Here is a 223,756-nt window from a genome sequence, read left to right on the forward strand (position 1 = left end):
ACTAGAAGCGGCTATAGCGCGAAGGGAGTATATAAATTATCTTAAAGAATCTAGCTCCTCCGTCGATCCTTAGATACTAGCGCGCGATACGGGCTAACTATAGCGCGATCTAATCGTCTAGCTTAATAACGTCGCGAGAGAACTAGACTTCAAACTAGAAGGCGTAGAGCCGAGTCTACTAACCGGCTAACTATCCGGTAGGTATATCCGGAAGGCGTATCTTAGTATAAACGGGGAGCCGCGGGAAGTTATTAGATACGGCCGAAGTATAAGTAACGGTAAGGGCGTCTATCTAAGCTATTAACTCCTCGCCTTAAGGAGAGCGCGGGACAGGAGCTATAGTAAGCTATAAGGAAGAAAGGAGTCTAAAACACGTTAGTATTACTACGTTAACGCCGACACCGCGGCGCGGCTTATATACCTTAATCTGATTAAGAATAAGTTAGCTAAGGCTAAAGAAGGTTAAGGAAGAAGCTGCCGAAGGGCGAAGAGGTTGTTAAGGACTTAGTAAGCTTAAAGGTCAATGTTCGTAGTTAGATTAATTTAGAATAAGAGCGTACTTTTATACTTACGTTCTATACGAGCTACCTAATACTACGAGCTTCTAACGATATAGGAAGGCGCGTATATACGTAAGAAGCTCGCGGCGAGGTCATCTAACGGGGTTAGTAAGCTCGTAGTGAGCTTAGGTAGTAGAGTTAAGCCGCGTAAGGCAGTTATATATACGGAGTAAAGTAAGCTAAAGGGTCGTAGGCTAGGAAGCTACGACAAAGGAAGCTAAAGCTTTAGGATCTCTTTTGTTATCGATTTAAGTATATAGGCGATTAGGCTAGCCGCCTTAGGCTAATATAGGTGTGTTAGGGTCTAGTAGGGGAGGATATAACGTTCTTATCCGAACATACCGCCGGCTTAGCGCTTAGCTTTATATTTAGAGTTTTCTTAGGTAGCTTTCCTATATCTCAGATTTATACTCGCTAAGGTTCTTATATATAGACGGAATAGCGCTCCTACCCTACGTTATCCTTATAGGTAAATAGTATATTAGTACCTAGTACTAAGACGGTAACTTAGGTCTAGACTAGACAATCGGGCTAATAGAGAACGGCTAGACTAATAATAAGTTCGGTATACAGTAGCTAGAGCATTTCTAGAAGTATACTATAGCTTGTACGACTAGGGTATAGAGACTACTTATTATCGATAGCTACGAGAGCTATAACTCGAAGGTATTCTAGAATCTATATAAGGAATATAAGATCTTGGCCCTATATATACTACCGTACGCCTCGTACTTACTCTAGCTATTAGATATAGGTTGCTATTCGCCTTTAAAGAAGGTATACGGTGCTTAGCTCTCGGGCTTAGTACGCTAGCGTATTACTTATATCGATAAAGTAGAGTTCCTACGCGCCTTCCGGGTAGCCTATAACGCTATATTTAGACAGGAGAACATCCTATCGAGCTTTAGAGGCGCTGGTTTGGTTCTATTCAATCTATAGGTAGTAATAGACAAGCTTAATGTCAAGCTACGTACGCTAACCCCTCTAGCTCCGGACTCTACCCCTTAGGAGTCGAAGACACTACGAACTATAAGAGAATTCGACTCTTAATCGATACTAGTAACGAACAAAATGTGTGCCCGGGCAGGTTCATCGCTAAACTCGTTATAGTAAGGGGTATATTAGCTTATAAAAGGGAGTAGAGAGATAGCGTATTAGATAGCTCTTATATAAAGCGAGATTAGTAAGCTACGTAAGTCTAACGAGGCCCTTATATAGCGAAAAGCACGAAAGCGCAAGTATATTCAGTCTAGAGGGTCTCTAACCTTCGATAAGACGTCGCAATTAATACCTCTAGAGGATACTAGGAGGTAGGAAGTGAGTAGAGAGTCGCTATATAGTGTTCGGCTAGTACTAAGGCTACGACGCTATAAGCGATATAGCGAGTCGGGGCATAACGTACGTACCTATTAAGTAGACTTACTAGATAGCGAAGAATCTAAAGAGGAATTGTCCTCCTAGTAACGATTCTATAGAATGTCGTCGTGTTAAGATACCGTCGTAATTAAAGTAGAAGTAGTATAGTTCTTAGTAAAAGTGGCCCGCTCGGTAGTATAGCCCGCTCGGTAGTAAAGCACGTTATAGCTAGTATAGTAGTATCCCCTAGGCCTAGTAAACCCGCGTAGAACTTTTACTAGCCTACTTTTAACCTATTCGTAGTTATAGCTACTACCGAGACCGGGGTAACTACTAGTACTCTACCTTAGAGTACCGTAGTTCTAAAGAGCTATAACTAATAGGACAAGTTTAACCGTTAGCTAGAACTCTACGCCGAGTCTCTAAATGTCTAGAAGTACCTAGATCCTTATTAATAGATAGATAGATAGATGATTTATTTACCCGTTATAGTACCCTCCGGCCTATATAGGTTTATATCTATATACGTTACTATATAAGGTAGGAAACCTGTTCCTAGGTAAAAACCTCCTCTCCTTCTCTAATAGCTTCCTTACTATAAGTTCTCAGTTTTCCTTCTATTAGGGTATACTAGTGTCATAGTAGTTAGCCTCTAACTACCTTGTCTATAACCCTAGAGTTGTCCCCCTCTTCCTACTCTCCTCCTCCTTCTTTCTCTCCTTAATCTATCTCTCTATTTCCCTAGTAAGAGAGAACTACTCCAAAAATCCTTAGTAGATAATCTACCTTATAATTCTCTAGAGGTCTCCCTTATTGCTAATTATAGCTTAGAAGTTTCTATTCCTTACCCTTACCCTCTATTCACCTCTCCCTATACTCTATTCTTTATAAACTAGAAGTCTATATTCGACATTCTAGGACAGGTAGCCGTATAGGCAACTCTTGTCTTCGATACCTAGGACTTTTCTCTAATATAGGTATGCCCTAACTCCGATGTATTTAGAGCGGATTTGTATTGCTATACTTACTTCTGACCTGGTTAGGTCTAAGTATAGTAGGTAGTTGTAGCTACTAAACTATTAGAGTGCCTTTAGGGTTCCTAGCCTCTATAGGGTTCTTATCTATTCAGTCTTCTAGAGGAGTCCTACTATCCTTTTAGCTAGAGACTATTGCTTCTTCCCTTAGCTAGCTACTGATCCTCTCCCTTAAGCCCTTCTGTCCTGTTCCTACTAGGCTAGGTACAGCTGTTCTGTTAGTTCTTTAAACTTCTATAGGTCCTACTACTTCTATAGGGCTAGATTTGGTCTTGCTTGTCTATGCCTTCTTATATACTAGCTCCTGATTTTGTTAACTGCCTTCTAGATTACTAGCTAGGCTAGGTATATAGATGTCTTTCCTATATACTAGTATCTCAACCCTTGAAGGTAGAGCTTAGCTAGTAGGGAGCTAGACTCCATTTCGACCATCCTTATTAGAGTTGACTTGTATACTCTAAGCACCTTTTTTAGACAGGAGGCTTAGGCTCTACTAATAGGATCTACAATTCTCTTTAGGATCTTGTCTTAGGCTAACCAGATCTAGGCTCTATATAGCATAGCTAGCTTCATAATGGCCTTATACATAACCTTTGCTTTCGCAAATATAGCTCCCTATATAGAGGCTATAAGCCTGTCAATTGATTGCCTGTTATTATCTGCTCTTGCCTATACTTTCTTGACCTATAGTCCCTAGCTAAGCTTTAGATCCAGCCATATTCCTAGCACCCTTAATTCACTTAAGGGTTCTGTTATGTGTCCCTAAGTAGTGATTAGGGCTTATATATTGTGTCTGTTTCTGGCTCTACTAAAGTGGATGAGTTAATACTTCTCTAGGGCAAATCTGGCTCTATGTTTCCTAGCCTATTCCTTACATTCCTTGTGTTTCTTCTATAAGATTCTGTAGTTCTCTTCTATACTGTCTGACTAGGCTAGGATGTTTGTGTTATCTACAAACCCTAAGGCTAATGTGTTTCTAGAGTTTAGCTTTGCTAGCAGGTCTGCTATAAAGAGGAGAAACAGGATTTGAGACATTGTTAATCCCTATAGGATTCCTGTCTCTATAGACATGCTGTCAGATTTGTATCTGCCTAGTCTTAGTCTTATAGTTCTACCTCTAAGGAAGGACTAGATGAACTAGACTATCTAGTTAGGGATAGCCTTCTGTTTTAGGATGTGGATCAGCCTCTAGTATAAGACATTGTTAAAGGCTCCTAATATGTCTAGTAAGAGGAGTATAGCTGCTTTATTGTTCCTAAAGTACTACAGGGTCTTGATCTGCTCTATAATAAGTTCTATAGCTATTAGTATTGAGCCTTGTTTCCTACCTCCTTTCTGTTCTTTAGGAAGGATTCCATGTTCTTTAGCTAGGTTTATTAGCCTTTCTACTATAATCTTTTCTAGGAGTTTGCCTAGTGTGTTGAGCAAGGCAATAGGTCTATATGCCTTTAGCTTTGTATAGTCCTCCTTCTATAGTTTTCTTAAGACTATAGTCAGTGACTCCTTAAAGTGTTTAGGGCAGTGTCCTTAGGCTATACACTATAAAAAGATGTTTAATAGTGTAGGGGAGATCTAGTCCTTATATGTCTTAATAAACAAGTTTGGAATCCTATCTAGTCCTAGGGCCTTGTTTCCTAAGAGTCTCTTAATGATGCTCTTGATCTCTCCCTCTCCTACTATATAGGATTGCTCTAGTAGTGTTAGATACACACTGCCCTCTAGATCCTATAGGTCAGCTTCTACCTATATACTAAAGAAATTTTTCCCTAATGCCTATGCCTTTCCTAGGAGAGTGTGTTAGGTTACTCCTTCCTAGTCTTCAATGTTTAGAAACTAGGGCAGCATGTTTCTGTCCTATATAGGTTGTCTTGCCCACTTTACTAGTTTCTATATCTTCTTAGGATTCTAGGTAATAGATCTAACTGTTGACCTCCACTCTAGTATCTTGTCCCTCTTGATCTAGGCCTTCTTATCTCTAGTTGCCTAGTTGTATCTGTCCTATACTTCCTAGGAGTAACTCTAGGTAAGGACTCTCCTAGCCTACCTAGCTACCTTGACCTTCTCTAAGCATTCCTTTGTCCAAAATAGCTTCTAGTATAGTAACTGTTTCTTTTCTCTAGTATAGGCTACTATAGTTTCCTATATTGTTCTAACTAGTTCTACTACTACTTGGTCTATGTCTAAGGCTGTTTCTAGTCTCCTAGTCTCTAGTCTAGCTAGCTTCTGTTCTAGGTCTTGTCTGATCTGTTTTCCTTCTATATAGGTAGGCCCTTAACCCGATATATTCGGACCTAATCTATATCGCGATACTTACTTCGGCTCTTATTAGGTTACGGTAGAGTAGGTAGTTATGTCTCTAGAAGGGGCGTAAGGCTAGGGGTCCTCGATTTAGTAGGGGATTCTCTTTCTATTCCTATTCCTAAAGGTAGCCCGCTACCTACTCTACGAGGCTTTACGTCTTTACCTTATCGCCCTTTTTCCTCCGTACCTTTTACTCCTCCTCCTTCCTCTCTAGCTACTCCTAGGTTCGCTTAACGGCTTTAAACGTATATAGGTCGTCTTGCTTTTAGCTTTAACGTACCCTAAGGCTAGGTAGTCGGTCGTAACTCCTAGCGATCTTCTCTATAGAGTCCCGAATAGCTTATTATACTAGTATTAACGAGCTAAGGGCCCCTTTAGACCCTAAAATTTACGCGTCGAATCTTATTAACATTTAACGATTAATTACGTAGCGGGGGTATATAGGGGTACTACTTGTTACGATCCGAGCGTATATATAGGTAACATCCTATTATTAAAACTTAAGGCTACGTACGCTAAGAATTAGGTGACTAATTAGTTACCTATAGCCTCTCTAAGAGTAATACTTGTCTATTCTAGATAGATATATATAATATATAACCTGCTTTTAAAACACTCTATATAAGCCCGTATAATAACTTCCTACACTTCTAACGTAATAGTTATAAGCCCGGTTAGCGCTTACTAACATTCGCTACGATAAGAAAGCCCTAAAGCAGAGTTTATATCGTTATAGCACTACTACTACAACTAGTACAGTAGTATCCCCTAGGCCTAGTAAACCCGCGTAGAACTTTTACTAGCCTATAACCCATTTTGTAGTTATAGCTACTACCGAGACGCCGGTAACTACCGGTGCCCTACCTTAGGGTACCGTAGTTCTAAAGAGCTATAACTAATAGGACAAGTTTGACCGTTAGCTAGAGCTCTACGTAGAGTCTTTAAATGTCTAGAAGTATATAGATCCTTACTAACTAAGTAACGAGCTAATAGAGCCTACTTACTTAACGTTTAAGGAAATCTAATAAGCGTACACGGTAGGAGACGCTATATTAAGAGACCTTATTAAGCTACGACAAATAGACGTAGACCGAAGGTAACGGATATACGATATCTTTACTACTACGCGATCAAAGCTCATTACCTACCTTATCCGAATGACAATAGAGCTAGGGTAAGAGCTAATATACGGCTAGAACACCCTTAGAGCGAAATACTAGGCTCTTAAAAATCAGTATAGTCTAGACGATATACTACGTAAGCGGTAGCTTACGCTTAAGCTATCTAGGCTTTAGAAGGCTAGCGTACGTAGAATTGATAACTAGTACTTAGACTAGTTAGTTTTATAGACTAAGATACTTAAGTATAACTACGCCGAGTACGACGACCTTAGTAGACACTTCCTACTTACTATTTAGTAGAAGTAGGCTCTAGCCTACGGTACTTCTCTATATAACGAGTAGAAGCGTAATAAAATGTTACTATAAAAGCTTACTAAGCGTTACCTCGAATAGATACGCGATACCGTACTAGTAATAACTAACGGTCGATTAGTCTTCGTAACCTTCTCCGGAGAAACCTTAGTAGAAGTAGAGGATAAAACAGTACCTATAGGTACTAGTTAAAAGGAGGGTGACCGTAGTAGTAGCCGTAGTAGTAATAACCGTAGTAATAGCCGCGGTAATAAGGGTCGTAGTAGTAGCCGCGGTAATAAGAATAAAGATAAGGATAATAATAGGCTAAGCGGCTACTAGAACATTACCGGCGAGCCTAAGGACACCTATTATAAGGGCCTGTTCTTATACGATATAATTAACCCCGATCAGCGCCTAGTAAAGGATTAGCGCTTAGAGTAGTAGAAGAAGTACTAGAAAAACTTCATTAACTACTACTTAAGCGACGACGGCGAGCGTCTACTTAGCGTATTGAATCGTAACAATCGTAAGGACTAGGAACGTAACAAGGCTATTACTAATACAAAGAAGGTATTACTAAGCAATAAGGGCTTTATTGGCCTTACTGTTCTTTCTAGCTCAATTAGTAAGTTAAGCGTCAACTTTAGGGATTACTAGGTATATAATAACTGTTTAGACACTTATATAATCAATTATTATAACTAGGAGGGTATAGAGTTTATTATAGAGCGCCTTACTACCTTAGAAATCTAGGCTAGAATAACTACCTTTCTAATTGTAGCGTTAGGGCGTGTTTATATATTAATTAGGTGCTATTTATTCACCTTATTAGATGTGGCTTACTGCCTAGGCTTTTATATAAACGTTATCTCTTATATACGTATAGAAAGAGCCGGACTCTAGTAGTACGGACGTAGTAATTTAATGTAGTATAACGACACTAAATTGATAGACCTATACCGCCCTACTAGTACAATCCCTTTCTTTAAGGTGGTTATACTATCTAAGTTACCTATTATTTACTAATAGCCTATAAAAGAGCGCCTAGTACTACCGAAGGTTACTAAAAAGATACGTAACGCGCACTTTATTAGTACTATTAGCAGGGGTATAAACGTCGGCGATGAACCTACTAATAGCGTAGCATCTCTAACTACTTAAGAGGATAGTAACCGTACCGTTCTCGTAGTTATAAACAGTACTAGGGGTACTAAAGGTATAGCTACGTCTAGTAGGACCCCTATTAAACACCGAAAGCTCTCTAGCCGCTAGTAGTATCAAATCTTTAGTCATATTAGCGCTAAATGTATTAAGTAGTTACCGCTTAGAGTTAAGGGGGTGATTATTAACGATAGTCTAAGCGCACCCCTTACTATATATTATAGAGTATATAGGCTTAGTAAAGCTTATAAGGTGAATAATCGGTCTTAGCCTATTAGGGTAATAACCCTATACGGCTATATAGCTATAGACTTAGTAGAATTTACTATCGCCTATAACGGTAATAGGTACCTCGTCTACTTCTACGATCTAGATACCTATAGACACTTCTAGTTCACTATTAAGAATAGGGATTAGTAATCGGTATTAGCTTACTTTAATAGCCTACTAAGCTTTATTAACTTTATTAGTCGTAGGTTCGTATACTTCTATAGCGATAACGAGCCCGCTATTAGGAAGGTGTTTTGCTTAGTTATTAATAATAATAAGATTGAATAGTACGTAACCGCGGAATACGCGCCTACGTAGGACCTAGTAGAAAGAGCTAGAGCTCTGATCATTACTATAAGTAGAACTATTCGTATCTACGTACGATTACCGGAAAAGCTTTAGCTAGAATATACTATAGTAGCGGTATATATCCTCTAGCGATCCCTATACTAGTCGAAGGGCTAGAAGACCCTATTCGAATTAGTAATAGGACGAATTCCGAACGTAGGTCATATAGTAGTATATAGCTCCCTTATATACGTGTTTATCTATAGACTAGATTAGCCTAGTAAGAGCGAGAAACTCTAAGAGAGAGCGCTTATAGGCTACCTAGTAGGATACGACTCTACTAACATCTATCGCGTATAGGACCTATTAAAAGATAGGGTTATACGAGTCAAGGACGTCCTCTTCGATAAGACTACATTCTATAACCTATTACGGCTAATAGTAGGGTATACGACCCCTATCGAGAACATCGTAATAGCGGAACCGGCTAAAGAGCCTAAACAATACTACGACCTATATGTCGCTTATTACGAGTAAGACATAGTATAGGCCAAGGGGGTAGAAGAATAGGCTTAGTAGCCGTATACCTAATAACCTCGAGACGCCTACTAAAAGCTCCTTAGGCAAGAACTATACTAGCCGTAACACCGCGAGTTAGTAATATATAACTAAAAAGACCGGCAAATCGAGCACGTAACAGATCACGTAACTTAAGACAATATATAGTAGTTAGTATATAACACTACTAACTACTACGACACTCTATAGTAGTAGATAATAGATGCCCTTACCGTAGAAGACCGTAAGGAGATTATAGGTAATATAGACCCTAATCGCAAGCTATATCTATTCACATTTATACTACTAGAAGACGCGTTAATATATAACGCGTCTAATATACTACTCTTCCCCCTAGAGCTAGAGCTCTATATACTAGAGGAGTCTAACTATATAGTTATAGAGAATAGAAAGCGCCTACGAACGGCCTACTTCTACTATATACTATACGAGATTATAGTCGCTAATGTAATTATCGGCTAGATATCCGGTATACGACCTAGAATACGCGCCTATCGCGATAAGAGCGATCGAAGCCCTATACGAAGAGGCAATAGCCCTCTAAGGCGTATTAATACTACTACCTCTATATACCGCGATCACCTTCCGCCCGAATCTTCTGACTACCGAGCTGCTATAAAACACCGCTTCTCCTAATAGTAGATCGAAGCTATAGCTAAGGAGTTTACTAAAGCCCTAGTAATAGGCATATTTAGATAGGTAACAAAGGAAGAGAAGGATTAGGATACTTAGTAAGAGGAGGGACTTTAGCTACTACTACCGCTTAAGTAGGTATATAAATACAAACTAGACGAGTACGGTATACTAAAGAGCTTTAAGGCTAGGCTATACGTAAGAGGCGATTTGTAAGGAACATACTTAGACATATACGCCGCTATACTACTAGTAAGTATATTCCGCCTCTACTATACTATAGCCGCGAGCTTCGACCTAGAAGCCGAACAATTCGATATTATTAACGCCTTCCTAAACTCGGACCTACTATATACTATATATCTATAACCACCTCCTAGAATCGACAGACTATCCTATAGACACGCCCTTAAGCTAGTTAAGGCCCTCTACGGTCTAAAGGAGTCCCCTTTATTATAGTACAACTCCCTAACCGAGACGCTAGCCTCCCTTAGACTAGTACCCCTATCGGACTCTAAATATATCTACTATAACAATAAGGTTAAGTTCTTCTTTTACGTTAACGACCTAGTTATACTCTACTACCGTAAGTATAAGGCCTATACTACTAATATTAAGTAGCGGCTACTTACTAAGTATAAGATATATAAGCTTGGTAATCTCTCCTAGTTCCTAGGAATTAAGGTTACGCGCGATAGAAACAAGCGCTTACTATAGCTCTCTTAAGAAGACTATATTAAGAAGCTAGCCGCTAAATTTAGTATATCTACGAATGTACGTAAAACGATAGTACTAGTAGATCAATACCTTAATTAGACCGTTCTAGAGGGTTATTAACCCACCTCTATCGCTATCCTTACGTACTAATAACGTATAGGATCCCTTAACTTCGCCGCTATATATACGCGGCCTAATATCGCCTTTTCCTTATCTATACTATCGTAGTATCTAACTAAGCTAACTCAGACACACCTTAAGCTTATAGATTAGTACTTACGCTATCTCCTAGAGACTAAGAACCTCTGCCTTATATATAGCGCTAGCAAACACATTACTAGCCTTTATAGCTAACTAGAGTACCTCGGTAGTAACTACGAGTTCTTTAGAGTATCGGACGCGTCCTACGGTATAAATAATAATAGGACTAGCTTAAATAGCTAGGTCTTTATACTATTTAGTAGACTAGTAGATTATAAGGCATCTAAACAAATCACTATTACTAAGTCCTTAATAGAGGCTAAGCTACTCGGGCTTTCGTAAGCCGCCTTAGAGCTTATATAGTAGGAACGAGTCTTCGCTAAGATACACCTTCAGTTTAATTAGCGTACCTACTTATACTACGATAACACGTAGACTATCTACCTTATTAACTAATAAGGGCAAAAGCTTGATATAAAGCTACGCTACGTTAATATCTACTACTACTAGTTCCGATAGCGAGACTAGCGCGGAGACATTAAGATTAAGTATCTTAGTACTAACGACATGCCTATAGACGGGCTAACTAAGCTGCTTCTACTATAGAAGTATAAGCACTTCGTTAAGCTACTTAATATAGCTAAGGAAGGTATAGACCTACGTACCTTAGTACCCTCTATAGCCGTATTAGGAGGTAAAGGGCTAATAGACGCCTAAGAAGCCTATAGTAGCGGCCTTACCTTATCTCGAAACGAACACTAAACGGCTTCATCTTTACGGACACCTCTCTAGAAGCGCTAGTAGGCGTAAAACACGGCTACTAGTAGCTACTAATACTATAGACGACAACAAAGCTAGGGCAAAGTATCTACTATTTACCGGTACGGCCCTAGTACTATTATTAATAGGTGTTTCTTAGACTCCTATTAGCTAATAGCGTAAGGGCGAGAAACACCCCTATTACTAGTAGTAGCGTACGCGCGCGCGTCAAAAGTAGCGCGTCTAATTAGAACGCGAGAAACGCCTCTAACTTGCTACTAGTAACAACACTACCACCTTGTTACTATATCATCCGCTGATTAACACTAATAGCTATAGAACTTATTATAGAGTAGATCAAGACCCTATAGCTGTTAGGGCGAGAGCCTGGCCTATGAGATGTAAGGGTGAAAGCGAGAATGCAGGTGCGAAGTGCAGATGCAAAAGGGTATGGTATGATTGCTACACAAAACAAAAGACGAAGAAAGCAAGAGAGGCCTAGGGAAGGCCAGATATTTATACGCGACCCTCGCGAGTGCGTGTCCCCGCATCAACAGGGCTAACCCGTGCGAAGCCGCGCTCAGTAGCTTTGCTCAAAACCTTATTCCAACCTGCCCTACGTTCCGAGTCTTCCACGTGCTTCAAGGTTTAGTAGAGGGGTGAATTTGGAGGGCTGGGTCCCGTAGTGAATGTTGCGGGGCATATGATTCTTAGCGCTCACACACTAAGCTAGACTGTCACTTCTTGACGACTTCTAAGCGCTCTGAGGCTCTTCTGTCCCCACCTTCTGTATACTCTGTGGGGAGACCATGACAGTAGCCCCCCCGAACAAAGCTGAGTTCCTACGAAGCCGTAGTAGTTCTATATATCGAGGATGTTCAGCTTCAGTACTAGGCCTAGGCCTGATGTTATAGTCGATACACTATTAGTAAGCCCCGTCGAAGAGCTTAGATTCGAAGAGCCTACCGATGTTGACTTCTAGGCCGTCTACGCGGGCGTGGTATTCTTCGATTGCTTGACGATTGAAGATGATATGTTAGATAGGTTCCTATAAGGTATCCTACTTAGGGCAACCTTGCTATTCGACTTTATACTTGATCGGCGGTAGTCCTTCAACGTCGTTAGGCTCTACGCGGATTCCCCGGATCTTGCGGACGGCATAGTCGTCAGAAGGTAGGTTAATAGGCTCGTCGACTTCTACTTCATCGGGAGGACCTAGTATGTCTTGGTTTTGGTTCGGGAATGGGTCCTTAGCCGACGGCCGAAGGCGTACGGGATAGAAGACGTCGTAGATCTTTATGTTCGTAGGAAGAGCTAGACGGTAGGCGTGTGAACTGATACGCTCGGTGATCTCAAAAGGACCTAGGTTCTTCTAGTTCAGCTTCTTAGAGGGGCGGTCCGTCTTGATGTTCTTAGAGTTGAGGTAGACTATATCGCCTACTTAGTAGTCGGGAGCTGGCTGGCGACGACGATTGGCTTGATCCTCGTAGATTGCTTATGCGTACACCATCTCGTCGTGAACTTCTTTATAGATCTGTGAGAGCATAGTAGCGAACGCGTCTGCTACTTGCTCGTTTGCGTCTTCGGTAGGCGGGAGAGGTTCTTCTAGTTCTATGCCTATACGAGGGTAGTAACCTCTCGTAGTATAGAAGGGAGAGTAGCTAGTAGTCTCCGAGTCCTAGTTACGAGTAGCGAACTCCACCGTAGGGATATGCTAAGGCCAATCCTTCTAGTGGTAGTCGACGAAGCAACGAAGGACCTGCTCGAGGATAGCGTTCGTAATTTCGGTCTGGCCGTCGGTCTGTGGCTAAAAACTGGTCGAGAGGTTATACTTGATGCCCAGGATAGCACACAGACGCTTCCAGAAGTGCGAGATGAACTGGGTGCCTCTGTCAGAGGTGATGCTATCCGGGAGGCCTTGAAAGCGCCAGACGAATTCGTAGAACAAGCGAGCAGTCTCCTTTACGGTCATGCTCTAGCACGGGATTATGTACCGGTCCTTGGAGTGACGGTCCACGATCACTAGAAGGGCCTTTGCTTTCACGCCGCTAAAGGTCTTACCGTGAGGAAGATCGGTGATAAAGTCTATAGTGATGTGCTTCTACGGACGATTAGGAGCCGGGAGAGGGTGCAAGAGACCGTAGGGACGGTGGCGGTTAGCTTTGGCTCTTCGGCAAGTAGCGTAGTTCAGCACGTAGCGGCGGACGTCCTTCTAGGAATGCGGCCACTAGTAATACCTAGCGAGGAGCTTGTGGGTCTTAGCTACGCCTAGGTGACCCCTAGAGGCGGAGTCGTGGATGATTTGAAGAATCTCAGCTCGGATATTAGAGCCTTCGGGCTGCGGTACGTAAAGCTTCTTACGGAAGTAGACGACACCTTCCTAGAGCTCGTACTCGGATAGCGAGAAGCCCGGGAATGTCCTCGCGCCAGATCTAAGGGCCTGAACTAACTCTTAGGCGTCTATGTCGGCATCGTACGCTGTTCGTACTCGTGCCATAATGCCTTCGGGCTGCTCCTTATTATCAAACCCCTTAAAGTCTGATTCGGATGAGCCGTCGGTCGTTACTAAGCCCTCTTTATCGTCGTTCAAGTCCTCAGCGTCCGAGGCGTATTCTTTAGGCTCGGATTCATCGTCACTCTCGTCAAGGTAGGCAGGAGCGAGCACGAGAGTAGTAAAGGAAGCGGCGAGCGTAGGCTGGCCGTTCGATAGGTACTCTCGAAGCTCGGAAGAGAGGTTGTGCTCTTTGATGACTTGTTGCCCTACGATTTGCCGGCCCCCTCTTCGATCAACTAGAGAGTCACTAGGGCGGCGGGTAAGGGCGTCGGCTATCGAGTTGGCCTTACCGGGCGTGTACGAGATCACGAAGTTGAACCGGGAGAGGAACTCGCTCTAGCGGGCCTGGCGACGATTGAGCAGCTTGCTCTTTATAAAGTAGACGAGGTTCTTATGGTCGGAGCTTACTTGGACGGGTATAGCAGAGCCTTCGAGCTCGGGGCGCCACTCTTCGAAAGCTTTGACGATGGCGAGAAGCTCCTTGTCGTAGATCTCGTAGTTACACTCCGTAGCGGTCATCTTCTTAGAGAGGAAGGCGACAGGTAACCAGGGGGATTCAGGCGAGCGGCGTTGTAGCAGGACACCGCCCACCACGCCGTCGGATACGTCGGTCTCTACACGGGTCTCTAGTTCGAAATCGAAGTGCCGTAGAAGCGGGTTCTTAACAAACTTCGCTTTGAGCAAGTCAAAAGCCTCCTAGCATTCGTCGGTCTAGGCGAACTTCTTACCCTTACGCGTGAGCTTCGTCAAAGGGCGTACTACGCCCGAAAATGCGTAGATGAAGCGGCGGTAGAAGTTGGCAAAGCCTAGGAAACCCTAGACCTCTTTGACGTTCGTAGGAGCATCCTATTCGACGATAGCGTCGATCTTCTCTTGGTCTATCTTGATGCCGTCTACGGTAATAATCAAACTAAGGAACTTGACTTCGGTCTTCTCAAACTCGCACTTGTCGATGTCGAGCTATAAGCCGGCGTCTACGAGCTTCTGAAGGACCTTATAGACGTGCTCGCGGTGCTCCTCCTTGGTCTCGCTATAGACTAGGATGTCGTCGATGTAGGTAGTGTAGAACTGATCGAGGAACTCCTGAAGGATGTCGTTAATGAAGTTCTAGAAGGTACTAGGCCCGTTATAAACGCCGAAGGGCATAACGAGCGACTCGAACAGCCCGTAGCGAGTACGGAAGGCTGTGAGATACTCGTATCCTTCTACCATTCGTAACTTGTTGAACGTAGCGATAACATCGAGCTTAGTGAAGTACTTGGCCTTAGAGAGGCGCTCGAGCGTCTCCTAAATCAACGGTATTAGGTAGCGGTTCTTCTTTGTAATAGCGTTTAAGCCTCGGTAGTCTACGTAGAAGCGTAGACCACCGCCGGGCTTCTTGACGAACATGACGGGACTGCTAGCGCTAGAACGGCTCGCTCGAATGAACCCCTTCTTTAGGTTCTCTTCGAGGTATCTCTTAAGGACGATAAGCTCTTCTCGGGACATAGAATATAACGGTCCGAACGGTGTCTCTGCACCTTCTTCTAGCTCAATCTTATGGTCGTGAGGGCGATGAGGAGGCAGCTCGTCTGCGGCTTTAGTATCGAATACGTAGAGGATGTGGTGTACCTAAGGAGGGACCTTCGTAGCAGGGTCGGTAGGTGTACGCTTCTTGTCGAGCTTCTCGAGGGCGATATCGATATCGCGGAGAGAGGCGGCGAAGACTTGAGCTTTGGGCTGCTTAGTAGCAGTGGTGAAGGCAGCGGCGTTCACCTAGAAGATCTTGGTATACTTAGGACCGCGCTGAGGCGGCGGAGAAGGCGGAGGTGCCGGAGGAACTTCTAGAGGGAAGCTGATAGTAAGGGAAGTCCAGTCGATAATAGGTCGGTGTCGTCTAAACTAGGGGAGGCCGAGGATAAACTTCTAATGCGGTAGGGACGTAAGGAAGCTAGTGATCGACATACGCTTGCCTCCGAGGGTGATTGACGTATGTATAACATAAGTAATCTTACTAGTAGTAGTCTCCGTGCCGTTAAAGAGTTCAAGGGTACGAGGGTACTTCAGTTCCTAGGGTTCGAGGTTGAGAGAGGTCGCGAGTTTATAGTCTATAAAAGACTCGCCTAGTGCGCCAGTGTCTATGAGAGTGAGATTGGAAGAAGAGAGTTTCTTTGAGCCGATATTTACATTCGTGACGAACGGTTTGTAAGCGTGGTCCTTGCCCGTCTCGTCGTATAGGTCTAGCTGTGCTGTATTGATTCTCAACTTCTTTCCTCTCTTCACTTTCGGTAAACGTTGTTCTTGGTCTTCATCGCGTCGATAAGGAAGACCTAGGCTTTTTCCTACTTAGCGGGAGCAGTAGGAGCAGGCTCGATAGCGCCGACAGCGCCGCGAACCGGGTTGCGGGCGTTACGGGCAGCGAGCTGCGGACAGTTGGCTACGATGTGGCCTGGACCGCCGTAGTAGGTGTAGAGTCCGGCCTAGCGACGGCGAAGCTTCTCTTCGGGAGTGAGCTTACCGTTAACGAGGCCCTAGACTCGAGGGACGGCGGCACTAGCGCTGAGATCTATAGCGTCACCTATAGAGACGGGAGGGAGAGCCGTAGGAGCGGCGGCGCCTAGTGGAGTAGCGAAGTGGCTTCCGGGACCACGAGGCTAACGACCTTAAGAACGGGAAGCGAGGAGAGAGGCGGTGTGTTTTATGTTAGAGTCGAGGCGCTAGCAGGTCTCGACGAGCTCACGGAAGCTTATAGTACCGACGTCCTTGTCCTCGAGGGCTCGAAGAAGCTCTGCTGACAAACCACGGCGGAGAGTGCTCTTCTTGGTCTCTTCGTTGTAGCCGGTAAACCCGATGTCGCGGTTGAAGGCCGCGAGGTACTCGGCGAAGCTCTTGTTCTTCTAGAGGAGGTTGTAGATAGCGTTCTGGGCGGTGGCTCTACGGTCTGGATCACCAAAGGCAGCACGGAGGTCCTGTATCAAGGTAAGGACGTCCGGGCAGCCGATAGTCTACGTAGCGTTGTCGATATAGTGTTGTACCTAAGCCGCGGCGTCTCCCCGAAGGAGGGAGAAGACGTACGTGACTTTGTCCTTCTCTTGCGGAAAGTGGTCGGCATTAGCCAACAGCTTGATAGTGAGCTGTGTCTCAAATGCCTCAAACTTGCTCTTGTTGCCGTCGAACTCGTCTAGGTCGTTGACCTTCTTAGAGAAGTGCTAGCGGCGGTTGTCGTCGGCGTACGGGGCGAGGTTCTAGAAGGTGTTCACAATACCTTGAAGGTATGTTGCTTAGTTGTTTGCTTGCTCGACCTGCTAGGCGGTCTCGCGGAAAGAGGAGACGGTGCGGTTAATAAGAGCGTAGGCGGTATCGGGGTTAGCGTTTGCCTAGGCACCGAAGGCAGCGGCGTTCGAGAAGGGGATGTCAGTCCACTCACTGAAGTGGAATGGAGTGTCTTGGTTATCGAGGTTGACACCTCTATCGGTAGCGTGGTCACCTATAAGGATGACTCGAGTAGTTGACGGTTTGTTGGTCTTTTGTGATGTTAGGGCGAGAGCCTGGCCTATAAGATGCAAGGGTGAAAGCGAGAATGCAGGTGCGAAGTATAGATGCAAAAGGGTATAGTATAATTGCTACACAAAACAAAAGACGAAGAAAGCAAGAGAGGCCTAGGGAAGGCCAGATATTTATACGCGACCCTCGCGAGTACGTGTCCCCGTATCAATAGGGCTAACCCGTACGAAGCCGCGCTTAGCAGCTTTGCTCAAAACCTTATTCTAACCTGCCCTACGTTCCGAGTCTTCCACGTGCTTTAAGGTTTGGTAGAGGGGTGAATTTGGAGGGCTGGGTCCCGTAGTGAATGTTACGGGGCATGTGATTCTTAGCGCTCACACACCAAGCTAGACTGTCACTTCTTAACGACTTCTAAGCGCTCTGAGGCTCTTCTGTCCCCACCTTCTGTACACTCTGTGGGGAGACCATGACAATAGCACTTTAGGAACAACAAAGTAGCTACACTCCTCTTACTAGACATATTAGGAGCCTTTGACAATGTCTTATACTAGAGGCTGATCCACATCCTAAAACAGAAGGCTATCCCTAACTAGACAGTCCAGTTCATCTAGTCCTTCCTTAGAGGCAGAACTATAAGACTAAGACTAGGCAGATACAAATCTAATAGTATGCCTATAGAGACAGGAATCCTATAGGGATCAACAATGTCTCTGATCCTGTTTCTCCTCTTTATAGTAGACCTGCTAGTAAAGCTAAACTCTAGAAACACATCAACCTTAGGGTTTGTAGATGACATAAACATCCTAGCCTAGTCAGACAGTATAGAAGAGAAATGTAGAATCTTGTAGAAGAAACATAAGGAATGTGAGGAATGGGCCAGGAAATATAGAGCTAGATTTGCCCTAGAGAAGTATCAACTCATCCACTTCAGTAGAGCTAGAAACAGACACAATATATAAGCCCTAATCACTATTTAGGGACACATAACAGAACCCTTAAGTGAATTAAGGGTGCTAGGAATATGGCTGGATCTAAAGCTTAGCTAGGGACTATAGGTCAAGAAAGTATAGGCAAGAGCAGATAATAATAGGCAATCAATTGACAGGCTTATAGCCTCTATATAGGGAGCTATATTTGCGAAAGCAAAGGTTATGTATAAGGCCATTATGAAGCTAGCTATGCTATATAGAGCCTAGATCTGGTTAGCCTAAGACAGAATCCTAAAGAGAATTGTAGATCCTATTAGTAGAGCCTAAGCCTCCTGTCTAAAAACGGTGCTTAGAGTATACAAGTCAACTCTAATAAGGATGGTCGAAATGGAGTCTAGCTCCCTACTAGCTAAGCTCTACCTTCAAGGGTTGAGATACTAGTATATAGGAAAGACATCTATATACCTAGCCTAGCTAGTAATCTAGAAGGCAGTTAACAAAATCAGGAGCTAGTATATAAGAAGGCATAGACAAGCAAGACCAAATCTAGCCCTATAGAAGTAGTAGGACCTATAGAAGTTTAAAGAACTAACAGAACAGCTATACCTAGCCTAGTAGGAACAGGACAGAGGGGCTTAGGGGAGAGAATTAGTAGCTAGCTAAGGGAAGAAGCAACAGTCTCTAGCTAAAAGGATGGCAGGACTCCTCTAGAAGACTAAATAGACAAGAACCCTATAGAGGCTAGGAACCCTAAAGGCACTCTAACAGTTTAGTAGCTACAACTACCTACTATACTCAGACCTGACTAGGTCAAAAGCAAGCATAGCAATACAAATCCGCTCTAAACACATCGGAGTTAGGGTATACCTATATTAGAGAAAAGTCCTAGGTATCGAAGACAAGAGTTGCCTATACGGCTACCTGTCCTAGAATGTCGAACATAGACTTCTAGTTTACAAAGAATGGAGTACAGGGAGAGGTGAATAGAGGGCAAGGGCAAGGAACAGAAACTTCTAAGCCATGATTAGTAATAAGGGAGACCTCTAGAGAATTATAAGGTAGATCATCCACTAAGGATTTTTGGAGCAGTTCTCTCTTACTAGGGAAACAGAGAGATAGATTGAGGAGAGAAAGAAGGAGGAGGAGAGCAGGAAGAGGGGGACAACTCTAGGGTTATAGACAAGGTAGTCAAAGGCTAACCACTATGACACTAGTGCACCCTAATAGAAGGAAAACTGAGAACTTATAGCAAGGAAGCTATTAGAGAAGGAGAGGAGGTTTTTACCTAGGAATAGGTTTCCTACCTTATATAGTAATATATATAGACATAAACCCGTATAGGCCGGAGGGCACTACAATAGGTAAATGAATCATCTATCTATCTATATCATCCGCTACTTTCGCACCTTATACACCCTTTAAAAGTGTAGAAAGTAAGGCACCCCGAAGGTGCCTTTTTAACTTTCTAATACCGTTGCTCCGGTATTACCTATTAGAGCCCTATTACACCTTATATAGTATAAGCTCTGTCGTAGATAGCCTAGTGCATTACGCTACTAACTAGTATCTTATACTCCCTAGGGGCAGAGCGAGCTCTCTTACTATTCGCCGGAGCGAAATAACTTGGTATAGAGTAATTATCGGACAATTTAATAAGTTAAGCGGACGATAATATATGTTTAAGTATACGATAGGACTAAGGCTACCCCTAGATTAAACTTAGGACCTCTAATATTTGCCGGTAGGTAAGATAATTACACACTTAAGTAAAAGTCCGTATAACGGGACTATTACCTAAGCTATCTTACCAGTAATAGTTATATATTCTTTACTTTATTATATAGGTAATAATAGTAGTAGTAAAAGTGAGGAATAAGGGAAGGGGTATAAAGCTTACCTTACTTACCTTACCTTACTTTACTTAAAATAGCTAACTTACCCTTACTATAGTAGTAGTAACACCGAGGGCCTAACGTCACTACTATAGGTAGGGGGGGTAGTTATAATAGGGTATACGCGATTATATAGGAATTAGCTTATTTACTCTAGCCTACGAGCTAAGGGGGTGTATCGCGATCCGAGCGTATATATAGGCAATATCCTATTATTAAAACTCGAGGCTACGTACGCTAAGAATTAGGTAACTAATTAGTTACCTATAGCCTCTTTAAGAGTAATACTTGTCTATTCTAGATAGACATATATAATATATAACCTGCTTTTAAAACACCCTATATAAGCCCGTATAATAACTTCCTACACTTCTAACGTGATACTACTAAGATATATAGTTAGGAGGCGACCTTAGTAGAAAGGTAGGGTTTTTATAAAGAATTTCTTAATAAGGCGAAAATATAGGAATCTAAAAATTTCAGATTTATTATCTTTTAGGATCACTATATATATTTTACGGCCTACGGCCTAGTAAGTATATATACCTACGCGTAAGCTATCCTAAGGTCACTAGGCGTGCCCTTACTTACTAGGGTAGTTAGTCGTCTATATTTTAGTAGTTAATAAGGGGGGGTTTAGGTATATACCCGGTAGTACTATTAGTATCCGCTTACCTAACTAACGATATAGTCTAAACTATACTAGACGCCGAAGTACACTACGGTAGTAAGAGAAGTAAGGAGAGCCCGCCGGGTATAGACGAGTAGCTATAGCGAGGAGGCCTAGAACGTATATAGGGAGGTATACTAATAGAAGAAAGCTATAATACGGAGGGAGAATGTAGTCGGCTAGAGGGCTATAGTAGAAGAAATCGCCGGCAAGCTAGCGAGGATATAGAAGCTAGTAAAATGGGCCCGACAGGACCCTATATAGGGCCCCTCCTTCTCTATCCTAACGCTATAATCGCCTAGTAGCCCGGTTAGCGACTCCGAGGCTAAGGCGCGTCTACTAGCTAGTAAGTTCTTCCCGCCTCTAGTCGAGGCTAATCTAAGCGATATAAATAGCTCTACTCCCCTAGCCCCTAGTATCGCGGTCTAATAGGAGGTGTCCGAGGGAGAAGTTGCCGCTATACTTAGGAAGTTACCGGCGAAGAAAGCCCCGGGGCCGGATAGGATCCTAAACGAGCTACTAAAGAAGTATAGAGATCAACTAGCCCTAGTAGTCGTAGCGATCTTTAACGCCTACCTATAGACCGGATACTACCCGATAGTATTTAAATAATTAATGATAGTAGTCCTACGTAAGCCGTAAAAGGAAGACTATACGTAGGTAAAGTCGTACCGCCTAATTACGCTCCTTAATACTCTTAAGAAGGCGCTTAAGAAGCTAGTTATAACGAGACTCTCCGAGGCGGTAGAGGAATACTCCCTACTCCCGGACACCTAGATAGGTACGCGCCTATAGCGATCGACGCTATCCGCGATAGAACTTATTACCTCTTAGGTAAAGGCTATCTAGTATAAGAATAGGGACAAGGTAGTATCCTTACTTAGTCTAGACATATCGGGAGCCTTCGACTACGTGTTATACCCGCGGCTACTCTATATCCTAAGGTCGAAAGGACTCCCTAAGTAGCTTATTAACTTTGTACGGTCCTACCTCTAAAACCGTAGTACGTAGATCCTAGTCGGCTAGTATAAAAGCCTATTTTAAGTAGTCTATACTAGAATCCCGTAAGGCTTAACGCTAGTACCTATTCTGTTCCTCTTTAAGGCCTATATATAGCTCTATAATTAAGGGCCGTTTTACGCCAATTAACGCCTTATAGAGTACTTTGTCTCGTTAAAAAAACTTTTATAAAGGAAAAAGAGTACGAAGGTTTTCTAAACTAACTAGTCTCGTTAAAAACCTAGATAGGGATCACAACCTAAATGGGATAAAAGAGTACTAGTATAATATAAGAACTAGCCGTAAATAAGGTCCCGTAGCCTCTTAAAGTTAGGCGAGTCTAGAGCTTTAGTTAAAATATCTGCTATTTCTTCTTTCGTAGGGATATACTCTAGACTTATTATTTTTTCTTAAACGCACTCTCGAACTAAGTGATATTGTATATCGATGTGCTTTGTCTTAGCGTGGTGTTCGGGATTATAAGCTAGTTCTATCGCGGATTTAGAATCCGTAAGAATAGTATTAAGGCCCGTACTAATTCCTATCTCGAGATATATATCTCTTAGGAATAAGAACTCTTTTATGGTCTCTTTTAAGGCCATATATTCGGCTTTGCAACTCGATAGCGCGACCAATTTTTGTAGGATACTACGCCAACTTATAGGCGCTTTAGGTCCTATAGTAAAAATATACCCCGTAGTACTTTTTCTAGTCGTAAAATCACCCCCCTAATCGGCATCGCTATAGCCTAATAATAGGGGTGACGATTGCGCTTTATAGACTAGTTTTAGCTCGTAAGCCTTAGGATCGTTCAAATATTTCCAACTCCTATTTAGGGCTCTAAAATGTGAGCTATTAGGATTAGAGGCAAATTTAGCTACTTGCCCTACGGCGTAGCCTATATCTAGCCTTGTTTTAGTAGCTAGATAAATTAAGGACCCTACTTCGGCTTGAAATAGCCAAGTATCCTCTAAACTAGCTTGTTCCTTATTCTTTTCTAGACGTAGGCTATTTTCTATAGGGCTACTAACTGGATTAAGACCTCTCTTATTAAATCTAGTAAGGATCTTATCTAAATACCCTTTTTGACTTAGAGTAATAGACTTATTTTCGCGATTACGCGTTACTTCGATCCCTAGATAGTAGTTTACGTCGCCTAAATCACTTAGTTCTAGCGACTTAGAGAGGTTATCCTTAAGTTCCCTAACTAGTCCTTCGTTAGGACTAAATATAAGTATATTGTCTACGTGGCACGTTATTATAATGCCCGTATTAGCGTTTTTAAACGCTGCCTCGTCTTTCTTAAGTAGAACAAAGCCTAGCTTTTGAAGTATAGACTTAAGGTATAAGTACTATTGTCTAGAGGCTTGTTTTAAGCCGTATAACGCCGTATTTAGACGGTAAACTCTCGGAGTATTATCCTCGAAACCTAAGGGCTGTTCGATATATAATTCTTTATCTATAGGGCTATTAGGAAAAGCTAATTTAACGTCCTATTGCTTTATTTCCCAATTATTATAGGCCGCAAAATAGAATAACAAACGCCAAGTTTCGGGTCGACAAGTATTACTAAATGTCTCGTCGTAATCTACTCCGAATATTTGTTTAAAGCCCTTTACGACCCACCGACTCTTATATTTAATTATATTGCCTTTAGCGTCGGTTTTAGTCTTATAAACCTACTGTCCTTTAAGGGCTACGCGATCCTTAGAAAGGTTAACTAAGTCCCAAGTTTTTAGCTTATTTAAGTCGCCTATTTCGGATTTTATAGACTCTAGCCATTTGACTTTATTAGGACTAGTAATCGCGTCTTTATAAGTAATAGGATCGGCGGTCTGCCCGCTATAATTAGCGAGTAGCGCTAGCTCGTCTTCTAATCCGTCGTCTTCTAAAGTCTTAGAACTATTAGATTCTAACGGATTATTAGAAATTAACGGGTTATTAGAGATCGACGGGCCGTCTAATTCCTTATTCGCCTCTATAGATATAGGGTCTACGTCGTCGTTCATATTTTCTAGAGGACTAGAACGAGTAGTATCAGCCCTATTTTGCAAATTTATAGAAGGAGTAGCGCTAAAATCGCTATTATCGAGGTTGATAGCGAGACTAAGAGCCTCTACGCTTCCGGAAGTATTTTTCCTAGACGTATCTAAGCGTAGTCCCGTATTACTCGGCTCGTTTTGCTTCGTAGCTATTTTATTTCGTTTGCTAGAAGCTTTAATATCCTCGCTAATTTTTTAATTATAGGTTACCTCGAATTCACTAACTATAGCGGGTTCTTCGGATTGAGGACTATCCAAAAAGGTTCCTTCTAAGACTCTTACGTCTCTAGCAAAGACTACTTTTCTAGAGTCTAGATCTAATAGTACCGTAGTCGGTATAACCTAATAGAATAGCCTTTTTCGCCCTAGTTTCGAGTTTCTTAGGACTCGGACTACGATAATAGGCGATAGATCCGAAGATTTTAATATTAATATTATTAAGGTTGGGTTTAGTCCCGTACCTAACTTCGTACGGGGATTTGAAGCCTAAGCTAGAATGCGGCGTACGATTATAGATAAAAATCGCCGCTAAAACGGCTTCTCCCCAAAAATATTTAGGTAGCCTAGACTCGTATAACATAGCTCGTACTTTAGACATTATAGTTCGATTAGGCCTTTCTATTTTAGCGTTTTGCTCCGGACAATACGGCGCGATTAGCTCGCGTATAATACCGCTATTCCGTACTAGTTCTTTGAATTCTTTAGTTAGAAATTCGAGAGCATTATCTGATTTAAGGATCTTAAGCTTAGGCCTTTTATTATCGGCTACGCTATTAGACAAAGAATTCTCGGTACGGAATTTATAGGTATAAAAAGAACGAAAAGCTTCGGACTTGGACTTAATTATATCCGCCTCTATAAATCTAGAGTAATGATCGATAAAGCTAATAAAATAACGAAGTCCGCGATTAGTCTTAGGCTCTATAGGACCGCAGATATCGAAACTAACTTTATCTAGGAAGGCTTTAGCTTTCGTGCTTATATTACTTATTTTATTAATTTTGCGCGTAAATTTCGCCCTAAGGTAAACGTCGCAATTTACGAGCCTAGGATCGTTTTTGTCTACCTTTACGCCTAATTTCCCTAAGGCGTTAGGATTTATATGTCCTAGTCTTTTATGCCAAATTAGCGAATTATTCTCGCTATTAGATAGGGTATAGAACGTACCCTCTTCGTCTTTCGAGTCTTTAGGTAGGCTATTATTTAGAGAATAAACGGCTAACTTATATAGCGATTTGTCTTTATTAGCCCGCGTTATAAGGGCATTATTTCCGCTATACAAATCTATAACGCCGTTCTTAAGACGGGCATAGCAATTACGAGCATCTAATTGCGCTAGAATTATAAGATTTACGCCAAACTCGGGTGTATAAAGGCAATCCTTAAGAAGAACTACCTTATTAGTGTCTTTGAAGCGCATTTTTATATCTCCTTGCCCGTAGGAGACTATTTTCCAGGCGTTACCCCACCGTAATACGGTAGTAGTATCCCGGGATGTAGTGAAATAGTCTCTATTTGCTATAATATGCCGGGAAGCGCCCGAATCTAGAATAAACTCGGTACTTTTAGCGCTTTTATCGCGACTATTATCGCTATTTACGCTTAAAACGGCGGTATTATTTAATTTTTCGCCGCCTAAGTCCTCTATATTAGAGAATAGTACTTCGACTTCGCTAACTTTCTTAAAGTTAGCAAATAGCGCGTCGCTATCCTCCTTAGAATCCTTATCCTTTTTCTTAAGTCTTATTTCTTAGATTAGGATTCTTCTTAAAACACGTAGATTCGATATGTCCCTTTTTATCGCAATAGGAACATACTTTATTTGAATTAGCGTGTTTAGGACCTTTATTTCCCGGCCGTTCAGGCCCGTATCTCTTAGGCTTTCCTTTAGAAGAGTTGCCGACGAATAAAGCGCAATCTTCCTTATCTTTAGCGCTATATCTTCGCGATTCGTCTAGTAAATTACTAAACAATTCTTCGAGAGAATAAGCCTCTATATTAGCTCTTAGGCTTTGACTAATAGAGGTAACAAACGACTCGTATTCGTCCGTAAGAATATTTAAAGTCCACGCTATTATAGCGGTCTTAGGTAACTCGACGCCTTTAGATTTAAGGTCGTCGTATAGACGGCGAATCGTAGTCGTATATTTTTCTACCGAGTTATTACTCTTAGAGAGCGTAGTATTAAAGAGCTCTCTTGAAAGTAAGAACGAGGAATTAAATCCTTTAGGACTATATAAGTCCTTTAAAGAATTCTACGCTTCTAGGGCCGTATTCTTTTTTTGAATTTGTAGAAGAGGCCCGTCCTCGATAGATAACCTAATAACGGCGAGCGCTTTGTTTTTAATCTCTTTATCGTCCGTAATAGGTTCCTCTATAGCCTTATTTAGGCCTTCTTTCGTAAGGTACGCTTTTATCCTTAGGGTCCAAAATTTATAATTAGATTGGGCCCTTAGACGCGTAATATTAAATGTCTTATTGTTTGAAGACATCTTGAAAAAAGCGTCGTTTAGAAAGTGAAGAGCTTTATTGAAAAATCGCCCTTTCCTTTTATAGAGAGATAAGCACAATACTTTAGCTACTTTCGCAGGCTCCCGCCCTCAGATTTCGCTATTTTTCGTCCTAGCGTATTAGTATACGGATTACTAGTAGGTTCCTCGTAAGGATTTTATACTACTAGTAACGCTAAAATTCCTAATTACTTAGGATAGCGCTCCGAAGGGACTTTTTAACGCCACAGGCTCTCTATAGTTAGATTCGTCGTATATTCCCGATCCGGAAACAGGTTGGTTTGAATTTTGAGGTCGTAGGGTTGTCGAGTTATCGAATTTACGAAGTTGTAATAATTATAGTAGGTCACAGTCCTCGTAGCTTCGAGATGCGGGGTACTTCCGTGAACGGAAGGTTTGCCGAGACTAGCGCTGATTTTTCGCCGGGATGTTAGGATATCCGGGGTGTTTCCCTTTTTAGTATAGCCCGCTTATTTATAACGCGGGGAATCCCTGTCCGTGTCGGACCTTCTAGTAGATTCGCGCGACTTTTGCCGTTTCTCGTTTGTGTCCTCGGGTTTCTTCGGTCGCTACGCCGCTTGTCGTATATATAGGGCGTAGTTATCGTTCCTAATCGGTAGGGGCGACTAGGTTCCGTAGGCTTAGAGCTGATCCGGGCTCATAACCTATTAAAAGGTGTTCGTAGCGGAAGCTAGCCTTAGGATATTCGTAGATAGTCGTAATGAGTCGAGTATAATAGTCGAGGTTGTAGTAGTTAAGAGTAGTACACTTGCTTTGTTGCTTGTCCTATCTAGAGGGCCTATTCTACTCTTGTTTATATTCAATTATAGACTCCTAGAACCTCTTATACTACGTAATCTATTACGTAGTATATCTATAATAAGAAGCGGCTTTGTAAGAAGTTATATCTCGTAGATTCTATTAAATTCTATAGCTTGTCTTCTAGACTACCTAGAGCGTTCTAGATTTTAATATAATTAGAACATAGCTAGTTCTAAAGATACTATGAGCCGGTAGTCCGGCGCTAGCCTATTACGGCCTAGACAAGCATTTCCGTACGATCCTAGCAATACTAGGAGCTTACGGGTTATTAGAATCTATCGGATTCGATAGTCTACCGCTTTATAATAGTATATCTCGCTAAGTAGCTATATAAAGCTTATAAACTAATACTCTATAGGAGCATGACTTAGATCTGTCTAAGTAAGGTATACATTTTGAGTATGAATTAGAACAGGCTATGACTACTACTAAGTCATAGGACTAGTAGGAGCTATAGTATAGAAGATGTGTATACCTTAGTAAGGGACTGCTAAGAAACCTATATAGAGTCACTAATAAGAAAGATCCTATTCCTGTTCCTTCTAAATACTAGAACTACGAGGTCTGCTCCCTTATAAACATAAGGAAGTTCAAAGGACCTACTATAGAGAGGAAGGGAGAGACGCTGGCCCTCATCTCTATTGACATCTATAGGCCTTTTTAAGGGGCAGTCTTAAGACTTAGCTTCAAGTACTAGCTTAAGATTATAGACAACTTCTTAAGGAAGAAGTAGGTAATCCCTTTGAAGGCTAGGAGTGATGCTCCTACAGCTCTAAAGGAATAGAAGGTTTAGGTAGAGAATAGCTTCAGGTGTTTTCTATCTACAATCCGTAGTAATAGTATAAGGGAAATTCTTTCCTTACTAAAACAGTAGGAGAAGGAGTTTAGCATTTAGATAGACACAACTAATACCTATAACTCACTTTAGAATGGACCTATAGAAAGGTCAATCTAAGCCTCTAAGAATATAGTAAGAGCTATACTTAAGGACTCGAGTATACTAGTTAAATTCTAGCTAGAGGCCCTTATTGCTCAAACTGTAGTTAGAAATAGACTTCTAAATAGACTAATAATAGATAGTACTACTCTTTTACTAGAAGAAGCCTTCACTAGCTAGGTACTATTAGTTGAATATTTGAGAGTCTAGGGATGTGAAGTAGTAGTCTATATAGACCCGAGATCCTAACCTTAAGGCTTAAGAAGTGACGAGCTTATAAATAGGAGTAAAGAAGTTGTCTTTGTTGGCTATATAGAGAACACTACAAAGCAATAGCTCTTCTAGGAGCCTGACATAAAAGCTATTAAAACATACGGGCAAGTTGACTAGTTTAAGAATAAGAAGCGGGGTGATATAGATCTTAGCATCACCTTTATGAACCAGTTAAGCAGAGCCCTAAAGAGAAACCTCGTTAGAAGACCTCCTACTTAGGTCTCTAGTTCATTAATATAGCCATAGTAGCTCTAGGCAAAGCCTCTGTTTATACAACTTCCCTAACCTCTAAAGGACATTAGAGTATACTAGAAGAGTAGAGTAGAGGGGACTCTAAGAAAAGAAAAGGAAGAGGAACTTGTTTAGGAGGATCAACCTTAATAGCTACCCTAGCTTATAGGTAATAAGAGGTCAAGGGGGGATAAAGATGATAGCTCTACTAAGCATAAAGCTAAGTATTATAGGGCATTAATTGCTTAGATGTTTCATTTTGATCCAACTATAAGCTAGGTTAAGGAAATCCTAAATGATGTAGAGGGATATATATTTGCTACTATTAGGTAGGCTATAGCCTACTAGTAGGAAGTACTAATCCTAAAGTCCTATAAGGAGGTAGTAGGAGACCCTGATTAGGGACATATGTAGAAAGAGGCAATCTAGAAAGAACTTATTGCCTTAGGAAGTAACAATACCTTGGATCTAGTTGTACTACTAAGGGGTGTAAGCCTAGTTACATCTAAGTAGGTTTTATCACGTTAGAAGTGTAGGAAGTTATTGTACGGGCTTATATAGGGTGTTTCAAAAGCAGGTTGTGTATTGCATGTGTCTATCTAGAATGGACAAGTGTTGCTCTTGAAGAGGCTGTAGGTAACTAATCAGTCACCTGATTCTTAGCGTACGTGGCCTCAAGTTTTGATGATAGGATGTTGCCTATGTGCACGCTCGGATCGCGACACACCCCCTCAGCTCGTGCGCTAGAGTGAATGAGCTGATTCCTATGTGATCGCGTGCACCCTGTCATAACTACCCCCCCTATCTATGGCAGTGACGTCAGGCCCTCGGTGTTGCTACTGCTACAGTGAGGGTAAGTCAGCTGTTTCAAGTGAAGTGAGGTGAGGTGAGTGAGGTGAGCTTTGTACCCCTTCCCTCATTCCTCACTTTCACTGCTGCCATTGTTACCTATATAATAAAGCATAGAATGTGTGACTGTTACCGGTAAGATAGCTTAGGTAATGGTCCCGTTACACGGACTTTTACTTGAGTGTGCAATCATCTTACCCACCGGCAAACATCAGAGGTCCTGAGTTCAATCTAGGGGTAGCCTTAGTCCTATCGTATGCTTAAACATATATTGTCGTCCGCTCAACTTATTGAATTGTCCGATAATTGCTCTATACCAAGTTATTTCGCTCCGGCGAATAGTAAGAGAGCTCGCTCTGCCCCTAGGGAGTATGAGATACTAGTTAGTAGCGCAATGTACTGGGCTGTCTACGACAGAGCTTGCACTATATAAGGTGTAATGGGGCTCTAATAGGTAACACCGGAGCAACGGTATCGGAAAGTTGAAAAGGCACCTTTAGGGTGCCTTACTTTCTACACTTTTAAAGGTCATCACCTCAGGGTGGTGACACCTTTTTGTTTTGGGCAAGTGTGTACTATGTGTGAGGTACGAAAGTAGCGGATGATGTGGTGACAAGGTGGTAGTGTTGTTGCTAGTAGCAAGTTGGAGGCGTTTCTCGCTTTCTGATTAGACGCGCTGCTTTTGTCGCGCGCGTACGCTACTACTAGTAACAGGGGTGTTTCTCGCCCTTACGCTATTAGCCAATAGGAGTCCGAGAAACACCTGTTGATAATAGTACTAGGGCCGTACCGGTGAATAGTGGATGCTTTGCCCTGGCTTCGTTGTCGTCTATAGCATTAGTGGCTACTAGTAGCCGTGTTTTGCGCCTACTAGCGCTTCTAGAGAGGTGTCCGTAAAGATGAAGCCGTTCGGTGTTCGTTTCGAGATAAGGTAAGGCCGCTACTACGGGCTTCTTAGGCGTCTATTGGCCCGTTACCTCCTAATACGGCTGTAGAGGGCACTGAGGTGCGTAGGTCTACGCCTTCCTTAGCTATATTAAGTAGCTTAACGAAGTGCTTATGCTTCTGTAGTGGAAGCAGCTTGGTCAGCCCGTCTATAGGCATGTCGTTAGTGCTAAGATACTTGATCTCAATGTCTCCGCGCTAGTCTCGCTATCGGAGCTAGTAGTGGTAGATGTCAACGTGGCGTAGCTTCGTATCAAGCTTTTGCCCTTATTAGTTAATAAGGCGGATAGTCTACGTGTTATCGTAGTACAAGTGGGTACGCTAATTGAACTAAAGGTGTATCTTAGCGAAGACTCGTTCCTACTATATAAGCTCTAAGGCGGCTTACGAAAGCCCGAGTAGCTTAGCCTCTATTAAGGACTTAGTGACAGTGATTTGTTTAGATACCTTATAATCCACTAGTCCACCGAACAGCATAAAGACCTAGCCATTTGAGCTGGTCCTGTCATTATTTATGCCGTAGGACGCGTCCGATGCTCTAAAGAACTCGTAGTTGCTACCGAGGTGCTCTAGTTAGCTATGAAGGCTAGTGATGTGTTTACTAGCGCTATATATAAGGCAGAGGTTCTTAGTCTCTAGGAGATAGCGCAAGTACTGATCTGTAAGCTTAAGGTGTGTCTTAGTTAGCTTGGTCAGATACTACGATAGTATAGACAAGGAAAAGGCGATGTTAGGCCGCGTATATATGGCGGCGAAGTTAAGGGATCCTATACGTTATTAGTACGTAAGGATAGCGATAGAGGTGGGTTGATGACCCTCTAGAACGGTCCAATCAAGGTGTTGATCTACTAGTACTGTCGTTTTGCGTATATTCGTAGATATACTAAATTTGGCGGCTAGCTTCTTAATATAGTCTTCTTAAGAGAGCTATAGCAAGCGCTTGTTTCTATCGCGCGTAACCTTGATTCCTAGGAACTAGGAGAGATCACTAAGCTCGTATATCTCGTACTTAGTAAGCAGCCGCTACTTAATGCTGGTAGTATAGGCCTTATACTTACGGTAGTAGAGCATAACTAGGTCGTTAACGTAAAAGAAGAACATAACCTTATTGTTATAGTAGATGTATTCGGAGTCCGATAGGGGTACTAGTCTAAGGGAGGCTAGCGTCTCGGTTAGGGAGTTGTACTATAATAAAGGGGACTCCTTTAGACCGTACAGGGCCTTGACTAGCTTGAGGGCGTATCTATAGGATGGCCTGTCGATTCTAGGAGGTAGTTGTAGATATATAGTATATAGTAGGTCCGAGTTTAGGAAGGCGTTAACAACATCGAATTGTTCGGCTTCTAGGTCGAAGCTCGCGGCTATAGTATAGTAGAGGCGGAACATACTTACTAGTAGTGTAGCGGCGTATATATCTAAGTATGTTCCTTACAAATCGCCTCTTACGTATAGCCTAGCCTTGAAGCTCTTTAGCATACTGTGCTCGTCTAGTTTGTATTTATACACCTACTTAAGCGGTAGTAGTAGCTAAAGTCCCTCCTCTTACTAAGCATCCTGATCCTTCTCTTCCTTTGTTACCTATCTGAATGTGCCTGTTACTAGGGCTTTAGCAAACTCCTTGGCTATAGCTTCGATCTACTATTAGGAGAAGCGGTGTTTTATAGCGGCTCGGTAGTTAGAAGGTTCGGGCGGAAGGTTATCGCGGTGTATAGAGGTAGTAGTATTGATACGCCTTAGAGGGCTGTTGCCTCTTCGTGTAGGGCTTCGATCGCTCTTATCGCGATAGGCGCGTGTTCTAGGTCGTATACCGGACATCTAGCCGATAATTATATTAGCGACTATGATCTAGTATAGTATATAGTAGAAGTAGGCCGTTCGTAGGCGCTTTCTATTCTCTATAACTATATAGTTAGACTCCTCTAGTATATAGAGCTCTAGCTCTAGGGGGAAGAGTGGTGTATTAGACGCGTTATATATTAACGCGTCTTCTAGTAGTGTAAATGTGAATAGATATAGCTCGCGATTAGGGTCCGTGTTGCCTATGATCTCCTTACGGTCTTCTACGGTAAGGGCATCTATTATCTACTACTATAGGGTGTCGTAGTAGTTAGTAGTGTTAGGTACTAACTACTATGTGTTGTCTTGAGTCACGTGATCTGTTACGTGCTCGATTTGCCGGTCTTTTTAGTTATATATTACTAACTCGCGGTGTTACGGCTAGTATAGTTCTTGCCTAAGGAGCTTTTAGTAGGCGTCTCGAGGTTATTAGGTATACGGCTACTAAGCCTATTCTTCTACCCCCTTGGCCTATACTATGTCTTACTCGTAATAAGCGACATATAGGTCGTAGTATTGTTTAGGCTCTTTAGCCGGTTCCGCTATTACGATATTCTCGATAGGGGTCGTATACCCTACTATTAGGCGTAATAGGTTATAGAACGTAGTCTTATCGAAGAGGACGTCCTTGACTCGTATAACCCTATCTTTTGATAGGTCCTATACGCGGTAGATGTTAGTAGAGTCGTATCCTATAAGGTAGCCTATAAGCGCTCTCTCTTAGAGTTTCTCGCTCTTACTAGGCTGATCTAGTCTATAGATAAACACGTATACAAGGGAGCTATATACTACTATATAAACCACGTTCGGAATTCGTCCTATTACTAATTCGAATAGGGTCTTCTAGCCCTTTGACTAGATAGGGGATCGCTAGAGGATGTACACCGCTGCTATAGTGTATTCTAGCTAAAGCTTTTCCGGCAATCGTACGTAGATACGAATAGTTCTACTTATAGTAATAATTAGAGCTCTAGCTCTTTCTACTAGGTCCTACGTAGGCGCGTATTCCGCGGTTACGTGCCATTTAATCTTATTGTTATTAATAACTAAGCGAAACACCTTCCTAATAGCGGGCTCGTTGTCGCTATAGAAGTATACGAACCTACGACTAATAAAGTTAATAAAGCTTAGCAGGCTGTTAAAGTAAGCTAACACCGATTACTAATCCCTATTCTTAATAGTGAACTAGAAGTGTCTATAGGTATCTAGATCGTAGAAGTGGACGAGGTACCTATTACCGTTATAGGCGATAGTAAATTCTACTAAGTCTATAGCTATATAGCCGTATAGGGTCATTACCCTAATAGGCTAAGACCGATTATACACCTTATGAGCTTTACTAAGCCTACATACTCTATAATGTATAGTGAGGGGTACGCTTAGACTATCGTTAATGATCACCCCCTTAACTCTAAGCGGCAACTACTTAATACGTTTAGCGCTAATATGACTAAAGATTTGATACCACTAGCGGCTAGAGAGCTTTCGGTATTTAATAGGGGTCCTACTAGACGTAGCTATACCTTAAGTGCCCCTAGTGCTATTCATAACTACGAGAACGGTGCGATTACTATCCTCTTAAGTAGTTAGAGATGCTACGCTATTAGCAGGTTTATCGCCGATGTTTGCACCCCTACTAATAGTGCTAATAAAGTGCGCGTTACGCATCTTTTTAGTGACCTTCGGTAGTACTAGGCCCTCTTTTATAGGCTATTAGTAAATGATAGGTGACTTAGGTAGTGTGACTACCTTGAAGAAAGGGATTGTACTAGTAGGGCGGTGTAGGTCTATTAATTTAGTGTCGTTATGCCACATTGAATTGCTACGTCCGTACTACTAGAGTCCGGCTCTTTCTATACGTATGTAAGAGATGACGTTTATATAAAAGCCTAGGCAGTAAGCCACATCTAGTAAGGTGAATGAATGGCCCCTAATTGATATATAAACGCGCCCTAACGCTACAATTGGAAAGGTGGTTGTTCTAGCCTAGATTTCTAAGGTAGTGAGGCGCTCTATAATGAACTCTACACCCTCCTAGTCATAATGATTGATCATATAAGTGTCTAAACAGTTATTATATACCTAGTAATCCCTAAAGTTAACGCTCAACTTGCTAATTGAGCTAGAAAGAACAGTAAGGCCAACAAAGCCCTTATCGCTTAGTGATGCCTTCTTCGCATTAGTACTAGCCTTGTCACGTTCCTAGTCCTTGCGATTGTTGCGATTCAACACGCTAAGCAGACGCTCGCCGTCGTCGCTTAAGCAGTAGTTGATAAAGTTTTTCTAGTACTTCTTCTACTACTCTAAGCGCTAATCCTTTACTAGGCGCTTGTCGGGGTTGATCATATCGCATAAGAACAGGCCCTTATAACAGGTGTCCTTAGGCTCGCCGGTGATGTTCTAGCAGCCGCTTAGCCTATTGTTGTCCTTATCTTTGTTCTTATCGCCGCGGCTACTACTACGACCCTTATTACCGCGGCTATTACTACGGTTATTACTACGGCTACTACTACGGTCACCCTCCTTTTAACTAGTACCTATAGGTGCTGTTTTATCCTCTGCTTCTACTAAGGTTTCTCCGGAGAAGGTTACGAAGACTAATTGACCGTTAGTTATTACTAGTACGGTGTCGCGTATCTATTCGAGGTAACGCTTAGTAAGCTTTTATAGTGACATTTTGTTACGCTTCTACTCGTTATATAGAGAAGCACCGTAGGCTAGAGCCTACTTCTACTAAATAGTAAGTAGGAAGTGTCTACTAAGGTCGTCGTACTCGGCGTAGTTATACTTAAGCATCTTGGTCTATAAAACTAACTAGTCTAAGCACTAGTTATCGATTCTACGTACGCTAGCCTTCTAAAGCCTAGACAGCTCAAGCGTGAGCTGCCGCTTACGTAGCATATCGTCTAGACTATACTGATCCTTAAGAGCCTAGTATTTCGCTCTAAGGGTGTTCTGGCCGTACATTAGCTCTTGCCCTAGCTCTGTCGTCGTACGGATAAGGTAGGTAATGAGCTTTGATCGCGTAGTAGTAAAGATGTCGTATATCCGTTACCTTCGGTCTACGTCTGTTTGTCGTAGCTTAATAAGATCTCTTAATATAGCGTCTCCTACCGTGTACGCTTATTAGATTTCCTTAAACGTTAAGTAAGTAGGCTCTATTGGCTCGTTACTTAGTTAATGAGGATCTACATACTTCTAGACATTCAAAGACTCTACGTAGAGCTCTAGCTAACGGTCAAACTTGTCCTATTAGTTATAGCTCTTCAGAACTACGGTACCCTAAGGTAGGGCACCGGTAGTTACCGGCGTCTCGGTAGTAGCTATAACTACAAAATAGGTTATAGGCTAGTAAAAGTTCTACGCGGGTTTACTAGGCCTAGGGGATACTACTATACTGGTTATAGTAGTAGTGCTATGACGATACAAACTCTACTTTAGGGCTTCCTTGTCGTAGCGAATGTTAGTAAGCGCTAATCGGGCTTATAACTATTACGTTAGAAGTGTAGGAAGTTATTATACGGGCTTATATAGGGTGTTTCAAAAGCAGGTTGTGTATTGTATATGTCTATCTAGAATAGACAAGTGTTGCTCTTGAAGAGGCTATAGGTGACTAATCAGTCACCTGATTCTTAGCGTACGTGGCCTCAAGTTTTAATGATAGGATGTTGCCTATATATACGCTCGGATCGCGACAGGTTTCTGATATAAAAAGAATGATCAGTAGAGCTATTAAAGAGTTTAAGGTAAGACTACTTATAAGAGGGTTTTTATAGAAATATAGTGTTGACTTTAAAGAGACCTTTATACCTACTATTAGGCATAATACCCTTAGGGTCTTTATGGCTATAGTATGTAAGAGAGATCTTGAGATATACTAGGTAGATATAAACAATGCTTTTACCGAAAGCAGCCTTCTTGAAGACATCTATATAATCCCACCCCTAGGTATTAAAATTCTACTAAATATAGTCTTCAAGGTCCTTAGAAGCCTATATAGACTAAAGCAAGTAGCTAGAGATTAGAACAAGCTCTATGTTACTAAGCTAGAACAGATTAGATCTACCTAGTCCTAGGTAGATCTATGCCTACTTATCTATAGAGGAAGAGACATTATAGTCCTCACCTATATAGATAATATCCCTATTACAGCTCTAAAGCTGTTAGATATTTAGTGGTTTAAGGCTAAACTTAGAAAAGTGTTAAAGATTAAAGATCTTAGTAAACCTACGAAGATCCTTAGAATAAGGATTATAAGAGACAGGTCCTAAGGCACTATAAAGCTTGATCAAGGACACTATATCTAAACTAACCTTACTAAGATAGGCATCTCTCTAGAGAAGGCCACACCTACACCCTTACCTATAGACAACTATAAGGATCTAAGACCTTCAGCTACTATAGATGAGAGGTGTAACAAACAGGAGTACTAGGGTTGTAATAGTACCTAGATATGGCCAATAATAATGACAAGGCTAGACCTTGCTTTCCCCCTTAGAAGAATTAGCTTATATGTTGCTGACCCTTCAAAGCAACATCTTAGAGCTTTGAAGAAACTCTCTAGATATACGAGATTATACCTAGACGTAGGCTTAGTGTACAGAAGAGGAGGAGGTATTCTCTAGAGATACTTAGATTCTGATTATACTATAGACAAGGTAGACAGAGTCTTAATCCTTAGATATGTGTAGTTCCTTTATAGATCACCTGTGTCCTAGATAAGTAGGAAGCAGAAGTCTGTTACTACATCAACAATAGAGGCTAAGTTAATAGCTATAAATGTAGTAGCTAAGCAGTTATAGTTTCTTGCTACAGTCCTTAGGGAGATAAGGTGTCCTGACCTAGTTAGAGAGTGTTTATTCTAAACTAGGATCAAGGCGAGCAGTACTATTAATAAGCTAAGACCCGTAGAGCTTATAGGTAATAACTAAGTAGCTTTGACCTTTATTAAAGATGCCTATGTCTATAACAGGTCAAAGTATATTAATGTTATATACTACTATATCAGGAATCTCTCGTAGTAAAGGAAGATTATAGTAGATTACTACTATATAAAGGACATAGTTGCTAATAGGCTAGCTAAGCCCCTTAATAGCTAGTAGTTTCAAAACTTTATAAGGCAGCTCTAGCTTATATAAGGGATTGTTTGAGACCTTCTAACCTAAGTAGGAGTGTTGAGAATATATAGGTTATAGGGTCAACATTAGGTTCTTAGAGGGATTAGTATTTAGGGCTTACTAGTCAAGTCCTAAGTATAGCTGTCCCTCCTAAAACACCTGTACTAATACCGGCGATACTGTATATAGATATACGCTATACTATTAGGTCCTTCTTCGTCTTTCGTATAATCCGCCGTCTTCTACTACTACGTAACTCGTACCTGTTTAATAGGTTATAAGCCCGGGTTAGTAACTCGGTGTTTCACTCTCGATAAAGTAGTATTAGAGTAATTCCTCTTTAGAACAAAACGAAGGTAGACTAGAGGCCGTACCCGCCTTATATAGGAAGCTATAGCCGTGCTATAGGTGTATATAAGACATAAAAGAGCCTAGTAATGTACTATTAGACTCCGAGTTAGGGAGCCTATACTAATACCTTAGACAAGTAGGCAAGCTTACTAAGAAGAGTCGCTCTCCGGACATCGCGTTCGTATCGACTAACTATTTATTCTAAGAGAGCCGTAGTGTCTTAGAAACCCCCTCTACTAAGAGAGTTACGCTATAGTGTCTTAGTACTAATACGATCCTTCGACTTTCCTCCTCTTCCCGGCGGATAGCTATCCTCTCCACTATCAACCTCGCGTTCGTTTTATCCTATTTCGATCCGATCGCGTACGACCGAATACATCCTTTTACCTAAGGGTAGCTAACCTGTCCCTTAACTTATAAAAGTAGAGAACGAGACTAGGTTTATAAGAAGGAGAGCAGTACCTATTCTAATAAGAGAGAACTACGAAACATAGTTCAAGCTAATAAGAATATACCTAGTATTAAAGTAGGTTGACTAGGTCCTTAAAGACATTATTACGGACATTCCCGCTATAACCCTATCTATAGCGACACCCTCTATATCATCGGAGTCATCCCTTCCTTTAGATTAAGCGATAAGGAAGGCATCGTATAGACGGTATAATGTAACGGCTCTATATAAGATGTATATCTATCTGTCGACAGATAACTAAGGGATAATATACGAGATCCGGTATATAAAGGAGTTATAGGAATAGGCTAAAGCTAAATATAAGAGAAGACTTCTCGCTACTAGAAGAAGTTTGCTTTAGCAATATACTAATTTCGTAATAATAGAGGACTAGTCAATAGATGACGCCTAGTAGGAGCTTAGCTTAATTATAAGGAGGGCTGTTTCAATCTCGCCTTAGTTCTAAGACATTAAGACTAAGGACAGAAAGATCTAGCAACTCTTAGTAGCTCTACTAGACTCATTTGGCTCAATTCGCGATACAATTGATACCTAGGTGAATCTCTTACCACAAGACATTCTTATAATTCTTAGGGAGAAGCGAGAATTAACGATTTATTAAGGGATAGCTATGTTCGCTAAGAAGGGTTTCTAGGGCAAGCTTACGTGCTATCTCTATAATAGTGACCATTTTATGAGCAAGTGCCTACACCTTCCTATAGCTTAGTAGGCTATTAGGAATAAGGACAAACTAGCTAGGGTTACCTACCCTACTAAGAGATAACCGTCACTACCTCGTAGGAGGTCATTATTACCAAACCTTCGTAATGTCCTTAAGGTAATAAGGGACCTTACAAAGTAGATAAAGGAGAGCCGTAAGCCAAAGGCCTCCTCTAGTAAGAAGTCTATAAGGGCCTATACGACCTAGGAAGACGTATCAGACTCTAAGATACTATTAGAAGATGATGATATTGATGAGGTTGCCTATTCTACTATAGAAGCCAAGGGTAAGTACCCCTCGTCCGAGTGGTTACTTAACTCTTGTGCTTCATTATATATAACTGACCAAGATTTACTATTTAGGACACTAAAGCCTCTTTAAAAGAGGAAGTGGATCAAGGTTAGGGGTAGCTATCTACAAGCTATATATATAGGAAGTGTAGTAATGGGTAGTCCTTCTAGAAAGCAAATTGTCTTAGAAAATGTCTTGTTTATTCCTAGCCTTGGAGTTAGTCTTGTTTTGTAGAATCAGTTCAGCTAATAGTTTGCTATCTAACTACCTAGTTTCACCCTTAAATCCCTTTCTAGAAAACCTGTTGTCTAGACAAAGCTAAGAGGGGGTGTTCTATTTATTCAAAGTGTTTTAGAGCAGCTTGAAGCTATGCCTCAAGTATATGCCTCTCTATAGGACTATGACTTAGATCTGTCTAAGTTAGGTATATATTTTGAGTATAAATTAGAACAGGCTATGACTGCCACTGAGTCCTAGGACTAGTAGGAGCTATAGTATAGAAGATGTGTATACCTTAGTAAGGGACTGCTAAGAAACCTACATAGAGTCACTAACAAGAAAGATCCTATTCCTGTTCCTTCTAAACACTAGAACTGTAAGGTCCGCTCCCTTACAAATATAAGGAAGTTCAAAGGACCTGCTATAGAGAGGAAAGGAGAGAGGCTGGCCCTTATCTCTATTGACATCTATAGGCCTTTTCAAGGGGCAGTCTCAAGACTTAGCTTTAAGTACTAGCTTGAGATTGTAGACAACTTCTTAAGGAAGAAGTGGGTAATCCCTTTAAAGGCTAGGAGTGATGCTCCTACAGCTCTAAAGGGATGAAAGGTCTAGGTAGAGAACAGCTCAAGGTGTTTTCTGTCTACAATCCGTAGTAATAGTACAAGGGAAATTCTTTCCTTACTAAAATAGTAGGAGAAGGAGTTTGGCATTTAGATAGACACAACTGATACCTATAACTCACTTCAGAATAGACCTGTAGAAAGGTCAATCCAAGCCTCTAAGAATACAGTAAGAGCTATACTTAAGGACTCGAGTATGCTAGTTAAATTCTGGCTAGAGGCCCTTATTACTCAAACTGTGGTCAGAAACAGACTTCTAAATAGACCAATAATAGATAGTACTGCTCTTTTACTAGAAGAAGCCTTCACTGGCTAGGTACTATTAGTTGACCATTTGAGAGTCTAGGGATGTGAAGTAGTAGTCTATATAGACCTGAGATCCATCCTAACCTTAAGGCTTAAGAAGTGACGGGCTTATAAATAGGAGTAAAGAAGTTGTCTTTGTTGGCTAAATAGAGAACACTACAAAGCAATGGCTCTTCTAGGAGCCTGACATAAAAGCCATTAAAACATACGGGCAAGTTGACTAGTTTAAGAATAAGAAGGGGGGTGATATAGATCTTAGTATTACCTTCACAAACCAGTCAAGCAGAGCCCTAAAGAGAAACCCCGTCAGAAGACCTCCTACTTAGGTCTCTAGTTTATCAATGTAGCTATAGTAGCTCTAGGCAAAGCCTCTGTTTATACAACTTCCCTAACCTCTAAAAGACATTAGAGTGTACTAGAAGAGTAGAGTAGAGGGGACTCGAGGAAAAGAAAAGGAAGGGGAACTTGTTTAGGAGGATCAACCTTAATAGCCACCTTAGCTTATAGGCAACAAGAGGTCAAGGGGGGATGAAGATGATAGCTCTGCTAAGTATAAAGCTAAGCATTATAGGGCATTGATTGCTCAGATGTTTCATTTTGATCTAACTATAAGCTAGGTTAAGGAAATCCTGAATAATGTAGAGGGATCCGCATTTGCTGCTATTAGTATTAGTTTATAAGCTTTATATAGCTACTTAGCGAGATATACTATTATAAAGCGGTAGACTATCAAATCCGATAGATTCTAACAACCCGTAAGCTCCTAGCATCGCTAGGATCGTACGGGAATGCTTGTCTAGGCCGTGATAGGCTAGCGCCGGACTACCGGCTCATAGTATCTTTAGAACTAGCTATGTTCTAATTATATTAAAATCTAGAACGCTCTAGGTGGTCTAGAAGACAAGCTATAGAATTTAATAGAATCTACGAGATATAACTTCTTACAAAATTATAGATATACTACGTAATAGATTACGTAGTATAGAAGGTTCTAGGAGTCTATAATCGAATATAAATAAGAGTAGAATAGGCCCTCTAGATAGGACAAGCAACAAAGCAAGTCTACTACTCTTAACTACTATAACCTCGACTATTATACTCGACTCATTACGACTATCTACGAATATCCTAAGGCTAGCTTCCGCTACGAACACCTTTTAATAGTTAGGCAGGCTATAGCCTACTAGCAGGAAGTGCTAATCCTAAAGTCCTATAAGGAGGCAGTAGGAGACCCTAATTAGGGACATATATAGAAAGAGGCAATCTAGAAAGAACTTATTGCCTTAGGAAGCAACAATACCTTGGATCCAGTTATACTACTAAGGGGTGCAAGCCTAGTTATATCTAAGTGGGTTTTTGATATGAAAAGAATGATCAGTAGAGCTATTAAAGAGTTTAAGGCAAGACTAGTTATAAGAGGGTTTTTATAGAAATATAGTGTTGACTTTAAAGAGACCTTTACACCTACTATTAGGCATAATACCCTTAGGGTCTTCATGGCTATAGTATGTGAGAGAGATCTTGAGATGTACTAGGTAGATATAAACAATGCTTTTACCGAAAGTAGCCTTCTTAAAGACATCTATATAATCCCACCCCTAGGTGTTGAAATTCTACTAAATATAGTCTTTAAGGTCCTTAGAAGCCTATATAGACTAAAGCAAGCAGCTAGAGATTAGAACAAGCTCTATGTTGCTAAGCTAGAACAGATTGGATCTACCTAGTCCTAGGTGGATCTATGCCTACTTATCTATAGAGGAAGAGACATTATGGTCCTTACCTATATAGATAACATCCCTATTATAGCTCCAGAGCTGTTAGATGTTCAGTAGTTCAAGGCTAAATTTAGAAGAGTATTTAAGATCAAAGATCTAGGGGAACCTAAGAAGATCCTTAGAATAAGGATTATAAGAAATAGGTCCTAAGGTACTATAAAGCTTGATCAAGGACACTACATCCAAACTAACCTTACTAAGATAGGCATCTCTCTAGAGAAGGCCACACCTACACCCTTACCTATAGACAGCTATAAGGATCTAAGACCTTTAGCTACTATAGATAAGAGGTGCAACAAACAGGAGTACTAGAGTTGCAATAGTACCTAGATGTGGCCAATAACAATAACAAGGCCAGACCTTGCTTTCCCTCTTAGAAGAATTAGCTTATATGTTGCTAACCCTTCAAAGCAACATCTTAGAGCTTTGAAGAAACTCTCTAGATATCTGAGATCATACCTAGACCTGGGCTTGATGTACAGAAGAGGAGGAGGTATTCTCTAGGGATACTCAGATTCTAATTATACTATAGACAAGGTAGACAGAGTCTTAATCCTTGGACATATATGGTTCCTTTGTAGATCACCTGTGTCCTAGATGAGTAGGAAGCAGAAGTCTGTTGCTACATCAACAATAGAGGCTGAGTTTATAGCTATGAATGTAGTAGCTAAGTAGTCATAGTTTCTTGCTATAGTCCTTAGAGAGATGAGGTGTCCTGACCTAGTTAGAGAGTGTTCATTCTAACCTAGGATCAAGGCAAGCAGTACTATTAATGAGCTAAGACCCGTAGAGCTTATAGGTGACAACTAAGTAGCTTTGACCTTTGTCAAAGATGCCTATATCTATAACAGGTCAAAGCATATTAATGTGGCATACTACTATATTAGGAATCTCTAGTGGCAAAAGAAGATTATAGTGGATTACTACTACATAAAGGACATAGTTACTAATAGGCTAACTAAGCCCCTTAATAGCTAGCAGTTTCAAAACTTTGTAAGGTAGCTCTAGCTTATATAAGGGATTGTTTAAGACCTTCTGACCTAAGTAGGAGTGTTAAGAATATACAGGTCATAGGGTCAACATTAGGTACTTAGGGGGATTAGTAATTAGGGCTTGCTAGTCAAGTCCTAAGTACAGCTGTCCCTCCTAAAACACCTATACTAACACTAGCGATACTGTATATAGATACACGCTATCCTATCAGGTCCTTCTTTGTCTTTCGTATAATCCGCCGTCTTCTACTACTACGTAACTCGTACCTATTCTATATATATTAAAGACCTACCTAGAAGTAATTAGATTCGTACCCTTTAGCAGTATAACTACTTCCTAGGTATTGTTACTTACTAAGGTGATAAGTTCGTTCTCGATTACCTCTTTCTATATATGTCCCTATTCGGGGTCTCCTACGGCTACCTTATAGGACTTTAGGATTAGCACTTCCTACTAATAGGCTATAGCCTACCTAATAGTAGTAAATGTATATTCTTCTACGTCGTTTAGAATCTCCTCTACCTAGCTTATTATAGGGTCTAGATAGAATATCTAGGCGATAAGAGCCTTATAGTATTTAGCCTTATACTCTTTAGAGTTATTATCTCCGTCCCCCCTTAACCTCTTATTACCTATAACCTAAGGTAGCGCTAGGTATTCGGATAGGCCGAACTGAACGACATCTTCTTTTTCTTTTATTAGAGTACCCTAATCTCTAAACTTCTAGTATTCCCTAATGTCCTTTAGGAGAGGGGGAAGTTATATAAACAGCGGTTATTATAGTATTAACAACTTAGGTAGGTTCTGTATAGATCTACTGCTATCGGCCTTCGATAGTATTAAAACCGCCTTGATATTTTCTCCTAGCCTTCGTAACGTTGTCTCTAATAATCCCCTATCGGAGAATTTCGCCCTAAAGGGCTTCCTCCTAATAGGATTACGCTATAGCGCTCGACTCGGCTAGTTAGTAAAGGTAATACCAAGATCTATATCTCCCCCCTTCTTATTCTTAAACTAGTCGACGTGACTATACGCTTCTATAGCTTTTATGTCGGGATCCTAGAATAGCTATTGTTTTATAGTATTTTCTTAGTAGCCTATAAACACGGCTTCTTTCCCTCGGTTTATTAACTTGTCTCTCCTCAAGCCTTAAGGTTAGGCTCTTAGGTCTATATAGACTATAGCTTTTTATCCCGAGACGCGGAAATAGTCGACTAACGGTACTTAGCTAGTAAAGGCTTCTTCTAGTAAAAGAGCAATACTATTAATAATCGGACTATTAGGTAGTCTGTTTCTAATTATAGTCTATACTTATAAAGCTTCTAGCTAGAACTCAATTAGTATACTAGAGTCTTCAAGTATAGCCCGGACTATATTCTTAGAGGCTTAAATTGACCTTTCTATAGATCTATTTTATAGAGAGTTATAGGTATTAGTTATATCTATCTAAGTACTAAACTCCTTCTCCTACTCTTTTAGTAAGGCGAGAATTTCCCTTATACTATTACTACGGATCGTAGATAGAAAGTACCTTAACTACTATTCTACCTAGACCTTCTAATCCCGTAGGGCTATAGGAGCGTCGCTCCTAGCCTTTAAAGAGATTACCCACTTCTTCCTAGAGAAGTTGTCTATAATCTTAAGCTAATATTTGTATCCTAGCCTAGAGACTACGCCCTAAAAAGGCCTATAGATGTCAATAGAGACAAGGGCTAGCCTTTGTCCTTCTCTCTCTATAGTAGGTCTCTTAAACTTCCTTATATTAGTAAGGGAGCATACCTTATAACTTAGGTGTTTAGAAGGAATAGGGATAGAATCTTTTTTATTAGTAACTCTATAAAGATTTCTTAGTAGTCCCTTACTAAGGTATATACATCTTCTATACTATAGCTCCTACTAATCTTTAGACTTAGTATTAGCTATAGCGGTGCCGTTACGTTCTTAAGAGAGTATACTAGTATACTATAGCTTAAGAATTTCTAAGATCGAGTAGATAAACGGTACTCCTCCTCGAAGTTTAGTCTAGACAACGGGTTTACTAGATAAGGATTTTAGGGTGAAACTAGGTATATATATATATATTGTTTATTATACTATTGTGGAGCCTATTAGCCTATATAGCTATACTACCTACTTCTAGTTATAAAGGGGAAACTCGTATTATAGAGTAAAAACCCCCTCTCCTCTCCTATACGTTCTTAACCTTGCCTTCTTTTATGTTTTCCTTATTAAGGGTATACTAGTGTTATAGGCCTACCCTAATAACTACCCTGTCTATACCCCCTTAACCTCCCGCCTCTTCTCTATCTACTCCTCCGTCTCGCTAGCTAGCGCGAACTGTTTAAGAAATCCCTACTATAGTATCTACTATACTATCCGTTTTACGTCTCGCTTGTCCGTTACAATTAACTAGTAGTCGCGTCTTACTACCTTAGCTCTCTACTAGCCTCGTCCTTCTACCTATTATAGGCACTGTAGTATTATATACTCCGGGTTCTATAACGGGTAGTTATACTAGTATACTAGGCTATATACGTCTAGGACTTTCCTTCTATATAGGTAGGCCCTTAACCCGATATATTCGGACCTAATCTATATCGCGATACTTACTTCGGCCCTTATTAGGTTACGGTAGAGTAGGTAGTTATGTCTCTAGAAGGGGCGTAAGGCTAGGGGTCCTCGATTCGATAGGGGATTCTCTTTCTATTCCTATTCCTAAAGGCAGCCCGCTACCTACTCTACGAGGCTTTATATCTTTACCTTATTGCCCTTTTTCCTCCGTACCTTTTCCTCCTCCTCCTTCCTCTCTATTTACTCCTAGGTTCGCTTAACGACTTTAAACGTACGTAGGTCGTCTTACTTTTAGCTTTAACGTACCCTAAGGCTAGGTAGTCGGTCGTACCTCCTAGCGATCTTCTCCGTAGAGTCCCGAATAGCTTATTATACTAGATAATCCGCTATTATAGTCTCCCTATAGAGTGTATAGAAGGTAGGGACAGAAGAGCCTTAGAGTGCTTAGAAGTCGTTAAGAAGTAAAAGTCTAGCTTAGTATATAAGCGCTAAGAATTATATACCCCGTAATAATTACTACGGGACCCTAGAAGAAGTACGTAGAAGACTCGGAACGTAGGGTAGGTTAGAATAAGGTTTTGAGCAAAGCTACTAAGCGCGGCTTCGTACGGGTTAGCCCTATTAATACGGGGATACGTACTTACGAGGGTCGCGTATAAGTATCCTAGGCCTCTCTTACTTTCTTCGTCTTTCGTTTTATATAGCAATTATACTATACCCTTTATATCTATACTTTGTACCTATATTCTCGCTTTTACTCTTATATCTTATAGACTAGGCTCTCGCCCTAATATTACGAAAGACTAATAAACTATTAACTACTCGAGTCATCCTTATAGGTGACTACGCTACCGATAAAGGTGTTAACCTCGATAACTAAGATACTCTATTCTACTTTAGTAAGTAGGCTAATATCCCCTTCTTAAACGCCGCTACCTTTAGTACCTAGGTAAACGCTAACCCCGATACCGCCTACGCTCTTATTAACCGTACCGTCTCCTCTTTCCGCGAGACCGCCTAGTAGGTCGAGTAAGTAAATAACTAAGTAATATACCTTTAAGGTATTATAAGTACCTTCTAGAACCTCGTACCGTACGCCGACGATAACCGCTACTAGTACTTCTCTAAGAAGGTTAACGACCTAGACGAGTTCGACGGTAATAAGAGCAAGTTCGAGGTATTTAAGACATAGCTTACTATTAAGCTATTAGCTAATACCGACTACTTTTCGTAAGAGAAGGATAAGGTTACGTACGTCTTCTCCCTCCTTCGGGGAGACGCCGCGGCTTAGGTATAATACTATATTAATAACGCTACGTAGACTATTAGCTACCCGGACGTCCTTACCTTAATATAGGACCTCCGTACTACCTTTAGTAATCTAGACCGTAGAGCTACCGCCTAGAACGCTATCTATAACCTCCTCTAGAAGAACAAGAGCTTCGCCGAGTACCTCGCGGCCTTTAACCGCAATATCGGGTTTACCGGCTATAACGAAGAGACTAATAAGAGTACTCTCCGCCGTAGCTTATTAGTAGAGCTTCTTCGAGCCCTCGAGGATAAGGACGTCGGTACTATAAGCTTCCGTAAGCTCGTCGAGACCTACTAGCGCCTCGACTCTAATATAAAATATACCGCCTCTCTCCTTACTTCCCGTTCTTAAGGTCGTTAGCCTCGTAGTCCCGGAAGCTACTTCGCTACTCTACTAGGCGCCGCCGCTCCTACGGCTCTCCCTCCCGTCTCTATAGGTAATACTATAGATCTTAGCGCTAGTACCGCCGTCCCTCGAGTCTAGGGCCTCGTTAACGGTAAGCTTACTCCCGAAGAGAAGCTTCGCCGTCGCTAGGCCGGACTCTATACCTACTACGGCGGTCTAGGCTATATCGTAGCTAACTATCCGTAGCTCGCTACCCGTAACGCTCGTAACCCGGTTCGCGGCGCTATCGGCGCTATCGAGCCTACTCCTACTACTCCCGCTAAGTAGGGAAAAGCCTAGGTCTTCCTTATCGACGCGGTAAAGACTAAGAATAACGTTTACTAAAAGTAAAGAGAGGAAAGAAGTTAAGGATTAATATAGTATAGCTAGACCTATACGACGAGACGGGTAAGGACTACGCTTATTAACCGTTTATTAGGAATATAAATATCGGCTTAAAGAAACTCTCTTCTTCCAATCTCACTCTTATAGATACTAGCGTACTAGGCGAGTCTTTTATAGACTATAAACTCGCGACCTCTCTTAACCTCGAACCCTAGGAACTAAAGTACCCTCGTACCCTTAAACTCTTTAACGGTACGGAGACTACTACTAGTAAGATTACTTATGTTATATATACGTTAATCACTCTTAGAGGCAAGCGTATGTTGATTACTAGCTTCCTTACGTCCCTACCGTATTAGAAGTTTATCCTCGGCCTCCCCTAGTTTAGACGATACTAACCTATTATCAACTAGACTTCCCTTACTATAAGCTTCCCTCTAAAAGCTCCTCCGGCACCTCCGTCTCTCCGCCGCCTTAGCGCGGTCCTAAGTATACTAAGATCTTCTAGGTAAACGCCGCTACCTTTACTACTACTACCGAGTAGCCTAAAGCTTAAGTCTTCGCCGCCTCCCTCCGCGATATCGACATCGCCCTCGAGAAGCTCGATAAGAAGCGTATACCTACCGACCCTACTACGAAGGCCCCTCCTTAGGTACACTATATCCTCTATATATTTAATACTAAAGCTATAGACGAGCTGCCTCCTTATCGCCCTTACGACTATAAGATTAAGCTAGAAGAAGGTATAGAGATACCGTTCGGACCGCTATATTCTATATCCCGAGAAGAGCTTATTGTCCTTAAGAGATACCTCGAAGAAAACCTAAAGAAGGGGTTTATTCGAGCGAACCGTTCTAGCGCTAGTAGTCCCGTTATATTCGTTAAGAAGCCCGGCGGTAGCCTACGCTTCTACGTAGACTACCGAGGCTTAAACGCTATTATAAAGAAGAACCGCTACCTAATACCGTTAATTTAGGAGACGCTCGAACGCCTCTCTAAGGCTAAGTACTTTACTAAGCTCGATGTTATCGCTACGTTTAACAAGTTACGAATAATAGAAGGACACGAGTATCTTATAGCCTTCCGTACTCGCTACGGGCTATTCGAGTCGCTCGTTATACCCTTCGGCGTTTATAACGGGCCTAGTACCTTCTAGAACTTCATTAACGACATCCTTTAGGAGTTCCTCGATTAGTTCTATACTACCTATATCGACGACATCCTAGTCTATAGCGAGACTAAGGAGGAGCACCGCGAGTACGTCTATAAGGTCCTTTAGAAGCTCGTAGACGCCGGCTTATAGCTCGATATCGATAAGTACGAGTTTAAGAAGACCGAAGTCAAGTTCCTTAGTTTGATTATTACCGTAGACGGTATTAAGCTAGACTAAGAGAAGATCGACGCTATCGTCGAATAGGATACTCCTACGAACGTTAAGGAGGTCTAGGGTTTCCTAGGCTTTACTAACTTCTACCGCCGCTTTATCTACGTATTCTCGGGCGTAGTACGCCCTTTAACGAAGCTTACGCGTAAGGGTAAGAAGTTTACCTAGACCGACGAATACTAGGAGGCTTTTGACTTACTTAAAGCGAAGTTTGTTAAGAACCCGCTTCTATAGTACTTTGATTTCGAACTAGAGACCCGTATAGAGACTAACGTATCCGACGGCGTAGTAGGCGGTGTCCTACTATAACGCCGCTCGCCTAAATCTCCCTAGTTACCTATCGCCTTTCTCTCTAAGAAGATGACCGCTACGGAGTATAACTACGAGATCTACGATAAGGAGCTTCTCGCTATCGTTAAAGCTTTTAAAGAGTAGCGCCCCGAGCTCGAAGGCTCTACTATACCCGTCTAAGTAAGCTCCGACTATAAGAACCTCGTCTACTTTATAAAGAGTAAGCTACTTAATCGTCGCTAGGCCCGCTAGAGCGAGTTCCTCTCCCGGTTTAACTTTATAATCTCGTATACGCCCGGTAAGGCTAACTCGATAGCCGACGCCCTTACCCGCCGCCCTAGTAACTCTCTAGTCAATCGAAGAGGGGGCTAGTAAATCGTAGAGTAACAAGTTATTAAAGAGTATAACCTCTCTTCCGAGCTTCGAGAGTACCTATCGAACGGCTAGCCTACGCTCGCCGCTTCCTTTACTACTCTAGTACTCGCTCCTACCTACCTTAACGAGAGTAATAATAAATCCGAGCCTAAAGAATACGCCTCGGACGCTAAGGACTTAAACGACAATAAAGAGGGCTTAGTAACGACCGACGGCTTATCCGAATTAGACTTTAAGGGGTTTAATAATAAGGAGCAATCTAAAGGCATTATAGTACGAGTACGAATAGCGTACGATACCGACCTAGACGCCTAAGAGTTAGTTTAGGCCCTTAAATCTAGCGCGAGGATATTCCCGGGCTTCTCGCTATCTAAGTACGAGCTCTAGGAAGGTATCGTCTACTTCCGTAAGAAGCTTTACGTACCGTAGCCCGAAGGCTCTAATATCCGAGCTAAGATTCTTTAAATTGTCTACGACTCCGCCTCTAGGGGTTACCTAGGCGTAGCTAAGACCCACAAGCTCCTCGCTAGGTATTACTAGTGGCCGCATTCCTAGAAGGACGTCCGCCGCTACGTGCTGAACTACGCTACTTGCCGAAGAGCCAAAGCTAACCGCCACCGTCCCTATAGTCTCTTATACCCTCTCCCGGCTCCTAATCGTCCGTAGAAGTATATTACTATAGACTTTATTACCGATCTTCCTTACGGTAAGACCTTTAGCGGCGTAAAGGTAAAGGCCCTTCTAGTAATCGTAGACCGTTACTCTAAGGACCGGTATATAATCCCGTACTAGAGTATAACCGTAAAGGAGACTACTCGCTTATTCTACGAATTCGTCTAGCGCTTTTAAGGCCTCCCGGATAGTATTACCTCTAATAGAGGCTCCTAGTTCATCTCGTACTTCTAGAAGCGTCTATATACTATCCTAGGTATTAAGTATAACCTCTCGACCAGTTTTTAGCTATAGACCGACGGCTAGACCGAAATTACGAACGCTATCCTCGAATAGGTCCTTCGTTACTTCGTTAACTACTACTAGAAGGATTAGCCTTAGTATATCCCTACGGTAGAGTTCGCTACTCGTAACTAGGACTCGGAGACTACTAGCTACTCTCCCTTCTATACTACGAGAGGTTACTACCCTCGTATAGGTATAGAACTAGAAGAGCCTCTCCCGCCTACCGAAGACGTAAACGAGTAAGTAGTAGACGAGTTCGCTACTATACTCTTATAGATCTATAAAGAAGTCTACGACGAGATAGTATACGTATAAGTAATCTACGAGGATTAAGCTAATCGTCGTCGCTAGCTAGCTTCCGACTACTAAGTAGGTAATATAGTATACCTTAACTCTAAGAACATTAAGACGGACCGCCCCTCTAAGAAGCTAAGCTAGAAGAACCTAGGTCCTTTTAAGATCACCGAGCGTATTAGTTTATACGCCTACCGTCTAGCTCTTCCTACGAATATAAAGATCTACGACGTCTTCTATCCCGTACGCCTTCGGCCGTCGGCTAAGGACCTATTCCTAAACCAAAACTAAGACATACTAGGTCCTCCCGATAAAGTAGAAGTCGACGAGCCGGTCAACCTACCTTCTAACGACTATACCGTCCGTAAGATCCGGGGAATCGGCGTAGAGCCTAACGATATTAAAGGGCTACCGCCGATTAAGTATAAAGTCGAATAGTAAGGTTACCCTAAGTAGGATATCTTATAGGAACCTATCTAATATATTATCTTTAATTGTTAAGTAATTAAAGAATACTACGCCCGCGTAGACGGCCTAGAGGTTAATATCGGTAGGCTTTTCGAATCTAAGCTCTTTGACGGGGCTTACTAATAGTATATCGACTATAATATTAGGCCTAAGCCTAGTACTAAAGCTGAACATCCTCGATATATAGAACTACTACGGCTTCGTAGGAACTTAGCTTTGTTCGGGGGGGCTACTATTATAGTCTCCCTATAGAGTATATAGAAGGTAGGGATAGAAGAGCCTTAGAGTACTTAGAAGTCGTTAAGAAGTAAAAGTCCAGCTTAGTATATAAGCGCTAAGAATTATATACGTCGTAATATTTACTATAGGACCCTAGAAGAAGTACGTAGAAGACTCGGAACGTAGGGTAGGTTAGAATAAGGTTTTGAGCAAAGCTACTAAGCGCGGCTTCGTACGGGTTAGCCCTATTAATACGGGGACACGTACTCGTAAGGGTCGCGTATAAGTATCCGGCCTTCCCTAGGCCTCTCTTACTTTCTTCGTCTTTCGTTTTATATAGCAATTATACTATACCCTTTGTATCTATACTTCGTACCTACATTCTCGCTTTTAATCTTATATCTTATAGGCTAGGCTCTCGCCCTAACATCCGCCGTCTTCCTAGCGTATTAGATTCTTATTCCCTTAATATAATATTTAATCGGGGGGGACCCTGTCTCTACCTCCGCTACTCTCGTTAGCGTTGTCTTATAGGCTCCTAGTATCCGTCTAAGGTTCGCGGCCTACGTCCGGTTTAGGGGTCCCTCTATCCGCTTCGGGATCGGTTTACCTACTCCTCCTATCCCCTATATCTAGGCCCCGTAGAGTATTACTAGTTTTACGATTGTCTTATATATAACCCTTGCCTTACTAAACGTAGCTCCCTATATTAACGTTATAAGTCTAGTTATTATAGCCTCGTTAACCTAGGCTCTATTCTAGGCTTTCCTAATCTAGGGGTTCTAGCTAAGCTTAGGGTCTAGCTAAATTTCTAGGACTCGTAATTCGGGAGAGGGCTTCGTTACGTAACCCTAGATAGTTACTGTTACTTATATATTGTAGTAGGTTCTTGCCTTACTAAAGTAGATAAGCTAGTACTTTTCCGGGGCGAAACGGGCGCCGTGTCGACGTGCCTATTCCTCGTATGCCTCGTATCTTTCTATAAGGTTGAAACTAGGGAGTTAGATAGCAAACTATTAGCTAAACTAATTCTACGAAACAAGACTAACTCTAAGGCTAGGAACAAACAAGACATTTTCTAAGACAATTTGCTTTCTAGAAGGACTACCTATTACTACACTTCCTATATATGTAGCTTATAGATAGCCACCCCTAACCTTAATCCACTTCCTCTTTTAAAGAGGCTTTAGTGTCCTAAATAGTAAATCTTAGTTAGTTATATATAATGAAGTATAAGAGTTAAGTAACTACTCGGACGAGGGGTACTTACCTTTAGCTTCTATAGTAGAATAGGCAACCTCATTAACATTATTATCTTCTAATAGTATCTTAGAGTCTAATACGTCTTCCTAGGTCGTATAGGCCCTTATAGGCTTCTTACTAGAGGAGGCCTTTAGCTTACGGCTCTCCTTTATCTACTTTATAAGGTCCGTTATTACCTAAAGGACATTACGAAGGTTTAGTAATAATGACCTCCTACGAGGTAGTGACGGTTATCTCTTAGTAGGGTAGGTAACCCTAGCTAGTTTGTCCTTATTCCTAATAGCCTACTAAGCTATAGAAAGGTGTAGACACTTGCTTATAAAATGGTTACTATCGTAGAGATAGTACGTAAGCTTACCCTAGAAACCCTTCTTAGCGAACATAGCTATCCCTTAATAAATTATTGATTCTTACTTCTCCCTAATAATTATAAGAATGTCTTATAGTAAGAGACTCACCTAGGCATTAATTGCATCGCGAATTGAGCTAAACAAGTCTAGTAGAGCTACTAAGAGTTGCTAGATCTTTCTATCCTTAGTCTTAATGTCTTAGAACTAAGGCGAGATAAAAACAGCCCTCCTTATAATTAAGCTAAGCTCCTACTAGGCGTTATCTATTAACTAGTCCTCTATTATTACGAAATTGGTGTATTGCTAAAGCAAACTTCTTCTAGTAGCGAGAAGTCTTCTCTTATATTTAGCTTTAGCCTATTCCTATAACTCCTTCGTATACCGGATCTCGTATATTATCCCTTAGTTATCTGTCGACAGATAGATATATATCTTATATAGGGCCGTTATATTGTGCCGTCTATACGATGCCTTCCTTATCGCTTAATCTAAAGGAAGGGATGACTCTAATAATATAGAGGGTGTCGCTATAGATAGGGCTATAGCGGGAATGTCCGTAATAATGTCTTCGAGGACCTAGTTAACCTACTATAGTACTAGGTATATTCTTATTAGCTTGAACTATATTTCGTGGTTCTCTCTTATTAGAAGAGGTGCTACTCTCTTTTTTATAAACCTAGTCACGTTCTCTATTTTTATAAGTTAAGGGACAGGTTAGCTACCCTTAGGTAAAAGGATGTATTCGGTCGTACGCGATCGGATCGAAATAGGATAAACCGAACGCGAGGTTAATAGCGGAGAGGATAGCTATCCGCCGGGAAGAGGAGGAAAGTCGGTCGGTAAGGATCGTATTAGTACTAAGACACTATAGCGTAACTCTCTTAGTAGAGGGGGTTTCTAAGACACTATAGCTCTCTTAGAATAAACAGTTAGTCGATACGAACGCGATGTCCGGAGAGCGACTCTTCTTAGTAAGCTCGCCTACTTGTCTAAGGTATTAGTATAGACTCCCTAACTTAGAGTCTAATAGTGCCTTACTAGGCTCTTTTACGTCCTATATATACCTATAGCACGGCTATAGCTTCTTATATAAGGCAGGTACGGCCTCTAGTCTACCTTCCTTTTGTTCTAAAGAGGAATAACTCTAATACGACTTTATTAAGGGTAAAACACCGAGTTACTAACTCGGGCTTATAACCTATTAAATAGGTACGAGTTACGTAGTAGTAGAAGACGGCGGATTATACGAAAGACGAAGAAGGATCTAATAGGATAGCGTGTATCTATATATAGTATTGCTAGTGTTAGTATAGGTAGATACTAGGTGTCTAGATATTTGCTAGCCTATAGGCTAGTAAACCCTAGTCACGTGACCTAGTTATATAACATACCTACACCTATATACTTAACCTACGGCCTATATATTCTTAATAATTAATAATAAAGGATAGCCTATAGCGCCTTTCTACTTACTACGACTTTATTATCTTAGTTAAGGAAGCGTATAGAAGTATATAGATAAGTTTAGAAAGAAGTACGCGTATTTATATAGCGGTTCTCGCTTCTTTACGGCTAATACGCGCGGATAAAGCTTAGATTTACCTCTAGAGCTATTATATATAATAGGCATATTTAGTAAACGCGCGGATACGAAGAGGTTATAGAGTAGGTCTTTATTATAAATCGCCTATACTTTAGGATATAATAGAAGTACTATTTACTTATATACGGATAGCCTAGAGGTAGTTAAACGGAAGCTTAACGTTTTATAAAATTACGGCGTAGATTATTTAGATAGTAGTAGTATTATATTCGGTATATATACTATATTTCTCGATAGGTTTATATCGATTCTAGAGCTTCTACGTACTAGAATATCGTAGCCTATTTTAAGTATATTAATATTATAATCCGAGTTACTAATTAAGGCCTTATATAGCGACGTAATTAGGCCTCGGGCCCTACTTGCGCTTAGGCGCTTCGTAACAGACCCCTCCACATCCACTAACCCCAATATAGAAGGTGGTGGGTCTGTAGTTGCCCGCGCCTGACTTGGGAGGCAGACTTGTAGGAGGAAGTGCGCACGAGTGAATCATGCCGCAGGGCTGCTTTGGTTGGCATGTTACAAAGCTTTCGGTATATGCACGAGACTTCGCAACACTTCGTGAGCTTTCTAGAGATGCCTTCGCGGAAGAACGAACCATGTTTGGTGGTCGTCTTCCTGTTGTGACATGTTCCTGACACAAGATCTCGCTTCATTCACTTGAGACGATCCCTTCGCGTGCATTCACTATGCTCCACGACACTTCGAGACAACACCTCGACCTGAACTTGCTCCGCCTCAGTTCCTATCTTATACATCACAGACTCTGCCCGTCCACAATTGCATAACCATCACGACCTGAAGCAAGATGGACGCTCCACCAAACTGCAGCAAACAGCATTCCGCAAAGCGCGCTCACAGCAACATTGAGATCGACCGCATCCTCGCGGCGAACGACCAGGCACTGCAATCGCGCGACTCGAGCGTACCAGATACTGTCGCGCCCGCCAGAAAGAGGGTATGTAATCATGTGCGAGGTAATGCAGCATTTCAGCTAACCTAGCTCCTAGACTCGGCTGACCAAACCACTTCTCCTATCCACCACCGGTCTCGAAGAGCTCGCGGACTTTGCGCAAGAGCTTCAGACTAACCGCCCCCGCGAGCTCGAGTTGTCGACGGAACCTCCCGACAGCGCCCTCCGCGAGCAAGGCTGCGATCTCGAGATCGGGTTGACGGAAGAGCCTGACCGCGATCCATTCTTCCCACGTAGAGAACCCCCGAGAACAGTCCACGAGAAGTTGGAAAGGGCTTACTTCCACCTCATCAAGACATGGAGGACTCATCACTCGATCTTTTACGAGTATGATATCGTATGTCTGAAGGGAGTGCAAGCCATCACCATCGAGAGGCCGTTGGACGGTGTGCCGCCTGCTGTCGAGATGGATCGGGTGGTGTATCCGTATCGCCAGCTGCCAAGTGGAGGGCTGTATTTCTTCTTACCGGCGCAGATCAAGGTGTTTGAGGCTGAGAATTTCTCGCGATAGTAAGTGGGTGGAGGGAAGGAGATTGGTAAATGGTGTAGGTTCTGCCGAATGGCGCAGGAAGCTTGTATCTATGATGGCAGAAGTGGTTGTGCAAGGATGAGATGTGCCATTCGACCGGCTCACGAATGCTTTCCACGATGTCGGCGCGGGCTGGATCCCAGCGGTTGCGGTCTGTAGATGTAAACGAACAAAGCTCGACGCAGGACCTTTCCCTACTGCCATACTTCCAAACGCAGTGTGATGAGATAGTGAGGAGAAAGATACTAGTTGTTCATCTATCTTGTTGACACATACAGCTCACTGGCCTGATGCGAGCTTAGCTCCTGAGCCTCTCGACCAACATCCAGCTCTCCAACGTGGCGCGATCCATAGCTGGTATACGAATTATTGTGATCATACTGCCCAGACGGGTATGTTTGCTGCACACCCAAGTGACTCTCCGGCGCCAGTGGCTGAGACTCTTCCTTATGCAATCTCGGCTTCTTGGGAAGTAGGAATATCGCCCCAAGCAAGGCTGTTAGTAATGGTACACCAATTCCAGCTCCAACCGCGGCCATATCGCCCGATGTATACTTTACGTTCGGATTCCTGGTAGCGGTCGACTGTGATGATGTGCTGTTCGAAGCAGTACCTGTCGCACTGGCCGCTGACAGAATGTCCGTGGCAGAGAGCGCTATCGCCGCTGTTGATCCCAGCGGCTTGACCTGCGCGTCCCTAAGGATGGCGGCAGACGTTCCTTTGACGGGGAATGACGTGTCGCAAGAGCCCCATTGGCATGAGAAGACGTTACCAAAAGGGCTGCATGGGAGGAGAGCGATTCCAGAGGCATTGTTGACTTCCTTGCACCATTGAGGACAATCTTGTCCCCAACTCTGTTCTGTGCAGCTGCCACGGCTGATCCCTCCTCCGTGTAAGCAAAGGCCGTTGTCTAGGCACATGTCTTGCTTGTTACAGCATGGTGATACTGCAGCAGATGCGTTGCAAGGTACGTCGTTTGCTTGTGATGTGATACCATCGGGGTAGTAGCATTGTTGGGTGAAGACGATTGTAGCTAGTGAGACGAGCAGGATGGCTAGTCGAGTAGGTGAAGGTAGTGGTTGAGATCTCATAGCTTCCTCGTGCGCTCTCAAGAAGTGTGTTGCGTAAGCGTCTGATCAGGGAGGTCGTCCGCCTTTGAGCATCTGCCAAAGACCATGGCCCCTCCGATCAAATGTACTGGATTAGGTCATGCTTGTCGACCTTTCCAACAACACGCTTTAGCCATGCATGAGGTTGGCGGGAGTTGCACAGCCAGCGTTGCCCATGGCAGCTTTAGGGTCATGTCTCGGAAGCTCATTTCTAGTCAAGTGCCATGACTATGGGAAGCTTGTGATGCACAAGGGGAGACTGCGAGATTCTTGTTGGCTCAAACGATACTTGAAGGCGATTTCTGCCGTGTTGATCGCGCTCAGCCACACCACGAAGGATTCCACCACAGCAGCACGGGCGGCCAGCTCTCGAAGGATGCCGTCCACGGCGCTAAGGGCTGAAGGATTCCATCAAGTCGGGCCTGCAGTGCAGTTTCGCATCCTGAGGATATCGATGGTCATGTTGCAATGATACTAATGTTGTCATGGACCAATCACGGGAAGGCTAGTCGCGACGTTGACAAATGCGCACGACGCCCCGATACTCGGCAGGGATTTCGGTGCTTCCTCCCAGAGTCCAAAGACCGATGTTGTCTAGACATAGTATATCAAGTGAGCTTAACTTCCAGATCTTGTATTTCGTGTACTCCACTTGCTGCTTTGACCACCAACAATTGTCATTAGCAGTCCTGATCTGGTCAGACAAAGGGCAGAACGACGTCAGCTGCGAGGAATGACGTCCAACATCAACAGGGAGCACCTGATGTGCCCTTGGGGGCATGATGCTATGCCAGTGGAAGAATCTTGAAGTTGATCCTTGGATAGTGCAGTCTCAGCTGGCCTCGACCTCCGGGCACATCTGAAAGGATCACGACTTCGTCCTTTGAAAGGCCAACAAGCTCTCCCTCATCTTTATGTGTGAAGCCAAAGTCCACTGGCGCAACGCTCACTCTCTGGCCACGCCGGAGATTCAACACGTCCCTCTCATCGACAGTGGTAGCATCGCTTTCTGTGAGCGCGCTGTCAAGGATGCGCTTCACAATGTCTGCTTCGGCCTGTGCGCCTTCGTCGAGCTGTCCAGCGCTTGGTTTACTTTTCTCGGTCTCGGCTGTGATCTTCCTGAAGCGGTCTATCCAAGCATGCACGTTTGGATACACTTTTGGGCCCAATGCCCCCCTCATGTCTGCCATCGAATCGTCTGACTCACTCTGCATATCGCCTGCCATATTGATCGCCCAGTCGAAGACCCATCCCGCATGGATTTCTGCCAGTCCTGGCTCGGAATTGCCCATCAACCAGGGTCGGCCGTCAGCAAGCATCTTCTCAAGCATACCAAAGTACACTGTGAGCTGACTGATGCACCAGGACCTATTCTCTACGAGCTTCTCCATGGTGAACTGCCCACCAGACCCATCGAAGCGGTCTTTCATCCACACTTCATTTTGCACAAGAGGTGCATTGAGTGGTAAACAGCCACTCGTTCGCCAGAAAGGACCTCCGTCGATAATGAACTCTTCCAGCATATCCTCAAAGCCTGAGTTGAAGGGGTCTGGTGAGCCAAGCTTGCCTTCCGGGAAGAACGTCTCGAGCTTGTGCAGCATCAGGCGGCTGTCAATGTAGATGTCTCTGCCAATGGACATGACGGGGATTCGTCGATAGTTGATGCCGAGCTTTTCCTGCAGTATGGGTCGCGGCATGTTGGGTGGCACACGAATCTGCGAGAAAGGAAATCCCTGCGTGTGCAATAACGTTAGCTCTGGCACTCACAACCCTTCCTCTCGAAGCTGCAAAGAAGCAATTCCAACAGATTTAGGTCTTGGTATGCACGTGGATTACGTGGCTCCTACTTACACGCAGATCGAGATACCTGACCATGCGTCTGCCATACACAGACTCCGGGAAGCTGAACAGGATAATCTCTCCTGGATGCCCATCTGGAAGGGTCTCTGTTGCAGCCATAGTCTGCCTGCCGTATGGTGAAATGCCTGGGAGCCAGCTCAGTGGTAAAAAGTCCGGCCAAAATCTGGAACCTGTCTGTTGAGTGCGGCTCTTATGGTCCTCGTCAGGTTCACTGGTGACAGCTTGCAGTAACCAAGTAGCCCGGGGAAGTTCAATCTAGCACGCTGTTACAGCATGAGGTGCTGCTCTCGACTTTGAACGTCATGCCTGTGGAGAGCTGTAGCTTGCCTCGGTTACGAGGCGGATCATCTTGCTGGAGCTGCGTTTGAGCTGTCGACCTGGTAACAGCATCTAGGGCAGAGCTGAACTTGATATCGACGTCGCGAGCGGCTGTCGTAGATTGCCATAAGATGAGACGTATCCAGGTCTGTCATGCATGACGGCCATATTTCTTCTGAAGCACGCACTATTCTTCCATCGCCGGAACATGGGGCGCTATTGAAGAGGGCAATGGTCGATATGTGGGCACGAGGAAAATGTTGAAGGATCAAACACCAAGACGCCGCGTCGGCATTGACAGCCACTGTGTCTCAAGGTCGTGGACTGCGGGACCCACGATTCAATTCATAAACTATGGCCATTCCAGACATGCTCGTACTGACAATCATCCGTCATTATTGGCTTGAATCCGACAAAGCTCTGCTGACCTGCAAGTCGTCATGCCAATGCAAAATTCCAGAGTCAGGCTACTACAAGCTATGCCGTGATGCTGCACAGAGTTCGTAATCCACAGACCTGGCACGCATGCTGAAATGAGAGGATCTATTGACCTTTAGGCAGACGTATTCTGGCAGGCAACCATGTCTCCTCTTGTAGACGTGCCAATGTCCCCGTACCTGTCATGATAAGCAACGGTTAGACAGGGCCTTTCTTTGCCTGAAATTCTACACATCACGAGCTCTGCCACATCAACAGACAGGTCATTCATGGAGATCGACATAGTCGAATTAGCCTTCCCACTTTCTCAAACATGTCCCTCAAGCTTCCAATCGAGTCTTCTAAATGCGGTCCAGAGTATCGAGGTGCCCCAATCGCCTTGAGTCCGGTCCGTCAGATCGAGTCCTCGGAATTCTATGCATCCTGCTCTGGTTCCCAGCATCCGGCTTCCTACTCCCGCACGGCATCGTCACAGAAACGCTCTGTCCAGTGCTTGGCATCGTTAGTTCTAGCCCTCACTCATCACCCCAGGTTCGCAATCAAGCCACCCGGCTAACGACCTCAATCAGATCCCCATGACCATCTCCCTCCTCGCAGTGATCCACATGCAAAGCCCACAATCGCAATACCAACATCCTCGTCGACACCTTCACTGCATGATTTCTGCTCTCAATACTCATCGCCGGCTGGATCCTCATGCTTGATGGGTCCTGCTGGAACTGCAACGACACTTCAATCATCATGGTTGGAACATACGGAACCACTCCTATGATGCTTAGATTTTGTTTTCATGTTTACTTCGTGCTGAGCGAAGTCCCTTGGAGGGATCTATTCTACTGCTGCAGTGGCAGACGCGGCCGCAGGGAATGTCCACACTGCCATGGTGACCTTTCACGCAAAGCTAGGAGGGCATTGAAGAATGGTCCGGCGAGTGGGTCGAAGGATCTGTATGCTGCGCTCCCTACTCATGGGGAAGGTGATGAGGAGGTAGGGGGTGTTAGTAAGTGGCATGGAAAAGACGCAGGTCGTCAAAGTACCGACGAGGAGACTGCGATGCTTGTGTGACTAAGCCTGGTGTTGTCCGAGGCAGAGTCCTGGTTGAAGGGAGGGTCAGCAAGGTGAACATCATCAAAGGGTGGTAGTGTTTGGGAGAAGGCGTCGTCGGATTCTGAGAATGCCACCAGAATGGTACATGGTGTAGTCGCAGTCCATCAACTAAGAAACGTCGTCGCTCTAGCTCTTGCTATCCCTTCGCAGGTTTCCGTGGGTAGCGCTCTTTGCCCTTACCGGTTTTATACAGCGTCTGTGAACAGTGGAGTGATGACTCGGCCAGCTGACGCTGGCTTTTTGTTCACCGATTTGTTGCCACCTTGGTTCTGGCGTAGATTAGTGATCAATGCGGGCCAGTTCTGTTGCTCTGCTGTTCCTGGACGCTGTACAAGGCTCATATCTGATGCACAGACAGCATTATGGGCCCATCGCTGTGTACAGGGATTCTGGCGATAAGATGCCAAGCCCGATCGGGCTTTCCATGGGACCGCATGTGCTGTGCAGTAGTTAGGTGTCCAGGCTGGTCTTACTGCAGTCTCGGGTCTTGGCAGCCGGTAGCCCCGTCGAGGGTTGTCTACGAACCAGGCAATAAGGCCAGTCATCTGAGACTAGTGTATGGCGGCATAGCGAAGCCCATGCCTCCATCAGTGCCGGGATGGTCTCAACCTGCCCGTCGACCATGTATAAGCCTGTACAACAGAGCTGCGTTTACTCTTTGTGATCGTGACACTGCTCTTCACTGTGCACCATGATAAAACAGCGACTTGCAATAGCCCAGGACTCAAACGTGGTAGGGCGGCGTTGGTATGACTGGTTTCATCCAAATGACTGCAAGGAGGAACGCAAGCTTATCGTGAAGCTCGATCTACTGATCGTCATCTATGCTTTATCCTGTACTGGGTGAAGTACCTGGATCAGGTGAGAATCCCCTGAACACATCGAGGAAGCAGCAGGCTGATGGACCCCAGGCAAACATTAGTCTGTCCACTCTGGCAATTTGCAGGTGTCAAGGACTGACAGTGTTGCAGACAATGCCTACGTCTCCGGCATGTCAGAGGAACTCGGCTTCCACGGTAATGAGCTCGTGCACTTCCAAACGATGTACATGGTCGGTACGATTCTCGGTCAATTGCCATTCGCAGTCCTCTTCCCGAAAGTGCGAATGAACTGGCTGATACCAAGTCTGGACATCTGCTGGGGCATCTTCACACTGCTGCAATATCGCGCAAACAGCTATTCGGAGATCATGGCGTATCGTTTCATGGTCGGACTGTTCGAGCCGGCGTACTTTCCTGGAGTTCAATACGTCCTCGGTGCATGGTACCGAGCTGATGAAATCGGTCGACGTGGAGGCGTGTTCTATGTCGGCTTGACTCTAGGGACCCTGACCGCAGGTCTGCTTCAAGGCGCAGCTGTGGCAAACCTCGACGGTGCCAATGGACTCTCTGGCTGGCGGTGGGCGTTCATTATCAATACCATCATAACTCTGCCGCTGGGGTTCGTCGGCTTCTTCCTATGGCCAGGCACACCGGACAAGGTCAAGTCGGTCTTCCTGTCGGCAGAAGAAGTCGCCCTGGCCAAAAAGCGCCTGGAAAGAGCCGGCCACCGTCAGCCGGATCCGTTGACATGGGCTGGAGTGAAGCGAGTGTTCACCAGCTGGAGGCTGTACGTCCTCATAATGTGGGACACGTTCTTCTGCTGCAGTGCGACCAATACGACAGCTGCAGGATATCTGCTCTGGTTGAAGAGCCTCAATCGCTACTCCGTCGAGAGAGTAAACCAACTCAGCGTTACCTCGCCAGCAGTCGGCATATTCTACGTCCTCTTTATCGCCTTAGGGGCGGATTTTTTCCTTGGAAGAGCGCTCGCGATAACGCTGGCATCCACATGGAACCTGATCGGTCTCGTCATCTTGATCATTTGGAACGTTCCAGAGTATGCAAAGTGGTTCGCTTTCAACACGACTTATTCGTCAGTTGCCGTGAGCTCCGTGCTGTATGGCTGGGCAAACGACATCTTGAAGCAGAGAGCTCAGGAAAGATCATTTGCACTGGTAGCCATGACTGCCATTGGGCAGGCCACGGCTGCATGGACACCACTGCTGGTGAACAAGACAGTCGAAGCGCCACGGTTTCCGAAAGGCTATGCTTTCACGGCAGCGAGTGCAGTATTGCTCATCGCTATGACTTGGATTGTGAAGTGGATGCATGACAAGCAAGAGTAAGTGCATTAACCGTTAGCCAGGACAAGACTGACCAAGACTGTGCAGGAGAAGCACACAAAAGAGCGTATCGTCCGAAGAGAAGAGCATTGGAGATGCTGTGCTGATGAACGTGTCTCCCAAGCAGTGATTGATGCTATGATAAGCGGTTGTGGTAGGCAAGCAGGATGTCGCTCTCCAAGAATGACTGCAGTAGAAACCGTAGCATGAGGCCGCTTAGTCGTCAGTCGACTCCAATGCACGGCTCGAAAGGCATGCCTAGTCCAGGTCTCCATCGGAATAGATGGTTTCACAGCCTTAGCGTAGTCTTGGTTCAATGCAATGATCAAAATCTTCGCTTTTTGGGTGGAGGACCCCCTGCATCGCCATCTTCGTCCTCATCTCCTGCGTCTTCATCTTCGTCCTCATCCTCCTCTTCAGACTCAGTGTCCTCGTAGCCATCATCCAACATGTCGATCTGAAATGCCTTGACCTCAACAATGAAATGATCGCGATCATCCTGGTAAGTCCTACATTCCAGCACAACGCCATCGGCATAGTTCTTGTCTTCACTTGGGGTCTCAGCACAGCCATTATCGACCTCGGCCCGCTTATACTCCCGCTCTGTATGCTTGCGTGCAGCTGCGTTTGCTTCTTTAAGATCGAGGAACACGCCTAAGACATGGGTTTCTTCCTTCGCATCGTCTTCCCAGTGGTCATAATCGACCCTAGTCAGAGTGTAGGCAACATAGGGTCGTTGTAAGCTCGAGCTTTTGGGCGGCGCAGCGATGGGAACTGTCGCTTTTTGTGTCGGCTGCTGGGAAGCATGCTGCAGCAAAGGTGCAATCGGAGGAAGTGTATGCGCGTGTGGGAGCACCTGATGACCATTCGAAGGAATGCGAGGCTGCGCAGGCTGTTGTTGCTGTTGCAAGCCAGATCCTGTCGCAACTCCCGGATGATGGCGCCCACCGGTATGGATCGATTGGCTTTTGTTGAATAGCACCGATGTATTGCCTTGTAGATTCACCACGTTAGATGTCCCGGCTGAGGGAGGTACGCTCGGGCGTGATGCGTCTCGTCGAGTTGATCGGACAACCTCTAGTTCGAAAGGCTCTCTGTGCACCTCTCCGGTCTGGCAATAGGCACTGTACCCTCCAAAGTGATGATAGGTAACCTCGATACGTTGGGCACCTCCCGCCAGATCTTGAGCACATCGCTGTGCATTGAGGTTTGCTGAACCAACGCTGCTATGTTCGCTGATGAGGGTGGCCTTTTGACCGTACTGACTGAAATCGCGCAGGACGACGGCATGACATGGTTGAGCCATGCTTATGATTGCCATGTATCGACAATTGAGATGATCTGCAATAGATTCAAGGTCAGTCGCGGAGAAAAGACGCGTACCTTGACAGTCGCACGCGGTTCAACAGACTTCAGAGTCGTTGAGCCTAGCCCGGTACGACAAGCGTGTAAGTTTCGTGGCTGTCACGGCTTCCATGGTCGAGGTGCGGCCCGTGATGGTAGAGCACGACCAGACCGCAGTGACTTGGCCCCCCAGTGGCGTGTGATCCGGCGCATACCATAAGAGAGGCGGAGCAAGAGCTGAAACGCGATGAATGCCCTCAATGCACGTGGGGCGTGTTCGGCAGCGTGCCGCTGAGTCCTTCAAGTCCGCTGCTTCTTTGCGGGAGGTCCATCCTCTTGCTGCTCTAGCTCGCTGACGTCTTCGCCGTCTTTGGAATCATCGCTGGCATCTTCCGACTCCGAGAAACCAGCATCAAGCACATCAAGAACATATTGCTCAACTTCCACTGTGAAGTGATCTCGGTCGTCTTCCATGGTTCGGCATTCCAGATGGACGGCGCCCAGACTATTATACGACTGCTCTGAAGAGCCAGGATCTCGACCGGCTATGGGAAACGCACGCGAGCGTACACGTCGTGCGTGCTTGATTGCGGCATCATTCGCAGACTGAAGGTCCAAGAAAATGCCCATCAGGTGATGCTCCTCTTTGGCATCGTCTTTCCAGTGATCGTAATCGAGACGAGTGACAACATACGCCCACTGTATGGCTGTGGCTGCTGCTGCAACTGTTTGATCCGACATTTTTAAGTATGGCAATGGTGGTCATATCGAAAGGAGGAAGGAGGAACTGGAGTTCCTGCGTCTCCCGCATGGCTGACTCATCGGACCCACATTCACATGCCTTATCGTCGAACTTGCGCAAAGTATCAACATCATCGACGTGGCTCACTGCACTCTCACCACATACGGCAATGGCAGACCACGAATCGTTCCCCGAAGTGCAAGGCGGTGGATCCTTGATCCTCGCGTGGCAAGTGCGCAACAAGCGAGTCCTCGTCATCGGCGGCGGCGAGGTAAGAGCATTCCCGCAACACCACCCACTCTCACTGACATTGACACTCCAGTAATGTAGGTAGCAGCCGGTCGAATCCTCAATCTCCTCAACGCCGATGCTCTCGTAACCCTCATTTCCCCTCGCGATGGCCTCAACCCCGAAGTCGCCCATCGCATCGAGCGCGGGCAGGTAACATACATCGATCGCGTCTTCGAGCCCTCCGATCTCGACGATCCAGAGATAACGATGGTCCTAACCGCGATCGACGACCCGGAAGCATCATCTCAAATCTGGAAGCTCTGCAAACAGAAGCGCATAGCAGCCAACATCGCCGACGTCCCTCCCGAATGCGACTTCTACTTCGGCAGCGTACATCGCGATGGCCCTCTACAAATCATGGTCAGCACAAACGGCAACGGGCCGAAGATGGCGAACATCGTGAGGAGAAGGATAGCAGCCAGTCTGCCTCCCAACATCGGCGATGCGATCAAGAAGGTGGGCAGACTGAGGAGGAAGCTGAGAGATGTGGCGCCGGAGATTGAACAAGGGCCGAAGAGGATGGGGTGGATGAGTAAAGTGTGTGTGCAGTGGACGTTGGAGGATCTGTGTGAGATGACGGAGGAGGATATGGAAGGTTTGTTGGAGTTTTATGGGCCGGATCAGGTGCCGAGTTTGGTGGAGGTTAGGGGGCCGTGGGAGTTTGATGGGAGTTTCGGGTGGAGTTGTGTGTGCTGAGTGATGTAAGCGGTGTTTGAGTATGTAGGATACAATTTGCACGGAGACATGGAACAATTGTTGTCGAGGACTGGAGGCTACCAAAAGGTGCAATACATCTCCGCACGACTTGGGGCCACAGGAGGCGGAAGGCCATCGAGCTGGTATATCTGCACTGCGACACGGGCTTCCTGGCAGCTCTGGGACGCTGGGGCGATAGACATTGCGCAAAGACTTGGTTTTGAAGGAGGCGCTACATGCCAGGCTTAATTTTGTTCCATTCACGATGTAGAGAAGTGCGAGGGTAACACAAGATCATGATCATTCCTCATTGCATTCCTACATATCTACAGCTTACTCTTGCCTCCACCGTCATCCTTCGCAATCTCAATCACAAGCTTGCCGAGCTGAGTTCCCTTGTTCATATCCTCAAAAAGACTATCAATATCCTTAATATTCTCAATCCCCTGCACCGTCCTGCTGACCAACGGCTTCAGCCCCTTCTCGCCCACAAACTTCACCAGATCCGCAAACTCCTTCCTCGACCCCATTGTGCTACCCCTCAGCTCAATATTCTTGAGCACATCCGGCATAATCCACGTCATCTTCGGTCCCACCGTCATACCATACTGTGCAATCACGCCGCCATCTTTCAGGAGCTTCGCGCCAATTTGTGCAATGTCTCCACCCGCACCGTCGATGATGGCGTCCAGCTTTTTCCTGCCGGTGTCTTTTTCGAGTGCAGCGGCGAGTTTCTTGTCCCAGTCTTTCTCCTTGTAGTTCACGCCGCCTTTTGCGCCGAGTTGTTTCGCTTTCTCGATTTTCTCCTGTGAGCCGGAGGAGACGTAGACGTTTGCGCCGACTGCTACTGCGTATAGAAGTGCCATGACTGCGACGCCGCCTCCGATTCCGGTGACGAGGATGTTGTTCCCTTTCTTCGCGGCTTGGCTCTTTGTCATAACGGCCCTCCATGCGGTGAGTCCTGCGAGGGGGAGTGCGGCTGCCTCAGCAGATGTCAAATGGCTTGGTGCCTCCTCAACCTCACTAGCATCGATACACAGCACCTCCGCCGCAGTGCCGAGCGGGTTCAACTTCGTGCCTCCCAAGATGGCATATCCCTTGACCGACTCTGGGCCATCAGGGTGATCCTTCCATCCGTGTCCTGGATTGAGGATGACACGCTTGCCTTGCCATGCTTTTGCTTTGTTGCCGGTCTGCACTACTACTCCGCAGCCATCGGCGAGGAGAGGAACGCCGAAGCCAATGGCACCATAGAGACCTTGACGGATGAAGAGATCGCGATGGTTGAGGGCGGCGTGGGTGATTTTCACTACGAGGTCGTTGTCCTTTGGTTGTGGGGTGGGCTGCTCGATGGTCTTGAGAGGGTAGTAGACTTTCCCGGGCTTGCCTTCGACCTTTTCGATTACGAGGGCTTTGGGCATGATGGCGCTTGGTAATGTATGTTTGTGGGAGAGGGGCTGGATCGTAGAGGATGTTTGTTATAACTTACGCTTACAAATGACGGTCTATCAATACCCATACACGATTCGTGACGATGATGTCGCGCTGGGAGGAGAGCTTCAAGGGAAGCCGAGGTCATCATCGGGTGGCCGGCCGAAGCCCGGGGAGCTCAATGTTGACAACGCTTGCACTTCGACCTTCCATGCACTCCAATGCATATATCTCCACATCGATCTCCAGAGCGCCAGTGTAGAACCACTCGCTCATGTCGTCTCGAATGATAAACCGCTATCTCATACCTCTAAACCCTCACCAAACGCTTCCCTGGCACGCTTGACAGTCCTCCGTCTTGAGCAGCATCGTGACCTTTCTTCCACAGATGACCTTCAACACTTTCCAGCGGTCGCCCAATGGCACCCACCGCCACAAATCGTGTTACAGGAGCAATAGTACTGGCGGGATGCTATCAGCACATTGTCTTCCAGGCAGTGTAGAACGGAGACTAACCATGGTATGGCCTCTACATTTCTCGCCTTGGCCGTACTTGCACGCCTCACGGCGTTCGAGTCCACTGGACTCCCTTCGACAAGCAAACGCAGCCCCAGCACAGGCACGAATTATCAGTGCCACGAAGACCGTTGTGAAAAGCTTCATGATGATGTGGACTTGGCTGATGGATCAAAATGGGTGAATGAGGTACTGTTCTGGGGCAATGGATCATGTGCAGCTGGGTCTCGCCACGGCAGTGACAGTGACTATACTTATAGCACTGACCTGATAGCTCTAGCAAAGCGACTGTCTGGAGCCACTGGAGATGGTGTGGCGCTCCGCGGATGAAAGTTACCACATCAGCTGCAAAGATCTACGATCGGTACTGTTGTACCACACCGTATCAGTTCCCCTTGCATCGGCGTAACAGCCACTGGTTACATCAGGAAGCATATGTTCGAAATCGCATCCACCGTCTCGCTTGCTCTTCGTCTGTAACTCGCTATTCGACAACAGCCGATGGCACGGCGCACATCGTGCCACCCACCTGCTCATCCTAGCTGCCATAAATGCTGCCTCATATTCCTCCAACATCAGCCAAGGGAAGAATAATTGCAGTCATCGAGCCGATGCAAAGAGGCATGAAAGTCGACAACGTTTATAAGTTTGCTAGGTCTGCAGCAGCCCTTGCTGAGGGTGAGTAATGGATGATGTTGATGAGCCACCCGAACATGAGCAGAAGGATACAAGAAATCGCTAGAGTCCGCTGCTATTGCTAACGTAGGCATTCGTCTTCGAAGGCGCACATGAAGACTTCCATCACTGGAACCCGTCCAAATGTATCGAAATCGTCGAAAATATGACTAGAGCAAGACAACATCACAACATCGTCAAGACGAACACTTCATACACCCCGCCCACATAAAGTCAGTATCGCTCCCCTGAACGCATCGGCCTTCTTTCTTCCCGGGGCAAGGCTTGCAGTTGTCGTTCAACACCCACTTGGTCCCGCAGCCGTCGTACCGATAGTCACAAGCACTGGTACATCTCACCTGCAAGACTATTCGGACTTGCAGCGAAGGCTAGCGTTCGATACACTCACGACTCAAAGCTTGTGCGTACTGCAATGAGCTTCGCCAAGTCTGCAGGCCGCAGAGACCGTGAAGGGCAGCAAGACTAGGCAGCCTAGAAAGAAGGACCTCATCGTGTATGATATGTGATGATATGCCTTGATACAGTTGGATGCCGTGAGTGATAGAACAAGCGTCAATGGACATGACATGAAGCATGCAGACAGACTGGCCAGTAACACGCCTTTATCTCGCAGTCCCACTGAGCCGTCAAGGCCGCAACCAAGATACGGCACACGACTCTCGCTTTCGCGTCCGGCAGATGAACCGAAGGTTGAATCAGGTCACCCCAGATCTCTATTGATCCGGTTACACAACATGCCTTTCTGGGCCCTTGTCATGGCTTACGACTGAGAATGAAATACTCGCAACGCAGAGCAAGGGCATTAGACGATCTCTTTGCTCCTTCACTGCATGAGCAACACTTCAATCATGGCTTGTCTCAGCCTCTGATAGCTTGATGGTTGCACGCAGCAGCAAATGCGAACTGAGCAACAAAGACGAATGCCAGGCCCAGTACGACCCTGCTGTACGGCTGCCGTTGAGACTGCTTCGAAGACACGTTCGACGAGCAGATCAACCTCGACGCATTAAGTCGCCTACACGCACAAAACGCTCGCTTCACAGACATTTTTAGGTATGTCCCCTGGCTGGCAGTGATTCACCCAAGTTCAAGATGACCTCCAGATGGCTTCTCTATTCGCCCAGAAAATGCAATACAAGAAGCCACTCATGGACGTGGCTGAAGCTCTTATCAGCAGACAGGTATAACATCTGTGCGACTACACCTCCCAGGTCTTTATGCTCTCCGCGCTACTCCTTACTTTGTACGACCTGTTTGCTCCGAGCTGAGTAACACAGTGCTGTGCGAAAGCGAGCTGAGGATGCGCTTGGTACGATTTGATGAGTGTTAACCAACCGGACACCACATTATAGGCAGCTTGTAGACGGTGTGGAAGAATGCCTCACCGAGGGCCCGAGGGGCATCGCATTGCAGAGCTATACTTAGCCTACCGTGTGTCCTGAAGGGGATGTGGGTTTAGATCTGGATCGATGTTGTTTCTCAGACTAGCTTGACAAACGTGCGCAGTAGCTACGGCGTACGACTGCGACTGCCAACAAGGCTACGGGCTCAATACTACTCTTAGCATGCAAAGCAATCACTACGCCTCTTTCTGATACCAAAGCACTGAGACCTGGAAGCATTCCATCACCTCAGAATATCTCCGGTCCATACTACCCTCAGCCAACAGCCTCAAGCTAAACAACCCCGCTGCAAAGGACCGCGAATGGATCCACCCTTCTTAGGGGCAGGTGAACTAATCACATATGAGTGAATGCATCAACTTTCGATGGAGAGTGCTTGAGCATACCTTCGTGCAACCGGGCTCACGAGCTTCAATTCCAGGAGCTTTTCCCTGGAGATCTTGAACGTCACGGAATTCCTTGAATTCAGGATCGCGTCGCATGACAGCCGCCGTAGCGAGGCTGGCTGTAAGGGCGAGGATGATGGGTTGATGGACTTGCATTGTTGTATGCTTCGATGACAATACTGGATGATGACAGGAGCTCTTTGTCATCAAGTTGTTCAAGTGTTGAGAGTTTATGATTCACATACCCTTCGGGGAGTTCTGAGATTTTATGTCCAGTGAACTATCCAGTAGCCCGAGCGTCAGCGACAAAGACCAACACGAGCATTGTTTCGTATCTTCAGCTTTCGGCTCCTTTGGCTCTCTTACTGGTCTATAGTGACCATGGTGTCCGGTGATGTCCGGCGAAGCACACGGTGCACAGCAAGTGAAGTGAACTGTCGCACCAACCCCACGCGAGCTTCATGGTGCCATTCGTCGGCGAGAGTACGATGTGTCAACATCAGACCATGGCGATATCCAGGAAGTGGTGGACTGCTTGGCACGTAAAGGGAGTGCTGTCAATCTGAGACCGGCGGGCACGTGGAGGGATGCTGCCAAGAACCAGCTCGTGACAACTTTTTACCAGAACGTGGAAGCATCCTGAGTTTGGACAGCACGACACGTTCATCACTCTCTCGGATACAACGATACTGCTGAGCAGAAGTTGCAGCTACACGGGGGGATTCAGGTATCTAGAGAGGAAAATAGATGATGCACATACTCATTTCGAGAACTTCTTCCGGCCTATGGGGCCTAGGATGCCACCGCATCGCTTTGATGATGTGCAGTCCCGATCAAATGCTCCGGGTAGTTGTTGTTACCAAGCTCCTCAACCGAAGGATGAACCTAGATGTCGCGCATGATGTGAGACAATGTCTACCCACGTGCTACCTAATAACATCAAACCACTCTTCAACACAGCCAAAGATCCATTCACCACGCCTCACCACTCCATCAACTCAAACCATTCACTACCCTAACCCCCTCCCCACCTCACCCCTCCATCACCACATCCACATCCCCCTCCACCACCTCCCTCAACCCCCTTACCTCCCGCCCCAGCGCCTTCACCGCAATCTTCGCAATCTCCAACTTCATCTTCAACACCCTGGCGCGCCTCTCATACTCCTCGATCCTCCTCCGTTGCTCCTCCTTCAACTCGAACAAAGCCCTAAACGCCGTGTCGAAAACGCTCGGCTGGCCGTTCTTGGGAGGCTTAGGCCATTCGAGGAGGGATTCTGTCTGTTCGATGGAGGTCTCGATCAAGGCGGAGAGGGATGCGCGTTGAGAGGCTTCGAGGGCTTTTCGCGCGGCGAGGTTGGATTTCATTGTTTGGAGGATGCTGGGTGCGCGGGGTTTTTTGCGCGAGGGAGTTGCTGATGTGGTGTGCGGAGGGGCGGCATGGGGTTGGATCGCTAATGCTAAGGCTGCAGCGCCGGTCAGGATGGTCTCGAGGTTGGAGATGTGCTGGCTGATGCTGGTAAGTGCTTGCTGGTGTGCCATTGCTATGCACGGTGTCTCTGATAGTTGAGACATTCGTCAGAAGGGGGCTGCAGTCTTGTATATGAGCCATCGGATGTTTGGCAGTTGTCAAAGGATAAGGCATTGGACAATGGCAGATGGAAGGATAGCCATTGTGGCTTTGATATCGAGGCTTTGTACAGGTGGTATACACAGCTTTTGAGCATGCTCTTCTAACGCTTGACCCAGGCGGGCATCTTTCGTGCCTTCAGCTTGCCAGGTTTCTTTCTCTCGACTCTTCTTGGGTCGCGCTTTACAACGCCGGCTGTGAATATATGTTAGCAGAGCGTACTGGTCAGGTATTGATGGTGTGGACTCACCTCTCCTCAACGCCGGCTTCAATGCCGGCTCATGTGCCAGCAGAGCCTTCGCGACACCCAATGTAATCGCCTCAGCCTGTCCTGTTGTGCCACCTCCCTTCACCAACGCCCAAACATTGTACTTATCTAACCTTTGCGTCGCCTTCAATGCCCACACTGCACTCTCCCGATCATGCATACGCCCGAAGAAGTCTGTCAACTTCTTACCATTGATCAGACATTGTCCATCACCTTCCACGAGATACACTGCTGCTTTGCTGGACTTTCTTCTGCCCACTGCCTTTGCTCTCCCATACTGATCAATGACAATTGGATTTGGTGTGTTCAGATGTGGCTGCACCAGGCGCTTGTACCTATCCAGGGCTTCCGTCACTTCGGCAGGTATCAAAGAGGGATGGATGTAATTCAGACGCTTGAGCAGCTCGACTAGCGTGTTGTAGGACTTTGCTCGGACATTCTCCTGCGTCTCGATCTTGTACAGGTCTCGTGACTTCCATCGTACGCTGGGCGCTTCTCCTCGAGGTAATGTCGGCAGTGTTTGATATTTCCGCAGCAGTGCTGTGAGCTCCAGCAGATCGTCTGTGTACTTTGGCGTTGCTGTGAAGTACGAGGGCGATGCTGGGACAATGCGGATTCGTCTGAGCATAGCCCGTTGGCGTGATTCGGGGTCGTTGCGGGAGTCCTCGTTCTCTACCAGCTGTGCTCGCGGTCTGCCTCGTCCGAATTGATTCGGGTCCTTGTTGAGTCGTACGGGTGGTGCTGCTTTGATGTCTCCCTGGCGTTCAATGGGCGTTGCCCGACATCTGCTGGACTGATGTATCGTTCGCCGCCTTGACGCAGTCTGGCATACTGCAACAGCCCGCCGACAGCCATTGCGCACGAGATTCGACTCCATGGCGACAGTGTCCACACGTCAATGCCGTTCGTGCTCGACTTGATAGACATCTTGGGCAGGAACGAGTCGCCGGAAGTGCCAAGCAGTGCTCCCATTGGTCAGTGTCAGCAGGGAAGCTTTGGCGAGCACGGCCAGAGAAAAATGCCCGCCTCTTCCAACAGACCGCGCTGCTCTTGCTCATCCCCCATACACCACCGACAGTACTCACATCTCACCCACGTCTTCGCTACAAAAAGCCAACGAAGGCGACCTGCACATACACACTCTCTCACACGACAGCACAGCAACCATGGGTTTCGGCAAGATCTACTCCTACGAGGTGTGTCCTCCCACGAAACCCCCACCGCCCAAGCATCTGTAGCTTGCGGCGTATGGAGAAACTTGCGCTGACACGCCTTCCACTCGTAGGGCAACCCACGCACCACCGCCATTCTCGCTGTTGCCAAGGCCAACGGCCTCGACCTCGAGCTGGTGCACACCGAGCCTGGCAAAGTCAGCGACGACTACAGGAAGATCAACAAGCTCGGCAAGGTCCCAACTTTCCAGGGCCAGGATGGCTACGTCCTGAGCGAGTGCATCGCCATTGCCATCTACCGTCAGTCTCCCATATCCATACGCAGGAAAAGCCGCCGTCTGCACATACCACCCCACCTTGCAATGATGAAAGATCAGTATAAACAGTTATCCCTGTCTGAAGACTATTGTTGAGAACGTATTCACACTCTGATTGCAATCCATCATACAAGCTGCTACACTCACACAACTCTGGTGGGCATCGACTGACAGCATCATCTTAGTCACCTCCCAGAACGAGAAGACCGCACTCCTCGGCAAGACCAAGCAGGACTACGCATCCATCCTCCGCTGGATGTCCTTTGCCAACACCGAGCTCCTCCCCGGCCTCGCTGGCTGGTTCCGTCCGCTGCTTGGCAAGGACGCTTACAACAAGAAGAACATCGAGGACTCCAAGAAGCGCACCCAGAACAACATCAAGGTCCTCGAAGACCACCTCTTGGTCAACACCTACCTCGTTGGCGAGCGTCTCACCCTCGCCGACATTTTCACCGCCGCCATCGTTGCACGTGGCTACGACTACGTCTTCGACAAGGCATGGCGCGCACAGAACCCAACCGTCACTCGATGGTTCGAGACTGTAGCCAACCAGGAAATTTACAAGGCTGTTGCCGGTGAACTCAAGTTCATTGAGAAGGCCATCCCAGACACTCCACCAAAGAAGGAGAAGGAGGATAAGCCAAAGGCTGAGCAGTCAAAGAAGCAGGAGAAGAAGAAGGAGGTCGCGGAAGAGGAGGAGGATGAGCCAGTTGAGAAGCCAAAGGCCAAGCACCCTCTCGAGGCACTACCAAAGGCAACCTTCGTCCTCGACGACTGGAAGCGCAAGTACTCCAACGAAGAGACCCGTGAGGTCGCTCTTCCTTGGTTCTGGGAGAACGTCAACTTCGAGGAGTACTCCATCTGGCGTGTCGACTACAAGTACAACGACGAGCTCACCATGACCTTCATGACGAGCAACCTGGTCGGTGGTTTCTTCGCCCGTCTCGAGGCCAGCCGCAAGTACCTCTTCGGTGCCGCGTCCGTCTTTGGCGTTACCAACGACAGCGTCGTTCGTGGTGCCTTTGTCGTCCGCGGCCAGGAGGCCCTCCCAGCTTTCGATGTCGCACCAGACTACGAGAGCTACGAGTTCACCAAGCTCGACCCGACCAAGAAGGACGACCAGGAGTTTGTCAACGACATGTGGGCGTGGGACAAGCCAATCGATGTCAACGGCAAGCCATACGAGTGGGCTGACGGCAAGGTCTTCAAGTAAGCGTGTCGCCTTGACGACATGGTTTCTTGATGACGCTCTTTCTTTAGATAGACGACGGCATGTGGCATGAATGAACAATACCAACAAAAGTTCGTGCAGGGTTCTGGCAGCATTGATGGCATGACTGATGAAGCATGAAGACAATGCTCTTGTCGGGTGGTGCTTAATAAAGCTGTTGGGACTTGCAGCGGATAGAGAAGAGCCACAGAAAGCGAGCAAGCACAATATGATACCATCCTCCCGCCATTACTTGCTTTCCCTTAATCGTTGGCCTTGCCATCGGTGAGTAAAGTGTTGATGCACGATTCTGAGAGACTCTTCCCGGCCGCGTGCCGTGTCATAGTACGACCGACTTGGGATCAGTTGCGACCGGTGTATCATGCAGAGCGGTGAAAATGTCCTGATGTGCATGGCCAGTCTACAAGACTACAGAAAGGTACCCGAACCAGATGCCAGACACGACTGATTGGGACATTCTATTCGACCTGCGCTCGTATCCGCAGCCCGATACAGTTACGCCAATTCCTGCTGACAGCATCCCTCAAGCACACAAGATAGCCACCGAATGGCTTATTGGCACCGAGCTCATCACTTGGAGTGGCGTAGTAGCCAGAACAAGTCTCGTCCCATACACAAAGCCAAGGATGACGGTATTCGCCATCACTGTCCCGTCACAAAGCGCTTCCTGCATAGTCCTTCCCTCCCTAGAGACAGTAAACGCATCGAAGCCTGGACAGCCTCTAAGACCACTTCCGATATTCGTAACCCCGCCCTGTGTCAATGGTGGCTGCAAAGAAGATGACAGCACAGCCTACTGTTACTCTCATCATCAAAAGCAACAGACACCACACCATCCATCCTATCATTAGCCTCCTCATCATCAGTAACGCCCGCTTTCAAAACACGCCAGTCATCCAGATAGACAGCCCACTTCGCCGGTGGGGCCTGATTTACCGCCAGATCCTCGATCTCACGCGTGCGTGCCTCGCTCGACTCGTTGTTGAGTCTACGCTCGCGTGCCAGCTGGAAGAACGCCGACATGTGGAACTGACAGAAATCGCCGAAGGCTTGGACGAGCTCGGGGTCGAGGGGCTCGCGATCGAGGCGTGCGATGTAGACAGTGCCGAGTCCGGCGTCCCAATCCACTGGCGGAAGGCCGTATCCGCCGTCGGGCGAGCAGAGAAAGCCGGTCGGGTCGCCTGCTTGTTGAGTAGGGTCGATGCCTTTGTGCATGTAGGCAACCTGACTGAATCGACCATTTGGTACGTCCTGCCAGGCAGTAGCCTGCGCCTTGGTCTGTGGCTGCTTCCAGGTGATGAGTGGCATGCCGATGGCCTGGCTTGATGTTAGTAGACGCGGTTCACAATGATGATGCGGGACTTACCTTGGAGATGTCGGAGACTTTGCCGTCGAGGCTGTCGAATAAGGGGTGCATTCGTGGAAGCTGCACTGACGCGTGTGATGGCGAGCCGACAAGCTGCTGCTCACCTGGACAGGCGATCTTGACAGCCTCAACTTTGGGTCCACAACTTGGACGGAGGCCTCGAGTCCTCCACCCGTACCAGATCAGCCATGCCACCACATCGCTGTAAGCGACTGGGTCCATGTCTGCGCCAGGGGCATAGGCAACTGCCGGGCCACTCCAACCATGCTCCAAGCGGTTCTTGACGCCACTAGCACAGCAGTGCATGGTGGAGAGGTTGTACTCGGGGTGCTCTTTGCCGGCCTGGTACTTGAAAATGTACTTGTTATCGGAAGTGAATATGAGGCGCTTCTGCACCTTGCGAGCCGCCTCGTAGCTGAGATCGTCACCATCTTCGGACAGATCAGCCCAAAGGATGGGGTTGTAGTACGTCTCACGGCGCCCCAGCTCCTCGACTCCAATGAGGCGCTTGAGGTCCTCCTTGGTGTCATCGTCGGACTTGCCGCTGATCCACACACGCTCGGGCTGTGGGCGTGCGTGCGGAAAGAGGATTGCGAGCCGAGCATGTTCGTTTGGGGCGCTGTCCGGTGTTCTTGAAGCTCTTGCAGACCATCTTGTGGGCGTTCCAGTCCGCCTGCTGGCATTCCTTGCTGCAGTAGGACACCGATTTGCAGTTGCCACACTTCGAGGTGCCTGGAAGCCTGCAGGTTGGGCAACGGGTGGTTGCCATGCTGTCTGTCTCTGTGGTGTTGCACTTCAAAGAGGATGTTGATGTTCGACTTTCAGGCAAAGTGGAAAAGAAGCTTGGTATTTCTGAAATTGATTGTGCGGAAGTGAGTGCGGCAGAGGCGCAAGCGCTCGGATCACATGCAAACGCTGACATGAGGAAGGAGTGCCGAGCTGGAGTTCAATGTACTCTTGCGAATTCTAGCTCCGTCTAAATGAATGTCCGCGAATTTCGTTGCCTCCACCTGCTCAGTGAACTCATCCTGGTTCGGTGAGAATGCCAGACTGTCGTCGATCAGGAGTTGTGCGAGTGACACGAACATCGTCAGAAGTAGTGACTGCCATCCTTTGGTGCGGTTCTTATTGCTGTGGTGGAAGATGGTGATGAACTTGATAGAGTTCACCTCTGACCCACAAATTTATAGCAATGTGCATCGGTGCCTCCTGGAATCTGTCCTGGTGGAAGTCGAGCTGCTCGTCTCGTGTTGCGGAGTCCAGACTCGCATGCCTTCTTGGAGGCTCCCACCGCCAAGGTCCCTGATCATCTCTGTGCAGCCCTAAGGTAATGGTCAGTCGGTCACAGTCGCAATATTTCGGCAATACCGCAGCGATTCACTCACGAATCTCATCAGGTTGAGGGTCTTTAGCTGAGCCAGAGATCGAGGGCGAGCACCGTATCATATCAAGACAGTCTGGGAGTAACGCGGAGAGACAAGAGGGCGATAATCGCCTCTGCAAATACTGGAAGACTCTCCGGGGACATTCGAGAAATATCCCCCGACCTCTGCAGGCTCAACGTCGACTTCATCCCAACACACATCATCGCAGTGCTCTGGACTGTGATCAATCTTGTCTGCAGGACTTGGTGTACCGAAGTTCAGGTCGAATGCTGCACTCTTTCACGATCTTCGTCTGCCGTTGCTCCACTCGTCGAACTCCCACGACACTGCCAAGATCTGCATAAGTGTCCACCTGGCGTTCTCGATGGAGGCGGGCTGATGAGACGTGTCGTTGCACAGCCGGCAGTATATCGTAGAGGTAGCAGCACGGCGCAGTAAGTCGCTTATGGTATTGCACTGCTTCAGCCTCTCGCTCGGAGTGGCTGAGAGGGTCTGGGGTGGTGCAGGTGATGTGTATCACGCAGTCTGAGTCTTTCGTGCAAAAAGAATAACAATCGCCCTTCTGCATGATCGCACCTAGAATCGAACCCAATCTAAACCGCAAAAGAAGACCTACCCAATCCAATATCACCGCTTTTGGTGATATCAGATTTAAATAGGTTCAAGAAACAGGACTCATTGATGAGATGAGCTGAACAACCTAATCTCCTATGCTTGGGGCGGGAGATTTACTCGCTATGGTCTTGTTTACGCAGAGCGTTCACTGCGGGATGTCTTGCCTGTTTGCTTGATTGGTAATCGTAGATAATAAATGACATATATAGCTCAGAGCGGGAGCACCCGGGGCGCATGTGAAGATCTGAGAATTTCAGATTTGATGATAGTCAGGGTTCCGGGTAGAATGATAGGCTTGCAACGACTTCTGCTCTTGTTGTTGCCCACGGATGACGGCGAGGAAACGAGTGACGGGACGCTAAGCAAGATGGGTAGTGGTCGATGGAGGTCGCAAGATGGAGGAGAGAAACGAGGGATGAAGAAGCTACTTGAAAGAGCGGAAACCACCATGGTGTTCAACGATGCAGTGTCATCCAGCCATTACTGCTCACTCTTGATGCGTCTCTTTCTTGTTTGACTCGAGTCGGTATTGTTTACCACTCCGCACTCGTAGCATCGATATAGCGTGCATGGCACCCTGCACGACAATCCGCGATCTGCAACATGCACGGTGAAGTAGCTCTCTGGCACAATATCGAAAGACTTAGTCCGCATCATCGTATCCTCCAGTATATCGCTGGCAGCTCGACCCCGTACAATCCCGCGAGCACTCACCTATGGCCGCATTGGTGCCTCGAGCGCAGCAATCGTATTGACCTTGATGGTGCCATCGTCCGGATTCGCACGCTCGAAAGTATGTGACTGCGTACCGTATCATCCTTTGATCACTATCCCAGATGGACGTCGTAGGCTGCGGTACTTTGCCTCGGCGTCCTGATTAACATGTGGTTTCGTAGGACTCCTGATCTAGCCATCTCTCATATAGCACATCCGCAATTCTTTTGATTTAGACGATTTTGATGGCCATCTTCGTTGCATGCTGCGTCGCTGGGCACTGTTTCATATCGATGATAGCGAAAGAATGTCTCCAAACGGAGTGTGTGCTGTAAAGACAGTTGGATGTGAAGCTCCCGGTGCACCAGATGTCCGCTGCAATCGCTTCGAGCAGCAACCTGTGTTGCGTAAAATTCCACATCTTTGCTGCAGTCTATGCCATATACTAGAACCCGCTTGATGGACGGAAGACATGACGTTGGGAAACACGAGACATTCGGGCAGAGCTTGTTGCTGGGAAGCATTCTCACCAGCCGTCCTGAGAGTTCGTCGAGCCCCTCGTAATGCCGAAACCTGGAACTTGGCTTGATAGCGTGGTGGGCCGGCACTTCTTCATAGTTGGTCAGGCCGCCTTCCTTGTTGACCAGAGTGATCAGAGCCACCGAGTTCTGCTCGTCCCAGCTGGCGGACACTCACGGTGCGTGGGTCAAGGTCAAGAGCCTTCCGGCCTCCTCAAGATCTATCAGACTCTAAGATCGTGCGTCGTGTACATACTTCAGTTGCATGTATATTTCGCTCAGGACTGCCAGTTGACGTAGGCAAGTCCCTACTCCCAGAGAGAGACGGTCTGGTTTATCGAAGAGCCACCAGATAGTGAAGATCTCATTCATCCGGGCGTCCCTAAAGATCCAGACACCGAGACGGATGCCATCCCGCTTGCGATGCCTTGGACTCATGTCTCGGTATTTCCCGCCTGCCTTCATGGCGTGGCATTTGGCCCTGCTTAGCAGGTGGCTGCGTAGAAATGGGTCCGCACCGTCCTCGCCATCGTAGTCACCGCGATTTGGAGTCGTCCTCGTCCTCGTAGTCACCGCGATTTGGAGTTGCGCGGATGTACGTCCAGCGAGATAAGACATGACGCCTGGTGGTGCGGCCTCTCTGAGTGCGAGCGATGCTTCATCTGCGATTGAACCATCAGCTGGCAAGATGACACCTGGTGCTGTCAATGAGACCTCGTCGGCACCTCTTTTAGCCCCCATCGAGGCACTGGGATGATGGCGACCCACCGGCTATACTCGGCTTGCACCAGACGGTGCATTTCCATCAGGAAAGCAAGCTCATCTACGCTTTTCTCGATGATTGCCTTCTTCTGGTCGTGTTGGCAGCCATGTTTCGTTCCTGGAGTCTGGAAAGATCGTATGTTGGGACCACTGATCCATCACTGTGGATGGTTTTGAGGATTGAGCTGGCTGGTAGCCTCAGACGGCTTAGTCACTGCCGGTGATGCTGTAGACAGTGTGTGTGCGAGCAACGTCCGGTTGATGAAACTGTCGAGAAATTCGATGCCCTTCTGCGCAGGAGGAGCACTCAGGAGCGGGCCGCCAAAGCGTGTTAGACATCTTCGTGCCGCTCGTCCATCCGGCGTTGCTATGATTCGCATGATAGCTGTGGCCTTGGAGGTAGAGCTCGATGAGCGGTGGTGTATCATGCAAGTAAAGTTGCTGAAGTCGGCATGAAGCAAGACCAAAATAGGCAGGGGTGCGCACGGACTATGGTACGGGCCGGCGTCTCATATGATCCGGCTTCACATACACATCAATGCCGACATCATGCGAGAAGTGTAAGAAGTGAAAGATGCGAGAGAGGTGAGAAAATTTTCAGCGAATGAGCTCAAAGCCCAAATTGATTGATGCTGAAAATATATAGGTAGAAAGCGCCAAAGTTATGCCTGACCACTCTGGTACGAGCAGCCATACCTTGCCTCCACGCCTTGCATGAGTATGAACCATCCAGTGCTCACATGCAACAAAAGCTCACATGCCCGCGCTAAAGAGTACCCATCTCTCAAAGATGAATACCCAAGCCGTCCTTGTCGTAGTTCCCGAGTCGTAGTAGCTGTAACCGTTCGATATCTGACTCCAGTCCGAGCGGACCAGAGTCATGCTTCACTCATGCCCATTGCGAGGACATTAGTTGTTCATGAGCTCGCAACCGGTGTAGATCTTCTCGGCGACGCTGTGAGCATGACGAGATTGCATGCCCTTGTGAAAGGTAGAATTTGTATGACAACAATCACCCTCGTCACGTGCAATCCCGGGCCCAAAATTTCACATGCAAATCGAGCTTCGTTTGACGCCTCAGGCATACATGCTTTTTGCGGGATGGCCCGCACATATGTTCGCATACTTCTCACTCACAATTGGCTCTTCTTGCCCTCCAAACCAGAGTCATGAACAATGCCGTGTCGCTAAGAGCACATCCATGAGATCCTCCAGACAATGGAGAAATCTGCCCTCTCAAGCCTACACAACTAAACCCGCCTCAGAGAGCCCTTTGAGAGCCGTCAGATTCTGGAATAACTCTCGTCTCACCCTCCCATCAAGATCGTCATCCGTACCAAGGGCCACACCCAGCCGTTCGTTCAACCACACAACTCTGGGGAACGAAATCGGAAAAACTCCAGCACATGTCGTCAAACATGGCGCTCGCAAAGCTCAATGATGACGACTACAACCACTACAAAACCATCCACTTCTGCCTCTTCGTAGAGCGTCAGAGCGCGAACAGCAACTCAGAGCTGGCGTACTGTCACAGAGAGTCTATGCGGATGCCAGAAATCGCCACCAAGCGCTTCGAGTCTGTTCAGCACTACCACCTTTTTCGTAAAGCAGAAGTCATCAGCAACTATGGATATGAGGATGATGGCGATAGCCGGAACATCCCCGTGGTATCACCCCTCAGCATGGACGTTCGCAGGAACATGGACGTTCGCAGGAACATGGACGTTCGCAGGAACAAGAGCGCATGGTTTTGGCAAGAGATGACATCGGTCACCTTGACCGGTCGGGGCAAGCAAGAGTGGGAGAGCACGGATAAGAATTATATCATGCATATCACCAGAGTACAGTAGGCTTTCGACGGGAAATGCTTCTTGTAGAGGGAGGAGCAACGTCAAATGGCGGCCGAGGTGATGATCAACAACTACTCAATGATCAATGCACCGACTACTCTCGCCTGGCGATGCTGGAGGCAGAATGCAGCCCGCGTGGCATTCAGGTAATATCGAAGAATAATTACTGCTGGCTTGAGCAGCATGACAGGAGACAGTGGTTGTTGTGCATAGGCAATGTGCCCAGCATGTTTGATTCTGAGACTATATAACCCTCAGGTGCAAAGCAAACACTGGAGGTGGGCACAACTGAAACCAGATGTACACCCTCCCGTGCCTCGAATGGATTTTGTAGTTTACCCATCCATCGTAGCTTCAAGGCGATATCCATTTGCCAGTAGATGAGACCATTGCGGACGACGTTGACCGAGATTCCAGTCGCGAAGGATTTGAACAAAGGACTTAGTTGACGGTGCAGCTGGAGCTGCGTCAGAGCGACATACTTCAGCATCATATAGTCGACTTACCCAGTATAGATCTTTTTTTGGACAGTGCAGCTGAATATATGTCAGAGTCAAGTATACTTCTGCGTCGAGCAGTGGACTTACCCAGTGTAGATCTTCTTCTGAACTTCACATCTTTCCTTCCGTTAGATCGCATATTGTAATGACGATGCGAAAGGAACTTACCCTGTGTAGATCTTGCGCTGGATCTCGCATCTTCATTCCGTCAGAAGACAGATCAACATAGCGAGGCGATGAACACTTACCCAGTGTAGATCTTGCGGTCGCAAGCGTTCATGGTGGTGAGTTGCATTTTTGCTGGTGGTTTGAGGGTTGAGCTTGGAAGGCCTGTTAAGTGTGTTCATTAGTGTTTGAAGTTCTTGTTGTTGTTCGTTGTGTAGTGTGATGTGATGCTTACTGTAGCGAAGGTATTGAAGTTGGTCTGTGGGTGCAGAAGAAGCTGGTAGAGTGGTTGATGTCGTGGTATTTATGATCGCTTGAGTGGTTTTCGGTGCCGTGGTTTGTGTTTTGTTCTCTTTGGAAGAGAGACCTTTCAAATCTTTCAAGTACCTCGGCATGAACCATAGCTAGGTCTTAGTATTGTTGTTGGAGCTGGACATGAGCCCAAATCGTTGTGGCTTGGCATTGTTGGTGGAAGCTTCATATTGTTGTTGCGAACAAAGCCTCGCCGAGGGTGACTCGAATAGGACTGCGAGATAGGAACAGAAAGTGTCAACAACCAATCAAGGCCAGTGGTCTCAAGAGGCCATGTGCCCGTATGCCAGAACAAGCCTTTGGTAGCGACTGTTGCCACGCTACCGCCACGAGTCGGTCTGGTCTGGGCGTCGAACACCACGCCAGCTATCGAGCTAGCCCCTGTGGGGCCCTCTCATGTATTGGGTGATGCCGCCGAGTGCTTGTGCGGTTGAAAGAAGCGGCAATCTCGACTCCTTGCCGATATACCCATGAGGCAGAGCGGCGTATTGAGATGCCTACTGGTTGGCCTCAATCTTGCTCATGTCCTGAGCGGTGGATTGACCGCTGGGATGTGCATTGTCGCTCAGACAGCTGAAGAGAAAAGTGTTGGTACCAAGGTGGGCTGTGGCACTGGCTTGTTCCGTGAAGCGTGCTTTGGGTATCTTACGAAAGCTTTACACGGTTGGACTCTAACTCCTCCAACCGTTCATGCCTTCGCGCTTTTCATGATTGCCCTGTACCGCTCGATAACCTCTTGTCGCGCTTCTCCGAGCTCTTCACGACGCTTGAGACTACCAGCAGCTCCAGGCACGTTCGCCACATTGACCTTCGCACCATTCCGGACCTTGAACTTCTCTTTCGGTATGACCTTCAACGTCGGCGGTGCTTGAACTACATCGTTCAATCCCTTCGGCGCCTCTCGTCGCGTCTTCAACACAGCCCAAGGATCATCGTCGGCATCATCGACTTCACCAACCATACGCTTTCGCTTCGCCTTGCGACCTGAGTCCGGTAAGTCCACTCTCTGCCCGCCATACTCTGCTTCCTTCTCCTCGTCCTCCTCTTCTTGCTTCTCCTGCAGTTCCTCGAGCCTTTCCTTTCGCTTCGTCTCTTCTTCCCTCCACTCCGCGTACATTTTATGCAGACGTTTCTCGGTCTTTGTCTGCCGTTCCTTGGGTCCATCCTTGTACTTCCCCTTCCGTGTCAAGCCTCCCAGTGGTAGTGCTTGGTTGACACGCGCTGCGAAGTCTGCCAATCGCTCGCCAGGTAGAATCTTGAGCTGTTCGCCAGTTTGTGGATCTACAGGCAAGGTCTTTTTCGTGAGTTCTGGCTCGTCGTTGCCCGCCTCATCTGTCTTGCGCTTCTTCTTCGTCTTGCGACTCTCTCCATCGTCCAGTCCTGCTCGCTGTTTCTGGCCATCTCGCAGCTGCACCAATCGCGCAAACGCCCGGGGTGTATCATCTTGCTTGTAGTCACTTGTACCAGTGCGCTTTCGCTTCAGACTTGGTTCTGCTGCCTTTTTGCCCTTTGGCGCCGCTTTTTCTGACTTTTCGAACGCTGGGAGTGGCTTTGCGACTTGGGATGGTGCAAGATCGAAACTGGAATGACATTTAGCAAAGACATTGCAAGGCGCATGCTGGACTCTTACTTGGCCTTGCCGCTCGCCCGCCGGCGGGTGTGTTTATGCGGCATCTTTGTCCAGTCGCAAGAGTGCGATGCGGTGAAATCGCGAACTGAGATTTGGTTTAGAGTTGCTGGGTCGGCGGCTAATGCTCAAGCTGTACGCTAGACGTCGCGTGGAAGGCCATGAAGCTTCGACGGCTCCACCATCAATACTTGCTAGCAATGGTGCCTATCCACGCTTCCACAGGGTGGCATCCTCCTGTTCCATGACATCCCGCGGTCTGGACAGCCATATCACACAGCATGGACACGTCGGCGTAACTACGACACGGCCTCCCACGTCGTGCTGCCAACTCGAAGGAGCGAGGTACGTCACGGCAATGACCAACATCGAACCTGAAGAAGCCCGAGGTCGCACACGACAACGTGAAACAGCGACAGGCTGACAAGATGCCCTGCCAGCCGTGGATTGTGCAACACACACCAGAGTCGACGTGGTGTGGCACGCGAGCACTACCGAGACTGCTATTTCTCATCCTACTAGTGCTTGGGCGGCGATGCCCGGTCTTGCGTAAGGGCTGAAGAGCTGCCAGGCGTGCGTGTCCCGAGATCTTGGAACAGGCCAATACCATCTCCAACCGGCAACTTGACTCAGACTGCCGGCGGTGCGGAAGCGCCTATCACTCCTCCTCGGACGACACCTTGTCATCTCTGGTGGTCCGCGGCAACATCTTGCAGCACCAGCCCCAACACCGACGAGCGGTGAACGGCCCACGATCCGCGCTTTGGGACGGGCAGCAAGGAACGTCCTTGGTTTGCAACCTCATCGTAGCGCGGCGGTATGGTCTGGCCGTCATGGAGGTAAGGTGCTCCTTCTCATTGCCCTCCTGATCAATCAAGATAAAGACTCGCCCTTCCTTGCTCCGAAGAGCCATGTCTGCAGTTGACGTTTTCCTACCTGTGGCGTTCGAGGCACGGGCGTGCTCGACAAGGACTGAGATGTGATCTATCAAACGGAGTCTGGACGGCTGGCCACCTCCGCTGGCATTGTGTAAGTCTTTCGAAACTGGTATGCAATACAGAACAGTGCCACGTGCGCATCTGTCCTGTCACAGCCTGCCCTACCAAGTCGATGCCGTTAGGCATTGTTCCACCTCGAGCAAGATATCGCTCCCTACATTATCCAGTCAAGTGCTTACAGTTCACGCGACTCTGACATGTCACATTTGCAGCCTCCACCATGCATACACTCTTCGGCGAAGCCATTCTCAGTCCTGGGCCCAAGACCGTGCCTCCAAGCAAGCCAAATCCATTCGAGCTCTCGTTTCAATCTAGCGTTGCGACCAGCTATACAGACTCATCATCGAGTTCAAACGGCAAGAACGATTGGTTGACACAATATCACCAGGCACAAGATCGACTTTCTGGAGAACCAGCCAACCAAGCCAGCAATGATGCTACAAGCAGATACGGCCACGCCGGGCATAAAGGCAACCCCAAACTGCTCTTCATGGGTTTGAGAAGGTGAGCGTTCGTCGATGAGTGTGGTGGATTCTGCTGATCACCAACACCTATCCAGAAGCGGCAAGTCATCTGTACAAAAGGTCATCTTCGAGAAGTTCTCCCCAGCAGAGACCCTCTTCCTAGACCCAACCACCAAAATCGAGACAGCAAAGATGGAGTGCGATCCAACCCCCTACCCTCCCTCACACCAACACTAATACTCCCCCTCAGCTCCTTCATAAAATTCGAAAGCTCCGAACTCCCAGCAAACCTCTCCTACCTCGCGCTCGACTTCGACCACGAAGGCGTCTTCGGCTCCGTAGGCTCCCTCATCTGGGTCCTCGACATGCAAGACGAATACTTTCAATCCATCAGCAAACTAATCGAAACAGCAACCTTCCTCCTCGAACACTTCCCCCGCATCAACTTCGAAGTCTTCATCCACAAAACCGACGGCCTCAGCGAGGAATACAAACACGACACCTTCCGCGACGTGCGCCAGCGAGTCCAAGACGAACTCAGCGACGCGGGCTACGGCGACCGCGGCGTGGCGTTCTACCAGACTAGCATCTTCGACCACTCAGTCTACGAAGCGATGAGTAAAGTCGTGCAGAAACTGCTACCCCAGCTACCCGTCATGGAAGCGTTGCTGAACAGACTCTGCTCTGCGTGTCGAATCCAGAAGGCGTATTTATTCGACACAATCTCGAAGATATACCTAGCAACAGACGCCAGTCCAACCTTCCTCAAAGACTACGAAGTCTGCTCCGACTACGTCGATGTCATCGTCGACATCAAGCAGATCTACGGCTGGCAGGGCCGGGGGAGCCACCAGGATGGGTCCCAGAGCCAGACGTCGAACTCGACTGAGAGCAGTGCGGCCGTTGGCGAGAGTCTGATAACGTACGACAAGAGTGGCAATACCTACATCTACGCCCGGGAGATCAACGAGTAAGAAGTCCCGTCCTCTTCCCTCAAACCTTTTCTAACGAGAACATTAACTAACCACGAAATTCTTTATGTAGATACCTCTCCCTAATCTGCGTCATGGGCCAAGGCAGCACGGCCGACAAACGCATGCTAATCGACTACAACGTGACAATCCTGCAAGAAGCACTGCAGCAAATGTTCAAGCTGTGATTGATGACGGAGCGAGCGAGCGACATCAAGTTTCTATGTACATGTCATAACAAAGGCAAGGCATAATTGAAAGCGTTTACCACTCAAATATATGATCAAAAATGCTTCAGTTATGGACACATGCTACCAAGTTTTTCGAAAAAAAAAGTCCCATATAAGAGAACAACAACAACATCGCTCCGACTCACAGTCACCCACTGCTTCGGCTTCGCCACCACATTGATCGAGCTGGCCTCATTCTCTCAATCTGTGAAGATGAAAGATTGATCATTAGAGAGCCGTGGCCAGGCCACCATGACTGTCAGCCTCCAATCACATGTATACTATGTTCCATATCATCGACCATCGACCATCGACCTTCACCGCTGCACATAAGGTATCTTTAGGGGTATTAGGCACCAACTCCAAGATTGACAACTCTTCCACACGAACTCATACTCATGGTCCCTGCTGATCGTTTCATGCTGTAGACAGACTGGAGGCAGGACGCTGGGACATTGTCGACCGTGACTCCTTTCTTTTGTCTATATCCAACCCTGCGCCTCGAGCCTGCGCCAACGTTGCTGATCGACAAATTTACTTGCAAGTGCATTTCCATGTCCATGGCAATTGCGTGTCGCGTGCAGCAGGTCGACTGGGCATCGTGGCTGTAGTCTATCGGAATCTCGCAGAGCAGCGACCCATGACCTCGCCCTGACAGACCAGCTCGGCGTTGAACTCTGATCCGTCGAGAGTGAGGTAGATGTCGAAGTACACACGGTAGAAGGTACCTTGTGGCGTGTCCATGCGCTCAAAGTCCTTTTCGAGATTCTTTCGGCTCAGATCCGATGTCAATGTGACGATCTCCTTGATACCTGTGACACGTTGTTAGTCTTGCAAAGCACAGCCCGTTAGCGTTTGTGACTTACGTGGGTCCTTGGTATATTCGGGGCACACATCCTCGTCACAAGCATACAGCACATCCTCGTACATAAGTGTCGCGCCGGGAGCCACCTGTCGGAAGAAGGAAACCTTGACAGGCTCGCCGATCTTGACTCTCTGGCCCTTTTGCACGAAAATCTGTCTGGTGTATTTGCAGCGGTCCTTGCCGTCAAGAGATGGGACACGGTACTGCTCGGGATGGTGGCCTTCCTTGAACGGTTGCAGAGTGGCCATGAGATAATGTCTTCTGGCAACACGGGATGTGATGACACGCTCTGTGATACCGGCAGTAACAGCACCCTTGACGATAGCGGCCACGGAATCCATGGGTCGGACCACCTTGTTCTGGAACTGAGGCGGCACATGCAGCTTGATCTGCTGGAACAGGTATTCAGATGCACCGAAACCACCAACAACAAGCACATTCTAGTTATCGGTCAGTATGCCACAATATCGAGAGAAGCTTCACCTGCGCTCACCTGTAATGATCTGTTCTGTGCCTGGATGGCAATGATCTGATTCCTCACCAGCTCCAAGATCCGGTTGACCACAGGCTCGAAGCATTGTAGAATCTCCTCGTTCGTGAACGTCATGTAACCCTCCTCAATGCCGGCTTCTGGAAACTCGGCTTCTATGCCGACGTCCACAGCCCACTTCTGACCATTGTTTCGGAAGTCGGCCTTTATTCTGTTCTCGAAGTCCATGATGCACTTTGCGTATACCTTTCCTGCCGTCTTCGAACCGTCTGGTAGCTTCATCTTTCTAATCTTCGCTCGTAGGATGTTGGAGAAATTACGGTTGAGCGCTGTCGAACCGCAGGAGTCACCAGAGCCAGCGGTACACTCTGCAACAGTAAACGGCGACTCTTCCTCGACTTCGTATGCGATCAAATCGACGGTACCACCACCACAATCGACAATCAGAACTGCGTCGTGAACCTTGAGGTTTAACAGTCCAGTCTTTGAACAGAACATGGCAGCAGCTTCGGGTTCGGTGATCAGGGTCAGGCGGTTATCATTCTCGTCTCGCAGGAAGCCGGCCTGAATGGCAGCAGCTCTTGTCGCGGCCTTGCCGGCATCGTTCCAAATGGCAGGCACGGTCAAGAAGTATCTGATGTTCCGCTCTTCTCGGTTGAACACCTCACCCAGTGTCTTCTGCAGTTGGTTTCGCATGGCTTGGCGGAGCTTGAAGAGGTAGTCGGCAGCGACATCGATCTCAGACTTGCCCGGAGGAAGCGGTGGCAGGTTGATGGGATCTATGTAAGTGTTGCCGCTCAGCATGAGCTGAAGCTTGAACCATTCCACCTTTTGAACACCAGGCTTCGGGTAACCTGTTGGCGCAAGCGCCTCGGCAATGTCTGGTCCCCATCCGACGACTTGTTGGTGCTGGTCGTAGTAGAGTACAGTCGGGATCTAGGGGTGAAGTCAGGCGGGTGAAGCATGCGTAGCTGTAGGAGGTGCGTACCTTTTGTTTCGTTTGAGTACCAGCACCTGGCCATTCGACGATGATATCCTCTTTAGCCTCGGTATTTGTAGCAAAGGCAAAAGCGACGCCAGAGAAGGTGGTTCCCTATGTAAGCAAGGTAAGCAAGGCTGGGCCGCCAAGAGCTGAAGGGTAGGAGCACGTACGAAGTCAATGCCGACGATGAGCTGCGCTTTGCTGCGCTGGCTGCCCTCGACCTCGGCGAGACGATTGTAGGAGTGTGGGCCTTGAGGACCACCCGGCGGGCCACCGTACGGATATGCTCCTCCTCCTCCTCCTCCTGCGTTGTTGTTCATCGGGTAGCCTGGCGGGTTAGGGGCCGGATACATGTTGTTGTTACTGTTATGGTGAGGCGGGTAGCCCCCGCCAGTGTTGATAGGTGGCGGTGGCATGGGACTCGTGGGTCTGCCCGCGTTAGGATGCCCACCAGCGGCCAATTGGTTTCCACCCTGGTTGGCGTACTGGTATGAGGGAGGCCTGCCCTGCGGCATGTTTCCCTGGCCGTTGGGGTTCATGGCCAGCGAGGTGCTCGAGGCCGATGCTTGCTGGGCGACGTTGTTGTTCTGCTGCGATGGTTGAGCGGTCGAGGCGATGCTGCCGGCAGAGGATGAGGGAGGGGCGGTGCGGTTCACTGGGCGCGGCGAGGGCGAGGTAGCCGCGGAAGGGGCGAGGTTGGTGGTGGAGTTGCTCGCGGACTGGACCGACGAGTTGCTGCTGGAGCGTCGAGTGGTGCCGAATACCCTTTTGAATCGACTCTGGACTGAATTCGAAGACATCAAGAGGAGCTCATGAGCGGAAGGAGCAACAGCATGAGGGCGGAGGGCGGAGGGCGGAGCGTCAGTGGACGGAACGCTCTCGCCTGGTCCGATCGGGGCTGTCAGATCAGATCAGCCTCAGGTTCGCAGGCAAGGCAGGCGCGCAGGCTGGGCGTGCTGGGGCTGGGCGGGTGCGGGATACAGATTGCGGGTGCTGCTCAGAACTCAGAAGCAGCCAGGCGCAGACAGCGGCAAGTGCAGGTGACAAGGACCAGGACACGCGATAGCGCAGGCCTGAGGCGGCGGATCGCAGCTGTCAGCCTGTCAGTGGTCGGACGCTCTGTCGGGGTTGGCTGTGCGCTGTGCCAGGTGATAGCCTGTGATGATAGGTGTGCTGGTGGCGGACTGGTGGTGGTGCTTGCTGGGCTGGCGGTCAAAAGTGGAGTGGAGTGGGCGCTGAGAGCTGAGACGGGGTCGGGTTGTGCGAGGCAGGAAGCTTGCGACAGATTGGGCCGCGCTGACTGACTGGTGCGCGTGCAAGCGAGTCGTAGGAACGAGGTATGAGGTATGCACTGGAGGTATGAAGGAAGTCCAACCCAAGCACCCAAGATGGAGGACTAGTTCTAGTTCTAGTCTCGTTGAACAATCCTCACCAATGCAATGCCGTGAGCCTGCAGCAACAGCCTCGAACCCAACCAAAACCAAACCCCAAGGGCCTGAGCTCCGTCACCAATACGTTTACACTCTCGCCGCGCACAGCCAGCAAGCTCCACAGCCAAAAGCCCAGCCCATCATCATCAGCCGCAGCAGCGGGATCATCGATGTTTCCAGCAACATCTCACTGTCTCATATCACAGTGACAAGGCACTTAGCTGCGTGCTACATGGCATAGCCTACTCGATAGAAACATCACTGCCATCACTTGCCATCGCATCAATGCCCCTCCACCACACCTCAACAACGATTCACGCACCACCAAAAAGTTGAGAACCATCGTCGGTCGAAAGCTCCCGCAAAAAGCTTAACCAAATTCAGGACAGCGCCTTTCAAACACCACACCCCAGTCCTCTGCACAACATCGAAATGGGGCAGTCTGAGGTGCTAGTTCGCATCCACTAAATAAATCCTAGAGTAGACACCTACAAAACCCTGAGGTGTCTAAGCATCACCATCTCACTGCTCACAACGATAATCTCATCTTCCATCCCTCCACACAACCATGACGAAACTCGTGCACATCCATGACTCAGTGCACATGCCCTCCCTCCCATTCACCCATTGTCCTCGGCCGGCGCAGCCGCAGACTGCGTAGTCGACGCATAACAGAGTTGCTACCGTATCCTATCGCTAGACCAACCACGCCCCGATTCACATCACGAGTCCGCCAATGGCAAGGCAACGTGCAGATCCCACAAGCCGGCATTGCCATGTGCTGCATGTCACTTCATTCTCTGAGCCGACATATCGTGCTCATGTCTTACGGCTCGCGCTGACGAAACGTACCGACGCACAGTTGAGCCACACAAACAGACCCAGCGTTCACACAGAATATGGTTGCTCCAACGTCGGAACATGCCTGAGCGTCCAATGAGCGCGTAGATGGGAAGCCGAGATCACGTGTTGAAACATTGATGTGAGCAAGGTGCTAGAACTTGGACATTTCGACAAGTCTTCGTGATATCTGATGAAGCAAGTAACCAATGCGTCCGGCGGGCTCAAAGTCAGGAGCTTCTATGCCGACTATGTACTCGACACTGCCATCCATTACTACTGCCAGCAAGGTTCGTGCCGACTGTCAAACTTGCTCAGAGTTTCGGCTTTCGCAATAGACCGGATGACTGCCTATACGACGGCAAACCTATTGAAGACACCCGTCAGCTACTCTGCGTAGTGCAGCTGCCAGGGCCGACCGCAGTCCACAAAACCAAGACAGTGCGCATAGAGTTATAGCTGAGGTCCGTAGACCACGGTCAATGGCTTCATTGAACTACTATGTACGAAGGTTAGGAGCAAGACGTCCATCACATCTTGGGTACGGAGGTGTGTCGGGGCAACTCCCTTTCTTTTTGGCTGCGCGCAGCTCTGTCTCTGTGGTTCCCCGCTGCGCGACATCATTTGTCGTTTTCGAACTTGTCGTGGTACTCGATTCGGGCTGCCTGCAAGTCTGTGGAAGTATGCGCATCCAACCGAATCGACTACTTACCAGGCTCCGGCAATTTTTTTTTCAACTTTTATTTTTCGTTCGAAGCCGCATGCAAGGTAATGCAACGACGTTGCCCACTCGGCTGGATACGTTTTCAAGAATTGGCGAGTGCTGCTGGCCTGCATTGTGGGCAGCACGGCTCGGTCCTGCGGGTATCGCCTGGACAGCAAGGTGGCAGTGGTGTTGAGGTTCTGTTCTCACATGTCACTCACGCCGAGATTGTTAGTGGTATGGCTTTCCGCTTCGGTCTGTTCAACCGTTGCCGTTGGTCATGCCATTCGTTTTGGGGTCCGCGATTCCAGACTGGCGGCGCTTAGCTGGATCCTGGTTCTCCTGCAAAAATAAAGCATCGCGTTAGCAATCCTTGTGACATGCAGCCGGTCAAAGCACACCTGCTTTGGTCAGTTTCTGTGCACGCTCATCACTCACGTCCAGGCCCGCATTTGCAACAGTACGCTTCTTATGCGCGGGCAGAGCTTCGGCGGCGGACGCTGCATCCTTTGCCTTCTTGCTCTTCTTCTTAGTCGGCCTCTTCTCGCCATCGACGAAAACGTCGTCGGGAAGCATGTGGCTGCAGGTGCGAAGTCAGCATGGATTTTCTGTGCTCCACGAAGCTCAACTTACTTTCGAACATGCTTGATGGTAATAGAATGAATGCTCTCATCAAAGACGTTCCATTGTTTGCAGCCGTTCCGGAATGTGGTGATGGGCTCAGAGATGTCCAGTTCATTTTTGCCTGCGAAATCAGTCAGAAGCCGTAAAGGCTCACTCTTGTCACTATTGTGGGGACAACGCACCTGGTTCAAGCTCAATGCCTAGGAAGTATCGAGTGGTGTGGTACATGAGGGGCCCGTCTTTCTTGGTTGTATCATTCGAGGTCGCGTCAGATGCCGCCTGAGCAATAGCATCGGCGCTGCCCTGTGCAGCTGCCGCGACTTTGACATCACCGGACTCATCGACAGTCTTCGTCTTGGCCACCTGGAACAGCAGACTGCCTTGTTTGACCTGCTCAAGCTCATCCTCAGTCTTGCATTCGTGGACAGCTTCAAATCCTTTGTTGAATGGATGAATCAGCTTGACCGCAGCCGTGTTCGAGTGCATCTCGATGCCGGAAACGAGTCTGCGCAACCTAGAGGAAATGAAGCCCGACCATGCCTGCTGCGCTTCCAAAGTGCGTGAGCCCGTGACGAGACACAAATAATGTTTGTAATCTTCCGTAAAGAATGTTTGTCGGGCGAACAGAGCTTTCCACTCCTTTTTACCAGCGTGAATGTCGTTCGTAATCTCGAGGCCGCGCTTGAACTCTCGGAGTATGACCTGTCGGTTGGAATTCGTCAGGCCTGCCGTGGCGTTCATGCAGGGGAATGCTGGAGTGATGATGGGCATGAGGTCAAATCTGTCTTTGGTCTGCTCTCCCCATTGTGGCGGGGTCACTCCCAGGTCTGGAGCAGCTTCACGCTTGCACAGTGTGACGGGATCCGGCCAGCGCCATTTGCCCATGACCATGAAGAACTTGTTGACGATAACAGGAGCAGCAGCTCTTGGGTACAGCTGGCACATGCGTACGACCATCATGGCATATGCAACTCCGCCTGGGAAACCATACACGTTGCCGTAGACTCCACGTCTTTGCGCCCAAAGCTTGATGGCCCGGAGTGCGAGGCGGAATGTCTTGGTCTCGGGTACCAATTGCAGTAGCCGATCCGTGACTCGTGTACCATTCACACACTTCATGTCCGTCTCGCTCAGACCTCGCAGGAGATTGTTGTCGGTCAACTGAAGGTCCTTCGGCACCGAGGCGATGTGCAATGTTGAGAAGATGAGATCGACAGCCACACCTTCAATCTCGGTTTTGATGATGGGTACACTGGAGGCCTCGACAGGTACGAGCTCGGTGAGCTGATCAGGCGGGGTGGTCTTGCGGATCATGTCGGGCATGTGCTTGAAGAAGTCCTCTCGTGTGACATGTCTCGGGGCGATCATGAGAGCATCGATATCCGAGCCAGGACCAAAGACCTTAAGTCGATAGCTGCCATATGTGAAGATTCTCCCACCCGCCTCTTTCATGATCTCATCCGGAAGTCCCTTGCTCTTGCCCACCATTTGCACCAGCTGTTTGAGCAGGCCCTCGAGCTTGACTAGTACGCGCTCCCTGTGAATCGGTCAGTCTGTGTTGTACGCCTTTTCTGCAGTGTACCTATACCTCTTCTGGGTCTGCTCCGGCGCTTCAAAGTTGTTCTGCGCCTTGAGCTCTTGGATCAGCTCTCCACTCAACTTAAGGTCGCGCTCGGTTGGCGGATCGGTCGACAGTGGGGCTGACACGCCTCGGGTGTCGTCGTTCTGCGCCATATTGAATGCTCCTTTGCGTAGGTCGGTGTGATGAAGCTGATGGATGCGCGCTACGAGAGCATCTGAACAGGCGGCGCGGTCGCGGACCTGGCGCAATCGCACGAAGCAGACAAGGGGAGAAATAAGCTGTTGATCAGTACTGCCGCATACCACAGCACCTGCGACGCGTTAATGGAGAGGATGTAGGAAGAAGAGAAGAGGAAAGAGTGAAGAAGTTTGGCAGCTGCCGACGATGCGATGGCTGCTGCAAGGTCGAGGACGTTTGGAGATCGGCACGCCGCACGACAAGGCAGCCTTGAAGCAAGGGTCGCGCCGAGCTAGCCGGATCGTTCTTGCGGAGGCACATGTCAGGCAGGTGTGCTTTCTTCCTTCATTGACTACCTGCGGTTCGCGACAATTGATCTACACGTGCTCTGACCGCCTGCATGCGGCTATGGAGCCGGAAACGATCACATACGACTCGGAGCAGCTCAGTTGTTGGCGAGGAAATCCCTCAGCTTCTCGTCCAGCCACTTCAAATCTTCCTTGCTGTCCCCTGGACCACCAGCCCAGTGACCCCAAATGCTGGGAAACGGTATACACTTGCCAATGCCTGGATTCATCCGCGCTACCTCGTCTTCCGAGTCCTCTGGTGCTAGATGGTGGTCAGTTGGAAGTTTCGCGTTGAGGATTCACGACTTACGGAAGTACAGATCCGTCTGAGCGGGAAGTACCAATGCTTTAGCCTTGATCCCTTTCATTGCGGCGTCAAAATCGCCTGACACATCGTTAGCTGCTTGACCTCGCGGAAGATCACGACACTGACCATTGTATGGCTCCTGAGCCGAGCAGTCACCTGCTTGCCACGTGTATAGCATGGCCACCATGTTATCGGGATCTGAAAACTTGATCAGCAGCGATCGATCCTTCTAGGGAAGCCATCGAACCTTTCGACAATGCCCACGGCTCCCAAAAATTCAGCATGAAATCTTCGATATCCTTGAAGCCGAGTACGGACTCGTAAAGACGTTGGCGGTAGAACGGCTGGCTAAAACCCCAGCCAGAGTACACACGACCCAAAGCTTTGAGTCCAACAGTCTTTTCTTCCTCCGACCATGCACGGCATGCTCCCGCGTTAGCCTCACCTTTGCAAACACCTCCGGATACAGCGCCCTTGCCGGCAAGGACGGCCGACTTCACGCCCTCGAGCATAGATTGGTTATGAAGAGCTGTCTTCGCCGAGCCACAGAATGGCACCACCAAGTCCATGAAGTCTGGGTACTGGGTAGCCCACTGATATGTCTGACCAGCTCCCATACTCCAGCCCAGTACTGCGCGAGCATGCTTGATGCCGAGCTTCTTGGTCACAAGCTGGTGCTGTGCTTTGACGTTGTCGTAGAAGAGTACCTCAGGCCAAGGACGAACATCGGGCATGTTACTGGGACTACTGGACTGGCCGTTGCCGAATAGCGCTGTGATGATAATAAAGTACTTGTCCGGATTGAGGGTCTTGTCTTTTCCGATCAGCCACTCGTTGTCGGAGATCTGAGGGTAAGTTATGTTAGCATAAATGCCTCAGGAAAACAGGTCAGAAGTACTGAGCGTCCTGAGTGCGTCTCAGGCGTCTCAACAAGGCTTTTGTGCCTGAGTTTACTTACCAGCCCGGAATACCATGAAGGATAGATGACGGCTGGGTTGGTCGATTCACCGAATGTCTTGTAAGCTATACTAGCATTTGGTATCATGCCGCCATTCTTCAGCTTGAAGTCGCCTAATGAATAGGTGTCGTAGTTCGATGACATCTCCTTGACCTCTAGCTAGAGCGTATCGTTGCTGGTCCACGTTGATCGCCCGGCTGTAGTGTCGCAAGAAAGAAGAGATATACTAAGTTTGTTGGATGCGTACAGCAGGCTGTTGTGATAGCTTATCTAACATTCATTGCAAGGTATGGGCTGACCACTCCCTGCTTTGAGAGCATGGACCTGGTACAGTAGCGACAGGCTGTCATTGCCCCGCGGTGGGGTACAATGCCAGATGGACAACCGGAGACATTGATCAGAACTATCTGCTTACAATACCTCAGATGAATTAGGATATCAAGTGGATCATAATAACAGCAGCCTCGCGAAAGAATAGCAGCCTTTACCTTCCATGGTCAGCTACCTGTAGTGATGTGCTGGATGAAGACCGAGATATGTCCAGGTCGGCATCGGGACCATGCAGCTATACAGCCTAGTCCCTGCATGACGTACCTTCCTCGAGCCATTAATGTCGATATTGCTCTTTCGCTTACAGAGCATCAACAAGCAAGATTAGTGTCACCGTCAATATCAAGCATTCACCACCTCCCAAGCTCCAATCCCCCATCCACAAGCACCACCATCACACCCCACCGCCACAATGTCCTCCGACAAAGAACAAAAAACCCAAGACCCCAAACCCCACGAATCCATGTACGACAACGAAAAACAAATCCAACGCAACCCCCACGGCAACTTCAAAGAAGTCGAAGCCTCTCGCCCAGGATGGGACAATGATGCCACCTGGCACTACACCCAAACCAGAAACCCCTCCTGGAAACCCGGCGACGGCGCCAACGACAATGGCGAAAGCCTCAAAAAGAACCACATCTGCATCGACCCCTACGAAGACGGCCGCCCAGCAACATTCAACTACAAACTCCTCATCTCCGCCATCATCCCCCGCCCGATCGGCTTCGTATCCACACGTTCAAAGGATGGCACCTCGACGAATCTCGCGCCGTTTTCTTATACCCAAGTCATCAACCACGATCCGCCCGTTTTCATCGTGGGGTATGCCGGCGGTTTCGACAAGCAGAAGGATTCGTTGAAGAACTTGATGGAGTCGGGCGAGTGTACTATTAATATTATTAGTGAGCATTACCTGGAAGCGGCGAATGCTACGAGTGTTAATGCACCGTATGGGGTGTCGGAGTGGGCGTTGACGGGGTTGACGCCGGCGGAGTGTGAGGTTGTGAAGGCGAGTAGGGTGAAGGAGGCGGTGTTTAGTGTGGAGGGGACGTTGAGTGAGTCGGCCTAAAGTCAGAGATTGACTGTACGTGATGACAAGAGCTAACGTGGTATCCGTCTAGTGAACACTCAAGAATTCGAATCGAGGGCAACACCAGGCAAGAAGACCGGCGTCCTAGCAGTGATTGAAGGCGTCCGCTTCTGGGCGAGAGAAGATGCCATCAATGAGGACAAGAACATCATCGACCCAGCAATTCTCCGCCCCATGAGCCGTCTCGGCGGCATCACGTATGGACGCCTCCTCGAGGGGATTGAGCTGCCACGACCAGACTGGAACGAGTTCAAGAAGGAAGCCGAGCCAGCCGGACTCGCGAAGCCGAAGGCAGATGGGCAGTGAGGTACATAGATCTAACTACACGGAGATGATAGAATAGACAATCATCACTACCTACCGGTCAAGTCCATCTAATTCCACCATCTTCCTCACAATCTTGACAACCTCTGACTCCCCAAGATCGGTACCCGGCTCCTCAATCTTCCTCGCCAATACCTCATCAAGCATCATCCTCATCCTACTGACCAGAACCCCTATGCGTGCCCAGCCTCGCAATCTCAACCATCCATCCACCAGCAGTCCTCGTCCTTGGGGATCAATCGTGATCGGTCCACTGAACATCAACAAGCTGTACACATTGAATGGTGTAAGATCTCGGATGAAGACCTTGCTGGTCGCCATCTTGTTGAAGTAGGACATATAAGCGCTGTTTCCAGGAAACTTGTCGGCTGACAAGAGTGTCGATGATGGATGCACGAAGACTCGACCGTTCTCCTCGTTGAAGTACTTGATCGTTCTTGCTTCCGGGTCGAGCTCTACGGCGCCGGATGAGGATGCGGCGTATTTCTTGTCTGGGAACTCTATACGTGACACTTGAGGTTGGAAGGAGCCCGCGACGACGGCGCGAAGCAGTGTTTCGGAGCCGTTGTGACGATTGAAGCTTTGTGCTGACTGGTGGTCGGGGCGGTAGTGAGGTGGCAGGAAGCCGATCTCTTGCAGTGAAGCGATGTATTGCGTACGGTTCGTCGAGATGTCAAGAAGCGTTTGGTGCGTGAGAAAGTACTCATCGCACCAGCGGCGGATGGATGATGTTGGCTCGCCGGAGGACCGCTTGTCAGCCCAAGCCTCATAAGCTCGAAGGTCGCACATCAAATCGCCGTTGCCATTACCGAATGATGCTCTGGCTGCTTTTGACTCTTCGCGCTTGGGCTGGGGGCTGACGAATGGACTCTTCACAGTCAGAACAGCCGCGATTGTCAGGCAAGCTTCGAGACACCCGAACGTGGCCCCGTACACGAGGAGTTTGCCGCATCTCAAGTCGGCGGGTATCATGGACAGATGGCGACCTAGTGCAGTGAGATCAGTGTTATCAAGTGCACCAATTCTGCCCAGCATCTTAAGTGCTCCATCGACAGCTAGGCTCTCTGGTGGTGTCAGTGCGCTAGCGAGGAAAGATGGCACGTCTATAACGCCCATGGCTCTCACTGACAGACAGAGTTGCTCCAGCGGAACTCGACGAATCTCGGGATCTGGTCGTTCGGCCATCTTCGCTTCAGCTGATCGAGTGTACAGCTTGTAGCATTCGCCAGCTCTGACACGACCAGCACGACCACGTCGCTGCTTACAAGCTGCTCGACTTGCCCACACCTCTGCTAGCTTGACCATGTTGTTTGCAGGGTCGAAACTCGTCTCTTTGACTCTGCCGGTATCGATGACCGCGACGATGTCTTCAATCGTGATGGATGTCTCGGCGACATTGGTAGCAGCAATGACTTTTCGCAAGCCAGGTGGCGGCTTAGGGAAGACTCGGCGCTGTTCAGAACTCTGCAAGGAAGCGTGTAAGGGTAATGCGTGCAGCCCAGGTATACCGCGCAGAGCACGTAGTGTCTGATCAATCTCAGCGACACCAGGAAGAAAGATCAGGATGCCTCCCTCAGTACCGCCGAGTTGCTGGTCAATGAGATCCACTGTGCGAGCGATGAGATCGTAGTTGATCCTAGTCCCAACAGCACGAAGGGCACTTCCAATGCTGGGTGCGACCGGCTGTGGAGTCGAGGTACCAGAAGACGGTCGACTTTCGTACGGCGAAGCGGTGCTGCCTTCCTCATCTTCGACCGAGCCGAAGCCGGTGGCACGCACGATCTCTTCGAGGTAGATGTCCTGAACTGGATATGTCCGACCTTCGATCTCGACCTTACCAACACTGGAGACTGCTTTGAAGTAGTTCTCGAAGGTAGCAGCGTCAAGCGTGGCACTCATGAGGATCAACTTGAGATCTTTCCGCTTCTTCAAAACATCACGTAACAGCAGCAGCAAGAAGTCCGTGTCGAGACTGCGTTCGTGCACCTCATCGATAACGACGTGGCTGACATCCGCGAGGCTTCTCACTACGTCGTCGGTGCTGCCGCCACTTGTTGGTAGCCGACGCAAGAGCACACCAGTGGTGACGAAGGTGATCTTGGTAACGCCGAATCTCTGCTTGGACTCGCCACGGATCGCGTAGCCGACTTCGTCACCCACTTTGACGCAGCGCTCATCTGCTACACGATCTGCTAGCCCGAGAGCAGAGATCCTGCGTGGTTGGGTACAAATTATGTTCGCCTGCTCACCAAAGCAGCGCATGATGAGATCGTCGAGAACGAACTGCACAGATTGTGTGGACTTTCCAGACCCGGTCTCTCCAGATATGATCGTCACTTGGTTGGAAGTAACAGAAGTCACAATTGCGTCTTGCAGGTTCCATGCTGGCAATTTCTGACGAGCTTGAAGCATGCGTTTCTGGTCAGGCGTCGTTTGTCGCGTCCGCCACTCCTCAAGAATACGCTGACTGGTGGATGTCTGTGGCGTCCACTTGATGGGTGTCGGCTGCTTACGAGCTCTCTTGCGGGAGTGTTGCACGCTGGCCTCAGCGGAAGGCGTTGCGACGCTAGACACCTCGCTGAGTCGCCCTGGGTTTTCGATGACAGCAGGGATGTTTTGTTCGAGCCAGCCCAGCACGCTAAAGATCATCTGCTCGCCGACGTACTCAGACTGCGCAGTTACAAGAACCTTCTTGAGTATGCTGAGCCGTACATACGCAGGTAGCTCAGCCTCGACTGACAATATTGGCACAGCATCCGGGTAAGAGCCCGGAGGCGGACGAGCTCGGAGAGTGATAGGTTTCTTGGTCTGAGTCTGTACGTCGAGCGTGATGCTGCATATTCTGTCGTGGTTGGAGTATCTGTCGCCAAATATCGCTTCGAGAGTGGCTTGTTCTTCGTCCCAGATCTCGTAGTCTTCAACACCGGCGCCCTGCACCTCGTCCTGTCCGAGCAGTCGAGCCTGTAAAGTGTTTGCAGCGAGCGCCTCGTCGCCTCCGCAGGAATCAAGGACGTCTGCGCAGACTTCCATCGAGTACCCAGTGGCAGCAAGACGTTTGATCTTGCCCTCACGCCTCATGTCGCCACTCGCAAGGCTGACGCCAGCCAGATAGTTGTCCGGTAGTGTCCACTTGGGCAGGTCATCCTCAGGCACATGGATGAGTAGCCACTCGAGGCACTCTTCTCGATCTTTGCACAGCTCCGCTGCCTCTTCAACGTGACTTTTACGGAAGCCAATGCTTGCCAGGTCGTCCACGATGAATTCTCGGCCCACAGCGCCAAGCTTGTGACCGTTGGGATTCCAGGCTCCTCCTTCTCGGATCAGTCTTTCGACCTCCCTCCTGGTCTTGACGCCCATTTCCACCTTCGGTACTCTCATCCAGCCCTTGAGAACGTGCTTGCTTTGCACTTGGCCGTCGAGACTTGTGACCTCTAGCTTCTTGTCCTCGACCTGCTGCTTCGCCTTGTCTGCTCTTGCCTTCTCCTTTGCCTTCTTTGCCTCCTCATGCTTCTGAAACGCCAGGAATGGGTCTGCCTCATACAGATATCCTTGTCCCTGTGCAACAGCCTCGCTCTTGAGATCCTGGAAATCGCGCTTGCACAAGTCGCGAAAGGTGGGCGGAAGCATCATGTGGATGTTGTTCATGTTGCTAACACGGAACAGGGCGTAGGCGGCCGCGAAATGTCGTGCCTCCACTGCTGAGTCTTGCGCGCCTCGTTCTCGGTTGTAGTCGGTCGGAGGAACGATGGGGGCCAGGATGGTGAGGGCCTGCGTCTTGGGGTGCTTCCGCTTCAGTATGACGCCGCCGGTGAACTTGTTGCCAGGTGCGCGATGGATCGTGTACTCCGGCTTCTCCCATCGCTGCTTCTGACAGTGCTCGTTGAAGAGTGTCTGAGGCAGCTTGCCCGTCCATGATGCGCCTGCGATCAGGGTTCGTGTGTCAGGCGTCTTGGGCTCTTCTGCTTGGGGTGCACCATTCGCAGCAGCCGGCGCTTTGCCTTTGCTGTCACCGGCTTTGACATCGCTGGCAGATGGCTGAGGTGGTGCGGGCTGTTTGTTCTTCTTGGGCTTCTTGTCGTCGCCAAACACGATGTAGCTGGTGTCTTCTTCGTTCAGGTTGGCAGCACTGCTGGCCGGCTTCTTGCCCGACTTGTTGCCACTTCGGGGCGCATGAGGTTTGTTAACCATTCTCGCCGGATCTCACGTGCTGCCGATGTTCTGCTGTGTGCAGGAGCCATGTCGGAAATGTCTTGTAGAAGTGGTCATGCAGCAACTAAATCGCGAATGCAGGTCAAACAAAAATTGTGGGGCACCCTTCTCGATGGCAGCATGTGAGCCGTTCTTCTTCTTCTTCTGCTTCTTCTGCTTCTTCCACTTCTCTCCCTGCATGCCATGTTGCCGACCTACATGTCCCTCACCTGCCTACACAACTACTATTGAACACAGCGAACGGTGTTTGACGGGGTGCCGTCACTTCCACCGTAGACCACCTTGTCCCCCAAAGAATGCCGCTGACACCCGACCCGGACGCGATAGAGTTCCACCCATGACTGGGCCTCCTTCTATGCGTCCGTCAAGTCCTTCATCAGCCTGACGTGCAAGTCGAGCGCGTCCTATCATCGACTCGCCGCCACCCTGCCAGCTCGCTCACAGTCCTTGGTCTGAGGATCGTGCCTGCATATCTGCTCGGGTGTTGCAGAGCGGGGATCGCAGTAGCCAACACCTCCCTCGGCAGTGCATCAGGTTTATGGTCATTGAACATCTCCTATGTCGAAAGTCACGTTTCTTGAATTCTCAGACACACTATCGTCCCCAGAAGCTAACGCCATCTGACCGGAACCATGGCTTCTACCACTTCCAGTACCTAGAAGGAGCATCGACAGGAGCGGCGCCTATGGACAGCAAGCTTCAACAGACAGCGAACAAACGCCTAGCTGATGGTGAGAGCACGTTCATTGGACAGACGTGGGGACTATCTGAGACGACGGGAGCTGTGACTGCGCCACTGAAGGACTCTCCAGACAATACAGGATCAATCGGATACATCCTGCCCAGTGTAGAGATCCGGGTTGTGGATGATGACTATCGTGATGTCCAGGAAGGCCAAGAAGGAGAACTTATCATCCGAAGTGTCCTCGTAACGAAGGGCTACTACGACAACCCCGAAGCAACCAAAGCTAGCTTCCACGGAGAGTGGTTCTGCACTGGTGACATTGGCGTCGTGAGGAATGGCAAGTTCTACGTGGTTGACAGGAAGAAGGTAAGCTTCGACCAAACAAACAACTTCACTTACTATGCTAACCCCAATGACCCTTAGGAACTCCTCAAATACAAAGGCCTCCAAGTCGCACCCGCAGAACTCGAAAACATCCTCTTCACGCACCCACAAATCCGCGAAGCGGCTGTCGTGGGCGTCCCAGCTCCTGAAGATCCCACTACAGATCTGCCGAGGGCGTACGTGGTTGCTGTCGATCGTGCCAAGGTCAGTGAGGAGGAGGTGATGGAGTTTGTCAAGGCAAGAGTGGCGCCGTATAAGCAATTACGGGGAGGTGTGGTGTTTGTTGATGAGATTCCGAAGAATGCTATTGGGAAGTTCTTGAGGAGAGAACTGAGGGATCGGGCGAAGCGGGAGGTGGGGAGAGCGAAGTTGTGATGGCTGCGCGGTTGTTTGTATACATCAGCATCGACATTGTGATGTGGTTTTAGACGGCCTATCTCGCCAGGCTCCTTATCGCTCACGGCGAGCTTGACCGGAGCCTGGCCGCTCTTGCCTGCAACATCCCAAGTGCTTACCATCAACACCATCCCCCAAGCAAAGCAAAACACCCCAAAATGCCCACCACCCGTCCCGACATCCTCCTCATCCAATCCCCCATCCAAGCCATAGACCACACCCGCCGCACCCTCCTCGCACAAAACTTCAACCTAATCAACTACGACTGCACCACCCTCTCCGACTTCCGCCAGCGCATGCACCCCGGAAGACCCTACGCCTCACTCCAAGCCATCCTACGACTAGGCTGGCACAAAGTCGGCGCGTACGCCGACCTCAAACCCTTCATTCAGCACGGACATGGTAGCGCATTTCCACCCTCTCTCAAAATACTCTGTTCCTCCGGCCACGGCTACGACGCCGCCGACACATTCGCTCTAGCCAAACGCGGGATATGGTACTGCAACACGCCGAACGCGTGCACAGAAGCAGTCGCGAATTCTGCGCTGTGGCTCGTGTTGGATACGTTCCGGTATTTGACTTTTGCGCAGAATAGTGCGCGGCATGATTGGAGCCTCAGTTGGGATTTTGGGATGGAGGCGGAAGATCCAACGGGGAATTCGCTAGGGATTGCCGGGCTGGGGGATATTGGGATGGCGATTGCGAGGAAGAGTGAAGTGGCGTATGGGATGAGGGTGCATTATTGTGGTCCGAGACGGAAAGTTGAGAATGAGAAGGGGCTGGAGTATGGGGCAAGGTATTATGAGACGGTGGAAGATATGATTCCAGCTGTAGATTGTCTCGTTCTCGCCGCGCCGTTTACTAGGGAGACGCATCACATGCTGGGTAGAGATCAATTCGCTCTTGCGAAGCCATCGGTCTCAGGGTCTTGAACATTGCTAGAGGGAGCATGATCGACGAAGAAGCCCTGCTGGAAGCGCTGGAAGCGAAGCGAGTCGTTGGCGTGGGCCTGGATGTCCATGAGCATGAGCCTGTCGTGAATGAAAAGCTGCGGAGCAATCATAAGGTTACTTTACTGCCACATATTGGCGTGTGCTCGCAGACGAGTTGGGTTAATTTCGAGAAGCAATGTTGCGATAATTTGGAGGCTTACTTTGATACTGAGATACCGTTGACACCAGTCCAGGACTTGATCGCTTGAATTTCGGCATAGCCTTCGCACGTCATCACGCTGGTCGTGTGCTGCAGAATGCTTCTCCTTGCTGGTTTATATGTGTCGTCTATGTACAGCCACGATAGCGTCGTCATCAATATGTACACCAAAAAAGTCGGATCCTCATTGCTTCGTAAATCATGCGACTGGCTGGCCAAGGCCGCCAGCTGATCGTCAGCTCATCTATGCGCTCAAAATCCTGATGATGGGCCGTTGCTCGTGTGGCGAGGTGGTCTCGATATAAGTGACCTTGCTACTATCCAGCTTCTTCTCATCTAGTGTTGTACCAGGGGCGTCTTCGGGGTCATCGGCAGTCTTGATATCGAGCACAGTTGGTGCGCCGAAGATTGGCTCCATGTCCCTATTGCGTGTCAGTCAGCTCGGACAACGGGGCTGAGTCGTGTGAGGAGACTTACTCCAAACTCTTGCCTTTCGTCTCTGGCACAAAGAAGTCTGCAATCATGTGATTAGCACAGCCACATTTATGGCGCAGCCGTCTTGGCAGCGCGGGATGAGGCGAATACTCACATGCCCAGAAACCCATGCACACCATCAAGCTGGCGAAGAACATGTAAGTACCTGTCAAGCGTTAGCATCCACAGCACACAACTAGGCGGCAGCGTGGGGACTCACCATAGCCTAGCGATGTAATCATGTATGGAGTCGTCCGCGAGATGATGAAACTCCACAACCACTGGTCTGCTGTCGTAATGGCCACGCAGAGCATCCTGATATCCATTGGGAAGATCTCGGAGCAATATACCCACGTGATACCTTGCCAAGTCGCGCAATAGATCAGGCCGTAGAGGTAGACACATACCATGGCGAAGTACCCAGCGCCGCCTCGTGATGTCTCGCCAGCTGCAGCTGCGCCGGATGGATCTGCCTTCATTACGTAGGCTCCAAGGTACCACATCGGTAGGGATCCTACGAATGCGCCCCATATGAGGCCTGGTCGGCGACCTAATCGCTCAACGAGCCATACGCTGAAGATGATCATGCCGAGCGTCTTAGCAAGACCGTAGAAGCCAGTCGCGAAAAGCTTAGTGTCAGTGCCGGTGATACCGAGAGTCTCGAAAATTCGAGGGCTGTAGTATGTGATGATGTTGACACCTGAAGGGGCAGGAATTAGCTACACTAGTATGGCCTTCTTGTTCAGAGCATTTACTCACCGGTCAAGTTCTGGAAAGCCATGAGCAAAAGACCAGTCCCGATCCTATTGCGGGTGCCTTTCTGGAACAAACGCTTGAACATGTACTTGTTGCTGCTCTTGACACCAGGTGGTGGTTTGGCTACGATGTTTTGTGCGCGGATTTCTGAAAGTTCCTGTTGGATGTAAGGATGATCTTGTGGCAAGCCTCGGATCCACGACAGAGTGGTGGCTGCCTTCTCCAGCTGATCTGTCTTTGCATACCATCGTGGAGACTCAGGGCACCACAGAATGCCGACTAGAAGGAAGAGACCAGGTAAGAGCTGCAGTGCAAGTGGGATAATCCATTGTGTCTTTAACCTATCGGAGATCGTCTGGTTGACAGCATAGTTGATCCAGAAGCCCAGCATGCCACCTCCTTGGGACAAGATCTCAAAGATACCAACGAGCCGTCCACGAATCGATGGTGGACTGGTCTCAGCAATGTAGACAGGGACCAGGAGAGATACAGAACCGATGCCGAAGCCAGCAATGCCTCGTCCAGCATAGAGTAGCCCGAGCAAGCCGTTCGAAGCCGTCATCAGAGTACCCCCTACAAGGAAGATCATGCTAGCTACCATGATGGCACGCTTTCGACCGATCTTCTCCCCAAGTGGGAACGTGAGAAGCGCACCGAAGAATGTGCCGGCCTGGAAGGTCGATACAATGTTGCCTTGGAGAGTGTCCCTCTGAAAGCTGGTTTTGCCATCGAGCCCGAAGTCTCGTCTGAAGGGAGCCAAGGCCATCGTCCCGCCTATCACGGACGTATCGTATCCCATCGCTGTGCGCTGTCAGGATATGCTTGAAGTCGTAAGATGCTCTCACATACCAAGTGCTCCAAAGCTCACAATCAATGCCATGAGGTGCACCCGCCAGTTGCGCACCTCCGGCGGGTCATCGCTACTCGCATGGAGCCGTAGGCCGCCCATGATGGACGCCGGATCCTAGGAGGTAAGTGTGTGCTCGTACAGAACGAGACGGAACAGACTATTGCAATCTGTTTGATGCTGTGATGGAGTTGTTTGAAGCAAAAGACCCACAGTCGAAACCTGAGGCCGCCGATAGTACTCACACAAGCAGATGGCATTCGACCTTATAGGTCTATCTGCTATGCTACTCGCGCCTCGATGCCGGATACAGAGCGGAGAAGGTCACCCTCCATTCTGTGCCACCCCAACAGTTCATGGCGACAACGCGGGGACCCATGGGGAAGTGGCGCTACACGATGCACACATGGCAGATCTGTAGTGTGGTACTGCAGGTGTGAATGCAAGCCATTGCCGACGATATGCCCGTGTGGTCGCGCGTGCAGAGACGATGCTGCACAGAAGGAAGAGAAGCGCGATAATAAGCGCAGAAGGATTGACTGACAACAGGTGGCTCAGACCATATCATGGTACTGACCAATGGCGTCAAGACGGAGCAAACCACTTGTCAGAAACAGGCCGAGCATCTAGACCTCCAGTGGGCTTGAGCACTGAGAGAGAGCGGAGCTGCACCGTTTATGCATCGCCAAGCACACCACCAAGCACACCGCCAAGCACACCACCCATGCCCACGCCGCCTACGACATGCCTGAGCACGGCCATCTCGACGGCTTTGTTCTAGCAAATTTGCCATCCGCATGCTTCTGAGGCTTTCTGCTTCTAGCGCCTTGAACCTCCGTGTCTGCAGCCAGACAGCGGCAATCCCGCCCATACAGTGTGAAATGGCCGTCTTGTCAGGCCTTGGTCCGCTACTTCGCCTCGGATTGCAGCCAGATGAGCTGGTCACTTGGCACCTTGCCGCCGTGGTCCCACACCATCGGACAGGATCTTGTGCTGCGCCTCGCTAGGCACGTTTGATGATGGCTCTGACCAGGGCGATGTTCGCCTCTGGCATGAAGCACAAAACCTCCCGAGAGGCCGCAAAGCATCAGCCATCACTGCCTCTTTAGTATTCGTCTAAAGTTGAGATAGTGTACAACGAACACTGCAGTGCCACGTTGATCACAGCCTTACGTTCTGATCACAGCTGCTCATAATGGCAGGCACTCCTGCCCTTCCACGCATTGACGTCGAGGTCTCGGTAAGTCGATTGCATGGACATAGCAAACGCGTGTGTACTGACATTTCATAGCCTGACAACGACATCAACGAGATTACCCCAACTACACCACATCCAGGCATGGGAGACCATTCTCCTCGTCTGCTCACAACACCGACCTGGAACGGACGAGATCGATCGTTGAGCGGGAGCACTGCGGCATATTCGACACTCAAAGTTCCAGACACCTCACATGGCGAGAAGAGTAGTGCATCGAGCATCTTCAGCGATGTGGACCGAGAGGATGCACTCAAGCCAGACCCCGGCTCAGAGAGAGACTTCGAGGTCAAGGACAACAAGTTCGCATTTTCACCGGGCCAGCTCAATAAGTTACTTAACCCCAAATCTCTTCCAGCGTATTTCGCTCTTGGGGGAATCAGGGGCATTGAGCGTGGACTTCGGACCAACCTCGAGTCTGGACTCAGCGCGGATGAGAACACTCTGAATGGCAATGTGTCGTTTCAGGATGCCACTCAGTACAGCGAGAAGGCGAAGCACATTGGCTGGGACGAGGTGCCACTCAATCCAGCCGCTCACCAAGCAGCATCGTCTCCTGGTTCTGGCTCATTTTCCGATCGTCTTCGCGTGTTCAGCAACAACGCACTACCGGACAAGAAGCCAACACCTCTGTGGAGGTTGATGTGGATGGCGTACAACGACAAAGTACTGATTCTGCTCACGGTAGCAGCTGTCATCTCCCTCGCCCTCGGACTTTACGAAACCTTTGGCGCTGAGCACGAGCCCGGTGCGCCTATGCCAGTGGATTGGATCGAGGGTTGCGCTATCTGTATTGCTATCATCATTGTGGTGCTTGTGGGCTCCCTCAACGACTACCAAAAGGAGCGGGCATTCGTCAAACTCAACGCAAAGAAGGATGATCGCGAGATCAAGGTTATACGTTCTGGAAAGTCAGTCATGGTCAACATTGTCGATATCATGGCCGGCGACGTCCTTCACCTCGAACCCGGCGACATGGTGCCAGTTGATGGCATTTTCATCAGTGGCCACAATGTCAAGTGCGACGAATCCTCGGCCACTGGTGAATCTGATGCTCTCAAGAAGATTGGAGGCGAGCAAGTCATGCGACTGATCGAAGAGGGCCAAACAGATCTCAAGCACCTGGACTGCTTCATCATCTCTGGCAGCAAAGTCCTGGAAGGTGTAGGCACTTACGTTGCTACATCAGTCGGTGTCAACTCCAGCTACGGCAAGATTCTCATGGCCATGCGGGTCGACATGGAAGCCACTCCTCTGCAAGTCAAGCTGGACGGCCTCGCAACAGCCATCGCCAAGCTTGGTTCGAGCGCAGCTCTACTCCTATTCTTCGTCTTGCTCTTCCGTTTCGTGGGCGGCCTCTCGAGTAACACCGGAACTAGCTCAGAGAAGGCCTCTCAATTCCTGGATATCCTGATTGTTGCGGTCACTGTTATTGTGGTGGCTGTGCCCGAAGGTCTTCCGCTGGCTGTCACACTCGCCCTCGCTTTTGCGACCACGCGCATGGTCAAACTCAACAACCTTGTTCGCATTCTGAAGTCTTGCGAAACGATGGGAAATGCGACAACCGTGTGCTCGGATAAGACAGGCACGCTCACGACGAACATCATGACCGTGGTCACTGGGCACTTCACTAGCCGTTCTTTCGACGATAAGAACAAGACCGGAGCTGAAACGACTTCTTCATCTTTCGCATCACAGTTGAGCAGTGATGACCGAAGACGCGTGATCGAGTCGATCGCAATCAACTCTACTGCTTTCGAAACCGATGACGGTTCTTTCATTGGGTCCAAGACCGAAACGGCGCTCCTCGCCTTCGCTCGCACTCTCGGTATGGGTCCGGTCGCCGAAGAGCGATCCAGTGCTCGGGTCGTTCAATTGATGCCATTCGATTCTGGTCGCAAGTGCATGGGAGCTGTGCAGAAGCTGGCAAACGGGACTTATCGCCTGATGGTCAAGGGTGCTTCAGAGATCCTCCTCGGTCACAGCACGAACATTGCGACCAGCTCTGGAACGCAGGTGCTCGACAGCGCCGAGCGTGAGAACCTCGAGGCCATCATCGATTCGTACGCTAAGCAATCGCTCCGCACCATCGCTCTGATCTCTCGCGAGTTCACCCAGTGGCCTCCTGCTGGCTTTGCCGATGAGCTCGATCCTCAAATTGCCGACATGGACCTCATTCTTAGGGACATGACATTCGACGGTCTCGTGGGTATTCAGGACCCTGTCCGACCAGGTGTTCCCGAGGCCGTTGCGAAATGTCACCACGCTGGTGTCACGGTGCGCATGGTCACTGGAGACAACGTCACTACTGCCCGAGCCATCGCGACTGATTGTGGTATCTACACTGGCGGTGTTGTCATGGAAGGTCCTGTCTTCCGAACCCTCGACCAGGAACAGATGAATGAGGTCCTGCCAAAGCTTCAGGTTCTAGCTCGATCGTCTCCCGAGGACAAGCGTATCCTCGTTACTGGACTTCGTGCACTCAATGAGATCGTAGCCGTGACTGGAGACGGCACCAACGACGGTCCAGCTCTCAAAGCCGCCGACATTGGTTTCTCAATGGTAAGCACATCTCTTCAATCTAAGCACAAGGTTCGTACTGACTTTCTTTCACAGGGTATCACAGGCACTGAGGTCGCCAAAGAAGCCTCTGCCATCATTCTCATGGACGACAACTTCACATCCATTCTCACTGCACTTATGTGGGGTCGCGCTGTGAACGATGCAGTCCGCAAGTTCCTCCAATTCCAGGTCACCGTCAACATCACCGCCGTCATCATCACTTTCGTCTCTGCAGTAGCAAACGCCAATATGAGATCGGTCCTCACTGCCATCCAGCTACTTTGGATCAACCTCATCATGGACTCCATGGCCGCACTCGCACTGGCGTCTGACCCCCCGACTGAGGAGATTCTCGACCGCAAGCCGCCAAAGCGACATGCTCCAATCATCTCTATCACCATGTGGAAGATGATCATCGGACAAGCTATCTTCCAGCTCATCGCCACATTCCTCCTCTACTACGTTGGCTACAGCATCCTCAATTACGGCTTCGACAGCACCGAGATCCGATCGGTCGTGTTTAACACGTTCGTCTGGTTCCAGGTGTTCAACATGTTCAACAACAGGCGTCTCGACAACAAGTTCAACATCTTCGACGGCATCCACCGCAACATCTTCTTCATCGTCATCTGTGCCATCATGGTTGGATGTCAGATCATGATCATGTTCGTTGGCAAGCGCGCGTTCCAGATCGCGCCCATCAGCGGCCGGGATTGGGGTGTCTCGTTGGTCATTTCGTTGATCTCTCTGCCATGGGCAATCGTTGTCCGCCTGTTCCCTGACTTGTGGTTTGAGAAGATCGCCAAATTTGTTGGCAAGCCTGTGGTCCTGGTCTACCGCCCACTCAGCCGCTGGACACACGCAGCCTCAAGAAAGATCCGCAGCCTTCGCAGGAAGCGGAAGGAGAGCGAGACTGTTGCACAGGTCGCGGAAGAGGAGGAGAAGTTGGATCAGACCGGCAAGGTGCAGGATGTTGAGAAGGGAAACCAGTAGTCACTTTCCCATGTCATGTTTCAGTCACAGCGGTACGGCGACGCAAATACAGATAGACCATAGAGCTAGACGATACCACACGAGCAATGACACTCACGCTTTCAAGATGAAATCAACTTACCTCTCGATTGACCCTCCGCTCTCGGAAGCACTGTAGCTTTCCTTGTTGAGGCAGAACAATTTCACGGCATCTACCCATCATGCAATACGTGCATATCAACCTTCTAGAACGCCTTCATGATCCTAGTCACATCGTGGCGACCAAGAGGCTATCCAAGGCTTGGCCCTGGGGCTGTGCAAGTCTTGGTACGGCGGAAAACCACTTCAGGCCTATCCATGCGGAGAACACCTCGCATTCTGTGGTACGGCATATGGAGGGATATGGCTTGCAGGACGTATCAGTCGTGCGGAGGGTTTTCTCGTCTTGATGAAAGTATGGCAGTCACCCACTTTGGCAGACCGACTCGTCTTGGATGTCCGTGCTATTGAGCGGCATTGTGAGAGTGTCGAGATATCAGGCGGTCTTGAAGGCTCCACCAGCGATGAGCATGAGCAAGAGCAATCACTACCATGTCAGAAGTCTACTCGCCAGTCGACTCACAAGCCGGTGATGAGCCAGGCGCCCCAGTGCTGACACGCCGTGCCACGATCGGGGATCCTGTCTACGATAACCAGGTACAAGTCAGGCAACGACGCAAGGCATCCGTCGTGGCTTGTGACCGGTGTAGGAAGAGGAAGATCCGATGCGATGGGCATCAGCCTTGTGCCACTTGCGCACGATTCAACGTAAGATGTGCTAGACCTGAGGCTGGGAGGGAGCGTAGCAGCAGGTACGTAAGTTGAATGAACAGAAGTTGAGTGGTGACTGACCTTGTGAATAGCTCAGCAGAGCACTCTGCTTTGGCAGATCGTGTGCGAATGCTCGAGGCGACACTCGCGGCTGTCACTAGCAACAATGCCGCTCAATCATTCTTCGAAGGTTCAGAGATGCTAGGCGAAGCATCGAGTCGCCCAACGCTGCAGATTGATACCAGTTTCGACGACAGCAGTCTGTCTCGATCATTCTCCTTCAACGACCTCAATGCCCCAGAGACAGACGACTCATCATCGTTGATGGTTCCCTCAATCCAGATCACAGCACCACATGGCAGCATCCCATCTTCCCCCTTGGCGATATCACCTTCCAGCCTGTACACAGGCACAACACGTGCGTCCACCCCTGATCCGATGTCGGCGATGTCGATGACTTTCGACTCACTTGGCACCGGAATGCTCGCACCTTCATCAACAGGCCACGCTCGAACACCAGCAGTATCGCAGTGGGCGGAAGTGTACGATCGAGGCAATACACTGCAAACTCCCGGTTCTACTCACGGAAGTGGCTGGATCTCACGGCGGAGCTCTATCTCATCTTTCGGAGGCTTGGATCAAGGCATCTGCGATATGAATATCGACATGCCGCCGATGTCTCCACAGACAGGAGACTGGAACTTCCAAGATCCATTCGATCATTCTTCCATGCTGGGTCACAATGGCCTCGCGGCTGAGCACCGCATGCCACCTATTGCGCAGGCTGAAGCATTATCTCAGCGAGCTTTCGGCCATGGCGACATGCCGATTGACCAGACGGCATTCAAGGTCTGTCTGGGCGCGGCATATGATGCTGCGAACCATTCCAACACCATGTCTTCCAGCAACATGCCCTCGGCCGCACAACTGATGCTCTTGACTTTGACGCCGTTCTCGCTGCGGATGGCACGATGCCTGGCGTTCCTGGTGTTGACGATCGGGTCGAAGGTTGATATATCTGTGGGTGGAGGCAACATTGTGCTTGAAGACTGTTATGCGATTGCGCAGGAGCAGATGCGGACGACAGATTTTTGGGCTGAGCCTGGGGCGCAGAAAGCCGCCAGCCTGCTCGGGATACTTTCGAGTATCTCAATGCAATGACCCGCGACGGGTAATGGCTGCCAGCAGGCCATCGCCGCCTCGCGCTCCGTGCCACGGTGCTTCATCGATGCTCCAGCCGCTGCTCAAGTCCGTTGAGTGAATCCAGAGATGCGCGAAGCGTCCTGTCGTGCGTGAGAGCGGCGGTCAGTTCTTTCGTGAAGAAAGGCCGAGGATTCGCGAATGGCAGAAGCGACCTTGGGGACTCAAGGAAGGTGTTGGGCGGAGTCTACAAGATCGTGGCTTCGGATTCTAGAAAACCGCTCTCGGCAACCCGCGTGCCTGCGACCCGTGACATCATGTAATCACCACCCCGAAAGTGGAAACAATACACTCGCCGATACATCCAGTCTCTTTCATTGGACCTTCATCCCTCACCCAGACTCTACACGCCTGTGCGACCCTATCATTTCTCACTTACCTAACCACGGCATCTACAAAGACAGCATGGGCTTATTCAACTTCCTACTACGGCTCGCAGCCGCACTCCAAAACTTCGGGTCAGCCATACTCCTCCCCAGCCAACATCCGTGGTACAAGCCGCCTCCCGACATCAAGTCACACAAACCTGGCACCGTCATCAGTTCACGCGAAATCGACACGAACCTACAGGGCATCCTTCCTCGAGGACCAACGCCGAATGTTCATACGGCATGGCAGTACATGTATAGATCCACAGACAGCCTGGGCAATCCGGTCGCGGATGTTGCAACTTTGCTGGTTCCAAAGAATGCCGATCCGAAGAAGTTGCTGGTCTTTCAGTCCATCTACGATTCGGCAAATGCAGATTGCGGTCCGAGCTACGCCTAGCGGGCAGGAGCCAACACCACATCGATTGACGACGTCCTTTTCGTGAGTGATGTTCGCTCATCGTCTTCGCTCTGAGCTAACATTACACAGATTGCTGCGGCCCTGAACAAAGGCTGGTATGTGCTCGGCGCCGACTATGAATGTCTTGAAGGACATGTCACAGCTGGTGTCCAGTCTGGTTATGCCACTCTTGATGGTGTCCGCGCCGCACTCAATGCTGCACCAACTAATGGCCTCTCGAAACATGCCAGATATGCGTTGTGGGGCTACTCTGGCGGAGCCATTGCTACAGAGTTCGCGGTCGAACTTCAACCGAAATATGCTCCAGAGCTCAATTTCGCAGGCGCGGCCATTGGTGGATTGACTCCAAGCATCGAGACCGTACTCGATACTATAAGTGAAACCAAGTTCGCCGGGCTGGCCATTGCAGGAGTGAAGGGAATGTCGAGAGCATACCCCAACTTTACGCGATGGCTCGACCATTCCCCTGTGCCGTCCAAGAAGGCTCAATTCGAATCAATCGCCAAAGGATGCCTCTCAGGAGCTTCGAAGGCTGCGACCAATATGGACGTGTTCACATTCGTGAAGAACGGCCGAGCAGCGATGAAGGAAGCCATCCCGCGGTCTGTGTTCGAAAAAGGAGGCACGATGGGAGTACATGGTGTCCCGACCATGCCCTTGTTCTTATACCAGGGCGTGATGGACCAGACCAGTCCTATCGGTGAGACTGATAAGCTCTTCGACAAGCTTTGCAAGCACGACGGCGTCAACATTCAGTATCAGAAGGACGTTGTTGCAGATCACGTCTCCGAGGCCCTGCTGGGAAGCTTGGATGCGTTTCAGTGGCTGACTGCACGGCTGGAGGGTAAGGCGATCAAGAACAAGGGCTGCAAGATGAATCGTGTGTTTTTGACAGACTTGGATCCTGGCAGCTTGGATTCGATGGATGCTCATTTCCAGGCGGTCTTCGCGGCATTTTTGGGCCATGGGCTCGGTCGTCCGTGGTGGATCGGATGAGCAGCAATGTCGGAGGTGGTGTGAAGAGCATCAGTGTTCGTCTTTGAGGTTGGGTAGACCGATCGTTCGACATCGAGATGCCTGAGTCGATCACGTATCCGTCCTTCCTTCTCTTCGTGTGTGTTCTCGTGCGTGGTGTTACCACCTGTGCACAATTTATGCTTGCTGTACGCTTTGTGCCACCGTCTCTTCAATGTGTGCCTGCCACGCTCTAGTAGCACCTGCAGTGTCAGTCTGAGGCAGGGCATTGAGAAGCACGACAGCAGCTCGACCACTTATCCCAATGGCTGGGACGGGTCCCTGCATGAACGTCAACCAATGCGGTCTGCATTGTCCAAAACGGGTTACACCATGCTTTGACGATCAAGCCCAGATCGTCCACATGCAGACGGGCTACCAATCAGACATTTCCTATTGGCAGTCGTTACATCTTGCACTGCATGCACAGCTCACCTCCACGCTGCTGCGCTCTAGTGGTGTAGCTTGTGGATGGTCTGATGGAAGAGTCTTCAGAGGCTGGCGTCTGTCAACTGACGCCTTTTGTTCCTCCATTGCACTCACGCGACACGATTGCCATCTTTTGAAACGAAGCTGCTCTTCATCCATAGCATTGGAGGCATCGCTGGACGATCAGCAACATGGGCATTCTGGAGAAGCTTGGTGGCGTCGCCGTTGACCTTTCGGTCATGGCCTGGGACAATGCCATCTTCATCGCCAATCTTCTCACCCCGAAACTCAAGGAAGGAACAGTAGTTCCAAAGGGAGCCCCGGGACACAATCTCACGTGGCCAGAATACGTTCCACCAACGGAGGGCGACTCTCGCTCTGCATGTCCCATGCTGAACGCGATGGCCAATCATGGAATCCTGCCTCACGATGGAAAGAACATCACCTTCAAAGACCTCAATCAAAAAGTCCGCGAGACCTTCAACTTCGCCTCTTCCTTCTGTTTCTTCGTGCCAAACTTCTCCGCCCGGTTCCTGAACAAGTCCTACTCGACTGATCGATTCGACCTCGAGGACCTGAGCATGCACTCTGATAAGGCTATTGAGCACGATGCCAGTCTTACACGACAGGATGCCGCACTCGTCAAGGACCAAAGCAAGCCCGATCTGAAGCTGGTCCATGACCTGTTGAAGGAAGCGAGTGGAAAGACACCAGACGGGTATCCTCTGATGACCAAGGCCGATCTATCCCGAGCACTTTCCAAGCGACGAGCAGATGCGAGGAAGTCGAACAGAGAGTATTCCGAGTCTTTCTTCCACAACATGTTTGGAAGTGCAAAGTACGTTGTGACCATATTCGAACACAGCTCTTGCTAATTCTTGACAGCTCCGCAACCATGTTGACCATCTTCGGTGGACGTATTGAGGACTTGGGGCCTATGTTGACTGAGGAGCGATTCTCCGAGCATTGGGAGCCACGTGTCTTGGACCGCTACGGCCTGACCATGGCCAAGTTCAACGGCACAGTCCTGCCGGTGGAGATGAAGATAGACCCAAAGAAGTACCAGTGAGCGTGAGAATGGCTTTGAGGCGACGATATTTGCGTTCGAGAGGGTGGTAGAAGATGCTTTCACGGCCATGTCGAGCAGCTGCGAGTGGCTCTTTGGAAGCACTGTCGCCAGAAGAAGTTGAAATTAAATCCAGATGCTTGAACACTGGAGTTTGAGACATGCTGTGCGCGATCTCAATGTCGTCAGGACAGAATATGTATGACTCTAGAGTGTGCAATGTTGTTGTCGAGGCACTGTGATTGTTCGTGCGAGCAAGTCAGTTTCTCCCACTCAACCTCTTCCCGGTCGGCCGCGGCACATTGATACGTAGGTACATATTGTTCTACCAAACGTCTGCCCCATCAATAACCACACGGTCGATTAGCTCAGGTTTGTCGCAACAGCCAGCAAGGTTTCGTGAGCATTTGACTAACATCGTTCGCAGTTGGTTAGAGCGTATGTTCTCACATGACATCGGGCCCTCGAGCACGCAACTGACATCGCATCAGGTGGTGCTAATAATTGCTTGTTAACGCCAAGGTCGCGGGTTGTAAGTTGGATCCCAAGACCGTCTCACCACGATCCCGTCTAATACATACCAGCGACCCCCTCATTGACCATTGAATTATTTTTTTTGCTGTTCTACTACCACGAGGTTGACATTTTTTGGCGTTCGAATGGAAGCTGAATCGTAGCATGTGGCCATGCTTCTTGAAGTTTTGGCTGATTAGACATGGTGGAAGCCGAGTCATAACTATAGAAAAGACCGCCTGATCGACAACATCGCGAGGATGGTCTACATGATGCTTTCCTTTCTGTCACATTGACGCCAAAGTAGGCTGCAAAGTTGACGCTTCCAACGATCTGAAGTACGACAGCAAAAGCCTTTTGCCCGGCAGTACGACGACGAGATGCCCCGATGACGAGATGCCTAGGACTGCCCTTCGGAACTCCTGGAGGGTCAGAATACCACGCAGCCTTCAAGATAGCGTCGGATGTCGAGTGGGTCCGAGACAGGGTGCCACACACATCACGCCCAAGAAGGAAATTGTCTCCACAAAGGATTGAACAGGGCCAGGTACTTTCGCGGCGGCCATGCAATTTAATGATACGAAGGAAATGAGACTTCTAATGCAATTCAAAGATCACTCTGAGATGCTCCTCAAGCTCTCGCCCGCCGCGATCCCTGTCCATTCCTCGCATTCTTTCCACAGCTGAAGCAGATATTGAGTTGAATCGCAAGGACATTAGATCAGAGTCGTCGGCTTCGATGGAGGTATTGCTGTGGTCATTTGGCTGCAAGTCTCGGTTTGAGATAGCAGTCGAGAATGGGTGCTTGCTGGCAGTAGCACTAGCTGGGCGAGGCGGCTTGGTGTCGTCTTGACCATTCCCATTGCAGAAGGAGCTGTGATACGGACCTTGGTTGACCACGGCACAGAAATGGGTATGTCTGCGGTCTTCCACGCACCATGGCAAGCACTCTGCTTTGTCAAGCCGTTACCATCTCGGTCCCTCGCTCAGAGCATATCACAAAGTTCGACTCTTTCAAGAGCACTTGATCACTCTTCCTCTCCATCCTCAACGACCCTCGCCTTCTTCACTTGCGTGCTTTCCTCCCCCACCAAAGCCGAGCTCGCACTCAGGCCAACATCGTCCATCGCCTCAACCAACAGCTGGACTTGCTTGAGCTCCAGCACACCCTCCTCCCTCACGATCATGAGCTCCTCGAACATTGTCATCAGCTCCTTGAGCTCTTCCAGCCTCGCCGCCTCCAGCTTTCCAATCTCCTTATCTTGAGCCACAATATCAGCTTTGAACTTCTTGCCTCTGAATAACTTCTGGTCGTAGTAGCCCTGCAGATCAAGTTTCTTGTTGTCTTCGTCGCCCGCTGCTTTGCTCTCATTCGGTGGTACTTCCGCAGCGACCTGTAGCTGCTCCAGCAGCACAGCACATTGATCCGCAAGCTCGACTTGCTCGGTCTCGGCAGCGTTGTAGGCATTGATGAGGGCTTTATGGCGAGTTGGCAAAGTCTCTAGGATATGGCGGAGGCACTTGATTTTGGTTGCTGCGTCGGTTTTGTCGTCTGAGGTGAGAATCTCGTAAGATGGCGCGCCACTTTGCGAGTGCAGGTATATCATCCAAGACTTGAGCTCTTCCTCGATAATGCTGCCAAGCTTCTCAAGGTTGTCGGCGGCTATTGTGGCCCCTGGGTCGACTTCTTGTTCGGTCTGCGCGGAGTCGTCCATGATGTGTCGCTGAAGTGGTGGGAGAAGTGCGTGAGGCTTTGGCTCGGAAGGGTGGAAAGATGAGCACATGCATCGGTGCTGTCAGTCAAACCGGACCTGCTGAGCCGAGATCACTTGCAGCGACAGCGTCGGCACATGCAATTTGCTGCAGCTTCTGAAGTGAGCTTCACTCGTCATCACTCATATCCTCAGTCGCTCAAGTCATCGCTGTCCCAGCCGTCCTCATACTCTTCTGCAATAGTGGACAGGCCATCACAGAGCGCCTCGCGGTCTTCCACTCCTACCATGCGGCGCGCCACATTCTCAACAGCTCTCACATGGCTCGCGATTGCTGTGTTGGTTGTGAGTACAGCATCGATGGCCAGCTTCTGCGGGCGGCCGGGTATCCGAAAGATGCTCGGATAGGATGGAAGTATTGGATGGAGAAGACCAGATTGATGCAGCGATATGCGAGGAGCTTGAGCAGAGAAACGATCGTGAAGGCGTTCGCTCGCATCATGTATCTCAGTCGGAGTCTTCCAAGGTCCTCGAAGGGAGCCAATCTTGCTGAAGAGATGCACTCTTCCTCTGCTCTGTCTGCCAGATGTTGTACCAGGAGACATTTCAGGAAACATGTCGATATCATGCTTGTCATCATCGGAATCGTCGTCGTCATCATGCTCACTGACTCCATTTGTCATGCGAGGATCGTGATGGCCATTAGGTTGGTTCTGCTTCTCTAGATTTGCCACGTCGTCGACCGACAGCGAGCAAGCCGCAATACGACGCATGCCGTTGCCATTAAGCACTGATTCCATGTTGTTGAAAGTGGCTCGGGCATGCTGAGCACTGCGTAGCCGCGTCGCCAGAGTCATTGTCTCCACAGCGGTCGCTTGGAGGGCTGAAGTCTGCCATCTGCTTGTGCCATCAATTGATGCATAGCCCGGTAGAGACCCCGGTATGCTGCCGAGAGGAACATGCAGACTTGCGGACGGATCGAGCGCATATAATGACTGCGCGGCGTTGGCCAAACGCAGCATTTGCTGCTCTCTTGCTGCTCGCTGAGTATCTTGTAGACCAAAGACCCATCGGCAGCCCTTGCCAAGCTCATCTGCAAGACGTTCCACATACTTGGATGCGAACCCTCCCCAAGCATCATCTGTGCCCGAGAAAATCTGAATACCTTGTAACTGATCACACTCTTCCAGGAACAGCCTCAGGTCCCGGTCAAGTAGGTCGTGCTCGCGGTCAAGATTTGCAAACAGCTCCTCGCCCTTTTGCCACTGCTCGAACGGCATCAAAGAGCTATTCAGCTCGTACTCGTTCAGCTGCACAATGCTACGAGGGTGGTAGAATACGTGGTTGCAGTCTGACCAGAATCGAACAGTCTCTGTGGTTAGTGTTGGTGCTTCAAGGCCTGCATCAAGCGCCTGCTGATAGGCGCTGGGAGCAATAGGTGGAAGCTGGAGGGACATCGTACTGCCGCTCCATTGGCCTTCCCGTGCAGGGTCCTCCTGCTGTTGAAGCTGGTACAGGGCATTCTCTCGACGTAAAGTGCCAAATGCTCCTTTCAAGTCGTAAATCAGGGTACGCGGTGTGTACGTTTCGGCACCATCAGCGCCAATGCCAGGACGGAATGAGACATCGTGATCGACTGGAGACTCGTCTTCGCCAGCGTAGGTGAAGTACGATTCCTGAGGGCGGCGTTAGTGACATTGATGCTGAGAGGAAGAGTCTCGCCCGAAGCACTTGCCTTACCTGTGTGTTCCAGTAGTGCGTGCCTAGGTAGTTGGCCTGCTGGCCGAACTGCAGCGTCACAACCTCATGCATGATGCCTGCCGTTCACATGAACATCAACTCGCGTTCGGTATTGATGCAGTGTTGATGGAATCGAGTGGTCTGCAGAAGACTTCACGATCCATGCTGCATGTTCCATCACGTCGGCGTAGGTTTCGGCACTACTATTCCGGCCTCGACACCTCGATCAAGGCGACATTCTGAGTTGAGTGCTACTGTCGCAAGGCTTGTGGCAGTCGCCGACAACGCTATAGTCATGATCGACACAAGATGATCGATCGTCAAGCAGCATGCTGGACTTCATGGACTATGTCCAGCATGCCTTTCACCAAACTTCGCGCTGGAACGTCGACAACAGCTATGCCTCCCTAACGACCACCTCGAACAACTTACTCGACTTTCGCATACCACGAGGCATAAGACTGCACGTATCCTCCTTATCAGCTCCCAACTTCGCAACAAGCTATGTCCTGGGCACCCAAGGTGTCGTCGACGGATCACTCAGCTTCCTGTACACAAGTCTCCCGATCCAAGTCGCGAGTCGGAGCAGCGATATATACCTCACAAGCCTAGCTCGAGGATACAGACATCTCCGAGAGCTGCGGAAACCGGAGCAGAAGGAGCAGAGACAGATCGTGGATAAGGGCGAACACGTCCAGCGCAACAAGGATGCATTGCTGTACGGCAGGCTGTATCTGCCGTCGAGCACGCTGGAAGCATTATATCTCCGACGACTATCCCCAGCACGACTGCTGAGCTTACGGTGCGTCTCTGATGCCACCTTGCCCAGTGGAGGCACGATCCTGGCAACACTGCAGAACGACTTTGGCAAGTACAGTACAGAGTACCTCTACTCCACAGACTCTGCTCTCGTCGGCTTTCGCGGTCTGTACAACTTCGGCTACGACCCACGATATCCCGATCAACAGCCATCCTCACGCCCGCCAGCTCATCCTTGGGATCATCAAAGCGGACGGCTCAGTGCCGGCGCAGAGGCATACTTCAGCCCGCTCAACAAGAGCGGTGGTATCAGCACTGGTTTGAGGTTCACAACTTTATCCACCCATACTGGCTTCCCATACACCATGGCACTGACTGTCAATCCGCTCATGGGAAATCTGAGCTCCACCTACGCAGTCAAAGCAGGTCCCAATGTAGCACTCTGCTCCCGCTTCGACTTCAACGTGTACAGCTACGAAAGTGACGTGGTGGTGGGGCTCGAGCTCTGGCAACGACAGCAGAGTCCCGTAAAGGTGGCATGGGCAGCGGACCGGCTCCGGCATGGATGGCCGAGAAGCGGCGCAAATGTCAATGGCGTGTTGAAAGCGCGCATGGACAATCATGGAAAGGTCGGGCTACTGTGGGAGTGCAGGGCGAAGGAGCTGCTGTTGAGTCTAGGTGCAGGCTTTGATTTGAAACAGAGGGAGAGGATGGTTGGGAGTGTGGGAGTTGAGGTTAGCTATTCGAGTTAGACTGAAGTCCTCACTGGTCTTCCACACCATCAGCCATGTCAAGGCTTCTGTTCCGACTTCTAGGTCCAGAGCCAGTGATGTGTACGCCGCCACATGTTCAAGATGATAGCCAGCACTACCCTATCCCGAGCGGCTGGATGAGACACCTCCGCTGCAAGCTCGCCCTGCACTGCATCCTACCTGCCTGCGAACTCATGTACGTCAGGCAATGAACTGTCGTTCATGCAGTCTATGAATGCATACAACGCCGTTCCATCATTGCTCATTGGCGTCATTACCGCACATATTGCATCAGGCGCACGAGGTAGATTGGCAGCAAACACGTTCACGCACCATGCCCCTGCACGTTCCAACGGATAGCAACATACAGAGGCTTGTCTTGGCGGCGGCATGTCTCAACTTGACGGCCGTCAGGCTTGATGAACAAAGAGGTGGCGGTCAGGAGCCGTCTGCGAACGCTGCCGGCTGCGAACGCTGATGCGAACACGTAGTGCGTGAACGATATTTTACTTTACCCGGTTCTTCTGTGCTGTGTTACCTTTCTTTTCATCCATCTACAGTCACACAGCATACCTACTCGCACACTACCTTTTGCAGACCACGACACTCATCATGTCTTGCGAAGTCGCCAACGCGTCACCGTTTGGTGATCCGAATGAGTGGGGAAAGGTTGAGAGTCCTGGCGGAGGTCTTGATGCCATCGTCAACTTCAATGCTTCATTTTTACCTCAGGATGGTAATACCGTCGATCCGCAGCTCTTCAGCAACAGTCCAGCTCCCAACGAATACCACCACAGCACATACAACGTGCCGTCCAACGGCCTGGACCAGACCCTGTCTGCTGAGCCCTCCCCCTTCGGCGACTACCCAGCGGATTTCAACCAAGCACCTAGCTCACCCTACTTTCCGTCCATCGAACACCCTCCGCAGCAGATCTACCACCCCTCGCCCCTTCGCAACAATGCCTTTCGCCGCTCCGTCTCCGAGCCACCTGGCGGCCCAGATCTCCAACAACCAGGTCCACCACCCATGATGTTCCACCGCGAACACCACTATCTTGGCAAACCCATGCCACGTCAAGCCGTCCAACTCAAATCGCTTCCAAAGGCCAAGCAACAGCGCCCACACCCATACCAGCGCGCCCACACCCGCCGCGTCAACGTACCAGAGCCAGGCCCACCATTTCGTCCAGAACACCGCCGTGCGCATACATCTGGCGGTCGTACAGGTCCCACTTCCAGCCCCATGATGATGATGATGCAGATGCCGCATCAGCAGCAGTACATGCCTCATGCGCCGATGATGCAGGAGCCACAGCAGCAGTTCGTGTCATCGAGGGTTTGCACGCCAGTTCCGGAGATGCCGCAGATTGATCCGGCGTTGAGCGGATCGAGCACGCCAATGCCAGCCTATATGCACAGCAGTCCGAGAAATGCTGTGTCGATCCCGTTGACGGTAGATGAGTTGAGGAGTATGATCTTTGAGGCGGTGCAGAAGGCTGTGGGTGAGAAGGAGAAGAAGGATAGTGTTGCTGGTGTGAGCCCGAGGAACATGGCGGCGACGGTGGAGGATAGAGAGGAGGCTGAGGCTGCGAAGACTGAGGATGCGTAGTAGGTTGCTCGTTCTTGGAGCCAATGGTCTTCTTTGCTGACGTGTTTCCAGATTGGAGGAGTGTGTTGGACGCTCGCATCACCGGCGGAAGACACTGAGGTGTCGTCCGGACGTGTACAAAGATCCGGAATGCCCAGAATGCCATGATCTCAATGTCCTAACTGTCCTCAATCATCCTCATCCTCCTTAACCTTTCCCTGATTCCACACCTCCCAAATCTGATCCATAATCATATCCGCAAACCCCTTCCCCTCCTCGACATCCTCTTTTATCTCCCTCTGCCGTTGCACCTTCCACACATCCCTCTGCTTCGCCAATTCACCCCTGCCCTCTTTCTGCAGCTCCGCGATCACACTTTGCTCTTGTCTCTCCAGATCGTCTCTACCTGGAAGTGGTCGCATTGGCTGCCGACTGACATGCTGCCACACTGACCTTCCAGATGATTCACGGATCAGGTAGTTTGCAGAGTAGCCTGTGACACCGACAAGACCGAGAGTGTAGATGTCGAGCTTTCGGGGTGGGAGGATTGCGAGGATTGGGCAAGCTATTACCGCGGCGAGGGCGGCGTTGTGGACGGCTTTTCTGTAGCGTTCGATTTCGGGGTTCACGGGTTGTTGGGGAGTCTCCTGTGGTTGTGACATGTTAGATGTCAGCTATGGGAGGTGTTTTGTCTAGTGAACATTGCAAAATGATGTTTTGAACTTTTGCGAGATCGAGGTCTTCAAGTCTGATCGTCATGACTAAGATACCTTAGCTTCACTTAGCTTTAGAGTTTCACACTAGCTGAGTGCCAAGAAATGACCGGGCAGACCGCACCCCATGATATCTCCTCATTGCAGCCTACGACGGAGGTTCGAAGAGCAGGAAAGAGAATGAACAGAGTATGACATGTATACAGACCGTTTGTACTGTCTTGCGGACCGCTTTGGAAGTCTAGTGATCGAGCACAACTTTCAGACTTTCCATCACTGCGGAACGTAGCAACATATGCAAAATAAATTTGACTTCCACCAATCAGCGCAGAGGCGATTGAGTAAACTCGATCGAATCATGTCAGGCAACGTAGCAAAGTGGTTAATGCGTGAGTTCTTCCAACGAGGAACTGTTCGCACTTCAATCTTCTAACCCAGCTACAGGTTTGACTCGAATACGCTCTTCGGAGTAACATTCTGATATCAAATACCCTCGGGTGCGCGTAAGTTGTTGTAACCACATCAACTTCTGGTGTGTCCAATCTCTGACATGTAACAGAGGTTCGAGTCCTGGTAAGCTGAACTCGATCTCTTGTCGTTTCTAAACAATGTTCTAACAGCATCGCAGCCGTTGTCGCTACAACCATCCATTGTTTTTGCACTTTTGCCGTGAGATCAGCGAACCCATTGATGAATGTATCTATGAACTATTGTTGTGCTTTTTGCTAGTGTTGCGCGTCGACATAGCAGGCAAAGGCAGAGACGGGCTACGCAACGCTGAGAATGACAGACCTGGTCGCTTCGCAGCATGGACTCATTCATAATCCTCAAATGCGGCCGATTCATGATTGTATACAGCTACATCCTGCTTCGATGTTGCGTCAACGGTCTAAAGAGAAGTAGCGACGGCATGACTGCAAGTATGACAAGGCTGACCTGTACCTCGGTTTCTGTACAGGGCATATCTTGCCAGGAAATCCCTTGATGTGCGTGAGACGTCCTTTGAGACGAATGGTGGAAGCATAAGAACTCTCCAATTCGTGGGTGCTCACGGAAGGCTTGCGCAACGTATGTTGTCCGTCTTCCTGCATGGCCTGGCAACAATCCTTTCCGTGCGACCTGTCCCGATCTGATGGCAAGCAAAGGCCTTGTCTTGTCTCCAGCTGACGACATGCTGTCTATATAGAAGCCTCGTGGGACATCCGAGACACTGCGGCTGAACCCAAAACTGAATCGTGGAACACCCTTGTTTGACAAAATTGTCCGACGGATCTCCACCTCAATTCAAACGTAGCAGGTGGTTCAAATATCGGTCTCTCTGTTCGTGGAGTCCATTGGTGTAGTTCAGCTGCAATGGCTTCTGCTTCGCACGTTGCTACGTTCGTAGCAATCGCTCGGTTTGTTGGGATTGTTTTTCCGGCCTTGTACTGCGGTGTCACCTGTGATTGTGAGTATTCGGGCTGTGTTACAAATCCGCCACATTCTAACCAGGACTCTGTTCGATAGACAGCTTTACGTTTGTTCAACCGATCGTTGACCATGCTCCAAACCAGAAAGTCATGGCGAAGCAGTGGTACTATGGCTACAGAACTGGTTAGTCCGCCATATCATGCCAATACTTGTCGAGCACAGCTGATGTTCAATGCGTCCAGGACCACTCTGGGTGCCACCCCTCGTAGCTCCAGGCACGTTTTCGAACCTATTCCTGGCATACATCGCGAAGGACCCTTTCCAGCAAAACTTCTATCTTGCGGCTGCCATGGGAATCTTCTCCATCCTACCGATCACTTTTCTGTACATGGAGCCAGGGATCAATGGTGCCGCAAAGTGGAAGACTCAAACGCTGCTGAAGGATGAAGGGTTCAGCTTGCCCGAAACCACGATCTTCATGCCTTCTGCAAGAAAGCACGGAGGTACACAGGCGTCCAGAAGATGGGCAGAGAAGACCGATATGAAGGAGCTGATACTACACTGGCGGTTTATCAACAACTTTCGGTGGGTCATTGGCGGCATAGCGGCTGTTCTGAGCGGATACGCCACGCTCTCGCAGCTAGCGGTTTGAGTCGGCCCAAGGACAGGCTGGACGAATTGACAGAGCCGCTCTCAAGACCAAGCATCATTGGTACGAGATCGTAGATGTCGGATCCAGCAAAAGGTCGTGCCTCCGTATGGAGGAAGGTCGTTGTTGGTAGACTAGATTATGCCCGCAATGAAAAGGTTATTGTCGCCATGAGTAGAGTTCGAGCAAAGGTTGCGTTGCCATTCGGACTTGATGAAGCAGCACATAATTGCACAAAGATGATCATGACGATACCGTCCTTCGAAGCCGATATGGTCGTTAATGATGGTGTCTCGTGACGAAGAGAAGATACAATCGCGGAAGGATGTGGGCAAGCGCCAAGCATCCCCTCGTTCAAGGTTCCGCCCACCCAGATCTCGGTCAACCATCTGGTGGGGTTATTTCCATATATGAACGAGCTCATTCCGCGATGGCAGTGCTAGTGACCTATAGAAAGCGCGTTGAAGCACTCTTGCTATTACATGAATCTCTAAAGTGTTCTGTCGACCATGGCTGACCTCAATGACATACCCAAAGCCGAACTTCTTTGGCAACACCCCTCACCCAAGGACTCGAAGCTGTGGGAATTCCTCCAGACTGTCAACAAGAAGCACAACAAGAACTTCCAGACGTACCAGGACCTCTACCAATGGAGTATAGACAATGTGTCCGACTCATGGGGCGATATCTGGGATTACGTGGGCATTCGGGCCTCGAAACCGTACGAGAAGGTTATCTCGGATGAGCAGACAATGTACCCGCGGCCACATTGGTTCCCAGGCGCGAGACTCAACTTTGCCGAGAACCTGCTGTTTCCAACCCAAGCGGTCGACGAGTACAGTCTTGCCGTGATCGCCGCGACCGAAACCACGAGGGAGACGGTGACATGGAAAGAGCTACGAGAACGAGTCCGCAAGGCGCAGGGTGGGATGCAAGCTTTGGGTATCAAGACTGGCGATCGCGTTGGTGGATATGTTGCAAACCATACCAATGCTCTTGTAGCTATGCTGGCTGCTTCATCGCTGGGAGCCATATGGACAGCTGTGAGCCCGGACACCGGCGTTACGGCTGTATTGGACCGCATGGTCCAGATCGAGCCAAGTATACTTGTGACTGATAACGCTGTCATGTACAATGGCAAGACGCATCCTGTGTTGCCCAAAGTCAAAGAGATAGTGGAAAGTCTGCCGACCCTCAAGGCTGTGGTCATCTTTGACACTGTCTCGTCAATGGGATCTGAAGTGGAAGGACTATCCGATCAGTTCAAGCAGAAGGTATACACATACGACAGGTTCACACAATCCTCGGGAGAGTCGACGAAGTTGCACTTCGAACAGCTCGATCCAGATACACCAGTCTACATCCTTTGTTCATCAGGCACGACTGGCGCACCCAAATGCATTGTCCACGGAGCTATCGGCACTCTCATCCAGCACAAGAAGGAACACGTTCTCCAGTCAGACATACGTCCCGGCGATCGTCTCTTCTACTTCACTACCTGCACGTGGATGATGTGGCATTGGCTCGTCTCCGGTCTTGCCGCAGGCGCAACACTGATCCTCTACGACGGCTCCCCGTTCCAGTACCTATCGAACGGCGAATCAGTCAAAGATGATCTCGCCATGCCTAGACTCATCGACGAACTCAATATAACACAATTCGGCACCAGCGCAAAGTACCTTTCCGTGCTCGAGCAACGGAACATATTCCCGAAACAGCAGGGACTGACACTGAAGACACTGAGAGCAATCTACTCAACCGGCTCACCTCTCGCACCTTCGACCTTCCAGTACGTCTACAAAGCCTTCGGTGCCATCAATCTCGGCTCCATCACTGGCGGTACAGACATCATCTCCCTCTTCGGCGCACCATGCCCGCTACACCCTGTCTACATCGGCGAGATCCAAGTCCTTGGCCTCGGTATGGCATGCCAAGCCTGGGACTTCGAAGGCAAAGACGTCAGCAAGAAAGGAGAGCCAGCCGATTTAGTCTGCGTGAAGCCATTTCCTTGCCAGCCAGTCATGTTCTGGGGCAAAGAAGGTGAGGCGAAATACAAAGCATCCTACTTTGAGGAATTCCCCGGCGTGTGGCATCACGGCGACTTCATCCGCTTGAACCCAGAAACTGGAGGCCTCATTATGCTAGGCCGCTCAGACGGTGTGCTGAAACCTTCCGGTGTCCGTTTTGGATCCGCTGAGCTCTATAATGTTCTTTTGAAGCACTTTCCCGATCAAGTTGAAGACGCTCTGGCTATTGGTAGACGGCGAGAACGGGATGATGATGAGACGGTTGTGCTGTTCTTGAAGATGAAGCAGGGTGAGAAGTTCAGTGAGGAACTGGTACAGGGTATTAAGGGTGTTGTGAGGAAAGAGCTGAGTGCGAGACATGTCCCGGGGATGATTGATGAGTGCCCGGACATTCCGGTCACGACGAATGGGAAGAAGATTGAGAAGAGTGTCAAGCAGATTCTGTGTGGGTTGAATATTAAGACGAGCACGAGTGTGGCCAACCCGGAGAGTTTGGAGTTTTATAAGAAGTGGGCGGAGACTCATTGAGGTAGATGTAGTTGTGGATGTTGTAGCAACTCGATACCACAGTATCATAATGCAGTGTACTGCGATGTTCTAGACTAATGCTGCCTCTGGTGTCCGCATGCAAAGCTCTCGCCAGCTATCATTTTCCCTTATGCGACACATCAAAGGCTTGACCTTCACTGCTTCGCATTGATAATATCCACAAACGCCGGCTTCAAGCTAGCACCACCAACAAGGAACCCATCAATATCAGCTTCCTTCGCCAGCTGCTTGCAGTTCTTCTCACTGACACTTCCACCATAGATAATCCTCGTCTTCTCCGCTGCCTCCTTACCCAGATCCTTCGCAATCCACTCCCGGATGTCCTTGTGCACCTCCTGCGCCTGCTCAGTCGTCGCGACCTTGCCGGTTCCGATCGCCCACACAGGCTCATACGCCACGACGACCTTACTCCAATCCTTCACCTCCTTGGCCACAGCGCTGAGCTGCGAGAGCACAACCTCCTTCGTCTTGTTCCCCTCCCTCTGCTCCAACGTCTCACCAACACAGAGAATGACACCCAATCCGCCATCAATCGCTGTCTTCGTCTTAGAAGCGATGAAAGCGTCGCTCTCTTGCAAGATGACGCGACGCTCCGAGTGCCCGATGAGCGTCCAGGTGATGTTGGAGCCCTTGAGCTGCGAGACGGAAATCTCACCGGTGAAGGCGCCGTTGGGCTTGTCGAAGACGTTTTGGGCGGCGACTTCGATGCCCGAGCGGAGGTGCTCGCGGGTTAGGAGCAGGTAGAGGGCGGGTGGGGAGATGACGACTTCGGTGTTTGGGTCGACTTTGGCGGAGTTGAGGTGGGAGACGATTTCTTTGATGGTTGTGATGTCGCCGTTCCTGGTGGGGTGGGGGTTAGTATGGAGGGGGGAAGTGTGGTGGGTGGTACTAACATCTTGAAGTTACCGCCCACGAAGAATTGGCGTGCCATGATTGCGGTGTTAGTCTTTTTTTTGTGGAGTTGGATGTGAAGCGTGGTAGTCTTTGGTGTCGCTATAGTGCTTGTGAGTGTTGTGGTAAGAGTTGTCTCTGTAGCAGAAGAAAAGTTTACAGCAAGACGTGGTCGAGGGGCAGCTGCTTGGTGGGGGTTGTGACATCAAGCTATCGGTGCATCGCCGGTTCTTGGAGGCATTGGCTCGGGATCAAGCTGCTGCCATCGGATGAGATCGGAATCGATGTTGTAGCAGACGCCTCCAAGTAGCACTATGATGGTCTAGAGTAACGTACGGGAAGTTCGAAGTTGTGTTACTATGTGCCGCGCTACTTTTTCCACCGTACCAAAGCGCTGTCCTGCCTCGAAGGGGCACAGAAATTCCATGCTTGTCTGACTCGTGGACGATCGTACAGCTGATAGCATTACCCGATGATACATACCTACCAGTACCACTACTAGTACACCCATGCTGCACCGACGCTGTTTGTTACTGTCAAGGGAAGAAAGACATCCAGTACAGTAGCAGATAAGCAAGAAGGGAAACGGAGCCTCCCGAGATCTTTCTCTCCCTTTGCACTTCCTGTGCGTTGGTGCTGATCGTACAGTTTCGCAGCGCGAGCCGAGCTTACCCTTGAGGAGGTAGTCCGACTCACCGTTGGGTTTGCACACATCCTATTCTCCAGTGTGGTCGATCGAGGTGCTGTAAATCTGTTGTGAGTGCGGTGAGCTGTCTCGATCAGTATACTTACCTCAGGATGTTAGATTTTCAAGGGGATGTCTTACCATCTTGCTCACGGGTATGCAAGGTGAGCCTAGTATCGCCGTCTTTGTCGCGAGTCGTCGTAGCCGCCTCCTTCGTATGGTCGCTTCTGGCCGCTGTTGTAGTCGCGATCACGGTCTCGGTCTCGGTCGTTGTATCGTCCACCTCCCCGTGGAGGCAATGGTTCGAGATTGGCGTTTCGAGAGCCACCACGATCATCGTATCCTCCTCCGCCGTAACCTCCCCTACCACCGCCCCTACCACCGCCCGGCCCGCGAGGACCTGCTGGGGCGCCGTCGGGCGGTGCGCCGTTTTGATAGCCAAGGCCACCGCGTCCGCCAAACCCGCGATCTCCTCGGAATCCACCACCTCCCCTGCCCCCACGGAAACCGCCGCGATCGAAGCCTCCCCTAAAGCCTCCGCCGCGACTGAATCCGCCAGGACCAGGAGGAGGACCGTAGCCAGAGGGCTTGGGCATCGAGCTCTTGGTGTAGTGTCTGCCACCTAGACCTCCGCCGAACCGTCGTGGGCGCCAGCCAGACACGGTACGGCCTCGTTCGACATCGACCAACACTCGGCGACCTCTGATCGTGAGATGCTCGCAGTCTTTGTAGGCAGCTGTGAAGCGTCAGTAATGTCCGAGTCAGTAGATGATTTGTACGTACTCTTCATGTCCTTCTCTTTCTCGAACAGAACAAATGCATAACCCTTGGATTTTCCCTTCTTAGATGAGTTCTCACCGTTGTCCTGCACGATGCGGACTCGCTCGATGGGACCAAAGCGACCGAGTTCCCTTTCCAGATCCTTGGTGCCAGCATCATACGGTAGCCTACCCACGAAAAGCGTCTTGAAAGCATCACCACGAATATTGGGGTCCTCGGCCGGCTTGTAAAGATCTTTGTGGTCGTGCTCCATCAGTCTCTTCTGCTTCTGTTGTTTCTCCAGCTTGGCGTTCTCCTTTGCCTGCATGGCCGAGTCCGTCACCACATCATCCTTCTCAGCCTCGACCTTCTCCTTGAGCGCTGGCAAAAAGGAAGCGATGCCATCGACGGCGTAGGTGCGGCGCTCTTCTGGAGCGAAGTCGTGGTGAGGCAGGTATCGGAGCGGTGGTCGTGGCTGGAAGAGCGCAAGGAGATTTGGCGGGAGTTGCGCGGTCATGGTTGCGGTATGGTGGTAGCGAGGCTATACAGCCTGCTTGTGTGTGATATCGGCCTTCTTGATCGCCGCCTACAATGCTATCCGTGATGATATTCGAGTGAAGCTCTCGATGGCGCGACGTGGTACTCGGCGCGCACGTGAGGTGACGATGCGCGTAGGGCTGGAACGATTCAGTCGCGCTGCATTCACCAGATTAGCTGCCGCTGGAAATATTGTTCAGCGAGTAAAGGCAGTGGCGATGGCGGCCGCGCAATTGCGACTGTGAGTTGGGGATCGAGGAAAGGGAGAAGCAGCTGGGTGAAGCCGAAAGTCTCAATAGCGCGTAGACGCCAAGACAATCATCAGGTTGGCAGGAAGCATCATCTTCGACAGTACATACTCCTAGCATTACGTAGAACCTCTGCAGTCTGCCATTCACTCGACGGCCGACCTTTGTGCGATATTGCGACTTACAGGACGACGACATCGAAATCGCAAGTGGCAGAGCACGACCAGGATTGTCCAAGCTGGCGCATAAGTGACGTGCATAACTGCATGAGGAGCGCGAACATCAACTTCTTCCTCTTCGACTTGCACAACCGATGAGTCCGTCATGATCTCGAGGCTGCGGTCCTCGCGGCTGGTCTCCTCTGCTCAACGGACATCTACGACCCTCGCCCGACCAACATCCCACAATGTAGCATCAATCTACAGCAGCAGCACTCTTGCTGCCAAACGATCAGTCTCGCTCGTCGCCCTATCTGGATCCAGAACGACACTCCGAAGATGGCAACAACGGAACGCGTGGCCGATGGGCGCGAATGGCATCCACAATCTGCCAGCCGTTCGGCACGCTTCCTTTGCGCGAGTGATACCCCAGCTGGCCATGAAGCTCATACGCATACCTGCCATGTTCGGCGCAGCGATGATTGGAGGCATGGCATACTTACAGTATCAGGCCGCACAGGGTTGGACATGGGCAACGAAGGCGCTTGGAGAGGCAAAGGATACCGCGAGCTCAACGGCAAACAGCTTGTATGATGGCTTTGGCAGTGTCTTTGGGCAGATTGGAAAGGGCTTTGACAAGACAAAAGATGAAGTCAAACGTGTTCAGATGCCGCAGTGGATGAAGGACATCTATGAAGGCAGAGCTGGACAGGAAGAAGGTGGTGAAGGAGGCAGCGGAGGTCCCAACGAGCCCAAAGAGAGCGGCACTCGTGCAGGTACTGCTGCTGCCGGCGCTGCTACTGCAGGAGCCTTTGCGCTGGATTCTGAAGGCGAAGAAGACACAAGACCTGACGATGTTGCTGCAAGAGACGACCAGATGATGCTTTTGACAAGAAAGATGATCGAGATCAGGTCGCTGCTGCAGACAGTCGACCAGGGTGATACTTTGACGCTTCCGTCGATCGTTGTGGTAGGGTCGCAGTCGTCTGGCAAGAGTTCCGTGCTGGAAGCCATTGTTGGACACGAATTCTTGCCCAAAGGCTCGAACATGGTCACACGACGACCGATCGAGCTTACCCTGGTCAACACACCAAAGGCACATGCAGAATATGGCGAGTTCCCGGCTCTGGGACTTGGACGCATCACAGACTTCAGCAACATCCAGAAGACCTTGACAGATCTGAACCTAGCGGTGCCAGAGACCGAGTGTGTGTCGGATGATCCAATTCAACTTAGGATATACTCTCCCAACGTGCCTGATCTTTCACTTATTGACTTACCTGGATACATTCAGGTAGAAGCCTTTGATCAGCCGACGGAGCTTCGAACTAGGATCCAGGAGCTTTGCGACAAGTACATCCAGCCACCGAATGTTATTCTGGCTATCTCCGCTGCAGATGTCGATCTTGCTAACTCAACTGCCTTGCGAGCGGCTCGCAGAGTCGACCCTCGCGGTGAGCGGACCATTGGTGTCGTCACGAAGATGGACCTGGTCGACCCAAAGAGAGGCGCTCAGATTCTGTCAGACAAGAACTACCCTCTGAGACTGGGTTATGTCGGTGTGGTCTGCAAAGTACCCCAAGAGTCGAGGTCGCTCTTCTCAAGAGGTTCTGCCAGCATCACAAGCCTCATCACAAAGAACGAGAAGGCTTTCTTCGGCGCTCACCCAGAAATATACGGTTCTGATGCGCAATCGAACGTCACGGTCGGCACGCCCGCTCTACGCAAGAAGCTTATGCACGTTCTGGAGTCTACGATGTCTGCTTCCTTGGAGTCTACCAGCGAGGCAATCCAGCACGAATTAGCGGAGGCATCGTACGAGTTCAAAGTGCAGTACAACGAGCGACCTTTGAACGCAGAGAGCTACTTGGCAGAGTCTCTGGACGCTTTCAAGCATGGCTTCAAGCGATACTCTGAGACCTTCGGTAAGGCCGAAGTTCGTGAGATCGTGAAGCATGAGCTTGATCAGCAAGTGTTGAACCTGCTTGCACAGAAGTACTGGAACAGACCAGTCGAAGACCTGAGGCCGATGGAGCAGTCGGCAGAAGGCGTGCTGGAGCCACTTGAGAATCTACCAAAGGCAGATCCCGAGAACCCATTGTGGCATCTAAAGCTTGACGCCTCGACATCGACTTTGACCAAGCTCGGCATTGGCAGACTTGCCACAACAGTCACGGCCCAAGCGTTGCAGTCCGCCGTGCAGGAGCTTATCTACAGCACGCCGTTCTCCACACATCCCTTTGCGGTGTCTGCCATCACCCAAGCTTCGGAGAACATCCTTCGCGATCTCAGCTACGATACCAGCGATGAGCTGGAGATTTGCGTGAAGCCATACAAGTATCGTGTGGAAGTCAACGACTACGAGTGGAAGCAAGGCCGTGAGAACATTACTCGTGTGCTCAAGGATGAGCTCAAAGATTGCGAGACTGCCTTCAAGGCTGTTGAGGACCAGATCGGTGGCAGAAGGAAAGCGAAGGATGTCCTCGCCTTCATCGACCGGCTCCGGAAAGGCGAGATAGTCCTCGAAGGTAATGGTGTCGGTGGCGCCGGTGGCTTCAGCGCGGCCCTCCTCGAGAAGGGCAAACAAGCGCTCTTCCTCCGAGACCGCTCCGACATCCTACGAATGCGTCTCGCAGCCGTGAAAAGCAAGCAATGCGCCCAGCCGAAGAACAAATACTACTGCCCCGAAGTCTTCCTCGACGCAGTGGCTGATAAACTCACCTCAACCGCCGACCTCTTCCTAGACGCCGAGCTCCTGAGCAAATTCTACTACCAATTCCCTCGCGTCCTAGAAAAATGGGGCCGCGAGCTCGACGAGAGCACGATAGAGCGCTTCGCACGAGAGGATCCTAAGATCCGACGGCATTTGGATGTCGTGAAGAGGAAGGGGTTGCTGGAGCATGTTTTGAAGGAGATGGAGAGTTTGAGGTTGCTGGAGGCGAGGGAGAAGAGGCAGAGTTCCAGGGGGACACAGACCGAGGAGGGGGCGAGGAGGAGGAAGGGGTGGGGGTTGTTTTGATGTGTAGTTTCTTCTTTGCAGAGGGCGTTTTTTGGAGTTGAGACACTGATCGAGCGAGCGAGTGATCTTTGAGGGTGGAGAATGATACCATGATTGCGACAAGGGTGTGCATAGCGAGCTTTGTGTTCCGTTCACAACTTATTCTAATCCGGGCTGCTTTCAACTACTGTACGTTTCTGCACGTGCCCTGTTGTTCATCTGCTGTAACCCGTCCGCCCAGCTCATCGGCGGGAATCGGCGTCTAGATCTAACGGATTCCTGATATTGAGCTCATGGTTTATGAGTAGCAGAGAAGATATCCACGATCCATGGCGCAGACGTCGCCGCTTCGTTCAAGTACTGCAGGCAACAAGCACAATGAAGCCGGATTGTCTGCCCCAAAGTGCATCAGAAACATGGCGAGCTGGGAACGCTCCACTAGAAGACGGTGGAGAAGCACGAGAAACGTCTGCGGGAAACTGTTCATTCGCTGCCGGATCGTAGTATCCTGTAGATTCTCTAATTCGACCTATGGGTAGCACTGATAGCCGTCCCATCTACGCGATGTAGGAGTACATATTCCCTTCCTCCCGCTCCATATAGTCTTTCTCAATCAGCCGATCAATATTCTTCTTGATATCTGCAACTGCCAAGACACCCCTACTCATCGTGGCTTTGATGACTTCCGATACAAGCTCCTGGTGCGATATCGTCTTGCGGCCCTTGAGGATCCGCACGATTGCGGCCTGGCACTCGAAGTTGCGGTCCTCTGCAACTCGCATGTGTGTTTCCTTGTTCTCTTGTTTGGTCTCCTTGAGCTGTACTTGGTTGATCTTGACGCGGTATTTGGGGTGCTCGAAGTTGGGGTTTATGGAGAATGTGTCTGTATCGTTGACGTCTTTGCCTTTGGGGTGCTTGGTCAGAGGACGAAGCTTGGCGCAGGCAAGGGATTGGAGAGTGCGTTTGACTTCGGGTTCGGCTGTGGCGTGTTAGCATGATTATTGACTGCATAGTGATCTGTAGGTGATTGACTTACGCAAACCAGTCTCGGCCAAGATGTGTGAATACTGGAGTTGATCGTTCTCGCCGAGACCGTTGAATAGCAGCAGGACGATAGCCTGGAAGCTGGACACGACGAGCTCCTTGCTACCCTTGCTGAACGTGGCCTTCATCTGGCAATGCGCCAGCGCATGCTTCCAATCAAGCTTGCGGCCAGTGTGTTTACTCTTGTAATGTAGTTCGAAGTCATCAATGGCGCGCTTGATGTTGACCGGTACATTGACCGGGATGTCAGGATATGTAGGCCATGCTGCCGCTGACAGGATGTTGACACTCAAATCGACGTTCTTGCCCTTCTCGTACCCGACTCGGTCCTCGAGACGTTGCTTGTAGGACTGCATCTCCTCTCTAGCAAGCTCAACATCCTTGAACATCTGCTCGAGGTTTTGCGTGAAGCCGCTGCCACATTCAGTCTTGAGACGGGTAAGCATACTACGCTCAGCATCCGCAGAAGCACTTCTTGCCATGAGTAATCTTCGTGCAAGATCCTTCTTGTAGAATGCTTCGAAAACAGCCTTCCCATGCACGAACCGGAAAAGATCCAGGACTTGATCGAGTTGTATGTTTACTTCGGCGTCTTCGTCCACGTCCCCATCCTCGTTGTCGTCCTCTGCATCAGCTTGACCTGGAGGCGCAGTGATGCTCGACGATCTTCGAGCTGTGAGCACTTCGGGTATTGCCTTCGCGCCACCTCGTAGTAGTTGGTCAACATATTTCGCAATCATCTCGCCCACCTTCGTGTTGTCTGTTCCCCAAGTGGCTTCGCCCTTCTTCGTCTTGTTAATGAAAGTCTCGAAACTCTCTCTGAGACCATGACCCAGGCCTTCGTCGCGCTTGAAGGACGTCCGCCATATCAGATCGAGCCTGCGTTTCAGTGACAGCAGCCGAACAACCATGTCTTCTTCAGGCCCAAACACGATACTGGTTCCTTCTTCGCCAACCCACTTTTCGAACGCAGGACGTAGCTTTCCGCCGAGTCGCCTTCGGTCAAGCAGCGAGTATAATGCTGTAAGATCTGACATGGCGTTGTTGTCGAGCAGTGACTTTAAAGCCTCGTACTCTGTCAGGTCGGTCTCTTTTTGCTCAACAAGATGATCTTCCAGTAGGGTCAGCAGATCCCGCCTCGTGCTGCTATCCATCTGGAAGTCTTCGCATCGTTTCATTTCCTTGGCAATCAGGTCTTCTGACAGAGCAATATACTGCGGGATGCTCTTCTCGCCAATCATGGTGTTCGACCACTCATCGATGTACTGCTGACTTAGCCCCAAGAATCTCGACTCGAACGACGATGTGTATGTTCCAAGGGCATGGAGCATATCCACTGTCTGCTGGAAGAGGTCTTGGTCTAGCGCCTGAGTCTGCGTTCGGTCAGCCGCAACGAGATCGCAGGCGCCATCAACGATTTTCGATTTGAGGCCTTCATTACTGAAGACGGCCTGTCGGAACGGCTGAGGCGCAAATTGTTCCAGAGTCGGCTTACTCGACTGGAGAAGATATGACCTGTCCATGAAGAAGAATATCGCCCGAACCGTGGTCATTTGTTGTGTCCACTTTGCCCACTCTGCGATTACGGCCTTCAGTATGGTAACGTTGTCCGATCCTGTCTTCTCGAGTAACGGATCTCGCATATCTCTTTCAACATGACTCCGACATCTGCCCTCCAGCCGCGAGAAGAGTGTCGACGCTCCACCTTGGTTGCAGACATTCTGCACGCCACGGTACAAGTCTTCTTTGCTGAAGCCGCTTTGCCCATCCTTGAAGATGATGGTCAAAGCTTCGTCAAGCGATCGCCAGATCTTCTCCAAGTATGCCTTGCTGTCCCAGCTTGTGTTTGTCTTTAAGTTCTTGACTACCAGCTTCTTGGCCCCAGTATGCGGATTGAGGCCTGGCTTGTTCATACGTCTGGGTGCAATCGGAGAAGAGCCATTGGTGAGGTCTACCACAGTGGACCCGTTTGCCACGGGCGATCGGGAGGTGAAGGAATACATCTCGCTACGAGCCAGGGCACCAGGTGGAGTCAAGGGAGGGACAGTGCTATCTGCTTTGAGTCGCTTCTTGCTGGGCGAACTGGGTGAGCAGCTGTGATTCGGCTTCTGCTGGGTCGAGAACAAGGACTTAAGAGTCTGCTGGCTCGATGTATCCTCTGCTCCAGCTACAGCTTGTCGGCTGGGTCGCTTGCGTTTGCGGTCGGTTTGCTGGTCGGACGTCGCACTATGGACGCCAGGGGTTTCCTTCATGTGTTTATGGCCGTCAGGTGCCTGGGAATGCTATCGAATTGCACTTCGCAAGGCTGATGTTGTAGAGAGCAACTCTTGCCTCTTCACCATGTCGATAAGCTGCATGAGCCTCGGAGATAGTGACATTCATGGCGGGAAAGCCCGTGCGACATTCGTGTCAAACTCGCGTTTCACAGCAACGACATCGAAGACACCACATCATCGACCGTGCTGTTGAGCAAGCATCCACTCACGCCAATGACACACGCAATATTGAAGCATTGGCAAGTCTGTCGACGAACCCTCCTTGCAGCAGGTTCAGATCAGCTTTCTCACAAATCGACTGGTCACGTCGTGAAATGCGACGCGAGATGAGCCTCCTGCCATCCATCGACGACTCTGCTGTCACAAAGTAGCCAACAGTGAAGCGGAAGATCGGTCAAAGAAGCACGATGAATTGTAGGAATGATTGTTGCACGATTAAGCTGGGAAAGCGTTCTTCAGCCTTAGTGCTTTGTACTCTCGTAAGCGTGCTTATGCTGAATCTATTCCAACTAATTGCAGATGTCTCGAGAGAGGCCACATTCGTAGTGTGATCGAGCTTGGTCCACACAAGACCGACATCCTCGAAGCTCTCCACACGGCATCTCCTCACAACAGCTCAGCACTCAAGTGGCGGCCTGCAGATCCCGGAAACGCCATCCGCCAGTGCCGGCAATTCGTTCCGACAAGTAGTATATACAAGATCCGAAGACCATCAAAGTCCCACTCACTCGGCATACCGCAAACATGGCACCACCGTACCGAATGGACCAGATCGGCTCACTGCTTCGGCCCGAGAAGTTACTGAAAGCACGCCAGGCTCTCTTCTCGCCATCGCAGATGTATGAGGTCTCCAATGATGCTCAGATCAAACAAGCAGAAGCAGAAGCAATTGATGAAGTCGTCAAGAAGCAGCTTGAGTTGAAAATCCGACCGATCTGCAGCGGCGAGTACTGCCGTCATATCTTTTATGCAGGGCTCTTCGAAACGCTCGAGGGAATGAAGCCGGAGCCAGAGTTGCCGATTCCAGATGCATTCAGGACGGACTTCCCCACCACGACTGGTCTTGCAAAGATGGGAGCCAAGACGCGTGCTGCTGTCGTGTGCAATGGACCTATCCGATGGAGGAAGAGTGCATATCTGGAGGAGTGGCAGCTGTTGACGAGGACATTACCTGAATCGGAGTGGAAGCACTGCAAGATCACTATGCCAGCGCCGAACTATCAGCACATTCAACTGAAGCCTGGAACTGCTTACACTGCGCAGTCTGGCTACCGTAATGACGAGGAGTATTTCCAGGCTCTGGGTGAAGCTTACACTGCTGAGATCAAGGCTCTGTACGATGCCGGCTGCAGGAACATCCAGGTGGACGATCCGCATCTGACCTATTTCTGCTCTTCGCAGTTTTTGGGAGGATGTAAAGCCGACGGTGTCGATACTGATGCTTTGCTGGATTTGTACCTCGAATCACATAACCACTTCCTACGACAGAAGCCTAAGGACCTGCACATGGGCATGCATCTCTGCCGTGGCAATATGTCTGGGTCAACCCATTGGGTATCTGGCAGCTACGATCAAATCGCCGAGAAGCTCTTCTCGAAAACGCAGTATGACAGCTACTATCTGGAGTTTGACGACGTCGGTCGGACTGGTGGCTTCGAGCCATTGAGGTTCCTACCGAAGGGCAAGAATGTCGTACTAGGCCTAGTATCGACCAAGAAAGCCGAGCTGGAGGGTAAAGAAGATCTGAAGGCTAAGGTAAAGCAAGCTGCAAAGGAGGTGGCGCGTGGTCAGGGCGTGAGTGAGCAGGAGGCTTTGGATTCATTAGCATTGAGCCCGTAATGTGGCTTTTCGAGCTCGTCGCTAGCTGGTGGTAAGGATATGACTTTTGAGAGGATGTGGGGAAAGTTGTTGCTTGTGAGAGATACTGCCAGCGAGGTTTGGTAATCGTGTGGCGAGCGAATGTGTGTGCCATGGCACCCCTCAGTTATGAAAAGTACCGGAACTCTTGTCGTGCTCCCACTGCTCAGCCGATCCAGCTCTAATGATCGACTCAATTCATGTAGCCCTTGGTCAAATCGATGGGCAACTTCTCCCCTGCTTGCACGTTGTCTTTCGAAGCTGCTACGAGTTGCTTCGTGCCTTGAGTCGCAACAGCGCTGGCTGACGCTGCTTCGCGGATGCGGCGAGCAAGGTCAGCCTCCAAGGCCTTGAGCAAGTCCTTGTCCCAGAAGTAATCGCTGATCATTTCCACAAGCTCTGGTGGCAGGTGATGGCCAGCTGTCTTGGTCGCAAGTATGATTCCCACCTCTCGAGAGTGGCGTATGAAGGGCCGCTGCAGTGACTGTATGCTTCGTGTAAAAATCGGAGAGTTTTCCAGCGATATACCGACGCCACAGGGTTTGCGCTGCTTAACTCTTTCGCTCATCACTATTCTGCTGACCCTTCGTGTGTTGTGTGTGCGCAGTCGCTGTACTGTGTTCAACACCTGCTGTGGGTTCCAGCCATCGTACCATTGCTTGCTGCTGATCTTCATGATCCTGATCGTGTCGGCTAGCAAATTATCGAAAATCCAGCATACATAGCTGATCTTGTCGTAGTTGGGATTGAAGAGCGTCGTCTCGGTCTTGCAGAGATGAGACTCGAAGAGGGAGCATACGAGCCTCGCTGCTTCTGCAATGGCACCAGGGATGTTGCCGAGTCTGAGCACATCCTTGGACAGTGTACAGTAGTCGAATCGAGAGCTACGAGTACCCCTGTAGCGGGTAGGGCGTACATAGTGGTGAGATTGACCGCTGAGATACTTGATCTCGTCCGCGATGATTGGTATGGCATCATCGCCCAGGAGAGGCATCAGCTGCAACAAGCCGTTCGGTGACAGTTCTGTCGCATATGTCAGCACAGTCCCAACCTTGAAAGCCGCATAGATCGACGCTTACCCAGGAGCGCCTTCTTCTCACGTATAATGCTGGCCCATTCGCGGAGGAGACTTTCCTCGAAAGGTCTTGTAGTGGCTGCCGCCATTGCTGGGCCCGATTCTGATGGCAGGACCGCATTCCTGCTAGGGTTTCGTGATGGGGGGAGTTGGTACTCCATGGAGTAGCCCAACACACGTGTATGATGACAGTGTGTGAGATGAAGTCAAACGAAGCTCGGCGAGGTGTTAAAGGAAGTCGCGACTACCCCTGTCCATAACGTGGCCACGCTAGCGAGAGCGGAAGGAACACTTCACTTCTCTTCAACGCCTCAAACTTCCAACACTGCACCACGAATACGTGTAAATTTTCTGCTCTTCGCCCCTTGTATTCTGCTTCACCACCCACCATCGATTCAAAGACTTCGCACTGCGGCCCATCTTACGCACCCACTATGGTCCGCCCATCATCACCCTATCGATTCCTGAACCACTCATCACCACTCTCAATCTCCCGCACCAGCGCGTGATCGAAAAGATACTCAAGGTAGCAGCCGCCGCAGCTCCGCGAGGTCCAGCTCTGCCGCAAATCAGCACGACTGCATCATCCACAAGACTTACAGGATGTACCCAGCAACACATGTTTCCAACGATGATCTGGGCCATTGCAGCAACAAGGCCGTCTCTACGCACTGTCCCAGGCGTGCCCCGTTCTAGCCGAGAGTGCATGCTTGCCGCCGATGGTCTTAACGTGCCCTTCAAAGGCACGTCGAAGGGATACTTCGAGTGTCCTGGCAAATAGCATCCTGTGATTCGCATGATGCCTGACTGTGAATAAGAAGGATGGGACTGAACAGGGCTTGAGAGGCGACTACCATCTGTCATTACGTCCAACCAGAACCCGCGCGTAATCTTCACCATCAGAAGCAGTGGGTATCAATCGAAGGTGAAACACAGGATGCAACTCCCCGCAACCCCTGTTCTCTTCACCAACGCTAGTGTGCAAGGGAGATTCATGTGCAACACTGTAGCCTTCACCTTCATACCGCCGCCTGATCATCACCCTCATTGAGAGCACAACTCAACCCATACCGCCATTGCTGCGATTCAAGGCATTCTGCATCGCAGCAAACTGCGAACTCAAATCACCACCACCCTGCTGGCCGTGTTGGTTCGGGAAGTTCATACTATGTTGCGCCATGCTACCAAGACGTTAGAACAGCTCTATCAACGGTTCATGAATAAACATCCGCACATAGTACAAAGGCGCATCCTGATACAGCTCTCACATCCACATAATCCAGCCTTTCCAACGACGCTACTGTTATACATACCTCATGCCTCCTCCCATCTGCCCACCCTGCTGTCCACCCTGCCCGTTCTGCTGTGCCTGCTGCTGAGCCGCCAGCATCGCCTGGTGCTGCCTGAGCGTCTGCATGTAGTCTGGATCCGCCTGTCCCGATGCCACAGCTTGGCCAGATTGTGCTGCCTGCTGTGCTCGCATCGCCATCTGCTGCGCACGCATGGTTTGCTGACTTTGCTGCTTCTGTCTCTGGAGCAGGACCTGGCAGTTTGGAGGTAACCCTGCAATGACCTGGGGAGGAATGTTATTGTAGCCGCCGTACTGTGAAGCGACCTCGGTGAGAGTCTTATTCGCCTGCTGAAGTGCTTGTCGTTGTGCCATCATTTGAGCTTGCTGCTGGTTCATGCCGCCTCCACCCTGTTGAGGATGTGCATGGCCCATCTGAGGGGTTTGCTGCATTCCAGGATGCGGACTGCCGGCATGGGCTTGGGTTTGTGCCATCATGCGCTGCTGATTAAGCAATTGTAATTGTTGCTGCTGTCGCATCATCATAGCCTGCCGTTGTTGCATCATTTGAGATTGCAACGCCGGGTTCTGCATCATTTGCTGTCTCATTTGATTTTGCTGATGGAGTCGCTGGATCTGCTCCGGAGTCATGGTTGCTGGATTCTGCTGCCCAGGCGAGCCAGCGTTCATCATGGCCTGTTGCTGCTGATTTGCTTGCTGTTGTCGCAGCATCGCCATCTGAGCTCCCGTCAAGCCACTAGCCTGCATTGCCATGTTATCCATGCCTGCAACTGCAGGAGTACCAGGAGCAGGACTGCCGTGTGGCATGCGTGGTGTTTGACTTGGCTGTCTGTTCTGCATCGCACCCCCCATATGAGGCGTACTCTGTGCCATTTGCGGTGTGCCGTTCCGACTTCCTGCTTGCTGCTGACTAGCTTGCCTCGCCATCGCAACGTTAGGATTGGGCATGACTGCAGTCGTTGGCCTGACTGGGCTGCCAGCCCCTTGGCTCGAGGTCGCTGTCATCGGGAAGCCGTTTTGTGGTACCATCGGTGACGAGTTGCTCATCATTGGTGTCTGATTCCGGACTACGGGACTCGATTGAGGCATCGAAGACGGATGCTGGAAGTTCTGTTGCTGTTGCTGACTCATCATCACGTTGCCCTGCTGAGGATGAGCGTGCAGCTGCTGCTGTTGTTGCGCCATACGTTGCTGCATCTGGTGTTCCTGCTGCTGCCGGCGAGCCAGTTCCTGTCGTTGCATCATAAGTTTCTTAGACTGCTCTGCCTGGTGCTCGCGTTGTGCTTGTGCTTGTGCCCGAGCTTCGTCCTCCTGCCTCTTCTTAGTGGCAGCCGCCGCGTCGGCTTCTTTCTTCGCTCGCTCTTGTTCCTCGGCCTTTTCTCGCGCGAAGAGTATGCTCTTGAAGCGGGAGACGCCGATGTTATGTGCGTTCCCAGCCGCATCGCTAGCACCAGGCACCGACGGCTTGTTCCTTTCATCCATGATGAGCATTCTTCGTTCAGCGTCTGCAGCTTGAGCGTCGTCGGCAGCCATTTCTGCTGAGGTGCGTTTCCGAGTCTTCGGCGAAGGTGGAGCATCGCTGTGCAGAGGATGGGCTAGCATGTTCAGCACTCTGTCCGCTTCCTGTGGGGTCTTTACAGGCGCCAGATACAGAGGTGGCTGGGTCGCGAGGAGAACGTCCCTCTCAAACTCGTACATGTCTTGGGCATCTATGCACATCTTCTTCTCGGTTCCAGCACCAAGTTGGGCGGGCGGGACAGCTAATTGTGGTGTGGTAGGGTTTGCAGAAGACGGCGTCTGCCTAGACTTCATCTCCGAGGCAAGAGTATTCATGAGCAACACTTGTTCCTTGTGCTGTGACAATTGGGTCGGAAACATGACGATGGTTGCGACCGTGGGCGCCTTGTTGTCCTTGTCTTTGCCAGCCTTCTTCCTCTCCTTCGCTGAAGCCTCCTCGGCGGCGGCCTTCTCCGCACGCTCGCTCTCGCTGGCCTTCTTGGGGTAGGGCGTGAAGGGAGAGGGTGTGACATAGTTGTTGTAGTTGTGCATGGAGAACTTGACCTGGCCCTCGGTCGCGGAGTCATTCCTCGCCTTGTCCTTCTTGTCGGACAAGCGGTTATTGTGGACCTCGACAATGAGGCAGCCATCGTAAAATGTGATGTTCTCGCTGAGGAGGTTCTCGATCAGAGAGTGCGGTATGGTCTGTTTTCGCAAATGCTCGAGGAAGGCCTTCATGGGCGAGTCATATGTATATGTGCTCTCCTGGTTGTCGAATTTGAAGTAGTGCTGCTCCAGATACAGCACCAGAGACGGCGGCTTGCCAGCGAACTTGCGAAGGATGTGTTCTTTGGTGATAACATATGGCTCCTCCATCTTGCGCTTCTTTGCGCCGGGCGCCATGTCGTCGCCGGCTGCCGATGGTCGCTTCATGGGAAGTGGTCGCGGTGCATCTCGTCGCGCGCGCAAGGCATTTCCGGGGCGGGCGACTGCGGCAGTTGCCATGACTGTTGTTGACTGATACCGTAATGTGTGGTGTATGACTGGCAGGTAGGAGTGTCCACACGTGCTCGTGACGCAGTGTCAACCGTATATGTGGGATCGTCGCAATTTGAGGGCAGTAGCCTCAGGCTCCGATCGCCTTGTCCTAATCTTTCCGTCTCTTCATGTGTTCGTGCGACGTCTCCCGTGTCGACTTTGGACTCCCTCAAAGTGTCCACTGACGTCCCGCAGCGCGTCCAGTACTCTGATGTCGCGGACGGGAGTGGAGATGTTTGCCATGTCGATCTCCCACATGCAAGCATAGTTTGTGGTACCTCTATACGCTCCGTGCACTTGCCGGCCACCGAAGTGACCGAACTATTCTAGCCCTAGGCGCGTCTTCCTTCTGTGTATTCTCATCTTCATCGTCTACATGGTCAACGAAACCAATCCCGCTGTCTCAGACTCTTGAATGTGGTATCGCTCCTCACGATACAATACAGAGATATGTACAATCAGCTTACAAGACACACCCGGCGACAACGCTGGCGGCAGCTGAGCAGACTGGTCGAGCATACGATGATGCAGAGATGGCAAGTGGCATGACCCAGGTAATTTTGACTTGTCGTCAATGAAAGTACGAGGTGGCTTCGATTGAAGCGTATGGTGCCCGGCGCTGTGAAAGGGACAGCAATTGCTTACAGCACGACCAACCCGAGCCGCAAGCTTCACGATGCATGAAGGCGGTGATTCGATCAGCAGGTACCATTGAACTCGGACTACACCAGTCTCATCGGCTCTTGCGACTGTGTTGACTCCCAACTTGTCTCCTTCATGGTGACACAACTCAGCCAAGCGGATGCGAGACACCCTCGATGGCATATCTGAGGCTCTTGGTCCTCGTCAGTCGCCATCGCCTCGCATAAACACGCTGCCCTTTTGACGGAGATGAAAGTCGCTTCGCAAAACTCCGACTATTCAGTCACCTTCGATCTCAGCTCTGAATCGTCCAAGTGGGCGCCATCGATGGTAATTATCAGCCCTTTCCTTCCAGATCCTGCGAAAAGAACACACACATCCTCTCTTCGCATCTTGGTCCAGTAGGCTCGACACCGTAATCGCTACACAGTAGCATAGAAAAGCCCAACAGCCAACGCGAGCCTCCCTTTGTCGAAACATAATCACATTGTCCTCTGAGCAAGTCGTCAACTGGGCAGAATCTTTGTCCTGCATAACAACGAGGGCTATTTCGAGTCTTTGAACAACTCGAGCATAATGGACTCTGCCAGCCACACGACGACAAAGAGAGCATGTGATATAACGAATCGACCCGTCGCTGGCTCTCGACCCTTCGGTCCCCAGATTCACATCACACAAGCACTTGCATTTCTTAAGTCTTACAACTCAGGCGTCCGGTACGCTTCATTCAATCATTACAGTAACGACAGTGCATCCGCTTTCTAGACAATCAACCATCGTGGATCTCATCAACAACAAAACGTTCCACCAAACCAACACAAGCATGGACACTTATGGCGGCAGCGAGTCCTCATACGGCCCGGAGCCACTCCCTGCTTTTGATGCGCTGCTGTTCGACGATGTCGGCGACGAATATGCTAATGAGAACTTCCAGGCCAACCTCGACCCCGGGTACAACATGGAAACGCTGCACTTCAACACCCCGCAAGAGGTTGTGCAAGAAGAAGTCTCCCTCCCGCAGCACCCCGATGGCTATCTTTCCTCCTTCAATCTCTGGTACGACATTGCCAGTGGCCCGGATGGGGGCGCACACTACCTCAGGCAGATTCGCTGGCACCATCCGCGACCTGCTCCTGCTATCGTACCCCAATGGCCAGCAGCAGCCGTCGCACAGCAGGCGCTCGCTGACGACCCAGATGGCTACAACCCAACCCTAAAGGTGTGGTACAACTTGGCTGTCGCAGAAGCGCCCGGTGCGGACTTCTACAGGGAGATTGGTTGGTACACTGTTGTGCCTGCTCCCGATGGCATGCCTCAAGAAGCCAGCACTCCCATCGTCGCACCTCTCAGGCCTCAAATCCCTGTCTACAGGGCAGCTCCTCGAATCTCTACACCTCGACCCCGAGTCGCCAAAGGCCGCAACCCAAAGAAGAACAGCATCATTCAAAAGTGTATCTGTAGGCCCCAATACAGCACTGTTGATGTTCCTCGCCCTCCAAATCAGTACATCTGCTTCCGTGTTCAGGAGAGCACGAAGCTTCAGCGTGAATACATTCGCGATGGCGGGCAGAAGCTCAGACACGACCAGATCTCCAAAATCCTTGGCGCGAAATGGAACGCAATGAGTGACGTGGAGAGGGCTCCCTACAAAGCCCAAGCTGACCGTCTCGCAGCGGAGCACAAACTCAAGTACCCTGGCTGGAGCTTCAAGCCAGGTCAGAAAGCTGCCCATCAGTTCGGTTCCATGAGCTGTACTTGTGGTGCTTACCAGATCAACGTGACTGCACGCGAGAGGCGAGCTCAGCTCGGCGAGGAGGAGCCTCCGATGAAGAAGAAGGGTCGTGGTCCAGGTAGGAAGTTCGCCGACATGGAGCCTGAGTTTCTCCCTGAGTACAACCCGGCACCGACGCCAACACTTCGCAAGCGCAAGCAACGTGATGAGGAGTATGATTACGAGCAGCCTACACCTAAGCGCTCTACTCGCAACAAGACCCCAGTCCGCTCCTACAACGAGGATGATGACGAGAGCGAGGACTCCCTCTTCATGCCCATGGGCGATGAGGGAATGGAGGATGCCCCAGCTGAAGACGATGACTACGTTGTCGCTCCAGGTAAGCGCCCCGACTTCACGAACTTCAAGTTCCCAACTAACAAGCGCTAGTTCTCACCCTCCCAGCAAAGGGTCGACGTTCGCCACCGGCGCCCATCATGACTATGCCTGCATCGCCGCCATTGACACGCAGTGCAACGAGGGTGCCTACTCCACGGCCCAGCTCCGCTGATTTTGAGGCTCTCTACAATGACGTGATTGACTACTCTCAGGCTTTCGACGTGCCGACCTCTGCGAGGTCGAGTAAGAAGTCTTCGGGCAAGAGTCCGATCGCTCCTGTTACTCCCAGGCGGAGTACGAGGCTTTCGAGCAAGGGGCCGTTGTAGGTGGTAATCTGCAACGACCTTTGCTTTGTTTGACCCATCCTGGCATTGTTAGTGGTAATGATACTCTTCTTGTCAGTTCTTTCTCCTTCTCATTGTGCTCTAATTTTGGAACATTTCATCAGTAATGCTATACAGGCTTATCGAATTGATCATAGCAACTTCATTCGCCACCAAGCCCATTTCCATCGTGCTCCTTGTACGCCACAGAACGCCTTGATTCTTTGTCACATCGATCTCTTGTCTTACACAAAGCAAGCCTTCCCCACCTACTGCGCTCGTTGGTAGATACCAGCGACCATAGCGTGGTCTCTCTCGAAAGGCTCGAGAGTAAGCTGCTCCTTTGGCTTGATGCGCTCCTCTCTGAGCTTGACAACTTCTCGTGCAAAGACAGCTTCAGGTGCGGCAGTAGAATCGATACAGTTGGCCTTGATGGAGACTACGACTCCACCGCCGACCTTCAGGAACTGGTGAGCGTTGATCCCGACGATACGGGCCTGATCGGGCTGGGCAACGTCGGCGAATATGCAGTCAACCATACCGACAAGCATGCGGTACTTGAGCGGGTGACGGGCGTCCTCGACGATGGGGATGACGTTGGTGCGGTGCGTAGCCATGTTGATCAGATCACGGCCTGAACGGTGCGAGAACTCGACGGCGTAGACAGTTCCGGTTGGGCCGACGATGTCTGCAACGTGCGAGACGGATGTTCCTGATGCGGCACCGAGGTAGAGAACTTTCTTGCCTGGGCCCATGTAGATGTTGTCCATACCACCCAGAATACCTGCTGCCAACTTTGATCGGAAGGGGTTCCATACACGGTACTCGGTCTTGGTGGTGAGGGGTGCGTCGCCGTTGGTCGCATCGCCGGTGGTCGTTGCGGGTGTGTCGATGGAGATGCGCTTTTCGCCGTAGACGGCCTCGCCGGGTGTCAGGTTCTTGGTGACGAGCAAGTCTTCCTTGCCGCGTGCGACGAAGACGCCGGCGTGTCTGTGTGGCTCGATGATGACCTTTTGGCCGCCCTAGGGTGTGTCAGTAATCGTGCCAGCCTCATCAGTGCGTCTTCATATGCTGTCGCACCTTTGCGCCTGGACCACCGCCTCTGCCGCCACGAGGAGCTCCTCTGCCTCTAGGTGCACCTCGTCCACGACCTCCTCCTCCACGTCCTCTGTCGCCGCCGCCAAATCCACCTAAAGGGAATCAGTACCTTCCTCATCTCAATTATTCGCAATGTGCAATACCTCTGCCTCCACCCCGGCCTCCACGGTCTCCTCCTCCACGGCCGCCTCGAGAAAAGCCTCCTCTTCCACCGCGATCGCCTCCGCCACGTCCACCGCGTCCGCCTCCAGGTGTGAATGCCATAATGTGCTGAGTTTATGGATGTTGTCGGTCGTTCCTGCTGCGAATCCTAGATCTCCAGAAAATTTGGGCGAGAGCTATGCAGCTTAAGGTTTCATGCAGCCCTGAATGGCTTAGCGCGCTTGGCGACATCGCACCTGCACTTTCCAACTTCGTCTCGCGAGGAAGGAAGTCTGTTGTTCAAGGTCGTCGATACCACACTCTCTCGCCTCAGCCAACACAGTCAAGATGGTCCGCTACGCCGCTGAGAGCATTGACAACGCCAAGAGCGCTCGCGGTATGATCACCTACACGCGACACCGATACTGCGAACCGCGCGCAACATGACCGAAACTAACGAAAAGATTGTTTGAGCAGCTCGCGGCTCCTACCTCCGTGTCTCCTTCAAGAACACCCGCGAAACCGCCCAGGCCATCAACGGCTGGAAGCTCCAGCGCGCCCTCACCTACCTCCAGAATGTGCAGACCAAGGACGAGGCGATCCCAATGAGGAGATATGCTGGGAGCACTGGCCGTACCGCTCAAGGTACGTAGCCCATCAAGAACGATGCGGCGCCATGTGCGAGGATGCATTGAAGGAAGAAATACAATGGACAACATGTACTGAGACGAAAGTGTCGTAGGCAAGCAGTTCGGTGTCTCCAAGGCCCGCTGGCCAGTCAAGTCTGCAGAGTTCCTCGCGAACCTGCTCAAGAACGCCGAGGCCAACGCCGACACCAAGGGTCTGGACACCAGCAACTTGATTGTCAAGCACATTCAGGTCAACCAGGCACCAAAGCAGCGCCGCCGCACATACCGTGCTCACGGTCGTGTAAGTTTCTGGCCATTCACATGGAGGTGAAGTACACTTTCTGACGGCCCTCTTTAGATCAATCCATACATGTCCAACCCATGCCACATCGAGCTTATTCTCACCGAGGGCGAGGAGGTCGTCCAGAAGTCCCCAGAGACTCTCGCTCGCAAGTCCGCACACTTGAGCTCCCGCCAGCGTGGTGTACGCACCCGCAAGGCCATCACCGCTGCTCCAGCCTCGTAGATTCAGCGGCTGAGCCTGGAAAAGGAGTTGACGGACTGGCATGGTAGCGGCGCACGGGACAATTCATGAGAAGGGGCGGAGAAAGTCTTTGCAATGAGATGCAATGCATGCAGTAGAGCTTCTATAGCAACTGCTTCTGCTTCTGTCTTCCGCAGCGTCTATTCAGGCGAAATGAACAGCTTGAACCAGCCAATGACTTTGATGCCTCATAACCTTGATCCTCTATCTTTATCCTTGTTCCCATCCTTGACGCCTAATGACTCTGCGGAATAGTCTATCGCTTCGCTCGATACGAGTGGGAAATCCATAAAGCCTTCGTCGCCGGTGAAGTGCCTGTGTTGGCAATGCAAGTAAGTGAAGTGCGCTGATGTTGATGAAAGCAAAGCTCAAAACTCTGAGCCAGTGACTTTGCCGGCTTGCGCCTTCTCAATGTCAAAGTTCCTGTGACAAACAATACTGGTAAGTGGATCCTCCAAAGCAAAGCAAACAAGCAACTTGGTAGAAAGAAGGTCAGAAGACGGGAATGAAGAAGTGCAGACTTACCATCCTCTCTCCTCACCACCAGCCAGGAAGGAGCAGTCGCCATTGATCTCGCAGTGCCAGCCCCCTGAGACACCATTCCCGTTGCGCCAGCCAATGTCAGGGACCTGGTCGGGTGATTCAGGTGTCCAGTCGCTGTTGAGCTGTGTGCCGTTCGCCTTTGCGCCGTTGGTGCCATCCGTGATGGGCTGCTGCCGCCGCACAAATTTGCTGAAGCTGCAGGTGAAGCACTTGAAGTCCTCCTCGCCTTCATCCTCTGGCATACGTCCAGTCAGAGTACGACCGATGGCGATCATGGCAGCAGCATGGGTGCAGATGAGCAGCGTCTTGGGACCGGCTGGGTCGGCATCTGCGCGAGCGATGATGTGCTGGAGAGCGTATGCAACGCGGTCGTGGAGTTGAGGAATGCTCTCGCCCTTCGTGCTCGGGACAATACTTGGTGGCTTAACGGCTTGCAGGTGGTCGAAGTGGCGGTTGAGTTCCTCGATCGGTGCGGGTGAAGGATGATCGAAGCGCGCGAGACCATAGAACTCTCCTACACCTGGTTCGACGTAGACCTTGATGGTGTCTTTGCCTTCGCGTTCAGCTTTGGCGCTGACGAAGGGCTTGAGGGTATGGATGCAGCGGTAGAAGGGTGAGCTGTAGATCAGGTCGACTGTTGGGTCCACGGTCTCGAGGTGTTTGCCGAGTTCTTCTGCTTGCTTCACGCCGTAGCTGGCAAGGGCTGGGTCCGCGACGATACCGGTGGGCGATGGCACATTCGAGTTGTAGTGGCCAGTTGACGGGTCGACGTGCCTAAGAAATCATCAGCATATGTGAGATATGTTAGGCTAAGGTGTGGGTACCAGTTCGATCTGTACTGCGATGGTTGTTAGTGCTGATTTTCTTCATTTCCATGTTCGAACTCTTCATGACTGAGGCGAAACCCTTTAGATACAACGACATCTGGCCTTCTTGATCCTGTGCATTAGTAGACCAAGCAGTTCCTGCCAAACGGGGCAACATGGCCCCCACTTCATCTTGTGATCCGCCTTGGGATGCGAAAGTCTGTTGACATCAAGAGAAGAGAAATTGAGGAAGTACTTACGCCATGTCTGACCACATAGATCACCTCCAAGACCATATTGACTGCGGTCTCTGTGGTTCAAGTTGTTGTGTTCTTAGATGTTGTCGTTTGCAAAGGAAGGATGATGACCAAGTTCCTCGGCAGAACAAGGGCAACCTTGAAGGATCGTGCCACATGCACCGACACAAACATTTTGAAACATCATCCTTCTTCTGTCTTCACTGAAGCATGATGACCATCAAGCTTGCGTTGTCGGTGAATGCTGTTGCCAGCAAATATCGTTCACAACCGCTGAGAGAGAGCATGCACGTACGAGACGACATGTGAAGTCATCGCGATGACGTTGGTCGTGATTCCCTGATCTGTGGTCACGGAAGCAGTACAACAAAGGTGAATCGCTCTAGTAAGAAATCTCCTACGATTGCATACTCCGTACTCCAGTTATAGCACATCGCTGCACGGTATATCTGCCTAGGAATCCATTCGATCTTACTTACAAGGCTGAATCCATCGTCAAGCGCACTGCCTAACCAGACAGCATGTTCCGAAGACTGCCTCACAATCTACGACGACCACGACCCGAAGACATAGCCCGGGTCTCGGACGATGGCACCTCGTCAGCAGCGGCAGCGGCAGAGTCAAATCAGCCAGCGACGTTCCCACGCACCCCTACAGATGTGCTCGACACCATCCGCTGGCTGCAGCGTGCTTCCCAGCACCGGCTTCCCAACGAGCTGATCAAGATGATACTCCACAACGCCGACTACGACTGCATCCACTTCCTTGCGTCGCACAACACACTGGTAAGTCGATTCAGCACCGGCGAAGAGACCCCACTGCAGCCATATCTGGCAACCACACCGTTGTTGTACCTTCCTACACAGAGCAGCTCAGAAGGGGGACGAATCCGGCGGGTCACGGTCAGAGCCACTGGTAAAGATCAAGGATGGTGTCAGAACCGCGAAGGCGGGTTCTGGTCGTGGTACGAGCTGGGAAAGAATGGCGTCAACGGCGAGCAGCAAAGAGGTCCAGTGTGGGCGAGGAACGCTATGGCTAAAAAGGAGCCGCAAGACCATGAGATGGTATATGATGCGGAGAGGCCTGAAGATTCGAGTTCAGAGGTCAAAGCTTGGGTCGAAGATTTGAAGAATGGCGATGCAGTCAGCATTGTGCCTATGGCGAGGTTCAAAGGGTGGAGCTGTAACGTGCTGAAGGCGAGCATCGATGTTGAGGTGGAGGTATGGTGGTAAGCTTGACCTGAAATCTGCCGATAGAGACACATCACATATATGACCTGTTACCATCATTAAGCGGCCTGACATGGATGACGCTTCACAGCTCAGGCGGACCACTACATGCCATGCAAGGAAGCCCTGCACCATCGTGTTGAAGGTCTGACGATTGCTCCGGTGATAAGGCGACGCGAATCGCTTCAGCGACGCGCCGTGATCCATCGCCGCAAAACCAGAGCCTGGGCGCAAGGGCTCACATGTCAACACATCGCTTTCCCGGTCCGGCGTCCCTCGACTTCTCCGTGTCGAACAAACATCACACCAACGCTCCACTGACATTAGACCACCGCTAATCCACCACAACGCCTCAAGATGTCATCCTCAAGGTTGCTTGATCTCCCAGCAGAACTGCGGAACAATATCTATGAGCTTACCTTCGAGCGCAAATTTCGAGAGCAACCAGTAGGCCTGCTGTGGGCCGAGCCTCCCTCATCTGCACTTCTCATGTGCTGCCGGCAGACCTATCATGAGGCAAAAGATTTCTTCATTGAAGCCTCTCAACACTACTGGACCCACCAACACTGCAATATAGATGATACTCGCATCAGCAAGAGGGGCAAAGAACATCTGTCGGAGCTGCAGGCATATCGACGCCTCGAGGATATCAAGCATCTCACGGTGGAGACACGTATTGTGATCTCGCTACACGGCTGGACTTAGACCTCCTTCAAGCTCGTCGACTCTAAAGGTGGCTGGAGCAGAGAGACCGTCCACAGGTCGGGGATGCCAGAACGGACTCGCAAGCAAGACTACATGTTCGTGGTGCCAAGAGAAGTGGTCGCCCGCGTCACCTTCCCGATGGTTCAGATACAGTATTCGAGACTTCTGAAGAGCTGGAAGAGGTTTGCTTCCAGCAGACGAGGGTTGCGTCCATGGAGTCGCAGATCCTTGCGGTGCTTGCTATGTTGGAGAGGTGGATCGAACGACGAAGTGCATAGAGGGCGCTAGAAAGACGCTTACACGTGCTCTTGGATCACTGAGCGCATGAGCACTACTTGAAAGGCCACGTCCTTTGCTACTTTACTTCTCTCATTCGACTAGTCCGCCTGTCCGGCATGCAAGATGAAGATCAAGCGATCGCGTCAGCAGGCTGCTGCTTCTCAGCATAGTGCTAGCTCCGGGTTACTGCTGCTCCCGCCTGAGCTGCGAAACTAGATCTCCGAACTCGTAGTCACCTCGAATGGTGACTACGACGAAGACGATGAACCAGGCCCACAGCACATCTTCTGTCAACCCCCTCTCCGGCTTTCGTCCACTGTAATAGCCACATCTAGTGTTGCCCGGCTTCCTTCTGCTTCTCGAAGTCAAGCACATTCTTTTGCGTCCTGGTATCGGCTTGGCGGGTACTTGGTTTTATTGGTTGCAGCCAAATCCCAGTCTTTACGGGTTTACATCGGTGGAAGGTAATGAGGCAGCCTGACTGCAGTCGCCAGACAGGAAGACGACTTGACAGAACATAAGCAAGGCGTCCTGACAAAAGAGGTGGGTACCGCTCCAAGAGCATTAGTAGCTAGAACTTGCGTAAAACGCTTCGAGCGCCTTCGACTTGTTGAATGTCGTTTTGGAAGGGGGGTGCGCTTGGATGCTTTCATGTCACGAGCAGTCATCACGCTCCGATATCACTGTCGTAGCTAAGAATGAACTATCCTGCAATCGGGTGGGCGGCCATATTGTTTGTCGAGCGACCTGGGAACATCGATGGCTACGACTTCCATAACCCAGACGTGAGGGAGTGAATGAGATGGGTCTGACCTCAGCACAATTTTGTCAGCCATGAAGATGCATTGTGTATGTTGACGTGAAGTCGGCATGATGGCCGCGAAAAGTGATCGGAGACAAGGGCAGACTCGGCACCGGGATGCCGATCTCTCAATCGGTGCAGTGCTGTTCCTGTGGTGGAGGTCTGCCTTTTTCCTCGCAGACCACATCACACTACTGTACGACAATGGCATCATGGCGGCTCCGTCGAAAACTGACTTTCTCGCGCATTCGTCTAATGACGATAACCTCCAATCGCTCTGCCACAGCACGCACCATCATTCCGAAACACGCGCGGCCACCACCAGTGCGACCAAGTTAGGTATATCCCAGGAAAGTGCTTTCCATCACAGACTGTTTCCTACTGCAATACTCCTGCTTCATGACTCCTGCTTGCGATACTTTGAAGCGTTCAAGCCATTGATTACAGATCACGCTCCATCACCAGAAACATCCGCCATCCTGCGCACATCAACATGTTCGAGACGACCTTCCAGCACACGACCAACACCCCTCTCCCTGCGAACGTATCCATCGAATCCGGCATAGAAATTCTGCACGACTGCGAAACGATCCTAAGACTCGCTCCAGACTGTCGAGACTGCAGACCTATACCACCCCCAGAATCGAAAAATGGACAGCCTAAACCGAACGACGACGCGAAGCTCAACAGCAACGACGACACAACAGAAGGCGAAACCCAACACTGGGAAGTCGAAGACGACCTCCCATTCATCCCAAAACGCCTCTGGTCCGGCGGCGTGACCTACCGCTGCGATTTCGTCCCCACACACGACGGCTGCATCATCACAGTCTACGCCCCCGGCGGCTTCACATCCATAAACCGCTGGCGACTCCTCCGCGAAGCGATCCCCGAAGAAGGCGAGGCCACGTTGGAAAAGGTGCAGAGTAAGGACCTGCTACACGCAACAACGGATGGGAGTGGGTGGTTCGTGCAGATTCAGAGCGATGCGAAGTGCAACAGGACGTTTGCGGGGTTTGTGAAGGGGTTCTTGAAGAATAGTCATCTACACTTGCATAAGGGTTTCATTGAGAAGTTGCAGGCGAGTCCCGCGCAGCAGAGGAGTAGGAGGCCTACGATTGGTAGGAGTAACAGTAGTGAGTTCTGAGGAGCGGTGGAGTCGGGCATGTCAGAACGAGAGTTTGTGAAGCAGGCAACGGTACCACCTGTGAACAGAAACAGCCACGTTACGTTGGGTGAAGGAAAGTGCTATGGGGTCCCAGCAACCATATTTGGGTAGAAGGCTACACTAGGAAAGAGAATGCAGTGGAATCCAGTCTCCGCTTTTGTCCCATTCCGGCGCCGAGATGGAACCATAGCACCGTTGCTGCCCTATGATATACCACTATGGCTGTAGCCAGGCTGAGGATCAATCACGCCGTACCAGGACCCAGATCAACGTTGTCGGCGTTCTAAGCAGACGGGCCTCGAATTTCAGACGAACTGGCAGGACAATTGAGGGAATCTAAAAGGTGAGACGCGACATCAGCGAAGTCAATCTTGCCTCCTTTGCCGTCGTGGACATGAGTGATTCTTGGTCCGGCGACGAAGTGAATACAGCGAGGGCTCGTGACAAAAAGAGGTGGCCGCTTGCACAATGGCAAGTAACGACTGCAACCTGCGTAGCCTGCTGCGAGCACCTTAGACATTGTGAATGTCGTCGAAGCAAAAGTGCGCTCGATCGTTTCCGCTTCGCAAGCAGTCGCCACCGCTCAGTGTTGCTGCCGTGACGAATACATTAAACTCAGACCCCTGTACAGGCGAATATCTCTGTTCCCGAAGGACCTCGACCGACTTCCCGTCTGGCGGCTGCAGTCAGACCTCAGTTCTTCATACCACAGCTTGCCGCGACCTCCATCAGAATCCATTGCTACTGCCTTCACAACAATCGGAGATCAAGCTTATCGGGCACATACGGTGCAGGTGTGCATTTGTCTTCGTGAGCTCCAACTCAACGATTCGAAGGCAGGCTTACTCAGGACTGGAAAGACACAGGCTTCCGAGAATGGTAATAACGGTACAGGTCTAGAGGTTTTCGCCTGAATCAGACAAAGTCTGAAAGCTTGGCGTTCCTCCGGAAGGGCAGACCGTACCTGTAGATCATGCACCCTTTCGGGCATGTATGGTCCAGTCTGGCGATGCACGGACTGCATATAATATAGCAAGATGATCCTCCAGCGCCACTATGGGACTTCGAAGGAACTTGATATTCTCACTACCCTCTCCACAACTTCTCTTGGCCAGCATGGTTGACACATTGTACTAAGCATACCTACCGCATCACCGTCACAGCAGCTTATTCGCCATGCATCTACCGGACGGCTTTCTGATGCTACTTCTAGCCAATGCCGCCGCCGCTGGACCAGCCGGTGCTGCGAACGTAGCTCGTCAATCGACATCGACAAGTTGCTCCACGCAGATGGCATACACTAAGCCGGGACATGACTTGTTCAAGCCTCAGACGACATAATCAACGAAACGACAGCAACGCACAGTGACGAAGACCGTGCAATCGACAACGACTGTGACGCCGATGAGTGTAGTGACGTCGACTTCAATAGTAAGCATACTGCACCCAGTGTGCCCCCTCGGCAATCCAAGCAAGCCAGTGTCAGGTCCGAGGGAAGCAGTTGAACCTTTCGATCCAGAGCCCCAGTTAACATACGTCCTTTCAAGATATGAGCAGCATCAACAACAACCGTCCCCACCCCACCAGGCTTCATACCTATCCAAACCTCTCTCCCCGGCGCCACCTACAACGGAGGCGGCAGCCTCCCATCCCAACAGCTCGACGCAGTAGCAGCAGCAGTAGACTTCAATCTCTCCTTCTCTCCAAATAAGCGCGCCCTCGTCCTCCGCCCCCAAAAAGTCCTCTGCACCAAAACAATTTTCACAGCCCCCTGCAAAACTTTCACCCTCACCACCTCCGCCCTGAGCACAGTCTACACCGCCACCAGCACGTCCACAACCACCGGCGTCTCAACTTCCTACACGACTACCACAACCCTCTACGCCGCTTGCGCAACGCCTAACTTCACCGATGACATCAACGGCGCTGGCCCCTACGACATTCGCGGTCAGGCTGGAAATCTCGTTTTGGAGGGAAGGTACGATAGCGCGTATGACGGTTACGTACGGGCGTTTACGAATACGCCCTCGGAGCTTAAGGAGGGGAGTGTAGGGGCGTGGGCGTATGACTATTTCGGTGGTGAGGCGGGAGGTAGTCCAGGGACGTGTTATCTTTATTTTAGTAACATGTGTGCGAGTGGTGGGCAGAGTAATGCGTATAGGATGGTTAGGGGGCTGAAGTCGAGCGTGTTTGGGATTGGGGCTTGTGGGCTGTTTAATGCGTTGGAGCCGTAGGGGGTGGGGTTGGGTGTTGTGGGTGAGTGTCGTGTTAGTAATACTTTGAGAGTCGTGGGTTTAGAAGCAAAGCGAGCATTGGAGACCTCGCATTTCGTGAACATCATCGTTGAGATACGTTCGCTGGTACCGTCATCAAGCTGGGGCGAAATATCTGGCCTACGAGATATACTGGAAGTCGGGATGCCTGCAAACTTGTCAGCCTTCATCGAGATCACAAATGCGGTGCTTCTTCCAACATACCTATACCCCAAATCCGCAATCTCCTCCTCACTAAGACCCTGCAACCTCCCATCCCTCCCCCCTCTCGCCCTCAACCTATTCTCCCACACACAATACCCAATCCCCCCAACACTCAAACACAGCACCATCACCTGCGCCACCAAATTGATAGTATGTCCAATCGGAAAGTCCGGTCCATCCGTAGCAAGATACGACCACGTCGCCACAATACCTCCAATAGTTCCCAGCGTGACAATCCATCCACTCGACACAGCACGCACAGCAGGACCGGCGGAGTTGTTGATACCCCAGGATAAGAAGCCCGGTCCGCCGGGGAAGGCGCCGATGGCGCAGAGGTAGACGGCGCCGTACTGGACGTTGGAGTCCTGGTTCCAGCGCAGAAGGGCGAAGCCTGTAATGCCGAGGAAGGTGAAAGCGGCCAGGTAGACACCTCGTTGCCTCGTCTTGTCGCTGATGAACGCGATGAAGATTGCCACGGCGGACGCGGAGACGTACACAGGTACGGAGTAGAGCTGCGCTCGCGTGGCGGTCCAGCCGAGGTCGCGGAGGATGGTGGGCATGAAGACGGATAAACCCTGGACGGTGATGTTTACGCAGAAGAAGCCGGCGGAGCAGATGTAGTTGTTGATGTTGAGGAGGGCGCGTTTGATATGGTGGCGCTGGACCTGTTGATTCGAATTGGATCTGTGTTCGATGCGGAGACGTTCTGCGGCGATGAATCTTTCGCGGTCGGTGAGCCAGGTGGAAATTTCTGGGCTTTGGGGGAGAAGCAGGGGCGCGAGGCCGCCGAGGATCATGGTGATGATTCCCTCGAAGAAGAAGATATTCCTCCATGTATGGATCGGTGCTGCAGAGGTACCCCATTCAGGGATGCGTGAGAGTCCAGCAGCTAAGAGACCTCCGAATGCACCGGCCATGGAAGCGGCGCTGACGTAGATGCCAACGCGGAAGTAGAGTTCCTTGCGTTTGTAGAAGCTTGATAGGAAGAAAGCAATGCCTGGCATGGTTCCACCTTCGAAGACTCCCAGGAAGGCTCTGGCGACGCAGAGCTGGTTGAAGTTGTGGACGAAGGAGGTGCACATGCTCACGAAGCCGAAGCCGATGACCAGTGCGGGAATGTAGAAACGCGGTCCGACTTTCTTTAGGAGGATATTGCTGGGGACTTCGACTAGGAGGTAGATGATGTAGAAGATGCTGAGGGCCCAGTTGAAGCGGTAGCCGACTAGGTTGAGGTCTTCGGCCATTCCTTGGATTCGTGCGTTGCCGATGTTGGCTCGGTCGAGGAAGCACCTGTAGGAGTATGGATGTTAGTGTGTTCGTCGTGGCAAGAGGAGGACTTCGTACATCAAATACAGCACGGTCACCATAGGCACAATCTGAAGGTCCAGCTTCCTGCGGACTCGAGTCTCCTCCTCTTCTGTCCATGACACCTCGCCACAGCTAAAGTCAGTCTTTGCCTCCAGGCTATCGATCTGTTCAGTCGCAATCTTCTCTGCCATGTTGTGCTGTGGCTCCCAGCTTTTTCAAGAAAGTAGCGAAGAATCGGACAACAAGTCAGGAGATACTGAAAGAACACAGGCTGCATGATATATAGCGACCTCGCTTACCACATTCGCTCACTACACCCACCATAGCTTCGGGAACGGATCTACCACGTTTCTACCGCGAGGTACGAGCCCGAGGATAGCTGGCCACGAGGTGGACGGCAGTCAATGCTTTCCGGTTTCAGCAACGCGCGAGTGTAGCCAAGGATGTCCTGCTGGGGTTTGACTGGAGAAGCTTGTGAGACGAGCGAATAAGGATGCATGCCAATGTCTTGAATGTGGAGTGCTGTATAACTCGCGTAGATAGTAGGAGGTAGCCTAGCCTGGCAATTGTGGGTGGAATCTGGAGTACATCTGCCGTTGATGATGCGACTTGATGGAGGTGGACCTCAACGCTGGCCTCAAAGATAGATATATGCTTCTCGTGTCGTACCAGATTTGGTCGTGCAATCGACAGAAAGGTATGCACTCTCCTTCATCATGCAGATTGAGGATGCTCGTCTTCGTTCAGCGTCGGACAATCATCGCGGCAGGAGATTTGGAACAAGCCCTTTCGCTCCTCCAGGTGAAGAATCTGCTGCGTAACAGCTCTCCGACCATCATTAATCATGCACATGTGTGTACGCATCTAGTGTTGGCGGGGTGTGAATCGTCTCGGGCCAGTTCTCCTACCTCTTGTTCGAGCTCATGGACCAGCGCAGGACGTCGCGTACCCTCCAATGGCATTGCACGGCGCTATATCTGCAAAAGCACCTGATATTGCCCGTGGTGGATATCGAAAGTGCTGTTGATGAAGAAGAGTGTTGTTGAGGAAGTTGGCACCAGGCAACACGCCCTCGGCGCTGTGTTCACCGAGCGAACCCATCGTCTCCGCCTCCACAGCAGCATCGACGTCAACCACGAACCTTGGTCTTGACATCTTCTCCCGCGAGACAGCACACACGTTGGCGTGTGTATGATCGATACATGTGCCGTATTGCCGACATACTATGCAAGGCACAGCCGTTGGAGCCGCAGGGATGACGAAGACCAGCAGGCGTACATGTAGGTAACGTATATGAACGATGAGTGACAATGTAGGACATTCTCTCCCCTTCTGCATGATCAGGTGAGATGTTGCTGTTGACCGCACTTACAGCACTGCTTGGTGCAGGAAGCGCCTTCGCGCAGATCACATACCAGAACCACTCCCAGACCATCCTTCGCGTCGATAATGGAACTTATGGTCCTGAGATCGAGGAAGTGCACTACTATTACGACCAATGGCCGATAGGCATTGCAGTAGCATCAGACGGACCTCTCTTCGCGACATACACTCGGGGCGACTACGAATACACACTCGGTGTGACTGTCAACAAGACGGCGGAAAAGCCATACCCATCGCCAGAACTCAACCTTCCACCAAGCCAGCTCAACACGACCTTGGGCGGCATCCCATTCGGCTCGAACAATGCATCGGCATTCATCAGCGTGCAAGCCGTCTACATCACTTCGGAGACAGCCTCCAGACCTGAGACCCTGTGGGTGCTTGACACAGGCCGGCCGACCGTTTACAATGCTCAGAAAGAGCCATCGATGCCTTATGGGCAACCAGGTGGTCCCAAGCTAGTCGCAATCAGCTTGGCTAACAACACCATCTATAAGACGTACACCTTCCCTCCGAACGTCCATTATCCCGACAGCTACCTCAACGATCTACGATTCGACTTCAACCCAGATCTATCTGGCACGACCGGCCAAGGCATTGCCTACCTCGTCGATAGCTCGAACGAAGGCCGTCCTGGCTTCATCATGGTCGATCTCGGATCAGGCAAGAGCTGGAGAAGGTTGAATCAGGATAGATCCGTACTTCGAGGCAGAAATGATGTGCCGTCATATCAGGGACACCCGTTCTACCTGCGCATGAGCGGCATGCCCGTGCAATGGCAGCTAGAAGGTCTCGATGGCATCCAGCTAAGTCCGGATGGCAAGAGAATGTACTACAGCCCCCTCTCCACAAAAGACCTCTGGTCCGTGCCGACTACGAACCTGCGCGTGGACGATGCGGATCCGCTGGCAGAAGTCCACGCAGTCGCGAACGTCTCTTTCCACGGCCAGCGTGGCGGTGATGCCAACGGCTTTGAGGGAGATAGCAATGGGCTCATCTATCAGCTCATGCCAGAGCATAACGCAATCTACTACTTCGATCCCAACGACGGCTTGACACATGGCTTCGTCCGCGATCCACGAATCATCTGGCCAGATGGCGCGAGCGTTGGGGCTGATGGTTACATCTACATGAACATCAATCAGCTACCATATCAGCCAGACTGGAACTTCGGTGTCGATTCGCGAGTCCATCCCGGCGCGATTTTGAGAGCGAAGCTACCGAATGGTGGTACAAAGATTACGAGTCTGTATGAGTATGGAGGCAGCAACAGCACGATGGGAAGGTAGAGGAGGATTCACGATGTATAGAAAAGAAGTCAAACTCATAGTGCTGTACCAAGTCTTACACAGCCTCACAGTACGTACCATTTCTTACTAAGCTGCTGCCTGAATGGGCGGCCTGTACAACGATATAGACATTCTGATCCTTCATTGCCCACATTATCCTAGCCCACTACTCGAATGTACGCGCTCAATGACCGAAGCACACGAAAACCCCGACTGCCAAGGCTACACATCTACCATCTACAAACTCCCCAGCTCCAGCTTCCCTCCCACAATCTGCAAATCGTTCAACGAAGACTGTGTAGCCGAGCACTTTCCCACCGAACTCGAAGCCTACAAACGCTTCGAACAAGCAGCCAATGGCCCTCCAAGCAGTATCCTCAAATTCCACGGTCTGCACTCCACAATCCCCCATGGCCTCATCCTAAGCTACGCCGGAAATGGCGCCATGTGGGACTACCGCTGGGGCGAAGCGTCCAGTCGCACGGCTAAGCCAAGTGTCGAGTTACTATATCGATGGACCTTTCAAGCAATTTCGGCGTTGTCGTGTGCTCATGGGTTGGGAGTGTTGAATTCTGATATTCACTGAATTCCACTCCTCCAATTTCTACCTCGACGCCGACCTGAACTTGAAGGTGGGTGACTGGGCCGGCGCATCCATTGATGGTGGAGAGTCGCATTCGAGTTATCGGTTGCGGTATAGGTTGCGTGATGAAGATGGGGTGGATCTGGCGAGGAAGGAGGGGGTTACGGTGAGGAGTGGGGTGTTTGCGTTGGGGAGTGTGGTGTATTTCATGGTGATGGGGGAGGAAGTTTGGGTTGAGTTGGAGGAGCCGGAGGGGGATAAGGAAGTTGTGAGGATGATTGCGGCACAGGAGTGGCCTGATGTGGAAGGGGTGGTGAGGGGGGATGTGGTGAGGGGGTGTTGGGAGGGACGGTATAGGAGTACGGAGGAGGTGGGGAGGGCTGTTTGATGCGGAGATGCGACGCAGAAGCCGAGACAGAGACGAAGATGAGGATACCGCGTGAGAAATGCACAACGCGACTGACACCGAAGGGGAACCGAGCGCAAAGATTGCGACGACGAAAACGACATTTTCACAGCTTCAACAGTTACGCGACGCGACGTACACAGACGCAACACAATCACAGCCCTCCAGTCCCAGGCCCGTGGGCACCGGAAATCTGATGGGCCTCCTCTTTCTGGGTTTCCCTGCCTATAGCATACCTCCTCCTGTCCTGCCGCCTGCATACCTCCACCTGCCCTGCCGCCTCACATCATCACGACTACTCGGATTCGCCGGAGCAAGTTTAGCGTCTTTTCGGGACGACCACAGCCCTCCAGTCCCAGGCCCGTAGGCGCCAGAAATCTGATGGGCAGTTTGATGTCATGCTGAGGACCATCGCGCAGATTAATGTCGTGAGATATGGACCATCGCGCAGTTTAATGTCGTGAGAAATGGACCATCGCGCAGATTAACGTCGTGAGATATGGACGGTTGCGAAAAGAAAGTAGGTGCTAGGAAGTGTAGGAAAGGAAAGAAGGATTTCTGGCAAGAGAATTATCTATTTAACGTGACCTCGACCCAGCTCTTCCATAGCTCGACCGTGACCCACCAAGAGACATGGCCTTCGTCCGTATAGCATGTCGCTATTCTGCTTACAAGGCATGGAATTTTTCACCTCGCTATCTTGCCCGACCAGTGATATGAGTGGAATTGACAGCAGCCCTTCGGCATCCCGAAGTAACGGAAGCAGCTCGCCGAGTCTCGGGCCGAACGATGTCGTTTGCGGGCTGCGAAGGCAAGGCTTTGCTGCGGCTGGGGGGATGTATGTCCTTGTATTTGGGCCGAAGTCGGAAACGAGGCTGGGTCAGTGTACATGTAAGAAAGATCGTGGTGAAATGCGTGTTGCAGGACAAGTGGGTTCTTCCTGAGGGTTGCCTCTTCAGACAGATATATGTGAAACCCTGGGACGCGGATTATGGTACAGTCAACCATCCCAGCGTCAAGCAAGTCCCCGCTGCTACACCATTTGTACGCTTGCTACCAGATCAGCGCCATTCCCGAACGCCATCCGCCTTCATCTCAACATATATATAAAGAGAACAGCCGTCGTGAGATTTCATCATTATATCCACAACATCGAACTCAAAAGAAAAGGCTGCCACGCATACGTGATGCAGCCTGGGGGGTATATCTACAAATCGTTAGTATCCCAAGTGCGCCTCGTATCGCCCGAACGTCGATATCCACCCATCGTATCACCAGACCGTCGCCAGCTGAACCGCAAAGTCTCCTCGCTAGCTCGCGGCGACATCTCAATGATGCTACTTGTCGGTGTGAACCCCGAGATGCGACTTCCGTTGCTACTACTGCTGCCGGTGAGACTACCCGGACTGAGTGAGCGCAGCGTGTGACCTGTGAAGGTGCCGTCTTCTGAGGTGTTTGGTGTGTACAGTAGTCCGTCCACGATGACGCTGTTCGCTCGTGAGCTGAGGACGACGCTGTTGCTGCGGACGCTGCTGCTAGTGCTGGCGTGACTTCCGGCTTCCGTTCGTTCGTAGCGGGATGTGTAGTCTGGGAGACTTTCGGAGTGGTAGGAGGGTAGTGTCATGGTGCTTGCTCGCGATCTTGTGGCTGGTGTGTATGGTAGTGCGACGAGCGGTGGAGGCGGGTCGTTGGTGGGCGTGATGAGATCGAAACGATGCTCGTCGACTCGTACGAGGCTTGCCACGATCTCATGCGCGTGCCTGAGTTCACGAATCTCGGCGTCCATGATCTCACCCTTCTGTGCAGTCTCGACGTCTTGCTCGAGTAAGGCGTCTTGAAGGATGAGAGCCCGTTTCTCCTCGTAGTCTTTTATCGTTGGCTCTTCCTCTCCTCTGAAACAATTCAAAGTCTTCACAAAGACTTCCCATCGTCGCCTCATGTCTGCTCTTCGTGCAGCTCTGCGGTAGGCTCGTGCATTTCTTCGCTCTTCCCTGTCGGCTTCCCGCTCAACTCGCTTTCGCATTGACATGCATTTTCGCTGTATGAATGAGAACAGCGCGCTGAGACCGAGCAGTCCCGCGACTACGCCGAGAGCCTTGACCAGTGCATTTTGCGGGTAGATGACCTGTATAGGCTGTATGGCAGCTGATGAGAGACTGCTAGTCCGTGTGGTGTTGTACGTCGAAGTCACGTCGATTCTAGGCCCAGCAGCCTTCTCATCACTGTCACTGTCAAACTGAATAAGCTGCTGTGAATTCGGACTCTGCACCTTGGCATAGCCGGGTTTGGGCATAGTCAGAATGCCAACTTTGTCGCACATCCGCTGGGCGATGACTTTTGCAGCACAGACGAGGCCATCGCATTGTTGTAGTAGATGCCGTAAAGTGACCTGATCCCGATGATCTTTGAGGCATTTGGCGATGGCCTCTTTCTTGTTCGCTATCGCCGAGTGAAGTTCTCCGGCTTCCAGTTCCAGCAGGATTAGCGTCTCGATCTCGGCCTCGATGTCCAATGGCTCCTGGCTGTCATTGCTGTGCTGTGTATAAGTGTCGCTACCTGTAGCATCGGACTGCCACTTGTCGACCATGAAGGACTTGTTGTATTGGTCGAAGTTGATCGTGTCACCTCCGTATAGTGTAGCAAGTTTCACCAGCCGACGCGGGGCCGTAGGATTCGTGACGATGCGGAAACCTAACCCTGAGGCGACGCCGTCTACTGAGTCAATGGTGAGGTTGACGTTCTGTACATTGTCATATGCAGTCGGAAGACCCGGAGCAGCGGCAATATCGCCGGCGAGGACGATATGAACAAGATGTGGGAAGCCAAGCCTGTCCGGTACGGAGAGTGATTGTGATCTATGTCGGGCGATCAACTGCTTGCTATCCTCTGAAGTGATCCAGGTAGTGTCGAGTGGCTGAGAGTTGAGAGTAATGTTTGACGAGAATGCGTCTGACGTCGGGTTGACTTGCAGCTCGAAGACCTGAGGCACGCCAGATCAGCAACGCGTACAGCAGAAGGGTCTTGTCAGAAGGACGACAACAAGAGTGAAACCGAGGCTGTAGGGTGAGATCAGAGGGTCGAGAGGGACGGAAAAGCACCAAGGATGTTGCTGGACGCGTAGACTCACCAGTGCCTCATCCCTGCCAATAGGTGCCTGGAATTTGGTGTAGGAGTTCTCTACGTCTATAGCAACACCATAAGCATGTGCATAGCTGTAGCCTAGGAGCGGGACTGCTTACTATACTCAAGCACCTGGAAGTCGGTGACAGTGCTCATGGCTCTGGGAGGGATTGGTAGAGCCAAGGCCGACACCAAACTGAGAGATGCAGCTAGGAACCAGCGCATCGCTGCTCGAGATTGACCCGCTTACATTACCGGGCAAGGATGAGTGGCCTTCGTACGAAAGGCCAGTCGCCTTTGAAGAGTGGCGGACTCAGAAAACGACGGAAGATATGAAATGGAGGAAGCGAAAGGACAACGTAGCCGTCGAAAAGATGCTGCCTGATCCTTCGTGAGGCGCAGCGCAGTCAGGTCATCGCTGTCTCATGCATCTCAGGCCCACCCATCTCTAGCACAGACTTTGTGAATTCGCATTCGCATTGCACCATTTCTGTACACACAACATGGCCATTCGTCAACACAGGGCGCCCGCCGCCAAAAAGGCCAAGCCAGTGAAAGCGATAGAGCCAGAGGTGGAGGATGATTCCAGCGAAGATCTAGCGCTGGACGATGGCGAAGAAGAGTTCCACTCAGAGGACGAAAGTGAAGACGCAGATATTGCTGCGATAGCTGAGGATGAAGAAGAGTTCCACACCGCCTCAGGAGATGAAGGCGACGACGAAGACGACCATGTCCCAAGCGCGCCCCTCCTCCCCGCATCCCTCCTCAAATCCAAACCCACCAGCACATCCGTCCCAGTCAAGATATCATGGAACAGCCTAAGTCGCCATCAAAAGAAAGCCCTCCGCGACGAGATGGGAGTCAGTATGAAAGAACTGCGGACTCAAGTTCAAGGTACTGGTGTCATTGAAGCTGGCCGAGCTGCACAGCTCAAGCGTGGGATTCTGCCAGCGGATAAGGTGGCAGGGAGTAGGATCGCGAAGAAGAGGAAGAGGAAGGGCGGGCAGCCGAAGATTGAGAGTAGTGGGAAGCAGAAGTTGATTGAGGAGAGGAAGCGGAGGATGCTGGAGAACGCGAGGGGCAGTGTGTTGCCCGTGAAGAAGAGGAAGACGAAGGCGCACAGCAGGCGGTAGGAATGCGGTGTCTCGAGTAGCTGCTCGCTCTCACAGCTAACAGTATGGTTTACGCGAACTGCATGACACGTTGGAGGACATCCCATCCTCTCGTCAGTATGGACACCGAACTTTTTACCATCGAACCGCTCATAAGAAGTCCAACACCAACCCCGGCGCAACCTTCTCCAGATCCTCCACCTCCAACCAGCCTACATCCGACTGCGTCGCAACCTCCCCCCCCTCCGCAGCCTCTTCCTTCTCCGCCTTCGTCCTCGCGATCGCCTCCCTTACGAACACCTCCACATACTTCTGAAACACCTGGATCGCCTGCGTATCGATGTTGGTGTTCTTGTCCGCGAAGGCTTCATGTAAGAGGCGGAGGAGAAGAGGCTGTGGGATTGAAGGCGTAGAGTCTGATTGTGTTGGCATGGGATCCGGATTGGAAGTCGTCGTGTCCGGAGGGTCATTAGGGTGTTCGGAGGATATCGACATGGCCTCATTAGATGGTCTGCGGGACGTTGTTGCCTTTGACTGTGGCTTCTTCTTCGACACTGCTAGGGGATCCTCCCCAAGCGAGTCGGAGTCATCATCCTTCGCAAGATCCGCAAGATCGTCATCATCCTCATCGCTAGATTCCAGCGGTATGCTCTGCGCTGCAGGCTTCTTTGCAGGTGCCTTCTTCGCTGCAGGACGCGATTTGACGGAGCTTTCGGGATCTGTTGTCGCAATCCGGGGGACTTTTGTTACTGGCTTCAGTGGTTTGAAGGCGGGTGTTTTGCGTTTGCTCGAGGGGTATACCACCGACTCTTTGGGCTCCTTTCGGGGCGGCATCTTGCGTGGTGGAATTCTTGTTGAAGATTTGGCTCCTCCCAAAAGTTCGCGTGTTGGAGCGTGGCAGTTTCGCGATGTGGGGAAGCTGCGGGCAGGGATCGACATTCACTTCCATCACCACTTCTTGAAGAGAAGGAGCAATCGAGTCTGCTTATGCTCCTTGGATCTTATATCCTGAGGCTGCATGTACCGACATAAGGTTTTGACATGGACATCTTCTCGAAACCAGCATGAGGGCAATGCAGCGACTACACCCGCAACCCAAGACAAAGCAGTCGAGATGACCACAATTCACGCAACAACCATGTCCGCACAATATCAGGTCTTCACCACAACCGAACTCCTCGAATGCATCCTGCTCCATCTCGGCGCCCAAACATTACTCCTCAGCCAACGAGTCAATAAAAACTTCCACCAAACTATCCGCGGCTCCTGCCTGCTCCGCCAAAAACTCTGGCTCGAACCAGGAGACGGCGACCACGACGTTGAGAACCCCATCCTATCCACCCTCGCCCTCCGCCCCCGCATCAACCCCCTCCTCTCCTCCCCCTGGATCCGCCAACACTGCCACTCCCACATAGGCCGCATCGAATTCGGCGAGCCCGACACCTCAGGTGGTATTGGATTCCTCGCCTCCGTGCTCCGCATCATCTGCCGCAAGGGCGTCTCCTTCCAAGAAATGCCTCGAGCGAGTTGGCGGGATATGGTGGTTGTGAGTAACCATGAGTCGTACTTTCAGTTTAGGATTATGAGGCATAGTCCTGAGAATGGGGATTTGTTGCTGTGGCAGCTTGTGTTCTTCGAGAGGAGTCCTACGGCGGGGGGGTTGGTGGGGTTGGCGTTGGAGAAGCGAAGAAATCGAAGAGAGCGATGGCGAGTAGTCAGGCAGATGTGAGTAGTGCTGTCTTCTCGTACGGCACGTCCTGACAGTTCTAGGTGCGTTGTAATAGTGGTGGATGGGCACCGACACATGGGAGCATGCGGCAAGATCAAAGCATGCGGTGCGAGTCCTGGGATGCGATGATATGCGTAGCGAGTCTATGCGTAGTAGGTGAAGAGGCTTCGCTTTGGCGATGGAGCTGTATACAGCTGTGGTCTATTCTGGCTTACATTAAGTCGTTACTGTGTAGCCAACGCTAAACAAGTCTGCGACTCAGGAAGTTCCTCAATCTCATCGTACAGAGGCACCGTTCAACGTGACTCATGCTTCGTATATCTATCGCACCCCAAGTCTGTACACATCTATCGGTGGTCCGGTCCGTACACCAACACCAACATCAAAGCTATCCACCCAATATCAACCCTTCACCGTATCAAAGCTCCCCATCAACACCGCGTCTCCTCGCCATCTCCGACCCATACGGCGGATAAACAATCTGATCATCAGGAATCACATCCCCCACATAAACAATCCCACAATTGACCGAGTACGCTTGCGCATTCTCGTTAACACAAGTCGACTCACCCAGCCCAGCTTTACTTGGATCACTACAAGTATCCTCGACCGATCCGGGACAAGGCGGTAAAGGCGTGTAAGCTGGGAGTGGAGGTGCTTCGCCTTCTACGGTTGCTGTAGTGGGGATGGTGGCGGTGGCGGATGTTCGGGTGAAGTAGAAGACTACGGATGTTGGTGGGTAGGTGTAGGAGAAGGATGTGCTGGATCTCGAGCGAGTGGTGCTTGATGGTGAGGATGAGGGGAGTTGAGGAGTTGGTGAGTCCAGGGTGGTTGGCGTGGATGTTGAAATGGCGGGAGAGGACGGCTGAAGAGTCGTTGAGATGGGGATGTCGGCAGAAGAGGAGGTGAGTTCAGTCGTTGTCGGGGCGATGGCTTCTGAAGTGCTGCTGCTTGGCGGTGTCTCGGAGCTGCTTGATGTCGTGGAGGAGTCCAACGGGCTTGAAGATAGGGTTGGAGAGGATGTGGCATCACTCGTTGATGAAGAGGTAGCGATATCAGGGGCGCTGCTCGTGATTGAGTTTGATGAAGCGGATCCCGCTGCTGTCGAAGATGGGCTGGAGCTCAAGGATACGATCGCTGACGACGTGGCTTCCACTGCTGTAGAAGATGGACTGGAGCTCGGAGGCGTGATCGAAGATGAAGTGGATCTCCCTGCCGAAGCAGATTGGCTAGAGCTGGAGGTACCGCTGCTTGCCTGCACATTTGAGCTGCTTGATGTGGCTGGCGAAGAAGTCGAAGTAGTCGTAGGAGCAGACGAGGAAGGTGTGTTCAGACTCAAGCTTGAAGATGAGCTCAATTCGGTGCTCGACCTCAGGGAAGTCGGAGACGGAAGTGATGAGGATGAAGGACTGCTAGCTGGCTCCGGTGATATGATCACGGACGAGCTCGTCTGTGCACTCGGCGAAGTTGCCAGGCCCACACTAGAAGTCGTCGTACTCGAAGCTTGTCCTGAAGAGCGTCCGATGACGGATGAAATCTCCCCATCAGAACTCGTCACTGAAGATGAAAGCAAGCTCGAAATACTACCATCAGCGGCGGTCGAAGGTGCCGTCTGGGTATCCGAGCTCTTCGAGCTCCTACTCGTTTGTGAGCTTACCGTCGACGATGTTGTTGCAACATCCAAAGAGGTCGAGCTCACCTCATCGCTCAGGCAAGAGATTGTCCCTTGAAGGAGATAGCAAGTCTTGCCGAATTGCGTCGAAATCGTCGTGGCGGTCTGCGTGGGTCCTGAGACTGTGGTGGGTACGGTGGTCTGGAGTGTCTGAGTTGGCCCAGAAACTGTTGATATGATGGTGCTTGCCGGCTGCAGACTGATGACCGTTGTCTGCTGTAAGCTAACTGCTGTGGTAGTCTATCTTATGATAAGCTATTGTTTGGGATAGTCCATCTCGCGCGGTACGTACCTCAGCATAGCTGGTAGTGTAAGTGATCTCCCGTGTGCTGATTATGTCGCTAAAGACGACAGATGTCGTCGTCTCCGTAATGGCGCTCCCTAATGATTGTCAGCCTTGCCATCAGTGGGCTCGCCCCTAGCCAGGACCTGGCCATACCTGACACTGTGGTGACCACAAGCGATGTCGAAACGAAAGAAGTTGTGTATGTGACATCCTGCAATGACACTAGGGTGGTCGTGACCGGGTAGCTGCAGAAGAACAGTTAGTCATGCTCGATGGGCAGTGACAGTGGTTTGATAGCTGGCCTTGAGCAGGACATGCAGAGGCCAAGTATTGCAAGCGTTGACCATTTGAACTGGCCGAATCACTGCTGGTCGCCTCCACCCTTCATAACTTACCTCGAAAGCACAGTGTAGGGAACAGATGTCGTCATAGTAACCGGCGGAACCGAGGAGATCAAAGTGGTCACCAGGATCGAGACATCAGTGGTCGTCCTCTGAAGAGTGCTGGTGGCTTGCGGAAGCGTTGAAGTAATGAACTGTGTTGAAGCAGGCTGGATTGAGAGGACCGTAGTCGTGCCCTCCGGCAGACTGATAAGACTTGTAAATGTCACCGCTGGTTGGACGCTCGTTGAAATGACGATAGTGGTCGTCGTTTGTTCCAGCGTACTCGTGGCTTGTGGGAGCGTGGAAGTAATGAACAGTGTTGAAGCTGGCTGAATGGACAGCTCAGTAGTGGTTCCTTCCGGCAGAGTGATAAGGTTTGTGAATGTCACCGCTGGTTGGACGCTCGTAGAGATGGCGATACTGGTGGTCGTTTCTGTCCGATCGAGTGTTGAGACTACGCTGGAGATAAAAGTGGCCGTGCTGACTTGTGTGCTTGTAATGTACTCAGTTGACGCAGGCTGCACTGAAAGTACTGTGGTGGTGCCCTCCGGCAGAGTGACAAGGTTCGTGAATGTCACCGCTGGAGCTACACTGGTCGAGACGATGTAGCTTGTAGAGACTTCCGTGATCGTGCTTCCAGGAGCAGTCGTTGTGCGGTCCAAAGTGGAGACAACGGTGCTGGCTGGGGCCGTGCTGACCTCGGTGCTCGTGATGTACTCCGTTGATGCAGGCTGTACTGATAGTATCGTCGTGGTCCCCTCAGGGAGAGTGACAACGTTTGTGAACGTCACCGCTGGAGCCACACTAGTTGATACTATGAGGCTCGTGGAGACCTCCCGGGTTGTCTCCGTGATTGTACTCCCAGGAGCCGTCGTGGTGCGGTCCAAAGTGGATACAATGGTGCTGAGCTGGGTACTCGTAATATACTCCGTTGATGCTAGTTGGATCGAAAGCACGGTCGTGGTTCCTTCGGGAAGGCTTACAAGACTAGTAAACGTCACGGCAGGAGCTACACTAGTCGAGATGATGAGGCTTGTGGATACTTCCTGAGTGGTCTCGGTGATTGTACTTCCCGGAGCAGTTGTGGTACGATCCAAGGTTGACACGACACTGGACACGACTGTACTGCCCGGAGCTGTAGTGATCTGCGTACTGGTGATGAGCTCTGTTGAAGCCGGCTGTATCGAGAGCACTGTCGTAGTTCCCTCCGGAAGGGTAATCAGATTGGTGTATGTGACTGCTGGTGCAATACTAGTTGAGACGATTAGGCTTGTGATCGTGCTGGCAGGGGCCGTGCTGATTTCGGTCGTTACCAAGGTCGACACCACACTCGATGTGACGGTTGTTCCTGGGGCCGTAGTGATTTGGGTACTTGTAATGAGTTGGGTCGATGCAGGCTGGATTGAAAGAACCGTCGTCGTGCCTTCAAGGAGGGTGATCAGGTTGGTATAGGTAACTGCAGGGGCGATGCTTGTCGAAACGATGAGGCTTGTAACTGTGCCAACCTCAGTCGACACTTGGGTTGAGACTATAGTAGTCCCTGGAGCCGTCGTAATCTGAGTACTTGTAATAAGCTGGGTTGATGCAGGCTGTACAGACAAAATCGTTGTCGTGCCCAGATCAGATGTGAAAGTGACTGCAGGAGCGATGCTAGTCGAAATGATGAGGCTCGTGACTGTGCTCGCAGGAGCTGTGCTGACCTGTGTGGAAACAAAAGTCGAGACTATGGTAGTCCCTGGAGCTGTCGTGATTTGGGTGCTCGTGATCAATTGAGTCGATGCAGGTTGGACGGACAAGACCGTTGTCGTGCCTTGGAGAGACGTGAAAGTGACCGCAGGGGCGACGCTTGTCGAAACGATCAAGCTCGTGACCGTACTCGCTGGAGCTGTGCTAATTTGCGTCACTGTACTTGCAGGAGCTGTGCTGACTTCACTAGTAACCAGCGTGCTTGTAATGAGTTGAGTTGATGCTGGCTGAACGGAGAGAACCGTCGTTGTACCCTGGAGAGATGTGAAGGTGACAGCGGGTGCAATACTGGTTGAGATGACCAAGCTCGTGACCGTACTCGCTGGCTGTGTACTGACTTGCGTGACTGTGCTGGCAGGCGCTGTACTGACGAGGGTACTAGTGATGAGCTGCGTTGAAGCTGGCTGAACAGACAGAACCGTTGTAGTACCCTGCAGGCTCGTAAAGGTGACCGCAGACTGGATACTCGTTGATACAACAAGGCTTGTTGAAACCGTTGTCTGGGTGACAGTACTAGCAGGCGCTGTACTGACCAGGGTACTCGTGATGAGCTGCGTTGAAGCTGGCTGAACAGACAAAACCGTTGTAGTACCCTCCAGGCTCGTAAAGGTGACCGCAGGCTGGATACTCGTTGATACAACAAGGCTTGTCGAGACGGTCGTCTGGGTGACCGTGCTAGCAGGTGCGGTGCTCACTAGGGTACTCGTGATGAGCTGGGTCGAAGCTGGCTGAACAGAAAGCACCGTTGTAGTACCCTGTAGGCTCGTAAAGGTGACCGCAGGCTGGATACTCGTCGATACAACAAGACTCGTGGAGACGGTTGTCTGCGTAATCGTACTTGCCGGTGCGGTACTGACCTGGGTGCTAGTAATGAATTGGGTAGAGGCTGGCTGGATCGAAAGCACCGTGGTTGTGCCTTGCAAACTAGTAAACGTGACCGCTGGCTGGATGCTCGTAGAGACGATTAGGGATGTCGATACGATGGTCTGAAAATGCGAGAGTCAGCGAGAATATCATATTACAAGGGAAGGTCTGGTTCCAAAGGAAAACCTGGTTCCAAAGAAGGATACGGGATGGCGTGGCCTTACGTACCGTGGGTGCAGTGGTGGTAATTGTGCTCGCAGACTGCGTGGTGACTGCGGTCGTCGTTACGCTGCTGACGTACGTAGAAACGATGGTGGTTGGCCGTTCGCTAATTGAAGTTGTGGTCTGATGACGAGGTCAGTATGGGTGCCGCACGCTTGAGTTCGAAACTCACAATGTAGTAGCTGGACAGAACCGTGCTCACAACCAGGCTCGTGGATGTCTGGGTTACTGTAGTTCCTGTAGAATCGTCAGCCTAGAAATCTCTTCGAACACGATGCGTTGCATGTGATGCGTCGGTCAAACATCGGCAGATGGACGGCACGAGCTGAATATAGACTTCACCTCCTACGCCTCAATATCATGCTTGCAAGCATCAACTCACCTTGCGCCGTAGTGACCTGTATCGAGAGCTGTGTACTTGTCACGACATTGGTTGTAGTTACCGGAAAGCTTGACAGCACAGTAAATGGATAGCTAGAAACCGAGACCGATGTTGTCGTAACTCCATAACTCGACAGGGTAGTAACGGTGGAAGCTGGCAAGGTCGAGGTGATGTCCCGGGTGCTCACAAGCGTTGTAGTGTAGGGGTAGCTGCTCAAGATCGTGCTGTAAATAGTCGTAGGAACTGTGACTGAAGCTGTGGAAACCAGCAAAGTTGTGTATGGGTAGCTGCTTAGGATAGTCGATACAACCGTGACTGGAGGTGCCGTCGAGACCAGCGAGGTGACGTATGTGGTGAATTGGGTGCTCACAAGGATTGTCGTTGATGTAAGCGTGTAGGGAATGCTGGTCACAAAGGTCGAGACTTGTGTACTGATGAGGGTTGAGGTAGCTCCGTAGCTGCTCAAGGATGTCGAGACTGTCAATCCGTCAGTACAGGATGATTGTCAAAAGCACAGCTCTTTCGCACGATGGCTAAAGTCATGGGAAGAGCCTTACCAATCGTTGTAGGCTGCGTCGTGGTCACTCCAAAGCTGCTAACACTCAAGCTCGTGGAGACTATTGTCGTCGGCTGTGTTGTCGTGACGCCGTACGAAGATACTGTCGTACTGACGACAGTGACGGGGTAAGACGATATCGAGACGGAGAGAGATGTGTACGTGATCGATTGGACCGACGTGGACACAGAGGTAACCGTGAATCCGTAACTTGTTGTAGTGGTCAATGTTACTGGATATGATGAAACCCTATTGATGTGAAGTCAGCTCTAAGCAAGCGAGAAAATTTGAGCTTCGTGGGGCAACTCACGAGACCGAAATCGAGGTTTGCGTGACAGGGTAAGAGGACAGTGTTGTGTAGGTAATCTGTCAGAAAAGCGTTAGCAGCCTGGACGAATCGTCCGCAATGAGATCATACCGGATAAGACGAAAGCGAAATCGAAGTTGTTGTGACCGGTGGTGGGGTGGTCGTGACGCCATAGAAAGAGACTGTCGTGCTAACAATGGTTACAGGGTAAGATGATAGCGAGATCGACAGAGAAGTGGCCGTTATTGTTCGTTCAGCTGTCGAGACAGACGTGACTGTGACTCCAAAACTTGTCGTAGTGGTGAATGTGATAGGATATGAAGATATTCTGGATGAAGAATTAGCTCTGAAGTGGCAACTCGAATGAAGGACGCAAAAAGTTCCCGGAATTTTCTAGGGGCAACTCACGAGATAGATATCGAGGTTTGCGTCACAGGATAAGAGGATAAAGTCGTGTAAGTGACCTGGACGAATCATGTCAGCAATCTGCGAAGTATCTCCCTGGACGAGAACTTACCGGATACGACGAAAGGGAGATCGAAGTCGTCGTGACCGCTGGCGGGGTGAAAGTAGCGGTGGCCGTAGTTGTGGCCGTAGAGGCAGGCAAGGTCGAGGTTATCAGTAGAGTTGAAGCGGGCTGGATAGATATTGATGTGGTCGTGCCCTGTGGAAGACTGATAAGGCTCGTATATGTCACCGCTGGTTGGATGCTCGTAGAGATAACAACACTGGTGGCCGTGGTCGTAGCCGTGGATGCCGGCAAAGTGGAGGTAACTGCCGGCAAAGTCGAAGTGATCCGCAGAGTTGAGGCGGGTTGGATAGATATTGAGGTAGTTGTGCCCTGTGGAAGACTGATAAGGCTCGTGAAAGTCACCGCTGGCTGTACACTCGTAGAGACTACGATACTAGTTGCAGTTGTTGGGACGAGGCTTGTTACTGTAGTCGGCACGAGGCTCGTGATAGTTAATGAAGAGGTATAAGTGATTTCGCGCGTCGATATGGCTGTTGTCGTTAGCCCAAAGGATGTCGTGAAAATTGAGCTGTAACTGGTAATGGTTAGCAGCCGAACGAGGGGAGAGACAGATCGGCCGTCTTGAAGCTGAAAAGCTGTGCCGGTTGAGGCCCCTGCTATCGGTCGAGTGGCGTGCGGTATCTCATAGTCGCCTCGTGTAATATGAATTTACTTACGTTATTGTCTGCACTGAGATCGAGACCGAGACAGTGGTGAAGCTATCAAATTCATCAGCAATGCTTCAACATTCGCATCTTTTATACTCACGTGACCTGATTTGCGATAGAAGACGAGGAAGTTGTCGTGGTTGTCGTCGTCGTCGTCGTCGTCGTCGTCGGGGCCGCGGGGGAGGATGAAGATGTCGTCGTAGTTATGAACCCTTGCGGCGAAGAGCTCGCTACAGCTGAAGCGAGAGCATTATTCCTCACAGCCACGAACGCACTCCCCGTCATCGACGTAAAATAGCCTCCATTCGACGCAGGCTGCTTGCCATAGCACTGGTTATTGCTGTTGCTATACACCACTGCACCGCAACCTGCATAGTTGTCGCAATACAGCATGCAGGAGTCAAAATCGGGGGTGACAATTGGTCCAAACATGTTGCCGGGCGCTCCACCTCCCCAATCTGCACCGCAGGCAACATCGTACGGCACGTTGTATCGATTGTAGTATGTCTGGCCGTTATAGTCGGGACAGATCACGGTGGGATCGTTGGTGCTCGGGAAAGTCTGTCCAAAGGTAGGAGCAGGAGCTGCAGAGGCTGCGGCATATCGACGTACGTAGTTGTACTGCGTGGTGCCTCCTCCGACTGGACGGGCCTGTTGTCCTACGTGAAAAGTGCATGATCCGTGAGTGGTCGCTGCGGCACCTGGGACTTGTTCACCCGTGGGACTGTATGCATACTGGACTCCCACGCAGGAGGCGGCGGCTTGAGTCCGTGTAGCACACTGGCTGATGCACGCTGGCAGGTCTGGTTTACGAATCAGTATATTTGAACACCCGGTCGCTTGTGTACGACTCACTCTCGACTTGAGCGGTTGTGCCTGGCACTGGACCTGACCAGCCACAGAAAATCTCCCATTGAACCCCACTGTTATCAGTATAGATCTGACCATCGTAATACGGGCAGAGTAGGGTCGGGCTGGATTGGAGCAGATATCCAGCAGCGTAAACCTTTCGCTGATCATCTCTGTTGGCAGGATTGCAACCTGTGTTGCCCGGATTGCAGCCGTTGCTGTAGTAAAGGCTTCCAGTGTTCCTGCCGCCCCGTATACGATTTCTAGACCCTGTCAGCTGGCCATCAAAAGACAGCGATATTTTGAAAGGTCTCACAAGCATAGCCCGGCACCAGTTCGTGCACCTGTAGTTGTACCGTAGTACACAAAACCAACACACCCAGGTCTTTTAGCACAGCCCTGAAAGCAAGAGAACAGACCTTGACCATTCGTCACGGCACCTGAGGCTGGATCTCCAGGATACATGATGCCCATGACAGTGTTGTCCGTCCAGTCGTATGCGCACTGCACTCTCCAGTAATTGCCTGGAGCACGATGAATACTATGACTGAAGACTCATCGAAGGTCTCGTGTCCATACCATTGATATCGTTGTATACACCACCAACCGGTGGAGCCGGACTGGGACCTGGTACACCTGTGCCGCCGGCTGAACACCATGCCGCTGTGGTAGGAATCGTGAAGACATTGGTGGGCGCGTCGGTTGCCAATGCATTGAGCGTAAGAGTCGTGACCGTCTGCGCCTGAGCATCTGTCAATGTGAATAGCGCGGCGAACAGTGCCGCGACACGGCAGAAAGGGCTTAACATCGTCCCAAGAAACAAGCCACGAGCCGCAACCAAGTCTTCTTGCGAGGAGAGACGGGAAGTCGATGTATATGGCCATAATCCTGGGTCGACACTTGCCATCAACACAAGGAGACATGCCGTATTTACCTTGCATCTGGGTTGGAATGCAGCAGTGGAGCCCGCTGTGCCGCGCGACCCAACCTAGATTCACGAAGTTATCTCGTCAGTCTTGGTACTTGTTGTCGTGGAAGCGGGCACCTCTCCGCGCATAACGCTCGATGCGAGTAGGTGCTCTGCGGAAGATGGTGGCATTGTTGAATAGCGTGACACGCGTGATTCTCATGCGGACTTTTTGGTGGTGACGCGTGAAAGAGGTATGCAGAAGCGACTGGCCGCAGACTGTGATATGTTTCCGTGGTTCAATACTAGTGTGCATCGTCAGATGACACGCATATGATTTCGAAAGATGCGAAGTATACTTCACGATGGTGATTGAAGTGCAAGGTGTAAAGTGGAAGTCGCGTGTCGTAGATGGCGACGCTCACATCGGCACACGTGAGATAGCGTGTTTGATGACCAAGCGAATCAAAGATCAGTGTCACAGTAGATAGACGATCAATACGTCATCAACGTATGCGGAAAGTCGTCCTCGTCTTTGCGCTGACCCAGCCAGTACGGCACTTCTGCGTCTCGTTGACTACCTCCCACCCTCCTAGCTTGTGCATTCCTGGAGGATGGCGAAATGTGGATAGCCGTCGACCACTACTTGGCAGAGACAAGCATGCGCTGTCGTCCCGGATGTGGAATGACGAGCACATTCGCTTGAGTGTGCACGGTATGATGCCAGACACAACCAAGTCTTGTTCATTGTCTGTTCTGGCATCGATCCTCTGCGAAACAACAGACTCAATATCAGTACTACTCTGCTAGCGACCGGTACACAACCCTGCCGTCTGTGATGCACGCGGTCGTGGTAGTCTCCTGGGCGTCAATATCTTGCGCATCGTATTGCACGGTAGCACATCGCCGCTCGCGCAGCCGGCTGACCACCTTTCATGCATCTTGGTGATGGGAACAGGTGTTGTCGATGGCTTCGGTTGGAGGGCGTGATGATGAGTGAGTTCGGGTGATTGTTGTCACTCGTGAGGAAGGCAGAAGAAAAGGTTCCGGGTCGGCTCTGGAAAGTGTGGACCCGGCGACGGACCGAAGACTTTTCTTGGTCATGCCATCAAAGGACAATGTCAAGCACGTCGGCTTCCTTCCGTGCTAGCATGGCCTGAAGACACACTCGAGGGTTGCTTCCGTGATCCTCCGAAGCGGACCACTTGGACATCCGGATCTTGACATCCCACAGGGCAAAACACCACATCACAACTACATGCAGCGCCACAAGATACTGTTCATTGACGCCTACGACTCATTCTCGAACTCGATTATCGCTTTGCTGCGAGCAGAGCTTTCTGTGGCTGTCGATTGCATTAAGATAGACGATCCTCGCTTCGTCCTCAACGACGAAGTGTTCTACAGCCATCTCGATGGCTACGATGCAGTGGCTGCAGGCCCAGGACCTGGACATCCTGCGAACGCCGGGGACATTGGATTGATTGGAAAGCTATGGGATCTTCCGCACGAACACCTCTTGCCTGTTCTTGGGATCTGTCTCGGCTTCCAAAGCCTCTGTCTCGCCTATGGCGGCAATGTCGTCAAACTGCTTGAGCCGAGACACGGGATCATGGCTATCGTTGAGCACTGCGGCGATGATATCTTCTCAAACACGGGAAAGATTGTTGCCACCCAATATCATTCTTTGCACGTTCAGCTCGAGACAGGTCATACCAGTGGCCGAGATTCCCCCGAGAGCGATGGTGATCCGGAAGATCACGCATGGAAGCCATCTCAACGATGCCCACATCTCAAGCCACTAGCCTGGAATCTGCTGAACGTGAACAATGGTCCAATCTTGATGGCCGTGCGGCACTGTGACAAGCCATTTTGGGCCGTCCAGTACCACCCCGAGTCGATCTGCACCAACCAAGAAGGACAGAAACTCGTTGCGAACTGGTGGAGTGAAGCCTGTCGGTGGCGGAAATGGGGACGTCTTTCCGATGTGCAGAGAGTGGATGACGCCGCAGAAGACGTTGATGTCGGCAAGCCGACGGTCGACGTTGAGGCAGAAAGTGTATCTGGGAGAACTGTCACCTGGCGTACCGCGGAAGGAGATCTGCCGGATGTCGCGGCCATCGTCGAATCTTTCCGGGACAGTACCAACACTGGAGAACCGCTGCTACTTGAATCAGGTCTGCGAAACAATCAACCCATCAACTCCAAAACTGGCCACACCAGCATAATTGGCCTACCTGGCGTGAAATCGAATCAGATACGCTATTTCACGAACCGCAGAATTTTAGAAGTGATCGAAGACGACACGATCATTTCAAGTAGACCGACCACCATAGACGAGGTCTTCTTATACATCGACGAGTATATGCGGGAACGACGCATGGTCGAGGGGCCAGCGAAATCGACATTCTGGGGCGGCCTCATCGGCTATGTCTCGTATGAAGCTGGCCTGGAGACGATTGAAGTCAGACCCTGCGATGTCAACCCTTCGAGGCCAGACTTGCTGTTTACCTTTGTAGAAAGGAGTATCGTGATCGACCACACCACTGGCATCGCATACATCCAGTCAATCCGCCCTGACGACACTGAATGGGTGCAAGAAGCTCGATCTCAGCTCCAAAACCTGGCCGCGAAGCCAAACCCTCCGCAGCACCTCCCCGCAGACCTGGTCTCCGCGAATCTATCTACAGGCCCTGCCCAGGACATCTACATCAACCAAGTCAAAGCCTGCCAAGCCGAGCTCCGAGCCGGCGAATCCTACGAACTCTGCCTCACCGATCAATCAACTCTCCAAACCCCAGCAGACCCCTGGTCCCTCTACTGCAAGCTCCGCCTCAAGAACCCCGCCCCCTTCAGCTCCTACCTCCACATCTCCTCCCCCAACGCCTCAGGCCTCTCCATCGCCAGCACCAGTCCCGAACGCTTCCTATCCTGGTCCCGCAGAGGACAATGCCAGTTCCGCCCCATCAAGGGCACAGTCAAGAAAGGACCAGACATGACGAGGAAGAAGGCTGAGGAGATTCTTGGGTCGGCGAAGGAGCGTGCGGAGAATTTGATGATTGTGGACCTTATTCGCCATGATCTCGCTGGCGTGATTGGGGAGAATCAAGTCCGTGTGCCGAAGCTGATGTCCGTGGAGGAGTATGAGACTGTCTATCAGCTCGTGTCTGTCATTGAAGGGAATCTCGGTACGAATGCGTCAGGCGCATCTGTTCTTGCGGCATCATTACCGCCGGGCTCCATGACTGGAGCTCCGAAGAAGCGGTCTTGTGAGCTGCTCCAGAAGATCGAACGTGGCCAGCCGAGGAGTCTGTACAGTGGGGTGATTGGGTACTTCGACGTCGGTGGTGGCGGTGATTTCTCTGTGGTGATTAGGACTGCTTTCAAGTGGGATGACGATGCTGACTGGCGTGTTGGCGCTGGGGGAGCGATCACCGTGCTCAGTGAGCCGGAGGCGGAGTGGGAGGAAATGCTAACGAAGCGGGAGAGCGTGCTTCAGTCGCTGAACTCTTAAGTAGACTTTATAAAGACATTCAACTGTGCATTGTGACATTCAACCACATCTTGCTGGACGCTGGATCTTGCGGCTGAGATCAAACCACTGCGACTCTCGCCAACGGCAAATTTCTTTCCCTACGAAATGCCAGTGTGCCCTCCATGTCGACAAGTCCCATCTGCTCGAATTTCATCGAGTCAATGTGCTCTCCAAATCCAGGGAAGAAGCGCGGCACTGACAGGACGACTGCACTCTTCGCCAGCTGACCAAGACCTCATGTCAACAAGACCCATCTGCTCGAATGTCGTCGAGTCGATGTGCTCTCCAAATCCAGGAAAGGAGCCGGGTTGTGACAGAATGATTGCACTCTTCGCCAGCTTACCAAGACTCCGCTTCCTTTGCGGCTCATGCTCAGGAGGCGCCAGAGACGAGGTGCTCGTGGTACTACCGTGCCGATGGCTGATAGACTGATCGGCCGCAGCAATCGGGTCGGCAGGCACATCTTCCTCCTCGTCTTCCTGCATCTTGAGTGCCTCGATGCGGTTGGCGAGCTTGACCACGTCGATACCTCTCTTCAGGCGAGCACGTGCCATATAGGAGGCTATACGTACCGAAGAATTCAGTGCCCCACCGACAATCGTCTCCGTCGATATGGCTCAGTCGTCAACGTGCCGAAGTGGTACTCAGGCTGCGTGGTTCTTCTGCTGTGTGTTGCAGAGCATGGCTCTTCAATTCACAACAGATGATGTTACCGCCGTTTCGACGGAGACAGTTGTTTTGCATCTCGTCATCCCATGGTCAAGCTGCGCTCCAGGATGCTGCTGCTGCGTGGTGCGGCCGGTGTATATTGCTGGCGAGGGCCAGTGACAACCATGCCGTGGAGGTGACTTCTGAAGCCGCAGCAGTCGGTAAGGCCGGCAAGTGATATACACTGACAGGCTACAGACTGCAGTCTCTCAGCGTACGTGGAGCAGCTGTGAGTTATGAGCGCGCGACAGCACTACCATGCCCCTTCTTGAGCATGACGCAGTTCTGTGCTCGATCATGGCTGAACGTTATTGACTGATCGGTCGTGCAGACATGGTTCCAGGGCTCGTTCGCTGTCGCTTGTGTCCGCCGATGGTGCTCAGAGGTCTGTCATATGGATCATCTTGTCCGTCATTTGTCCTGCTCACATCGCATCAGTGCCCTTTCACTCCTCTGTGAGTGAGCCCTGTTTACCAGTGTCCATCGCCTGACGTGACTGGGTAAGCAAACCCCATCCGATCTTCGACAGCGGCACAGCGTCGTCCTTGCGTGCTTGGTGGAAGTCGCGGTCGCCAGAGGCTGTTTGCTGCCCAGCGGCTGCAGCAGCGGTGTGCCGCGCCCGAGTCCCCAAGCTCTTATCCGTGATCTCGTCCTGCGTGACGTCGTAGTTGATCGCGGTTCTGGTGTCTGCCGTGCGAGATAAGGTCGAGGCTTCGGACACGCCAGTGTTGTTCTTGCGCTTTGACATCGGGCGAGCTGGTTGTGCTGTTCTTGATGTCTGTGAAGGCGAGCGTGACTTCGCCAGTACGAGCATCGACTTCCTGGTCGAGATGTGCAAGCTCTTGATCGCCGATCGTATGCCTTTGGCATTCGGCCTTGCTCTGACGGTCGGTTGTAAAGGGACCCTTAGGTGAGCCGGATGGACCCATACTCATACTATGGGCGTTGGATCTTGGCGTTGCGGCTAGAGCTTGAGCTGGGACTGGAGCTGGGGCCTTTCCGCTTCTGTGGAACGCAGAGAGGAGGGAAATGAGCTTCACTGCTAGCTTCGCTAGCAACGAACTGGTGGGATTAGGCTTCGTCCTCTCGTGATCTGCTGGCTGGCCTGACGCAAGCGTGATGCCCGGGCTCTGGCGGCTACCCTATCGCTTGTGGGCTGAGGAACCCAATTTCCTCCCGAGGTACCTCTAGCTGTGTGGTGGAATGCTGCTGCGATCGATCGTGAGGCCGAGACGGTCCTAAAGCGTGCCTTCTCTCTCTTGCGGAGTTCGCTGACTCCCACGATCATGACCATGATCTTGCATGTCGTACCGAATGCAAAAACGAAAAGGACCACGGCACCTGGCAGCCACATCAGTACTCGTACCGTGGTCTGGTCAAGGTGAAGGTGTACGTACCCATGCTCATACTATGGGTCCTAAAGCGTGTCTTCTCTCTTTTGCGGCGGTCGTTGACTCCCACAATCATCACCATGATTTTGCCTGTCGCACCCAACGCAACGGCGGAAAAGATGCCACGAAGAACGTTGCTGATCACGTTCGTTCGCAGCATCTTTCAGCCAGGGTGGGTACTCGTTCTCGGCGGATCTGGTCTCCATTTTAGTTACGAGGGCGAAGGGCGCATTCGTGGTCTGGCCATGGTGTAGGTGGATGTTTACGGAGGGTGTATCGTTGCCAAACAAAGGAAGAAGAGAAAGCCCCTCGACTTCATGCCTGCCACGCATCCTCGCCGTGCCTGAGCTCCCTCTCACCAGCAAAAACGAAAGCGCCCCCTTGCACTCATCCTATCAATGGCAAGCGACACCGTTCCATGCTCATGATGAGCAGCAGCGATATGCACGGTCCTACCAACGGCCAGAAAAATTGGCAAAAAAGAGAAGTCCGAAGACTTTGTATGGTACTTTGAAAGTACTGAATGAATGTTTTGCTGGACACGATTCCGAATTAGTCAACAGGCTTAATGAATGTTTGTTTTGTTTGGTTAGTAGATGGCTGGCGGCGGCGACAGCAGCAGCGAGCATGAGCATGAGCAGTTCCTCCTCTTGAATTTTACACTGTCTAAGGTGCTATTTCATTACACCATACGGGTCGAAATATTAGGTTCCCAGCCTACCAACGAGATAACGTACTACCTCATTGGCGGGAGTAGCGTTGTTTTACAAAATGATATAGCTTGTGAAACTCTCGGCTTCCCCTCACACTATGATACAGCGCCACCACAACGCTGTAACATTTTTGTGATATCTTGAGGAGGTTATCATGAGGTCGTAGATGCATCTCCATATGTCGCATGTTGTGTAGGAGGTCGTTGTTGTGGTGTTCTGGTAGTGCAGGGCTGGTGGTGTAGCAAAGCACTTCCGCGGCTTCGGCTTCATGGCTTCCCTCCATCCTGCTACAACACACAACCACAACATCACAACATTGCTTTGACAGCTAGAGAAGGTGAAGATGATGTCGTAGAAGGAGCTCCAAGCTGTTGCGATGGTGTAGGAGGTCTGTATCGTGCTGTAGTGGCGAGGATATGCTACACGCTGCAGCAAACCAGCTCCGCGGCTTTGGCTTTGTGCCTTTCCTCCACCACGATGCGACACGCGATCACGACGCTACAACACCCATTGAAGAGTTGGAGAAGGGCAGGATGAGGTCGTAGAAGAGGCTCAAACAATTTGCGATCGTGTAGGAGGTCGGTGTGGTGCGGTAGAGCCTGTGATATGGCTGCGAGGAGGGCTTTGCGGACATGGCTTGCTTGCGACGACAAATGCTTTGCCTTGGGACAGCTCCTTACACAAACGGTGCAGCACCATCAAAACATCTCGAAAAGTGTCAGACGAGGTTGTAGATACTCCTCCGTGCAATGCGCATGGTTGCAGGGCTGCTATACGTGGTGTGGACCAGCGAATACGTTGTGCGCATGAGATATGCTGGCGATGCCGTCTCCGCTGATGGAGCTTGCGAGCAATGACAGCGACGCCTTTGCCCTCCCATAACACGCCACAGAGGCGACACCACATGTTCACCACACATAGAAAAGTATCAGATGAGACTGTAGATACTCTTTCATGTGGTCTGCATGTTCCACGAGCTCCTTATCGTGGTGTGAACGCGATGATATGTTGCAGCGGAAGACATGCTGGCGAAGCTGTGTTCGGCGATGCGGCTTGAACGATACCAGCATTTCCTCCTCCCTGCTACAACACCCTGTAGGGACGTCACTGAAACACCATGACCGGCTCAAAAGCACGGCAGTGTATCATAGATGAATCTCCATACCCTTTTGAACAGGTAGAAACGTCGCGTTGTGATGATATCGTGGTAGATAGGTTTCGCGCAGGACGCCGCTCCACTGCTCACATGTGCTCTGGCTGCAAGGCAGTGTTTGCTACACAATCCAGAACACGCCACAACGACATGGTCAACACACCGCAATTGTTTGAGAAGCATCGCAATACACTATGCTTGGACCTCCATATCCTTTCGAACATGTTGTGGAGCGTAGTCGTGGTGATATCGTGACCGATAGCAAATCCAGCGGCTTCCACCTCCGCAGCTGCAAAGCCGCAACGATCTGCTGGCTTTTTGTCCACCCTGCGATTGCGCACCACCACAACCTCGTTAAAACACCATGATCGATTGAGGAGAATGGTACTGCACCATAGATGAAGCTCCGATGTCATTCGAACACGTGGGACGTTGTGGTTGAGGCTGTCGAATGGTTGACGCCTTTTTGCTCAAGATCCAACTCCGCAGCTGTGATGTGAAGCCGCAACGAGCGGAGCCCTTCTCCGATACTCTGTCATTGCGTACGCCAACAACCTCACACCATACCACTCTCGACATTGACAGAGCAGCACGACAACACAGCACCATCGACCCTTCACCACATCCCGAACGAGCCATCGCGTCAAGAACCACACCACCTCCACCGCGCTCCACTTCTTCATCGCTGATACAGGCACAGAGACAGCCCAGGCTCCTCCTCAACCGCAACAGCAGCAACAGCAAGCATGTCGGCGGCAGCAGACGCGACAACAGCAAGCTCGGCAGCAATGCCACAAAGCCCAGCACCAGCCATTCTCCCAGCGCGCGAGACCTCCTACGCCCTACAGCGGCCCGACTCCCAAGCCAGCAAGACAGCGCCAATCTCTCCAACCCTCCTCCGCAGCCCCAGCGACGACCGCGTGTTGCTGCCAGTCAAGTGCCAATACAACACTGTGAAGCGATACTGGGCTGAGGAGAAGAAGGCTTGACGCTGGGGAAGGACAAGGCAGGCCAGCGAAGAGGTAGGAGCGCTTTGGCAGGCGGTACGCGTAGGGCACAGCTAACCTTGTAGCAGGAGCAGCAGGCGCAAGAGAAGGTGCGGTCGGGCAGGACAGGCACGGAGACGGCAGAAGAGGCGGAGCGCTGAGCATAGCAAGATGAAGCTGTAAGGACAACTGCTACTCCTCCCGAGTGCCAACTCACGTCCGCAGCCGGTGCCGATACGCTGGACTGCGGCGTATAAGCAGTAGAATGTAGGTGCCCAAGCGCATATCACAGCGTCCCTCGATACCATAGTGGCTAGGCGGTCCTATGACATGCCAGACAGCCCGTTGGTACGGAGCATGCCCGCCTGCTGACATCCCAGCACGCCCGAAGATCGTTTACATGCTTCAGCTCTGGATTTAGGACCAAGCATCGGGTTTGCACTGCAGCTCTTTGTCTGGTTTGCATGCCCGCACGGAACCCAAGACGCAGAAACGCTTGCTTGGAGCGCAATTGCTTCCATGCTGGCATCGGGACCAGGCACTGGGACTGCACTTTGGCGCTTTGTCATATTCTTTGACTGCGACGAGATTTCCCAGGCTATGCAGGACTGAAGCTATTATATCGCTTCGACACCGCACTGGCGCTTCTCTTCCGGACATGTCTAGGCATCGACGTTATCCTCCAGCACGTCTGTCTGCCCGCTGATTCTTGGAGTATGTACACCGGACCCGGCCCAGGTCGATACATCGTTCCCATTACGCTCGCTGCTTGGGACTCAACAGTTAGGGTGCACTCTAGCTCTCTTGACTTTCGACGCTTCCTGTGCAGCAGGACCATCTTGCGAGGCAGCACCAGGACGTCGACGCCACGAATGGGTCTAATCATGGGAACGAACTCTGGCACCCGTGTCCGCTTCTGGACAGAGCAGCTCGTGGTGCTGACAGTACGGGCTTTCCGAGATTCTGGCTCTGCTGCCCAAAGATCGGTTGAACCAAACTCTCTTGGCTCCAACAGGCACGCTTGGCAGTAGGAGGTGGTAGCATTCCGCCGCTCTCCGGTCTAGGTCTCTGGCGGCGGGTGTGCACTCTAGCTCTCTTAACTATTGACGACGATGGTCAAGCAAGCTTATCTGCCTACTATATACGGCCTCGTCGTCTGCGGAACGTCACTGATACTCCAGCCGGGCTTAGTCCCAGCCTGAGGTTGCACTTTAGCTTTCTTGACGGGCCCATCATTAAGCGGATGAATGCTGCCAGGAGAGTCGACGGAACGGTACAGCTACCGGGTTTACCATCCCGGAAGCTCAAATGCTAGGCGCCTCCTGGATTCTCTGTCTGGTCATGGATCCGGAAAAGGATGCTTGTATGTGCACGGCATGTACTACGTCAGATCGTTCACAGCCGTCGGCTAGCAGACTCCCGGCTGCATTCCGGGCAGTGAGTATGCATCGTCGACCGGGGTTCAGCTGAGGATCCTGGTGCATTGGTCTGTCAGCATATGCTGATCATGGGCATGATCTGGCCAGAGTACGCTCTTGTCTATGTCCAGGCTTCCAGGGCCCCAGGCTCGTTGTTGAGCCAACAGGGGGTTGCATTCGAGTGGCATAGCATGCAGCTGAGTCTACTCTCGAACGTCCCGAGGTCGTCGTCCTCTCTCTCGGGGCAAAGGTCAGATCAGCCACATAGCACGCCTGGACCTGCACGATGCGCATATGTCCAAATCTCCCTGTAAGTCAGTATCACGAACCAGGCAATATGATACTGGACAGCACAGCACACTCAATGACACAGAACATGGAAGAGTACTGGTATTGAGAGCACGTTTCCGTTATGCTCTTGGGTATCATGCGAGGACTCCAGGTCATCGGTCCATTTCCACCTCATCCTCGAGAAACGCCACGCTATGCCGCTGAAACAAGGTAACCTCCTCGATGATCCAAGTGAGGATGATCCAATCTATGGCAGGTCACCAGGACCGCCATATTCGAAGTATGAGGAGTATGCGAAGACCAAGGCCAACCTTGTCTCTTCTGGTGTAAATCAACTCTTGTGAGCTGATGGCACCCACTGGTTGCTGGAAGAGCGATCGGCTCAACGGGCTCACCAGAAGCGCCACACCAGGAGTATGAGGATGACCAGACCGAGGCCAGCGAACGGTCCGTATTGCTTGAGGAGCAGCTCCCAGTTGATGCGGACGGCGGCACGCTTGTACTTGGCTGAGTCCTCACGGAGTCGCGAGGACATGTCACCTGCATCAATATGTGAGCCGTGTGTCTTCTCCGGTATGCCCTCCACATGCTCGTGATACTCACCCATCTTCTCCAACGAGTCGCCTCTGTACAGCAAGTCCTCGATATTCTTCGTCATGACCTGGGTCACGCCCTTGAGCTCATCGTTGAGCCTGCCAAGGTTGTCGGTCGCGCGCGAATCTTGGTAGGTCCTCTTTGTCTTGTCGAGGAAGCGGTCGAACTCGGAGTATGCGTATGGGCGGAGCTGTGGGTCGAGGTAGTCGTCGCGCTTGTAGGAGGACTGGAACTCGTTGCGGATGTCTTCGAGGTAGGTGACGGCCAGCTTCTTCGGGTAGCTGCGTTCGGTGATGGCGATGTATGCGATGTTGTCTCCAAGGACGTAGCTGCGACCGCGTTAGCTGCACGTTCTTGCTACTCATCTTCACGGTAGGTGGGATGTACTGAATGCAGTTGCGATCGCTCTCAATGCTGGCGCGCGGCTCGGAGTTGTTGTTGAGTTTCTTCATGATCTGGCGGATGTTCTGCTTCAGCTCTGGCAACTCTTCGAGCTGTCCATCGTCGACGGAGGCCACGAGCGTCAGGCCTGAGTCCATGATGTTAGCCGGAGAAGGGTCGTCGACTTCCAACATGTGGACGAAGTAGTCGTCCATGTCGTCCATGGTGTTGTGTCTTACCGTCCAGTCGGACGATCTGCGTTGTATAGATCATCGTCAAAAAGCGCGAGAGAAGCTATGTGAATCCGGGGGTCCTCTCAAGGGTTCTCAAGCTCACTTTACTTCACAAGAGCGTACAGTTGAGGACGGAGAACATTGTCAGATGAAGTGTGGTCGGGATCTGCAGATCCGGGAAAGACAGATTTCAGTGGAGCTCACGCGACATGGCAGCGACATCCTGATGATGACAAGTTACTCCTTCTCAACATCCACGTGTCAACGATCTCGTGTCGAAGGAGCAGCGTATTGCCCGTCTGCTACTGCTACTTGCGATGTCTTGAGAGCAATGCATGTGCCCGAGACTGTGGCAAGCCTTCGACGCATGGTACCTCGACCGCGAATCTCCTCCGCGAATCCCGACGACGAAGACACCAACCACAGCACATCGAAGAGCAATTGGATAGTCACGAGCTTCTCTGCAACTTAGCGCAGCGATCAAGAGCATCACATAACATACAGCTGCCTGACCTACAGGACCGTCGCGTTGCGCTGAAGACGCAGACCAACGACCAAGGGCAGCGGAAGCGTCGCACGACGCGTATCTCTCTATATCATTACGTACGTCGACGGTGCTCGGAGCGTTTTGTAGAGGCTCTAATAATATCGCACTTCGAAGCACGGCGGCCACCTCTTTTGTTAGGAGCCCTCGGACGAGGCCTCAGCCAACACCAGCTCGGCAGGACGCAGCAGAGAGACGGCAACGTACAGTAGGTGATCATAGCAGGTAGGTCAACCATTTCTTCACGTGTAACCTTTTGAGCACAGTCAACACCCTCATCATCCGCAGGCGGTCTCGCGCAGCTACTGCGATCAGCCGTGTCGGCTTGTGACTTCCTCATCCTGACAAAGCAGTGCATCAATCTCCAGCACGAACGTCTATCACAGCCTCGACAAACGCCACACGCCACCTCAGTGACCGATCAAAGGCCAATATGGCTCCCAACCAAAAGACCTGGCTCGTGAATAAGAGCTCCAAACTCGGCAAGATCGACAACCTCGCAGTAAGTGCACCAAGAGCATGACACAGCATGACCAGCCGCTGACTCCTGAAAAGGACATCCTCCGCAAAGACGAAGCATGGGCACTGCTACCGCCAGAGGAACGTCAGAAGCTATACGACATGCTGCCACCGCCACGAGAGGGCGAGCCACAACACGACATAGACGTCAACCCCATGCAAACAATGTACAGACCTTACATTGAGGCGGAGGTACGGAGGTGGCAGGACGATCTCAGGGAGGGCAAGGAGACGAAGGCGTGGAGATATCAAGCCATTGAGGCCGGGAGGGAAAGGGAGAAGGGTGTGTGGGATGAGTGGAAGGAGGCTCAGAGAGAGTTGGATTGGGGTGTTCAAGATGAGAGTGGGAAGCAGAACGAAGATGAGGATAAGGACAAGGACGGAGGCGATGTTGAGAAGGACGAGAAGACGAACGGCAAAGGTGATGCTGAAGAGGTCAAGACTGAACACGAGGAGAAAGTAGGGGAGGAGTCTTGATTGTGCCGTGGCTATGACTCTTGAGAGACCTGTCCTTAACCCCAGACGCGGCCGAGTAAAAAAGCAGATACACATGCAGATAATCTTGCGGCATACGTCGTACCTTCTCATTGAATACGCATCAGAATTTATCTCAGCCACACGTCTTCATTCCCACAATCGTGCCTGCCAACATTTTTGACTCCACCAAATCCCAACTCCGAGGCAATTTCAATCACGAACGCCGATCGGAACTTTCGCATCCAGACAACATGGCTCCCGCCGCTCTCCAACATCGTCGCACACACAACTTGCTACTCATATCAAAATTGCTGAATCAACGCGATGCCGCGTCCCCATTCACGCTCGTCCTCGATAGCCTCGAGCAATCGGGGAAAGCACTTGTGGCGGAGTATATAAGGCGGGCAAATGTATGACGTGAAAACAAGTGCTTACAGATTACATGCAAGGCTGACGATCAAATGAGTACAGGCATCGAAAGTCCAGGTGATCTTTGTGTCGTTCGAAACACTGCGGAAGCCTAGAGGTGCCGATGTGTTCATCGAGGCGTGGAAGCAGAAGTTGTCGGCGTGGCAGAGGGATGTTGTGCAGTGTTTGAAGAATGAACCCAGTCAGAGTAGGAACTCATTAGTCTTCATACGCATTTATTCTGTACTGACCACTGAAACAGAAAACTTCCTCATCGTCGACACTCTCAACCCCCTCTCCTCAACCCACAGCAGCACCCTCCCAGCTCTGCTCTCCTCCTTCATCGGACCGTCAACTTCCCTCTTAGCACTCTATCACACAGACGTCCCAACATTCTCAGCCCCCTCCGGGCCCTCCGGGCCCTCTGGGTCAGAGAATCCCTATTCTCCAACACCACTAACCCTCCTCTGCTATCTCGCCACTACAATCTTCACAACACACTCTCTGCACCACATCCTCGCGAAAAAGGCCGCCCGCGAACGCAGTCATGCAGAACCGAGCTTCGGCCTCGAAACCGGCATCGAAGGAATCCTGCAATCCTTCGGCGCCAATGGAGGTGAGGGAGTGGTGTTGGAGATGGAGCATAGACGGAAAAGTGGAAGGGGTGTGAGGGAGTGGTATTTCTTGCCTCGTCATCAAGCTGCTGTCACTTCTAGCAGTCAGACGCTGCGACCGAAGGAGACTGTCATTCTACTGGAAGATCATCCACAGTATCGCACGCCTGAGGAGAGTAGTGCTGCTGCTGGTGGTGATGGAGAGGCTGACACGACGTTTGAGCTGGGGCTTACGGAGAAGCAGAGGAGAGATAGGGAGGGGGTTGTGTTGCCTTATTTTGATGCGCAGAAGGGAGGTGGGGAGGGCGGGAGGATTCTGTATGATATGGGGAGTGAGGATGATTTTGATGAGGAGGAGGATGAGATTTGAGGGTCGATAGGAAGGCTATCTTTGACCCAGTCGCATCACGAGTGGATCTGCTTATGACGGTCCAAGACTATGATGCTCCCGACTTATGCTGTGTGCTTGTCGCCTCACATCGTTGTCCTCGTGTTCACGTCACGTGATTGAGCAAGATTGAGTTCGAAGCTACTCTTTCGCTGCCGATCTCGAGAGTGAAGCTGTAAATTCAACCTCGAACTACTTCGCATTACATCCACACAGCATATCACCAGCCCTCCAACATGTCGGATCGCTTTGGTCGCCGCGACGATCGTCGTCAACCTAGAGACGATACCAGAAATCACCGACCACGATACGGTTCGTACAGCGACATGCGACAGGCTTCCTCTACTCGCGTGACTAACACCACCACCACAGAACAAGACCGCTCCCGCTCCCCACGAGGCCGTAACGACCGCCGCGACGACCGCCGACGAGATCGTTCTCCACCCCGCAACGCGCCCAACTCCCGCAACGGACCACCACCACGAGACAACCGCGATCGCGACTTTCAACGAAATGGCCCACCACGAGGCCCGGGCGGCAGACCAGACATCAAGCGCGAACCCGACCCGAAGGCAAACATCCAAAAGGAGTCAAAACCTGACGTGAACATGATGGACATGCTGGAAGACGAAGCCGAAGAAGCGGCGATGCAGAGGATTATGGGGTTCAAAGACTTCCGCACGACGAAGAATACGAAGGTGCCTGGGAATGAGAGGAATTATGCGGTGCATAAGGTGAAGAAGGTGGAGTATAGGCAGTATATGAATCGTGTTGGTGGATTCAATAGGCCTTTGAGTCCGAGCAGGGTGTGATGAGTGAGAAGGGCATTATGATGGGCCAAATTCTCAGAAGAGATTCGTGCGTCAATCCAGCGAGGGGTTTGGGAGTATTGGTTTGGATCGAGATGCCCATCTTTATCGAATCACAACACAGTGCCGTGTGGACGGAGTGTGGTGTCTTGCGCATGAAGTCTGTGTGCCGCTTCAAGCGCAGCACCAGGCGACGGAGAGACTGCATGGACAGGAAGACTTCTCATGCCTTCGACCATCTACCTCAAACACCGCGTAATGGTTCGCCACGGACACTGCTATGATAGCCAAGGACGCGCAACTTCGGACATTATCCTCAATCTTTGGTGGTCGCACACAGAACGGCAGCAGAAGACCCATCGACCATTTACAGAAAGATGATGTACCACACTCCGAGACGTCCAGATTGCACGTGTTGGCGTTGACAGCTCACACGTGCTAGAGACGTGCTGACACGCAACCGTGGAGAATTCAACGCCAAGATCAGACACGCTTCAGCCTGCGTTTCACATATATTTTCCCAAGCGAGCCTATCTACACGATGCTTGACTCGATCTTGGCAGAGTCACACCTCTTGTAGGGCTCCATTGACCTACCGCACAAGGCAACGATCATCATTGACCTGATGGAGTCGTGGACACGGACCGAGCTTTGGGCCTGACGGAGCACAGCAATAGCGCAGAAGTTCTGAATCAAGAAGTGTGACTGCCGAGACAGCGCCACTACTCTCGACCGACATCAACATGGAACCGAGGACTGGAGAGATGGCGGTGGCGGCTTATGGTACGGCCATGTCGCACTGGACATACGATGCAGCCACAGTCGAAAGGATCGGTGACACAAAAATGCAATGCTGGTACTCCCGAAAGCCAATCTAGAGGACTGCCAACGTGGAAAGTAGACTACAGTACCTCCACGCGGCCTACGGTGATGTCGACGCCTGAAGTAGAACGGCAAGCCAAGCACAGTCATGGATGGCACTGTTGACGCCGTTATGCTGTGGAGGTCGTATAGACGATACGCCTATGGCGCGTAACCAATGCTGGCTCGCGTGATTCGTACGCTCATCCTGTCAGCAGTGTAATGCGTAGGTATATATCCTCTCTGACATTCCCTCTCATCCTCTATCTGCACAGTCTTGCAACTTCACTTTCCAGTCTCTCATTCAACTCGAAGAACCGTAGATCGGTCTTTCCATCCATTCGTGGCCAGTCCATCCACTCGTTCCCAGTCACAACAACAACAGCACCTTACACCCACACCAACCCAGCCAACCATGCCTTCCCTCCCCATCACCACCGCCGCTCTCGCAGCAACCCTCCTCGCCAGCACCCTCCCCCTCGTCTCCGCCCACGGCTACATCTCCGGCATCGTCTCCGACGGCAAATACTACTCCGGCACCTCCCCCTCCTGGACCTACGCCCAAACCAAACCCGACACCCCCGGCTGGTACGCCAACAACCAAGACAACGGCTTCGTGGCCCCCTCCGCTTACGCCTCCGGTGACATAACCTGCCACAAGGGCGCCACTGTCGGCGGCGCTCCGGTCCCTGTCACCGCTGGGAAGAGCGTGGATCTGCAGTGGAACACGTGGCCGGAGTCTCACCACGGTCCAGTCATTACGTACATGGCTGCTGTGTCCGGCGAGTTCAGCGCTGTTGATAAGGCAAACTTGAAGTGGTTCAAGGTCACGGAGGGGGGCTTGGAGGATGGGAGTGCTAGTCCGGGGGTTTGGGCTACGGATAGTATGATGGGTATGTTCCTTGAGAAGACGAAGAAGAAGAGGAAGATGGTGTGTTGGGATGTTGAGAGGATGGAACTGACTGATGATTTTCGAAACAGCCAACAACAACACCGCAGCCTTCACCGTCCCCTCCGACCTCAAGAGCGGCAACTACGTCGTCCGCCACGAAATCATCGCCCTCCACTCCGCTGGCCAGGAAGATGGTGCTCAGAACTACCCACAATGTAAACATCTCCCCTTCCCCTTATCCCATCCACCCATTCACCCCTACTAACACTCCTTTCTCAGGCATCAACGTCAAAGTCTCCGGCTCCGGCACCACCGACCCCTGCGCCTCAGGAGCCGACTGCGCCATTGGCACGGCCCTGTACAAGAAGGACGACGCGGGCATCTTGATCAACATCTACCAGACTCTCAGCAGCTATGATATTCCGGGCCCGAAGCTTTATGGTAGCGGTGGTGCTGCTGCTGCTGCGAACAAGACTGTTAAGAGGGTTGCTACGGCTTTCAGAGCTTAGGGGGGAGGTACAAGAGGTGGGTGTGTAGCTGTGGGAGCTGGGACGATGGTGAGATTTGTGTGACTTTTGTAGGGTTGTGAGTTTTTGGATTTGTCATTCTTTTTGTTGTTGTTTGGTATATAGCTGTTGCAGTTGAAACTGTGCTTTCCGATCATGTCGTGGTTTTGGTTCGTGAATGTGCCGCTCTACTCCTGCATAGTCCAAATGTGACCCAGCCATGATCAGCGTTGGAATGTATATCGTTCCCCAGAAGTCAATTGTCGCTACTCATAATATGGATTACCCTCCTCCCACTTCGGCTGCCAAGCCCCCTTCCTCTCCTTCGTCTTCAGCTGTATAGCCCGCAAAAACCCATATATAGTCTTAAGCACAGGCGCTTGCACTCCAACCTTCTCAGCTTCCCGCAGCGGCTCGCCGACAATATTCTCCATCTCGATATAATTTCCCTACGAACCTCATTAGCCCTTTCCGACAATCACAACTCCAAAGTGATCCCTTACCTTCAACGCATCCTGCCCCATACTCGGCACAAACGGCGCATCAACCGGATCACACCGGATCAAGATCTCAGGCACATCCCCCGGCAACTCCACACCCACAGCCCTCGCGGTCGCCAGAATCTCCAGCATTGCAGGCCTGATCAGATCATCAATCACATGCTGCGACATGCGCATCCGCATCGTGTCCATTGCCAGGATTGCCGAGACGGAGTTGTAGGAAGTGTTGTACACCAGCTTCCTCCAGCGCGTGAATTTCACGTCCTCGTCGTAGGTCCAGGTTACTTTGCCGCATGCCATGTACAAGTCGAGGAATCTTCTTGTAGCCTTCTCGGCTCGCTCGGGGCTGAATTTTTGGTTAGGGAAGGGTCCGAGTTTGGTGATGTCTTTGTCGTCGTGAAGGATAACGCCGTGGGACGTTTCGGCTGCTTGGATGAGGGAGACGCCAGATATGACCACGTTATCTGGGAAGCGCTCGATGATGGGCTTTTCGATGTTCAAGCCGTTCTGGAGGAGGATGATGGATGTCACCCCAGGGGTTACTGCTGGTGTGATGATGTCCAGGACGGTCGGGCTGATGTCTGGAACGTTCTTGGTTGTCACAACTACATATTCGAATGGTTCCAGACTTTCTTCTTGGACGTTTGGGACTTTGGTGAGGATGTGTGTCGGCTTGAAGCCTTGGATGTCATGGCCGTGTTCCAAGGAGTCGATTGTGAAGCCGTTCTTGGTTGCTGCTTCGTAGTTTGACCGGCAGATTGCTGTGACTTCTGCTTTGCCACCGGTCTCAAGGGCATATGAAGCCATTGTGCCAACACCTCCACTGCCTACGAGCAGGACTCGTGCCTTCTTGTCAATGGAGCCCATAGTCACTGATCTGCTAGACTCTGTAAATGTGCTGGTCTGGTGGTCGTTAGTACGTGCTAAGTCACTTTCACAGAATCCCACAGTCTTCGTTCTGGCAGTGATTCTGTCATATGTGTAGTACGCGCTGTAGACTTCTGGTGGCAGCGAGCTTGCCCTATCGACTGCCTGGACATGCCTCAATGAAACAGGCAAGTTGAGGAGAGAGCTGCCTTTCGGATCGGCCAATCAAGTCAAGCGTTTGCAGAGCTCACCTGGCTACTTTTCCAAGACTATCGTATTTTCACATGCACAATGACCATGTCGGCTTGTGCGCCGATGAGATTCGATCAGATGTTGATGGAGCCTCAGTATTGGAAGGAGTCAAGGAGTCTCGTGCGACAGAAGAGACTCGGCCCGCGCTCTGAGATGAGATCTTCGACGTCCAGGCCACAACTTCGTCTGCTGGAACTGAACAACATCTCTGCATCTTATGCTATCGTACGCCACGATTGGTGTTGGTCCATCAGGTCATGCGGATACTCTACCACACTGTTTCCATCTGGAGATCGCTATCGTTATGCGTTCGGTCGTGGCCATGAAAGCCTCCTCTACCGCCAGCATGGAACCTCTCTGTTCAACCGGCTCAGTAGCTTACATACGCCGTGCCATGGCCTGGGAGTGGTAAGCGCAATGAGCTGACTCAGATCAACAGACTATGAAGGTACAGATTTCATCTCTCGTACTGACAGCTTTGCATATCGCACCGCCACGCGAGGATGATGTCTTTGAGCACTATATACCACCGCCTCTTGAGCTTCTTCCACACGCGAGGGAGTCGTAGCAAGCGGCAGGATATTACCATACAGCCTGTCGGGCAGCGATCCAAAGACCTGGAGCAGGAAGTAACACCACTCACGCAAGCAGAGCCGGCTATGGAGGGACCAGGAAATGCAGCCGATAGTTCTACGACCCAAAACAGCTTCACAAAATTCTTCGAATTACCCTACGAGCTTCGAGACGCCATCTACGAGTATCTCCTGCCTCCCAACAGCAAGATCCACTACATCGGTGGACCTCTTCCAAGCGGAACCTTCCATATCGAAGATACCTGGATCTCAAATATGTGCCAAGCCGACCCACGATTCAACCCAGATCTTGAACGGATCGAACAAGTACGGCCAATTTGTCGCTTCATCGTCTCCCCAGACGGCTGCGACATTCCGCATGACTTCGACATCAACAAGTACAAGAGGCTAGAAATCTTCTTTGAGCATTACCACCTCGCAACCCCTGGGGTTCGCGGCCATCACATCGCATTCAGTCATTCTCTGATGACGATGAGTAACAATTTCCGTCGCTTCGTCAATCGAATCAAGACCCACGAGCGACTCCCCGAGATCCATGTCTCATTTCGTGACGAGCCTCGGCTTGGGTTGTATGGAGACCGGCACTGGACTCACGAATTGCAACAGGGCGGTCAATTCACGCAGGTCCCTGCTCAGATACTCTCCATTAGTCGCGGAGAGCGAATGTCGCTGATCTGGTATCTGCTCGAACCTATCCTGCGACTTCCACTAGCCAAAACTGCTACCATCCAGCCTATCACGTGTCTGATTGCGAGTGGACATAACGGTCCGTTCGACTCCTTTCCCAACATTGAAAATTTGAGCGGCAGGTGGATGGTGGCGTTGTGTTCTGCGTTGAGTTCGTGGCTTGAGGGCGAACGCGAACAGCCCTTCGAGGATCTGCTCAATCAGCGAAGCTCGGGGCCGGGAAGGCTGGCCCTGGCGTACTTGTAGTTGTATGGTTCAGGGTAGCTCAACGCGCTGCTACACCGCCAAGAAGGAGCACGTTGAAGCCTACTAGGAGACGGTTCGCTAGCGGAGCGATTACTCACACAAGTCAAAGAGGACACCTTTTCCTTGCCTTCACGGCATTTTCCTGGCCAACATAACAGACTGGGCAGAAGACATCATGTTGTGCCACCGTCATCGAGAATGAGGCAAGGGCAATCATCGTGAGCAAGGTCACGAACATGGCTTGAACCATCGCAAGCAAAGGACGCTGCATCGAAGTTCGGGAAGCTAGCCGATGGTCTTCATGACACAGCCCATGATGAGAATGACCCCGAAGTGGAATTCGTGTAACGGATAGCAAGGCAGACTTGCAGGAGCGCAGAATTGGCGAAACCGATCATGAAGAGAAAAAGTAGCTACGTAGCATTCCCACACTACGATCTACCTCCGCGGGTTCTCCTCCCATGGCTTCCCAGTACAGTTAAACCCAACAGGATCAACCACGTTATCGCAAAGATAGATCGCCGGGATCGTAGCGTTAACAGTATCAACAATCCCACCCATATCCTCGATCGTAAAACCCGTACAAGGACTTGCAGCACTGCACTGAATATCCGCCATCACCCCCGACGTCGTCGTTCCCGCCCAGTTCTTCAACGTGACATCTCGAAGATTGAACTCTGACGTATCGCAATTGCCGCTCGCACTGTTGTAGCTCGTGGACTGCGTCACAGCCAAGATCCCACTCGCATTGTTCAACGTGAAGTCTTCGAAGGTAATGTTGGCAGCGTACCCTAGACCAGCGCCACCTCCGTTGGGTGGGTACCCGCTGCTGACTCCGGTCCAGGTCTTGAAGTATGCGCCGTATCGCATGTTGTTAATGGTGATATTGCGAGCAGTGACGTTCTCGACAATTTCATAGCGTCCCTCGTATTGGCCTATACTGCCTACGGCCACACCAAGGCCCGTGTAGAAGTCGCAATTTTCCATTAGGATGTTGGTGCTGTTAGCTTTTGTGCTAATACTGTCATCGCCGTTGTCAACGGTCCAGCCGCGGAACATGATATTGTCAGCATAGATCGTGTCAGCGCCGTCGGTGTTCAGGGAGGAGAAGGCGAAGCCGACGGCTTGCTTGGTGTCGGTGCTGTTGATGTAGATGTCTTCCAGCAGGATATCGGAGGAGTGGATGATTGTCATGGTCCACATTTGGCTTTGCACGAAGCGGGTACGCTCGAAGACGCTAGAAGTGGTGCCGGTGATGGTGATCTGATGTGGTCGTCCTGGGTAGTTGTTTGTGCCGTTGATGAAGTCGTACCAGACCTGACCATTGCCGTCAAGTGTGCCGTAGCCGAAACCGTCCCATCTGATGTTCTCGCCGCCGAATAGCCATGCTGAGGATTGGTTTTGGTAGCCGACTGGGAGACTGTGGTTGAGCCAGTATGGGATGTTTTTGTCCCACAGAAGAGTGCCATGAAGGTCGACGTCCACGTTGCTGAGCCCTGTCGTGTTCATGACAGACTTGATGTGGTAGGTCTCATTGCCGAAGACGACTCTACCGCGATGAGAAGCATCGTTGTGGCCGCATTTCTGGAAGCGGTGAATTACTCCGACAGGGACAATTATGTCAAGAATTACTACGACAGGGACCATTATGTATTTCTTACTCCGACAGGGACTTGCACGGTATCCATATTACTGCCACAGGGACCATTATCGCCAACGACACAAATGAAGTACTATAGCCAGGTAGAGCTTCCTATATCGCTTTTACCTGCTCACCTGTTCTTGCAGAGCAGGTTAAAGCGATATAGGAGCAACAAATCAAGTAGCATAGGTAGGCAAAGGAGAGTTAATAGTTATGTCCGTGTAACCGTACTTGACTTCGTTCTCTTGTTACCTAGACCTTATCTAGTTATAGGCGCCTTCCCTATACGATTTAACCTGCTCTATAAGAACAGGTGAGCAGGTTATATAATATAGGGAAGTAGTATAATACATTTGATCGCCTAGCTTATAGCCCTCCCTCGGCGTTCTTATTCCTTAGACCTTATATAGTTATAGGCACTATATCTAGTGTGATTTTACCTACTTACTTGTCCTTACGGAGTAGGTTAAATTATACTAGACAGGGCAATACTATAACGTATATAATTGCCGAGCCTACTAGCCCTATAATTGAGCGTTACTATTATCGTAACGTATAGCCTAGACATATCGGGAGCCTTCGACTACGTGTCACACCCGCGGCTACTCTATATCCTAAGGTCGAAGGGACTCCCTAAGTAGCTTGTTAACTTCGTACGGTCCTACCTCTAAAACCGTAGTACGTCGATCCTAGTCGGCTAGTACAGAAGCCCATTTCAAGCAGTCTACACTAGAATCCCGTAAGGCTTAACGCTAGCACCTATTCTGTTCCTCTTCTTTATAGCGACGCTACTCCTAGCCCTAGAATCCTAGAACACCGCTACGAGCGGCTTCGTAGACGACATAAACATCCTAGCGTAGTCTTCCTCGACTAAGGAGAACTATAGGCTACTAGAAGAGAAGCACAAGATCTACGAGGACTAGGCTAGGAGGCACGGGGCTCGGTTTGCCCTAGAAAAGTACAATCTAATACACTTTACGCGCCGGCTACGGTTCTACAATATACAAGCTTCTATCTAGATATAGGGGCACACGACTAACCCGGCAAATCAGCTTAGGATCCTCGGACTATAGGTGGACCCGGCGCTACGGTAGAGGAAGCACGTATAGGCAATATTACGGAAAGCTAAACAGAATATAGTATTATGCTAGAGGCTCACTACGTCTATATAGGGGGCGGACTTCCGGTAGTTACGACTTCTATATACGGCTATTATACGGCCAGTCCTTACCTATAGTAGCCAAGTATAGTCCTTAGGCGAGAGGGCCTGCCTATCGAAGGGACTCGTCGCGCCGCTAGCGAAGATCTAAAACTAATGCCTAAGGAAGGTCACCGGGGCATATAAGTCGACACTAACGAGGATACTTAAGCACGAGACCGCTATACCGCCGATCGACCTATATATCTAGGGAGGTCGACGACGAGAATCACCTGTACGTGGTGTCGGCTACGAACCTCTCGTCTAGCTACGAGAGAGCCAAGTATTCTCACGCTGGAGCGTCGTGGGCGCGACGGGCGCGCAACGTAGGCGAAGCCGCGGCGAACAGAGGACTACCAGCAAAACGGGTATGAAAACCATCCGACGAGCGTGTACTCGTGTCGGGAGCGAGTCCCTCTTCTTTCTACGTGTAAGAAGGGCGCGGAACCGTGGCCTATACGCTCGACAGGACACCTCTGGTATGAGTGCAGAATTTTCACCTCCGGAGACCGCAAACCGAGCGGGCTGAGCGACGAACATTGGACGAGCGGACTACAGAACAACAACTGAGCGGACTATGCAACGGCGTCGAGCGGACTACGAAACAATCTGGTGTTTGCCAGCGGGCAATGCGGTGGGTAGGTGGACACGCGACGAAGCCTGTAAGGGCCTGTTGAACACCCGGTATGGGAACGAGGGTTTTGCCTGAGGCACTGCCTGTCCCGCTACACAACGCACCTAGTCTGACATGGTAGATTGCGACGAGGAAAAGACGATAGCCTGAGCAAGGAAAAGACGGCTGTTAGGACGGGGAAAAGACGTACAATGCAAGTGGATTAGTTCTGTGATCGGGGAGGATCGAGGGCAGGGTGATAAGGAACTTCATATTGGTTAGTAGGTGGAAACGCAAGGAGTACGCTGCCCGGCGTGGTGTGTGCCCCGAGCAAACCTGCGAGGCATGGACGGCCGCTTTCTAGAGATAGGCTGCGGTAACGCGAAGGGCGTCAAAACCTGGGGCGTGGTGTACACTGGCAGCGACGGCTGACACTGTCTGTACAGCCCGAGAGGACGGATGCGCATGTCGGTCAATAGAGAGCACTAAAGGGCTTAGGCCTATGGAGGTGGATATTGGCTTAAGGAGCAAACAGGGAGGGAGGGCGTAGAGGGAAGCTTTTGCTCCGGGCTAACCTCTCGAAACGAGGCTACACGGTGGTGCTAGATGAGTGGGAAAGCGCGGTTAAGACTTGTCACCTTATCTCGTAGCTAGCTTGCTAAATACGATTCCTTCCTTGCCCAAAACCCGGAGCACATGGTGCTGAACTGTACTAAGTGGGTAAAAGGGAGAAGCCAGTGGAGGGCGAAGGCAAGAGACAGGAAATACCAGGCCATCATCCAGGACAGACAAGATATAAGGAGAGTGACAAGATGGATCCTTAACGAGGACTACCTAGAGCAATTCTCCCTAGCAGTAGAAACGGAAAGGTGGATAGAGAGGAGGGAGAGAGAGAGAAGAGCCGGGGAAACAGAAGGGAGAAAGGGAATCGAGAGGAGGACATCACCAGGGTTACGGGCAAGGTAGTCATAGGGTAACAACCATGACACTAGCGTACCCTGAAGGAAGGAGAACGAAAGGACAAGACAGGAAAGAACGAGGAGGGCAAAGACGAGGAGGTTTTCATCCGTTAATCGGGTTTCCTACCTACACAAATAGACCTAAATAGCGAGAGACCTGCATAGGCCATAGGGCACTAAAACAGGCGAATGAATAATCTATCTATCTATATCTAGGGACTACGGACCTCCTACTTAGGCAAGTCGGCATAGTACCTAGTATAGAAGGTCATCGCTAGTACAGTCGTAAGGGCCCGCGAATTAGTACTAGCGTATAGGGGCATTCGACCCGGAAACGAGCCGAACTACCGGGTAAGGGACGAACAGCTAGTAATATAATAGGAAGGTAAGAAATCGTTTGTAGAGCAACTATAGAAAGAGAGGTGGAATAACTAGGTTATAGGGTATAGTGGACGCCCTTAGCTAGCGGGACAACCTAAGGAATAGTTAGCTACAAAATCCGCGGTCAAGCACCCCCCGAAGCTTATCTACTACCGCCTTACGAGGGCATAGAGTAGTATAGCAACCTAACTACGAAGCGAACACATCGGCCTCTAGGGGTACCTATTATAGAGGAAGGTTCTAGGATACACGAATACTAGCTACCCCTACGGCTATCGCTCCTAGAACGTACGGCACGTACTCCTCGTCTGTCCGAGGTGGTCGCTAGGAAGGGGGGAGTAGATAGTAAAGGCGAGGAACCGGACGATTAGGGTACTTCTTAACAACGCTAAGGACCTACGGCGTATTACGAACTAGATACTAGAGAAGGGCTAGCTAGAACAGTACCGCCTAGTAGGAGTAGTGTAGGAAGAGAGGATACGACGTAGCGCGACGAGACCGGCTAGGAGCGGGGGCTAACGGGGTAGTGACATAGACTACGTACGTTCAGAGGGAAAGCTAAACTAGATAAGGAGTAGTCGGGGGCGGGAAGGGTTTTTACCTATTCGGGTTTCCCTTTGTATATAACAATAGATATATACCTATATAGGCCGGATAGGGTCCTAGAACAGGGGAATGACAAATCTATCTATCTATTATCGTAACGTAGGTAGTAAAGAGGCTATATTGTTAAACAGGTACGGGTAGATAGTAGCGGAGTGGAGTAAGAGATCAATCTTCAACTGACTAATAGCACGAGTATATAGCAATATATTAGGAACCAATATGTTGATTATATTAGATGTCTATCTAAGCTAAAGGGGAGAGAAGGTATCTCTCTATAAGCTAAGTCATTGTAGATGCCTTAGGCTACTAGATCACTTTCTAATTGTTGACTCCCTTTGAGATGCTACATCTTAATATATATACTTATAATAACGACGACAACTAGACCGCTAGCGGCAAGTAATTATATATTAAGCTACTTCGTATTATATATTCGGTATTTATCTAATATACTACTAGTAATAATAACGACGACGACGATATAGTCGGTAGCTTCGGCTAGAATATATAAGTTAGACTCGTGTCTTAATTAATCTTAGTTAAGGCACTTACCTTACGTTAAGTATCGAGTAACGATCTTATATATTTATAGTATACCTAATAACAATAACGATAACGATAAAGTCGGCGGCGGCGACTTCGATATAGGCTCCGGCTATAATATATATATTAAATCATGTCCTCGGCTTTAATTAAGACACTTTACGTTAAGTATTAAGTAACGATCTAATATATTACTAGTACTAACGATAACGATAAAGACGATACGGCTAGTCCCTCCTCTACGTCAGTCTTACTCCTTAGCCTCGAACACGATAAAAAAGCTTATCGTTCTCTTAACCCTTTACGACCTCGAAGCTAATATGTCTTAGCGTACCGCTACCTACTCCTAAGAAGAAGAGAGGTCGTCCTACGGGTACGGCAAAAGTCACTCGTAGGCGACCTATAGTCGCTAGTAAGTAGTACTCGTAGTCTACTACAAAGTAGGTAGCTTACGAGCTAAATGCTTATCTTAATAAGAACGCTACTAGTAAGCTTCGTAAAGCTACGTACGTGTCACGGGCAGCCCGCGACCCCTCACTGTAGCTGCGTCGGCCCGGCTAAACCGCGGACCTTCTGCATCGGGTTAGCGCGGCTTGGCTTTACTTTATAACTTCGCCGCGCCTCGCGCTCCTCTTTCGTAGCTTCGTAGAACAACAACTATCTCATTCGGACCCTATAGTACGCGCGCCCTTACAGTACGTTAGTAATATTATAGAGCGCCCTAAGCTTCGTAAAGCTCGCCTAATACTATACCGTCGCTATATTAGCCGTATCGCCGAGGGTAATACGAGTAATAGGTACTAGCGTTACTCTATAGCTAGTCGTTCTACTATCGGCGTTCGCGTTAACGCTATAAATTGGTATACCTAGTACCGCTACTAAGGTAAGGATTGTGATTAGCTTTAGGGTTTGTCTATCTGTCTCTACTCTACTCGAATGAACTCTCTTAGCCGCGTATCGTCTCATTAACCTGCTCTTATTATGTTATTAACCTGCTCGTATTGTCTTATTAATATACTCGTATCTTCTTATTACCCTACTCGTGCCTCTCGTTTATTCACCTCTACTAAATTAACCTGCTTATAGCTTAGTAGCTCACGATCATTCGCCTTCACAAGGCCATGCGTTTCTGGCCTTGCCCTAACTCATTTAACGTGCTCTGCTAGAATGGGAGAGTAGGTTAAATAGGTTAGGGTGAGAATGCGACGATGTGGCAATAATAGTCCCTATGGCAGTAATATGGATACCGTGCAGGTCCCTGTCGGAGTAAGAAATACATAATGGTCCCTGTCGTAGTAATTCTTGACATAATTGTCCCTGTCGGAGTAATTCACCGTTTCTGGAAGGCATCGATGATGGCAGGCGCAGAATCATTGTTTCCGCACGCCTTCACAACGCAGACCTTGCCCAGTCGGTATTCTCCAGTGGGCGAGCATAGTGCTGCAATGGCCTGGAGGAAAATGGCCACGCTGAAGGACTTCATGATGAGTGACCAGCAAATGGAGCCGAACAGGATGGCGAAGAGAGCCAGCCGCCATACTGGCAGCATTCTCTGGAGTCTACTTGTAGTGTCCGGCATTGGCATATCTGCTACGTCGCAAGTACATCTGCAATGCCATCATTGTACCCATCAAGACTCCACTGGTCTCGGGCGAAGACCCGGTCTGTGACCATCAAGAATGCTCAAGCAAGAGCGTCGTCGAATCAAGCTGTTTGATATGGCCCCGTCTCGAGGGCAGAAGTCCGGGGTTTTCGAGGTTTTCTGGTGTCCGATGTGGAGGAAGGAGTGGGGGGTATCCGAGGCTTCCGTCTCTTCAGCCTCTCGCCAAGCGAGAGGGTCGTACCCACTTGATATTATCGGTCCGATAAGCACACCTACTTAATGTTATAGTGCTTATTACCTGTTTCTATACTTCCTCTTTCCGTTATAAAAATGCTACGTGTCTTATAGCCTCGGCTAAGCGAATATAAGTAGAAGGAGCGAAGGATAACTATATTTATCGACGAGCTAAAGAATAAGGGTATTCTACCGCGTAGTAGGTATTGCTACTACAATCTCGCTACTACTACTATTAACGTAATATAGACCTTAAATAGAGGTATATTAATACTAGTTTTAAAGACGACTATTAGCGTATTAGAAGAAGGATTTAGAGTATCTACGGTATCTTAATAGAACGGTCGGTAAATAGTACGAAGCTTACTAAAGCACAGTTACTTACTATTCTTAAATATATCCGTTATCGCGAATAGATAGGCCTTAAGGTACCGTATCGTTAGATTAATAAGGTAGCTACTTCGATAGTATACCGTACTACCGGTAAAGTATTTAAATTAAGTAGCTCGTAGGCTACTCGATTTATAAGAAAGTATAAGATTAAGAAGGTACGAAGGAAGCCAATTAAGGTATAGCGGAAAGAGGCCTACGATCTAGCTAATATTAGAGTCTAGTTTAATATTCTAAAGAAGCTAATCCGTAACTTTAAGCTAGAGTATTATAATATCTAGAATATAGACGAGACCCGCTATCGTATTAGTATCGGCGGTAACGAGTAGGTACTAGTAATAGATACGAAGAGGCGTTACTAGTCTCTAACCGAGCTAAATAGAAAGTACGTAACCGCCGTTAAGGTAGTAAGTACTAGTAGTATTACTATCGCTCCTTTCTTAATAGTTACTAGCCGTACGTATATAGATTACTAGTTCAATAATCTCGATAATAAGGTAACTATCGGTATTAGCGATTTAGGTTATATAAACGACGAGCTTACCCTTTACTAGCTAACCTATTTTAAGGAGCTTATACGGCCTAATATAAAGAGCCCTAAGTAGTAGCGACTACTAATCTATAATAACTTTGGCTCGTACGACTTCGAGGAGTTCTTAACCTTTACGAGAGAGTACCGGATTATTATCCTTAGGCTACCGCCTTATAGCTCGTACTTCCTATAGCCGCTAGACGTGGTCCTCTTTTAGGTATAGAAGTACTAGTACCGGATAGCCGTTAATAAGGCTATCGCTATCGGGTATACCGAGTTTAATATAGCGGATTTTATAGACTCTCTATAGTAGATTTATACTAAGATCTTTACTATAAGTAATATTTAGGCAGGCTTTTATAAGACTAGTATTATACCGGTAGATTACATAAGGGTTATCTGCTACAATATCTACGTAAGTAATATAGTATTAGTATTACTAAGATAGATAAAGAGCAAAAAGACGAAGTAAGCTCGACGATATTAGAAAGTAGAAACTCGATTACGTAATCGGCGCGAGCTAATTAGAGGGCTTCCCGGCTTACCCTAATATTATACCGGCTATACCCGTCTAAAAAGCTCCTAGTCTATCTTAAATCTCGTAGTTGTTGAGAATATGCAGGTCATAGGGTCAACATTGAGTGCTTAGGGGGATTAGTAATCAGGGCTTGCTAGTCAAGTCCTGAGTACAGCTGTCCCTCCTGAAACACCTACACCAACACCGGCGATACTGTATGTAGATACACGCTATCCCATTGGGTCCTTCTTCGTCTTTTGTGTGATCCGCCGTCTTCCACTGCTGCGCAACTCGTACCTGTTTAACAGGTTATGAGCCCGGGTTAGCAACTCGGTGTTTCACCCTCGACAAAGTCGTATTGGAGTTATTCCTCTTCAGAACAAAAGGAAGGCAGACTGGAGGCCGCACCCGCATTGCACAGGAAGCTACAGCCGCGCTGTAGGTGCATATAAGACGTGAAAGAGCCTAGTGAGGCACTGTCAGACTCCGAGTCAGGGAGCCTGTGCCAATACCTCAGACAAGTGGGCGAGCTTACTGAGAAGAGTCGCTCTCCGGACATCGCGTTCGTATCGACTAACTGTTCCGTCTGAGAGAGCCGTAGTGTCTCAGAACACCCTCCCCTGAGAGAGCTACAGACAGTGTCTCAGAAACACGATCCTTACGACCGACTTTCCTCGCTTTCTTGTGGACAGCCATTCTCTCCACTATCAACCTCGCGTTCGGTTCACCTCCTATCGATCCGATCGCGTACGAACGAATACCTTTCTTCTGTAGGCAGCCATCCTGTCCTATATATAAAAGCATGGAGGAAACCGGACACAGCACCCTTGGTAGGAGGAGAGCAGCACCTATCCTAACCAAGGACAACTAGAGGACATGGTTCTCATTGATACAAGACCATCTTGAAGCTCAAGATGTGCTTTGGGTTGTAGATGGAGGCCATCTATTATCAAGCACACCCAGCTCCTCAACACCATCTGAGTCATCAGATCCCTTACCTGGACTTGAAGAGTCAAGATACAGTCCAGTTGGGAGGAAAGCAAATAGATGAGACAAGCTGGAGAGATCTGGCTCAAGATGAGGGCAAAGTACAGCAAGGTTCATGCTGCATATGCAATGACAGTTGTTCAAGAATTGATCAACTTCAGAATGATAGATGGCATGACCATCAGACAGGCCTAGGTCCACCTTGGCAATCTTGTAAGAAGGATTGCTGAAGTTGACCCAGCAGAGGCTCACTACAGAGAGCCTACAAGGAAGCTGAAGCATCTGCTTCAAGCCCTGCCTGAGGTGTATCTTGGGACCAAGAACACTATCCTGGCCTAGCCAGGACTGTCATATGAAGATTGTCTACAACTGCTTGAGTCACATGAATCCAGGCTGGAAGTTGCATCCAAGGAAACAGCAATGTTTGTAGGAAGAGGTTTCCAGGGCAAGATCACCTGCCATCTCTGTGATGGTGATCATGTGATCAAGGATTGCCCACACCTCTCTGGAGCCAAGCATGCTGTCAGGAAGGACAAGCTCAACAGAGGAAACACCTCTGTTGCAAAGAGACAATCATCACCACCGAGAACGAGGTCCCCATCCCCAAGCCTGAGGGACATCCTAGTGGTGATGAAGGACCTTACAAGGAAGAGCCTGTGCAACCCAGGAAGACTTATCAGACCCTGAGACACCATCAGAGGATGATGAAGTTGATGAGGTTGCCCATTCAACTGTGGAAGCCAAAAGCAAGTACCCCTCCTCAGAGTGGTTGCTTGACTCTTGTGCTTCATCCCATATGACTGACCAGGATTCACTTTTCAGGACCCTGAAACCTCTTCAGAAGAGGAAGTGGATCAAGGTTGGGGGTGGCTACCTACATGCCACACATGAGGGGAGTGCAGTGATGGGTGGTCCTTCTGGGAAGCAGATTGTCTTGAAGAATGTTTTGTTTGTTCCTGGCCTTGGAGTTAGCCTTGTCTCTTGGAATCAGTTCAGCCAACAGTTTGCTGTCCAACCGCCCAGTTTCACCCTCAAATCCCTTCCTGGAAAACCTGTTGTCCAGACAAAGCTGAGAGGGGGTGTTCCATTCATTCAAAGTGTTTCAGAGCAGCTTGAAGCTATGCCTCAAGCATATGCCTCTCTATAGGAGCATGACTTGGATCTGTCCAAGTTAGGTACACATTTTGAGTGTGAATTGGAACAGGCTATGACTGCCACTGAGTCCCAGGACCAGTGGGAGCTATAGCATAGAAGATGTGCACACCTTAGCAAGGGACTGCTAAGAAACCTGCATAGAGTCACTGACAAGAAAGATCCCATTCCTGTTCCTTCTGAACACCAGAACTGCAAGGTCTGCTCCCTTGCAGACATGAGGAAGTTCAAAGGACCTGCCACAGAGAGGAAAGGAGAGAGGCTGGCCCTCATCTCTATTGACATCTGTGGGCCTTTTCAAGGTGCAGTCTCAAGACTTGGCTTCAAGTACTGGCTTGAGATTGTAGACAACTTCTTGAGGAAGAAGTGGGTAGTCCCTTTGAAGGCTAGGAGTGATGCTCCTACAGCTCTAAAGGAATGGAAGGTTCAGGTAGAGAACAGCTCAAGGTGTTTTCTATCTGCAATCCGTAGTGATGGTGCAAGGGAAATTCTTTCCTTGCTAAAACAGTGTTTGTGCAACTTCCCCAACCTCCAAAAGACATTAGAGAGTACCAGAAGATTGGAGTAGAGGGGACTCCAAGAAAAGAAAAGGAAGAGGAACTTGTTCAGGAGGATCAACCTCAACAGCCACCTCAGCTTGCAGGCAACAAGAGGTCAAGGGGGGATGAAGATGATGGCTCTGCTGAGCATGAAGCCAAGCATCATAGGGCATTGATTGCTCAGATGTTTCATCTTGATCCAACTATGAGCTGGGTTGAGGAAATCCTGAATGATGTGGAGGGATATGCATTTGCTGCTGTTAGGCAGGCCATAGCCTACCGGCAGGAAGTGCCAATCCCAAAGTCCTATAAGGAGGCAGTGGGAGACCCCAATTGGGGACATATGTGGAAAGAGGCAATCCAGAAAGAACTTATTGCCTTAGGAAGCAACAACACCTTGGATCCAGTTGTACTACCAAGGGGTGCAAACCTGGTTACATCTAAGTGGGTTTTTGATGTGAAAAGAATGATCAGTGGAGCCATTGAAGAGTTCAAGGCAAGACTGGTTGTAAGAGGGTTTTCACAGAAATATGGTGTTGACTTTGAAAAGACCTTTGCACCTACTGTTAGGCATGATACCCTTAGGGTCTTCATGGCTGTAGTATGTGAGAGAGATCTTGAGATGCACCAGGTGGATGTGAACAATGCTTTCACCGAAAGCAGCCTTCTTGAAGACATCTACATGATCCCACCCCCAGGTGTCGAAATTCCACCAAATATGGTCTTCAAGGTCCTTAGAAGCCTGTATGGACTGAAGCAAGCAGCTAGAGATTAGAACAAGCTCTGTGTTGCCAAGCTAGAACAGATTGGATCCACCTAGTCCCAGGTGGATCCATGCCTACTCATCCACAGAGGAAGAGACATCATGGTCCTCACCTATGTGGATGACATCCCCATTGCAGCTCCAAAGCTGTCAGATGTTCAGTGGTTCAAGGCTGAATTTAGAAGAGTGTTCAAGATCAAAGATCTTGGGGAACCTGAGAAGATCCTTGGAATGAGGATTACCAGAAACAGGTCCCAAGGTACTGTAAAGCTTGATCAAGGACACTACATCCAAACTAACCTTGCCAAGATGGGCATCTCTCCAGAGAAGGCCACACCCACACTCTCACCTATGGACAGCTATGAGGATCTGAGACCTTCAGCTACTATGGATGAGAGGTGCAACAAACAGGAGTACCAGAGTTGCAATGGTACCTGGATGTGGCCAATGACAATGACAAGGCCAGACCTTGCTTTCCCCCTTGGAAGAATCAGCTCATATGTTGCTGACCCTTCAAAGCAACATCTTAGAGCCTTGAAGAAACTCTCCAGATATCTGAGGTCATACCCAGACCTGGGCTTGATGTACAGAAGAGGAGGAGGTATTCTCCAGGGATACTCAGATTCTGATTATGCCATAGACAAGGCAGACAGAGTCTCAATCCTTGGACATGTGTGGTTCCTTTGTGGATCACCTGTGTCCTGGATGAGTAGGAAGCAGAAGTCTGTTACCACATCAACAATGGAGGCTGAGTTCATGGCCATGAATGCAGCAGCTAAGTAGTCACAGTTTCTTGCTGCAGTCCTTAGAGAGATGAGGTGTCCTGACCTGGTTGGAGAGTGTTCATTCCAACCTAGGATGAAGGCAAGCAGTACTGTTGATGAGCTGAGACCCGTGAAGCTTATGGGTGACAACCAAGCAGCTTTGACCTTTGTCAAAAATGCCCATGTCCATGACAGGTCAAAGCATATTGATGTGGCATACTACTATGTCAGGAATCTCTAGTGGCAAAAGAAGATTGCAGTAGATTACTGCCACACAAAGGACATAGTTGCTGATGGGCTGACTAAGCCCCTCAATGGCCAGCAGTTTCAAAACTTTGTGAGGCAGCTCTAGCTTGTATAAGGGATTGTTTGAGACCTTCTGACCTGAGTGGGAGTGTTGAGAATATGCAGGTCATAGGGTCAACATTGAGTGCTTAGGGGGATTAGTAATCAGGGCTTGCTAGTCAAGTCCTGAGTACAGCTGTCCCTCCTGAAACACCTACACCAACACCGGCGATACTGTATGTAGATACACGCTATCCCATTGGGTCCTTCTTCGTCTTTTGTGTGATCCGCCGTCTTCCACTGCTGCGCAACTCGTACCTGTTTAACAGTAGTTAGTATATAATATAGATACTACTTCAGGTATCCTATTTATTTAATACTACTAATACTACTACCCTATATTATACTAGAAGTATAGGAAGTTATTATATAGGCTTATATAGGGTGTTTAAAAGGCATCGACTATATATAGTTTATTAGATACCTTAGGGTATCGCCGAATATTGACGAGGACTATCTATTCTATAGCCCTTATTAAGACGAGCAATCTACTTAAGTAGTAGCGACCCGCCTACGCTAGCGGCGGCGTAATCGTAGTATAAAGAACCCTAAAACTAAGGTTCCGTTCCCCTAATAGTAGACCCTAGAGTTACGGAGTTATAGAGGATAACTACCTAATTAGGAAGCGTAAACTTACCCTAAATAGTAGCGAAGGATAGTAACTAACGAGAGCTATAGTCTTACGAGGCTAACGATAAATAATATAGCATAGACAACCCTATAAACGGAGGCGGAAAACTTACTAGGGGATAACGAACACCTAGCCTAGGTATATAAAAATACTATAGTATAGCTACTAGGAGCGCTAAAAGCGCTATTATACTAAATCCCAAAGACAATCTAATAAGTGATATAGAAGGCAGCCTAGAGACTAACTATATAGGTAATAGTAGTAGTAGGTAAGAATTAACCTACTACGAAGGCAAGTAATACGGTACGCCTATATATTACTAATCCGGCGGAGAAACAAGAAATCGTAGCCCTAATAAGCAAGGAGATTGTCGATAGAATCGGCTAAAAGGAGGTAGTCGGAGCGAAGGTAGAGGCAATAGGTGTAGTAAGACTCTTTACCGTATAAGAGTCGAATAGACAAAAACTAGAGACCTATAAGGAGTAGACTACTAAAGTCGCGAAGTTGGCGCGAGTCTCCTACTAATAGTATACCGTTATTGCCTACGGGGTCCCTAGGACATTTAAGGTCGAAGACCTTCCCTAACTCTAAATATAGAACTAGAATATATCCCTAGGAGTACGACTAACGAAGGCGGTATGGCTATATAAGACAGTAGACCGAGAAAAGACATACTCATCGCTTATTATCTAGGTAGAGACAGCGGAACAAGCTAACCAGATACTAGACAATAGGCTATTCTAGAACTACGAGAGAATGGACACGGAGATCTATTAGAGTAGCTACAGGGTACTATAATGCTTCTAATGCCAACAGTACGGTCATATAGCCCTAAAATACGGGGAGAAGACCCTAAGGTGTCCTTACTACGTAGGCCTATACTAGGGAAGGGAATGCCTAAAAAAGGAGTATAGGTATATATACTACGGTAGAAGGTACCTAGCGTACTTAAACTAATGCCTAGCTAGAATAGTAGTATAAGAACGAGCGAGACAAGTAAGGATCTCTATACTAGCTAGGTACCCCTAACGATAGCAGGAGGGACCTACCGTATATAAGGGCTTTAAGCCGAGCAAAAGGAAGAGGGTAGAAGAGACGACTAAGGGAACCTAACCTTAAACGTATCTACCTCCCGGTAGGCCTCGACACCTTAACCGGGCTACTAACGAACTAGGCTAAATACGAATCTTTAGGGCGCCCTAGCGGCCCTAGAGCTAGCTAAATAGCGGAATATAGGCTTAGGAGATATAGTAGGTTAGTACGGAAATAGACCTTATAGATAACGAATAATACTATACGACGACATTACTATCGTATAGTATAACGTAAACAAAAGTAGGGACAAGGTCTAGCGCCACTTTCTATAAGAGCTAGACCCGCTACGGTACTACGTTATTAGGGTATAGGAACTATAGATCAATCCCTACGTAGGACTCCTAGCTACTTATAATAACCGGAGATACTATACCGTAATCGCGGGCGAACGAGGCGTTATCCCGAGGATATATATATACGTAAGTAAGACTATAGACCTTAAGTCGTAGAAGGTTATACTACCGTAATAGGGTAACCTAGGAGACATAACATTAATCTAGATCGACACGATATAAGGCTCTATCTAGATCTATAACGTTTATAACCCGCTACCGCGGGGTCAGACGAGTAGGGAACTAGGAACCCTCGCCTACCTAGAGCGGACCCTAAGCTAAGATACGAAGTAAGTACTCCTCGGCGACTTTAACCTCTACTACCTATAGTAGTGATTCGACTTTACTCCCCCGTACGCGTTTCTAGGGGGAAAGCTACTAGATATAACCGTACGCTACGGAATAGCCTTAGTAATACTAAAGGGAATAGAGACGTAGAAGGCCCGTATAAGTATAAGTACAATCGACCTATACTTTCTATTACGAGAACTTAAAGAGAGACTAGTCTAATGCCGACCGAACTACGCGCTAGAAGCCTCCTTAGACTATATCCCTATTTAAACGACGCTAGGGGTAAAGGCGATAGAGGAGCTAGTAAGCGAACTACCCCGTAACTAGAAGAAGGTACGCTAGGACGATATAAGAGACTTTCTAATAGTAAACCAACCGTAGTATAGGGAACTCGAGACGATAGCTTAGCTAGATGAAGTAGCGGAACCGATTACCTCGGTTATATAGTAAGTAGCGGAACAATATACGCCGTTACTCTAGCCCTTAACGTAGTAGAAGGCCTTCTAGACCACTAAATACTCTACGAAGGTAAAGGAGGCTAGAAGGGCAAGGCGATAGTAGACGAAGGAGTATACCTAAGAGACGTAGGAGCAATACTATCGCGCGACATAAGAGAAGAAGGTATAGATAAGACGTAATAAGCTATAGGACTAGAGAGCGACAATCGGGCTCGTTATAGAAAACCCGGAATAGATATAGAGACTAGCTAAATAGACACGACTACCTAAAGAGTAACGAACCTCTTACTTCCCTTTAATCGTAGACCGCGAAGGGATTGCCTAGGCTACGCCTCGGGGCAAGGTAAAAGTATTAGCCAACCATTTCTTTTCGACGTAAGTAGAGGTAGACCTTACGGACATCGACCCGAGTATATACCCGGAACCCCTAGACATAGATTAGGCGGTTAGCTCTAATATAGTAACAGGAGTTATAAGTAAGCTAAAAGGACGAAAAGCCCTAGGCCTAGATAGGATACTAAATATACTACTAAAAGAGTATAGAGAAGAGATCGCGCCGAGCCTTATAAACCTATTTACCGCGTACCTACGGCTAGGGTATCACCCGGAGCCGTATAGAGAGTCTATAACAGTAGTGCTACGTAAGCTATAGAAGGAGGACTATACTCAGCCCAAGTCGTACAGACCAATCGCACTTCTAAACACGATAGGGAAGGTCCTAGAAAAGATAGTAGCCTAGAGACTTACGTAGCTAGCCGAGGATAACTACGTACTCCTAGTAACATAGATAGGGAGAAGAAGCTAGCGATCGATACTAATAGTAATAGAGCTAATTACGGAGCAAATTTAGACCCTCTAGTACTACGGTAGGAACCGAGCGGCGTCCTTACTATCCCTCGACATCGTAGGAGCCTTTAATAACGTCTTATACTAAAGGCTAATATATATCCTATAACAGAAAGGCATCCCCTAGTAGGTAACGAAGTTCGTCTACTCCTTTCTCTAGGAACGGACGATATACCTAGTCCTAGGGAGGTATACGTCCGACCCGGTAAAGGTAGAGGCTAGAATACCTTAGGGATCTACTCTCTCCCCTATCCTATCTCTAATATTTATGTCTAATCTAATCCCCCTACTTACCTCTCCGTAAACCTTAGTATCGGGATTCGTAGACAATATAAACATTCTAGCCTAGTTAGACTCGATAGAGGAGAACTGTCGCCTCCTTAAAGATAGGTATAAGAAATGCGAGGAGTAGGCAAAGAAGTATAGTGCCCGGTTCGCCCCTAAAAAGTACTAACTTATACACTTTAGTAAAGCGAGAATACACTATAATATAAAGGCGGCGGTAAGAATCTAAGGCTACGAGACTAAGCTATTAGCAGAGCTACGAGTACTAGGGATCTAGCTCGACCCGAAGCTAAGCTAGAATATATAGATTAAGAAAGCCTAGAGTCGAGTACAAGTTAATAAAGCCTCAATAAAGAGGCTTACGGCGTCTATATAGGGAGTAACATTCGATAAGGTAAGAGTAATATATAAGGCGATCGTTAGACTAGCTATGTTATACGGGGCACAGATTTAGGGAACAGGAGGCGTAGGTAAGCCGATCCCGAAACGGATAGAGCAACCCCTAAACAGGATATAGGTAGGCAACCTACGTAGGATACTAGGCGTATATAAGATAACGTTAACAAGTACGGTAGAAAAAGAGATAGGAATACTACTAATCGGCTAATATATCCGGGGAATTAGAATTTAATACGTAGTAAAGACGACAGATTACCTAGTATAAACCACGATCTAGGAGGTAAAGAATAAGATAGAAAGCCGCTGCCGGAGAGGGGCCGGACATAGGACAAGCTAAAAAGAGGATGACCTTACTACCTTTACGGCCGTATAGACAAGTACCGAATAGCTAGTCCGAAAAGAGGAGGAGCGTAGGACTCGCTAGGCCAGCGGGAGTAAGGCTAAGACCTAAAGCCTAGCGGAATAGATAGCGAGCTACCTATAGGAGTAGGACTAGAAAAGGAAGCCCCCTAAGACAATAGGCCCGATAGGACTCCGAGCTTTCTAGAGACATAATTACTAGCTATATAGGGACCTAGATAGAGGAAAGAGGAACCCTATATAGTAGGAAAGAGAGGCGTGACACGATGATAGCGATCGCAGGAAACGACCAGGAGCAGGAGAGTAACGAGTGGAAGGAGGTCTGCAGGAAGGCAGAAACAATGGCAATGGCAGGAGATGGCGAGCACCCAGAAAGAGCACTTAAGGGGATGATTTTGGAGCTCCTTGGAGGGCTAAAGGCACTAAGGAGCCAAACAGGACAGATCATTAACAGGACAGTAGCAGCAGCAGCAAAGAAGAGGACACAGGAAGGCCAGAAACTAAGCCAACCAACCTGGGCAGCAGTTGCATCCCAAAACCCTCCCCCCCAGAAAACAGCTATCAAGGTCTACATTTCCGACCAGCAAGAGCAGAAAGAGATTGAGGGCCTGTCAGGCAAGGAGATCATACAGAAGATTGGGATACAAGGCATCATTGGAGCCAGGAAAGAGAAGGGAGGTGTCCTTAAGCTGTTCACAGCACAGGAGCAAGACAGGAAGAGGCTAGAGACACAGAAGGAGTGGACAGACAAACTAGGCAAGACGGCTAAGGTCTCACACCAACAAAATATGGTTATTGCCCATGGGATGACCACAAAGTTTGACATTGAAGGAGACCTTAAGAGGCTGCAGGACCAGAACCAGGCTGTATGCCCAGGGCTACAGATCACAAAAGCAGCATGGGTCAACAGAAAGACAAAGGACACAAAGAGAGAGTCTTCTCTAGTGCTCTGGATAGGCACTGTAGAACAGGCAAACACCGTGCTTGACAAGGGCATCTTCTGGGAATGCGAAAGAATGGACACAGAAATCCATAGAAGCACCCACAGACTACTGCAATGCTTCAAGTGCCAACAGTATGGTCATATCTCTACTAGATGCCCAAGCCAAAAGGACACCTGTTCCCACTGTGCTGGTAGCCACAAAGTACAGAATTGCACAGCCCCAAAGAGTGAAGCCAGATGTGCATGCTGTGGAAAGAAACACCCTTCCTGGTCCCAAGACTGCACAGCTAGGATTGAGGCAAAGAGGAGGGCAAGAGAAGCCAGGATCAACACCCCTATCAGATTCCAGACAGGGACAATCACCCAAGAACCCCTAAGGACTGTCTGCAACCCTCTGAAAAGAGGCAGAACAGAAGAGACCACACAGGCCCAAGGCCACCCTGCTATGGGTAGACCAAAATCAATTGTGGTTGCAGGAAGAGACCCGTCACAAAGCAGGCTCAACCTTACCACAATCTCAAATAGCAGCCAGCAGCAGGAAGCACGAGAAGACCAGCAGGAGACCAGCATGGATGAGTCATGATTGAGACACCTAATCTTACCACTATCCAGTACAACGTCAACAAAAGCCAGCACAATGTCCAGAGAAGCTTTCTCCAAGCACTGGACCCAAAGAAACACCTAGTTATTGCAGTCCAGGAACCTTGGATCAACAGCAAATCTAACAGACCATCTACTGCTAACGACCTAAGGTATCACACACTCCTAGCCAAACAAGGCACCCCTAGAACATGCATGTACATCAGCAAAGAGATGGCAACAGACAGCTGGGAACAAATCCAACAGGAAGGGGGAGACATCACCTCAGTCAGACTCAACACCAACCAAGGCAGCATCCACATCCATAGTGTATGCAACCCACCCCCCAGCTCCAGAAGCAGCACCCAGCTGGGCACACTACAACAGCTGCCAGACATCCTGCAGAGTGACTCCCAACACATCGTGCTGGGAGACTTCAACTTGCACCATCCTACATGGGGATCAGACTTTGCACCTGCCCATCACTTCCTAGCTAACAGACTCCTCTCCACTACCCAAAGCAACAACATGCACCTAGTTACCCCAAAGGGCCTAACTACCTGGTCACAGAGAGCAAGCTCAAGCACCATTGACCTGTGCTTTGCATCACATGACCTGCAGCAGAAGGTCACCAGATGCTGGGTTAACCAGGACTTGGAGTCCTCATCAGATCACCTCCCAATTCAGGTGGAGTTTGAAACACAGACACAGCAGGAAGGAGACCTAGAACCTCAGCTGGCCTGGAAGGCAGCCAACTGGGAACAGATCAGACAAGACCTGGAACAGAAGCTAGCTGGACTAGAGACCAGGAGACTGGAAACATCCTTAGACATAGACCAAGCAGTGGCAGAACTGGTTAGAACAATGCAGGAAACTGCGGCAGCCCACACCAGAGAAAAGAAACAGTCACTGTACCAGAAGCCATTCTGGACAAAGGAATGCTCAGAGAAGGTCAAGGCAGCCAGGCAGGCCAGGAGAGCCCTTACCCAGAGCCACTCTCAGGAAGCATGGGACAGATACAACCAGGCAACCAGAGACAAGAAGGCCCAGATCAAGAGGGACAAGATGCTGGAGTGGAGGTCAACAGTTGGATCCATTACCCAGAATCCTGAGAAGATGTGGAAACTAGCAAAGTGGGCAAGACAACCCACACAGGACAGAAACATGCTGCCCCAGTTTCCAAACATTGAAGACCAGGAAGGAGTAATCCAACACACTCTCCCAGGAAAGGCACAGGCATTGGGGAAACATTTCTTTGGCACACAGGTAGAAGCTGACCTGCAGGATCTGGAGGGCAGTGTGTATCCAACACCACTAGAGCAATCCTGCACAGTGGGAGAGGGAGAGATCAAGAGCATCATTAAGACACTCTCAGGAAACAAGGCCCCAGGACCAGATGGGATTCCAAACTTGTTCATTAAGACATGCAAGGACCAGATCTCCCCTGCACTGTCAAACATCTTTTCACAGTGCATGGCCCAAGGACACTGCCCTAAACACTTCAATGAGTCACTGACTGTGGTCTTGAGAAAACCACAGAAAGAGGACTACACAAAGCTAAAGGCATACAGACCTATTGCCTTGCTCAACACACTAGGCAAACTCCTGGAAAAGATCATAGCAGAAAGGCTGACAAACCTAGCTGAAGAACATGGAATCCTTCCTGAAGAACAGATGGGAGGCAGGAAACAAAGATCAACACTAACAGCTGTGGAACTTATCACAGAGCAGATCAAGACCCTATGGCACTTTGGGAACAACAAAGCAGCCACACTCCTCTCACTAGACATATCAGGAGCCTTTGACAATGTCTCACACCAGAGGCTGATCCACATCCTGAAACAGAAGGCTATCCCTAACTGGACAGTCCAGTTTATCCAGTCCTTCCTCAGAGGCAGAACCACAAGACTAAGACTGGGCAGATACAAATCTGACAGCATGCCTACAGAGACAGGAATCCCACAGGGATCAACAATGTCTCCAATCCTGTTTCTCCTCTTTATGGCAGACCTGCCAGCAAAGCTAAACTCCAGAAACACATCAGCCTCAGGGTTTGTAGATGACACAAACATCCTAGCCTGGACAGACAGCACAGAAGAGAACTGCAGAATCTTGCAGAAGAAACACAAGGAATGTGAGGAATGGGCCAGGAAACATGGAGCCAGATTTGCCCCAGAGAAGTATCAACTCATCCACTTCAGTAGAGCCAGAAACAGACACAATATGCAAGCCCCAATCACTATTCAGGGACACACAACAGAACCCTCAAGTGAATTAAGGGTGCTAGGAATATGGATGGATCCAAAGCTCAGCTGGGGACCACAG

At 50.0% G+C, this 223,756-nt stretch overlaps 67 protein-coding genes across 67 annotated transcripts; 33 read left to right on the top strand and 34 right to left on the bottom strand.

The window, feature by feature from the left end:
• Positions 1-55,714: 55,714 nt before the first annotated feature.
• Positions 55,715-56,390, top strand: CLAFUR5_02475 (uncharacterized protein; the record flags this gene model as incomplete). The annotated part of the gene is made up of 2 exons (XM_047901623.1): positions 55,715-55,864; positions 55,917-56,390. The coding sequence occupies 2 exons, from the start codon at positions 55,715-55,717 to the stop codon at positions 56,388-56,390; spliced, it is 624 nt and encodes a 207-aa protein (XP_047757975.1).
• A 275-nt stretch (positions 56,391-56,665) lies between these two features.
• CLAFUR5_02476 (uncharacterized protein) lies at positions 56,666-57,499 on the bottom strand (the record flags this gene model as incomplete). Its single annotated transcript, XM_047901624.1, has 1 exon — positions 56,666-57,499. The coding sequence occupies one exon, from the start codon at positions 57,497-57,499 to the stop codon at positions 56,666-56,668; it is 834 nt and encodes a 277-aa protein (XP_047757978.1).
• Positions 57,500-58,302: 803 nt separating this feature from the next.
• On the bottom strand, positions 58,303-59,476 carry CLAFUR5_02477 (uncharacterized protein; the record flags this gene model as incomplete). The annotated part of the gene is made up of 2 exons (XM_047901625.1): positions 58,303-59,250; positions 59,369-59,476. The coding sequence occupies 2 exons, from the start codon at positions 59,474-59,476 to the stop codon at positions 58,303-58,305; spliced, it is 1,056 nt and encodes a 351-aa protein (XP_047757977.1).
• A 2,755-nt stretch (positions 59,477-62,231) lies between these two features.
• CLAFUR5_02478 (putative transporter SEO1) lies at positions 62,232-63,534 on the top strand (the record flags this gene model as incomplete). Its single annotated transcript, XM_047901626.1, has 2 exons — positions 62,232-63,403; positions 63,453-63,534. 2 exons carry the CDS (start codon positions 62,232-62,234, stop codon positions 63,532-63,534), a joined length of 1,254 nt encoding a protein of 417 aa, XP_047757980.1.
• Positions 63,535-63,729: 195 nt separating this feature from the next.
• CLAFUR5_02479 (uncharacterized protein) lies at positions 63,730-64,710 on the bottom strand (the record flags this gene model as incomplete). Its single annotated transcript, XM_047901627.1, has 1 exon — positions 63,730-64,710. One exon carries the CDS (start codon positions 64,708-64,710, stop codon positions 63,730-63,732), a length of 981 nt encoding a protein of 326 aa, XP_047757979.1.
• A 338-nt stretch (positions 64,711-65,048) lies between these two features.
• Positions 65,049-65,489, bottom strand: CLAFUR5_02480 (uncharacterized protein; the record flags this gene model as incomplete). Its single annotated transcript, XM_047901628.1, has 1 exon — positions 65,049-65,489. The coding sequence occupies one exon, from the start codon at positions 65,487-65,489 to the stop codon at positions 65,049-65,051; it is 441 nt and encodes a 146-aa protein (XP_047758975.1).
• A 170-nt stretch (positions 65,490-65,659) lies between these two features.
• On the top strand, positions 65,660-66,477 carry CLAFUR5_02481 (Siroheme biosynthesis protein met8; the record flags this gene model as incomplete). The annotated part of the gene is made up of 2 exons (XM_047901629.1): positions 65,660-65,761; positions 65,821-66,477. The coding sequence occupies 2 exons, from the start codon at positions 65,660-65,662 to the stop codon at positions 66,475-66,477; spliced, it is 759 nt and encodes a 252-aa protein (XP_047758976.1).
• Positions 66,478-66,803: 326 nt separating this feature from the next.
• CLAFUR5_02482 (Zinc-type alcohol dehydrogenase-like protein) lies at positions 66,804-67,898 on the bottom strand (the record flags this gene model as incomplete). Its single annotated transcript, XM_047901630.1, has 1 exon — positions 66,804-67,898. One exon carries the CDS (start codon positions 67,896-67,898, stop codon positions 66,804-66,806), a length of 1,095 nt encoding a protein of 364 aa, XP_047758977.1.
• A 4,043-nt stretch (positions 67,899-71,941) lies between these two features.
• Positions 71,942-72,451, bottom strand: CLAFUR5_02483 (uncharacterized protein; the record flags this gene model as incomplete). Its single annotated transcript, XM_047901631.1, has 1 exon — positions 71,942-72,451. The coding sequence occupies one exon, from the start codon at positions 72,449-72,451 to the stop codon at positions 71,942-71,944; it is 510 nt and encodes a 169-aa protein (XP_047758978.1).
• A 191-nt stretch (positions 72,452-72,642) lies between these two features.
• Positions 72,643-73,684, bottom strand: CLAFUR5_02484 (37S ribosomal protein S9, mitochondrial; the record flags this gene model as incomplete). The annotated part of the gene is made up of 2 exons (XM_047901632.1): positions 72,643-72,734; positions 72,790-73,684. 2 exons carry the CDS (start codon positions 73,682-73,684, stop codon positions 72,643-72,645), a joined length of 987 nt encoding a protein of 328 aa, XP_047758971.1.
• A 289-nt stretch (positions 73,685-73,973) lies between these two features.
• On the top strand, positions 73,974-75,509 carry CLAFUR5_02485 (Elongation factor 1-gamma 2; the record flags this gene model as incomplete). Its single annotated transcript, XM_047901633.1, has 3 exons — positions 73,974-74,003; positions 74,093-74,279; positions 74,482-75,509. The coding sequence occupies 3 exons, from the start codon at positions 73,974-73,976 to the stop codon at positions 75,507-75,509; spliced, it is 1,245 nt and encodes a 414-aa protein (XP_047758972.1).
• A 671-nt stretch (positions 75,510-76,180) lies between these two features.
• Positions 76,181-78,339, bottom strand: CLAFUR5_02486 (uncharacterized protein; the record flags this gene model as incomplete). The annotated part of the gene is made up of 6 exons (XM_047901634.1): positions 76,181-76,213; positions 76,464-76,844; positions 76,894-77,663; positions 77,849-78,024; positions 78,074-78,215; positions 78,279-78,339. The coding sequence occupies 6 exons, from the start codon at positions 78,337-78,339 to the stop codon at positions 76,181-76,183; spliced, it is 1,563 nt and encodes a 520-aa protein (XP_047758973.1).
• A 3,966-nt stretch (positions 78,340-82,305) lies between these two features.
• Positions 82,306-82,737, top strand: CLAFUR5_02487 (uncharacterized protein; the record flags this gene model as incomplete). The annotated part of the gene is made up of 1 exon (XM_047901635.1): positions 82,306-82,737. The coding sequence occupies one exon, from the start codon at positions 82,306-82,308 to the stop codon at positions 82,735-82,737; it is 432 nt and encodes a 143-aa protein (XP_047758974.1).
• A 441-nt stretch (positions 82,738-83,178) lies between these two features.
• CLAFUR5_02488 (uncharacterized protein) lies at positions 83,179-83,797 on the bottom strand (the record flags this gene model as incomplete). The annotated part of the gene is made up of 6 exons (XM_047901636.1): positions 83,179-83,194; positions 83,244-83,273; positions 83,325-83,354; positions 83,406-83,435; positions 83,486-83,567; positions 83,638-83,797. 6 exons carry the CDS (start codon positions 83,795-83,797, stop codon positions 83,179-83,181), a joined length of 348 nt encoding a protein of 115 aa, XP_047758969.1.
• A 605-nt stretch (positions 83,798-84,402) lies between these two features.
• On the bottom strand, positions 84,403-85,388 carry CLAFUR5_02489 (UPF0653 protein; the record flags this gene model as incomplete). The annotated part of the gene is made up of 2 exons (XM_047901637.1): positions 84,403-85,294; positions 85,345-85,388. 2 exons carry the CDS (start codon positions 85,386-85,388, stop codon positions 84,403-84,405), a joined length of 936 nt encoding a protein of 311 aa, XP_047758970.1.
• A 1,171-nt stretch (positions 85,389-86,559) lies between these two features.
• On the top strand, positions 86,560-87,962 carry CLAFUR5_02490 (GTP-binding protein gtr2; the record flags this gene model as incomplete). The annotated part of the gene is made up of 4 exons (XM_047901638.1): positions 86,560-86,843; positions 86,899-87,000; positions 87,054-87,773; positions 87,848-87,962. The coding sequence occupies 4 exons, from the start codon at positions 86,560-86,562 to the stop codon at positions 87,960-87,962; spliced, it is 1,221 nt and encodes a 406-aa protein (XP_047758169.1).
• A 654-nt stretch (positions 87,963-88,616) lies between these two features.
• CLAFUR5_02491 (Heat shock protein 12B) lies at positions 88,617-91,141 on the bottom strand (the record flags this gene model as incomplete). The annotated part of the gene is made up of 5 exons (XM_047901639.1): positions 88,617-88,816; positions 88,871-89,309; positions 89,363-90,295; positions 90,348-90,452; positions 90,512-91,141. 5 exons carry the CDS (start codon positions 91,139-91,141, stop codon positions 88,617-88,619), a joined length of 2,307 nt encoding a protein of 768 aa, XP_047758168.1.
• A 2,434-nt stretch (positions 91,142-93,575) lies between these two features.
• On the bottom strand, positions 93,576-95,672 carry CLAFUR5_02492 (Poly(A) polymerase pla1; the record flags this gene model as incomplete). The annotated part of the gene is made up of 5 exons (XM_047901640.1): positions 93,576-93,656; positions 93,753-93,894; positions 93,948-94,059; positions 94,121-95,475; positions 95,527-95,672. 5 exons carry the CDS (start codon positions 95,670-95,672, stop codon positions 93,576-93,578), a joined length of 1,836 nt encoding a protein of 611 aa, XP_047758167.1.
• Positions 95,673-96,142: 470 nt separating this feature from the next.
• On the bottom strand, positions 96,143-97,453 carry CLAFUR5_02493 (putative acyltransferase; the record flags this gene model as incomplete). The annotated part of the gene is made up of 5 exons (XM_047901641.1): positions 96,143-96,306; positions 96,355-96,429; positions 96,478-96,549; positions 96,599-97,196; positions 97,310-97,453. 5 exons carry the CDS (start codon positions 97,451-97,453, stop codon positions 96,143-96,145), a joined length of 1,053 nt encoding a protein of 350 aa, XP_047758166.1.
• Positions 97,454-98,051: 598 nt separating this feature from the next.
• Positions 98,052-99,038, top strand: CLAFUR5_02494 (uncharacterized protein; the record flags this gene model as incomplete). The annotated part of the gene is made up of 2 exons (XM_047901642.1): positions 98,052-98,697; positions 98,764-99,038. 2 exons carry the CDS (start codon positions 98,052-98,054, stop codon positions 99,036-99,038), a joined length of 921 nt encoding a protein of 306 aa, XP_047758173.1.
• Positions 99,039-99,089: 51 nt separating this feature from the next.
• CLAFUR5_02495 (Putative ATP-dependent RNA helicase ucp12) lies at positions 99,090-103,244 on the bottom strand (the record flags this gene model as incomplete). The annotated part of the gene is made up of 1 exon (XM_047901643.1): positions 99,090-103,244. One exon carries the CDS (start codon positions 103,242-103,244, stop codon positions 99,090-99,092), a length of 4,155 nt encoding a protein of 1,384 aa, XP_047758172.1.
• A 559-nt stretch (positions 103,245-103,803) lies between these two features.
• Positions 103,804-104,709, top strand: CLAFUR5_02496 (Putative acyl-coenzyme A synthetase; the record flags this gene model as incomplete). The annotated part of the gene is made up of 2 exons (XM_047901644.1): positions 103,804-104,316; positions 104,374-104,709. The coding sequence occupies 2 exons, from the start codon at positions 103,804-103,806 to the stop codon at positions 104,707-104,709; spliced, it is 849 nt and encodes a 282-aa protein (XP_047758171.1).
• Positions 104,710-104,888: 179 nt separating this feature from the next.
• Positions 104,889-105,662, top strand: CLAFUR5_02497 (Glyoxylate reductase; the record flags this gene model as incomplete). The annotated part of the gene is made up of 1 exon (XM_047901645.1): positions 104,889-105,662. The coding sequence occupies one exon, from the start codon at positions 104,889-104,891 to the stop codon at positions 105,660-105,662; it is 774 nt and encodes a 257-aa protein (XP_047758170.1).
• A 464-nt stretch (positions 105,663-106,126) lies between these two features.
• CLAFUR5_02498 (Quinate permease) lies at positions 106,127-108,061 on the bottom strand (the record flags this gene model as incomplete). Its single annotated transcript, XM_047901646.1, has 5 exons — positions 106,127-106,304; positions 106,360-106,522; positions 106,577-107,056; positions 107,116-107,913; positions 107,962-108,061. 5 exons carry the CDS (start codon positions 108,059-108,061, stop codon positions 106,127-106,129), a joined length of 1,719 nt encoding a protein of 572 aa, XP_047758177.1.
• Positions 108,062-109,154: 1,093 nt separating this feature from the next.
• CLAFUR5_02499 (Calcium-transporting ATPase 2) lies at positions 109,155-112,769 on the top strand (the record flags this gene model as incomplete). Its single annotated transcript, XM_047901647.1, has 3 exons — positions 109,155-109,199; positions 109,251-111,776; positions 111,831-112,769. The coding sequence occupies 3 exons, from the start codon at positions 109,155-109,157 to the stop codon at positions 112,767-112,769; spliced, it is 3,510 nt and encodes a 1,169-aa protein (XP_047758176.1).
• Positions 112,770-113,339: 570 nt separating this feature from the next.
• CLAFUR5_02500 (uncharacterized protein) lies at positions 113,340-114,719 on the top strand (the record flags this gene model as incomplete). The annotated part of the gene is made up of 2 exons (XM_047901648.1): positions 113,340-113,599; positions 113,651-114,719. 2 exons carry the CDS (start codon positions 113,340-113,342, stop codon positions 114,717-114,719), a joined length of 1,329 nt encoding a protein of 442 aa, XP_047758390.1.
• Positions 114,720-115,163: 444 nt separating this feature from the next.
• Positions 115,164-116,543, top strand: CLAFUR5_02501 (Lipase A; the record flags this gene model as incomplete). The annotated part of the gene is made up of 3 exons (XM_047901649.1): positions 115,164-115,509; positions 115,534-115,568; positions 115,617-116,543. The coding sequence occupies 3 exons, from the start codon at positions 115,164-115,166 to the stop codon at positions 116,541-116,543; spliced, it is 1,308 nt and encodes a 435-aa protein (XP_047758389.1).
• Positions 116,544-117,181: 638 nt separating this feature from the next.
• Positions 117,182-118,059, top strand: CLAFUR5_02502 (Putative sterigmatocystin biosynthesis peroxidase stcC; the record flags this gene model as incomplete). The annotated part of the gene is made up of 2 exons (XM_047901650.1): positions 117,182-117,828; positions 117,876-118,059. The coding sequence occupies 2 exons, from the start codon at positions 117,182-117,184 to the stop codon at positions 118,057-118,059; spliced, it is 831 nt and encodes a 276-aa protein (XP_047758392.1).
• A 1,538-nt stretch (positions 118,060-119,597) lies between these two features.
• On the bottom strand, positions 119,598-120,353 carry CLAFUR5_02503 (uncharacterized protein; the record flags this gene model as incomplete). Its single annotated transcript, XM_047901651.1, has 2 exons — positions 119,598-119,807; positions 119,841-120,353. The coding sequence occupies 2 exons, from the start codon at positions 120,351-120,353 to the stop codon at positions 119,598-119,600; spliced, it is 723 nt and encodes a 240-aa protein (XP_047758391.1).
• A 119-nt stretch (positions 120,354-120,472) lies between these two features.
• Positions 120,473-122,093, bottom strand: CLAFUR5_02504 (uncharacterized protein; the record flags this gene model as incomplete). Its single annotated transcript, XM_047901652.1, has 2 exons — positions 120,473-121,957; positions 122,022-122,093. 2 exons carry the CDS (start codon positions 122,091-122,093, stop codon positions 120,473-120,475), a joined length of 1,557 nt encoding a protein of 518 aa, XP_047758386.1.
• A 257-nt stretch (positions 122,094-122,350) lies between these two features.
• Positions 122,351-123,532, top strand: CLAFUR5_02505 (Mitochondrial distribution and morphology protein 10; the record flags this gene model as incomplete). The annotated part of the gene is made up of 1 exon (XM_047901653.1): positions 122,351-123,532. One exon carries the CDS (start codon positions 122,351-122,353, stop codon positions 123,530-123,532), a length of 1,182 nt encoding a protein of 393 aa, XP_047758385.1.
• A 612-nt stretch (positions 123,533-124,144) lies between these two features.
• On the top strand, positions 124,145-125,143 carry CLAFUR5_02506 (uncharacterized protein; the record flags this gene model as incomplete). Its single annotated transcript, XM_047901654.1, has 1 exon — positions 124,145-125,143. One exon carries the CDS (start codon positions 124,145-124,147, stop codon positions 125,141-125,143), a length of 999 nt encoding a protein of 332 aa, XP_047758388.1.
• Positions 125,144-125,310: 167 nt separating this feature from the next.
• On the bottom strand, positions 125,311-125,784 carry CLAFUR5_02507 (uncharacterized protein; the record flags this gene model as incomplete). The annotated part of the gene is made up of 1 exon (XM_047901655.1): positions 125,311-125,784. One exon carries the CDS (start codon positions 125,782-125,784, stop codon positions 125,311-125,313), a length of 474 nt encoding a protein of 157 aa, XP_047758387.1.
• A 1,404-nt stretch (positions 125,785-127,188) lies between these two features.
• CLAFUR5_02508 (uncharacterized protein) lies at positions 127,189-127,897 on the top strand (the record flags this gene model as incomplete). The annotated part of the gene is made up of 3 exons (XM_047901656.1): positions 127,189-127,282; positions 127,342-127,428; positions 127,488-127,897. The coding sequence occupies 3 exons, from the start codon at positions 127,189-127,191 to the stop codon at positions 127,895-127,897; spliced, it is 591 nt and encodes a 196-aa protein (XP_047758384.1).
• Positions 127,898-128,403: 506 nt separating this feature from the next.
• Positions 128,404-130,449, top strand: CLAFUR5_02509 (Malonamoyl-CoA synthetase vrtB; the record flags this gene model as incomplete). The annotated part of the gene is made up of 1 exon (XM_047901657.1): positions 128,404-130,449. One exon carries the CDS (start codon positions 128,404-128,406, stop codon positions 130,447-130,449), a length of 2,046 nt encoding a protein of 681 aa, XP_047758383.1.
• Positions 130,450-130,604: 155 nt separating this feature from the next.
• CLAFUR5_02510 (Triosephosphate isomerase) lies at positions 130,605-131,401 on the bottom strand (the record flags this gene model as incomplete). The annotated part of the gene is made up of 2 exons (XM_047901658.1): positions 130,605-131,310; positions 131,364-131,401. 2 exons carry the CDS (start codon positions 131,399-131,401, stop codon positions 130,605-130,607), a joined length of 744 nt encoding a protein of 247 aa, XP_047757619.1.
• Positions 131,402-132,216: 815 nt separating this feature from the next.
• On the bottom strand, positions 132,217-133,322 carry CLAFUR5_02511 (U1 small nuclear ribonucleoprotein; the record flags this gene model as incomplete). The annotated part of the gene is made up of 2 exons (XM_047901659.1): positions 132,217-132,782; positions 132,830-133,322. The coding sequence occupies 2 exons, from the start codon at positions 133,320-133,322 to the stop codon at positions 132,217-132,219; spliced, it is 1,059 nt and encodes a 352-aa protein (XP_047757620.1).
• Positions 133,323-133,914: 592 nt separating this feature from the next.
• On the top strand, positions 133,915-136,767 carry CLAFUR5_02512 (uncharacterized protein; the record flags this gene model as incomplete). Its single annotated transcript, XM_047901660.1, has 1 exon — positions 133,915-136,767. One exon carries the CDS (start codon positions 133,915-133,917, stop codon positions 136,765-136,767), a length of 2,853 nt encoding a protein of 950 aa, XP_047757617.1.
• A 536-nt stretch (positions 136,768-137,303) lies between these two features.
• Positions 137,304-140,042, bottom strand: CLAFUR5_02513 (Cullin-4B; the record flags this gene model as incomplete). The annotated part of the gene is made up of 2 exons (XM_047901661.1): positions 137,304-137,725; positions 137,783-140,042. The coding sequence occupies 2 exons, from the start codon at positions 140,040-140,042 to the stop codon at positions 137,304-137,306; spliced, it is 2,682 nt and encodes an 893-aa protein (XP_047757618.1).
• Positions 140,043-140,810: 768 nt separating this feature from the next.
• Positions 140,811-142,010, top strand: CLAFUR5_02514 (uncharacterized protein; the record flags this gene model as incomplete). Its single annotated transcript, XM_047901662.1, has 2 exons — positions 140,811-141,864; positions 141,931-142,010. 2 exons carry the CDS (start codon positions 140,811-140,813, stop codon positions 142,008-142,010), a joined length of 1,134 nt encoding a protein of 377 aa, XP_047757615.1.
• A 106-nt stretch (positions 142,011-142,116) lies between these two features.
• Positions 142,117-143,159, bottom strand: CLAFUR5_02515 (uncharacterized protein; the record flags this gene model as incomplete). Its single annotated transcript, XM_047901663.1, has 2 exons — positions 142,117-142,946; positions 143,003-143,159. 2 exons carry the CDS (start codon positions 143,157-143,159, stop codon positions 142,117-142,119), a joined length of 987 nt encoding a protein of 328 aa, XP_047757616.1.
• Positions 143,160-144,058: 899 nt separating this feature from the next.
• On the bottom strand, positions 144,059-146,809 carry CLAFUR5_02516 (uncharacterized protein; the record flags this gene model as incomplete). Its single annotated transcript, XM_047901664.1, has 2 exons — positions 144,059-144,179; positions 144,312-146,809. 2 exons carry the CDS (start codon positions 146,807-146,809, stop codon positions 144,059-144,061), a joined length of 2,619 nt encoding a protein of 872 aa, XP_047757613.1.
• A 1,498-nt stretch (positions 146,810-148,307) lies between these two features.
• CLAFUR5_02517 (uncharacterized protein) lies at positions 148,308-149,920 on the top strand (the record flags this gene model as incomplete). Its single annotated transcript, XM_047901665.1, has 2 exons — positions 148,308-149,595; positions 149,646-149,920. The coding sequence occupies 2 exons, from the start codon at positions 148,308-148,310 to the stop codon at positions 149,918-149,920; spliced, it is 1,563 nt and encodes a 520-aa protein (XP_047757614.1).
• A 266-nt stretch (positions 149,921-150,186) lies between these two features.
• Positions 150,187-151,279, bottom strand: CLAFUR5_02518 (rRNA 2'-O-methyltransferase fibrillarin; the record flags this gene model as incomplete). The annotated part of the gene is made up of 3 exons (XM_047901666.1): positions 150,187-150,939; positions 150,998-151,107; positions 151,159-151,279. The coding sequence occupies 3 exons, from the start codon at positions 151,277-151,279 to the stop codon at positions 150,187-150,189; spliced, it is 984 nt and encodes a 327-aa protein (XP_047757611.1).
• Positions 151,280-151,504: 225 nt separating this feature from the next.
• CLAFUR5_02519 (60S ribosomal protein L17) lies at positions 151,505-152,311 on the top strand (the record flags this gene model as incomplete). The annotated part of the gene is made up of 4 exons (XM_047901667.1): positions 151,505-151,553; positions 151,634-151,801; positions 151,899-152,086; positions 152,144-152,311. 4 exons carry the CDS (start codon positions 151,505-151,507, stop codon positions 152,309-152,311), a joined length of 573 nt encoding a protein of 190 aa, XP_047757612.1.
• A 386-nt stretch (positions 152,312-152,697) lies between these two features.
• On the bottom strand, positions 152,698-153,974 carry CLAFUR5_02520 (Transcription factor tau subunit; the record flags this gene model as incomplete). The annotated part of the gene is made up of 4 exons (XM_047901668.1): positions 152,698-152,752; positions 152,855-153,646; positions 153,697-153,710; positions 153,939-153,974. 4 exons carry the CDS (start codon positions 153,972-153,974, stop codon positions 152,698-152,700), a joined length of 897 nt encoding a protein of 298 aa, XP_047758444.1.
• A 482-nt stretch (positions 153,975-154,456) lies between these two features.
• CLAFUR5_02521 (uncharacterized protein) lies at positions 154,457-155,167 on the top strand (the record flags this gene model as incomplete). Its single annotated transcript, XM_047901669.1, has 1 exon — positions 154,457-155,167. The coding sequence occupies one exon, from the start codon at positions 154,457-154,459 to the stop codon at positions 155,165-155,167; it is 711 nt and encodes a 236-aa protein (XP_047758443.1).
• A 2,276-nt stretch (positions 155,168-157,443) lies between these two features.
• CLAFUR5_02522 (uncharacterized protein) lies at positions 157,444-158,097 on the top strand (the record flags this gene model as incomplete). The annotated part of the gene is made up of 1 exon (XM_047901670.1): positions 157,444-158,097. The coding sequence occupies one exon, from the start codon at positions 157,444-157,446 to the stop codon at positions 158,095-158,097; it is 654 nt and encodes a 217-aa protein (XP_047758442.1).
• A 2,414-nt stretch (positions 158,098-160,511) lies between these two features.
• Positions 160,512-162,094, bottom strand: CLAFUR5_02523 (uncharacterized protein; the record flags this gene model as incomplete). The annotated part of the gene is made up of 3 exons (XM_047901671.1): positions 160,512-160,539; positions 160,596-161,885; positions 161,940-162,094. The coding sequence occupies 3 exons, from the start codon at positions 162,092-162,094 to the stop codon at positions 160,512-160,514; spliced, it is 1,473 nt and encodes a 490-aa protein (XP_047758441.1).
• A 1,064-nt stretch (positions 162,095-163,158) lies between these two features.
• CLAFUR5_02524 (uncharacterized protein) lies at positions 163,159-164,575 on the top strand (the record flags this gene model as incomplete). The annotated part of the gene is made up of 2 exons (XM_047901672.1): positions 163,159-163,177; positions 163,278-164,575. 2 exons carry the CDS (start codon positions 163,159-163,161, stop codon positions 164,573-164,575), a joined length of 1,317 nt encoding a protein of 438 aa, XP_047758448.1.
• Positions 164,576-164,762: 187 nt separating this feature from the next.
• Positions 164,763-165,546, top strand: CLAFUR5_02525 (uncharacterized protein; the record flags this gene model as incomplete). Its single annotated transcript, XM_047901673.1, has 2 exons — positions 164,763-165,071; positions 165,208-165,546. The coding sequence occupies 2 exons, from the start codon at positions 164,763-164,765 to the stop codon at positions 165,544-165,546; spliced, it is 648 nt and encodes a 215-aa protein (XP_047758447.1).
• Positions 165,547-166,771: 1,225 nt separating this feature from the next.
• Positions 166,772-168,909, bottom strand: CLAFUR5_02526 (uncharacterized protein; the record flags this gene model as incomplete). The annotated part of the gene is made up of 3 exons (XM_047901674.1): positions 166,772-168,544; positions 168,692-168,747; positions 168,804-168,909. The coding sequence occupies 3 exons, from the start codon at positions 168,907-168,909 to the stop codon at positions 166,772-166,774; spliced, it is 1,935 nt and encodes a 644-aa protein (XP_047758446.1).
• Positions 168,910-169,187: 278 nt separating this feature from the next.
• Positions 169,188-169,817, top strand: CLAFUR5_02527 (uncharacterized protein; the record flags this gene model as incomplete). Its single annotated transcript, XM_047901675.1, has 1 exon — positions 169,188-169,817. One exon carries the CDS (start codon positions 169,188-169,190, stop codon positions 169,815-169,817), a length of 630 nt encoding a protein of 209 aa, XP_047758445.1.
• Positions 169,818-169,946: 129 nt separating this feature from the next.
• CLAFUR5_02528 (uncharacterized protein) lies at positions 169,947-170,630 on the bottom strand (the record flags this gene model as incomplete). The annotated part of the gene is made up of 1 exon (XM_047901676.1): positions 169,947-170,630. The coding sequence occupies one exon, from the start codon at positions 170,628-170,630 to the stop codon at positions 169,947-169,949; it is 684 nt and encodes a 227-aa protein (XP_047758440.1).
• A 1,776-nt stretch (positions 170,631-172,406) lies between these two features.
• On the top strand, positions 172,407-173,255 carry CLAFUR5_02529 (uncharacterized protein; the record flags this gene model as incomplete). The annotated part of the gene is made up of 1 exon (XM_047901677.1): positions 172,407-173,255. One exon carries the CDS (start codon positions 172,407-172,409, stop codon positions 173,253-173,255), a length of 849 nt encoding a protein of 282 aa, XP_047758439.1.
• Positions 173,256-173,538: 283 nt separating this feature from the next.
• On the bottom strand, positions 173,539-180,878 carry CLAFUR5_02530 (uncharacterized protein; the record flags this gene model as incomplete). The annotated part of the gene is made up of 16 exons (XM_047901678.1): positions 173,539-173,578; positions 173,627-173,728; positions 173,879-176,598; positions 176,705-176,821; positions 176,871-176,935; positions 177,081-177,557; positions 177,638-177,885; positions 177,947-178,002; positions 178,352-178,407; positions 178,461-178,823; positions 178,881-178,989; positions 179,132-179,173; positions 179,384-179,925; positions 179,978-180,234; positions 180,288-180,495; positions 180,551-180,878. The coding sequence occupies 16 exons, from the start codon at positions 180,876-180,878 to the stop codon at positions 173,539-173,541; spliced, it is 5,730 nt and encodes a 1,909-aa protein (XP_047757664.1).
• A 1,258-nt stretch (positions 180,879-182,136) lies between these two features.
• Positions 182,137-184,392, top strand: CLAFUR5_02531 (Aminodeoxychorismate synthase; the record flags this gene model as incomplete). The annotated part of the gene is made up of 1 exon (XM_047901679.1): positions 182,137-184,392. The coding sequence occupies one exon, from the start codon at positions 182,137-182,139 to the stop codon at positions 184,390-184,392; it is 2,256 nt and encodes a 751-aa protein (XP_047757665.1).
• A 179-nt stretch (positions 184,393-184,571) lies between these two features.
• On the bottom strand, positions 184,572-184,967 carry CLAFUR5_02532 (Calcium/calmodulin-dependent protein kinase cmkA; the record flags this gene model as incomplete). The annotated part of the gene is made up of 1 exon (XM_047901680.1): positions 184,572-184,967. The coding sequence occupies one exon, from the start codon at positions 184,965-184,967 to the stop codon at positions 184,572-184,574; it is 396 nt and encodes a 131-aa protein (XP_047757666.1).
• A 533-nt stretch (positions 184,968-185,500) lies between these two features.
• Positions 185,501-186,672, bottom strand: CLAFUR5_02533 (uncharacterized protein; the record flags this gene model as incomplete). The annotated part of the gene is made up of 5 exons (XM_047901681.1): positions 185,501-185,541; positions 185,596-185,773; positions 185,841-186,226; positions 186,307-186,462; positions 186,519-186,672. 5 exons carry the CDS (start codon positions 186,670-186,672, stop codon positions 185,501-185,503), a joined length of 915 nt encoding a protein of 304 aa, XP_047757667.1.
• A 2,452-nt stretch (positions 186,673-189,124) lies between these two features.
• On the top strand, positions 189,125-189,367 carry CLAFUR5_02534 (uncharacterized protein; the record flags this gene model as incomplete). The annotated part of the gene is made up of 1 exon (XM_047901682.1): positions 189,125-189,367. One exon carries the CDS (start codon positions 189,125-189,127, stop codon positions 189,365-189,367), a length of 243 nt encoding a protein of 80 aa, XP_047757660.1.
• Positions 189,368-191,464: 2,097 nt separating this feature from the next.
• On the bottom strand, positions 191,465-192,321 carry CLAFUR5_02535 (uncharacterized protein; the record flags this gene model as incomplete). Its single annotated transcript, XM_047901683.1, has 4 exons — positions 191,465-191,613; positions 191,677-191,996; positions 192,055-192,196; positions 192,288-192,321. The coding sequence occupies 4 exons, from the start codon at positions 192,319-192,321 to the stop codon at positions 191,465-191,467; spliced, it is 645 nt and encodes a 214-aa protein (XP_047757661.1).
• Positions 192,322-193,258: 937 nt separating this feature from the next.
• CLAFUR5_02536 (Elongator complex protein 5) lies at positions 193,259-196,043 on the top strand (the record flags this gene model as incomplete). The annotated part of the gene is made up of 7 exons (XM_047901684.1): positions 193,259-193,327; positions 193,381-193,536; positions 193,959-194,231; positions 194,293-194,437; positions 194,492-195,105; positions 195,459-195,543; positions 195,604-196,043. 7 exons carry the CDS (start codon positions 193,259-193,261, stop codon positions 196,041-196,043), a joined length of 1,782 nt encoding a protein of 593 aa, XP_047757662.1.
• Positions 196,044-197,316: 1,273 nt separating this feature from the next.
• CLAFUR5_02537 (Polysaccharide monooxygenase Cel61a) lies at positions 197,317-198,302 on the top strand (the record flags this gene model as incomplete). Its single annotated transcript, XM_047901685.1, has 3 exons — positions 197,317-197,794; positions 197,883-198,008; positions 198,073-198,302. The coding sequence occupies 3 exons, from the start codon at positions 197,317-197,319 to the stop codon at positions 198,300-198,302; spliced, it is 834 nt and encodes a 277-aa protein (XP_047757663.1).
• A 263-nt stretch (positions 198,303-198,565) lies between these two features.
• CLAFUR5_02538 (uncharacterized protein) lies at positions 198,566-199,666 on the bottom strand (the record flags this gene model as incomplete). Its single annotated transcript, XM_047901686.1, has 2 exons — positions 198,566-198,748; positions 198,803-199,666. The coding sequence occupies 2 exons, from the start codon at positions 199,664-199,666 to the stop codon at positions 198,566-198,568; spliced, it is 1,047 nt and encodes a 348-aa protein (XP_047757668.1).
• A 758-nt stretch (positions 199,667-200,424) lies between these two features.
• Positions 200,425-201,444, top strand: CLAFUR5_02539 (uncharacterized protein; the record flags this gene model as incomplete). The annotated part of the gene is made up of 1 exon (XM_047901687.1): positions 200,425-201,444. The coding sequence occupies one exon, from the start codon at positions 200,425-200,427 to the stop codon at positions 201,442-201,444; it is 1,020 nt and encodes a 339-aa protein (XP_047757669.1).
• Positions 201,445-201,882: 438 nt separating this feature from the next.
• On the bottom strand, positions 201,883-203,091 carry CLAFUR5_02540 (Alpha-L-rhamnosidase rgxB; the record flags this gene model as incomplete). The annotated part of the gene is made up of 1 exon (XM_047901688.1): positions 201,883-203,091. One exon carries the CDS (start codon positions 203,089-203,091, stop codon positions 201,883-201,885), a length of 1,209 nt encoding a protein of 402 aa, XP_047758480.1.
• A 5,650-nt stretch (positions 203,092-208,741) lies between these two features.
• On the top strand, positions 208,742-209,056 carry CLAFUR5_02541 (uncharacterized protein; the record flags this gene model as incomplete). Its single annotated transcript, XM_047901689.1, has 1 exon — positions 208,742-209,056. One exon carries the CDS (start codon positions 208,742-208,744, stop codon positions 209,054-209,056), a length of 315 nt encoding a protein of 104 aa, XP_047758479.1.
• Positions 209,057-223,756: the final 14,700 nt, after the last annotated feature.

This window comes from Fulvia fulva, chromosome 2, assembly GCF_020509005.1.
Source record: "Fulvia fulva chromosome 2, complete sequence".
Classification (NCBI taxonomy): domain Eukaryota; kingdom Fungi; phylum Ascomycota; class Dothideomycetes; order Mycosphaerellales; family Mycosphaerellaceae; genus Fulvia; species Fulvia fulva.